At 61.1% G+C, this 230741-nt stretch overlaps 14 protein-coding genes, 2 long non-coding RNA genes and 1 other non-coding gene across 63 annotated transcripts; 9 read left to right on the top strand and 8 right to left on the bottom strand.

Annotated features, from left to right (window-relative positions):
- The first annotated feature begins 11503 nt into the window (after window positions 1-11503).
- TALDO1 (transaldolase 1) lies at window positions 11504-20317 on the top strand. The gene is made up of 8 exons (XM_067747804.1): window positions 11504-11662; window positions 15220-15343; window positions 16992-17099; window positions 17328-17459; window positions 19232-19407; window positions 19496-19693; window positions 19887-20032; window positions 20115-20317. Exons 1-8 carry the CDS (start codon window positions 11566-11568, stop codon window positions 20145-20147), a joined length of 1014 nt encoding a protein of 337 aa, XP_067603905.1. The 5' UTR covers window positions 11504-11565; the 3' UTR covers window positions 20148-20317.
- A 1506-nt stretch (window positions 20318-21823) lies between these two features.
- GATD1 (glutamine amidotransferase class 1 domain containing 1) lies at window positions 21824-28301 on the bottom strand. Of its 3 annotated transcripts, none has more exons than XM_067747805.1 (8): window positions 28146-28301; window positions 26559-26635; window positions 26000-26105; window positions 25528-25635; window positions 24460-24554; window positions 23660-23753; window positions 23380-23491; window positions 21824-23297 (listed from the first exon to the last, which is right to left on the bottom strand). In XM_067747805.1, the coding sequence occupies exons 1-8, from the start codon at window positions 28207-28209 to the stop codon at window positions 23291-23293; spliced, it is 663 nt and encodes a 220-aa protein (XP_067603906.1). In that variant the 5' UTR covers window positions 28210-28301; the 3' UTR covers window positions 21824-23290. The 3 variants fall into 3 exon arrangements, with proteins under 3 accessions (XP_067603906.1, XP_067603908.1, XP_067603907.1); XM_067747807.1 differs by lacking the exon at window positions 28146-28301 and adding an exon at window positions 28046-28074; XM_067747806.1 differs by lacking the exon at window positions 21824-23297 and having other exon boundaries at window positions 23376-23491.
- A 7124-nt stretch (window positions 28302-35425) lies between these two features.
- On the bottom strand, window positions 35426-37987 carry CEND1 (cell cycle exit and neuronal differentiation 1). Of its 3 annotated transcripts, none has more exons than XM_067747809.1 (2): window positions 37884-37987; window positions 35426-36485 (listed from the first exon to the last, which is right to left on the bottom strand). In XM_067747809.1, the coding sequence occupies exon 2, from the start codon at window positions 36386-36388 to the stop codon at window positions 35948-35950; it is 441 nt and encodes a 146-aa protein (XP_067603910.1). In that variant the 5' UTR covers window positions 36389-36485; window positions 37884-37987; the 3' UTR covers window positions 35426-35947. The 3 variants fall into 3 exon arrangements, with proteins under 3 accessions (XP_067603910.1, XP_067603909.1, XP_067603911.1); XM_067747808.1 differs by having other exon boundaries at window positions 37861-37987; XM_067747810.1 differs by lacking the exon at window positions 37884-37987 and adding an exon at window positions 37489-37809.
- A 367-nt stretch (window positions 37988-38354) lies between these two features.
- On the bottom strand, window positions 38355-47093 carry SLC25A22 (solute carrier family 25 member 22). Of its 6 annotated transcripts, none has more exons than XM_067747819.1 (10): window positions 46957-47093; window positions 43047-43188; window positions 42825-42950; window positions 42561-42616; window positions 41683-41773; window positions 40740-40858; window positions 40450-40624; window positions 40213-40367; window positions 40045-40120; window positions 38355-39966 (listed from the first exon to the last, which is right to left on the bottom strand). In XM_067747819.1, the coding sequence occupies exons 2-10, from the start codon at window positions 43064-43066 to the stop codon at window positions 39816-39818; spliced, it is 969 nt and encodes a 322-aa protein (XP_067603920.1). In that variant the 5' UTR covers window positions 43067-43188; window positions 46957-47093; the 3' UTR covers window positions 38355-39815. The 6 variants fall into 6 exon arrangements, with proteins under 6 accessions (XP_067603920.1, XP_067603918.1, XP_067603919.1 ...); XM_067747817.1 differs by lacking the exon at window positions 46957-47093 and adding an exon at window positions 46233-46345; XM_067747818.1 differs by lacking the exon at window positions 46957-47093 and adding an exon at window positions 44210-44335.
- PIDD1 (p53-induced death domain protein 1) lies at window positions 46873-52689 on the bottom strand. Of its 5 annotated transcripts, none has more exons than XM_067747812.1 (15): window positions 52585-52689; window positions 51542-51921; window positions 50692-51105; window positions 50166-50375; window positions 50026-50080; window positions 49662-49863; window positions 49459-49584; window positions 49082-49261; window positions 48856-49003; window positions 48373-48740; window positions 48156-48279; window positions 47960-48078; window positions 47768-47881; window positions 47459-47658; window positions 46873-47259 (listed from the first exon to the last, which is right to left on the bottom strand). In XM_067747812.1, exons 2-15 carry the CDS (start codon window positions 51843-51845, stop codon window positions 47001-47003), a joined length of 2823 nt encoding a protein of 940 aa, XP_067603913.1. In that variant the 5' UTR covers window positions 51846-51921; window positions 52585-52689; the 3' UTR covers window positions 46873-47000. The 5 variants fall into 5 exon arrangements, with proteins under 5 accessions (XP_067603913.1, XP_067603915.1, XP_067603914.1 ...); XM_067747814.1 differs by lacking the exon at window positions 52585-52689 and adding an exon at window positions 52272-52578; XM_067747813.1 differs by lacking the exon at window positions 52585-52689 and adding an exon at window positions 52265-52578.
- A 776-nt stretch (window positions 52690-53465) lies between these two features.
- Window positions 53466-55023, bottom strand: LOC137229816 (uncharacterized). The gene is made up of 2 exons (XR_010945864.1): window positions 54893-55023; window positions 53466-54814 (listed from the first exon to the last, which is right to left on the bottom strand). It is a non-coding gene; the product is annotated as an uncharacterized lncRNA (long non-coding RNA).
- RPLP2 (ribosomal protein lateral stalk subunit P2) lies at window positions 55001-57202 on the top strand. 2 transcript variants are annotated; one of them, XM_067747860.1, is made up of 5 exons: window positions 55001-55155; window positions 55341-55464; window positions 55969-56017; window positions 56887-56985; window positions 57093-57202. In XM_067747860.1, the coding sequence occupies exons 2-5, from the start codon at window positions 55342-55344 to the stop codon at window positions 57164-57166; spliced, it is 345 nt and encodes a 114-aa protein (XP_067603961.1). In that variant the 5' UTR covers window positions 55001-55155; window position 55341; the 3' UTR covers window positions 57167-57202. The 2 variants fall into 2 exon arrangements, with proteins under 2 accessions (XP_067603961.1, XP_067603960.1); XM_067747859.1 differs by having other exon boundaries at window positions 55004-55155; window positions 57090-57202.
- On the top strand, window positions 56048-56182 carry LOC137231358 (small nucleolar RNA SNORA52). Its single transcript, XR_010946482.1, has one exon. It is a non-coding gene; the product is annotated as a small nucleolar RNA SNORA52 (small nucleolar RNA).
- Window positions 57203-60437: 3235 nt separating the features above from the next.
- On the top strand, window positions 60438-65461 carry PNPLA2 (patatin like phospholipase domain containing 2). 2 transcript variants are annotated; one of them, XM_067747846.1, is made up of 9 exons: window positions 60438-60765; window positions 62550-62782; window positions 62865-62930; window positions 63287-63496; window positions 63743-63803; window positions 63919-64104; window positions 64209-64341; window positions 64547-64669; window positions 64764-65461. In XM_067747846.1, exons 1-9 carry the CDS (start codon window positions 60579-60581, stop codon window positions 65032-65034), a joined length of 1470 nt encoding a protein of 489 aa, XP_067603947.1. In that variant the 5' UTR covers window positions 60438-60578; the 3' UTR covers window positions 65035-65461. The 2 variants fall into 2 exon arrangements, with proteins under 2 accessions (XP_067603947.1, XP_067603948.1); XM_067747847.1 differs by having other exon boundaries at window positions 60439-60765; window positions 63919-64095.
- Window positions 65462-68090: 2629 nt separating this feature from the next.
- CRACR2B (calcium release activated channel regulator 2B) lies at window positions 68091-71712 on the top strand. 15 transcript variants are annotated; one of them, XM_067747830.1, is made up of 9 exons: window positions 68098-68542; window positions 68621-68732; window positions 69159-69342; window positions 69807-69953; window positions 70082-70172; window positions 70312-70404; window positions 70614-70780; window positions 70973-71044; window positions 71264-71712. In XM_067747830.1, exons 1-9 carry the CDS (start codon window positions 68378-68380, stop codon window positions 71445-71447), a joined length of 1215 nt encoding a protein of 404 aa, XP_067603931.1. In that variant the 5' UTR covers window positions 68098-68377; the 3' UTR covers window positions 71448-71712. The 15 variants fall into 15 exon arrangements, with proteins under 15 accessions (XP_067603938.1, XP_067603932.1, XP_067603940.1 ...); XM_067747831.1 differs by having other exon boundaries at window positions 68092-68732; window positions 70592-70780; window positions 71215-71406; XM_067747839.1 differs by lacking the exon at window positions 70614-70780 and having other exon boundaries at window positions 68092-68542; window positions 71215-71406.
- A 327-nt stretch (window positions 71713-72039) lies between these two features.
- Window positions 72040-77370, top strand: CD151 (CD151 molecule (Raph blood group)). 7 transcript variants are annotated; one of them, XM_067747841.1, is made up of 9 exons: window positions 72540-72695; window positions 73651-73719; window positions 74581-74665; window positions 74757-74948; window positions 75380-75454; window positions 75926-76030; window positions 76133-76291; window positions 76422-76534; window positions 76619-77370. In XM_067747841.1, the coding sequence occupies exons 3-8, from the start codon at window positions 74582-74584 to the stop codon at window positions 76491-76493; spliced, it is 687 nt and encodes a 228-aa protein (XP_067603942.1). In that variant the 5' UTR covers window positions 72540-72695; window positions 73651-73719; window position 74581; the 3' UTR covers window positions 76494-76534; window positions 76619-77370. The 7 variants fall into 7 exon arrangements, 5 of the variants coding, with proteins under 5 accessions (XP_067603942.1, XP_067603941.1, XP_067603945.1 ...); XM_067747840.1 differs by having other exon boundaries at window positions 72541-72695; window positions 76448-76534; XM_067747844.1 differs by having other exon boundaries at window positions 72645-72695; window positions 74556-74665; window positions 76448-76534.
- A 971-nt stretch (window positions 77371-78341) lies between these two features.
- On the bottom strand, window positions 78342-79889 carry POLR2L (RNA polymerase II, I and III subunit L). Its single transcript, XM_067747862.1, has 2 exons — window positions 79681-79889; window positions 78342-78613 (listed from the first exon to the last, which is right to left on the bottom strand). Exons 1-2 carry the CDS (start codon window positions 79773-79775, stop codon window positions 78505-78507), a joined length of 204 nt encoding a protein of 67 aa, XP_067603963.1. The 5' UTR covers window positions 79776-79889; the 3' UTR covers window positions 78342-78504.
- Window positions 79890-79963: 74 nt separating this feature from the next.
- TSPAN4 (tetraspanin 4) lies at window positions 79964-99821 on the top strand. 8 transcript variants are annotated; one of them, XM_067747857.1, is made up of 10 exons: window positions 80122-80429; window positions 84703-84798; window positions 87066-87196; window positions 88113-88192; window positions 95693-95884; window positions 97147-97221; window positions 98114-98215; window positions 98313-98444; window positions 98515-98598; window positions 99346-99821. In XM_067747857.1, exons 4-10 carry the CDS (start codon window positions 88130-88132, stop codon window positions 99412-99414), a joined length of 717 nt encoding a protein of 238 aa, XP_067603958.1. In that variant the 5' UTR covers window positions 80122-80429; window positions 84703-84798; window positions 87066-87196; window positions 88113-88129; the 3' UTR covers window positions 99415-99821. The 8 variants fall into 8 exon arrangements, with proteins under 8 accessions (XP_067603953.1, XP_067603958.1, XP_067603956.1 ...); XM_067747852.1 differs by lacking the exons at window positions 80122-80429; window positions 87066-87196 and adding an exon at window positions 79964-80096; XM_067747855.1 differs by lacking the exon at window positions 87066-87196 and having other exon boundaries at window positions 80385-80429.
- Window positions 99822-102046: 2225 nt separating this feature from the next.
- CHID1 (chitinase domain containing 1) lies at window positions 102047-125018 on the bottom strand. 2 transcript variants are annotated; one of them, XM_067747848.1, is made up of 13 exons: window positions 124899-125018; window positions 122153-122306; window positions 121495-121644; window positions 121104-121236; window positions 120504-120548; window positions 119622-119728; window positions 119147-119208; window positions 116209-116301; window positions 111061-111162; window positions 110375-110530; window positions 102594-102674; window positions 102375-102417; window positions 102047-102219 (listed from the first exon to the last, which is right to left on the bottom strand). In XM_067747848.1, the coding sequence occupies exons 2-13, from the start codon at window positions 122261-122263 to the stop codon at window positions 102121-102123; spliced, it is 1182 nt and encodes a 393-aa protein (XP_067603949.1). In that variant the 5' UTR covers window positions 122264-122306; window positions 124899-125018; the 3' UTR covers window positions 102047-102120. The 2 variants fall into 2 exon arrangements, with proteins under 2 accessions (XP_067603949.1, XP_067603950.1); XM_067747849.1 differs by lacking the exon at window positions 124899-125018 and adding an exon at window positions 124787-124811.
- LOC137229817 (uncharacterized) lies at window positions 106139-110379 on the top strand. The gene is made up of 3 exons (XR_010945865.1): window positions 106139-106540; window positions 108093-108296; window positions 109078-110379. It is a non-coding gene; the product is annotated as an uncharacterized lncRNA (long non-coding RNA).
- Window positions 125019-133501: 8483 nt separating the features above from the next.
- On the top strand, window positions 133502-198479 carry AP2A2 (adaptor related protein complex 2 subunit alpha 2). Of its 4 annotated transcripts, none has more exons than XM_067747885.1 (22): window positions 133503-133704; window positions 158559-158627; window positions 166965-167107; window positions 168481-168674; window positions 172147-172276; window positions 175351-175452; window positions 180882-180990; window positions 182304-182454; window positions 183288-183456; window positions 184588-184725; window positions 185588-185770; window positions 186352-186449; window positions 186840-187071; window positions 187180-187353; window positions 190475-190635; window positions 193330-193412; window positions 194911-195000; window positions 195657-195780; window positions 196733-196849; window positions 196939-197008; window positions 197153-197287; window positions 198080-198479. In XM_067747885.1, exons 1-22 carry the CDS (start codon window positions 133638-133640, stop codon window positions 198155-198157), a joined length of 2817 nt encoding a protein of 938 aa, XP_067603986.1. In that variant the 5' UTR covers window positions 133503-133637; the 3' UTR covers window positions 198158-198479. The 4 variants fall into 4 exon arrangements, 3 of the variants coding, with proteins under 3 accessions (XP_067603986.1, XP_067603987.1, XP_067603989.1); XM_067747886.1 differs by having other exon boundaries at window positions 182307-182454; XM_067747888.1 differs by lacking the exon at window positions 158559-158627.
- A 2185-nt stretch (window positions 198480-200664) lies between these two features.
- MUC6 (mucin 6, oligomeric mucus/gel-forming) lies at window positions 200665-223624 on the bottom strand. The gene is made up of 35 exons (XM_067750542.1): window positions 223567-223624; window positions 220312-220374; window positions 219654-219894; window positions 219458-219584; window positions 219085-219175; window positions 218895-219004; window positions 218514-218721; window positions 218205-218327; window positions 217669-217789; window positions 217423-217561; window positions 217232-217336; window positions 217036-217108; window positions 216812-216949; window positions 216391-216552; window positions 216218-216312; window positions 215994-216126; window positions 215671-215920; window positions 215540-215592; window positions 215339-215448; window positions 214723-214874; window positions 214434-214575; window positions 214238-214348; window positions 213702-213887; window positions 213385-213624; window positions 212968-213124; window positions 212640-212783; window positions 212354-212425; window positions 211172-211420; window positions 210849-211076; window positions 206543-209796; window positions 205739-206442; window positions 205227-205652; window positions 203727-204985; window positions 201528-201630; window positions 200665-201203 (listed from the first exon to the last, which is right to left on the bottom strand). The coding sequence occupies exons 1-35, from the start codon at window positions 223622-223624 to the stop codon at window positions 201026-201028; spliced, it is 10005 nt and encodes a 3334-aa protein (XP_067606643.1). The 3' UTR covers window positions 200665-201025.
- Between the last annotated feature and the right edge of the window lie 7117 nt (window positions 223625-230741).

Here is a 230741-nt window from a genome sequence, read left to right on the forward strand (position 1 = left end):
GTATATAGGGCGAGGTTTGGAAGGGTTCCCAACAGAGGACCTTCTGTCCCTGTGGGATTTGGGGCCTGGCACATGGAAGGCCCCAACCTGGCAGCTCTCTGAACCCCCATCTTTGGGGTTTTCATGGAGGCTCCAACCCTCTAATCGTGGTCGGTTTCCCTGGCAACCATATCCCCATCCTTAGGGGATTTCCAATAGTCACCTCTTACCATAAACCCAGTAGTGGTGGAAAGAGACTTGTTATGAATAACAAGACACCCATTTCACTTCGTGGCTCTGAGGGATTTCAGGGACTGAGGCCAGAAGACCAAATATTGTAACAAAAGATGCTCCCGTTGCTCAGAGCAGGGCTCTGGGAGCTGTCTGCCAGGAAATAGGGACACGAAGTATGTATTGATTATAAGTCACAATATCATATACGGTTGTACCATGTGTCTTTTATCCATTCATCCATCATCAGACACCTGGGTTGATTCCAACTTTTAGCTGTTGTGAATGATGGGTGAACATGGGTGAAGACAGAGCTCGAGGCTCTGCTTTCAAGTCCTTTGGGGATTGTGGAAGGAAAATGAAAGTGGGGTGGGGTTTGCTAAAAGCACACTTGAAAATTGAGCCGGGGAGCCACTGAGGTAGCGAGGCTTATGCACATCTCAGCCCGGATGGAATCGGACCGTTTGACCACTCGCTGTCCTCATGCAGACATCAGAGCATCTGCCAGAAACTCACGTACTTATTGGACCCTCACCCTAGGATAACTCGTGATTCCTTAAGGACAAATATTTCCTGCCTCGCACCAGAGTCAACCACAATTCTCAGCAGACAACTGCACAACCTGGTGGCTTTCGTCTTCATAAGGCCCTGACTCTCCCTCCTCCCCAGAACTCTTTCGGTTTTACCCGAGCCTGTATCTCCTGAACTGCAACCTTTAAGAGCCACATAAACTCTTTTCTAATTTGCAGCTTCCTGCGCTGTTTTTTGGTCGACAGGATACTCCCAGAAGTGGGATTGCCGGATCGTGTGGTAGCTCTATCTTTTGTTTTTTAAGGAAACTCCATACTGTTCTCCATAGTGGCTGAACCAGTTTACCTTCCCACCAACAGTGCAGGAGGGTTCCAATTTCTCCACATCCTCGCCAGCACTTGTTGTTTTCTGTTATTGTGAGAATAGCCGTCCTCATGGGTGTAGGTAATATCTCTCTGTGGTTGTAGTTTGCGTTTCCCTGGTGATTGGTGACGTCGGACATCTTTTCATGTGTTTATTGGCCACCTGTGTGTCTCTGGAGAAATGTCTAGTCAAGTCCTTTGCCCATGTTTGAATCGGGTTGTTTGGTTTTTGTTGTTGAGTTTTAGGAGTTCTCTATACATTCTGGATATCAATCCCTCATCAGATATAGTGATTTGATATTTTTTTCTCCTGTACTCATGGGTTGCCTTTTCTTTTTCTTTTTTTTTTAACATCTTTATTGGAGTATAATTGCTTTACAATGATGTGTTAGTTTCTGCTGTATAAAAAAGTGAAACAGCTATACATATACATACACCCCCATATCCCCTCCCTCTTGCATCTCCCTCCTACCCTCCCTATCCCACCCCTCCAGGTGGACACAAAGCACCGAGCTGATCTCCCTGTGCTATGTGGCTGCTTCCCACTAGCTATGTATTTTACATTGCGTAGTGTATATACGTCCATGCCACTCTCTCACTTCGTATGGGTTGCCTTTTCACCCGGTTGATTGTGTCCTTTGATGCGAAGTGTTAAATTTTTTAAATTTTATTTATTTATTTATTTATTTATTTATTTATTTATTTATGGCTGTGTTGGGTCTTCGTTGCTGTGCAGGGCTTTCTCTAGTTGTGGCGAGCAGGGGCTACTCTTCGTTGTACGGGCTTCGTTGTACGTACTCTTCGTTGTACGTTGCTGTGCACGGGCTTCTCATTGCGGTGGCTTCTCTTGTTGAGGAGCACAGGCTCTAGGCGCAAAGGCTTCAGTAGTTGTGGCGCACAGGCTTAGTTGCTCTGCGGCATGTGGGATCTTCCCGGCCCAGGGCTCGAACCCGTGTCCCCTGCATTGGCAGGCAGATTCCTTTTTTTTTTTTTGGCGGTACGCGGGCCTCTCACTGCTGTGGCCTCTCCCGTTGCGAGCACAGGCTCCGGACGTGCAGGCTCAGCGGCCATGGCTCACGGGCCCAGCCGCTCCACGGCATGTGGGATCTTCCCAGACCGGGGCACGCACCCGTGTCCCCTGCATCGGCAGGCGGACTCCCAACAACTGCGCCATCAGGGAAGCCCGGCAGGCAGATTCTTAACAGCTGCGCCACCAGGAAGTCCTGAAGTGTTAAATTTTGACGTAGTTCTGAGGCAGGAGGTAGACAGGCCTGCGGCTGAGCAGCTGGAGTCTGTCCCCTGTGGACAGATACTCCAAGATAAAGAGAATGTCTGGAGCAGAGAGGAGCTGAGTCCGGTCCAGATAAGAGATAAAGACCACATATTCCTCATTCTTGAGGTCCAGGAGACCTTCCTGACTCCACACGTGCAGAAAGGCTCCTCAGGAGCCAAAAAGGGAGGGGGCGCCACCCTATTATAGGTGGTGTCAACCTACCCACATGACTCTGCGCCAGAATCCATCTTGGCTAAGAGATGCGCACACAGGGGAGGAGCCTGAGATAAACCAAATACAGACTCAGAGCCAGGCAAAGCAAGGTGACTGACCAGAGGAAACTCAGAAGAAATGCCCCATGTAAGTGATTCAAACCACCACGAGGGCATGACTCTCCCTCTCAGCCCGCCCGCGTGTCCATCCACACGCACTCTTTTTCCTCCTAATAAACACTTTTCTGTATTTTGTCCCTTTGTTGAAATTCATTTCTACAAAGCAGACAAGCCAGGGCCTTGTCACTGGCCATTGGCCCTCATGGTCTAGTGGTTAGGATTCCACACTCTCACCGAGATCCCGCTTCAAGCCTCTGCAGGCCGAGGCCACCTGAGATCAGTTCCACTTACCTTTTTTTTTTTTTTTTTTAATTGCCTGTGCTTTTGGTGTCATATTTAAGAAATCGTGGTGCTCCTGTATTCTTGGCCCGTAGAAACCGAGAAAAAAGAAATGTTTGCTGTTTTAAGCCACTCTGCTCCAGGACAATTTCTTAGGCGGCGTAGACAACTGAGCTCTGGTTCCCGTCCATCGCTGTTACGATTGACTCACCTTCCACACCCGCCCTTGCTCACCTGACTCAACCCCCCCACCCGACCCCTCCCCCAGGACCTGCCCTTGTCGCCTCACCCGCTGTGCCCATATGGCCCTCCTCTCCCTGAGCAGCTCCCTTTCCCCCACTGAACCCCAGAGGTTAGATCCACCTTCCGGCTCGCCCATACCTGCCCAGCAGAGCCGGGAGGCTGCACCCACCAGCCACACCCAGGTCTGCCCCATCTCACCGGCCCACACCCCGTCCCCCTCCCCCAGGGCCCCCACCGTCTTGGCTGGTGGACTTGCTTCCTGCAACATCCCTGAGGATGCAGAGTGGTCTGCAGAGCCACCCCCCACCCCCTGTGCCACAGCCGTCTCCCCACTGCCCGTCTCTGCCCAGGTTGCTGCCCTTCCTCCCAGCACCCCTGACGTCCTGTCTGGTGACAAAGGCCACGCTTGCATGCGTGCCCTGGATCCCAGCGCTCACTAGCCCTGCTCCCTTCACAGCAGACCCCCAAAAGCCTCGAGGGTCCACCCCATCCCTCCTTCTCCCTCCCACCCTCCACTGCAGCTGCCCTGGGCAAGGTCAGCACGGAGGTCCCAACTGGAGGCCACACCCCAGGCCCTGGAGTGCCCCTCCCCCACCCCAGGGCATCCAGTTCTCCAGAAGCTCCTCCCAGGTCCAGGCTCGACCTTGCTCTGGGCCCTGTCCTTCTCCATCTCCTCCCCCCCCACCCTGGGTGGTCCCTCCAGCCTCCAGGCTTCAGATGCCCCACCCAGTTCCCCTCAAACATGTTTCTCCAGCCCAACCCCTGCCCTGAGCTCCAGACCACTAACCCCACTGCTGCTTCGCATTCAGCACCAAGACCCCCCGAACCAGAGACCCCTGCCCCCACCTGACGCCCTCCCTCCCCGACAGCCTGCGGGACTGCAGCAGCTGGCTGTCCTGGTGTTGCAGCGAGGGGGACCCCTTCCAGGGCCCGAGAGTGGGCTCTCGTCTAACACCAGGAAATGGATTGTCCGAGGAGACCCACGTGCCAGCAAAGCAAGAGACCTTATTGGGGACGGGCGCCCGGGCGGAGAGCAGTGGGGGTAACGGGGCGAGGGAGCCAGGAGGACTGCTCTGCCACATGGCTCGCAGTCTCGGGTTTTACGGTGATGGGGTTAGTTTCCGGGTTGTCTCTGGCCAATCACTCTGACTCAGGGTGTTTCCTGGTAGCGGGCCCAGGGCCCATCGCTCAGTCAAGGCAGATTCCAGCGAGGAGGCTTCTGAGAGGCCGGTAGGACGTGTGGACTGGAGTCTTCTCTCTCCTTTTGACCTTTCCCGAGGTCTTCCGGTTGGTGGTGGCTTCTTAGTTCTGCATTCCTTACTAGGACTTCCTGTTGTAAGATAACTTGTGCAGGTGGTTACTGTCATGCCTGGCCAGGGTGAACGGGCAGTCAGGGGCTGCCTAGAACATATCCTCTCCCCACCGTGCACCCACTCCATCATGACCAACCTCTGGTCCCTGTCCCTGCCCCCAGGGAGAGCAGTGGCCCCTCACGGCTTCCAGCTTCCACCCTTGCCCCTAAGTCTGCTCCCAACACAGCACCAGAGGGACCTTTAAAACCTGAGTCCTATCCCTCCTCCGCTCCCAGCCCCCCAGGCTCCTGACACGAGTCTTTAGGGAGGACTGGGACCCCCCCCCCCACTCCTCCAGACCTCAACCTCGTACACCTCTTACGACAGGGGGCGACTCTGGCCTAGGGCAATTGCACTGGCTGTGTCCCGTCCGCAGCACCCTGCCTGGCTCTCCCCAAGACCCTGGCATCTGCTCAAAGGCCAGCTTCTCAGGGGGGCCTTCCCTGATGCCCCCACCACTCACAGGCCCACGGCCTCTGCCCCATGTGCTCCTCGCTGGCATCTAGGCAGCCGCTTTTCTTGTCCCTGCCACCCTCTCTTTGCCTCCAGGCATCCGACCGGCTTCCCAGTGGATGGTGCCATGGCCCTGGCTGGGCCACAGGACAGTCCTGGTGCTGCTGGAACAGGAGTCCTGGAGCCCTCCCTGTACACGCCGGCCCTACGGCTGCAGTGAGGCTGGACCTCCCCAGGGCAGCCTACTGCCCACTGACCCAGACTGACCCTTGGCCTGTCCCCAGGGATCGGTGGGGGGGGCACCAAGGCTCCTGGGAGGTTTCCTGCAGCCCGTGCAAGAGCACCTTGGGGTTATCCCTACCTTCCACCGCCTGGGAAGGGGCTGAGCCAGGCACCGGGCCCCCTCTGGAGCAGTCAGAGCCGGCCAGCTGGCCCCCCAAGGCCCTTATCCCCAGCCCCCACTCTCGCTCCACACTTCGCTCCTTCTGTGACCCTGAGGCTTTAGCTGTACCTCGTCTCCCCAAACTTACACCTGCCACTGGCCTCACGCAGCCACCGGCTAGGTTTGCGTTAGAGCGTCCACGTAGTCATACAGCACCTGTGGGTTTTCCAGGCTCCAGAGGCCCCCTTCCTGAGCCACACCAGCACCCTAAGGTCATGGAGTCGGTGGAGGGGGACGTCAGCCATCACTCCTCACCATCTTCACAGCCACCCCCTTGCTCCTGGCCTCCTGCGGGGCACACTCTCGGTCCAGGCCTGGCACTGCCGGCCTTCCAGCGAGAGTTCGGACCCACAGAGCAGCCCGAGCCCAACATACGTGGGAAGCGAGGCTCTCAGTGCCCCTGGGATGCACCCCGGTGACTGGCAGTGTTGGTGGTGATTTGGGGGTTTTAATGGCAAAGTCGGTAATCATGGGGATGAGGGAAGCTGTGGATGGTGTTTGAGGTTTGCACACAGATGCATCCCACCTTCTCCGATTCAGTGCATGGTAAACACCAGCCAGGGTGCAGTTCCCTGGACAGCACAGCCCTCCACATTAGTGTCAATGAAAAAATTAATCAATAGTCAATCTAAGAATGACATAGAAAAAGAAATTGTTTGAGCCAATCTGAGAATTATAACCCAGGACACAGTCTTTCAGAAAGCTCTGAGGACTGTTCCGCCCATTAGAGGTCAAATCACAGTGAGACCTCTTGAAACTTGAAACTTTGGCTCAAGTTTTTGAAACAAAGGGTTACATGATGTGTTGACAGTTTACACAACCCAGATCTGCAGGGCTAAAGCGTACAAAGCAAGTAATGGGTCATAGGTGACCTTTACAAGGTTAAGAAGGAATGTGGGCTCCTGAGGAGGTCTGGTTAATGCAGATGCGCAACGCACCTTAAAGGGGAGGGAGGAGGCCCGAGCAGGTACAGAAGAGTTTTATCTTTACATTTTTCTTGTCCTGCCATAAAATATAAATTGTATTTCATCACAAGGTTGGAAGGAACTTCTGGTGTTCCCTGAGTCATCACGGTGTCAGGGGCCAGGTTCCTCGGCACCTCCCTCCTGGCCCGGGTCCCGCAGCGCCTGGAAGTGACCGTGGCCCCGGGAGCCCCGGCCTGGCCAGACCCCCTTCCCCTGCCTGGCCCAGCTACTCGTCTGCACCTCTGGGAAATGGGCCACCATCAACTGAGATTCAGCCCACAGAGATCTGAATCGGGCTGAGGCCAAGGAGTCTCCCCTTTCCCCCCTCCCCTGGGTGGGGCCCATGTGGGAAAAAGGCAGAGAGAGGGACCCCTGGAGAGACGCCCCGCCAGGCAACTGCCCAGCAGACTCTGCCCCACATCTTTGCAACCTTCCACCCCAGGATGTCTTGTATTGGGAACCAGTAGATGCCAGGCAGGTGTTTCCGAGGGTCTGTATTTTGTTGTGTTTTGTTCCTTGTCTACTCTGAGTGACCAATGCCCTTTAAATATACAGAGCTGAGGTTCTCAGACCCTGGCCTGCACCAGCAACAGCAAGGCCTTGTGGGCGGCCGGAAAACAGACTTTTCAGACAGTTCCCAGGGGGAGGTGATGCTGGTGGTCCTGCCTCACTCCGAAACCTCGACTGGAGAACACTCGCACCACCCCAGGAAACTCCCTGGTCCCCCTTCTGAAACCAAGCAGGACCCTGCAGGCCCTCCCGGGTACAAAAGCCCCTCCGTGTCCCTCATTTCCTGTTTGTAGAAAAAAGCTCTAGCCTCCCAAGCCCTTCCTGAGTTCAAAGAGCAGGGATAGGCAGTTACTAATTAGGGAAGTGAGGGAGAAGCAGGTAAGCAAGAAAAGTAGAGACAACAGTCAGCTCAGGATAAAACGGAACCTTAGCTCCTCCTCAAGGGATTTTCACAACAATCTGATGGAATTCTTTGAGTTGTTCTTCAGGAACTAAGACGCTCGCAACCCGGGTGGATGGTGACTTACTTGCAGACCACAAGCTTGTAGACCCCGGACTGGTTGGAACCAGAAGGTTGATGACTGAGATTTCTGAAATGTCACCCTGTTACCTCATCACCAACCAATCAGAAGAAAGTCCACGTGCTGATCCGGCCCCCGGAGAGCTGGGGTCTTTGAGCAGGAGCTGCCCGTTCTCCTTGCTTAGCCCTGCAGTCAACGCTGTACTTTCCTTCACCAGAGCCCCGTGTCAGATGATTGGCTTTGCTGCTCGGCAGGCGAGCAGACCCAAGTTCGGCCGGATAACGCTTTTTCTCCTTCTGTTCTGGCCTCCCCTGAGCCAGCCACTATGGGGACTGGTATTACCATGAGCAGTCAGCCCGTTCTTGAACTTTACAGAAATGGAATCCTTAGTGTCTGGCTCCTTTCACTCACCAGAACACTTGTGGGATTTCTCTGAGCTGCTGCAGGGTCACTAGCCCATTACTTTTCATGGTCAGGTAGCTCCCCGGCATGGAGCTTCTGCTGATGGACATTTGGGTTGTTACCCGTTTGGCGCTTTAATCAGTGAAGCTGCTGTGATCATGTGTGTGCAAATCTTTGTGCAAATGTTTTTCTCTGAGGAGTAGGGGACTGGTTCGCATGCTTAACTTTTTTTTTTTTTCTGACCATGCCGCGAGGCTTGTGGGATCCTAGTTCCCTGACCAGGACCAGGGATAAAACCCGTGCCCCCTTCAGTGGAAGCGTGGCGTCCTGACCACTGGACTGCCAGGGAATTCCCAGTACATGCTTAACTTTATGAGAAAACACCCAATTGTTCTCCGAACAGTTCTTTTTGTGCCATTTTGCATCCCCAACAGCGGCATGTTCATTCCAGTTGCGCCACGTCCTCACCAGCACTTGGTATTGTCAGCTTTTTAATTTTCACTATTTGAGGGAGAGAATGGAGACATCTCATTGTGGTTTTGATTTGCATTTCTCTGATGAATAGAATTTCTCTTTTTCTGTGAATTGTATTTCCCATTTTTGCATTTTAGTGGAGAAACGAATGTCCTTTCAACGAGTGATAAGACAAGTGGAGAAAAATGACTCTTGACATCTACCTCATAACACAGACAAAACCAATTTGAGATTCATCAAAGACCCTAACATCAAAGCCAAAACTGAAACGTCTCTAGAAGAAACCATAGGGGGACTTCCCTGGTGGCGCAGTAGTTAAGAATCCGCCTGCCAATGCAGGGGACACGGATTCGAGCCCTGGTCTGGGAATATCCCACATGCCGCAGAGCAGCTAAGCCCACGCGCCACAACTATTGAGCCTGTGCTCTAGAGCCCACGTGCCACAACTACTGAAACCTGTGCTCCTAGAGCCCATGCTCCGCAACAAGAGAAGCCACTGCAATGAGAAGCCCGTGTACCGCAACGAAAAGTAGCCCGTGCTCACCGCAACTAGGGAAAGCCCACAGGCAGCAACGAAGACCCAACACAGCCATAAATAAATAAATACATAAATACATTTATTTTAAAAAAAGAAACCAGGGGCTTCCCTGGTGGCACAGTGGTTGAGAGTCCGCCTGCTGATGCGGGGGACGCAGGTTCATGCCACGGTCCGGGAAGATCCCACATGCCGCAGAGCGGCTGGTCCCGTGAGCCATGGCCGCTGAGCCTGCGCCTCCGGAGCCTGTGCTCCGCAACGAGAGACGCCACAGCAGTGAGAGGCCCACGTACCGCAAAAAATAAATAAACCATAGGAACATATTTTTGTCCCTTTGGAGTACACAAAGACTTTTTTTTTTTTTAAGAGAAAATACAAAAAAAAAGCACTAACCATAAAATTAAAAATTGATACATTAAACTTCAGCAACATTAAAACTCATCAAAGACACTGTTAAGAAAATGAAAAGGTAAGCCACAGACTTGGAGGAAATATCTGCAATACATACACATCTGACAAAAGACTTAATCGAGAATATACAAAGAACTCAATTCGAAGAAAGAAAGACAACCAATCTCGTAACAACCAGCAGTTACATTTCCTATGACTGATTTCGTACTTAATTCTCTTGGGACACCTTCTGTTGATGAAAAATTAATCAGTTGATCTAAGAAAGAAATGGAAAATTTTATTTGAGCCAAATTGAGGATTATAACCTCAGGAATAGTCCCTCAGAAAGCTCCAAGAACTGTTCCACCCATTAGAAGTCCAGGCACAGTTTTACAAGTGTTTTGAGACAGAGGGCTGTATATTAAATGATGTATTATCGACAGTTTACACGATCCAGACCTAAGTGTCATTGTGGCCCCTTACAAGGTCAAGAAGAAATGTTATCTTTTAAGGAGTTGTCTTGCTGATGCTAGGAGAATGCTGCTCTTTATGGTTGAGCAGGTATTTCTTTCTTTTTTTAAAAAAAGTTAATTAAATTTTTGGCTGCGTTGGGTCATTGTTGCTGCGCACGGGCTTTCTCTAGTTATGGTGAGCAGGGGCTACTCTTCATTTTGCAGTGCGCTGGCTTCTCATTGCAGTGGCTTCTCTTGTTGTGGAGCACGGGCTCTAGGCACGTGGGCTTCAGTAGTTGTGGCTCACAGGCTCAGTAGTTGTGGTTCGCGGGCTCTAGAGTGCAGGCTCAGTAGTTGTGGCTTAGTTGCTCCACAGCATGTCGGTCTTCCTGGACCAGGGATTGAACCTGGTGTCCCCTGCATTGACAGGTGGATTCTTTCTTTCTTTATTTATTTTTGGCTGTGTTGAGTCTTTGTTGCTGCACGTGGGCTTTCTCTAGTTGCGGCGAGCAGGGGCTACTCTTCGTTGTGGTGCGCAGGCTTCTCATTACGGTGGCTTCTCTTGCTGTGGAGCACGGACTCTAGGCACGCAGGATTCAGTAGTTGTGGCTCATGGGCTCTAGAGCGCAGGCTCAGTAGTTGTGGCACGTGGGCTCTAGAGCGCAGGCTCAGTAGTTGCGGCGCACAGGCTTAGTTGCTCTGCGGCATGTGGGATCTTCCCAGACCAGGGCTCGAACCCATGTCCCCTGCATTGGCAGGCAGATTCTTAACCACTGCGCCACCAGGGAAGCCCCTGAGCAGGTATTCCTGCCTATGGGGGAGGGTGGTCCATGCCTAATGCAGATACACAGTGCACACTGAGGGGAGACAGGGGGCCAAAGGGCAGAGAAAATGTTTCGTGTTTTAATTTTTATTGTCTTGCCATAAAGTGTGAATTTTATTTCACACTTCTGAACTTAGTACTACTTCTCTGGGGCAGATTCCCAGATGTGGGTTTCCAGAATCAAAGGCCCATCCTGGGGCTCTGGAAAATGAAACCACAGGCCCTGATTTCAGGCCACCTCACCTCTCCCAGCTCCTCCCCAGGCACCAGGCCCAGTTTGACCTAGGAGGGCTCGGAGGAGCAGCCAGGCCTGAAGGGAGGACGTGCACCCTGCGCGCCCCAGGCCTCAGGAGGGCTGGGAAACGGGGGGGCAACCCAGACCCAGGCCCACAGCCCCAGCGGCCCTTTTCATGGTCCCCGAAGGCCTCGGCCCAGATGCAGGGTCTGGGGCGTCTAGGTCTCCCTGTGACTCTGCTTAACCCTCAGCCTTAACTCCTCGCGGGGAGTGGGGGGCGAGGAGCATCCCTGGGGGTGCTTCGCTCCAGGGGGGGCACCGCTCCGGAGGGGGCGCATCACTTCGGGTATCACTGCCCCGAGGGGAGCATCACTGGAGGGGTGAATCACTGGAAGGGGGCATCACTCCGGGGTCACAGCTGCGGGGGGCCGCATCCCTCCGAGGGAAACCAACGCTCTGAGGGCACCGCCCCGGCAGCGGGGCACCGTCTCCAGGACGCTTCTCCCGGCGGGACTCGTCGCTCCGGGGGCGCCGCCCTGGGGACACATCGCCCCGGGGAGCGTATCGCTCCGGGGTCACCACTCTAGAGGCGCATCTTCCGGGAGACCTCAGCCGCACAAGTCAGGTACAGCTCCGGGGGGCGGGGGCGCCGTCTCGGGGGCGGGGCCTCGCCCGAGCGCAGGCGCGCAGGCCCGCCCTCCGGCGCCGCGCTCGGATTGGCCGCGCCCGCGGGGAGGGCCCGCGGGGCATTGTGGGCCGTCCGCTCCCGCCACAGCTCGCCATGTCCGGGTCGCCGGTGAAGCGGCAGAGGATGGAGAGCGTGCTAGACCAGCTCAAGCAGTTCACCACCGTGGTGGCCGACACGGGCGACTTCCACGGTGAGGCTGCGCTGGCCCCGAGCTCCGAGAGAGGGGCTTCGTGCGCGCTGAGCGCCGGCCGGCCCCGGGGTGAGGGGAGGCGGGGCGAGGTGCCGGGGGCGCGAGCTTGCAAGTGAGGGGCGGGCCGGGCCACCAGGCCTCCCCGGCCGCGAAGTTGGCCCCGGTTCTCCTCGGCGCCTCTTACCCGGTCCGTCCGCTCCCTTCTCCCTCGCCTCCCGCCCTCTTCACCCCGGCTCCCTCCTTCGCCCCCACTATTCCCGGTACCCCTTCTCTTTCGCCCCCCGCCCCCCTTTTCGCTCTCCCCCCCATTCCCGGTGCCCCGACCCCTCTTCGCTCTCCGCCCCCGCGTTTCCCGCCCCCTTTCTCCCTCGCTCCCCGCCCTCGGCACCCGTGCCCGGCCCCCTTTCGCCTTCGGCCCGGGGCCGCCGTCCCCTCCGCGCTGCTGGTAGCTCGCGGGAGCCCGCCGTGAGCCGCCAGTGCGTCAGGGGACAGTGTCCAAATGCTTTGATTTGGGGAGAGACTCCAGGTCCGCCTTGGAGCTGCGGACCGTTTGTGGTTACACGGGGTAGTTTTGTTGCGCGAATGTTGACCGCTGAGCAGGAACATGAGTTAGTTCTGGACCCAGAAAGACCAGAAACTAAGAATGACACCACCTGCTTTTGAAACCTCGTGTTGCACACACTCTCCACCCCTACCCAGGGGACAGCTGTGCACGCTGGTGCCTGCGGCCGCGTGCGGGCCAATTAGACGTTCACCACGTTGGGCCAAGGAGCTGCGGGGATAAAACCCCATGCGCCGAGGAAAGCAAAGCTTGTCCCAGATTCAGATTTTCCTGGCTTTGAATCACGTTCCTTGCAGGCAGCTGGGGGACTTAGCTCTTCCTCCCTCTGCAGTGGAAACCCAGACTAGGTGAACCTCCATTCTGTTAGGCTGTGAACAATTAAGATTTTCAGGAAAATAATGAAATTCTCTGGGTACGAGTGCTGTGGGGCACACAGTACGGAAGGGACTTCCTCTCTTTTCTGCTTTCTCATGGTGACTTGAGAAACAGGCTTTAATTCCTCTTTGGTAAGAGTAAGTCTTTATCTAGCAGAGTCTAGGAGAGTGAGTAAGCATGTTTAGCTGCTTCAGTATAAACGCTGGAAACAGTGATGGGCTTGAGTCCAACCTGTACTTTAAACCATCTGCCAGAAGGTCCCCGCCTGGTCAGAGCTGGGGGCCCTGGAGATTCCAGCTCCTGCTCACTGGGAGGCCACGGTCTTCTTTCTGCCCCCTCCCTCCCTGATTCAGGCCTCTGGCAATGACATCACTAGGACAGAGCGTGCTGGAGAAGTGGCGGCATGTATTTCTGCACCTTCTTAGCATGGAAAATTTCCCATCTTTGTGAGCTGACAAAGCCCTGGTCTATATTGTTTCCTGTCGGGTCTCACCAGGCAGCAGCCGCAGGATGGCTGGTCTTGTTACACCTGTCAGTGTAGGGCCAACAAGGCAGGAGGGACCCTGAGGAATGCTTGCTTTTTTTTTCCCCCCCCTCTTTCTTTTTAGAAATATCTAAGCCCAAGTGTTGACATTTAAGATTTCTAAGCGAGGGCTTCCCTGGTGGTGCAGTGGTTAAGAATCCGCCTGCCAATGCAGGGGACACAGGTTCGAGCCCTGGTCCGGGAAGATTCCACGTGCCTCGGAGCAACTAAGTCCCTACACCACAACTACTGAGCCTGCGCTCTAGAGCTGGTGAGCCACAACTACTGAAGCCCACGTGCCTAGAGCCCGTGCTCCACAACGAGAGAAGCCACCGCAATGAGAAGCCCACACACCACAACGAAGACCCAACACAGCCAAAAATAAATAAATAAATTTAGAGAAAAAAGATTTCTAAGTGAATGTTAAGAACTTTATTAAAAAATACATTTGTTGATAATGTATATCCATAAATCTTACATAGTTGTAAATTTGTGGGTTTTTTGTTTTATTTTTTGGCCGTGTCGCCTGGCATGTGGGATCTTAGTTCCCCGACCAGGGATCAAACCCACGGCCTCCTACATTGGAAGTACAGAGTCTTAACCACTGGACCACCAGGGAAGCTCCTGTAAATTCGGTTTTTGGTCACTTTATGAACTGAAGGTTCTTACCTTCGGGGAGTCGTGGGCCTCTTTGAAAATACAGTCAAAGCTGTGGATGCTCTTCCCAGAACGACGCCCCACGCCCGGTTTTGCGTTCAGTTTAAGGGTCCGTGGAGTCTGAAGTCCATCTGTTGACCCTAGATAGGTCTTGGTTTTGTTTTGTTTTGTTTTTAATAAAATTATTTATTTTTGGCTGCATTGGGTCTTCGTTGCTGCACGTGGGCTTTCTCTAGTTGTGGCGAGCGGGGGCTACTCTCGGTTGCGGTGTGCGGGCTTCTCATCGCGGTGGCTTCTCTTATTGCAGAGCACGGGTTCTAGGCGTGCAGACTTCAGTAGTTGTGGCACATGGGCTCAGTAGTCGTGGCTCACCAGCTCTAGAGCGCAGGCTCAGTAGTTGTGGCGCACGGGCTTAGTTGCTCCGCGGCATGTGGGATCTTCCCGGACCAGGGCTCGAACCCGTGTCCCCTGCATTGGCAGGCGGATTCTTAACCACTGTGCCACCAGGGAAGCCCCCTTGGTTTTGTTTTTAATTTTGCTAAAAGCTTTATCAAGGTATAATTTTATATGATGAAAGGTACTATTTTCAGTGCATTACTCTGGGTTTTAACACATCTGTGTAAGTTCTGCTCCAGAGTACTTTTTCTTAACTTGTCATTTTGAAATAATTATAGACTTTTAGGAAGTTGCAAAATTAGCCCATAGAGTCCCATCGTCCCCCAGTGGTGACATTTTGTGTGGCCGTGGTGACATCAGAACCAGGAACTTAGCACTAGCATGACACCGTGAACAGGCTTCAGGCCGGCTCCATGTCCACCGGTTTCCACCTGCATAGAGGAGGGGGCATCCCCTGTGGCAGTTTTATAGTTCATAGGTTCTTGTAGCCACCAGGATGGGTAGGACACAGCTGTTCCCCGGCCACAGAGACCTGCCTCGGCCCTGAGAGCCGCCCCCTTCCCTGTTCCTGTTCTCCATCTCTGTAGTTTTGTCATCAGAAGATACTTTGACAATACTAACTTGCCCAATCAGCTTACTGAACCAGCTAATCCTGGAAGCTGAGTTTGGTGAACGTGAACTCTGTGCTACCCCGTGAGCCTGGGCCACGAGACTCCTTGGACTTCCTAGCCTGGTTACCAAGAAGGTGCTAGTGTGTTAAAGGAGAATACAGACCTGGTGCCGACGACGCTGTCAGGCAGCCACTGCCCTTCTTGCTCTGGGCCCTTGGCACATCTGCTTCCTGGCTTTAGTCTCTGTTGCTTTCTCATCGTGCACGCAGCTGCCTCTTGGCCAGCCTTCCGTGTGAAGTGCGGCCACACCCTGGCTCAGAAGACATGCTTGACTCTGTTTACACGTTTAGGGCTTACAGGGGTTGGCGCGGGTTGCTGGCTGGAAGCGAGCACTCCACTTACTTCCCTGCTTTCCACAATTATTTCCCTATAGCCATCGATGAGTACAAGCCCCAGGATGCCACCACCAACCCGTCCCTGATCCTAGCCGCGGCGCAGATGCCCACCTACCAGGAGCTGGTGGAGGAGGCCGTCGCCCACGGCCGGAGGCTGGGCGGGTGAGTGCGGGTCTGGGCAGCAGCCCTCAGCTGGTCTGGTTGCTTCCTGCCCTCCCTGAGTTTAGTTCTCAGGTGTCTTAGACTCAGGGAGGGAATGCTGTCTGCTTTCCTGTTTCTTTTTGTCAGGAAAGAAATAGCCGACATGTTATTTACACGTAGCAGGCAATACCCATTGTGCGAATACAGTTCACTGAGTTTTGTTTGCAGGAACATGTAGACACCACCCCAGAAGCCCCTCCCCGCTTTTGCAGTCAGTCTCCCCAGCCCTGGCAACCATGGACCTGCTCTCTGGCTTTTTGTTATGTTTTAGCAGTTCTGCTGGAGTGAGATTCATTAGTGTGCTGTCCGATTCATTCTGGTCAGTTTATGCAGTGCTGCAGCATCTGCACCTCCTAGAAGGTTCCCTGGAGCCTCTGCCAGTGACCACAGACTGGCTTTCCTCTCCGTAGATTGGCCTTTGCTGGATGTCATTTTAAATTTTCATCTGGGCGATACAGCTCAGCTGAGAGTGAGCCTGCAGGGAACAGTGGCCTCTGGGAGGAGCCACGCTGGGCTGGCCTGTCCCTTTCTGGTGCTCCTGTGTGCTGAGGTCAGGCGGTGTGCAGGTGTGTGTGAGATGGCTGCTCCTTGCACTGGGCCGCCCTGCCCCCGCCATCCTGGCTGCTTCCCTGTCCCTTCTTGGTATTCCTGGAATCGGTGACAAGGTGGTGCCCTTAGTGGTGCCCTTAGTGGTGCCCTGCTCCCGTGTCCAGCCCATGACACGCGGGCTGGAGATCTTTCTGGTCCATTTTGGAACAGCATCATGTACCTTACTCATCTGCCCAGGCAGCTTCAAAGAGATTGGAAAGACTGTTCTGTTCACGTCCCCAAAGATGAAGGGGTTCAGTTTGGGAGGATGAAACGTGGAGATGGAAGGCAGGGATGGTTGCACCACGATGTGGATGCACTCAGTGCCCCTAACTAGTCACTTAAAAATGGTTAAGATAGGGCTTCCCTGGTGGCACAGTGGTTGAGAATCCGCCTGCCAGTGCAGGGGACACAGGTTCAAGCCCTGGTCCGGGAAGATCCCACATGCCGGGGAGCAACTAAGCCCACGTGCCACAACTACTGAGCCTGCGCTCTAGAGCCCACGAGCCACAACTACTGAGCCCGCATGCCTAGAGCCCGTGCTCCGCAACAAGAGAAGCCACCACAATGAGAAGCCCACACACCGCAACAAACAGTAGCCCCGGCTCGCCTCAACTAGAGAAAGCCCGCACACAGCAGTGGAGACCCAACACAGCCCAAAAATAAATTAGTTAAAAAAAGAAAAACCCAACAAACCTCATTTAAAAAAAAGGTTAAGATGGGGCAGTTTCCTTGCGGCCTAGTGGTTAAGACTCTGCAGTCTCACTGCCGTGGCTCAGGTTCAGTCCCTCGTCAGGAAACTGAGATCCTGCAAGCTGTGTGGCATGGCCAAGGTTAAAAAAAAAAGGTTAAGATGATAAGTTTTATGCTATGTGTGTTTTACCACAATTTAAAAAAATTATTTTAAGAAAAAAGATGAAGGGAAAAGAATTTGGGAAATGAATAACAGAATTTGTTTTGTAGAACCCTGTGCATTTAAATCTAACAAGCTTCTAGCCTAATTGTTTCCCTGGAATTTCAGATCACAAGAGGAACAGATTACAAATGCTACTGATAAACTTTTTGTGCTGTTTGGAGTAGAAATACTGAAGAAAATTCCAGGCCGCGTATCCACAGAAGTGGATGCAAGGTAAGGACGCAGGGCTGACACAGGTGACGCGGGCAGAGGGCGGCAGCTGCTTTCAGTCCGCGGTTCCCCGCGTGGCGCCCAGGTGCTGCTGTGGCTGCTGGTCCACGATGAGCTGCTCGTCTCCGGGTCCTGCTTGAATATCAGTCCTGCTAAGGTGCTCTGAGCTGGGCATGCCACGCACCCCCTGGCTGGCTGCTGGGCACCCCTGTCACGGCCCTGCCCCCGCAGGCTCTCCTTCGATAAGGATGCTATGGTGGCCCGCGCCCAGCGCCTCATCGACCTGTACAAGGAGGCTGGGATCAGCAAGGACCGGATTCTGATAAAGCTGTCGTCTACCTGGGAAGGAATCCAGGCTGGAAAGTAAGTGTCCCCGTGAGGAGGGAGCTGGTGGGGACTGCCCGTCCCGGGTGGGCCTTGGGGAGCAGGCCCCGTGCGATGCCACACGTTGTCCTCACGTCGTCTTCCGTGTACAGAACGTAAGTCGTTTCCCAGCAGCTGTGCTCAGTGCGGAGGAGGTAGAAGCAGGTACAGACAGGGAGCTGCTCTGGCGCCGGCCCCGCAGGGCCATGCACGGCTGTCCTGGAAGCGCCCCTTGTGCACCAGCGGGGTCCCTGTGTTATCTGTTCCCCTCCTGCGACCTTCTGCCTCTGGACGCACCTGTCTGGACTCTTCCGCGTGATGGAATCGTGCAGCACGTGGCCTTCGTGTCTGGCTTCCCTTGCTAGGCATGTGTTCAAGGTTCACACATGCTGTGCGTGTGTTGGGGCTGCATTCCTCTGAAAGCTGTTGTTCGCTCGTGTGTATACACTGCATTTTCTGAGTCCATCCTTCAAGGGACGCGTGGTTGTCCTGCTTTTGGTGCTGTCGAGGGTAGTGCTGCTGTGAGCACATGTGCTCGAGCTCTGGTGCCGTCTCTGGTGGGCGCACACTGGAGGGCGGAGTTTCTGGTGCTGTGGTCATGGTGTCGGCTGTCGAGGCTGCCTTGTGCCCCCCTCAGATGCACTTCTTGACCACCTTTCTGTGGCCAGGCAGCAGAGGTGCCTCTGAAACTGTCCATTGGGACAGGGACTCAGTTGTCACAGTCCACGTCCCGGCATGTTGCAGAGTGGGGCCGGGGCCCTGTTCTCACAGTCGACCCCAGGATGTCACGTGGGTGACTGACTTTCTGCAGGGTGACCCAGAAGGGCGAGGGGGAGCAGTGGGGCTGGGGAGGCCGCGGGCTCCGGGCGGGACTGAGGCAGGATGGCGCTGTGGTCGGAGCTGATTCTGTGACGAGGTGAGGGACCGGGCCTGTGGCTCTCAGGGAACCTCTTGCCTTTGTCCCTGTTTTGAATTGCTGGTTTGATGAAGGAAGTTCTGGTCACCCACAACTCATTAGCCAGAGAGAGCCCTGGTGAATGTTCCAGAGTTTTGTTTTGTTTTGTTTTTAGTAAAACGAACTAATTTCAGCTCCACACATATTTGTTTTTAAATATCTGTTTGTTTATTTTTGGCTATGCCGGGGCTTTGTTGAGGCCTGCGGACTTCTTAGTGGAAGCATGTGTGCAGGATCTAGTTTCCCAACCAGGGATCGAACCTGGGCCCACTGCATTGAGAGCGTGGAGTCTTACCCACTGGACCACCAGGGAAGTTCCTCCAGAGTTTTTTGGGGGGTTTTTTGTTTTGTTTTTTCTTTAAATAAATTTATTTTATTTATTTTTGGCTGAATTGGGTCTTTGTTGCGTGTGGGCTTTCTCTAATTGCGGCAAGCGGGGGCTACCCTTTTTTGCGGTGCGCGGGCTTCTCATTGCGGTGGCTTCTCTTGTAGACGAGCACAGGCTCTAGGCTCATGAGCTTCAGTAGTTGTGGCACACGGGCTCAGTAGTTGTGACTCGCAGGCTCTAGAGCGCAGGCTCAGTAGTTGTGGCGCACGGGGCTTAGTTGGTCCGCGGCATGTGAGATCTTCCCGGACCAGGGCTCGAACCCGTGTCCCCTCCATTGGCAGGTGGATTCTTAACCACTGAGCCACCAGGGAAGCCCCAGAGTTGCTCTTGACGAGGATGGGGCGACCCTGTTCCTGCCTTTGCAGTTACTGAATCGCGAGCGTTTCTCGCTGTGTCCCTGCTGTTCATGCCGCCCTCCCCCGCCCACAGGCAGCTGGAGGAGCAGCACGGCATCCACTGCAACATGACGCTGCTCTTCTCCTTCGCCCAGGCCGTGGCCTGCGCTGAGGCGGGGGTGACGCTCATCTCCCCCTTCGTGGGCCGCATCCTCGACTGGCACGTGGCCAACACGGACAAGAAGTCCTTTGAGCCCCTGGAGGACCCCGGTGAGGAGCACTGGGAGGCAGGGGCGGAGGGGTGCTGCGCTGTCTGCTGCCGGCGGCCGGCGTGGCAGCTCCGGGCATGTCTCCCCAGGAGTGAAGAGCGTCACCAAGATCTACAACTATTACAAGAAGTTCGGCTACGAGACCGTCGTCATGGGCGCCTCCTTCCGCAACACGGGCGAGATCAAGGCCCTGGCGGGCTGCGACTTCCTCACCATCTCACCCCAGCTCCTGGGGGAGCTGCTCAAGGACCACAGCAAGCTGGCGCCCACGCTCTCGGTCAAGGCAGGTAAGAAGCCCCCCGCCCCGCTCAAGGCCCCCATGGGGACACCGGTGCCTCCGTCACCTGAGGGTGTGGAGCCTAGAGCCGCAGGGCCAGCCTGCACTCACCTGCTGTCCAGCCCACCTGCCGTGGGGGCCGCGCCAGGGAGGGGCCTTAGGGCGGCTCTGAGCCCAAGGCCCCGGCGCATGCCCTCCCCCAGCCCAGGCCAGTGACCTGGAGAAGGTCCACCTGGACGAGAAGGCCTTCCGCTGGCTGCACAACGAGGACCGCATGGCCGTGGAGAAGCTCTCGGACGGGATCCGCAGGTTCGCCGCGGACGCTGTGAAGCTGGAGCGGATGCTGAGGGTGAGAGCCCGGGGTTACGGTTGGGAGGGGCCAGGGCGGGGCGGGGGAGGACAGCGCACCAGCTCACACTGCCCATCTCTAGGAACGAATGTTCAGCGCGGAGAACGGAAAATAGCTTGGCACCTGAGGCTGGACCAGATATGCCGCCGACTTTGAATTGGGGCCTAATTGCACATATGCCTTGCGACGAATCTTGGATTTTTTTTACTAATCGGAGCGGGGATTAATCACAGATTTCTGATTTTATGTAAAATTCTGCTCAGCGCATTAAAGGTGTCACTTTTCGTTCCGTGTGTGCGTCCTTTCTCGCTGGCTGCAGCCTGGCCCGATGGAGGCGGGGTTGGGTCAAGAGCCCCCTGGGGGCCTCCAGGCAGGGGTGACAGCCCCTCACCTGCTTCTGGGAGCCTGGACACAGAAGGCAGGGACTGCCTGAGCACTTCCTCTGTGTCTGGAGCCCGACGGCCCCGGGGCTTGTAGGCTGTGCTTGCGCAGTTGGGTGGGAGGGTGCCAGGGGCCCGCTGGAGCTGTGCGGGGGCCGGGCCCGCAGAGAGGAGCCTCTGCGTCAGAGCCTCCGGCCGTCCGGACCTGTTGGGACGGCCCCCATGCCTCTGAGCCGCTCCACGCTGCCCTGGGGCGGAGGCACAGGTGGGGCGATGGCGCCACCTTGTGGGGACAGCGTAGCGTGCGCTGAGCAGGACTTCCAAGCCTCAAACCCCGAGCAGAGGCAGGGCACAGCTTGTGAAGACACTTCACTTGCACCCTCTGGATTTTTCTGGGAAGGGGTTGGTGGGGGGCGGTGATGGGTGGTCCACAGGGGAGCCCCTTCCTCTCCCCTGGGACCAGCCTCTGTTCTTGGAACAGCGAAGCTGGGGGTGGGGGGGACACAGGGTCTGGGTGAGACTGCCTGGGAGCACGAGGTGGGTGGAAGGGGCCCCGGCGGACCCTCCAGGCCTGCGCCAGTGGAGCCAGGTGTCAGGACAGTCCTGTGGGACGCTGCCCTGGGTCTGGCTGAGGGTCAACGGGGAGCCCCTGTGCCCCCCACCCCCGCCCTGGGGGCGCCTGCTGGGCTGGGCTTGTTCCCCACGGCTCCCTGCAAGTGAGTGGGGCTCCTGGAACCCCCGTCTGCTGGCATTGGAGCAGGTGGCTGGGACTTGCGGTTCTGAAGCTGCCACCCTCCCCAAACGCAGGGGCAGTGCTGAGCAGCCGGGGACAGGTGCCACCCTGGGCCACACCCCTCGGGCCACCTAGCGCGCCCAGGCTGCCCCCCCCCCCCCCCCCCCGCCGATCCTGGTGCTGAGGGGGTGGCCTTGGGTTGGGTGCCGTAGCACAGGGACCTGCTGAGGTGGGCAGGGCTTCTCGCCCCCAGCCCCCCAGCTGCCTGGCCAGGTCGGGTCAGGGGGCTAAGGCTTCCTGCAGCCCCCTCCCCCGAGCTGATCAAAGGGCTGTGTCCTAGGAGGGCGTGGAGGTCTCAGCTCACCATCTTGCCTGGCCTGGGGCCTCAGGATGGAGACCGTGGATGCCAGTGACGGACATGAAGCCCACCTGCTCACAGGTACAACCCTGTGCGGCCAGCACCTTAGAACATGCTTGTCCCCTGATCTGCCCCCATTCCCAGCCACAAATGACCGGCCCACATGGAGTTTTTGGGTTTTTCGTATCTGTCTGGCTTCCTTTGCTGAGCTTGCTTCCAAGGGTCCACCGCATGGACGTTAATACTGTCCAGTAGTAAGAATGCTCCTTTTATGGAAGCTACAGCTTATCGCGAAAAACACCACAGATGTTCACGCACTGTTTTTGTAGAGTTGTAGGTCTTTCTTTCTCTTGGATAAACCTCAGGGTCTATTTTAAACACCCCGGGAATGTGGGGAGCCCCCGGGGGCACAGGCACCTGCACCCACCCAGTGGCCACCCCAGTGCCCTGGACCTGGCATACCCAGGACCAGCCAGTGGGGCAGACTCAGAAAGCAACAGCGACCAGGGAGCAGGGCTGTGGAGGGGCCCCCGCAGAGCCCGCCTGGGTCTTGGTCTGCACAGTCAGAAGGCGTCATCATTTGAAAAAAACTTTTTGTCCAGAGACGTCCATGACTCCGTGATGTGGCGACTGCAAACACGGGATGAACGATGGGGCTGCCTAGGCCCCATGTGTGCACAGAGCAGGCCAGCAGGTGGCAGGGGCCCTGACGCCGGGAGATGCTGGACAGAAAGGAGCACGTGGGAGCATCGCCTCCGACGTGGGAGCATCGCCTCCGACTCGGGCGCCCTGCTTCCTCCTCCTTTGTCCTGAGGGGTTGGATGCGGCAGAGCTAGTCAGGCTGAGACAAGGATGGTGACACACGGGGCCAGAGCGGCTCCAGGAGGCCCCAGCCAAAGGCCACAGGCCAGGACAGGTGCCCTGGGGAAGCTGGAGAGCCACCAGGCTGCACTGGGACTCGGCTGGCTGGACAGCCACCTGGCATCCCCAGGACTGTCCGCCGCCCCTGCCAACCCAGCCCAGCCAGCCCCACTCAAGGCCTCCTTCCAAGTGGAACTCGGCTCCGTCACGTCCACCTTGAAACAGGCAGAGCAGCTGCAAAACCAGGCTCGGCCGTCAGGACCCGAGGCCACCTGGGCAGGGCCGTGTGTTGTATCCACAATTAAAAGTGTTTCTCAACATCAGAAGGGACGTGGTGACACTGCAGCATCCACCCCAAGGTCCATCCTGGCCTTAACACGGGGTCGCCATCACATTTGAAACCGTGCACTAGGCAAGGGTTAGGGTGAGAGCAGGTTCTTCAGCAGCAGCCAGCGGGCCCCTCCCCACCCAGCCCCCACCAACGCCCAAAGCCCTGGGGAGACCGCAGGGAGGCCTGGGAGGAGCCTCAGCACAGAAGCGGGACCCTGGGATCCCAGCCGGCAGCCACCCAGCTTCCAGGAAGGCTCAGCCTCTGCCCGCCCCCCCCCCCCCGCCAGGGTGAACAGGGACGGGCAGAGGAGCCAAGACCCCAGCCCGGACCCCACAGCCGACCCTCTGCGGGGCACTCAGAATGCTCGGGCCCTCGGCACTCCCCACCCCTCCCTGAGGAGACTCTGCAGGGTGGGGGCTCAGCCCTTCCCCCAGAGCCTTCACCCCTCAGGGAGGATCCTCAGAGCCCCCAGCAAGCCAGGCTGGGGTGTCGTGAAGACGGGGTTCCCGGAAGCCTGAGAGTCCAGCTGCCTCTGGGGACACCCGGGACATCTGGAGGTGGTGGCATCCGCTGGCGGGCTCAGTTCGGGGCCACCTCACTTCCTGCGAGACGGAGGCCAGGTCAAGGCAAAGGGGCCAGTCACAAGGCAGCGTCCCACCCGCCACCCAGGCCAAGGCCCCTCACCGGCTGCCACAGAGGAAGAGCAGGTTCTGCACGGCCGGGACGGTGGAGCTGGCGTTCTGGCCAGTGACCAGGTGGCGGTCCAGCACCACGTGCACGGCGTCAGGCTCGCTGGCTGCAGGAGACCCCCGGGGGCCCAGGCCTCAGGCCACGTGCTGGGCCAGCTCCCGAGACCCTCCCGCACCTGCCCTCCCAGGCCGGGGACTCGTGGTCAAGGGCTGGCCCCCGAGGTCCTTTGGACACTCAGCCCCTGCAGGCGGCCCTGGCCAGGGCCCCCACTCACCACTGAAGCAGGCCCCCGCGTCCTTCACGAAGTCCTCCACGACCAGCGGCAGGTGGGCGAAGCCGGGCGCCCGGACGAGCTCGTACACGGAAGGCTGCGGGGAAAGGGCACCCAGGCTCAGGGGGCCACGCCCGCCACGTGGGGGCTGCTGAGGGTGGAGGGCCCGCAGCAGGGGCCGGGGCTGAGGCTCTCCCGCCGTGGGGTGGCCTGAGGTGACAAGGCCACCGTAGGGCGGGAGCTGCCTGTCACCGCCTCGCCCAGCATCGGGGCACACGGGTGACCAGAAAGAGCCGGGCAGGTGACCTCAGGGCAGAGCCCTTCAACGAGCAGAAGGGCTGGGGGTCGAGCACAGAGCCACGCGAGGGGTGGTGACCAAGGTCCCCCCCAGAGGAGAGCCCCTGCCCCTCTCCTCCTGTCCTCTCCCAGCCACCGGCCAGGCCGGCCCCGTGCAGCCCCCGCACCTAGGCCTCAGTCCTCGCCCGGCAGATCCCCCCAGACCTGCCCCAGGACCCGGACTCTGGCTCCACGTCCAGCCGGGCCCTCTGCCCAAGTGGCGGCACCGCTTCCTGGACCCGAAAGGAGTGACATACTCAACAGGCATGAAACAAGGCCCCGAAGGGCCCCTGCTCCCCACCCCTGCCCCATGCTGGTAACCAAGAGCCCCAGCTGGGCAAATGACTGCTGCCCCCACCGGAGGGGACCCTGGGCCCCCCAGCAGGCCCCCAGCCAGTCCGCCTGCTCTCGATGCGTGTGCACATCTTCCGTACCCACCCACAGCCCAGCAGCCCTGCAGCACTCACCCCCGTGACGCTGTAGCCTTGGAACGCCCAGGACCTGTCCTCATTGGTGGCACAGCAGAGGGCGGCAACGCCGTGGCCCACAGCACAGATGGGCTCTGGAAGCAGGGCCAAGGCCAGAGTGAGGCACTGGAAGCCGCCCAGGCCCCTGCCAACATTTCCACTTCCCTGGCTCCCCTCCCCAGATACAACTCAGAACTAGGATTTGTTTAGAGCCCAGATCCCCTCAAGTCGTTCTCGTGGCCAAGAAACAGGTACAAGGAGGAAGTCGGGTGCCAGGCCACCTGTCACACCGGAGCGCCACCACCCTCTGCCCCGCAGAACCACCCGCCTGGCTCCAGGCCCCGACCTGGCCTCTAGGCACCGCGGGGCAGCCCGCCTGGGAGACGCCCCCTCTGAATGCGGCGGGGGGAGGCCCCTGGCTCCGAGGCTCCCTCTCAGGGCAGCCTGGCATGAGTGCGTTCCCACGGCTGAGGCGGCCCAGACAATCACTGCCTGGGGACAGGAGGCCCCGTTCCCACCAAGAGAGGACACGCCCTAACGAGCGTCCCAGCCCCATCGCAGCCACTTGCCCATCACCGCCAATGCCAGGCCAGGGCAGCGCGCCACGTCTCCACAGAGCAGAAGTCCTGCCAGCCTCCGAGCCCAAACCCCACCGGGAACAAAGCCAGCATCCTGCCTGCCCATCTGGGGGGGTAAGCATCCCAGCCACGAGCCCCCGAGGGAGCCAGGCAGAGGGACCACAGGGGCAGCGGCCTGATGGGCACAAAGTCGGGGAAGGAGGGATGGGGAAGGGATGCCCCTCCTGTGTGCGTGTGTGTGTGTGTGTGTGTACACATGCCGTCTAAACTTGTCCGCTCACTGGTCAGAATCATGGCTCTTCACACCTACCCTATCTGGCTCCTGAAATGACCAGGCATCTCCAGCAACAAAACCTGAACCCCACAGTCCATGGCCGTCACCTCCCACGCCCCTCACTGGGCATCTCCCCGCCTCTCCTCCCTGTTGGTGGAGCCCCGTTTCCCACGAATCTGCATACACACCCCAACCCCAGTCCTGGGGGCCACCTACTGCTCTCGGAGCGGAAGTGCTGCAGGATGCGAGCCAGGGACCCGCTGCTGGCCAGGTCAGCCAGGGCCCCAGGACAGCTGGGAATCAGGAGGGCGTGGTACCGGGCACCTGGCGGGAGACCACAGCCCAGTCAGTCACAGACAGCGAGGTCGCCAGCTGGGACCAGGCCCTACACGGCCACCAGCCCAGCTCCTCTCTGCTCCTGCCAGCCACTGTGTCACAGGATTGTGTCACTTACCCCCACGTGGGCTAAGGCTCCCGAGGCTCCCAACCACCTCTGTGTGCCCGCCAACTCCCTCCCCCAGCCCGAGCTGGAGAACTCTGGCCACGGGACGCAGGGCTGGACACGGCCCCGGATGGCCACAGTGCTTCGGGACAAGCCCCTGGATGCTCCAGGAACAGAGTGGGCGAGCGCTTTGGGGCCATGACCCCAGCTGGAACCACCCCCACCCAGACCCCCCAGGCCCCGCACCGTCGATGGACTCGAGCTTGGCGGGGCTGGCGTAGGCCTTGAGGCGGAAGTCCTGCACCCAGCGCGCGTTGCTCTCGTTCACGTCCACGAAGTCCATGGTCTTCCCCTGCGGGAGCCCAGCATGAGACGCCCCCGCTATTGGCTCAGGAAAATGCTGGCAAGGGCTGGGACTGACAGCAGTGCCTCGGGACAAAGGCACCCGACCACCCAGCCCCTCGGCTTCCTCGCCACACCCAGCCCCCTCCTGCCCCTGAGTGGCCTCAGTCTCCTGCCTCTAAAGTGGAAGCAAGTGTCCCACCCACCTCAGGGTGACCCTTGGTGCAGTGAGAAACACCTGCTGGGTCACTTCTGTGACCCTGAGTTCCACACCATCCAGGGCCGGGAAGTCCTCCCAATGGTAGGTCTGTGCCACCCTCACTCACACGTGACCAAAGGTCTCAGAAAATGGGGAAGAGAACTAGCTGGTGCCACCGGGGTCCCGGGCCCTCAGCCCAAGCTGGCTCCCGGCTCCTCCCAGGGGCTGGAACACTGTCCTGGAGGAGAGGGTGGCTGGACTTACCCCGGGGGTGGCCACCTGCAGATTGAAGGCGGCGCTGGCCAGTGTGAAGCAGTGGAGGAAGGACTGGGCTGACACGCCTGCGAGGAGATGCAGCCCGGTGGGTGCAGGGCTCCTTCCGGCCCCGGACCACCCTGGGGAGCAGCCCCGCACCCCATCTCACCCCGGGGCCCACCCCTCCCATGGCTGGGGTAGCAGCCCTAGCCCCCCTGGCCCCCCGAGGGGGGCTGTCTCCCCAGCCTGACCACTAAAGGCCTTTCCAGAAGGCAAACCCATGCATGAGGTTCCCTGACACTCTGCTTGTCTACGCACCGAACCACAGGGGCTGGGCACCAGCCCCATCCCCGATCGATCGCAGCCACAGAGGAGCGGCAGTGAGCGAGGCCTGTGGCCGTGGAGGTGGGGCCGCAGCACGTGTCAGCAGGAAGCGCGGTGCACAGGCCGGGGGGACGCTGGCTCCCTTCCTCACCGAGCTCGCGTATCCCGCCTACCGCCCCGGCCCCGGGGCTGCGTGCAGCCTCTTCTGCGCATGCCCAGTCCGAAGGCTCCCGGCCGCTGGGGGCTGAGGCCCCCCCACCAGAGACGCCTGCTTCTAAAGGGACGTGATCTGCATCCCTCCACCTTTATTTAGTCGAGGGACCCAATCCCGAAAACTCGCCTTCACCTTTATTCACTCTTACAAATTAATACACATTCATCGTAGAGTCCACAGATTGGGCAAAGACGGTCTCCCCAGTTCTGCCCAGTTCCTCCAGCCCTCCCGCCCCCACCTGCTCCGCCCCAGGCTCCCCTGAAGGGACTCTGGAGGGCCCGCTCGTCTTGCCCACGGAGCGCAGCCTTGTCAGAGCTGTGCCCCCACCCCATGTCCTCAGCATCCCTTCCCCGTGGCACAGTCAAGCCAGTGCGACCCCTCCTCACCCTTACTGCACTCCGACCAGCCACCTACGTCTTCAGGACTGAACCCCACTCTCGATGGCTCACCCTTGAACTCCCCATGCGGGAGGGGGGCGTCCCTCAGTTCCTCCATCCCTCATTCTGGGGACAGCTCAGGGGCCCTGGGGCTCAGCACACTGTGACCCCATGACCCGCGGTCCTCACTCCCTCGCCCACCTGGGCAGCTACAGAAGTCAAGGCGGGAACAGACTCGGACCCTTGGTCCCAACCCTGGTTCTCCACCTCCCGCCGTTCGACCTCGGGCTCATCACTCCTCTGCGATGCAGGCAGCAAGGGGAGGACCCAGGAAGTGCGCCAGCCACCCTCACCGGCTCGTTCCTCCCCTGCTGACCCTGAGCACCCGGGGGCCTTGGGCGAGAACCGGGCCCCACCAGCCACGGCGCCCGCGAGCCCATCGGACTCGTCCCTTCCCCACCCTCGTCCTCCGGGCCGTGTGCCGGGCCGGCGGGCAGCGGGGAGGGTGCGGGGAGGAGACACCACTGCCCTCGCCGCCCCGCCTCCCCGGCTCCCCCAGAGCGGCGGCCCGGCGTACTGACCAGACCCGCGGCGGGCCGCCATCCCCGGTCCTCGGCCCGGGCGGAAGCACTCGCAGCGGACGACCCCCGGCCCCGCCCGCCCCGCCCTCTCGAGCCTCACCTTCGGCGGCGCCGCTGGCCACGAGGAGGCAGGCTGGCCGGCTCGGGAGCCGCTCGGACGCCATGGGCCCAGCCACGGCCTGTGCGGCCTGCGCGTGCGCGGAGCGTGCCAGGGGCAAGGTCAAGGGCCGCGGCGGCCTGGGGGCTGGGCTGAGCCGCGCCGGGCGCATGCGCCATCCCGCCTCCCGCCCCGCCTTTCCCTCCCAGCCCTGGTCCGGGTCGGAGTCCAGGTCAAGGTCCGCCCGGGCCACTCCTCTGACGCCGTCCGCCTCGTGGCCCAGGCGGGCCCGCAGAGAGGTCTGAGCTTGGGCGCGGGGCCGCAGGAGAGGCCTCCGAGGGTCTTCTCGGGCCAGATCCCTCAGCAGCCCTGAGCAGCCCCCTGGCCCGACTCCTAACCGCGGTCAGGAGCACAGTTCATTCCCCTGCCCAAGCCCAGTCCAGGGCCGCGCAGGCCAGCCTGCGAGGGTACGGGTCCCACGTGGCATGTGGAGTTGGGAGGCGCACCCGGCACAGAGGCAGCGGTGCTGGCATGGGGCCTCACAAGCCAGAAGCCTCATTCTGGGTCTGGCAGTGGCCTGCCTCTCCGTGTCTGCCCCCGGGTCCAGTGGGGAGGACGCACACAAGATGACCTGTCATGGTGACTGGGGTGCCCCCCAGGTGGGGTTGCAGTCTCGCTGCCCCTTCCTGAGTGGGTTCCCATCCCAGGGGGCGGCCCCTGTCCCTCACATCCCACCCCCAGCGTTTGAGGTGGGGCCTGTCACTCAGGCCTGGCCTCGGGGCCCACACCTGGGCCAGGTGGCCGTGCACACCCGGGGGTGATGGCGGCTGCTGCAGGGGAGCGACTGGCAGGTGACTCCTCCTCTCAGAGCAGATGCAGGAGGGCCTGGGGACCAGACAGATCTGCAGCCAGCAGCCCAGGCCTGGTGACTGTCTCCTGGGAAGGATCTAGACCTGAGAGGTTGGGGCTCCCCCTTCAGAGCCCCCACCCGTCCTGCTGAGCCTCATCCCACAGCTCTTGCCCTGGGTCACACCTGAGGTGTAGGCTCACCCACCTCCCCCTGGCATCATCTACATGCTATTCAGGTACCTCCTTGTCCAATAGCGCCTGGGTGGGGCAGGTGAAGGTGGGGGAGGCCTGGGGGCTGGGCACAGGGGCTCTGCTGTTGGGGGTTGTGACACCCTTGAACCTGGGTTCTTGCACTTGTTTGGGACCCTGAGGCACAAGGTACGTGGGGATCACAAGGTCCTGTTGTCCTGCACCAGCATTTCATTCCTGTCTCTGGAACTTGCTCACCCTGGAAGCCAAGGCTGGGTGAGTGGGGGGCCATTCCTGGGGGGCTTGCTGACCAGTGCTTCAGGTCACCCCTGCTTTTGCTCCCCTGGCAACTTCCTCTTTTCAGAGCACGCCTGAGCCTTTCCCTGGGGGCCTTTGCACCCCCTACCTCTGGAATGCTGGAGTGCCTCTCTGCCCGTCAAACTCCTAACCATCCGTCAAAGCCCATGGGCACTAAGGCACTGTCTACCCAGTTCTCCCGTTCTGAGAACACCCCATGCAAGGACTGCCCTGAGTGCCCCTTTGCTAGCTCAACCTGACTGCCCAGTGGGCCTCCCATATAAGGACTTGGGGTTGGGGCTCTCTCAGGGTGGGTGTGTCACGGGCAGGCCAGCTACCAGGCAGCGGGCAGAGTGGCCATGTCGCAGGCCCAGGATGCATCCCTCTTCCCAGCAGGGCTAAGGCCCCTCAGCTCCAGGTTCTCTTTTGGCCGAGGCTGGGCAGGGTGGATCCAGAGACTTAGACCTCAAGCACCTGTGGGTTATGCAGACCCTGCACCAGCCCCTAAAGGCTGGGGCGTCTGAGGCCAGGGCAGCGGGCTGGGCACAGGGTCCCTCTGCCTCGGGTGGGACTTCAGCAGTACTGTTGAGAGGACAGATCAGCTGGTTCCACTGTCTGACCCCAGGCTGCCAGGGCCTGGCTGGAGAACATCAGGCAGTTGGACAGGCAGTGGCGATCTGTGGCCTGGAGTGGGGTGATGTGACAGGGAGGTGGGTTCTGTCTCAAGCTGGCCCATCCCAATGCCCAGGACATCAGGACAGGAAGCAGCGGTCACCTGGGAGGATCCAGAGGAGGGTCTGCATGGGGTTCCCCTCAGACACACCTCCGGGTACCACTGGGCTGAAGGCGGGGCCGACTTACACCCAGGCTTTTTGTTCCCATGTGCCGGGGTGGATCCCAGGGACGTTCCCTCAGCGCCCTCTGCAACACACAGGTGTGCACTTCTCTCCTGCCGGGACAGGTGCCTGATGCCGGGGCCGGGGGGCGGGGGCCGTGGCGTGTGGACGTGGTGCGGCTTTCGCTCTTCTCAGCAGCCCTCGGACAGCCAGCACCGGCTCCGGGGGCCGAAGGCACCAGACAGGAAGCCCAGGCACGGCAGGACCAGTCACTGGGGCGCAGGGAGCCTCTGCCTGCCTGGCCCTGGGACCTCCCTGAGGTCAGGGAGCCTCGGGGCCAGGGGTGCGCTGAAGGCCCAGGAATCAGAGAGGCCTGATGCAGCAGCCAGGGGGAGGGTCCGCAGCAGCGAGCCGCCCGCACCTCTGCCCTCAGCAGGCCTCGGTTGTTCTGCCCTGCTGGAGGAAGAGCATTTCCAAAGGCCCCTACCTGGCCATGCCCATATCTGCGGAGGGCAGGATCCTGAGGCATTGGCATCCCCACCCCCGGGCACACGGAGGATGCGTGCCACGGTGGGGTCCCCAAAGGGAAGTTACTCTCGGGAGAGGAGAGGGTGCTAGAGAGGAAAGCACACTGGACCCCTACACTTTTTGCGTCCCTATACGGTGACCCCACGTGTGACACAGCTTATCCTAGCAGCCCCTCCCTCAGTGCCCAGCCCACTGGGGCCTCCGTCCCTGGAGACGCTGCTGCCATCTGAGTTCTCCTGGTTTTCAGGTGTCCTTGTAAGTTCGAGTGGGATTTACAGTGTGTACTCTTTATACACTAAATACTTTTTATAGCTGGTATTTTGTTTAGACCTTAAAAGTAGTTCTGGGATTTCCCTGGTGGTCCAGTGGTTAAGCATCTGCCTTCCAATGCAGGGGATTCGGGTTCGATCCCTCGTCAGGGAACTAAGATCCCACGTGCCGCGGGGCAACTAAGCCCGCACATCACAACCACCGAGCCCGTGGCCTCTGGAGCCTGCACGCTGCAACTAAGACCCGATGCAGCCAAATAAACAAACAAATAAATAAATAAATATAAAAGCAGTTCTGTAACAAAAGTAACTTAAGTTAGCCTGGGCATCCCCAAGAGGTTGTTTTTGTTTGTTTGTTTGTTTTGGTTTGTTTTTCTCATTTTGGAAGCATGCCTACATTCCTCAAGCTTAGAGATGCTATGAACGAGAAGCTGAGCCTCAGAAGAAACAGGAGATGGTTACAAAGTGATATCACAAAACTACAGTGTGGCCTTGTGGCAGGTGCAGGCAGACCCAGGCTCAGGATAGGCCCTGGCTGTGTGGGAAGTGACAGCAGGAGACAGAGTCACCGTGGGGCTAGGGGGACCGTCCACTGCCTGTTGCTGGCTCATCACACCTGCTGGTGAGAAAGAAAGACCACAAGCTCTCCAGCTTACTCCACACAAAACCTAAGGTCCAGATGCATTAAAGGCCTAAACGTGCGTAAATGCCAAGAGTATTAGACTACAACAAGGGAGAACACCCTTGTAACCGAGGCTCCAAAAGCTTGCATGGTAAAGAGAGCAACAGTTCCGTGTGACGAGCTGAGATTTTGGAAGTTCTAGATGCAGGAAACAGTGAGGTGTAAGCCAGCCACTGCATGCAGATAGCGCCATGTGATGAAGGCTTGCAGTATAAAACACATGAAGAGGACTTCGCTGGTGGCGCAGTGGTTAAGAATCCGCCTGCCAATGCAGGGGACACGGGTTCGCGCCCTGGTCCGGGAGGATCCCACATGCCGCAGAGCAGCTTAAGCCCGTGAGCCACAACTACTGAGCCTGCGAGCCACAACTACCGAGCCCGCACGCCTAGAGCCCGTGCTCCACAACAAAGAGAAGCCACTGCAATGAGAAGCCTGCGCGCCGCAGCGAAGAGTAGCCCCCGCTCGCCGCAACTAGAGGAGGCCCGCGCGCGGCAACCAAGACCCAATACAGCCAAAAATAAATAAATAAAATCTTAAAAAAAAAAGTCAGAAAAGGCAAGGCCCAGATGGCCAAGAACCTGGTGAAAAGTAGCAGTTGGATCAGTGCAAACAGAAACAACCAGAAGTGGCCAGCTTCCCCTGTTCAGACGGACAGGGGAATTTACTTATATTTGGCTGTGTTGGGTCTTTGTTGCTGTGCGCGGACTTTCTCTAGTTGCAGCGAGGGGTGGCTACTCTTCGTTGCGGTGCGCGGGCTTCTCACCGCGGTGGCTTCTTGTGTTGCAGAGCGTGGGCTCTAGACGCATGGGCTTCAGTAGTTGTGGCTTGCGGGCTCAGTAGTTGTGGCTCGCGGGCTCTAGAGTGCAGGCTCAGTAGTTGTGGCGCGTGGGCTTAGTTGTTCCGCGGCATGCGGGATCTTCCCGGACCAGGGCGCGAACCCGTGTCCCCTGCACTGGCAGGCAGATACTTAACCACTGCGCCACCAGGGAAGTCCCCAGATGGGCTTTAAAACCTTGAGTGCTTCACCTGCTCCTGTGTCACCAAGGGAGGGGAGCTCTGCTCTCGTGGCTGACCCATGGGCACGAGACAGGGCAGCCGAGTTTAAGGTGCATACCCAGTGTGGCCTACCTCTGGGTGAGTCCCAGGAGAACCGCAGGGAGGGCCTCAGGTGTGCACACACCCGTGTTCACAGCAGCCTTACAGGAAGAGGCAGCCCAGTGCCCATCAGCGAATGACGGACACACAAAAGGTGGTCCATGCATATAATGGGATAGTCAGCCTTAAAAGGAAGGAGATCCTGACACAGGCTACAACATGGATGAAGCTTGGGGACATTATGCTCAGTGAATAAGCCAGACACAGAAGGACAAATCCTGTCTGATTCCACTCACATGACGTCCCCAGAGTCGTCATTCACAGAGACAGAAAGTAGATGGTGAGGGCGGGGGGGGGGGTGGGGGTGGGGGGGAGGGAATGAGGAGTGAGTGTTTAATGGGGGCAGACTGTCAGTTTGGGACGATGAATGATTTCCGGAGGCAGATGGTGTGATGCTAGCACAGCAGTGTGGATGTGATTAATCACATCCACACTGCTGTGCTAGCATCACACCATCTGCCTCCGGAAATCATTCATCGTCCCAAACTGACAGTCTGCCCCATTAAACACTCACTCCTCATTCCCTCCCCCCCACCCCCACCCCCCCCCCCGCCCTCACGGGCGGGGATCTACTGTTTGTCTAAGTGAAAATTCTGAAACAATCTAAATATCCTTTAATAGAGAATCGAGGGGGCTTCCCTGGTGGCACAGTGGTTGGGAGTCCGCCTGCCGATGCAGGGGACACGGGTTCGTGCCCCGGTCCAGGAGGATCCCACATGCCACGGAGCGGCTGGGCCCGTGAGCCATGGCCGCTGAGCCTGCGCGTCCGGAGCCTGTGCTCCGCGACGGGAGAGGCCACAACAGTGAGAGGCCCGCGTACCGCAAAAAACAAACAAACAAACAGAGAATGGAGAAGTAAAATGAGGCAGCAACACGGGGAGAACATCACCGCATCGAGAGGAGCGAGCCCTGGGTGTCCAGCTGAAGGTGACAGATCTCACCTTCACAGGCACCTCCGTCCCGCCCCAAGTCCCCTAAAATGGCAGAAGGATTTTCGTTTGTTTGCATTTTAGGTGCAAGCAGAACACAGAGAAGGGGCGAGGGGCCTGGCTGGCTGGAGAAGGTAGGCAAGCCCCGGTGCCTGTGGGGCCGGCGGGCTGGAGGCTGCGGGTGTGGGCACCGTCCGCCTGCTCTCTGTGGCCAAGCTCAGGCCAGATGGCTCAGGGCAAGGGTGTCAGGTCTGTTTGGAGTGTGTTCACTCCAAGGAAGGGCTCTGGACTTGTCTGGGCCTGAGGTATGGGTGCACCAATGGGGGATGAGTACCTGGAAAAGAAGGGAGGGACGTGCCCCCAACCAGCTTGAGGAAGTCCGTGGGGCCCAGGGTGACAAAGCCCGCAGAGCACTTCTGGAGCCCAGGGGGCCTTCCTCCCCACGAGCCCACGCCCGCGCGACTCCCCCAGTTGGACACCTGGCCAGGGTGGGCAGCGAGCTGTGGGTGGAAGGTGATAAGAGGAGGGACCCCCCTCCCTGCAGCGACCTCCCCACCCCCCTGGAGTGGTGAGCTCACTGCAGAGAGGGGTCGAGAAAGCGCCCCCAGCTGGAGAGGACGACTGAGGGCCAAGGTCCCCATTCCCCTCCCAACGTGGCTCCAGGACAGCTCGACCCCATGCTGTGGCCGGCAGCCTGGGCCTGGGGGCGGGTCCTGCAGCCCCTGGGTGTCCATCTAGCGTCAGGGCCTGCAGGAAGGCCTGGCTGTGGCTGTCTGGGAGGGGCCAGGCCCTGGGCGGGGCTGTGGGTAGAGCTCACCAGGATCGAGGGCACGGAGGTGGCAGGAAGGGCTGGTGAGGGGCACCTGGGGGTCCCTGTCCCTCCCTGGAAGGCCCTCGGTGTGGATACATGACACCCCACACACCCAGACAGGCAGCCCCAGCCTGTCCCGGCCGCGTGCAGGTGAGGACGCCAGCCCAGCCTTTAGATAATTAGTTTATTTCAGACTCGGCCTCCACTCAGGCCTGGGGTTCCAGTGGCCAGCTGGCCAGGCAAGGGCACATCGGGCTCCCACAGTGCCCACTGCCACCGTGCCGTGGGCCCAGCAACGCATGGTCTCCCTGCAGGCACAATGAGGCAGCGGACGTGGGTGACGGGCACCCGCCAAGCGGTTCTACTCTACCTGTGTTATTGCATGTATACGCTTGTTAGAGCCCGAGGACGCTGGGTGAGGCAGGAGGCGCCGTCTGTGGGGGGCTAGGCCGGCACAGCCGCCTCCCTGCCAAGCTCTCAGCTGCCCGCAGGACAACTGCCGCATGGTGGGATGGGGGTCAGGGCGGGAAATGTGGGGCCCAGCTAGAAGGTCAACTTGGGGAGCCCCCTCCCGACACCAGCCTTCGGGCTGTCTGTCCACCCAGCCAGGGCTCGGGTGACCGGGCAAGTGGCTCGGAAACTCCGCCCGTGTGGCCGCCCGCCTGAGGCCAGCCCCCCGGAGTCAGCCCACCCAGATGAACGCCCCACCCCAAGTTGCAAGCAAAGAGCAGAAATGGGGAGAGTGAGACAGCCACACCCTTTAATGTCCCCACGCGGGCTGCACCCAGGTCAGAACCCATCCCAGACCCCTGCCCAGCCCTGGGGGCACCCACCCTGGGGGCTCATTGGGAAGTTGCTGCCAGGAAGCCCGCAGAACCACTGGGGCCCTTGGGACAGGCTGGCACGCTTGGGCAGGCGGGCCACATTCAGCCCACTCCTTCCTCCGCCCTCAGGTGCCCTGGTCCAGCCTAAGCCGCCACCCTGTCAGGGCTCCAACCGTGCTGCTCTGTAACCCACAGAGCCAGGGCTCCTTCTGCCCCCAGGTTCAAAGGGGAAAGTGCTGGGGACTGACCGACCGAGGGGGCTTGGTTTCCACTGCTGGCAGGGGGCCTGTCCCTCTCTCTCTTCCTCTGCGTGTATATGGGGGGTACACAAGTATATGTATTACGTATGTATAGATAGCTGTGTGTGAACTTGGCATGCACTAGATTCCCGAGGTCTGTACAGGAAGTGGCTGTGCCCCTGCCTGGGCACCAGCCATCATTTTTTTCGGACCAGGAAGGCCACACCGAGAATCAGGGCTGCAGCTGCCACAGCCATGCCCCCAGCCACAAACAGGGGGGTCAAGTTCTCGAAAGGGCAGGGGCCTTTGCCCCCTGGGCCCCCGTTGGGGGCCTCGCCCTCCTCAGCCCCATCCCCAGGGCCCTTGGGCTCGGGTGCTGCATCGGGGCTGCTGGGGGCTGCGGGGGTCGGCTTCAGGTTGCTGTGGTTGTTGAGGAGGGCAGGGTCTGCCTTGGCCGGGGTCTTCTTGGCAGGCGGCAGGGTGGGGGCCGCTGGAGGCTCCTGCTTCTCCACTTGGGCCTCCTTCTTCCCTGGCTTAGCCGAGGGGGCTTTCCCGTCCGCGGCGGTGGGCGCTCGGGCCTCAGCAGCAGCCTTGGTGTCGGCCTTTGGGCTGCTGGTCGACTTCCCTCTGGACTCCATGGTGGGTGTGCTGGCGGGCTGCACGGGGCGTGCGTGGACAGGCAGGTGTCTAGACCGCAGCAGCTCAGGACAGCTCACCTCTGGGCATCCTATGAGCCTGGGGGGTGGGGGAGACCCAACGAGGCTGGGACAAGAGACTTGGCGTCCTGTCCAGCTCCCAGCTCCTTGTCCCTATAGAGACCCTGCTCAGTTCTCTGGACCCTCTTCTTCCAGGGCTCAGCCTCCGTCCGGCTTCACCCACCTTCTGAAAAGCCCCTCCAAGCACACAAGCAGGGGCTGTGGGCCCCCTCTGGGCTGGGGTGTCGGGATGAGACCAGCCAGAGGCTTCAGTTTCCTCATCTGTGACACGGTCTTGCCCACATGTGTGCCGTGTCCATCACGCTGACCCAGGGTGGGAAAGAGAGCCCACCCAGCCCTGAGAAGGGTGTGCAGTCACAGGAGGTGGACAGCAGCCCCGTGGGCCTGGGCAGAACTGACTGCATACCCTTCTCAGGGCTGGGTGGGCTGGGGGGGAGGCAGTGCAGGGTGGGAGCCCAGAGTCTGGGCTCTTGCGCCTTGGTGGGGTAGGAATGGGCCCCAGGCCGCCAGGACCTGGATGTGACAAAACCAGGGTGTCTTCTCAGAAGGCTGGAGAAGGCAGGGTGGCAGTGACAGGCCTGTGCCTCCCAGCCAGCCATCTACTCCCCCCAGCGCCGGGCACCCACCCCCATGACCGGCCTTGCCTGCTCCGGCCTAAGAGCAGGGAGTCCTCCGTGACCCTGAGGCCACGCCTGCCTCTGGGAGTGGAGGGAATCCCTGGTGTGAGTCTGGGGTCGGCAGGCGCCCTGTCATCAGCCTCAGCACCCCCGAATCTGGGCCAGGCAGAGGATGGGGGCTCTGGGCTGTAGGGAAGGCCTGGCCCAGATCCTCAATGTTTGGGGAGGGCAGGGGGACTGGGGGCCTCGTCACTCTGGACCTGAGTCTTCCCGCCCTGGACACCCGGACACCGGCGGTCCGCCGCTTCTCCAGGAGGTTGAGAACTCCCACCTCAACCCTCAGGGAGAGGGAGCCTGCGTGGGGGGTGGCAGCCCCAGGTCCCCACCCTGGCAATGCACACTAACCACAGTGAAGGTCGCCTGAAGGTCACGGCGTGATGTGGGTGTCCTGATGAGAGGCCCAGCTGCTGTCCTACTTCCCGGGGAACCCCAGCAGCCCCTCACCCCTGCCACTCTGGAGGGGCACCCAGCTGCTGGGCATCAAGTTTGCAAAGGGCATGGGGTCCACTCTCCACCTCCCCCAGACCCTTGGTTATTTCTGGCTCATACTAACGTCACCCGGCTACCCCTCCCCCTGCAGGCCGCTGTGCCCAAGAGAGCAAGGGCCCCGGAGGGCCCCCGGTGACCTTCATAGCGGAGAACCGCTGCTTCTTCCTGCGGGGCCCAACGCCCCCACCCCACCCCAGACCCCAGGCCGCGGAGTCGCCGCCGCCTTACGCTGCTGCTCCCGGCGCTCCCACCTCGGCGCAGCGCGCTCTCCGCGGGACCACGGCGGGCGGCGGGCGGCGGGCGGCGGGCGGAGGGCGGAGGGCGGCGGGCGGCGGCTGCGGAGGAAGGACTGGGAGTTTCCCACAATGCACTGCTTCCGGCGCAGGAAGGGGGGCGGGACCGCATCAGCGCCGGCCCCGCCCACCTGCTCTCGGCCACCACAGCGCCCCGAGCTGGCTGAGACCTCTGGGGCCCCCAAACCCAGCTCCGCTTTTGATCCCAAGGGCAGCTTAGAGTCAGGGAGGTGAGGGGCTGAGGCTGGCAACCCCATCCCAGACTGTGAGGGAGTCAGGAGGCCACTCCGCCCAGGACCCCCTCCAGCCAGTGTGCCCGTCAGTGGGTGGGCAGACGGACCCAGGACTGCCAGGTGAGGGGAGCCAGTTACCAGAAGAGGAGGGCGCCCTTCCCCTCGTCACCCCTACCAGAGTCTCAGAGAAGAGGCATCTACTTAGAATATTTATTTATCTTCTTACATGACAAGACACAAAAAGTTACAACTTCTTAAAACTCTTGAATTCGAAAGAAAAAATATATAATTCTGTAAGCAGCAGCAGCAGCAGCTTCCAAGGTACAGATGTGACGGGAGAGGGCAGCTCCCAGGAGCAACCGCAAACTGCGGGGCCCAGGCCTGAGCCCCAGGTAGTGTCACTGGGAGGGGCCTCCAGGGAGGGGGCCCGGGGCGTGGGGGAACACAGCACCGGCACGTCAGACCAATCACCAACACGATCACGTGGCTGGGGACAGGGCAGGGCAGGGTGAGCCTCTGCCTCCATTCACAATATCAGTTGGGGGGGGGGACGCTGGGAGGGCGGAGCTTTACTAATTGTTGGGGGGGCCGTATGCAGAGGCCCAGAGAGCAATGTGGGCACTGGGAAGACTGGAGGGGCAGCTCCTGGCACCCTGCAAGAGGAGCACACGCTCCCAGGCTCCAGACTGGTCCTCGTGCCTGCCCTCCCCTAGGGCCAATCCTGCACCAGGGTGGTGGTCTCCGAAGAGGGGTCTACTGAAGGTGCAGCAGGAGCGGGCAGGCCGGAGAAATGAATTTCTGGACGGGGGCAGTGGGGAGTCTAGGGCACACACAGCACATGTGCGCGCACGCACGCGCACACGCGCACGCGCACGCGCCTGGCCACGTGGGGAAAGGCAGCAGTCTCCCCGGCAGCCCCATCCCTGAGGGGCCAGGCCAGCAAAGGGCTGCCACCAGCTACTCCCCACAACATTCGTACATGCGCCCCGACTTCACACGCTCTGGGTCCCCAGCCTGGGCTGGAGGCCGAGGGGCCTAGCAGGAAGGAGGCTGGGTCCCACGGTGGGGGCGGGGAACCTGTCCTGGGAGTCAGAACGCAGGGTGACCCCCAGCCTAGGATTCCTGGCTCAATATGGGGGGCAGGAGAGCCCAATCCTCCCGCAAGGCTGGCCAAGGCGAGAACAGCAGCAGGGGAGGCTGGACGGACAGACGGAGGGATGGACAAAGCCACTTGTGCTCAGCAAGTTAATAAATAGGTTTGTGCAGGGTCCCCTCTGTGGACTAGGGGCCAAGCCTCGGGGACGGGAGCTGGTAGACTGGAAGGGAGGGTCCAGCTTGCCCAGCCCAGGCCTGGGGGCCCCCAGTCCAGAGACCAGCTCTGTCCCTGGGGGTGTTCGGGGGGGGGCCAAGGTGGGCAGGGCTGGCTCCAGGAATGTAAAGATTTCTTAGTTTTCTACATAAGACATTGATCCCAGCGGTCGTGCAGGCAGAACCCCACCAGGCCCACGTGTGCACACCGTGTGGACCCTGCACCCCTTCCTCTCCCCCCACCCCCACGTCCATGTGGGGAGAGGCTCTCGCATCATCCGGGTGCGTTGCCTGGCTCTGGCCCCACTCTGGTCCCGCTCAGCTGGAGGGCGTGGGGTGGCTGCCGGGCTCAGGGCTGGACTCGCGGCAGCCCCAGCAGGGTCTCGGCGATGCCCAGGAAGTAGACCACCTGAGCAATGCCGAACAGCGGGGCGATGACCAGGGCGCGGCAGTAAGCACCCTTCAGGAAGGCTGTGGGGCCCTCGTTCCGCAAGATCTTCCTGTCGGGGGAGGGGGGTCAGAGCTGCAGGGCTGGGGCCGCCCTACCCCCGCCCCACACCCCCCGGGGGCTCACCCACCTGGCGCAGTCCAGGAACCCCGAGTAGGTGTCCTCGTTGACGCCGCGCTGGAGCGTCTGGAGCCGGGTCTTCACCACTGCAGGGAGCGTGCGGGTCAGTGTGGGCCCCTTACCGCCGACCCCACTCCTCAGCCCCGTCCCCAACCCGGGCCCAGGCCTGGGCACTGACCATCACAGGGGTTGACAGCCACGGCAGCCGCGCTCCCAGCCACGCAGCCGGCCAGGAAGGACACGTAGAAAGGAGATTTCTCCCCAGATGCCGGTTGGCCCAGCTGGTTCAGGTTGGCAAAGAGGGGGAAGTAGACGATGGAGAAGGGGACATCCCTGCGGAAGGAGGGCGGTGGTGACTGGCTGGGAGGTGGGGGGCAGGTGGGCGGGCTGCCCCCAACCCTCCCTGCCCCCCTACCTGAGCAGCGTGGCCCCCAGTCCCTTGTAGAGGCCGGCGATGCCGCGGCTCCGCAGCAGGTCCCGGGTCAGCTGAGTGGCTGTGGGCCGGGGTGCAGCTGGAGGCTCCACGGGGGGCTGGGCACCCCCCCGGCCAGAAAGCTGGGCCTGGCCAGATAGGGTCTTCCTCTGGGCGGCTGGGGAGAAAGGGGCCGGCCTGCTGGTCTCCCTCTCGGCGCGAGGCACGCGGTGGCGGCAGGGCAGGGGCCTGGCTAGTTCCCCCGCCCAGCTGCCCTGCCACCCCGCCCTCACCAATGCGGCCCGCGTCCTGGAGCTGGATCTTCAGCATCTCCATGGGGGTGGTCACGATCACCTGGCAGGTGCCGGCCCCGCAGCCCGCCAGCATCTCCTTGAACAGGGTCAGCTTCTGCCTGTAGCAAAGAGGGTGGGGCTGCAAGGAAGAGTCAGAGGCCCCGGGGGCCTCCCAGTGCGCCCAGGAGTGAGGGGGCATGGGAGGGGTGGAGGCGGAGGCAGCCCTGTGGGGTACAGACCTCCGCAGCCTCAGACACCCTCCAGGCTCTCCAGCAACAGGCGCTGAGCCCAATTGACAGATGGCTCCTGGCAGGGCCAGGGAAGGGCCAAGGGGCCGTTGTTGAGCAAAGAGAAATGCAGTGGGGGGGCGGTTCCAGTTTACTGGCCTTTCAGCCCCACCCTTGGGTGATGGGGAAAACTGGTCAGTGCCCCCCAGATCCCAACCTACAAGGGGCAGCAGGCAGTGGCTGGGGGCCAAGGACCCCTGGGGCCTGGGCACCACTGACTCAGCATCTGGGGACAGAGGAGGAGGAGGAGGAGGAGGAGGGGGAGGAGGGGGAGGGGAGGGGAGGAGGGGGAGGGGAGGGGAGGAAGGGGAAGGGAGGAGGGAAAGGAGGAGGAGGGGGAAGAGAGGAGGGGGAGGAGGAGGGGAGGAGGAGGGGGAGGAGGGGGAGGAGGAGGGGAGGAGGAGGGGGAGGAGGAGGAGGGGAGGGGAAGGAGAAGGAGGGGGAGGAGAGGGAGGAGAGGGAGGAGGGGGATGAGGGGGAGGGGGATGAGGGGGAGGAGGAGGAGGGGGAGGAGAGGGAGGGGAAGGAGGAGGAGGGGGGCCCTGCAAGGTCAGGGTGAGGGGCCCCCAGGAGGACAGAGCCTTCGTCCTTTGTTTGGAAGCACAGACCCCTCCCCCTCACGACCCTGGCCCCCAGCAGCCGGCCGAGCCCCTCACCCATCCTTGGAGAGCTGGTATCGGAAGAAGTCATTGGCTGCCAGCTTGATGGCCTTCTCGGGGGTGACGAGGGTCAGGTTCACGGCGGCTCCTGTTTGGTACACGGGGGAGCACAGACAGGTCAGTGGCCTGGGCTGGGGAGGCTCTCCACCAGCACTCGCCTCCCAGTTGACAAAGCCCGCCCCCCGTCACTCCTGGGCTGTGTCCTGCCCTCTCGCCCACATCTGTGCCTGGCAGGGGTGGGACCGGCGGGCCAGGCAGTGCCTTCTCCGGGCTTTCTGCTCAGCCTCCCCCGTAACCCTCCCAGTCCAGTGGGCGGCCTCCCTGAGGGACACCTCCCCTGGGCTACAGACATGCTCGCGTTGGGGTTCTGGGTAAGGCCACGTCCGGCCTGGCGCGGGTCAGAGCTGGGGAGGCAGTGGCGAGCCCCTCTCAGCGGCGAGGACTCAGGGCTGCACAGCATCTGGGCAAATCCAGGCTTGGAGATTGTCTCCTAAGCTGCTTTGCAGTAACGACCCCATCCCTCCCAATCTCCTGGCACAGACAGGGTCCCACCCGTCCCGGGAGGCAGGGGAGGGGGCTGCGGCCACTGTGGTAGAGACAGTGTCCTGCCATGCTGTGCACTGGTAGTGAGTGGGGGACGGGGCTGAGAACTGCCGTGCCCCAGAGATCCCACCCCCCCTCCCCCCAGCACCCAGGGCCCGGCTGATGACCCCCGGTGCAAGTGCAGCAGCCCCCACGGGACAGGTCCACACCGTCACACCCGGCACAGGTACGCCGCCCTGCCCTGGCTTCCCACCTGCCTCCCCGCCGCTACGGTAGGACCCCTCTGGGGCTGCAGGAGGGTGCTACCCAGGCCTGCCCCGTCCCAGCCTCACCGCGGTACATCCCGAAGTAGCCCTCTGAGCGGATGGTCTTGACGAGGCAGTCAGACCTACAGCCCGGGGGGGGGGGGGGGGGGGCAGGGGATCAGTCTGGCATCCAGCAACGGCCCCAGCCCTGACCCAGGGAGGCGCTCCCCCAGCCTGCCCCCCTCAGTTTCCCCTTTGGTTTAACGGGATGGGGGGATACAGGCGCCGAGCGCAGAAGTCTGCCCCACACCCATGGCTCCACGCCTGCTACCCGCCCCCCCGCAGGCTCACATGCTGGTGTACAGGCGCTGGCCATTCTGCTGGTTCTGCAGCCTCGTCTTGGCCAGGTCGATGGGGAACACGCAGGTGACCCCGATCAGCCCAGCGATGCCGCCATTGATGAGCTTGGCTGGCAGACTGTGTGGGCGGAGGGAGTGTCAGGACGACCTCCTGGGCCATAGGTCGGCGGGGAGGGGAGGACAGGGGTGGGGTGAGGCTGGGTGGGGTTCTGACCTGATCTGCTTATCGGCCATTTAACTCGGGAGCACTCAGGTAGGAGCCGCAGAGGTGGATACCAGACAGCGGAGGTGGTGCTGGAGGAGGGGGAGGGGCAGTCCTCTACTTCCAGGGGAGCTTGAAAACCAACACTTCTGTCCTAGAAGAAAGAGGGAACTGGGATCAGCGGGGGTGGGCAGAGCCACGGCTCAGAGGCACCCCAGAGGAGTAAGCCCCCCCAGCCTCCCTCCCAGGTCTCCTGAAGGGGCACCGAGCCCTCCCCCCAGCGCCCCCTCCCGGGCTGGGGCCCTCCGCACGTCCTGGGCGCGCAGTGTGCGGCGAACCGTTGCCCCTTGGCCCCATCCCTGGGCCACCCGGCTTCCCCTCAAGGCGCCCCCACCGGCTGCGTACTCCCAGCTGGCCTCGCTCGCTCGCTCACGTGCGCGGAGCCCTTTAAAGGGCCAGGCGCCGCTGGGGAGGCAGCAGCAGGGGACGGGGCCAACACGCCGGGCAGGGCGCCCCTAGACTGGGCTGTGACGGCCCCCATCCTTGAGCAGAGGCAGCGGGCACCTGCCCTCTTCAGGAGGGGGGTGAGAGTGCCCCAGGGTCCACTCTAGGGCTCAGCTCACAGCTGCCCGGTAGATGCCCCCACTCCCGTGGCAACTCCACGCTGGACCCCCAGACCATCCGCTCCCCTGGTGACCGGAGAAGCGCCAGCACAGCCACAGCCAGCCCTGTGCCCACCCTCCCAGGAACTTCACCCCCAGACTCACACCCAACACACCCACACACACGGAGGAACCCAGCGACCAGGACCTCTGGGAGGGGGATGGCTGACCTTCCGAGGCTCCCTGGGGCCAGTCCCCCAGCTACTCCAGGGGTGCAGAGACAAGAGGCCCCTCTCTCTAGGGGCAGGGTTGGGGAGCCAGAGCCAGCCTCGGGGGCCTCCTATGCAGGGGCACAGCCATAAAAACTGGGCTGTGGGGTCCTCCCCCCCACTGTGGCCCCCTCAGAGGCCAGCTGTCACAGGCTCCCACCCGAAGCGCTGCCACCCAGGGTCACACGGCTGGCTCACACCTGTCGCCCCCCCGAGAACTGGTGACCTTCACCCAGCTTTCCTGGGCCGGGATGTCCCCTGCCTCCTCATCAGCCCCTCCGCCCCCCACCGCGGTCCCGCTCACCCCAAGGTGCACCGGACCGGCTCCTCCTCCGCGACTACAGCCCGCGGGCGGGCGGAGGAGATCCAGTGGCCGAGGGCGGTGCCGGCTGCGGGGATTGGCTGTGGGGCGGGGCGGGGCGGGGCGGGCCTGAGGGGGGTGGTGACTTTCTCTTTCACTTTGGGCGGGATGAGGCTCCCTGCCCCTGTGGGAGAAGGGACCAGAAGGGGGTGTGACAGCTTCTGGGAGGCTGGGACTGGCCTCGAAGCCCCCGCCAGCCCGTGGGGCAGTGGGTCAGACTCGGGCTGACCCAGCCAAGCCACGCAACCGGTTCCCAGGGACCCCAGCCCCTGACCACCGTGCCCCCAGCTGCCCTATGGGTTTCAGTCTGCAGCCTGCAGGCTGGATCTGCCTAGGGCCCCGGGACCCCAAGGATAGGGCTCTCTCTGTGCCCAGGCATGGGGGATCTGATGCCATGGGGTGGAGATGGGTCTGTGTCCACTCGTGCCTGTGGGACTTGTGGGTCTTTTTGGGGAAGGTGAACTTCAGGGAAAACTCACGCTGGAGCAGAGAAAGACATGCTTGTCTGCTGGAAAGGCCAGGGAGGGGGTGGCTGGGCCTCAGAGCCTACTGGTTGCCACCCATGGGCCTGTTCACCTGGCAGGTCCAGAGGGCATGGGAACCAGCACTCCCAGAGCCCTCTGCCCAGCCAAGCTGCACCCCCCCCACACTCGCCCAGGGCCTCAGTGCCAAGACCTGCTTCTCCGTGCCCCAGCCTGCAGAGAGGAGTCTGACCTCTGCACTTCAACCTGACCCTCTCTTCCCACCCCCACCCTCCCCCACCCTCCAGGTGTAGACTGGCCACAGCCGTCTCTCTCCGCTGTCCCAGACCCTTGGGGGCAAGGTCCACATCCTGCCCTATGGGGACTGAGTGAGCCCTGCCTCCCGTCTGGGGTAAGGGACATCTGGGTGATGGGGGCCCCGGAAGTCAGACAGACTATCCAAGGTGGGGAGGGGAGCAGCTGTCCCAGGAAGACAGGCAGCCCTGGGGTCCCACATCACACTCTGCCGGCTGGAATGGGGAAGACGGTTGCAGAACTGAGAACAGTGGGGGCAGTGGGCTCTGCCGGGAGACGACTGGCAAGGGGTCCTCCGGACCTTGAATGCTCCTTTTTCTGTCCTCACTCAGTGTTCTCACACCCTGCTCATGAGACAGCTTGGAGGGCCCTCCCCTTGCGCCCCCATGTTGCCATAGAAACCTGGCAGCCCCAGCCAGGACTGAGGCCCCAGGGCTGTCAGCCCTCCCTGTACCCCCTCCGGTTCCCCGCAGCCTGGTAAACTGGGATTGCAGGCAAGGCTGTGGACACCGCAGCTCACAGGGACCACCCACAGGACGATGCTGCTGCTTCCAGGCCCTCCGGAGGTAAAATCTCCCACAAATGAAGCCGCTGAGCTCCCCCACCCCCAAAAAGGCAATGGGGGTGAGGCTCAGAGTCTGCGACTGGCCATTTGCTCCCCATTCAATCTTCCCCAGCGCCTTCCCCCCCGGGGAGGTGCTTTCTGTCCAGCCGTCTGGAGGGGCGCCAAGCCGGTGACAAAGGCGGCGCGGGGTGGGAGTTCAGGGCTCCGCTTGGAGGCTGGCTCAACTCCCCGTCTCGCTGGAGGGGGTCCGGACGGGGCCCGGACCGCCACGCTGTCCCCCTCCAGGCGATGGCGACTCCAGCCAAGCACGTGTCCCCATACGTCCAGCAGGGCCCCACGTGTGTCCCCCCTACGGCCGGGCTTCTGTTCCTTGGCCACCGGCCCCCGTCTCCTACCCCGCGGGGACACGTGTGCGCAGGGAGCGCGCCCGGCACCGCCCGGGGCCGAGCACGGCCTCCCACACTCCAGCGGCAGCGGGTCGCAGCATCCGCCGGCGCGGGCCCCGCAGGAGCCGCCTCGTCCGGGCAGATGTCACCTCCCACAGCCGTCGTGGTGCCCCTCGCCCCCGCAGCCGGGCTACACTCGGGTGGGCGCCGCGGATGGGAGCCGCCCCGCGGGCACTCACCGCGCGCTCTGCCGCCGCCGCCGCCGCCGCTCTCGCCTCCCCGCCGCGCCGCGCGCCCGGCTTCACCTAAGCGCGGGGGCGCGTCCGCTCGGCGCCGCGCGCGCTCCGCCCCCGGTCCTCGGCCCGCTCGCGGCCTCCGGCTCCCTCTCCTGGCCGCCGCGGCCACTGCGCCCGGCGGGCCACAGCCCAGCGCCAAGCCCTCACCCTAGGTCCCCAGGGGTCTTCCCTGCGTGTCCGGCCTCGCGCCCGTGCATGGGCCAGTGACCAGGGACTACTCCCGTTGGGCCAGCGGATGGCGAGGTGCGCTGGGACGAGGTGTCCTAGGGGAGGAGCGGTGCTGGGAGGGGACTGAACTGGCCAAGCCCCCCCCCCACCGCCACCAAAGGGCAGATGTGCAATCCCGCACAGGGTGACTTTGTATCCATCGGGGCTGCGGCCCTTACTTTGTAGCTGGGGCCCCCTGTCTCCCAGAGATCAGGACCAAGAGGAGGCGCTGGGCCGGAGACAGGCAGGAGCCAGGGCTGTGGGGAAGCCTGTGCACAGGCCCCCTCACAGCAGGGGCCAGGCCTCTGATCTGGCCTCCCCGTGCCTTCCACCTGTCTCTCCACCCAGCAAATAAACTGAGCTCTGAGACAGCAGCCAGGATGGTGCACGTTTGTTACACAAGGAGGAGAGGGTCACTGGCCCCATACCCAGGGCAAGTTTGAAAGTGGGAGCATCTAACCATTGGCCAGAGGATGTCAGGGACCAGCCCAAAGTCGGTAGGTTCTAGGTCTGGGCAGGCTCGGGGGATCGTGATGCTGAAGAGCCAGGTGGGCCGAGGTCCCCGGGGGCCAGGCTTGTGCGCTGGATGCCCTCCTGGTACTTGCGGCGGCCAAGCTCCAAGACAGCTCGCACCTCTTCGGCCACGTCCCGCCGGTCACTCTGCTCCAGGGCCTCCACGAGGAGCCCCACAGCCCCTGGCTGCCCGGCCTGGCGCTCAGCCCAGGAGAAGAGCATATGGCGGATCTGCCCATCCAGGTCGTCCCTGGGGGGACAGGGAACGGTGAGGGAGGGGCCCGGCCCAGGACCACCCTCCCAAGATGGGTTCCTTCCTCCCTGGGCCAGGGGCGGCCAGACCCTCCCTTTCCTGACTGTTTGCCCTGCCCCCACCTCCCCTGGACAGAACTTCAGCCAGCCTCCAGTAGGCAGGCCAGCAGCGGGAAGGGAGGCGCAAAAGAACGCACCGGAACTCATGCCGGATGCGCTGCAGCTCACGGTACGGCAAACCCAGGTGCAGGGCCACGGCTGGCCAGTCAGGGCCCAGGCGCCCGGCCACATTTAGCAGGTTGCTCTGTGTCAGGAACCCAGTCTCGGCGTCGCCCAGGTTCAGAGGTGCCAGGGAGAGGCCAGCCCCCTGCCCTGGGCCCTTGGATCCCCGCAGTCTCTGTGGGGAGGACGCAGTGGCAGTGAGCCCCAGCCCCGCCCCCGGCTCCAGCCCATACCCCTGGCCGCCCCCTTCCCCCTTCACACACGCTCCCCCCGCCAGGCCGCACCGGCAGCTTGAGGGGCAGAGTGGCCATCCACGGGGCGTCTGCACCCCTCTTCTGCCGAGCAGCCTCCGCCTCCTCAGGTACCTCCTCTGGCACCTCTCCTCGGTAGAAGGACACCTGTGGGTGGGATAAGGTGGGCTTCAGTGCTCTGGCCTCGGCCCAGGCAGCCCGGGGGGCCCTACCCCGTTGGCCCACCTGGCCCCTCACGGCCTGAGCCCGCCGGTCCAGCGTTGTGGTCACGTACACCTCCTTCAGGTTCTTCAGGTGTGAGTAGAAGACGAAGCACACCCTGCCCTCCACACAGTCTGGACGGTCTGGGGGCAGGGGGTGGGCTCAGCAGGGACTGTGGGGGCAGACCCCAGGGTCCCTTCTCTGGGGGCAGGGGGCCTACCGGCATCCACGTTGATGCCCCTCTCGAAGGCAGCGAAGAATTTCTCACCCTCAAACATCTCCACGGTTTCTGAGGGCTCCGGGCCACGGTAGCGCTCCAGCAGCCGCCGCAGGGTGCTGTCCACCTGCAGGGGCGACCCACTGGCTGGGAGCCCAATGCCCTGACCTGGCCCCCTGGCCCCCACCCCGCCCTCCCAGCCCTCTGCCCCCGCCCCCACCTTGTTGCGGGGCAGGCACTGCAGCAGGACCTGCTCGGGGTCCCGGCGCCTCTGCAGCGCGATGAGGCTCACGCGGTGCAGCCGCAGCCGCTCCCAGGCCTTCCGCGCCAGGCCCCCCACGCAGGTCTTGGTGGTGTACCAGAGCCAGTACCTGGGAAGGCTGGGGGTGAGCGGAGTGCACAGGCCGGGGCAGGGGTGGGGGACCAAAGAGGCGGAGGGAGGGGGCACTGACCAGGAGAAGTGCGTGACCTGGAAGCGAGCATACAGGTGGGTGAGCTCCAGTGCCACCTGCGCCGTGATGTCGTCCCAGGTGGCCGCGGGAGGGGCCCGGTACAGCAGGTGCAGGTGCGAGCGGTCCAGACTCAGGCCTGTGGGTGGCAGGGGGCCACAGGCTGAGGCCTCCCTGCCCGGGGCCCCCCTTCTGAGCACTGTTCCCCCCACCCCGTGGCTACAAGTCCAGGAGGCCACACAGCCGCCTCTCACCTGTGACGCCGGGGGGCAGAGGCAGTTGCACGGTGACTGGCCGAAGGAAGCTTGGGGGGCCGCTCTGGGAGAGGTAGAGCAGGGGGCTGGCGGCCGCCTCAGGCTCTCCCAGCAGGGCCGGCAGTTCTCTGCTGCCCACGCGCACCACCTGGAGCAGAGGGCACCCGAGCGATCACCTCTGTGCCCAGGCACCACCCGCCACCCATGGCAGCTGCCCTGCCCGTACCTGCATGCGGGCATGACGGGGCTCCTCAGTGGCCCCAGGGGGGAATGTGACCTTGACCCCAGGATGTCCTGAGGAGCACAGCAATGTCCCCTCTGGTGGCACCAGGCAGGCGTCAGACACAGGGCGCGAAACCACGAGGAACCAGGAGAAGTGAGGCACCTGGCAGCGAGCCCAGAGCCGCTGGGCGTGTGGGGGGCAGAGGGACAGGGTCAGGGGCCTCGCCGGGCATGGGCGGGGCAGAGGGACAGGGTCAGGGGCCTCGCCGGGCATGGGGGGGGGCAGAGGGACAGGGTCGGGGCTTTGCCGGGCATGGGGGGGGGGACAGTTAGGCAAGGGCAGAGATGCTCCCTTCCCAGATGGGCCTGGACAGCCCTCACCTTGGGCGCCTCTTCCTCCAGGTGGGTCTCCAGGTCACTCCAGCTATTGTCACTCAGGGTCCTGACCACCACCTCACGGCAACGCCGGGCCCGGGGGGGCACAAAGAGCAGCCACAGGCCCACGTCCTGCCAGGCAAGGGTGCTGTGAGTGCCAGGGCCACGGCAGGGCCCTCCTCACCTGCCCCGACCCGCCCCGGCCGCACCTTCTGGAAGGCCACCCCGTGGGGCTGCAGCTCCAGGACACCACTGAGCAGAGAGTCGTGGGGACCCAGAGGGACGAGGCGGGGCTCTGGCAGCCACAGTCGATAGCGGATGGTAACAGGGGTAGCAGTGGCTCCCACAGGGAACTGCAGGCGGACACCGCAGGCCAGGGTCACAGAGCAGCCTAGGGGGGTCACGGCGAAGCTGAGGGAGACAGGGTGGACATCGGGTCAGACGCAGCAGGGTCCCACATGTCTGAGTCTGGCGCCCTGGGCAACTCTAGGAGACCCCCACGGCACGGGCAGGTGGACAGGGTGACAGGGTGGACAGACGCTTTTGCAGCCCGGCCCCTCCTCCACACCGTACCTGTCCAGATCTGAAGTCAGCAACAGTCTGGGCATTTCTGGAACCACGGGTGTCCCTGTGGAAGGACAGATGGGCTGTTAGGATGGTGATGACACCTGCGTCCTGTCTGTGGTCTGCCCCGTCCCCACCAGTGAGCCTACCTGGAGGACTGTGGGGGCCGGGGCTAGGCCCACCCAGGGGGTTTCCTTGCAGGCGCACGAAGGGGGCATTCAGTAGCTCGGGGGGCACTTCCCGGAGCTGGTTGTCCCTCAGGTCGAGCCGGGCGAGCAGCGGGAGACGGGCCAGGCCGGCAGGTACCGAAGCCAGAAGGTTGCTGTGCAGAACGAGGAGCCGTAGGGACCGCAGGCCCGCTGCAGGGGCGCCAGCTTAGGGCCCGCGGAGGCTGCACAGGGCCACCCCAGCCCTGCAGCGCCAGGCCAGGCCGCCCGCGCTTTCAGTCTCCGCTCTTTGGCTGGACGAGAGAGCTCGGGTCGGCCTGCACAGGGAGCCTCAGCAGCCAGGGAAGTGGGGGGCAAGCAAGGGCCGCGAGGGGGGTGAAGGCTCGAGGTGGCAGCCTGCGCGCGCGAGGCCCTGCGCAGGAGAGAGCGCTGTGGGGCAGGGCAGGCTGGGCAGTGGCCGACGGGCCATCAGGCCCATCAGGCCCAGGGAGCCAAGGCTGCGACTCACCAAGGGAGGCAGGGAGGCCCTGCAGCTGGTTGGAGGCGAGGTTGAGCTCGGCCAGGCTGCTCAGGCCTCCGATCTCAGGGGGCAGAGCATCCAGAAGGTTCTCGGAGAGATCGAGGCGCTGCAGGCTGGACAAGGACCCCAGTGCTGCGGGCAGCGTTTGCAGGCGGTTGTGGGTGGCAGCGAGGAAGGTGAGGGCGGCGAGGGCCCCCAGGGCCTCAGGCAGCTCTGAGAGGCAGTTATGAGACAGCAGGAGGGCATCCAGGCCACACAACTGCGGGACACAGGCTGGCAATGTCTCCAGGCTGTTGAAGCTCAGGTCCAGGTGGGCCAAGTGGGCTAGGCCACTCAGGCTGGCGGGCAGCGTGGCGAGGGAGCCCCGGAGGCAGGCACCCAGGGCGTCCCGATGTTGCCCACCTGGGTGGGGGAAAGGCAGACATGGCTCTCAGAGCCAGAGTCCCAGGTCCCAGCTCAGCCCTGCCAGCCAGGGAAATAGGTGCATGGAAACACAGACCTCCACCCCAACCCCGCTTAGACAGCGAGAGATGGACACAGATACTGGAGAGTCACCAGCAAATGAAGGGAGCAGCGACAGACAACGCAGGCTCGTCTCGGCTGACAGTCTCCACCCGTGACCCACCCCAGGAGAAATACCCACACTGGGGTCTGCTGGAGACCCCACTGGCAGCTGCCAGGTCCAGGAGCCCAGGCTCAGCCAGCTTCCTCTCGGGGTAAAAGGGGTCGGGTAGCGCTGTGCAGAGAACAGCGATGAGGCTGGGACCGGGGTTTGCCTTTCAGGACCAAGAAGCAGAGGCAGGAGCCAGCGATGAGGCTGGGACCAGGTGGTGCTCACCTTTGAGGACCAGGGAGCGGAGGCGTGGCAGGCTCCAGGGCAGACGGGCCAGGGTGGCCTGCAGCAGCTGAGGGTCCTCGTGGCCACTCAGCTGCAGGAACTCCACCTCCAGCAACTGACGGACCTGCTGGGCACACAGGTGCAGCAGCCGGTGGCAGCCCCTGGGGTACAGGTCCAGGCTCAGCCGGTTCCCAACCAGGAGAGGGGGTGCCCCCAGCCTTGCATCCACAGCATCTGTAGCATCTCCTGCAGCATCTTCTACAGCCGCTGTCTCGGGCTCCAGCCCCTCCGCCTCTGCAGCCATCGCCCACCGGTTGTCCTCGGGGGCCAGACATGTCCCAGCTCGCCAGGCAGGCCTGCTCAGGCAGGGCCCAGGGAGGCTGCAGAGTCAGGGGGAGGAGCGGGTAGGAGGGGGCTGGGCGTCCTCTAGCCAGAGGAAGGGGGACTCTGGCTGGGGAGAGCTCTTGAGCCAGGCCAGCTGGTCCAGAGCCCAAAGCCTAGGCTGCTGGACAGATAATCGCTGCAATGGGGCCGGGGAATAGGACTCCCCAAGGCTGGGAAGGCAGCAGGCAGGGAGACCTCTGTGTGCAGAGGGGCCTGGGGACATGCTTGAGGGAGAGGGGAAAAGTGAGGCTTCACGTCCCAAATCTGGAAACTTGACAAGGGACTCCTAGAGGTGTCAGGTCCTATTCCACCCCCCACCCCCTCTGGGTCCAGCCCCACCTCCAACCTTCACATTCCTCGGCTTTGACCAGAGGTCCCGGCTCTCATCTACCACGTGGGGCCAGTGTTCCAGGCAAGGGCCGGGTGATCGTGCCCGCGTATGTCAGAGCAGTGAGTGTGAGGGGGTTCCTAAGGACCGGACCCCACTTCCTGGCGCCTGGAGGTGGGCTCCCCGCCACTTCCAGCTCGCACCTCGGTCCGCGGAGGAGGTCGGTGCACCGCGCAGTCGCGGCCCCCACCGCTCGGGTAGGGTCCCGGGCGGGAGAGCGCGCCCTCCCCGAGCCGCCCTCCCCACGGCGCGCCCGCGGCCCGCGCGTCACCTGCTCCCGGCGGCGCGTTTCCGGGTCCCGCCGCATCGGAAGCTCGCCTCATGTCCGGCGAGGGTCCGCAGGCCGGGATCTCAGTGTCCCTCCCGCCCCGCCCGCCCGCCCTCCGCCGGTCGCCGCCCTGCTGCACTCAGCTTCCTGTAGGCCTGCGTGTCTCTGCCGTCCAGCCTTCCGTGGGAGGGCCCGCGTTGCGCGCCACCAAACCCAACCTTTGAGGTTCTCTCGGGCCCTGGGCCCGCTCAGCTCTAGGGCTGTGCATTCCCGGCCCCATGCTGAAATGAGCTAGTGCGATCTCTGGCTGCAGGGGGTATCGGGTGCTGATCGAAGCTGCTGCCCCACCCACCTCCTGCCAGAGGACAGCTCTGAGAATGGCCCCAGCCAGCCCCAAAGGCCTCCTCTCAAGCCCTGCAGAGCCTGGGCCCCAGCTGCAATGGCCCTCCTTTTAGGGTGATCACTGTGGGGCACATGCCCCCAGCAGTGGACTTCCTCACATGCTGCCTCCTATCTTTCCGCATCTCACAAGGAAGGAAAAGGCAGCTCCGAGAGATCAGGTGTTGCCCAAGGCCACTAGCTGGTGAGTGCCAAAGCCAAGGACCTCAAACCAGGTCTGACTCTCAAGAGAACCTTCCCCACTCCCGCTTCCTCACCCCGCACAGTCGATGCCTATAAACGGACACATGAACGCATCTGCTTCTGCCTGTTCTGCCCCAAATGATACCGTGTGCACCCTCTTTCCTCCACCCTCGCCAGCTACCGCCATCCCTCCTACCCGGATGGGCAGTTCCCACCAGGCCTCCATTCTCCCCAGTTCCTATCCCCCCTTCAGTTTCCACATAGCTGCCAGAAGAATTTAAAACAAACAAACAAAAAACCAATCACAGGAACATTATTCAGTCTTAAAAAGAAATGAAATCCTGACACATGCTATAATGTAGATGAACCTTGAGAGCATTACTCTAAAGAAACAAGCCAGACACAAAAGAACAAATGCTGTATGACTCCACTTCTGTAAAGTCTCTAGAGCAGTCAAATACATAGAAACGGAATGTAAAATGGTGGGGGCCAGGGGCTGGGGGAGGGGAATGGGGAGCTATTGTTTAATGTGTATGGAGTTCAGTTTGAGAAGTTCTGGAGCTAAATGGGGGTGATGATTGCACAACAATGTCAATGCACCTAGTGTCCCTAAATTGCATGGTTAAAATGGTAAGTTTTACGTTATGTATTATTTTACCATTTAAAAATTTAAATAAAAACAATCACAACACTTTCTTGTGTGATTGCAGTAAAGTCCCATCCTTCCCAAACGGTTTCCCCACTTTACCGCAGCTGTGTGACCCCGAGCAAGAAAACCTTTCTATGTCTGACTTCATCTATACGATAAGGGTACCGTGTGGCTTGCGTTAACAAACCAGTGCTTGGCGCTAACACGCGGGTTCACCTGCTGTCAGAGCCCGCATGGGCTGGCTGCTGCCTCTGAACCCATCTCCGGCCACCTTAGTTGGGCCTTTGCATCTGACCCCTGGGGGCTGATGCTCGCCCCACATCTTCGCAGGGCCGGCTCCTTCTCATCCTTCAGCCCCGTGACAGTGTCAGCCTGGGACTGCCTCGTTTATTTACTTTGCGTGTCCGCGCACTAGAACCTGAGTTCTGCGGAGGCAGAACCGGGCCTGTTCCCTCTCAGGACTGACGCCAGCCTGCAGCAGGGTTCCTGACACGGAGAGTGAATGAGTGACGTGTGCTACGTGTGCTACGTCCGTGTGGACCCTGAGATCTGTCCCGAGCCGACAAGGCCAGGGCAGGGGGTGGGGGGGAGTCACGCGGGCTTCGGCACTCCTGGCTCCGCTCCTCGGGGCGGCGGTGACAGGGCCTCCCAGCTTCGGCCGGAGCTCCCACCAAGGCGCTGGGGGGAAGCAGCGGCTCGGTTCGGCGGTGTGAGCGCGCGGAGCAGCTCGCCCACCCCACTGGGCGGGCCGGACAGCGAACTCCTGTTCCCGCGTCTGGGAACCACCTGAGACCCGGAAGGGCAGCGGGCTGGACCAGTGCAATAGCGCCCGGGCCACGTGTGGCCCGCGCAGGCAGCAGCGAAACCGCGCTTCCGGTAGCCATGCACCATGGGACTCGTAGTTTGCCGGCCGCGTCAGCCTCTCCCGCAGAGATGCGTCCTGGGCGTGAAGGCTGCGCTGCATGGTGGGAGCTGTAGGCGCCGCGTGGCATCCTGGGAGCCCTAAAGGGAAAAAAGCTGCACTTCGGACTCGCGTCTTGCTCTGCCCCGCTTCCCCCAGGGATCTCGAGGGGCACTCACCCCACTGTATACAAGAAGGCGGCCCGGAACTGCCTTTCGCCTTTGCGGTGGTGGCTGCGGGACAAGACGGGATAATGGCGTCACCTGCGTCCTCCTGGGCTACGCACCGTCTGACATCACTAGGAGGCGCCCTCAAGGGGCGCTGCGCGCAGGTTCCGGAGGCTTCTGGGTAGCGAATTATCCCCGCCCCCCGCACCGGCGCCTTCCTTTCCGTGCCTAACGCCGCCGAAGTCGCACGCGCGAGGCTTCTCCGCCGCCGCCAAGTTAGTGGGGCGGGCAGGCCGGGGCGCGGGCCGGGCCGGGAGTGCCGCGGAGGTAGGGCGGGCGGGGCAGGGCGCGAGCTGAGCCTCTGCGGGGTCCCCGGACCGAGCCACGCGCGGCCGCGCACGGGCCGGGGTGGGGGCGGGAGGCCTCCCCGTAACGCCGCCGCCCTCTCCTCGCGCCGTAGGATGCGCTACGTTGCCTCCTACCTGCTGGCCGCTCTCGGGGGCAATTCCTCCCCCAACGCCAAGGACATCAAGAAGATCCTGGACAGCGTGGGCATCGAAGCAGACGACGACCGGCTCAACAAGGTAGCCGCCTCGCTGGGGCCCGAAGCCCCCGGTCTGCTCTGTACTCCGTACAGGGGGACCCCTCCCTTACCCGACCCGGCGTTTCCCTTTGGGAAAGTGTAGCTTCCTGCTGATTTCTGCCAGCCCATATGGTTTTGGGGTTGCCTTGATGTACTGGTACAGCCCCAAAGAAGAAAAAGTGGGGGTGAAGCCAAACCTCAGCGTGGCTCAGTAGAAACACAAGTCACGTGTAATTGAAGGTTTCTTAGTAATTTTTTTTTTTTAATGAAAGCGGTGACGTTTATCTTGATCTTGTTTTTTTTACCCAACTTGGTGAAAGTTACTTTGACACGTGTTGAGTGTAAAGTGAGATATTTTGCATCCTTTCTCAGCAGTAAGTTTTGGTGTTAGTTTTTACATGCAGGGCGTCTCAGTTCACCTGTCCTGCGTCGGTCGTGACGGCTGTGCTGGGTCCAGGGGTGTGATGGTAGGCTTCTCGTAAACTAGGCCACTCCTCTCTTTTAGGTCATCAGTGAGTTGAACGGAAAGAACATCGAGGACGTCATTGCCCAGGGTGAGGTTCTGTCCTGGACTTTAATTTTCACGGTCCATTCTAATTCCTGCCGGTCAGCCTGTGACCTGCCAGGTTTCGCTTGTGGACCAGAGCACCCTAGAAGCCTTACCCAGAGGAGTGAGCGGGGTTTCAGTGGGCTCAAGCCGTGGGCGCTTCTAGACAGCTCCGGGACAGGGCGCCCGTGCTCTCACTGGGCTTTTGTAAACAAGTCTCTCCACCCCTTCTTGGGGTGCTAGGGCTGATAACAGGCCCCTGCCCTGTGGTATCAGACTGGAGTATGTGGGATTTGTCTGGAAGTTGAGCTCTTGGGGAGCTGTTTCTGTCCTTGGGTCCGTGACGGGGCAAAGCCAGTTCAGCAGACAGTCTGGTCTGTGAGCTCGCTGCTGGACACTGGGGCAGCGGACTTTACCTGCTTGATTGTAAACATGTTTGTCTAGCTTACCTCCAGGGTAGGGCGCTGTGGTCTTGTAGCCCTGCTGGAGGGACTCCTAGAAGCCAATTTCTGGCAGTGGCAACAGACTCCTGTGTCGGAGAACAGGAACCTATGACGTGGATCCTAATACATTGGGCTAAGTGTCTGGTTACTTTTTTTTTTTTTTTTTTTTTTGCGGTACGCGGGCCTCTCACTGTTGTGGCCTCTCCCGTTGCGGAGCACAGGCTCCGGAGGCGCAGACTCAGCGGCCATGGCTCACGGGCCCAGCCGCTCCGTGGCATGTGGGATCTTCCTGGACCAGGGCACGAACCCACGTCCCCTGCATTGGCAGGCAGACTCTCAGCCACTGCGCCACCAGGGAAGCCCTCGTTACTCTTGAGTAACGTTGAGGCCGGGCTCCTGCTGTGGTCTCACCTCTCCCTTCTGATTGCTGTAGGTATTGGCAAGCTGGCCAGCGTGCCAGCTGGCGGGGCTGTGGCCGTCTCTGCTGCCCCAGGAGCTGCAGCTCCTGCTGTGGGTTCTGCCCCAGCCGCAGGTAAGTGGAGGCTCAGGCAGCTGTCTCTGCAGACACACTGGGGTCTTTGCTGGGAGTGTGGCCTGCACCGTGGGCATTTCTCACCACGCTCTTTCTCCCTGCAGCAGAGGAGAAGAAGGAGGAGAAAAAGGAGGAGTCAGAAGAGTCAGATGACGACATGGGGTTCGGCTTGTTTGACTAGAGCCCACACCCGTGCAAATAAAAACCTGTTGACGTATTTCTTGAGTTGCCTGTGAGCCCTTCATCAGAGTGTGGTGTCCGCATCCTAGTCTCATCCCGGGACGAACCAGGGCCCTTGCGCGATGAGGCAGAGCCGGTTGCCTGAAGAGCCAGGAGTGGAGTGCCTGGACGGGGGCTACTTTCTATTGGTCTTGAGTGTGGCCAAGCCTTGAGTCCCCTTCTTGGGCATGGTCCTGGCTCCTGTGGACTGCCAGGGCCTTCCTAGGAAATGAGGCCTTCAGGGGGACACCCACGAACACTTGAAAAGCAGGGGTGGGTGGTCTCTGCTCTGCGAAGTGGGTCAGGCCAGTTGAGGTCAGCAGCTCCTGCAAGGCTGGGAGAGCCTCAGTTACACACAGGAGATGTGCTGGTGGGTGTGTGGTCCCCAGATGGCAGTGTGGAGGTCAGTGCCCCGGCTCCACCTCTCCCCTGAGCAGCTTGGACTTACCTCCTCTGAGCCTGTGTCCCCAGCTGTCTGGTGGGCCAGTACCTTGGCTGGGTAGATTCAGAAGTGGTGTGGGCAGCAGTGTTGGGCTGCGTGCTTGCTTGTCGGGCCTGCCCGTGCTCTTTCTGCCAGGCTCTGGCCTAGAATGTGGGGCATAGAGGAGAGGCCCTCCCACTGCCCACCCAAGCACCATCCTGGCCCTGCAGTGCAGCTATTGGCAGCCGCCCACCAGTGCCAGGCCACCCAGTAGATTCTCAGCTTTGCTTTCTGAAGGCTGTGGTGTGGTGGGCACCTGCCATGTGCCCACCACATGGTAGGCCGGTGTGAAGGACTTGCTTCTATGGGCTTGTAGTTCTGGAGGACAGTAATGAGTGTGGCACGAGACAGCAGGGCTGGGTGTGTGTGGGGCCCTCCCTCAGGAAGAGGCCCCAGGGCAGGGGTGTTCATGGGTGGAGGGAGAGGGCTGAGGGCCTTTTTGCTACCCAGAGGAGTGGGGATTAGAAGAGGGCCTCGGGGGAGGGGGTGTAGGACATGGGGCTAAGGGGGAATGAGGAGTCCTAGCAGTGTGGGCTGCAAGGGGAAAGTATGAGTGGGATGAGAGGTGGGGCTGTGGATACCCAGAGACACAGGTGGCAAGGGGCCGTGGTCCAAGGTTAGGGTGGAGACGGCCCACCAGAGGAGTGACGCAGGGTCCAGGGGCAGAGCTCGCAATCCCAGCCTTGGAGGCTGAGGAGAAGGGCCCTCCCTGTGTGGGCCAGAGGACACCGTGGGAGTGGGGGCGTGACACCTCCCTGGCAGTCAGCAGATACCAGGGCTTCTCCTCTGTGCAGACGGGGAGGGGGGCAGGTCCACTCCCACCCCCAGCCAGGATTCTAGGAAGAGCCACCCAGTTCCTGGCTGCAGAGCTCCTGGGGCCTGGTGGGAGGGAGGGATATGTACCCAAAACAAGTCAGCTAGGGTGTGGAAATGGGAGCAGAGGTCTCCCGGCATGGGGGTAGTGCCACCCTCCAAGCCCCACAGCCCCTTGGAAACGGGGAGGGCACGGGCTCTGCCCTTCCCTCGGAGCAGGTTGCAGGGATGGCCTGCTTAGGTTCCTGGCTCAGCACCGTCCCGGTCCTCCTTGGCACCCTGGTGAACCCCTGAACTTTGCAGGCTGGCCCTGGGGGTCTGTTCCATCCCCACTGTGTCACACCCCTTGTCCCCTGCTGCATCCAGCAGCATCCCCAAGGGCTCAGTCACCCTCATGGGGCCACATCCTCTGCCCTGCGCCTCCATCCCACCCAAGCATTTGGGGTTCTAAGTCAAATTCCCTCATCCCCCTGCCTTCCCCATTCCCAGCACCCACAGCACCCAGACCTGGGCTCCCCTCTCCTAATTCCCCCACCCAGGGCCTTTGAACGTCCTGTAGGTGGGTGGCCCTTTGCTTTCCCATGTTAATAGTGTCCACACGCTTCGCCCTTCTCAGTCCTTATCTGAACTTAATAGAAACCATCGCTCCCACTCCCTCCCCCAAGTGGGGCAGGGTCTGTGTTGACTTTGCTCACTGCTCACGGGCACCCGTGCTGGCCCCCATGCCAGGCGCACATGGTGCTAAGCATGGGTGGCTTGGAGCACAGAGGCTGAGGACTGGGGGGCATGACGCCAGAAGGCCCTGTGCTGGGGAGGCCCTGCTCTGGCTTCACCTGGGCCTCGGGGCCGGGGGTCGTGCAGCCCCAAGCTGGGTCCTGAGCCAAGCTCCAGCCAGAGGAGCTAGTGTTCCTGGGGAGACAGATGCACACTGGCTGCCCACTGCCCAGCACAGACAAGCCCCTCGTTTGGGAGATGGGGTGAGGTGCAGGGCTGGCCCCTGGATCCAAGCCAGTTTAGGCCTGCCCTACAGTCCAGGAGAAAAATGCGGAAGCGGGCAGGAGGTGACATCACCAGGAATGTTCCACCTGTTGGGGCAATTAGGCGGGACAGGGCTTGAGTCATACCCACGTAGACCCCACAGCCTGAGGAGCTGGGGCAGGACGCAGGTCGAACCCAGGTTAGTGCCAAGGTGGAGCTGGGCGCGTGGCGGGCAGGGCTGGGTCGGGATGTCCGGTGTGGTCTACCACGCCGATGTTATCTCTAGAGGTCTGTGTGTGATTCGCGTGCGCCCTGTATGTTCATGGGTAAGTAAGTCTGTGGATGAGTCGGTGGGTCCTTCAGGTCCCTGACCCTCGGCGAGCTCCGCAGTGTCCCGGGTTGGTGTTGTAGGCCGACCCCCGAGGGAGGGGGCGGATGCTGCCCAGACAGCAGGGCCCTCCCCTCGTGGGTATCCAGCTCAGACTGCGGTCGTCCTGGACCTGAGCTCGACCATCCCCACACCTCTGGGCCACTTGGTGTCCCCTCCCGCCGTCGACGATGGCGGGGTGGGGAGGAGGGGAGGCAGCGGGAGGTCAAGGTTTTGGACTCTCGTCCGGGCCTGGCCAGTGTCTTTGGCGGGGCCGCAGGTGTCGCGTCTCAGGGCCCAGTGGCCTGGACAGCGGGCGGCGAGGTGGTGGTGGGGGGGCGGGGAGGGGGGTCTCAGAGCCTGGGCCGGGGCTCCGGGCGGGGTCTCTGGGTCGAGACGGGCTTCCGGAGAGGGGCGTGGCCTCGGGGCCGGGCTTCGACCTGGGTGGGCCCTCGGGGCCAGGGACGGGGCTCCAGGGCCCGCCCCGAGGGCGCGGCCGTTCCCCGCGCGCCCCAATTGGGCCGCGCGTGCCGGCTCCGCCCCGCCCCCGCTAAAATCGCCGCCTCCGCCTCCTCCCCCGGCAGCTTCTCCAACTCCGCCGGCTGAGACCGCGAGCCACAGCAACTGCGGGGCCGGCCTGCCGGCTCTGGCCCCGGCTCCAGAGCGAGCGGCGAGCGCGCGGTGCACAGCGAGGCCGGCCGCCCGCGGAGCCCGGAAGCCCGGCGGGCCGCCGCGATGTTCCCCAGGGAGACGACGTGGAACATCTCGTTCGCAGGCTGCGGCTTCCTCGGTGTCTACCACATCGGCGTGGCCTCCTGCCTCCGCGAGCACGCGTCCTTCCTGGTGGCCAACGCCACGCACATCTACGGCGCCTCGGCCGGGGCGCTCACGGCCACGGCGCTGGTCACCGGGGCCTGCCTGGGTGAGCGGGGCCGGCGGGGGCTGGCGTGTGGTCTTCGTGAGCGCGGAGCGCCCCGCTCCGTCCGCACAGAGCAGCGGGCCGGGCCGCGGGGACCGTGGGGGCCTTGGGGTCTCTGCCCGGGACCCCGACCGAGGCTCCAATGCCGGACGCCGACGAGGGGCGGGGCCTGCCTTGTTTTCCTCCGAGGGTGCCCGGGGATTGGGGTAGGGCCCTGTGCGCCTCTGAGCGGAGGCTGCCGCCTAGGACCCGCCCCTCGGGCGCAAAGGTTGGGGGGCGGGCAGGTGCAGCATGAGCTCTTTCGTTGGAAAGAGAAAGTAGTTCGTGGGCGGGACCGCGAGAGTCGGGGTAGAGGCCTAGGCCGTCCTCCTGCCCCGGGCATCCGGCCGGGTGGCAGCGGTCACTGTCTCCTGGGGCTACGGCATTCCGGACTGCCATGGCCCCGGGGCTGGGAAAGGGTTGGCCTCTGAGGAGCGCGTCCGGGCACTGTGGCCTGGTGCCTCCCGAGGGCGCCTAGAGGAGGAGCCGGCAGGTCAGGCGTGGGCCCGTCCAGCGCAAGCTCTCTGCCGCCCTCGCCTTCCTGGCGCACGGCCCACTGTGGGCCTCGGGCCCTCTGTGGACTGCGGCCAGACGTTTTTGCCCACCCCGTGGGGTGAGAGGTGCTTTAGGACTCTGCAGCCCCGGAGTCGGCTTCCTCCACCCACACGCTTCCGGCGGCCAGCGCGAGTGATGTTTACAGCACACGGAGTCCTCCAGGAGTCCTGGGAGTGCTGCCCGGCCCCCAGCCGACTAGGGCAGCCAAAGTAACAGAGGGGTCATGAGCTTCTGGAATGCCCTGCCCATCAGGAGCCTGTCCAGTGTTCTCCTCTGCACCCTGCCGGTGGCCTTTCCCCTGAGGAGGGTGGGGTGCAGGGAGCACAGCTCTGCATTCTTGGGACCTGGGAATTCACCACTGTGGCCCTGCCCCTCCTCCTCACGGAGGCTTTCAGGCCAGTGCTTCCCAGACCGCCGTGCTGGTCTCAGGTCCGTGGTACCTCGTTGAGGACATGGTCCCATGGCGCCTCCCCCTCCCCACTCCCAAGAATCCTCTTTCTCACGGGTGGGAGTGGTCTTGGGCAGCTGGAGTCCCCACAACTTGGCGGGTGTTGGCTCCACGCTGCCCTCCCTCCTGACCTGGGGGATGGTCCTCAGCTCCTCCCCAAGGCCTTGCTGCTCCCTGACTAGCCCTGGGCCTGCTCCCACCCTGGCTTTGTCCCAGGCCAGTGCCCATGGGCCCCCAGGAGGAGTGTCGGGGGGTTGCTTGCTCTTGGCTGCAGTGGGATGCGAGTGTGCTTCCCCAGGTGATGCGGCCCCGCTACGTCCAACCTCAGGCCCCTGGGCCTGTGGGGCCCCTGGGCTGCGCTGGGGTCGGTGCATCTGGATCCGGCCAAGCGGTGAAGGCTGAGCCTGGTCAGAGCTGAGCCTCTGCCTTCTACCCTTCCCCGGGGTGGGGGCTGGGCGCCATGTCATGCCAGGCCCAGTGACTCACAGATCAGGGCGGGCAGTTGGGAAATACGGGCAGAGGGTAAGTCGTGGCCCCAGCTGTCTGCCCTCCCAGCAGCCCCTCTCTCCCCAGGAGCAGGTGGCAGAAGCCCCAGCTGTGGGCCAGGCTCCACGGTGGACGCTGAGACTCCTCTAGGGTAGAAAGGGGTGCCGAGAGTCTGTGCCGTGGACCCTGGGTCTGGAGCCCTGGGGAGTGTGCGAAGCCCAGGAGTGCTGGCCCCTGACCCTTGCCCCTGCTGCTCCAGGGGAGGCTGGCGCCAACATCATTGAGGTGTCGAAGGAGGCCCGGAAGCGCTTCTTGGGCCCACTGCACCCTTCCTTCAACCTGGTGAAGATCATTCGGGGCTGCCTGCTAAAGACCCTGCCTGCTGACGGCCACGAGCGCGCCAGCGGCCGCCTGGGCATCTCCCTGACCCGCGTCTCCGATGGCGAGAACGTCATTATAACCCAGTTCAACTCCAAGGAGGAGCTCATCCAGGTGGGCCCTGGGGGCCACACTGGGGGTTCAGTAGGGACCCCAAGGCCCCTGCTCACTGTCTCCCTCTGTCCCTGCCCCACAGGCCAACGTCTGCAGCACTTTCATCCCTGTGTACTGTGGCCTCATTCCTCCTTCCCTCCAGGGGGTAGTGAGTATCTCCTGGGCACCTTCCCTGGGTGACAAGAGTCTGCTCCTCTGTGGGCTGTGGGACAGGGAGGCGGGGAGGAAGCCATCTGTGCCTCCCCACGCCGGCCCCTCACTCCTGCCTCTGCCCGTTGCCTCACTTCCCCCAGAGTTACTCAAGACCCAGGCCAGCCCTGCGCAGATGCACCTTTCCTGTGGCTGTTCCCCACCCCCCACCGTCTGGCCATCTGCTCAGTGGCCAGTGCCCAGTGGGTGAAACGCCCAAATGAAATAGCCACTGGGGGGGGCCTGAGGTGGCTGGGGGGCAGCCCAGCTCACCCTGCAGGCCTGTCCCCGTGTGACCCCGTGTCCCTGCCACAGCGCTACGTGGATGGCGGCATCTCAGACAACCTGCCACTCTACGAGCTCAAGAACACCATCACAGTGTCCCCGTTCTCGGGCGAGAGTGACATCTGCCCACAGGACAGCTCCACCAACATCCACGAGCTGCGCGTCACCAACACCAGCATCCAGTTCAACCTGCGCAACCTCTACCGTCTCTCCAAGGCCCTGTTCCCGCCCGAGCCCCTGGTGAGGCCAGACCTCCCCGCCGGGCACCGGGGGCGCCGGGGGCGGCTCCCCGGGGGCCTCTCCCGGCTACAGCCCGCACAGCCTCTCCACTGGGGCAACCCGTCCAGCCTCTGTCCACCCTGGACCTGGTCCTGAATCCAAGTTAGCTTGCAGTGGGGCAGGGTGGGGTGGTGGTTCAGGGACACTGGGGACTCTATCAGGCACGTCTGGCTCCCCTGCCCCAGTTTATGCATCCCCCTGCCTCAGGTGCTTCGAGAGATGTGCAAGCAGGGCTACAGGGATGGCCTGCGCTTCCTGCGGCGGAACGGTGCGTGGGGGCTGCCTGGGCAGCCGGGTGGGCTCTGCGTGGCCGTCCTCTGTGGGCCAGCCAGCCTCAGCCGTGCTGATCGCCTATCGGGTCCCCCCCCCCCGCCCCACCCCAGGCCTCCTGAACCGGCCCGACCCCTTGCTGGCGCTGCCTCCCGCCCGCCCTCCTGCCCCCGAGGATGAGGATGCACAGGAGGCCGAGGTGGCCACGGAGAGGACCGGAGTGAAGGACCACTTGCAGCCACCTGGGGAGGATCACATCCTCGAGCACCTGCCCTCGAGGCTCAACGAGGGCATGTGGGGTTGGCGGGAGCGGGGGGACCTGGGGGGATGGGGGGCAGAGGGGTCCTGGGCTCCACCTCCCTCCCCTGCCGACCTCGCACCAACCTCCCTCCTGCACCCACAGCCCTGCTGGACGCCTGCATGGAACCCACGGACCTGCTGACCACGCTCTCCAACATGCTGCCCGTGCGTCTGGCCACGGCCATGATGGTGCCCTACACTCTGCCGCTGGAGAGCGCCGTGTCCTTTACCATCCGGTGCGGGGCAGGGGGAAGGGGTGCAGGGACGAACTCTGGGTCATCCCCGGGTGGTGGGCACTCGAGGGAAGAAAAAGGCGGCCGGTTTAAGGGGCTGCAGAGATGCCACGTCGGGCACAGAAGCCAGGCACAGACGGAGGTGGGCTGGGGCGGGTGTGAGGTTTGGGCCGCAGCCCCTGAGGCCATGCCTTGTGCCCCGCCCCAGCTTGCTGGAGTGGTTGCCCGACGTTCCCGAGGACATCCGCTGGATGAAGGAGCAGACGGGCAGCATCTGCCAGTACCTGGTGATGCGCGCCAAGAGGAAGCTGGGCAGCCACCTGCCCTCCAGGTGAGCTCCTTGCTGCCCTGTCCACCCCGCCTGCAGCTTCAGGGGCCCCCACGAAAGCCCTCCCTCCCTCCCTCGGTCCTTTCCCTGCCCGCAGGCTGTCGGAGCAGGCGGAGCTGCGCCGCACCCGGTCTCTGCCCTCCGTGCCGCTGTCCTGTGCCGTCTACAGCGAGGCGCTGCCCAGCTGGATGCGCAACAGCCTGTCGCTGGGGGACGTGCTGGCGAAGTGGGAGGAGTGCCAGCGGCAGCTGCTGCTGGGCCTCTTCTGCGCCAACGCGGCCTTCCCGCAGGACGCCCTGCGCATGCGCACCCCTGCCGGCGCGGCCCTCGCGCCCCCGCAGCACCCGCCCGGCTCGCCCCCTTGCTGAGAGCCGCCCACTCCGGCCTTCCCCGCCCCCGGTGCCGAGGGCCGGGCCCCCCAGCTTCCCTGCCCCGTGAGGTGGGGCCCCGGGGCCAGCAGAGAGAGGAGATGGGGGTCCCTCACGCTGCCCGAGGGGGCTTTGCTGTCAACCAACCACTAACTCGCTGCACTGAGGAGGGAGGGGAGTGGAGTAGCCCTCCCCTCGCAGAGGGCCCCCTGTCTGTGCCTTAACCTCCCCTTGCAGGCCCCGCCCTGGGGCTGGGGGCTCCTGCACCTGCGGCCCCTGCCCAGCACCCACACCCGCGAGTGCAGTATTACTGCTGAGAACTTTGCACCTGTTCCTCCCTCTACATTTTTCTCATTTGGCCGAAGCATGTGTGTGAATTATTTATTTTTGCCAAAGCAGATGTAATAAATGCCGCCGCTCAGCCTTACCTCCTTCACTCGTTGGTGACGCCTCCCCACCCCCGCTGCCCCCAGCTGACCCCCACAGCGTCCAGCCTCAGGCCACTTCCTGGGCTCCCGCTCTCCTGGAGCCTGGCACTCCGGCCCTGCCAGCCGGGCCTGGGGCTCCCCCCTCAAAGCACTGCGGGCTTCCTAGGCTTCAGCCTGCTCCTCTGCCTGGGACCCTTGGGCACAGCTTTCTAAGGGCCAGTGGAAGTATCGGGGACCAAGATCCTTGCAAGATAAAAACAGAACTCTTTAGTTTCTTACCGAGGTGGTGTCTGCACCTCTGCTCCATGGTGCCCTGGGGGCGTGGCGCTGATTTCCCAAGCTGAGCTCTGGGGGCCTGCTCCACTGGGGGTGTTTGGCCCAAGGCTCTGTGGGTGGTGCGGGTCTTGCCCTTGTCACCCATGAGCCTCACTGCGAGGTGCACACACCTCGTTCCCCTGTCCCCCTCCCCCCCCCACTGTGTCCCCAGTCTCCTGCAGGTATACAGGAGGGATCTGGAACGTTGGGCGGGGCGAGGTGTGCGCCAAAGGGGGCTGGATCCTGTTCTGGGGGGGATGAGGTTTCCCGAAGGCCTTCTCTGCCCTGCCTGGGCAGTCTGAGGGGATGTAACCAGCCCTCCTTGGTGATCACAAGGGCCCATGGGGTAACGGGCGCCTGAGCAGAGCTGGGCACTTGGCTGGAGGTCCAGAGCGCTTAGTCCTGCCGGGTTCAGCCGGCACCTGCCCTCCTGCCCTTTCTCCTCGAGGCACGGGGCAGCGGCAGTAGCCCCCAGCCAACAATAACGGTCGGTAGTGCGACTGCAGGACTGGGAGAGCCGGCTCAGCCAGTCCCCGTGCACCTGTGCCAGGGGCCACCCCCACCTTGGTCTCAAGGTCCTGTCCTATAGGCCCAACCTGTTCTAGTTGAGCAGGATCCCAGGCCCCTGAAGAGGCAGAGGCCTCCAGCGCCCCAGCGCTGCCCGGACAGCTCTGCCAGGCCAGCCCCTCCAGGTGGGTGCCAGGCTGGGGCCGGGGAGGAGGACCCCTGGGAAGATGACAAGATTTTTCTCCCCCCACCTCAGGAAGGTCACACACAGGCCCCACCCAGAACCTTCTGGCAGCCCTACCCCAACAGGAACCTGAGGCAGGGCTATGCCCCCAAAGGAGTGCTTGGGGCACCTGCTGAGACGAGGACCTCCCTCTGCTCCCCCCACCCCCAGCCACTCACCCTCACACGCACAGGCATCTATGCCGCTGATTTAAGTACCATTTTCTTGTATAGTACGCGTTTATTGTTTAAAAATGGAAAAAGAAAATTGGAGAAGTATAGGGAAGAAAGGAAAGTCACCCCACTTCTAGAGAAAAGCGTTGAGAATATTTTGGTCTATTTCCTGCCTTCTTCGTGCACACACTTTGGCGCCTTAAATCGGGATCCTGAGGACTGCCCCCCAACTTTGGCCCTGTGCAGGAAGGGTCCCCAGGGTCATCCCCCCACTCTGCGCTCGGACTCTGCCAGGACAGACACTCGGGGGTCGGGCCGTATGCGGGGGCGGGGCGGGCTATGAGGCGAGCGCTGGGCCACCGGGGCAATGCCGAGAGGCGGGGACACGGTGGGGACGCGGCGGCGGCTCCGCCAGGGCCATCGCTGCCGGGGTCCCGGTGCCCGCAGGAGAACAGCCTGGTGTGCAGCAGGTGCGGTGGCAAAGCTCGCAGGTAGCCGCCCGGCCCGTCCCCCCGCCCGCATTGGCCCCGCAACCCCCGTCACCGCCAGGCGCGCCGATCCCCGCGTGTCGTGGTCAGGGGCTCCGGGGCCCCTTGGGACACGCACTGCAGGGGCAGAGTGGGCTAGGTCCCAGGGTACGGGGGCTCAGGCAGCCCTTCCCCCCCCCCGCTCCCCGGCCCGGCCACAGCGCAGCTTCCGGCTGGGATGGTCCCCCGGTCCCGTGGAGCCCGCCCGGGGAAGGCGACGGCGTGAGGCGGAGACGTCTCCGCCCCTGTGTCCCCTCCTCTCCGCCTTTCTCAGCCCTGCCCTCTTGGAGGTCGCCTCCCGCATCCCCCAGGAATGGGTGGGGAGAGAGAATCACAGTCCTGGACTGGGGGGCGAGGACCACAGGGTCCCAGGCCGGGGGCTGTCGCCACGCTGGGGGTTAGCTTTGGGAACTCTGGGGTCCAGGTGTCGTGGGAATGACAGATGGTCTGATTAGGGGGCAGGGCGCCCCCATGGGGAGGGAGGCCAGTCTGGCGGAGAGCATAGTGCCAGCAGGAGAGCCTGTTAAGCTAGACTCTGAGCTTACTCCTGACAAGGGCCACAGAAGGCATCGTGGCCCAGGCTGGACCCTGCACCTGCACCCCTTGGGGCCTGGTGCCGGTGGGCGGGGCTGCAGGCAGGGAGGGAGGAGCTCCCCCGCCTGCCAGCTGGCTGGAAGCAAGGCCCAGAGGCCCAGACTCAGAGGCTAAGGACTCTATCAGCCGGGATAGGCTGACACTCCCACTGGCCCAGCCCGGCCCTCCCAGTCTCCAGGCCCCGACTCCAGGACCTGTTCAGCTTCTCTGCGGCTGACCATTCACTCACCCAAGCCCCCACCTCCTCATTTTCCATCACAAGATCTATAGCTGCCCCCCCACCCCTGCCCCCGCCCCCCAGCATGCACCGGCTGGCTCCCTGGGTGGCCCTGAGCCTGCAGGCTCCACCCATGCCACCTTGCGCCAGCCCCACCACCTGCAATTGGGCCACACCTCCCCCAGCTGCCCCTCCTCTCTGGGCCTCCACCTTCCCATCCCCACCGCTCCACCTTAGCCCTCAGCCACCTTTGCCCGTCACCCTCTTTGCCTACACTTCTCCTCTCCCCTCATTTCTCAGCTCTGCTCAGGCCCTGACTTCTCCTTGGCTTCACAGTGCCCAAGGCTGAGACCCCCGCCATGGCCAGCCCCGGGAAGCCTGGGGCTGGGGAGAACCAGGAGGAGGAGGGGTGGGACAAGGGGCACGCCCCAGGGCCACTGGCAGCGACACTGGAGCAGGCCCAGGAGCTGTTTCTGCTGTGCGACAAGGAGGCCAAGGGCTTCATCACCCGGCACGACCTGCAGGTGAGCCCCCAGCTCCAAGAGGCCTCCCACCCCAGGGCTGACCTTGGCTACTCAGCCTTGCCATCCTTGCCCGGCCAGGGCCTGCAGAGCGACCTGCCCCTCACGCCCGAACAGCTGGAGGCTGTGTTCGAAAGTCTGGACCAGGCGCACACCGGCTTCCTCACCGCTCGGGAGTTCTGCCTTGGCCTGGGTGAGCCCGGCCCCTGAGCCCCACCCCCTACCCCGCTGCTCAGACACCCTCCGCTGGCACATATTGGACTCTGTGGGGCCCACAGCCCACAAGGGTGGCAGGCCGTGCTTCTCCCTGGCCTCCCTCCGGAGCACAGGCTGGTGTCTGTACACGCAGGCACCACGGGAAGCCCCCCAGATGCTGTGGCATATGTGGAGATGACCTGCTCCCTGACCCAAACCCAGGTGGGACTGGGAGCCAGGCATGCCTCATTTTGGCCCGAGCCCAGCTGTCACCTCCCATTCCCAGGACAAGAATCGGACCAGAATAAGGAAGAAAAACAGGAAACTGGGCTCAGAGAAAGGGCAGGATATGCGGGGGGCGGGGGTGGGCTGGGCTGGAGGTGGTGACCCAAAGCCCGGTGATCTCTCCCTCCCATGCCCACAGGGAAGTTGGTGGGGGTGGAGCCTGCCCCGGGTGCTCTGCCCTCCCAGGCTCCTCGGGCTCCAGAGGAAACCTTCGAGGCGGGCTGGTCGGATGTGCGAGGCCCCCGGGGCTCCCTGGAGGAGGAGGACGAGGAGAGATTCTGCTCTGCGCTGGAGCAGCTGGGGGTGGCCCGGGTCCTGGGCGAGTGAGTCGGCACTGGCCCGGCTCCCGTCACCCTCACCTGCTCTCTGTCCGCCTGCATGATGCCTGTCCGCGTTGCCTGCGTGTCTGTTCCCAGGCAAGGTCCCTAGACCAGGTCTGGGCCGCTCCTTCCCTCTCAGCTGCAACTACTGCGTGCCGGGCCTGATTTCCCACAGAATTTGCATTTCAGGAGGCAGCAGCCAGGGCTGCGCCCAGCACAGGCACAGCCCTGTGTACACAAGGACACAGCCCCACGCACACACACCTCCTGGCCACACAAGCCCCGCACAGGCACAGGCCCCCCACAGGAGTGAAAGCACCCAGGAGAGGGATGCCCAGCTTGTGCAAGACTACGGGGGCCTCTGGGGGCTTCTTACCCTGCAGGGTGGGGTGGGGAGTCCCCGCTTCAGCTTCAGCCTCTGCCCTCCCACCCCCCACCCCCACGCCCACCTCCACCCCCACCCCCAGGCAGCGGGCAATTCGGACGCTCTGGACCCAGCTGCAGCGTGAGCGACCCGAACTGCTGGGCTCCTTCGAGGACGTTCTGATGCAGGCGTCGGCCTGCCTGGAGGAAGCGGCCCGAGAGCGGGAGGTCCTGGAGCAGGCGCTGCGGCGGTGAGGGCTGGGGGGCTGGGGGCGGCCTGAGGGCCAGGCGGAGGGGCTCTGCGAGGTGGTAGGGGCGGGGCCGAGGGCTGTACCGCTGGCAGGTTTTAAGCAGCTGTCTTACTCCTGGTTTCCCGAAGGCGGGAGAGCGAGCACGAGAGGGCGGTGCGATGTCTGTACGAAGATATGGAGCGGCAGCTTGGCGAGCAGCGCCGGCGCCTGCGGAGTCAGGTGGGCCCGCAGCGCCGCCCCGCGCCCAGCCCAACCCCGGACGCGCGGGTCTCCCCGGCCCCGCCTTCTCCGAAGTGGTCCCACCCGCGCCCCTGCCGCTCCGCCGCCAAGGGGGCTCAGGTGTCCCCGTGCGTCCTAGGACGTCCCCCGGGAGGAGCGGAGAAGCCGCCTAGAGCTGGAGCTGCAGAGTCGCGAGCAGGAGCTGGAACGCGCGGGGCTGCGGCAGCGGGAGGTGAGCGGCTGCCTGGCGGTCCCGGCCGGGAGGCGTGCACAGCGGTCCAGCCCAGGCCTCATCCTCACCGTCCCCCATGCTACTCCCCGGCGTCCTTGAGGCCCTTGGGCCTATGTTCCCAGCCCCGGAATTGTTGGGAGTCAGGGGCAAACGCAGCATCCCGGGGACGTGGGGGGGTTCTCTCCAGCCTCGATCCCCCCACACCCCAGTTGGAACAGCAGCTGCAGGCCCGGACCACCGAGCAGCTGGAGGCTCAGGCGCAGAACGCCCAGCTGTGGCTGGCCAACGAGGCGCTGCGGGCGCAACTGGAAGGGGTGCAAGAGCAGCTCCGCAGACTGGAGAGCGACTTGCTGGGCCGTCGGGAGCAAACCCAACGGTGCTGGGGGGCGGGGCTGCGGTTGGGCCCTCAGGGGCGGACTCCGAGAAGGGTCGCGCTTGGAGCCCAGGGCTTCCATCCCACCCCGTCCCAGCCCCGCCTCCAGGGTCTCCGTGGGGCAGGGTCCTCCAGGGGGTCGTGGGGCACCCCGAGGAGCCTCCCTGCACCCAAATCACCACCTCCGTCCTGCAGAGACGTGGTCGCGGTCTCGAGGAACATGCAGAAAGAGAAGCTCAGCCTCCTGCGGCAACTGGAACTGCTCAGGTGCGTCAGCCCAGCTCCTAGCTCCCAAACAGTCCCTCTCACTGCCCCATCCCACTGCGAGGAAGTCCTTCCTTGTGTCTGCCCTCCATCCGTCATGCTGCAGCTCCAGGCAGACACCTCTCTTCTGGTCTGAGGGAGCGCCAGAGCCCGTGCCTGCATTCCCCACCTAGGAATGCTGCCTCTTGAGACCTCTAGAACCCCTGGACTCCTATTCCCCAGGGAGCTGAACACGAGGCTACGAGACGAGAGGGACGTCTGTGAGGCCGAGCGGCTGGGCAGTGGCCGCAGGAAGGCTCTGACCACGGCCCCCCTGCTGGGGCCCACCTGCTGCTGTTCCTGCTGTTGTAGTAGCTGGGCTCGCCCCCCCAGACGCGGCTCTGGCCACCTTCCCAGTGCCCGCTGACCAGCCCGAGTGACTCACTGGGCGTTACTTGGTTACTCGGAGAAGCTGCCCCTTGAAGGCGACTCCTCGTGGCTGGGGGCTGCCCATCCTGGCTGTGGGTTCTACCCAGTAGGTTGCCTGGCCTGCCTGACTTGCAGACGTGAAGGAACTAATCTGGGTGGTCAGGGTCTCACCGTGCCTCCCTGCCGGTCCTCACCCTACCCCCATCCTATCAAAACCAGCAGAAAACTCCCTCTTCCAAATAAAGTCCACTGACTTCGACCTCCTCGGCCTCCTGTGTGTGTGTGGGAGCCACAACATTTGAGAGGTACACGCATGAGATTTCCATCGTCCACGCGTGTCCCCGGTCATGTCCCCAAGCCCTCACTGTCCGTCAAAGCTGTAGGAACCAAGGGGCTGAGGCCACTGACTCCCAGGAAGCAGCAGGCGAGGTTCCCTGCCCACCCCCAGCCTCAGTCAGCCACCCCCTCCCCATGCCAGTCCTCACACAGTCCTGGGTGGGCTAGCTCAGCCCACTGGAGTCCTGAGTGGAGGCGCCGGGGGTAGGCCTGAGCTGTCCCCCTGCCCCTCCGCCCTGCCAGCGCGAGCCTCGGGCAGGGAGCTGGGGATGAGTGCTGCCACCGTCCACGCAGAGCCGCTCCCAGCGACTGTGCCGCCTCAGGGCCCACCTGGGACTCCCCTTCCCCTTCTACTCCCGCTCTCAGCGCCCCAGCGCAGCGGGTGGGCAGCCTCTGCCCTCTCTCCTTCACCTCCCCCCACCACTCCCAGGCGATGCCCTCCAAACTGGACTCTCACACTGACCCCAGGCCTCCCCTCCAGGCCGTCCTCCCAACGGCGCCCAGAGAGGCTCCTGTCTGCATCTGACCGCACCTCCAGAGACTCCCCCCAGGCCCGCATCTGTTCCGTCGACTCCTGCAGCCTCCCGCCCCTCCCCCAGCGCAGCTCCTCCCGAGGGCATGGGCCGGCGGGGCTGTGGGCGCCCCCGGGCCGCAGCCCGCCAAGCCCCCGCCGCCTCGGGCGGACCCCCGGGGCCCGCCCCCGCTGGTGTTCCGCCCGCTGGCGCCGAGCGCTGTTCGGACCTGCCCGGCGTCGCGGCCGTGGGCGGGGCCTCCGGGCCCGGGGCGGGGACCTGAGCGGTCCGGCGCGTTGCGCTCGCAAGCGCCCGGTCGGCCGCACATTCTCCGCGTTCCGAGCCGCCGCCGCCTGCGCCGCCACCGCCGCCGCCGGCCCGACTCGGACGCGTGGCCGGTGAGTGCACCGCCCGGCCCGGCCGGCCGGGAGAAGCCGCGCGCCTGGCGGCCGTGCAGGCCGCTTCCGGAGGGAGACGGGCGCCCGGAGGCCGGGCGGAAAGAGGGTCCGCCGGGCGGCGAGGGCGAGGCGCCTCCCGGGTCTCCGGACGGGCCTGGCGGCCCCTTCCGGCCAGGGGCTCCTCCCGAGCACCCCGCTCACTGTGTGCAGACACCGGTGCCCTCCCCTCCGCCCGGTGCGAGTGGGCGGGCCGTTCGCCTCGCCCCGGCGTGGGGGAGGCGGCGGCGGTGACTTCATCGCGAATTCCTCACCCGGCCTGGCTGGAGCCGAGTCGGGGTCCCCCACCTTGCGGGGCGGGGCGGGGCGCCGAAGGGCTGGTTGGGCCGCGGGGGACGTGGGTGGGGCGGCTCTGTCCCGGGCCGCGGGAGCTATTTCTGGCCGGCCCTTTCCCTTGGGGATCATCCCCGCCAGGCACTCCCGGAAAGAGGGGCCCCTCCTCAGCCGGTCGCCGGCGGGCGGGCCGTGGGGGCCGGATCTGTGTCTGGAAGCAGCCTCCCCGGGACCCCAGGGCAGGCCCAGGTCTGCGGCACGTGGGGCTTCCACACCCCGGCTGTGCTAGTGGTCTGCGCCTTTTTCTTTCCAGGCTGCAGCTACTGCTGCTTGGTGGGGCAAGGGGCAGTGACAGGTCTGGTGCCAAGGCTCACGGGGGCCTGGAGAAGGCGTGCGGTCCCTCCCTGGATCGGACTGTCCAGAAATGGCCTCTGCCCTGCCCCGCCCTGGCCCAGACCAAAATACCGGGCCTGGCCGCTCCCCTCTCAGCCACGGGCAGGGCGTGGACGCTGCCTGCTCTGGAAGGCCAGCTCGGGTCCAGTGCCTGGGTCGGCCAGAGAGAGGGGTGGCGGGATCCTGACCATCCAGGTTGAGCCAGACCTGTGACCTGTCCCTGCCCTTCTAGCGGAGGCTCCTCGGGCGGGAACTTCCGTCTGCCTGCCTTACAGAGGAGAGAGACATCCCCACCAGCCAGGTGAGTGCTGGGCGGGGTGGATATAAATTTGGCTGTGGGCGGGCAGCGCTGTGTCTGTCTGGAAACATGGCCCCGGGCGCTCAGCTGCCATCTGTGTCCCACAGCCACTCCCCGCCCAGTGCGGACACCCAGAACAGAGTGGGTGGGGTGGCCCTGGGGTGCCTCTGGGGAGGAGCACAGCCGGTAGCTCCACTTCTCCCTGGGGTCGGTGTGGCTGTCCCCATTCCAGCAACGAGGACCGGCACAGGAAGAACCCCCCAGGTCTGGGCGGGTGTGTGTCTGCCAGCTCCACTTGCCCCCACTGGGAGGAAGGCAGGCCTGTCCTTTCACAGAGCCCTGAGGGGCTTTCCTAAGGCCGTGGGACTAGGCTAGCGAGGGGCAGGTCGGTCTGTCTTGGAGCGCCTCCTCCCCCCCAGCAGCTGGTGGGTTCCTGCCAACCTGTGACGTGGGCCCGGGGAATGCTTGGGACGGGGTGGGGAGCCTGCATGAGCTCACCCCGAGGTGCCTGCTGGGGCTTCCTACCCTGGCTGCCAGAGGGGTGAGTCAGCCCGTGATGGTTGGGGGTCCTCCAGGCCCCCTCTCACCGTGCCCTGGGCTCTGGTCAGGGAAGCCTGGCCCCCCGGCCTTCAGCTAGGCTGTGGGCACCCCAGCTGCCCTCGCTGCAGTGGGGTGGAGGTTCCTGAGCGGCCTTCGCAGGAAGCATCCTGGTTGCCGTGGACATTTTCCCAGAGCCCTCACCCGGGCAGGCACTTGGCTTGGCCCCAACCTGGGGCTGGTCTGGACATCTGTGTCCCCTCCTTCTGTCCCCACTGGTGTCTGGCCATCCTCCCAGTCAGGCCCTCCCCCGCCTCCCTGCCGCAGGATGGGCGAGTTCGGCGAGAAGACGACGACATGTGGCACCGTCTGCCTCAAGTACTTGCTCTTCACCTTCAACTGCTGCTTCTGGGTGAGGCACCCCCTTCCCCAGCCTTGAAAGGAGCCTGGCCTGGGGCTCAGACCTGGGGCCAGGTGTGGTGACCGCTGTGCACTGCCCACAGCTGGCTGGTCTGGCCGTCATGGCCGTGGGCATCTGGACACTGGCCCTCAAGAGCGACTACATCAGCCTGCTGGCCTCGGGCACCTATCTGGCCACAGCCTACATCCTGGTGGTGGCGGGCGCTGTCGTCATGGTGACCGGGGTTCTGGGCTGCTGCGCCACCTTCAAGGAGCGGAGGGACCTGCTGCGTCTGGTCAGCAGGGTGTGGCTGGCACTGGGGGCGGGGGTGGGGCTGCGGGTACCTGCCAGGGCTCCCTGCCAGGCTGCCGGGGGCTGGCTCTGGGTCCTTGAGGGAGTTAGAAGGGACTGACGGGGGTCGAGTGTGACACCGCAGGATGGACTCTGCTGTGCTCACCTGGGGGGGGGGGGCGTCCCTTCCCACCTGCCCAGTCCTGTGAGTGCCCACCTCCCAGCTGGGCCAACAGAGGGAAGACACCTGGGAGTGAGCACTGGGGGTCCTGGCGGCCCCCCAGCGCTCGCCTGCTGCCTGGAGCCCTCACCGTGTGGCTGCTGGGAGCTGAGGGCAGTGGCTGTGCTCTGTTGTGCCTGGGCCCGGGGAGTCCTCACGGACTGGGGGTGTCCGTGTCCCGCCCCGTCTCACGGAGCCCCTGCACCTCCCCCCAGTACTTCACCCTGCTCCTCGTCATCTTCCTGCTGGAGATCATCGCGGGAGCCCTGGCCTACGTCTACTACCAGCAGGTGAGGGGCACAGACGGGCCGTGGGCGACGTGGACGTGCACGGGCACACACGGGGACACGCATGTGCGAGATGGATGCGCACACGCAGGCGACGTGTACATACACACGGGGACACACACATACACAGGCAGGGCGCGCACATGCACACAGGACCCCACGCGCTCCAGCGCTGAGCATCGTGGCATCAGGCCCAGGAGGTGGGGACTGGGTCCCAGGGGGAGGGCGGATCACAGGGATGGGCAGCCTGCCTGCAGCACCCAAGCTGCCTGCTTGGGGGCCCTGGCGGGGGAGGCAGGTGTCCGCAGGCTCTGGAGCGCCCTCCCTGCCCGCGGCCCTCCCCGTGGCCATCCGAGCCATGCGTCTGACCCCAGCCCTGACCCTGCGCCTCTCTCCCGCCTGTGCCCATTGCATTCTGCCCCACCTTGGAGAGTGTTAGATTTTGTGGCTGAAGCTGTCACCCCCTCACCCCAGCTGAACGCAGAGCTCAAGGAGAACCTGAAGGACACCATGACCAAGCGGTACCACCAGCTGGGCCACGAGGGCGTGACCAGCGCTGTGGACAAGCTGCAGCAGGAGGTGGGTGGGTGGCGCAGGGAGGCACCTCCCCAGACTCGTGCGGGAGCCCCAGCCGCAGGGGTGGGCGCTCAGGGCTCAGCCTGGGCTGTGTCCTCGCTGCAGTTCCACTGCTGCGGCAGCAACAACTCGCAGGACTGGCGGGACAGCGAGTGGATCCGCTCGGGCGAGGCAGGTGGCCGCGTGGTCCCTGACAGCTGCTGCAAGACCGTGGTGGCCGGCTGCGGGCAGCGCGACCACGCCTCCAACATCTACAAGGTGGAGGTAGGCCGGTGGGGCCTTGCTGAGACGCCCAGGGCCCTGAGGGCAGTGGCTCTGCTCTGTCGTGCCTGGGCCCGGGGAGCCCCGGGATGCTGGGGGCTGGTGAGGGGGCCTGACGACTTGCTGCCTTCAGCGCGCACCCCTGGCCTGCTCCTGCAGGGCGGCTGCATCACTAAGCTGGAGACGTTCATCCAGGAGCACCTGAGGATCATCGGGGCCGTGGGCCTCGGCATCGCCTGCGTGCAGGTGCGGGCACGGCAGGGCGGGCCGGCGGGTGCTGGGACGCGAGGTGCTGGCGGCCGTGTCCGCTCATGCTGGCCCCATGTTCAGGTGTTTGGCATGATCTTCACGTGCTGCCTGTACAAGAGCCTGAAGCTGGAGCATTACTGATCCTGCCTGCGGGCCGGCCCTCCACGTGCACTGCAGCTTCTTGCCACGCGTTGACTACTGACGGCCAGGGAGCTGCGGTCCAGCACGTGGCCCCGCCCTTTGCCTGCCAGGGTCTCCCCCTGGTGTTCTCGTGCCTGGGCCCCCCCGCCCCGTGCCATCACCGTGACCTCTGGGGAGCCCCAAACCCCGGAGGCAGCTTCAAGTGCCTTTAGCTGCACACCAAAGTCCCAAGGCCTGGGGTCGGCCCCACTTGTCTGCCTGTCTGCTGGGCTGGGTGGGTGGGTGGGGGCCGGGGTCGTGGCCTCAGGTTGCTCCCTGAGGCCTGGGTTCAGTCAGAGGAGCCGAGTTGGGCAGCAATGGGCTGGCCCAGCGGGGAGCCGGGCGGCAGCAGGTGAGGAGCCCCGTGTGCCTGCCCTGAGGCCCCTCAGGTACTGCGGGCTTCTCCTTAAGCAAGCCACGTCCAGCCCCTGGGGAAAACCAAGCAAGAGTTCTCCCAGGGCCAGGCCTCTGCTGCTCCCCCCGCTGTGTTCCCGCCGCTCTGACCACCATCTAGAGGCCTCGCATCACTAGTTCACTGCTGTCACCTCTTCCCTGGAGGCAGGCGTCCTGCAGGTTTTATTCACTGCCGCCTGATGATGCCTAGGACTGCTCCTGCTGTGCGCTAGGTGCTCAATAAACGTCTGTGGAGCGGATGGCTGAACTTACTATGTTGGTGACACAGTCCTGGTCCCCAGGGCCGTCACGTCCAGCAGGGTGGACAGATCCCCCCCACCCAGGGCCACAACAGAGGAGGACAGGGGGCCAGCTGTGGGCCAAGGGGACTCGAGGGAGAGGTGGCTGGGGACAGGCCTTGATGCAAAGCTGGTGGTGTGGCCAGAGCCCCAGAGGAAGTGGGGCTAGACCTCGGGGAGTAGCCGGGACTGCTTGTGGTTTTCAGGGGCCCTTCTGGCCACGGTGCAGGAATCAGGAACGGGAGAAGGTGCTGGGGCTGGTGTCTCAGGAGCGAGTCCGGGGTGTGTCTGGAAGGATGTGTGCTGGCAGTGGGAGCTGGGGCTGGAAGGGGTGCTGGGCCTGGAGCGGCAGCCAGGGTGTGGCCATCGTGCCCTGGCCCAGGGGCTGCCCAGCTCCTCACACCGCTGCACAGACCCCATCTCCCTCCCGTGGTCCCCTCCCGTGCGTTCAGGGAACCCCACTTCAGGCGTCCGGGCAGCTGGGCCAGCCCTGAGGAAGGTGCCCGGGGAAGGGCGCCTCCCTCGCTAACTGCACGGCCCTGCCCTCTGCCCGCTGCAGGGCACCAGGGCCTGCCTGACCCCCGCCAAGGCGGCAGCTTCCCGTTCTGAGCCTCAGCCTGGCCACAACAGGACAGAGGCCTCCGAGAGGCAGCGCTCCGCTGGTTCACAGGGTGGCATGTCAGTGCCTGGGGCACCGAGAACCCATCCAGCCCAGCCGGAGCGCCCCCGTGCCCCCAGCCCAAGCACTCCCGACATCTGTGCCTTGTGTGGAGCCGAGTGCGAGCCCTGGAGGAAAGCAGCCCCCGGCTGAGCGCCTCCCTGCGGATGGCCCTCCCCCCTCCCAGGCCGTGAGGGCCGCACCCACCCCAAGCGGCCTCATGCTCGAGGCAGGACACAGGAGCGGGCAGCGGGGAGCCTCACAGAGCCAGGCCAACTGTCAGGACCTCCTTGTGGTCCTCAAAACCATTTACTGGACGGTTCTTTCCAGAGAGGGAGACCCATGCCGACAGGGCCACGGGTGGGCGGGCCTTGCTTCCAGCTCCCCACACCTCCAGGGAACGAGCCGTGGGCGAGACGCGGCCTGCCGGGCAGGGGTCACTTCTCCAGGGGTGCGTAGTTGAGCAGCTTCTCGATCAGGTCCACGTGGGCCAGCAGCATGCGGCGGCAGCAGTAGCGCTTCAGGCCCAGCGCATCCAGAGCGTCCCTGAGGGCGAGGAGAAAGCTGGCTGCAGCCTGTTTGTCCTGGCAGATGGAGGACCTTGCCCCGGCTGGAGCAAGCCCTGCTCAGCTGCCACGGGCTCTGCTCCCCATGTCGGGGAGGGAGACACCTCTCTCATTTCCCAGAGACGCCGCCCGTCACCCTCAAGGCCTCTGGTGTGCAGACGATGCGGTGGCTTGGGAAAGGGGAGGCCAGGTCGGGTGGCCCCTGCTTGGGGCATCCTGGGGAGGGGTCCCGTGCAGGCTGCCAGCATTCACTTGAACTCTGGTCATTTCAGCAGCCTCCTCGGAACTTGGCGCAAATACTAAGGCCATCTATCGCTTTCCCGTTCATCCGACACACTTGCACTAAGAGCCTACGCCTCCCTGGCACATCCCGGGACCCAGAGGTTCAAATGTGATGAGGATGGGGCTGTCCACACAGGGGCCCAAGGTCAGACTCTAGTCCAGGGTAGAGACACTGACAGGCACGGTGGTAACTGCAGTGCTAAGGGGTAAGTAAGCACAGAAGAGGGACCCCCACAATAGCCTGATGATGAGGCCTATGTGGTCAGGAAGCTTGTCCTATGTCCTAAATAAGCCAGTGAGTCTGCAGTACACGGGGGTGGGCCTAACAGCGGGGAGATGTTAGGGAGCAGGTGGACAGAGGCGGCTGAGGGCTTATTTGCCGTGGAGGTGGCGAGACTCGCCAGGATACCTAGGAGTCCCCAGACGGCAGCAGCTTGACGCCCGACTCCCTCCCCTCCCCAAACTAAGAGGTCGGGGCGGGGGGCGCTTTCCTGAGAACAGGTCCGGAGAACAGGGATGGAAAAGACTCCGAGACTGAAAGCTCCCCCGCCCAGGGTCACCTGGAATCTGATGTGAGTAGCCCCCGCCCCCGCCCTGCAGACTGGGACCCCCCGACACCGGCCCGACACACCGACCCCGCGGGCCGGGACCCGGCCCCCCAGGCCCCTCAGGCCGGGACCCACCCGCCCTGCCCCGCAGGCTGGCGGCCCGGGGAGCGCTTCCCGACCAGGCTGGAGGCCCTCCCGGGCCGGCCCGGCGCCTCACCCCTCGGTGTACTCGGCCTGCAGCAGCCCCAGGTAGGCCTCCCACTTGTTACCGACGATCTTGCCGCACGTGAAGCAGCGCACAGGGATGATCATGGCGGCACCGGAGCAGCCAGCGGCCAAACTCCTTGATCCTGCGGCGCTTCCGCCCTCGGCTCCGGCCCCGCCCCGGGCGCGCCCATGGCGCGGGGGGTGCCCGGCCGTCCGCCCGCCCTGGTGCCGTTGCCGTCCGCTTCCCTCCGCGACGAGTTTCCGAGGCCCGTGCGGCCGCGGCAGGAGCAGGCGGCGCCCCCCGCCTGCCACATTGGTACATCCCGGCCTACGGCGTCCGGGCGGGGCCGTAAGGGCCCGGCGGCGGCGTTCGCGTTTCTCGTGTCCGCATGACTGACAGCTGCGCGACGAGCTGACTGCCCGCAGGTATAGCGCCCCCAGCGGGGATGCAGTCCGGGTCCCGCTGCCCGCGCGCCCGAGCCGGGCCCAGGCCCAAGCCGAGCCGGCGCGAATTTCAGGCCCCGAGCGCAGAGCACGATACGAGTCTCAGCAACAAGTTGCGGGCCGGGCCGGGGCGCGGCGACCCCGCTGCGGGCGAGGAGAGCGGCTGACCGGCGGCCAGTGGGGACCAGGAAGGGGGGAGGGTCTCTCCACCTGGAGCCGCTGCCCGTGGACACCCGGGGGTCTTTGCGCTGAGTTTGGAGGACCCTCGGAGTCGCCGCCCAGCCCGATCGCCCGCACAGTAACGGTCCCGGCCCGGTAGTTGCCCGTATCCCTGATGGCGGGAGGGCGCGGTGCGAGTGACCCGGCGGGTGGCGGGCTCAGCTGGCCGCTCCAACCCCCAGCACCGCTTCGGTCCGCTTCGCCCCTGTCCCTCCTGCCTTTTTCCCGGGGGAGGGGCTGCGAGGGGGTGCGGGATGGGGCTGGCTGCACCCGTCCCAGGCCAGGCTCTGATGAGTCGGGCGCCTGCGATCTGGGAGCGTCGGGTCTCTGAGGAGCGGAGGGTGGTCAGGGGGTCGTCGTGGAAGTGGTGTCCTTTGAGCTGAGCCTTGACAAGGGATCCCGAGTGTGTGTGAGGGAGCGGGACAGATACCGGCAAAGGGGACCCATGGGCTGAGGCCTGGAGGCTGTACTTGTGGGACAGAGTAGGTGTCGGAGCTGGAGGTGATGGAGCAGGGGCCATGAAGGATTTAAAGGGAGGGGAGGCTGTGTCTCTGGAAATGGCCTGGGGTGAGCCCCCTGATCCTGTGGCTGTGTGCCGTGAGAAGCAGGGAAGTCTCCCTGGAGGAGGTGAGCTTTGGGCTGAGAAAGGTAGATGTGTCTCACAGTGGCCCCTGTAACTTAGGCACCTATGCAAAGTCTGGGCACATTTGCTGGTCTGGGGCGTCTGGATTTCTGGTTGGGGTGGGTGGGGCCTGACAGTCCTCTCAGGGTGGGTGACAGAGTCTGGATTTAGTTGAGGGGCAGGGAGATGGGGGTCCCCAGTGTCCTGGAGAGGTTGATCAGAGCTTCTGCCCGCCTGAAGTCTGGGCCCTGACAGCCTCCCCAGGGACGTTTGCCATCCCCCACCCTGCCACGTGCGGAGCCACGAGCAGAGGCCACCTCCCTGCCCAATACCCCCCCTTCCGAGGCTGACGGGACACATCCTGTCCCCGGCGGGGGCAGGGGCCTTGAGTCACAGTGGCCTGGGGTTGGAGCTGGGCTCAGCTGTAGAGGCTGCCGCACCTGTGGAGGTGAGGGGAACAGGGGAGGGATCTGGGATGCCATCTGGGTAACAGGAGCGGGTGTGGGCAGAAGGCTTCCTGGAGGAGGGGCCCATGGTCCGCCTCATCCTGCTCTGGCCCCAGAAGTTGTTTACTCCCAGAGACTGAGGGGCCCAAGAGCCAAGTTGACATTCCTGGAATTCTGAGAGCTGTGTGTAGATTGGGGGGAGTCTCCTCCCTCCAGCTCCCTGATTTCCCAGGAGAGGCCGTGGGGAGCAGTGTGGCTGCCTGTGTGCAGGTCCCCTACACACATGTGCACAGAGGCCCCTTGGGGCACTTGACCCTCCGTCTCCACTCTGCCCTGGCTCAGGCCTGGCCAGGCTAGACCTAAGGACCAAGCGGAGCCTCAGAGTTCAGCCCTGCCCCCTGCTCAGCTGGCCCCCTCGTGTGTGTGTGTGGGGGGGCAGGCTGGGGCGTGGGCCTGGCTCTCCTCAGGGTGGGCAGGGGCAGGAGGGTGCCCCGAGAGCCCAACACACAGGGTCAGGGGGAGCGGGGCCAGGCCTGCCTGCAGGGGCAGTGGGGTGTGAGCACAGATGTGGCCCAGACCTCTGGGAAGGGCCGGAGGTGGGGCAGGGAGAGTGAGGCGCTTGTTTTCCGAGAATGGGGTGTCCTGCCCCCAGGGGCGGGGGCACAGGGAGGGAGGGCTGTGCTTACTTGTGGTTTGGAACCCAAGAGCCCTGTTTCCTGCTAGAGGAGGGTCACTTCAGGGCAGGCAGGGGACAAGGGGAAATCAGCGATTGAAGTTTTAGCTGCAGACAGCCTCTGGCCCTGAGTGTTGTCCTGGAAACAGGCTGGGAGTCAGCTGACCCTGGCCCCTGGTCCTGGATCACAGCCTCCGCTTCCCCATCTGTGAAGCGTGGGTGGAACCAGACACTGCCCAGCTGGAGGGTCCCCATACTGGCTGTGTGGGCCTGGGGGTCCCAGGCTCAGCCCGGAGCCCCGGCTGCCTTGGGTAGACTCGTGCTCACGCGGTGGGGTGAGCGGGGTGATCGGACGCTTCCCCAGGGTCCGACGGGGTCACCCGCCTGCAGCATCTACGGTAACCCTCTGGGCCCCAGCCCCCGGGGTGGTATTCGAGAGTGGTGGTATTTGCAGGCATGCTTGAGGCTGAGCTGGCCCAGCCTAATGACCCTGTGGACAGGCTGGGCCCATGGCCTTTGGGAACGTGATCATGTGATTTTCTGCCAGCCTGGCCCCACATGGGGCTCCCCGAGGGCACCGCTCAGGAGGGGGCGGGTGGGGTGTCAGCGCTGAGGTGGGGCACGTACACTGTGGGCACCGGAGAAGGGTGCTCCCGGGGCCTGGGGGCGGCGGGAGCAGCAGGCTGGCAGGGGAGGGCCCTGAGCTTGGGGTTGGCCTCGGTGGGCCCAGGGAAAGCCTGGGGCCCCCCGCGGCCTCTTCCTCGGGGACCCCTCCCCTGGAGGGGGTGTCTCCCAGCCCCAGGGGCTGCAGCTTGGGTGGGGGGAGGCGGGAGGGGGTGCGGGCCTGGGTGGGCTCTGGGGCCTGCGGGGGTCGGAGTGGCAGCAGGAAGGCCGACACCGCGCGGCCTGTGCTGCCCGCTGGGGTGTGTGCTCCGGGCCGGGCCCTGCTGCCATCCACCCCCGGCCTCCAAGGCCTCCGGGGCAAGCTCTGTTCTGGTGTTCGGGGAGGTCCTTCTCTGAGTTAGACCCTGGTCTGGCCAGGTAGGCACCCACGACCTCTGTGTGGCTCGCGCTCCCCCAGGTCCCTGCCTGCCCCCGCCCTGGGGCCCCGGGGAATTCAGAAGGCCCAGCCTAGGGCTGGACAGCTGCGGGAGGGTCTGTCACGGGCTTCTCATTCAGCCCGCATCCTGACTGCCGGCTGCACGAGCCATTCCGGGGGACGCAGGCATGTCGGAACCTGTGCTCAAAGGAAGCCCAGAGCAGGGTGTGGGGCAAGGAGGCTTCCTGGAGGAGGAGGCTGGGCCTGGGTGAGGGAGAGGGCCAGCCCGGTGCTGTCGGGCCCTGCACCCATACCCTGACTGCAGGCTTGTGGCTGGGCTGCCCAGGATGCGGCTGGGGGCCCCGGACTCATGGAGGGGCATTGTGGGGGCCAGGAGGCGGGGAGGTTATTCATGGCGGGTCCAGGGGTGCCTCTGGGGTGGGGGCCAGGAGGGGTGCTGGTGGAGCTGCCCAGTAGGGCCTGGCGCCCGGGTCTGGGGGTGCGGGGTGTGCAGACGCAGCCTCAGGCCTGGAGGGGTGGTGGGCTGCGATGCGTGGTCTTCTGCTTCTGTGCTGTGGCTATGGGCTTTGGGCCCCTCAGCTCCTGGGCAGGGGGTTCATCAAAGAACACGGGAGGGGCGCGTCCCTCCCACTCATTGCCCTTGATGTGTCACTGGGCCTGAAACCCCTCCATGGACGCGTCTTCCCCGGGCACAGCGGTTGCTGGGGGGGGTGGTCCCGGGCCCTGGGCCCACGTGCCTCCTCGCCCCACCGTGGTGGGTGCTGTTCGTTCCCCTAAATGAAGGGACAGGTCTCACATTGCCGGGGCCTCCATCCGCTCAGCGGCTTCATGTCTGCCCCAGGTGTGGGTTTGAGTGGACTGGCTGGCAGTGGGCTGCCCACGAGGGCATGGCTGTGACGGGGTGGGCATGTGCCAGTGTGGCTGTCCCGTCCTGCCCCTGAGCCGCTGGAAAGACACCTGCTCCACCCCCAGGCTGCAAGGAGCCTCTGGTCTGAGGGGTGAGGTGTGATGGGCGGGGCGTGTGAGCTTGCCCCCCCACCCCACCCCCGCAATCCCTGGCTGGTAGGGGAGGACAGAATCCCCCTTCCAGCGCCAACGGCAGATTCACGGCCCCATGTGAGTCATCGCCTGTTGGCTCCCTGGGGAGAGCGTAAGGCTGGTGGCTCATGGCATCTGTCTGCTGGGAACCCAGGAGGGCGTGGGGTGCAGGGCACCTCAGAATGAGTGGACAATGCCGGCGGGTCTCAGGGCTCCAGGACCGCTGGGGGCTGGACGGCCCTCAGTCCGTGTGTGTGTCCCCAACTCTGAACATGTGTCTTCTCTGTGTGCATGTCTGCATGTGGGTACTCTCGTGTCTGCCAGGGCATCTCAGAAGGCTGAGTGAACAGAGGGTGGGGATGCAGCCCCCCGGTCTGGGCCGCTGGTTGGTGCTCTGGCCCCCTGAGTCTGAGTGCACCACCACTCAGCCCCCACTGCCCCTGCAGGGACCTGGTCCTGAGTGGAGAGCCCCACAGAGGCTGGGAATGAGGTGCAGCACGGCCTCCATTCTGCCCGTCTTCCTTCCACAGAGCTCCGGCTTTGGCCTTGCTGACTGCTCACCTGCCGCCTGGCCAGCCTTCAGGGGCGCCGGGCACCGCCTACCTTCTTCCCTGCCGCAAACCCAGGTACGTCGCGGCCCGTGGGGCAGTGGGGGCAGTGCTGGGTGGCCTCCTGGTCTCCCCCACGCCTGGCCCAAGGGCCTTGCTGGCTGGATACTCTCCTGGTCCCGGGACAGACCGAGGCTGAGCCAGCCAGCTGTCACCCTCTCAGCATGTCTCACCGGGGTCCCCTTGCTGGAGGAACGGCTGGACTTTGAGGACAGGGTTCCTGGGGGCTGGGAAGCACCCCACTCGTGGCCTTGATGTGCTCACGTCCTCATTGCCATTGTCCCTGGCGTCCTTGGTGGTTTTCTGGTTTAATCTCAGCTCAGACTCACAGGCTCACTTGGGGTGATGGGTGCAGGTTTTAGAAACAGAGGGCTCGGCAGGAGTTCTGGGGGCGTTGGCATGGTGTTGGCTGAGTGAGGCTGGGGAGAGGGCAGCCTGGGTGCTGGGCCCCATCGTGGGAACCCAGGCCACCCTTCCACCCCCGCCCTGAGCTGCAGTGTGATGAAGCAGAGGACGGGCAACGGGGGGAGGACCCCACCCTTGTCCTCAGAGGCCCTGCCTGTGACCAGGCTGGGGAGACAGACATGTCCTTCAGCCCTCGTCAGCTCTCCTGTGTCCAGTGTGCATATTGAGCGCAGGCCCTCTCGTGCGTTGCGACCCTCGGGGCCCTGAGTGTCCATCCCTAGCTTGGGTGCGTGGGGCTGCCTGAGCTGGGCCAAGGGAAAGATAGCAAGAGGCTGCTGGAGTTCCCCAGGATCTCCAGGGGTCACCGGCTGCCACTTGCTCTCTGGGCAGAGCTGCGGCCAGTGGTCTCTACGGGACCCAGATGGGGGCCCTGCAAGGCTCACTTCTTCACTGGGCCCCTGGCGCGTGGGCACCGCTGTATCCCTTTCCAGGGGTCCAGACACGCCAAAGAATCCTTGGCGGAGGACAGGGTGGAGGGACTGTGGGAAGCCCCAGGCTGGCTGGCATGTGGGCAGGGTGGGGATGCTGGGGCTCTCCTGCCCCCACTCCCTACCAGGGCCAGCTGGGCTCAGGGAGGACCTTGCAAGGACACCGCCCTGGGGGCTTGAGCTGCAGTTCTCCTCAGAGCCCGCCGGGGCAGCGCAGGACTGGTGCAGTGGTCCTCAGGGCCCCGCAGGGCTGCCAGACCTCACTGGGCCCCCAGCCCAGCAGACATCCCCCAGACATGCTACCTCGGGCACCTCTCACTCTCTCAGTCTGTCACTTTGTCACTGACGGGCCTCCCCCCCCCCACCTTCCTCCTCCTTCTTATTCCCCGACTTCTTTTCCTCTCTTCTCCCATCTGAGTTCTGCTGACCTTGGGCGAGTCCTTCCCTCTTTGGACTTTAGTTTTTGGGACCATCCGATGGTGTGGACGCCACCAGTGGGCGGCCTCAGTGACTGGGAAGACCCAGTCCAGGGTGCAGGCTGCATCCACGCCTGTGGCCACTCTCCCCCAAGCCTGGCTCCCCTGCTGAGCTGAGAGGCCCAGGGCAGATGGGGAGGAGGCATCTGGGCCCCATGCTGAGGTCCTCCCCACACGGCCCAGGGCCTCCACCAATGGGTGGGCTGTGGAGGCACAGCTGAGGGAAGTCTCCCCACCTCTGACTTCTAGGCTGCGCCTGGCGTGTGTCTGTCTAAACGGCAGCACGTGTGCACACCACACCACCGGTGCAAGGGGCCTTGCAGCATCATGTGTCCCTGTCACCTGGCTTGTGTGGATGTGTCTGGGAGGGCCTGGTGCCAAATGAAGTTCAGGGCCTCTTGGTCAAAAATCACGGAGAGGGCTTCCGTGGTGGCGCAGTGGTTGAGGGTCCGCCTGCTGATGCAGGGGACGCAGGTTCGTGCCCCGGTCCGGGAGGATCCCACATGCCACGGAGCGGCTGGGCCCGTGAGCCATGGCCGCTGAGCCTGCACGTCCGGAGCCTGTGCTCCGCAACGGGAGAGGCCACGACAGTAAGAAGCTCCCGTACCACAAAAAAAAAAAAAAAAAAAAAAAATAATGGAGAATTTCAAGACAGTGGCAGCAGAGCGTCAAACCAGAGAAGGGTCCTGTGTGACATGTGTCACGGGCACATGTCACATGCCGGTGAGGCCGGGCCTGCTCCCTGCCCAGGGAGATGGGACCATGGCAGGACAGGGGGGCCTGCGTGAGCTCTGGGCCTGGAGTGGGCCGCCAGCCTTGCATGCGGCCTGTCTCTGGGTGCCCAGTGATGACTCCTGCACTCCTGTGTGTCCAGCCCCTCCCTTTAAGTCTGAAAACCTCCCTTCATGCCTTACAGAGTGACCTACCCTCTGGGCACCCAGGGTGCCCCAGAGCACCCTCCCCGCTTGTTCTCCCTCGCCCTGGCCCCTCTGAGGGGCTTGTCCTTCAAACCTCAACTCTGCTGCCTCTCCCAGGACCGCCCACCAGGTTGGATCCCCCAGGCTGACCCCTGTCCTATGTGAGCTGCGGGAGCTTTGGGGTCCCCGCGCAGCGCTCGCTCAGCCCAGGGTGGGCCGCTGGAGAGTGTGCACCCCCGGTGGGTTCCAGCTGCGTTCCCCGCGCTACTTCGATCTGGGCCAGGGGCCCGGGCCGGAGATGCCGCTACTCGCCACCAGACAGCAACTGGGTCACCCCTTATTTGTATAGCGCGTTGCGTTTCGCTTGCGGTCGGAGGCCTCAGAGCCCGGCCGGCATTGGGGTCCCGGCGCGCTGCGGCTTCTGGGCAAGGCCCGGCCCTTCGCAACCGGGACTGAGAGCTCTTTGGACGCCCGCCCCCAGTTCCCTACCGCGCTTCCCGGGCCGGACGGGGAAGGGGAAGGGAGCGAGGGACGCAGGCGCGGGCCGAGGGCCGAGGGCGGCGCGGGGGCACCGTCCCGGGGCTGCGATTGGCCGGCGCGGGGCGGAGCGGTCGGATCTGAGGGGCGGGGCGGCGAGGCGTGGAGGGGGTCCGCGCGGGGGCGGGGCCTTCGAGGATTGGCAGGCGGGCGGGCGGGCGAACGCGGGGCGGGGCCGGGGCCGGGGCCGGGGCTGCGGCGGGCCGGCCGGTGTCCCGGGCCCGCCGCGGGTCCGAGCGGAGCGGCGCGCCCGGTGCCACCGCGGGCCGGGGCGCGGAGCGTGGGGCGGCCCCGGCGGCTCCGCGCGATGCGCCGCTCGAGCACGGACGAGTCCACGTACCGGCGCAGCCCGTCGCCGCCGGGCAAGGAGCCGGGCTTCGCGCGCGGCGGCCCCTTCTTTGGCCTGCACGCCAACCCTGGCCCCAAGGCGGCCCAGGCGCGCTACACGTCGCCCAAGGGCAGCAAGTACGTGGTCTTCTACTTGGACCTGTCTTTCATCTTCCTCCTAGAGCTGAAGCGCTGCAGCATGGCGCGCGGCTGCCTGCAGGGCGTCAAGTACCTCATGTTCGCCTTCAACCTGCTCTTCTGGGTGAGTGGCGGCGGGGCCCCGGGGTCGCTGCTCGCGCTGGAATGGGGGGGGGGACACCCGCGACGCGGACTGGGGGGTGTGCCTGGGGTCGCCGGGGGCCAGGGCTGGACCGGCCCCTGGGGAGGGTTTCCGGTGCCGCTGGGGTCCGCCGGGCCTCTGCCCTGTGGGCGGCCGCCCCGCGTCCTCTGCCCTCTCTGTCTCTTCCTGAGACCGGCCGTGTCCCGCACCTGCCGCAGGTCGGCGTGGGGCCCTGCGCCTGGCCTCTACCGGGTGTGAGCTCCTGTCCGTGCGCTGAGCCGCTGGTGCCTTCCTCTCCCGCCCCTTCCCTTCCTCTTCGTGGGCGCAGACCATGTCCTTTCTGCACTCGCCTCCCCTGCAGACCGGCCTTCCTGGCTCCAGGGACCGCAGTTGGGGAGGGGCTGGGCGGGGGGTAGGGGAGACGGTCCCCAGCCTCCCGAAGCAGGGAAGGGAGAGGGTGTATGTGGGTGAACCCTCCGGCTGGACCAGACCCTGGGCGGGATGAGGAGTCGGCGGGAGACCGGGGCTTTCATAACTTTCGCTGAGGTGGGTTGGGTTTGCTCAGAGGAGGTGCCTGTGTCCAGGGTAGAGGTATTGGTGCTACAGGGTGGCCCCCGTCCCCCCAAACCGGAGGACACAGTTGCCACCCAGACCCAAAGGGCAGGGAGGGTGTTGGGCTCGGGCTGTGGCAGGTGTCACACCTGAGCAACTAGAGCATGCCTGGCCAGGCCTGGGCCCCACTGGCTGGGTTGGGGGAGGGTTGGTGGAGAGCTGATGCCAAGGTCACTTTCTGCTCCCACCCTTCTGCCACAACTGGGAATGAGGGGGCATGGCTTCCTCTCCTGCCTGGGCTCTGGACCCCAGAAGGAGGCTGTCAATTGTAAGCTCATTTGCATGAGGTCCAGTTAAGGCGAAATGCTCAGAAACCGGGCCGCATTTCTGCACATCCCTTCTCTCCTGGACTCTGGCCTGGGAAGTGGGAGGGTTGCTGGGACGGGTGGCCAGCCTGGGGGGCTCCTGCCCCAGTTGCCCCCTCCCGAGGCAGTCACCCGAAGAGTTGTTCTCTGCAAGGGGCTCCTGGGAGGGGCAAGGCCCGGGCCCAGAGCGGAGGAGCCCCCCGAGAGGCCAGGAGCCAGCAGCAGAGGTGGGTACAGCTGGAGCTGTGTCCAGGCATGTGCAGAGGTGACTGTTTTCTCTTGGCGGGGGACATTGACCAGATGCAGTGGGCACAAGCGTAGTGAGCAGTGAGCTGCTAGCAGGGTCAGTGTGCCTTAGGCAGTGTGACCAGAGCTGGCAGCCGTAGGTATGATGGTGGTGAGCAGTGAGGGTGGTGGACTGACTGGGGGATGGGCAGTGGGTGTGGGGGATGGTCCCAGGTGGTGGGCAGGACCTGCTTCTCCCCTTCCCTGACCTCCCCAGTGACCCGGGTACCTGTTTGCCCGGTAAACGAGAGGGGGCCCCTTGAGGGGGCCTGTGCTCTGAGAGCAGCCCACCCTTATGGGCCCCCAGGCCGAACTGTATCTGCCCTGTGAACCCTGAAGGAGCCTCCGTACCAGCTGCAGGGCGGACACACTCCACTGATTCCTGCCGTGGATGACGTTCTCATCGCAGGAAAGAACAATTCAGGAACCCCCTGGGATCCCCTCCTGGGCTAGAAAATCCAGTTCCCTTTTATTATCCAATTACACTCCCCAGCCAAGCAAACTGGGCCCCTGCCAGTGTGCTGTCTTGGTCTCTCCACACCCCACCTTTGTGCCCAGAGGGGTTCGAGGCCTGGGAGTCAGAGAGGGGGCCCATGGGAAACACGCCGAGGCCGGGGTGGTGAGCATGGTCGGGGGGCTGGCGGGACATCCATCCCCCGGGCCCTGTGCAGCTGTCAACTAGGCCCTTGCTGCTAGAGCACCCCTTCCCCCAGAGCCTGGCTCTTTTGCTGTCTGGGGGTGCAGAGTCCCCGCAGGAGGAGTAGGTTTCCCGCCCCCCCCATTTCCCACTTGGGAGGAACTGAGGGGAAGTGGGAGTGAGGATTCCAGCCCATGGACCTGCTTGGAGGTCAAGATGCAGTGACCTCCCCGTGGCTTCCTCCTGCCCCCCAGCCCGTGCTGGGCACCCCTTTCCTTCAGGAGTCACCTCAGAGCCCCCATTGTCCATAGGCAGATCCCCCGCAAGGCCCTGTCACTCACACCTGGCCCCATTGGGCACCTGCACGCCTGGCAGGTCTCTCTTCCCAGGCCTAAGCTCGCCTCCTCCGGCAACGCCAGCCCGCCCCTCCCCCTCTGTCCCCAGTGCGGGGCAGCGCCCCCGGCTGAGGATGGGGGAGGGGCGGGCTCTGAAGTTAGTTGACTCTGTGCGCCCTGTTTGCGGGGTTTTCCCTGGGGGCTTCTGGATGGGGACTGGAAGGGCAGGGTTGAGGCCTCCAGCCTCAGGTACCACTGGCGCTGGAAAGCATCACCCATCTGTACTGGGGTGGATCTGCCTGGTCCTGCGTGGCCTGTGGGTCATTGGCCCATCTCGGGAGAGGAAACACGCCTGCCCGTTGTCACCAGGGACTGCAGCTTGGGTGCCCTGAGACAGGGAGCCAAGAAGGTGCCGGCGGGCAGCAGGGGGCGCCCAGGGGAGGAGAGGCCCCTGTGCCAACTGACCCCCAGACCTCCACCTGCCCTCCTGCGGCATCCAGGCCCTCACAGGGCAGGGACAGCTCCACTGGGGACACAGCTGCCCTCCTGCAGGCGTGCACAGGTGGTGGGCAGCTTAGGGCCAGGGTCCTTGAGTCAGGGGTGTCTCCTGGTGAGTAGGGCTGTGTGCGCCCCCTGGGGCGCTCTCCCTCCCCCTCTCCAGCTCTGGGTGGGTGCTCAGGGCTCCCCCAGGGGCAGTTTCTGTGGCCCCAGGGGCGGTCTTGTTGGTCTGGGGTCGGTCCTGGGCAGAGGCAGGGCTGGCTCTGAAAGGGGAAGGTGCTTCTGGGCCCCCCTGGCCGGGGGGCCGCACCCAAGCCTCAGCCGTGCAGCCCAGCCCGCACCTGCCCAGCTGAGGGCCCGGCTCCCTGCTTCCCTGGCAGGCGCGCCTCCTGGTCTTGCATCTGGGCCCCTCCCTGCTTCTCCTCCCCCTGCAGTGTGGCCAGGGTCTGTCTGTGTGGCTGGGCTGGGGGTTGAGCCCTGCCTGCCGCCCAGGCTTCTGGGCAAGTCCTGCCCTCCTGGGGTCCTCAGTTTCCCCAGCAGCACCACAGGGGGGCCTTGGTTTTCCCCTTTGATGAGCTACAGACCGAGGCCTGGTCTGCTGTCGCTGGCCTCTGGGCAAGACGCCGAGACCGGTGGAAGATGCTGGCAAAGGGCTGTGCAGGGCTGTGGGAACACCTCCCCCAGCCCCGCCGCAGTCGGGGAAACAGGCACGTGCAGGGTGCCCTGCCGGAGGTCCCGGCGCAGGCCGGGGGCCTGCAGACCTCAGACCCCGTGACTCCTCTTGGCCCCAGCCTTCTGGAGGTGCTGAGGGCGTCTGTGTGTTCTGGCTCCGGTTTCTTCCTGCAACAGGCTGGGGCAGGGCAGTGGGGGTCCTGCTGCCTGGGGACCCCGAGCCGGGGTGGGTGGGCAGCCCGAAGCGGGGGTCCTTGGCCGTCCTGGTCAGGTCAGGGGTCAGTATGCCACAAGATGTCGGTCCCGCGTGAGCATCCCTTTCTGAACCGTCCCGCTCCCATTAGGGAGTGGGTGGCAGCAGGTGGTCGGGGGCTCTGGGAGTTCTGTCTGGGGCAGAGAGGTGTGGCCTCAGCCACTAAGCGGGGCCGGGGGCAGGGGAGAGGCCTGGGGGCCCGGTCGCACCTCGCCATCGTAGGCCCTGCCCCCTGTCTGCTCCCCGGCTGCCCTGAGGCACCGCTCCTCCTCCTTGGACACCAGCCTCAGGGGGTCCCCGGTCAGTGGGGCCACCTACCTGATGGGCTGGAGCCTGGGGGGATGTGGGGCTTGCTGGAGCTTAAGGAAACTGATTACAGTCGTTGCATAGATGTCAGTGGGCAGCTTGAGGAGATGTCACCGGGGGAACGGCACCCAGCCAGGATGGTCCCTGAGCCCTTGCATTCAGTCCCCCCAGCCCCGGCCTTGGGCCCTTGCAGACGTCACTTCTGGCACAGGGGATACATTTTGCCATTCTTGAACTTCGTAGAGATGTGTTCTCCCCGTCTCCTGTGGCTGTTCTTGGCTGGGAGGGGCGTGTCACCCCACCATGCCCGGCCCCCACCCCAAGATTGTGCAGGCTGCCGGGGGAGGGGCTTCTGGACACAGGCTTGGCCCCTGTGGGCACCCAGCCCTCCACCCCGTTCCAAGGACCTGGCCAGCTGCCCGGCCATCTGCCACCCTGAGCCATGTGGCTGGAGGGGCAGCAGTGGAGGGCCGGCTGGTACCCTCCCCACATGGGCCTCACCAAGTGGCCCCACCTGTCAAGACCTAGGCCAGCCCCCAGAATGTGTGGACAAGAAGAGAGACAGCAGGAAGTGGGGAGGACATGCCAGGCAATGGGCTGGGTTCCGGTGGGGACAGGTGGGCAGGGTGTGCGCCCCAGGTGTGTGCGAGGGAGACAGGGAGGCCCCGGTGACCGCAGGGCTGGGACGGGGGACCCCGGTGGGCGGGCTGGGCTCGTCTCCCAGGCTGTCGTGGGCTTGGGGTCTGCTCCTGGGCCCCGCCTGGGCCTCTGTCTGGCCCAGGCAGCGATGAGTGGGGCTGGGGATGTGCAGCGTGGGACACGGGGAGGGTGGGGGTGGCCCCACTGCTGACGTCCCGGCCACCGTGTCCTGGGAGGGACCTGGAGTGCCCAGCCTTCCCAGGACTTCAGCCCCACTTGTCCTGAGTTGGATGTCCTGTCTGGGTCCAACAGGGCCCATCTTCTCCTGTACTTGGAGGCTGTAATCTTCCTGCCAAAATGTTTTAAAAGCTGCCTATGCAGATTTCAAAATTACAGGTAGTTTTATTAGCCACGCGCATGCGTCCCGTGAGTGCTGGGCTTCTGGTGACTGTGATGTGCTGGAACAAGGGGCGCCTGGGGCTTCGGGGCAGCGCGTCGGTGACGTGTGTGCGTGTTTGGGTGAAACTGTGTGATGGTGAGGGACGTGGGCTGTGTGTCCGCGTCACAGTGCGTGTGACGGCAGCACCTGGGTGAGAGCCGGCGGGTGTCTCTCCTGCCACCTCGGAGCTGGAGGTGAGGATGCTTTGTGGAGTCTTAATTGAAGAAATCTTGTTTCCACCAAGGCTGGGGGCAGCGCCCAGCCCCTCCAGGATACCCCCGACCCGGACGCCCCCCCCCACCGCCTCCACAGTGACTTTGCCGTGGTATCCTCCCCGTGCCCTTCCACGCGTCCCCACGGGGCCAGGGAGCTCGGAGGGGCTCATTTTCCTGCTGACTGGAGCCATCCGCGCTGCCCTTGAAGGCAGAGCCAGCTGGGCAGCCCTTTGGTTTTAAATAACAATTCTCCTCTCTGCTCAGAGGCAGCCCCACCCACCCCGCTGGGGCCCTGGCCTGGGGGCTCAGCCCGGAGACGTAACCCTCCCAGAGGGGGCGCTGCTGGGCTCTGCAGGGGACGGACGTGTGTGGGCTGGGCGAGGGCCCAGGACAGCCTGGCCGGTCGCTGTTTCCTGCAGCCAGAGTGGCCCGACTTCAGCTCCCTCCAAGGGGAGGCTGCCCCCACGCTCGCCCTCCCTGGCCTCTGCCCCAGGGTCCCTCCCCTGCCCCAGTCCCGGCCAGAGGCCAGGGGAGCCCTCTGCCTGCGCAGGTCTGCAAGGGCCCCGCTGGCTGCTCCCAGCTCAGCCTTCCCCCCGGCGTCCTTGGAGAGCTCCCCGTTCCTCACCTGCAGGTCGGGTGGGAGGGTTGAGGGAGCCAGCACGTGTCCCAGCCTGTGTCCCATCACGGCACCCCCTGGGCAGGTGTGGGTGCCCAGAGGCGCTGGTGGCCAGCCTTGCTCCCTCATGGTGGCCTTGCCAGCGGTCAGCACCGTGGACAGCTCTGTCCCCGCACCGCTGGCCGGGGCCTGCCACACGGGGGTCATCCCCATCCCACAAGTGGGGGCACACACATCTCCGTACAGCCAGCAGACCCCACCATACCTGGGGCTGTGCCCCAGCCCAGCTCTGCGGTGAGGCTGGATCCTCGGGGCCGTCACCCGCTGCCAGTGCCCCCAGCCCGGCTGCTGGCCCCCCAACGCCCCCCACCCCACCCCCGGGCACACGCCCGGAGCTGCAGCCCCCACCCCGCCCGAGGAGGGCTCAGATGGGATGCGGGCCAGGGCACGAGAGCCCTGTCCTGTCTGGGATGCTTAGTGCTGCCACCCAGGCCCCACCCTCAGCCAGGAGCGTTCAGAGTGGGTGGTTTATAATTTTTAGACAGAAGCTCTTGTTTTTGGTGGAAGGTGCAAAGGGGGATGGGGTGGGGGTCAGAGAGAAGCCCTGTGTTTGCCCTAAGCTGACCAGACCCCCACTGGGGCTCTCCTGGCCTGCTTAGCCAGCTCCGGGCGAGGTCCAGAGGGACCTTAGACGCCAGTGGGAGGCCTGGGCCAGAGCCCCGGGCGCGCCCACCCCTCGGGGACCCCGCGGCTGCTGCTGCTGTTGGGCTGGGAGCTGCACCACCGCCCCCCGCCCCATAATTGCGGTCTCTTGCTGGCCCGGCTTCACGCACGGTGTGTGCTCCCCGGTGCGTTAGTGAAAGCGGAGCAGCGTCCCCCATCCCCACCCCTGTAGCCAGGGCTGCCTGCTGGTGGGGGTGGGGTGAGTGAGTACACGAGGGGAGGCCCACGGGGAGGTGGAAGCCTCCTCAGGCAGGGGTCTCAGGGCCCATCCGGCCTGAGTCTGGGGTGGGGGGTCCCTGCCAGGGTCAAGGCCAGATATCGAGGAGGCTTCTGGGCCCGGGGGGTGCGGGGCCCCATGTGATGCCCAGTTTTGAGTGGGGCAGGGCCCCCAGGGCTGCCAGCCCGTAGGCATCAGTCCCCAGGTGGTCTCCCAAGGCCCAGGATGCTGTAGGTCCAGGGGTTGGTCAGCCATGTGTGGGGGCCGCCTGCCCGCGGCCCAGCCTGGACACGTGCTCCCGTTTCATCTGGAGACGACCCAGAGGCTCAAGAGTCCCGGGGTCTGGAGCCATAGCGCCCTCGGCGCCCTGCTGGCTCGCCCCTGCCCCCCCCCCCAGGCCAAGAGCCGTCCCCGCATTCATCACCGCCTGCCCTTCTCTGCCTCTTCCTCCTGTCTCAATCGATTTTTGTAATAATGAGCAATTATGGAGTTCAATAAAAGCTCCAGTGGTCGAGGGGAGGGGGCCAGGGAGCGGGCCGGCAGGAGCTCCAGGGACTGCACCTCCTAGGGAAGAGCTGGGGCCGAGGGTGTGTGTGGGGGATCCAGCCCCCATAACAGGACGAGACTGGGAGGTCAGCAAGGCAGCGAGGGTGCCCGGGCTCGCCCACAGGGATCTGGTGGGCTGCTCACCTCCTGCCCCCCTGTCCCTTTCGCCCTGTCCTGGGCCCAGCTGGGAGGCTGCGGCATCCTCGGCGTCGGCATCTGGCTGGCGGCCACGCAGGGGAACTTCGCCACCCTGTCCTCCTCCTTCCCGTCCCTGTCAGCCGCCAACCTGCTTATTGTCACCGGCACCTTTGTGATGGCCATCGGCTTTGTGGGCTGCATCGGGGCCATCAAGGAGAACAAATGCCTTCTGCTCACTGTGAGTCCGGGGGAGGGGCACGCCGGGCGGGCCGCGGTGGGGGGGTGGTGGTGCTCGGGGGAGGCCTCCCCTGAGGGACACAGACACAGACACACACGTGTGCCGGGCAGGGCCCCTCCAGCCGATACTGGGCCTGTTTCCTCCAAGACCCCCTCTCCCACGACTCCCTCTCCAGCTCCTGTCCAGCCCTCTTGGCCCCCCAGGACCCTCAGCTTTGGAGATGGATTTAGAGGCGGGAATGTTAATCACAGATAATGGAGGAAAATGATCCCTGGGCCGGGCTCCCTACCTATCAGTGTGCCCAGCACAGAGGCCTCTGGCTGCCACCCAGGTCCTAAATCACCTGCTTCAAATGGGGCTTTCGTCACGGGTGGGGCCTCCAGAGGGTCTCAGAGGGCACGTCCCCATCTGTGCAGCTTCCGCAAGTGTCCAGCACGTGCCAGATGTTCCCGTCGGGGCTTGGACCCCTCGGAGCAGCGGGTAGGGTGTGGCTTCGGCCCCTTGGATGAAGGAGGAAGCTGGGGCGCGGGTGGGGCCCCGACCCTGGCCTTTCCCACGGGGTGACTTGGAGTTCGGAGGCTGGTGCCTGCTGGGGCAGTGTGGGCCCAGGTTGAGGGGGGACAAGATCGGGCACCCCAGGAGAGGACCGGGCCCGCTTCCCTGGCCCTGTCCCTTCTCCCCACTCTGTCCAGGGGCCCCATGGGGCCAGTGGGGCTTCAAAGAGCGGTGTGCCCCACTTACCCTGGCTTCTGGCCCTGCCCCCCGCCCTCCTTTCTGGGGGAGCGATGTGGCGGGAAAGGAGGTGCCGGCAGGCTCCACTGCTCAGCTTGGTTGTGGCGTCAGGGCTGTGCCTCTGTGGGTGCCCGAGTGGAGTCTCCCACTCTGTGAGCTGTCTGAGCAGTCAGGGGTCATGGCTCCTCCAGCTTGGTCCTCCCTGAGTGGGCACTGCCCCCCCCCGGCTGCCCTTGGGGACGTGACCTGGGGGCTGGGAGGGGTCACTGCAGTTGGACCCACTCCCTGGATGGGGCCTCCCGGGGCGTCCCTCCACCCGGCTGCCCATCACAAGGACACAGGCGCGGGCCACACACATGTGCTTAAAGGTCAAGCGAGAGACGACGGCCCCTGGGATGGAGACGGGAGGGTTCCGAGAGAGGTGGCGCAGCGGCCAGGGGCCTGGCGGTCCCCAGGCTGCAGACCTGGCTGGGGGCGCCTGTCGCAGGTTGGGGGCTGGCCCGCTGAGGCTGTGGCCTCCCCACCCTCAGTTCTTCGTGCTGCTGCTGCTGGTGTTCCTGCTGGAGGCCTCCCTCGCCATCCTCTTCTTCGCCTACACCGACAAGGTACGGCTGCCTCTGCTTCGGGTGTGGGTGTGGGTGTTCCCCCCCCCCACCCCCCAGCGAGGCCCAGGCGGCGTGGGCGGCGAGGAGGCAGGAGGGGCCGAGAACCCACGCCAGGGACGCCCAGCTCTGCGTGGACAGACACTGGGAGCCGGGCCGTGGGTTTGCTTCTAACTGCAGCCCCAGGAGGCCGGGCCTGGAGGCTCCAGAAAGGTGTCTGAGCTCCCAGGAGGCCCGGGCTGGGTCCCCCGCTGTCTCAGCTGCGTGTCAGCTGGAGGGGAAAAAGCTCCCATCCCCCACTCCCCTTCAGTTGCTCACTTACACAAGTGAGGGCTCATTTACGTGTGTTTGTTTTATCCTCTGGGTTATACTCCAAGACAGTTATTTTTTTGCTCATCCGGTTTGGCTTTGGCGGCTGGAGCTCTGTCGGCTCCCGCGTCCCTTACGTGCCTCTCAGAGCACCTCCCTCCTTTCTGGTGGTAGAAGACGCTCCAGGCCCATCTTGGGGGTTCCCTGCCCCAGCCCTGGAATCGGCCATTTCTCCAGGGAGCCTGGTTCCTTTATTGGAGAGCGAATGCTCTTAGGAACCAAGATCCGGGCCCTCTCGGCTGGCAGCACGGAGCCGTGTGGGTTGTAACCGGTGTGCGCAGACACAGCCCCGAGGGTCTCTGTGCCCGTCCGTCTCCATCTGTACGTTAACTAACGTGTCTGACTTGGATCCCGTGCTCGGCACCACGGGAGGCCCAGGGAGACCTTGGGGCAAAGGCCAGAGCCTGGTGGCACTTCTGGGAGGAGGTGACCGCAGGGAGGGGGACAAAAGGCACAGGGGGCCGGGGCGGGCCGGGGTCGGGACGAGGCAGGTGGAGCTGGCCACAGGGGCCCTGCTGTCCTGCAGATCGACAGGTATGCACAGCAGGACCTGAAAAAGGGCCTACACCTGTATGGCACCCCCGGTAACGTGGGCCTCACCAACGCCTGGAGCATCATCCAGACAGACGTGAGTCGGGGCGTGGCCGGGCGTGTAGGCGGGGGGCGTGGCCGGGGCAGGGGCGTGTCCCCCTCCGGCGCACAGTCCCTGCTCACCTCTCCCACAGTTCCGCTGCTGCGGGGTCTCCAACTACACTGACTGGTTCGAGGTCTACAACGCCACGCGCGTGCCGGACTCCTGCTGCCTGGAGTTCAGCGAGAGCTGCGGGTTGCACGCGCCCGGCACCTGGTGGAAGGCGGTGAGCCTGGCCCCGGGACTGGGGGTGGAGGGCCGGCCTCGCGCCCCCGTGACGCCTGCTCTTCCCGCAGCCGTGTTACGAGACGGTGAAGGTGTGGCTCCAGGAGAACCTGCTGGCCGTGGGTGTCTTCGGGCTGTGCACAGCACTGGTTCAGGTGCGCGGGGACCCGCCCCGGCCCGGGCCCCGGTCCCCCAGCATGTGTGTGAAGGCCCTGAGCCCAGGGAACAAAGCAGCAGACGAGTGTGGGTCCCCAGGCGGAGGTGGGGCTCACAGGGATAGTCAGGGACGATGTCCACGGGGAGGTGACCTTGGACGCCTCAGAGGACAGGCTGCCCCAGACTCCTGAGCAGAGGGCCCTGCCGTCTCCGCGTGGACGGAAGCACAGACTGGACGCCTCTACTAAGGGCCCACGTGCCAGCCCCATTCCTGCAGGCCCTACCCAGTGGCCGTGGTGGGTGGTGGTCACAGGACTGCCCAGTGCAGAGTGAAGTGGGCAGCCCAGGCCCTGGTGTGAAGTCCAGCCAGCCCGCCTCTGCTCCCCAACCCCCATGCAAGACCCCAGTGCCAGGACCCTGGGGGAGCTCCTGTTTGTGGGGTGCAGACAGGGGTCCCAGACAGACACTCCCTAAGGGGTGAGGGGCAGAGGGCAGCTGCGGGGGCCCTAGCCTGGAACCCGTAGGCCCTGAGACCACCAGCGGAGCCCAGGGTGGCCAAGCCCAACCCAAAGGGAAGGCGGGTCTGGGGCTGAGCCCAAGGGGCCCGTGGGGGGCAGGCTCTACCCGAGGCTTCCCCAGGGAAGGGGGCTCCAGGCCACCTGGGAAGCTGTGGTTTGGGGTTGGGGTGCCTGCCGCGGGCTGTCGTCCCTGGAGCAGCCCTGCCCAGCCCCCGCCTCTCCCCACAGATCTTGGGCCTGACCTTTGCCATGACGATGTACTGCCAGGTGGTGAAGGCTGACACCTACTGTGCGTAGGCTGCCAGCTGCCCGCCACCCCTGCTTTGCTGCCGAAGGACGTCGCCCCTGGGGAGATGACCGTGTCCCCACCTGCGTCTCCCGCTACAGGACCTCTCACCAGCCCAGGCATGGGGGCGGGAGGACCGGGCAGCCAGAGCCCCCAGGGCTGCCAGCCAGGCCTGTGAGCGCCGCCGCGTGGCCGGGGCGGCAGTCGGGAGGGGCTTCTGACGCTTCTTATACCCAGGTACCCTCCAGAGCAGTGTGCTCCCCCTCAGCCCTGTGCAGGGCGGGGGGCTGGGGTGGGAGGTGGGGGACTGACCACTGGTCCTGGTGCTTGAGGCGGGTCTGCAGCCCCGTCCACCCACATTCCACAGCGGGGCCGCGGCCGGCTCTGCGTGCGTCTTAATAAAGTGTGTGGGCAGCAGCCCCCGAGCCGTGTCTCTCACTGCCCTGACCCCGGGGGGGCCACACCAGGCAGGCCCTGTGTGGCCGTGGATCCTCTGGCCACCGATACCGGCCTGGTGCCCGGAGTGGGGCTCCGGGATGTGCGTGGGCCCAGCAGGGGGAGCTCCCTGGCCAGGCAGACGGTGGCCCCTGCGCCCGCAGAGGATGGCAAGAGAACCTCAGTGAGGCTGGCTCCAAGCCGTGGCAGAGAACAGCCCTGAGCCTCACTGACCCGCCCACGGCCCGTGCTGCGGACACCCCTCTCCCAGCGTGGGGGGGCCCCATCCAGCCTCAGGGCCTCCCCCTCCCCCAGGGGTGTCCTCCCAAAATGGAGCTCAGCTCCATCTTTCCTGTTCTCTTTCTATTCCTGTTTCGTTCCTGGGAACTTTGTCCCTTAAGTATCACTCACGGATTTTGCAAGTAAGTAGGCTGTTGGCAGTGAAGCAGTTGTCACAAGGCCCAGAATCAGAGAAACGGTCAAACTGTGTCAAACCACCTCAAAGGTGGGGCGGGGCTTCCTGAGGACAGAACTGACGGGGAGTGAGGAGGGTGGTGGGTCTGGGGGTCCAGGCTGGGGGGTGGTCCCCTCCCAAGGGCCTCACAAGCTGTGGGGCATCTGACCCACCAACTGGTACCCCATACTCTCAGTTTCCAGCCCATACTCCTGCCGGCCCCGCGGCCCCACCCCCTCTGCATCCTTGCTGTGTGGCAGACCTGCCTGGTGATGCCTAGCAAGGCACTGACCCCGGCACAATCCAGACCACCAGGTGCCCGGCCCCTCCTGGCCCTTGGACCCCCACCGCACGCCCCCCCGGCCTCCCCTGTCCTCACTCCACGGAAGCCACCAGAACGCCGGGGACCGTTCCAGCAGAAGTCAGAGTTAGCGGTTCACGCACCAAAACCAAACTGTCCTCAGGCACGACAGCAAACAAGCAGGAAGGAAGTGAGCACAGTCCAGCCAAGCTGTCCCCCAGCCCTGCCAGCGCCCTCTGTCCTCTGCCCAGGTCCCCGTTCGCACCTCTCCGGCTCTGCTCGGGGAAAGCCGCTGCTCGCCTGTGCTCGGTCATCCCCGCGCGCCTCAGGCGCAGCCTTGCGGGCACCAGACCCTCACGCCCAGCCCTGGCTCAGCTTCTCTCATGGCCCCCAAGCTGCCTTGGCAGCCCCGACTCCACTGAGGTCCCACTGGGACACGCGGGGCCAGCCCTGCCTGCTGCCACGTGCTGGCCCGCGCCTCCGTGGGGTTCCCAGGCCCCCTCCCCCCTTGCTGGTTTCCCCGTGCTCCAAGCTTAGGCTGAGGAGCCTCCCAGGCACCCGGCATCCGGTCACCCAGCTGGCTCCACAGCCACAGACACCGAGCACGCTGTGGGCCCACAACCGGCCTCGCCCCCTCCTGCCCCAACTCCTGCAGACTGCCCCGCACCACAGCCCAGCGCCCACTCCCAGTGCAATGGCCTCCTGCTCCCCTCCCGACCAGGCCCTGACCCCGAGGACAGATACATGTCCCTTAGGACCCTCCCCCAGTCACGTCCCACAGCCGCTGCACCCTGGGCTCACGCACAGCGTCTGACCAGCGGGTCCAGCCAGCAGCACCATCACGTGCAGATCCATCTGCTTGGAGCCAGCGGGCCCACCGAGGGGGCGAGGGCTGGGGTCCGCTGTCCTTCAACTCCTGGCAACCCAGGGCTTCTCCCACTGCTCCCTCCTGGGAGCATGGCCGTTCCCAGCAGGCAGTGGGCCTGCGGCAAGCTGTCGTTCCGCAGTGACCACACAGCCCACAGCACCACCGTGGGACACGGCCAGCCTCTCAGAGCCCCGGTCTCCGCCGTGGTGCCCCCGCCCTCGCTGTGTGGTGCCCATCGGGCTCCCAGGCAGGCAAGCTGAGTCAGCACCTGCAGGGGGAGGCCAGGGCCCCTCTGCACGGCCCTGGGGTGACGCCCACCGGAGTGTCTAAGTGTCGGGGAGCCTGGGGCTGTCCCGGAGCCTCCAAACCCACAGCGATCTGCAGGCCGTGCAGGACTCCCTGCCAGCCTGTGGGTCTCGCCGTCACCGGCCACCAGCGGGCAGACAGCCAGGGCTGGGCCAGAGGGGCCTGCATCCTCAGGGCCTGCTGCCCCCCACCCCCCGGACTGCCCGCCCCATCACTGATGAGGAGCCTGGGGTCCCAGGCCGCCCTGACCCCGCCCGAGGCCGCAGCGCACACAGCACGGAAAATGGAAGAGTGTATTTTGCCTGTCACTCTCTCTGTCTCTTGGAAAAGCTCAGGCCGGCTCCAGGCCAGGCCTACAGCAGGTCGTAGAAGTAGTCCAGGCCCTGGCCCAGCTCCCAGATGGACAGCCCGACGCCCAGCTCCCTGGCCAGCTCTAGCCGCACCTGCAAGGACTGAAGCAGTGGGAGTGTCGGCCCCGCCCTGCCCGCCTGCCCCACCGTGGGCCACCTGCCGACCCCTGCCCACCACAACCAAGCTGAGGGCCAGGGTTGCTGGGGAAGGGCTTGTGTCTGCTGCCCCCATGCCCAGCGTCAGGACCCACACGCACCTTCAGTGTCGGGTAGAAGACGATGTGCCTCCCACCGCGGCTTCTGCAAGACAGCAGAACCCTCAGTCCGCCAGCCCGACTCCCACCTGCCTCTGCTCCTCCCAGCCCCACCCCCCTCCAGCCAAAGCCTCAGGTGCCCCTCCTCGGGCCAGGCTGGCCCTCAGGGGCAGAGGCCGAGCTCGAGGCCCGCATCACCTGGGGCTGCCCCCGGACACTCACTTCTTGTACTCGAAGAAGTGCTCTGCGGCCTGGCTGTCCCATACCATCTGGGGCCGGTGGTCCTTCAGCGTCTGGATGTACCTGGGGGAGGCCGGGTGTGGGTGTGGGGGCCCTCCCCTGCCCACCCGAGCACCTGGACAGGGTGGAGGTGGCCTCTGCCCTCACGGAAGGGGTGAGGCCACCAGAGGGCAGCAGGATGCGGGGTGTCATCCCATCCCCCGATGGTCTGCGGAGTGCCTGCAGCACACTGGGCCAGGTGGGAGGGCCACGTGTGTGGCCAGACACGAAAAAAAGTCAGGAAGCAGGACCATGGGACGGGGTCTGGAACACCCGGGCCAAGGCTGCAGCAGCCGGGTCCTCACTGGGGGTAGGAGGAGAACAGAGACCCCGAGAGGCTGCTGAGACGTGAGCAGAGGCCGTGGCCGTGCTTCAGAGCTCACGCCGCACCCTGAGCTGGCGGCATGGCGTGCGGGTGGAGCGCAGACCCCGTGCTGTGGGCGCAGCGCCTGCTGGGCCGGTGGTGCGGGCAGGAGCTCCTGGGGTCGGCCTGAGGGAGACTGCACCTGCTGCAGGAGAAGCAGCAACTTCTGCAGTTGCGGAGGAGATTTGGGGCCAGCTGCAGGCCTGAGAATGAACGAGAACTGGGGGCAGCCTCGGCACTCCCCCCCCCCCCCCGCCCCCGGGGTTGGGGGACAACAGTCCAGGGCAGTGGTTTCCGGGCCCTTTCAGAGGCCAAGTTGTTCTCAGCCTGCCTCCTTGCTGTGGACACAGCTGCCCCAAGCCCACGGCAGGCCCCACCTCACTGCCAGGAGCAGGGGTTGAGAATCCCTCCCTGCCCAACAGAGGACACACAGAGGACAGGCTGGTGCCTAAGGTGCCGCATGGCCAGGACAACTGGGGTCTCCAGCTCACCCCGTGTCTTCCTGGCATGCAGCCGATGACCAGACAGGCCGGAGACCTGCAGCCTGGGCCCAGGGAGGGGGCTGCGGTGCTCCAGGCTGCACCTTGCACATCGGCAGTGGGTCAGGGCTGGACAGAGCCCCCCATCAACCAGCTCGAATCGTCCAAGATTATTGCGTTATACTTAATTAGCACAACGCTCTTGGGATGCTTGATGTCACCTGCAGCTTCTGATCCAGCGTCGGCTACGTGGCTGAGACAGGTGTGGCATGTGCGGGGATGGGATGTGTGGGGAAGGGTGAGGCATCCCGACCCAGCCTGTCCCTGAGCCCCCGAGGCCCAGGGCAGATGCTGGCGGGCAGGTGGCTCTGGGCCCTCACATCTGGGGAGCTCTGGCTGTGCACTCCTCCTCCGGGGCTTCCCCTCAAAATCTGCTACCTGCTGGAGGTGGTGAGGCTGCGGGGGCGGCTGAGGCTGGGGGTTCAGCCAGACCCCTGAGAGCACCTGGTCCCTCCCCTCTGAAGGCCGAGGCTTGGCGGTGCCAGGGCGGGGACCACACAGGCCCTCACACTCGCCTGGGTGCAGCCCCGGGAACGTGGAGCAGCAGAGTGGGGTGTGAGCCAGGGTGGGGGCAGAGGGACAGCTGTGCAGGGGGCTCCCAGGCAGGCGGTCCAGGAGGAAGAGCAGGGCCACGGGCGCTGAGGGTCGGGGTGGCAGGGGCCTGCCTGGGAGGAGGAGGAAGCCGGGGCGGGGTGGGGATGAACGGAGGGAATCGGTACCAATGGGCCCTGAGCGTTTCCCTGAACTAAAGCGGAAGGCCTCGGTCACACGCCGGGTGACTCTGTTTCCACGAAATGTCCGGACGAGACGAGTCCACAGGCAACGCAGATTAGTGCCCCAGGGGTGGGGTGAGGTGGGGGGCTGCTACCAAGCGTTCTGGAATTGGAGGTGGTGGCTGCACAACCCTGAGAACGGACTAAATGCTGCGCAGGTGTGCGCTTTGCAGTGGGGGGTGTACGGTGCGTGACTCATACCGCCCCCACTCAAAAAAGTTCTCGGGCTTTGGAGTGAAGGGTTCAAGGAATGGCAGACAGAATCGTAGACGAAGACACACCAAACAGGTGGGTGGAGGATTCAGGGCACCGAGACGAGGTGCACGTCCCCCAGTTTCCAGAGGAGTGAGCAGAGACCAGCCGAAGAGAGGTGATCAGGCTGTGTGGGTGAGGTGTGGGTGAGGGGGAAGAAGGGAGCTGGGGGGGCCGAGGAGGAAGGGGACACCCCGCCCCAGGAGGAAAGCCTAGCGAGGCCTCTGCCTCGGCTGGCGGGGCCTGCGGTGCCCTGCGCTCTCCGCTGTGACCCCACGAGAACTGAAGGGCCTGACCTCATCTGGCCAAGTCTGAGCCACCTGTGTGCCCTGGGTGGAGAGGCCGCCGGCAGCGTGACCCACAGCTGCAGCCTGCCCCGGATGGCACTGCTTCTGAGCCGGCCTGAGGGCCTGGGCTGGGCATGCCCCGGGGGGCACCTGACCTGCTGGCCCACCTTCTGGGCAGGTGACCTTCCTGGGCACCGAGAAGGGCGGTCCGCCTGACCCGGTTTCCCCTGCAGCCCCTGCAGCATGCAGCCAGGACTCCACGGCCCCTGGTGATGGCCTTCCCAGGCTGGGCCGGAAAGGGGCGTGTGGAAGGGGTAGGGCCCCGCCGCCGGAGGCCCACACGGGGGGTCCAGTGGGTGCCGCTGCAGGTGACGTAAGGAGGTGCCCCCACCCCTGGGTCCCAGGCCCCCACCTGCAAGCAGTGGGACCGTTCCCAGCTGTGCCTCCAACACAAGGGCTGGCAGATACCCTGAGCAGAGGCACTGTGAAAGCGGGCAGGGTCAAAGGTGCATGGGGAGACCCCGGCTGGGAAGCAAGAGCAGGATGCTTGGAGAGGACCAGGACAGGCTCCGAGATCACACAAGCCAGTGAAAAAGCAAAGGACCTCAGTAAAGAGCACGGCGCAGGGACGGAGAAGGCCCAGAGCCACGGGGGAGTGGCGACAGGCAGCCCTGGGACCAGGCGCCACCAGTCGCCCCGAGGCAGAGCAAGACCCCGGCACAGGACACACAGGGAGAGCTTCCCCGAGCCTCTGTGCCCTTGACCTCTGGTGTCCTGGCCCTAAAAGAGGCCTCTGAGCAGGGGCAAGGGTTCTGCCAGCCACGGCCTGCCCTCGGGGGTCCGTCTGGCCGTGCTCTGCTGGGGCTGGCTCTTCCTGAGGCCCCTGGGAGGCAGCGGCAGGAGAGGCCAGGCGGGGTGGGGCTGTAGGTCCCAAAGATGCAGGAGCATGGCTGCACACTTGGCTTGAGGGCACTCACGGGACTAGCCGGGCACCCTGGCCGCCAGGGCAGTGGGAGGGCCTCCCAGAATGGGGGCTCGGCAGCCATGGGGACCCACGGATCAGCACGCAGCACTGCACGTGGGGTGACGTGAGCCTGCAGGCGGGGGAGCCCTGGCCCCTCCTGGGGTGTTTCTCAGTTGCCCAGACGCCTCAAAGTTGGGAAGTGACGAGGCCACGCACACAGGAGCCTGGCCGTGGTCGTGATGGGGTCTGCTGTCACCCAGGGAAGGCCAACAGAGGCTGGGGGGTCAGTGGAGAACCCAGAATGTGCACACACAGCCTGCCCTCCGCCCCTCCCCCTGCGGCAGGCACAGAAGGCGGGCCTGGCTGATAGAGGCCAGAAGGCCAAGCCCCGGCCTGACAGAGCTGCCAGCCTCCCGCCCCTGCTCCGCGGGGCGGGCGAGGGAGCAGATGGTGCGGCCGCTAATCCCCCACTGCCTGAGGGGGCCGGGGACACCTGCCACAGAAGGCCAGGGTCTCAGCGCTGGAGATGCTGAGACGGGAGAGCAGATAATCCTGGGCCAGGCTGGCCTGAGCTTCTGTCAGCGGAAGAGATGGAGAGACTCCGGCGGCCATGGGGCTCACCTGCCCCTCACACCTGGCCTGTCATCTGCTCAGGGACAGAGGCTGTTGTAGTGAGTTCCGGGGTGGAGACCGGCTGAGGGGTGCATCCTGGTGAGCTGTGTTTCTGGGGGGGCCGGACCTGGGTGAACACGCTCACCCCCTGCAGAGGCAGCCCTCCCCTCTCCTCCCTCCCCTGAATAGGCATCCACCCGCAGGCGGCCTCATTAAGCCTGCCTATCTGGTTCCCCAGATCCGAACTACCTGGCCCTGGGAGGGGGAGGGCTGCTGACCAGCCCTGGGAGAGGCCTCTCCCCATGACCCCCAGAGCCCCAAGGCCCTGAGCCCAGGGGTCAACCCTGCCCTGCCCACCGGGGAAGGGCTGGAAGAAATCAGGCTGTGGACAAAGGAGGTCAAGTGCAACCCCAGGGGCCAGCCGGGGGCCCCACCCCCTGTCCAAGGCTCACCCAGGGTGCGGGCAGCAGGCGGCAGATGGCCGGCCAGGGCCCTGGGAGGGAGGAGGAAGCGGTGGGGTGGGGGCATTCGGGCCGCGGGAGGGTGAAGCCTTGGTGCGGGCGCCGGGTGTGGGGGGTCCTGCGGGCCCACCCACCACGGGATGAGGAGCGTCCGGGAGCCGCCAGACCTGGTCTCACTGCACCCGTCCAAACTCGGCCCCATTCCGTGGGAGGGCTGAGGCCTGGGGAGGAGAGGAGCTCGGCGACGTGCCAGTTCCCCAGCTCAGGCCGGCAGCAGCCCCGCCGCCCATGCATGGGGGGGACTCCGGGCATCCCCACACCATGGCACCCCCCAGATGCCGACGCGACCCCCGGAGACAGCAGTCAGCCCTTCACGGGCCTGTCGACTCCACCCGGGCCCCCCTCAGCCCCTCCACAGGACAAACTCACCGGGTAGGACCCAAGCGGGTGCCGCTGCCTGACCTCCATGTGCCCCGAGGGGGGGAGCCGCGGCCCTGCCACCCGGCACTCAGCCTGCTCGGCCCCTTGGGCGGCCCTGCTGAGCCGGCACCTGCTTGGTCCAGGTGAGGTGGGTGGCGGACTCCAGGAGGTCTGGGCTGGGCGGTCCCTGACACACAGCCCAGCCATGCCCCCGGGCCTGGGGGAAGCCTCTCTACCGCCCCGGCACAGGCCCACCTCCCTCCTCTGCCTCCAGGCCTGGCTGTCATCAGTGGGGGCACGTCTGGTGGGGGGACACGCTCAGCTGGGGTGGGGCCCGGATGAGGCGATGCAGCCTTCCGTCCCTGGCTGGGGGCAGCCTGTATGCGTGTGTGTACGTGCGCACCTGTGCTCTCGCTAAACACACATCTTCATAACCAGACTCCCCCCTCTGCCTCCCAGCCCCTCCTCAGAACCGGCAGGGGCCGTGTGGTGCCTTTGTCGCCGGGCCCCACGAGCTGGGTTAATGGCTGCAAAAACTCCACCTCATGAGCTACTGCTGGGCCCACATTTAGTAAAGAAATTACAGCTCTTCACTCCTCAGGCGGTGTTAGAGATGAACCGTGTCCCCCCAATTCATATGTTGCGTCCTAACCCCCAGAACCTTAGAATGTGACTATAATTGAAGGTAGGGCCTTTAAAGAAATGTTTAATGTAAGATGACTGAGGTACCCTGGGGTGGCCCTAACCCCACAAAACTGTGTGCTTATAAGAGAAAGTCAGGAGACAGACCTACACAGAGCAACGACCCCGTGAGGACACAGGGAGGAGACGGCTGTCTACACGCCGAGGAGAGAAGGCCTCAGGAGGACCAGCCCTGCCCACACCTGGGTCTGAGACTCCAGCCTCCAGGGCTGGAGACGACACTTCTGTGGCTCAAGCCCGGCCGTGGTACCTGTGTGGCGGCCTGAGCAGAGGTGGTGGCACCTCCTGCCCTGCCTGTAGGCCCCAACACCTCCTGCCCTGCCCGTAGGCCCGGGCCAGCAAAGCCGGGGGCTGGAGCAGAGGTGGGGCGCCGGGTCCCTCTGGCTCTGCCTCACGCGGGCGACCCTGGCTACTGACCCCACCTCTGCAGCAGGAGAAAACGCCCTCCTACTCCAGCTCCTGAAGCCCTAGGGCCTGGTGCTGGGAGCCCGAGCTCCAGAGGCAGCTCTGCCCGATGCCCCCCGAGCCGGGCACCCTGTCAGGGACGCTCCGAGGAGCCCCACGTCTGGAAAGGCTGTGGTGGGGACGGGGCAGCACACAAAGAACAGACAGCAGCAATGACAGGGAGGACAGATGGGCGGAGCGGATCCAAGGCACAGGCACCGGGGGCCGAGAGCCCCTCTGCTGCGGGGACATGGGGTAGGCTTGGGCTGCTCCAGGGCAGCGCCCGCCAGCGCGGCTCCCGCCATCCACAGGGCTCCCCCAGCAGAGGGGCAGGCCCCAGGGAGGAGGGGCTCCCAGGCCTGCGCTGGAGCCCAGGCCCTAGCACCAGCTGTGCGCACCGGGCAGGGTCGGGGAGGCACGGCTGACTCCGACATCCCACCCCTGGAGGGGCCCAATCCGCTTCTCCTCGTCCTGGAGGCCCTGCCTCCAGCACAAAAGGGACCCAGGAAACGGGAGCCCCGCCCCACTGTGGGGGCAGGCCGGGAGCAGCCCTCCAGGACCCACGAGTCCAGGCACGGGCCAACCCAGCAGCCTCTGTCTCTCCCCCAGGGCAGACCTGAGAGAGTCACTGTGGACGACGGGCGCGGACAGCCTGGCGGGCAGCTGGCATTCGGCGCCTGACCCCTGCCTGGGCTGACACGCGTGTCCCTGCGGCAAGCAAGCCTGCAGGTGACCCTGCAAACAGTGGGGAGCAGTGGGCACACGCGCTCAGGTCACAGCCTCGGGACCGTCTCTTCTGACGGAACCAGGTCCCTCAGAGAAGCGTACAACTCTTGGTGTCCAGGGGACGTGACGGCACCCAGAGTGAAAGCAGAGGGTCAGGAACCCCAGATGCCCAACACCTAGCCAAGCGAACGAAACTCACAGCATCCAGCCCGGAGCAGAGGCCCACGGAGAGCTGGCTCGACGGGACCACGGGAAGGGGACAGTGCTGACTGGACCCCAGGCGGGCCCAACGCCAGGCAACCGGTCTCACACAGTGCTGAGAGGACACGCAAAGGCTAAGCCCCAAACGTACTGCCTGACAAGAGAGCTACTACGACACATGGGAAGGAAAAGCCCCGGACGAGACGCGACCAAGAAACGGTCTGTGGGCTTGAAGACAGCAAGGAAAACTAAACAGAAGAAAACAGAGGCCAAAAAAATAAAATGAGTGTCAGCGGATGGGGGGACAAACAGACTGGCCTAACACACGAGTACTCACGGGCCCGGAAGAAGAGAAGAGAAAGGGAGGGACAAGAAAAATCCTGGAAAAAATAGACTATAACCTTTCCACGTATGATAAAAAGGATAAATACACAAATCTAAAAAACTCAACGGAAACCAGGTGGCAAAAATGTAAAGAAGCCTGCGTGGAGGCACCTGGTGATCAGAGCGCGGGGGTGCTCGGCGGTGATACGTGTGGAGTAACCGGGTGACGAGTGTCTCGTGGGACAGAACGCACGGGAAGATGGCGAAGCAACACCGTCGAGGTCCTGGAACAAGCTGGCAACCCAGAACCCCACATCCGGCACAAACATCTCCCCAAAACCCAGCAAGATAAAACGGAAGAGGATTCAACACTGGTAGAAATGCATAGCAAGCAACACAAAGGGCGTCCTTCAGGCTGAAGGAGAGGAGGCCGGGGGGCCGCGTGCTGCTCGGGCCAGATGGGGGCCGCACCCCCGCCGACCCAGGGGAAGAGAGGGCACTGGGACAGCACCCTGCAGGCGCCTGGTACGTGGTCAGACCCTGCCAGGCCTCCTCCTCGCCGCACCCCCTCACTTCTGGGAGACACACACCTGACACAGGGTGCCGTGGCAGACGGCACAGGAAGCCACCTGGCTTGGGGCAGCCGCTGGCTCACCTGGCCCCGATGACAGGCTCGCGGGTGTCCTTGGAGGCGGAGTAGTCCATGCCGTAGAAGTTGAGTCCCAGCAGGATCTTGCTCCGCCACTTGGACTTGGGGTCCAGGACCTGGACGCAGGCTCGCACCCAGGACAGCGGTGCGCTGGGGCCGGCCCTGCGGGGCCAAGGAGAAGTGGGTTCAGCAGCAGGCAGAGGCCTCAGACGCCCCAGGTTGGGGTGGGGCCCACACACGGAGTGGGAAGGACGGCAGCAGACAGGCGGGCCCCTGCAGTCAGCTGAGAGGCTCAGGTGAAGCCTGGGATGGACAGAGGCAGCAGCACGACGCCCCCGGCCACAGGAGCACCTTCTCCTGGGCAGCGAGGCAGGCCTAGCACCACAGCCACCATGTGGCGGCCAGGATCGCATAGGCGTGGATGGAAGCCCGGGATGGCATTCCCATGGGGGTGCCCGCTGCCCTGTGTCACGTGACTCCAAAAAGGAGAAGGTCGCCCAATGCAAGGCCAATTGCGGGCTTTGGGAAGACGAGACCGGGCCCTTCCTGTGCCTGGAACTGCGAGCTGACAAAGCGTGGCCCTGAGCAGGCTCGTGGGAAGCTGGACTTTGCCTGAGCGTCTAGGACCCCGGTCGTGGGAGCATCTCTGCGCCAAGCCAGAGCGCACGGGGCCCCGGGGTGCCCCCACTCACTGCTGCGCCGTGGAGTAGTCATAGGTCATGAGGCTGAAGCCATCCAGCACGGGGGCCAGCTGCTCAAGCTCCTTGTGTGTGAACATGCCCAGCTTGTTGGTCCTGCAGTGAGACGGCGTGGTCACCACACCCAGCTCGCACAGCCCCTCCAGCCCCACCCCAGCTGACACCTGGGCTCAGCAGAGGGCACGGCAAGCCGGCCGTGTGGGCTCCCAGCTCACGCCCCTTCCTCCCACGCCAGGAAGACACCTCAGGTCACTTTCCCTGCAGAGTGGCCCAGCGCTCGGTCACAGGGGATGGCCCGCAGCTGGGTCCTGACAGGCAGAGCCTGCTGCTGGAGGTCCAGCAGAGGCCCGGCTCCCCTCCTGCCCAGTGCACTGGAGACCGCGGTTAGCCCAGCTCCGGGAGGGCCCATCCATACGTGGGCACAGGTGCCCCAGGCCAGCCCCGCTTCATCTCAGCTGCGAGCACGCTGCTATGAGCAGAGCGCCCTCCCTCCCAAGGCCTCAGGCCTGGGGCAGGCGGGAGCCCAGGTGCCCTGTCTGCTAGACACACCTGGTCTGCTAGCCCACCCGCTCTGCCTGCAGCAGCCCCTAGAACTGCAGCCTTGTCCCAGGGGGGTCGGGGCCCTCTGCTCCCCCCAACATGTGAGCAGAGAGAGAATCCCTCTTCTCAGCCAGCACCTCCAATCCCTGGGCAGGGGCAGGGGGGCCCACCGTGTGGACCTGAGCCATTGTCACTGGTTCCACAGGGTCCAGGCAGCCCGGCCCAGGTCCCCCCGACACATGAGGCACCTGTGGGACCTGACGACCAGCAGCACCAGCCAACGACCCCAGGACCCCAAAGCCCGCCCCCGAGGGGGGTAAAGCGACCCCAGAACCCCGAAGCCCGCCCCCGAGGAGGATAAAGCGACCCCAGGACCCCAGAGCCCGCCCCCGAGGGGGATAAAGCGACCCCAGGACCCCGAAGCCCGCCCCCGAGGGGGTAAAGTGACCCCAGGACCCCAAAGCCCGCCCCCGAGGGGGTAAAGCGACCCCAGGACCCCAAAGCCCGCCCCCGAGGGGGTAAAGCGACACTCAGTGGTGGGCACCTGCCGCGGCAGGGAGCTCGGGGACACACCTGGGGAGCAGATGCCCTACCGGGCAGTGACAACCATGCTCCCTGTGGCCACACTCCAGACCGGCCCTCTAAAGTCAGCTAGAAGGCGCCAGGCCCGGCAGGCGGCGTTTTCCTCCCGGCTCAGCCCGAGATGGAGACGGGCCTGTGTGAGGAGGGCCTGGGACCTCGGGGCCTGGCGCACCCCACAAAGAGCGGATGCCATCAGCTCCAGGAAGATGTTTCCACAATTCAAAAGCTCACCCGTCCTCAGGTGGACGTTCGCTCAGGAACCCATGGACACCCAGCCCTACCGTTTCTGGATTCGATGGCTCACAAGGGAAGGCAGGGTTGCGAGCGGAGCAGTTCAGTGGCCCAGCAGGGAGTATGCCCCTGTGCCTCACGTCCTGGTCACTGCAGCACCGGGGCCTTCCAGGAGACATTCCCTGCTCAACTGAGAGAGGGGATTCCACCCCCAGGGGTCCTGGAAGTGCTGGTACCAGGTGTGAAGGGGAGGCCGGCGAGGGACAGGACTAAGGCAGGCAGAGGGGCAGGAGCAACGAACTCAGCGGGGGGAGCGGGCACCAGGAGGCCTACTACCCTGCTGGCCTCACTCACCCCATAAAAAGAAACCCTTCTGCTCAAACCTGCTCAGCACAGCAAACAGCCTTACTTTCACTGGCCGATTATTTCTTAGACAAACACTCTCAACAATGGCCACGGGGGCCAGGGAGAATGGAGTTTTCCAAGCCCCTTCTCCCAGTCACACTGTTCCAAGAAGTCCGCTGCTCGGGGAGGAGCCTGGTGCAGGCTCCCATCCCACACGACTCCCCGAGCCGTCACCTTTGCTGGTTTCAGCTGCAGCCCCGTCAGAGGCAGGCTCTGCTCTGTGCAGCCTGCGCCCACTGCGCTGGGGGCCGCGGCTCCTGCCGACATCAAGTGCACGGTCCAAAGGGCTGCAGGGGCCGCCCTGGCCCACCAGCCCCTCTGCTTCCCAAGGCTCTGACCACCTCATGGCCTCTGGCCACGCCTCGTGTCTGGGCACCCGGGGCTGCCAGGTGCTTCTCACTGAGTTACTACCCGTCTGACTGCAGGCACCCCTCCCCTCCAGAAGGCCAGCCTGCCCCACGGGATCCTTCCCCCCGAGACCCTGAAGCTGCCAGAGGCGGGGCTAGGGCAGCGCCCGTGTCTCTTCGGGGCGTTGCAGGATGAGGTGGCCCTGGTAGACGTCATGTGGCCTGGCCTCCCCTCTCCACGTGGTCACGGACAACGGACACGGCGTGGCCTATAGACCAGGGGTCCCCAACCCCCGGTCCTTGGACTGCCACTGGTCTGCGGCCTGTCAGGATCGGGCCACACAGCAGGAGGCGAGCAGTGGGCAAGTGAGCGGAGCTTCATCCGCCACTCCCCGTCGCTCCCACTACCGCCTGAGCCACCCCCGCCCCTGCCCGTGCAAAAACTGTCTTCCACGAAACCGGTCCCTGGTGCCAAGAAGGTTGGGGACCGCTGCTCTAGACAGTTTCCCCCCAGACACGAGGAGGCTCGCCCAGAGAAGGACCCCCACCCATCTCCTTCCTGACTGTGGGGAGATGGCCTGCCCGAAACCATGGGAAACCACGGGGGTGGCTGCAGCACCCGTCAAGGTGGGCACCTGCCTGTGAGGATGCGAGCTCACCGCAGGGCAGGTCCTGGGAAGGAAGCCAGCCCTCCATGCCTGAGGCCAGTACTTTCCTGAGGGTTCCGGGAGTGCTGGATTCTCAGAAGATACAGCCTGAGAAGCTGGGGTGAGAACTAACTCAGAGCCCCCTCCGGAGCGAGGACGGCCCAGGGCTGATTAAACCAGCTGACTGGTGCTGGAACGTCAATGGGGGCCAAGCCGCGACCTCGGGAGCAGGGCTCAAGGTCAGAATGGCCGCTGTGCCAGCAGCCCCTGGAGGGAGGCCCCAGGCCAAGGCGCACAGCAGCAAAGGCGCGCCGGCCCTGGCGCAGCACACACAGCCCCTCCTGGGGCGGCTGTTCCCGTGGGGGGCAGCGCAGCCTTTGTGAGGCGACTGATGCTGCAGAAAACCCCAGAAAGACTGTTTACGGCTCCCTGGCTCCTCTGCTGGGGCTGCTAGCCAGAAGCATGGCAGAACAAGTCAACGATGAGACCAATTCCGAGGCCGCCAGAGCCTCTGGAGAGAGCAGGGCTTGCTCGCCAGCCGGGGGCATGCAGCTCAGGCCTGAGCCCCCCCCCAAACACACCCCTGGCTGCCAGCAGGGGCAGGCCAGACTAGGCCACAGCTCAGCGGCAGTGCCCAGGACCCGTGCCTCCAGCCCTGGCCACGGTCTCCTCCCTCCGGTCACCTCCTCGGCTGCCGGGTGGAGGGTACTTCCTCTCCTGGCCACCGCAGGGTGAGAGAGCGGCCCTGGCTCACACCATCCACTTCCTGCCTAGGGGACAGGAGCTCAGGCTAGACGGCTGGGCAGAGAGGGCGCCCGTCAGAGAGCCGCTCCCCACCCTGCCCCAAGCCCTCCCGCCCTTCCAGGCCTCGCCCAGAGACCAGCCCCTCCATGGGTGTCTCCCGCCCTTCCAGGCCAAGCCCAGAGACCAGCCCCTCCACACACACACACTCTCCAGCACATGGGCTGGGAGTCTGCTCTCTGCTCCGGTCAGAAGCTGCGAGGCCCGAGGCCCTGGGGAGTGGCGGGGTGTCAGCAGGGAGGGGCTGCAAGCAAGGCCTCTGGGTCCCACCCCCGGCCAGGCAACCAACCTCTCCCCAGCCAAGACTGAAGGGCTGCCCCAGCTTCCGAGGAGCTTGTCTCTGCCGACGGCCCCTGACTACAAAGGGCACCTGGGGCTCCATCGGCCACAGCACCCCTCCCCGAACCGTCACAGAAACCAGCAGACCCCGGAAACGGGTGCCCACGTCTGCAGCCGAGCCCACAGGCTCTGTGAGTGTCTGCCACCCCTGGCTCTTCCAGAACGGGGCCCCCCATCCTAGGAGGACTGGCGGCCCCTGCTACCGCCAGCCTATCACACGCGTGTGTTGCACACAGGAGCACACACGAGGCTGAGGGCCCTGGAAAGATGGGGAGAAGAGTCGGGAGGGAGGCCGAGGTCTTTGGGCTTGGGTGGGACCACCGCCCAGGCCTCTGGTGACGTGTGCGGGCTCTGGGGGCACGAGGGCCAAGCAAAGGGCGGGCAGCCAACCTGGGAGCGGCAGGTGCCTGCTGTGGTGGCTGCGGCCTTGGCCTTGGAGCGCCCGCAGGCTCCTCTGTGTGGGGCTATCGGCCTGTGAGCGTCAGGGTCGCCAGATAGCTCGGGTCCCAGAGCTGCCCACCCGCTCCTGTTAACTGGCCCGCGCTGCAGAGCGAGCCGACAGCCGGGGTGACAAGATGCATGGACAGCGGTCCTTCCAGAGCAGTGCACTGAGGGCCCAGGCTGCCCTGGGAGCCAGCGGAGACCAGGCAGAGCACAGGCAGCACCCCTGGGCCTCTGTGCGCCATCGACCCGCCACTTGGCTCTGAGCTGCCCTCAGTCCTCATTGTGCGATCTGGCCTCCTCCGCGCCCAGCACAGGCTGGACGTGGGAGCCAGGCCACCTGACTTGGCACTCGGGCCCCGCACCTCCCTGTCCCGGGGGTTCTGGAAGAGCTGCCTCACCGGGCTCTGCGTCCCGGTGTGTGCAGGGCCGGGGGTGGCTGTGCGAGGGGGCTGGGCTGGCTGCCGCCCTGGGGTGGGAGGTCAGGGCCCCCTGGGCACAAGCCCTCATCTCAAGGCAGGATATGAACAGCTGGGCTCAGCGTGGGAGCCGTGACCTCCTGGGGCCTAAAGCGGCACAGGCCCTGCACCGCAGTGCCCGGGGCCTCGCCAGGGACCAGCGGGGGCGGGGAGCGAGTCTAAACGACACGGTGTCAAGCGCTCAGGTGTAAGGACGCAGCCTTGACCCGCTGACGCACGAGGGCACGCTGAGGCCACCGAGGTGTCCGAGTGTGCTGATGAGGACCCCTGTCACACACGCGGTGGCCAGCGTGTACCTGGACGGGGCTGGCCAGCAAGCACGGCACTTACCCAGGGGCGACAGCGGGCGGGATGACCAAGAAGGCTAGCAGCCGGGCCTGGTGCAGGGCCTCGGCCACGTGGGTGAGCAGGTGAATGAGGCCCCTGCAAAGAAACAGAGGACAGGTCAGGGGCAGCTGGGCCAAGGCCCGCTGCAGGCAGACGCCCCTCACGGCCACGCTCTGCCTTGGAGGTACGGGCTCCCGGGTGGGTGCACCAGGGGGCCTGGAAGACACCGCGGGGATCGCCCTCCACCTAGACTGCCTGCCCAGCCCCCATCCTTCCTCACACTCAAGCCCCCTCCCTCCCCACAAGAGTAGGGTGGAGAGCAGAGAGGGATCGGTGTGGTGCCCCATCACCTCTGGACCCTCCCAGACACACAGCCGGGCAGGGAGTCAGGAAGGACCCATGTGGACCTGGCCTGCTGGCCTGCTGGTGGCCAGGTCAGCCTGGGCCACGAAACACCTCAGGCCGTGCTGAGAGCCCTGCTGCACCCGGGAGGTGCCTTGAAATGAGGACTTTGGGGCGGCTCCATTGATGAGGCCTTGTGCCCAGGGGGCCCTGACCTCCCACCCCAGGGTGGCGGCCGGCCCAGCCCCCTCGCACAGCCACCCCCGGCCCTGCACACACCGGGATGCAGAACTCTGTGTGCCTTGGCCCCAGGGGGAAATAAGGAGGGGGCACCGGCGTGTGCTCGACCAGGAGTGCCTGGAGGCGGGGGAGCGTCTCTGCAGGCAGCGGGCCACCAGGCAGGGGGCAGAGGAGACAGCAGTGTCACGGGGTCGCCTGGACCCTAGGCGTGTGGTAGGTGGCAGTATCTCAGAGCTGGCGGGCAGCACGTCCGGCGGGACAGTGGCTCTGGCACCACCTGGGAGCACTCGTCAGGACACCCCAGTCCCGGAGGCCACCGTCACCGTGCCTGGGAGGCTGTGGGCCCAGTGACCGACCTGGGTCCTTCGCTGCAGCCCCTCAGGAGCCCCCTCCGTCTGGAGAACAGGCAGCAAGTGCTCCCCGCCACTACCAAGTGCAGGAGGGTCAGAGGGGCTGCCCCGGCCCCCAGCCCAGAGCAAGTCCGCAAAGAGCAAGGGGGTGGGGCAAGCACAGCTGCCAGTCATCCTGCCAAGGCCGCCATGGGGCCTGGTGCGCACTGACCACTGGACTGTGGCAGCCTCTCAGAGCCTCCCAGGTGGCCCCCACTCAGCGGGAGCGATCCCGGTCACTCCACTCTGGCTTTGACTGTAGGTGGTCAGGGGCGCCCTCGGGGGAGCACACGGGCTGGAGGGGGCCGGCACCTCCCTGAGGCCAGAAGCTGTCAGCACCTGTCACTGCTGGGTGCCTTCCTGGCTTCTGGGACCACCCAGGGGATTGCCTCTCTGTGAGAGGGGGGAGGCGGCCTCATGGCCCAGGGGAAGCACCTGCTCGGTGGGGACCGGGGGCAGTCTGCTGGGACGGAGTCCCTGGGGTTTCCCCTCGGCTGCCCGCCCGCCCGCTCGCCCGGTGTGAATGCAGGAGACGGGCCTCTCGCCAGCGCCGGGCAGCCCCGCACGCTCCTCCCCGGGAGGCTTTCATGAGAGGGCCTGGGGGACCCGCAGCCCAGGGTGGCACGTGGACAAGGTGCCATTGCCTCGCATCACACCAAACAGGCCTTCCCAGGGTGACCTGGCGCTTTGGGTAGGAAACAGAAGCCTCAAGAGGGTGACAAGTGGGCACAGGAGCACGGACGCCCCTGTCATGCCCGCCACGGCCAGGCCTGTCCTCGGAAGCAGCTCCCAGGCAGCAGTGTCCAAAGCCATCTACCAGGCTGGCCAGCCTCCGCCCTCCTCCGGGCCCCCCGCCAGGAGCCCCCGGGGTACGGAGGCGCTGCCGGCTGCTCCGGCACCTCCTTGCCCAGCTGCACCCCCTCCTCAGAAGGCGCCATAAGGCCTCCTCAGCAGGGCCACCACCCAGCAAGGACGGAGGCAGAGCCGAGGGGGTGGGGGGATTGTCTCTCGGCCAAAAGCCAGGGCCCCCGACGTGCAGGTGCCGCGTCGGCTCCCAACAGACGTGGGTATCCTCCATGCTCTCAGCCTGGCTGTCTCCACCCATCCTCCTCCTGAGCTCCAGCCTTGGGGCCCTCCCAGGGCAGGTGGACAGAGAGGGAGCCTTTCAGAAGCACCCACTGGGGCGGGGGTCTGAGCACCGAGAAGCAGGCACCGTGGCCGGGGGCCTGGGTCCAGGCCACCCCTGTTCCCGAGGCCAATAGTGGAGTCTCCCTACCCCCACCCAGGCAGAGAGGCCCCGGCACGCCTGGCTCCATGCACAGCTTCCTCTGGGTCTCGGGCAGGAGGCCTGTCCCCCTGCACAGACCCCTTGACAATGCGCATCCCCCTGCATTGAGAGGCAGGAGACCCCACGGACGCTGTCTCCGAGCAGGCAGAGCACCGCCTGCAGCTGCAGGAGGGTAGGAGAGGAGCCCTGCCCAGGGCTACCCCAGGGGTTTGGGACACGTACAGAACCAGGAGAGCGGCTCCTGCAGGGGACCTGCCCCTCTCCCGCCCTGCCGGGTCACTCTGGCTGTGAGCCTCATGTGCAGGGTGGACGCTGCGAGGGGACCACGCGGCATCCTCCCAGGCCGGCTGACGCAAAGCCCGTGGGCCTGGGCGGCAGATCCCTTTCCCAGAGGACTCTGTGGCCACCTGCTCCAAGGGCCCCTGGCCCTGCACGGCCACCTCTTCTCCAAGTCCCCTGGGGGCTCCATCAGGCCAACCACGTGGGTGTCTCAGCTGGTCACCTGCCCGCAGCTGCCCCCGGGCCTCTTGGAGCCACTGTCCGACTTTCTCGGGGTGCCATCCCCACCCCCAGGTGCAGACTGTGGGAAGCAGGCCCTCCTCCCACACGAGGTCCCCCCACATCCTTCCTCCAGCCTCTTCCTGACCCCTGGGGGCCCGCACGCTGCCCACAGCCCACTCACACGTGCTTCTGGATCAGCAGCTGGTTCCAGACCTCCACCACCAGGCCGTCAAAGTGCTGGCTCTGAGAGGAACGGGGGCTGCTGAGGAGGGCCCCAGGAGGAAGGGGTGGGAGGGAGGCGCAGAGGCAGCCCCGCTTCCTCCCACCCAACCAGGCCTCAGCCCGAGGGCCAGGCTGCAGGCCTGGAAGCCCCTCTCTGAAGGTGGCGGCGTGGGGGTCCCCAGAGGAGCCAGGAGCAGAGGAGCTGGGGCTCTCGCGTGCCCTGTCCACTGGTATGCCTCCCCCAAACCTGACCCCAGGGCCCTGAAGGGTTCTCCCCTCCCCGCAGCCCAGCACCAGCTACCAGGATGGGTTCCCTCCCAGGAGGGTAGCCGGCAGCTGGGCACTGCCCAAGGGAAGCCCCTGCCCCCGAGACGCATGGTGGCCAGAGGGAGCCCACGGCAGCTGGTGGTGGCTGTGCAGGCACCGGGTGTCACCTTGGCCACCTGGACGACGGTCCTGCTGAGCTCCTCTATCTCGTCCTCGCTGTCCAGGACATTCTGAAAGTCCTCGTACGTCCAGTCCTCGAACCGGAGCCGAGGCACTGGGGACAGACCCGCAGAGACTGTGACCCTCTGTGCCGGCCCTGCCCACAGGCTGGCCCTTGGCCTCCAGAGCAGAGTGACCACAGCCAGGCACCCAGTGAGGTCATCCCAGTGCAAGGTGGCTGGGTGAGGGAGGGGCACCAGGGGGCGCTGGGGAAGGACGGAGGTGCGCACCCTCTCCTCCCGGCACACCAGGCCCCCGAGTGCCCGGATGCTGGCCTGCCCGCCGCCTCCTGCCTGCCTCCGGCTGGACCAGCCTCCGCCGGCTCCCCGCTGGCCCAGCTGCAGGCCCCCTTCCTCCTGTTCAGCTGTTATGTGCCCCTAGACCCCCAAGCCTCCCTCCCCAGCCCCACTGCACTTGGCAATGGGTCCCTTCCTCGCCAGCCACGAGCTCCAGGACGGGCAGGGCAGGGTGAGCGTCACCCTTGGGCGCAGCCCCCAGGTGCCCTCGATAAACACTCCTGGGTGAAGGAAGCGATGGGAGGGCAGGACCACAGGCGAAGCCGGGCTGGCCTTGGCGGGCTGAGCTGGGTGGGCGGGAGGGCCAAAGGGCTCTGGCCGGACTGAGGGCCATGAATGCCGGGCTGGGGCGGCCTCACTTCTGAGCCATTGGGACAGTGACCAACGTGCCAGGCAGCACAGCCTGGGTTACCAGGCAGGCAGGTGTGAAGACCCCGGGGCCACTGACCCACCCACAGGGAGCTCCAGGACCTCCACCCGTGTCATATGGCCTAAGGGCCCCCAGCCCTGACCCCGCAGGCCCACTGGACTCACCCACACGCAGGCCCCTGGCCTGCTTCCTGACGGCCCGCATCCACCCTGTAGGACGTGGAGAAGCCAGTCAATGTGGGGACACAGCCGCCTGCCCACGTGAAGACTTGCCCTACCCGCCAGGAGGAGAACAAAGGGAGGGGGGCAGGGGAGAGTCTGCGGGCCCTGCACTGCCCCTCCTCCCCCTGCAGGACCGCCAGGGCCAGGGGCAAGTGGCTGCTCTGGGGGCGACGACTCCGAGGCGCCTGGGACCATCTCTCAGAGCTGAGGGGAATCCAGGGGCCAGGCACTGACGCTGCCCGGCCGTGTCCTCCAACACACTGCCCCCCCAGCTCGGGGAGCCCCACCACCAGCTAACACCTCCTCTCTCTGAACCCAAAAGGGAGGACATCTGTGCAAACACAAGTGCAAAACATGGCTGTCAGGACAGCCAGGCCTCGCGCCCTCCTGGACACTGTCTTGGACACCTCCTCCCTGGACGCTGTGTACAAACCCCCAAGGGCAACAGGGATGCGGGTCGATGCTAGGTAGGCACCACGCTCGCACACACTCACACCCTCCCAGACCCCTGGGGTGAGCGCAGACGAGCAGCGGGGCGAGCACCTTGGTCCACGTCGTCAAGGCCCGTGACCTCAAACATCTCACGGCCGTGCCTCTTCAGCTGCAGCCACACGGGCGCGACGTGGGTGAACTTGCCCCCGAAGATCTTGGCGACATCGTAGCCGTGCCTGTTCCACTGGCAGAGAACGGAGAATGGGTGAGCCTGCTTGCAGCTGGGGCAGAGGGTCTGAGGCCACCTTGGGATGGGGGCACTGCAAGGCTGCCCGCACCATGGGGAACAGGACGCTTGGCGCGATCCCGGCCACTCCTCTGGGAGGCATGGCTCCCGCCACACCCCCATGGCGGCAGCGGCCAGGGGAGGTGAGAACGCAGACAGACCTGAGCAGCCACCTTGCCCTTGGGACCTCCCTGCCCACCCCAGGGCCCGGCTTACTGGCGTGACGTAGCCCAGGATGTCCCCAGCAAAATGCCTTTTGTGGGCCTTCGCTGAGCAGTAGCTGCGATGCTCGAGAACCACATCCTCGGCTCTGAGGTCTGTCACCACCAGACCCCGCTCCTGGACGGGCTTGCTTGAAAACTGAGTCTGAAACAGAAGGAGCAGGGAGAAAGCTTTGAGGGTTCGTCCCCAGGCAGAAGCCCAGGGACAGCAGCGGTCCTCTTGTTCAGCAGGGGTGTGTCCCAGGATCAACACGGAGCTGCTGAGCAGGAGACCGCAGGGAAAGGCCTGCCTTGAGGAGCTGACAGGCCCCGAAGACTCACTCGCCTCCCCAGGGCTGCCCCAGAAAAAAGGCACAAAGACACAGCCAAAGCCGGCGTGGCTCCTGTCTGATCTGCTCAGTGAAGCGGGGAAGAGCGCAGGGGTCGAGGCAGGGTGAGGGCGGAAACGTGGCACGTCACAGAAGGTCGGCCCAGCGGGGGCAGGCGCACCCTCGGGCCCCAGCACCAGAAGCTGCTCCCGCCAAGGCCAGCCAGCCAGAGCCCTGGGGCAGCACAGCGCAGGCTGCCCAGAGGCCAAGCTCTCGGCTCACAGCCCCAGCGGGCAAGGAGGCGCGATGGCTCAGCCCTTTGGCCCATCTCCAGACTGCCCTTACCTTCTCCAGCAGCGTCTTCGAGGCAGCCTTTTTGGCATCTGACTTTGACAGGGTGGCGTGAACAGAGCCGCAGGCCAGGGCAAGCCAGAGTGTGCCGAGGAGCACCTGCATGGTGGGCGTGTCACAGCAGGGTCCAACCTCGGGGTCCAGGGGGCTGCAGAGAGAGCAGAGCCCGTGGAGACCCCCAGCAGGAAGGGTGTCCCCTCTGCCTACTGCAGCAATGGTCCTAATGGTGCCTGGGGCCTCCCAGCCCTAAGCTGGGCACTGAGCCAGCCCCAATGGCCAGAGTCCAGCTGTCAGCACCGCTGGGCCCTGGCATCCCTCAGACACCCAGGAAGGGCCTTCCTTGCTGCAGGCCGGTGAGCCCTGCCCCACTGCCTCGGGGCCGCCCTAACCACAGCCGGCCAACTAGGAAAAGATTGGCTCTCCACCCTCCTCAAACCCAAAAATATTCTGGCTACGAGCTACTGGCTTAAGTGCAAAATAACAGGGCTATGGAAAGGACTAGAAGAAAACTTGGGTGCCTGTGTACGTAGACTCAGGGACAAGGGCTGGAGAGGGGAGGCTTTTCCACCTAAGTCAGCAACAGTAAAGGTTATGATAGGAAACATCAATAGAGTTTACTACGTAAAAACGTGAAGCTTTCACTTAGGAAACAAAAAGCAAATTTATTTATTTGCTTTAAAAAAATATTTAGGTTGTGCACGGTCTTAGTTGCGGCACGTGGGATCTTCGTCGTGGCATGTGGGACCTTTTAGTTGCAGCATGTGGACTTCTTAGTTGAGGCATGTGGGATCTAGTTCCCTGACCAGCCATCGAACCCGGGCCGCGGCACAGGGAGCACGGAGTCTTACCTGCTGGACCACTGGGGAAGTCCCAACGAAAAGCAAATTTAAAGAAATAATACGCAAAACAAGAAAACACTTGGAACATACTTGACAATGAATTTCTATTCCTCATCTACACATGACACGCAAAGAACTCTTACAAACTGAAAATAAAACACTCCAATAAAAAATGCCCCACTATAAAATACAGAAAGGACGTGAAAAGGTGTCACATACAGACACCCCATAATACAGACCCCCCCATAACACACAGACCCCACCTCCACCATCACCAGCAACCAAAGGAACGGACGCTGAGATAAGACAGCGAGCTGTGCGTTTTGGTCCCCCCACCCCCAGGCACTGGCAAGGACTAACAGATTGATGCGACCTGACGACCTGGGGCAGCTTCACTCTCAGAGCTGTTCCTGAGAATTCATGTTGATCAGACCTTTTCGGGTGACAACGTGGTCACAAATATTATACTTTCCAACATGTGTTTCTTTTTTTTCAAAAATCCCACTTTGGGGGACATCCCACTTTTGTCGAAAACGCTCCAAGATGCTCACTGCAGCGCTGTTTAATACCCTGCACTCCCAGACGCCAGAATACGGAGGGCACCACGGTGCTCATGACCCCCTAGTACAAACGTCACAAAGTGCACACGCACAGCAGGGTCCTGTTTTATTACAAATTTATTTATTTATGGCTGCGTTGGGTCTTCGGTGCTGTGCGTGGGCTTTCTCTAGCTGCGGTGACTGGGGGCTGCTCTTTGTTGCGGTGCGCAGGCTTCTCATTGCGGTGGCTTCTCTTGTTGTGGAGCACGGGCTCTAGGCGCACGGGCTTCAGTAGTTGTGGCATGCAGGCTCAGTAGTTGTGGCTCGTGGGCTTCAGTAGTTGTGGCATGCGGGCTCAGTAGCTGTGGTGCACGGGCCCAGCTGCTCTGCAGCATGTGGGATCTTCCCGGACCAGGGCTCCAACCCGTGTCCCCTGCGTTGCCAAGCAGATTCTTAACCACTGCGCCACCAGGGAAGCCCTCCACTTCATTCTTAAGATACTGGTTTTAAACCATCAAACCCGTCTCTGCTCAGTGATGTGCAATTTGAGAAATGCTGACCATCGTGCCCTGAGCGACCATCACCAACACCTGGCAGGACTCCGAGCCGACTGTCCCGTGAACAGAATGCTGCCGTCCCCACAGCGGGGGTAAGGTCCGTCACAGATTCTCGCCCGTGAGCACAAATTCTGGAGCTAGCTGTGTTCCTGCGGGGAGGGCCGAGTGCACTTGGAAGTGAAGGCGTCGTAAGAGCAGGAAGACCCCAGCCCCGGCGGACGTTAACCTCGGGTTCTCTCCACACTGTGGGCCACCGTCTTGTTCCCTCAGCGGAGGAACCCTGAGGCAGCCTGCCACGCGCAGGGGGAGCGGGGAGCGGAGGATACTAGCGGGTGGAGGTCAAGAAGGAGCCAGCCCGGCGCGGCCCATCGTGCCCCGGGTCCCGGCCCCACGCCGGCCACGCCACGTGCTGCCGCTCGCGCCCGCAAGCTCCCGCCCCGCGTCCTTCGTCCACACCCGCTCTTCCACGCACTCACTCACACCCGCTCTCACATCCCCTCTCGTCCACTCCCGCTGTCACACCCACTCACACACCGCCTCTCGTCCACACCTGCTGTCACACCCCTTTCTCGTCCACACCCGCTGTCACACCCACTGTCACACTCCCTCACACCCGCTCATACCACTCCCTCTCGTCCACACCGCTGTCACACCCGTTCTCCCTCGTGCCGCGCCTCCTGCTCTCACACGCACCCCCCGCGCGCTCACTCCGCGGAGAGGAACGGAGGCCGTAGGAGGCGGGGAAGCAGACGCCGGAACGCGGGACGCGAACACCAACCCGGCCAGCCGCCGCCGCGGCGCTCACCTTCATGTCCCGGAGACCGGACGCTCGCGAACGCCGTCGGAAGTCCCGCCTCAGAAAGCCCGCACGCCGCCGCCGCCGCGCCACGCCAGCTTCCGGGCCGCCGCCACGCAAGACACGCTGGGGGCGGGGCCGAGAGGGAGGGTGGGGGGAAGCCGAGGGGAGGAGCCTAGACGGGGAGGGCGGGGCCGGGGCAGAGGGGCGGGAATGGGGGCGGAGCGAGGTCGAGGGGCGGAACCGGGGCGGGGCGGAGCCTGGTGGACAGGGCGGGGCTGATGATGATGGCGGAAAGGGGCGGGGTGGGCCGGACTGGCCAGGGCGAGGAAGCGGGCGAAAAGGAGGAGACCCGCCCGGGGCGGGTGGGGTCCAGACTTGGGCGATGGGAGGATCTAGAGGCGCGCGCCGACCCCGGCCTTCCGCGGGACCCGGAGTCGCCCGGGAACCTAACGCCCACGCTCGACAGCTGGCGCGGGGGTCTGGGTTCGGGGGAGCGCGCGGTCCCCACGCCCCGGCAGCGCACGCTCGGTGGAGGGCTGGGCTCCCGGTGCGACGTCCGCGTTGCGACCACGTGGGTGACCACGAGGGCGCGCCATGGGTTCCAGGGCCGCAGGTGGCCCGGAGGGCCGCGCAGTTTCGACATCCGGAATTCCACGTTCTCTCTTGAACGCGGGAATCGCCTCTCCAGGCTTTCCTCCTACCGCCTGGTGGCCGCCCGCCAGCCTAGCCCTCCTCCGTCAGCCTAGCCCTCCTCCGTCAGCCCCCATGTCGCCCTGGGTGAGCTCTTCTCACTCTTTGGTTTTGGTCACCATCCAGGGGCCGGTGGTGCCCACAACGCTGTCTGGAGCAGGGACACGTGCTCCAGGCCCTCTGGATGGCCCCTGAACATCGTAAATCCCACATATTCTAGAGTCAGTGCTCTCTCTGTCCTCGCCTCCAGGAACTGTGGCACTTCTCACATGCAAATCCCACAAAGCTGGAACCCTCCAGAGGCTAACAGTAACCGCCCCCGTCCCCCAACCTTTCAGCCCCAGCAAGGGGAGTCAGTGCGCCTCTGGGACGGATTGAGGGCGCAGTGGCCAGCGGTTTTAATCACAAGGCATTTTACACCTGATACATGCTGACAGATCCTCCACCCATCCCTAGCTGTTCCCAGCAGTTTCCTGCAGAAAACCGCATAGCCCGTCCCTGCTCGGCCAGCCCTGGGACTTGCTGCACGGCTGTTTCCCCATTTCTGCTGCTCAAGAGGTTACTCCCTGAACTGAACTTCGTTCTCTTTCTTCCTACTCAGGTTTCCTTCTTTCTTTTCCTCCTATTTCTACCAGACGACCCCCACGGTCTTCCCAGGGGCTGGGGGCTGGTGGGTGTGATGAGGCATGTCACGTACCAACCGTCAAGTGTCACTGGGCATCTCTGTGTTCCTGGCACCCAGCTCAGCCCTGAGGCCTGACCTTTGGGTAGTGACCCCAGGTCAGGCAGAGCTCTGGAGAGAGCCCCAGGAGGCAATGCTGGATGCAGCCCTAGGAATGCCAAGGAGATCCCAGCAAGGGCAAAGTTCTCTGAGTGAGGAAGATATTTAGTCGCCTTAGAATCCCTTGAGAGCAGAGACATTTGGAGCTAAAGGACTGCAAAGTTGGACTTCCCTGGTGGCGCAGTGGTTGAGAATCCGCCTGCCGATGCAGGGGACACGGGTTCGAGCCCTGGTCCGGGAAGATCCCACATGCCGCGGAGCGGCTGAGCCCATGCGCCACAACTACTGAAGCCCGCGCGCCCAGAGCCTGTGTTCTGCAACAAGAGAAGCCATCGCAATGAGAAGCCCGTGCACCTCAACGAACAGTAGCCTTCACTCGCCGCAACTGGAGAAAGCCCAAGTGCAGCTACGAAGACTCAGGGCAGTCAAAAATCAATCAATAAATAAAAATTTTTAAAAATAAAAAAAGAATTGCAAAATCCACTCAGGGGTCACTCTGGTCCTGCACGGCATACCCCGAGAGCAGGCGGGAAGGAGGGACACCGAACCTGGCGCCAGACCCCCTCTTCAGAGCCCCCACTGGGCAGGGTTTGGGGGTCTTTGGAGTTGTGAGCACAAAGCTGTCAGCCTCCCAGCTGGCAGAGCTGGTGCCAAGGGGCCCCAGCACCTAGGTTGAAAGCTGGCTTCTTTAAATGGGCCCAGCCGCAGGAAGATTTAGAATGAGGCACAGGAAGGTTTAAGAGAATCTGAACCGGAGTGTTAGCATTTACAGATGAGGCGAAACTTGAACACGTTTGGCAGTGCGTGTTCCTGGAACATTTGAGGCAACTTGGGGTTCACCATTTTAGATATTTAATCTATCGAGTGCATGAGTTCTTGAAGCACCCGAGATTTTGTTGTCAGTTCAGACAAGCTAGAGCACATAAATGGAAGTGAAAGACACTTAATTTATCAGCTCAGTGTGAAGTGCTGCAAATGCTTGAGATTGTTGATGGCACAGAATATTATGCAGAGGCCCCTTAAAAACAACCGTAAAACCTGCTAGGCTCGTGAAGGGCATAAGGGCTTGTAAAACGGAACTTAGCAGGTTAAAAAATTAGGTTTTGAAATTATAACTTTAATAAGTCGAATCCTAATTATTTAAATTTAATGTAAATCTGAGTATAAACTCCTTGCTCAGGCCCGAAACCCTAACCCTCAGCCCCCATCCCTGGCCCTTCCTCAGGCCCTGGCAGCCTGAGGAGCTGCCTGCCCTGCCAGGTCCACGCTCTGCGCTGCGAGCCCAGGTCTGGCCCACGCTTGCTCCATCCTCCTCCTTGCCCCCCGCCTGTCGCAGTGGGCACCAGAGGACACGCAAGGGCAGATACAGGCCCCGTGGAGGGGCCTTCAGAGGCAAGCTCTCCTGCTGCCACTGGGCCCCTCCCCCATGTTCTGGGGACACCTGCAGGGCCAGAGCACCCCACTTCGGGGCCACCCGGCCAGCCGAGGATCCCCAGTCTGAGGCTGCCTCTCCAGGAGGGCCTGGATGGCATCTCTGTCTTACTATGGGGAGCCCAGTACCTGGACGACACCCCAAGAGCACTCATACTTCGTTGCTGGAGGTGCCCGGTGGCCGTGGGGCTTCTGGGGTCAGGCCTGTGTCTTCCCTGGGGTGGCCAGTGCTCCCGGGTAGGGCGAGGATGGGGTCCCTGGCCCCGTGGGCAGCCCTGAGCCTCTCTTCATTTGCCAAGTCAGCACAAGGTAAGTTGTTTTCCTGGCAGGGGCCACCCGTGACTTGTCCTATTTTAATGGGGAAGGCTTGGCCGGGGGTCACGCCAAGGGCAGGGCCCAAGCCACTATCACTGTCCTATCACTCCTGGGCCAAGAAACATTCAGCTTTGAGGCCGGAGGGCCAGGAAGAGGGACGCATGCAAGGATTTCCTGCTGCCGAGCCCTTCTCCAGCTCATGGATGGAGACACCCTCCCTTGGTGCTGGGATAAGCAAAGTCCAGAGCAAGAAGGGAGAGGGAGTAGGGCGTGTCATGTGCAGCGGAAGCTTCCAGATATGGCTCCAGAGCCAGCACAGCAGATCTGCTGTGTCCCACCCCCACCAGCCCATCTGGCCAGGACCGGGGTGACTGCTGTGACTTGGGCATCTTGTGCTGTCTGGCATGTAGGTGTCCACTCAGTGGCCGGGCAGGTGCTAAGCCCTGAGGTAGGCTTCTGCGATGGGCAAGTGGCCGTGCACAGGGTTGTGTGCTCTGTGGTGTCAGTCATGGGTTTTAATGCTTCTCGTCATCCCACAACCCACGTGAAAATACCCCATAATGAAGGGGAGGGGTGGTATGTGTGTCAACGAAGCCAAATGGGCAGCATTTCTTGGTGGCTGTCATGGGGCACGTGGAGTGGTGGACCCTGGGAGGCTGTCCACGTCCCTGCCACAGCATCTGTGATGGTGACCTTTTTTGGAAATAGAGTCTCTGCGGATGTGACTTAGGATCTCGGGAGGAGTTCATCTTGGATTTAGGGTGAGACCTCAGTCCAATGACTGGGATCCTTATAAGAGGAGAGAGAGGAAGCTCCAACATACAGGCGCAGGGGAGAAGGCCACGGGCTGAGTGGTCCCGCAGCCACCAGAAGCTAGACGAGGCGGGAAATGGAGTCCCCCTCAGAGCCTCCAGGGGCACCAACCCTGCACACATCTTGATCTTGGACTTCCGGCCTCTAGAACCGGGAGAGAATCCATTTCTGCTGTTCCTAAACCATCAGCTTCGTGGTTATCTCTTATAGCAGCTGCAGGAAACTACTCTAGTGGTGCTCAAAGGCCTGAACTGGTATTTTTAGGTATGTTTTCTTTCCTAAAGTTGTTTTCCTCAGGCTAATCTTAAAATTGGGTTATATTCCATCAGCCCACCCTGGCTGGGCCCTTAGAGGAAGGAGCTGCAGTGGGTGAGCGTCGGCCTGAGATGCCACGAAACACCCTGCGATCTGAGGCCCATTCAGGCTGGCTGGCTGGCTGCCAGCATGGCTGATCCGGCCTTTAAGGTCAAGGGGTGCATTTTTCAACAGGTACCTTAGGGAGACCGGAGGCCATGGTTCCCTGCTCTGGGGGTGAGCAGGATGCCTGAACTGGCAGCGTCCTGGGGGGATGCCCCACCCCTCCCGGGTTGGCGTCATCAGCTGCGTTGCTCCTGAGGCTGATGATTGACAGTGCTCGTAGGGCCCCTGCAAGCCCAAGGGGAACGGACGTGAAGTGGTCTTGATGACAAGCCACAGGACAGGATGGTGGGGGGCATCCCGACCTGTCCTAGGCCCCTAGAGCACCAGAAACCCCTCGGGCATGGGAATAGGCGTCAATCAGTACCTAGGTTCGGCCGGTGTAGCAGAGGCCCCAGCCACTGTGGCACAAGCACGGGCAGCTTGCGAGCTGGCGCAGTGCAGGGTGTGGTCCAAAATGGAGCTCCAGCCATCAGAGCCGTGCTCCAAGTAGGAAGGACGGAAAAGGAGGGGCGAGGATTCAAAATCATGTCACCAAACGTGTGTTTTGGGTTGAATTGTGTCCCCTGAAAGTTCACATGTTGAACTCCTCAGAGTGGGACCTTACTTGGGGTCGCTGCAGATGTAATTAATTCAGATGAGTTCCTGCTGGGTAAGGTGGGCCCCGGGTCCAACATGACTGGTGTCTTTGTTAAAAGGGGAAATTTGGACACAGAGAGAGATATGCATCGAGGGAAGATGGTGTGAAGAGACACAGGGCAAAGACGGCCGTCTACAAGCCGAGGACAGAGGTCTGGGGGGGGGTGGTCAGATCCTCAGTTACAGCCTCGGAAGGAACCAGCCCTGAGGACACCTTGATCAACAACTTCCAGCCTCCAGAACTGGGAGATAATACATCTCTGAATTCCTTTCTCTACATCATATGCAGGAATTTCTGGCATCTCAACCTTGTTTTAACACAGGGCCACTGAGTCCAGCTTCCAGGCAGTTGGCTGCCCAGGCAGACTCAGCTGACCCAGATCACTGGGTGCCCTGTGGGACTGGTCCACTCTCTCAGAATCCATCCTACACACATTCTGCAGAGTTCGGTCAACAGAAACTCAACTTCCTGCAGTTCTCCTGGCAGCTAAGCCTTTCCAATCCGGGTCTGACTTTTTTTTATTTTAATAAATTTATTTATTTATGTATTTATTTATTTATGTACGTATGTATGTATTTTTGGCTGCGTTGGGTCTTCGTTGCTGTGCGCAGGGGTTACTCTTTGACTCTTTGTTGCAGTGTGTGGGCTTCTCATTGCGGTGGCTTCTTTTGTTGCGGAGCACGGGCTTTAGGCATGCAGGCTTCAGTAGTTGTGGCACGTAGGCTCAGTAGTTGTGGCACACAAGCTTAGTTGCTCTGTGGCATGTGGGATCTTCCCAGACCAGGGCTTGAACCCATGTCACCTGCATTGGCAGGTGGATTCTTAACCATGGTGCCACCAGGGAAGTCCCTGGGTTTGACTTTGTGTTGGGACTTGACTCTCCCAGGTCGTAAGGGATGGAGCCGGGCCAGGGAGCTTTGCGGGGAGCTGACTTTTCTCTTACAAAGTAACCCCTTCAAGGGATGTCATGACATGGTCTTCAAGTATGGGGACAACTTTGCCCAGAGAGGGGAAAGGGGCTGTGAAGGGTGATGGGGGCTCCTGGAAAGTAGGGGTTGGGGTCCCCTGGTCTGCCATATTCCCCCTACCCCCCTTCTCTGGGCCCCACCAGTGTGCCAGCTTTTACTGAGCGCAGCGGGGGAGGCCATAGATTCACCTTCTGTGTCTCTCTTTTTTTAAAATTTATTTATTTATTTACTTGTTTATTTTTGGTTGTGTTGGGTCTTTGTTGCAGTGTGTAGGCTTCTCATTGTGGTGGCTTCTCTTGTTGCAGAGCACGGGTTCTAGGTGCATGGGCTTCAGTAGTTGCAGCACACGGGCTCAGTAGTTATGGCTCATGAGCTTAGTTGCTCTGCGGCATGTGGGATCTTCCCGGACCAGGGCTCGAACCCATGTGCCCTGCATTGGCAGGTGGATTCTTAACCACTGTGCCATCTGTGTCTCTTTTGTAACAATCCGAATCTGCCGTGTGTGGCTCTGGGCTCAGTTTTATGGCTGCGAGAGAGGAGACCCGCTGTCATAGGCAGGTTCCCACCTCCCTAAGGTGAGCGGTCAGGGGCTTGAGCCCATCCCTGTCCGCTAGGTGGTTGGGCTTCCTTCGAAGTCCCCACCCACCACAGAGTTCATATCATTGGCATATCATTCCTGGTCAACACAGGTAGCCACTGGGGCCCCAGGACGCCACATCCTGTCCCTGAACACGCATGGCTGCTCAGGGCCTCTAGCCACGCCTGGACCAGGCTGCCAACCCCAATTTTCTGGAAGGTTATTGTCTGCAACGCACTCCAGAGATTATGGGAAGGAAACTGGGTCACTCATAAAACTGACAGGCCCCGGTACAAGTGGAGACACAGCCAGCTAACGCCACAGGAGCCCCCTGGACACCATGGCTCTGGGCTCTGGGCTCCCTGGCTTTCATTTCTTCTCCTTTACAATGCAAGTGTTGGGGCCCTCCCCTCCCGCTAGACACGGAAGGAGAGCCTGGGAACCAGCAATGGCTACAATGGGACACATGTCCAGTTCACACAACCCAAGAAACGAAGCACTGCATGCTGCCGAAAGTGACCTGTCCCTCGCTGAGAAGTGACCGTGGTCAGGGAGAGCCGCATCGACTCAGGCCCGAAGCCTGACGACTAAGTGATCTGCAGGGCGGTGAAGGCGGGGCAGGAGGCAGGAGGCTGGGGGCTTTCGCACAGCCAGCTGTGTGTCTCATCAGGCTCTGGGACCACCCCACAACATACACACACGCTGGTGGGAAGCAATCCCAGGAGGCTTGGGAAGTCCAGGGTCAGCAGTGAGAGGGGGTGGGATGCCTGCCCATCTCCAAGCCCCTCCTCCCAGAAGCCCCTGCACCCTGGGCTGAGCTTGCCCTCTGTCCATGCCCTGCATGAGCCCCTGCAGCCTCTCTGCATTGCCCCGCCCTGTGAGTGGCTGCCAGGGGTGGGTCACAGTCTCGTCCTCTGAGTCCCCTGGCCTGGCTGTGGTAGATAATCTCCCGGCCTGGGGAAGCAGGCCCTAGGGCTCTCTCCCTCAGGAAGCCCTCTGCTGGCCAGCCCTTCGGAGGGTCTTGGAAGGTGGTGAAATTTCCGCCTTATAAGGATTCGGGTCTCCATGGCTTCTGGCTCCCCCCAGGGGTCCCAAAGGACCAGAGCCTGGGGGCTTCGTCCTCCTGGCCAGGGTCCACCCGGGCCTGGCCTCTCAGCGGGAACTGAGGAAGTGAGCCAGGGTGGGTCTGGGCTGGTTCCAGGTACAGGGCCTGGGTGATCCCAGATGAGGAAGGATCCTCTTCAAAGCCATTCTGCTTCATGAAGGAGAGCTCGGCAGGGCCCCTTGCTCGCCAAACTCCCTGGATTCTGTGCCTGCCTAGGGCCCTGCAGTGTGCCGCAGGTGGGCCGCAGTGGCCGTCCTCACCTCCACCTCCCCAGGCTGCAGAGGTTCGTGGTGCCAACAGTGGCAAAGGGTGTGGTTGGTCAGTGAGGAATCGGATTCAAGACTGGGCCCTGGTCACCTGGTGCTGTCAAGGGATGGCGGTGGAGAGTTTTCTCGGCTCGCCCTCTGTAAAGAAAGGCGCTGGCTCTGCACAGCCCAGGTGATGTGCCGCAGGCCCCCAGAGCTCTGATGGAGACTGGTCCCCCAAGGCCGGCAGCTGCCCCAGGACCTCGGCTGGGCAGGGCGGTGAGAGGTCTGGGGGGAGGGTCCGGGCGGTGGGGTCAGGGCGGCCGTGCGTCCCGGTCAGGGGTCGGGCGCTGAGGTCTCTGGTGGGAGTCAGGGTACTGGGGATCCGGCTCGGTGGAGCCTGGTGGGCGGGATCGGGGGGTCGGTGGCCCCGGGCAAGAGAACCCGCAACTCCCAGCGCAGCCCCACCCGCGGCGTCGGTCTTCTGGGCCGCCCCGCGCCTGCCTTTACGGGCCCGCCACCGACGTGCTCGCCCCCGCGCTGCGGCCGCCATCTGTGGCCGCGCGAGCGAGCGTGCGCGTGCGTGGGGCTGCGAGCGTGCGTGCGTGCGCGCGCGCGGCGGCGGCCCCGAAAGCGGCGCTGCAGCCTGGGGCGGCTCGGCTGAGGCGGCTCCTCCCCGCTCTCGCTCCCGCTCCCGCTCCCGCGGCCCGCGGCTCGCTCCTGCTCCGGGCCCGCCTGCCCAGGCCGCTCCCCGGGCCCGAAGATGCCGGCCGTGTCGAAGGGGGACGGGATGCGGGGCCTGGCGGTCTTCATCTCGGACATCCGCAACTGTGAGTGGCGGGGAGCGGACCCGGCCTGCGTGGGGTGGGGGCGCAGGCCGGGGTGAAGGGCTGGCCGGCGGGGGCCTTCGGGGGCTAGGGTCCGGGGCGCGGCCCTGGCGGGCGGGGGTCCGGGGGTTGAGGGCTGGGGTCCGGGGCGCGGACCTGGCGGGCGGGAGTTCGGGGGTTGGGGGCTGGGGTCCGGGGCGCAGACCTGGCTGGCGGGGGTCCTGCGGTTGGGGGCTGGGGTCGGGGGCGCGGACCTGGCGGGCGGGGGTCCGGGGGTTGGGGGCTGGGGTCCGGGGCGCGGACCTGGCGGGCGGGGGGTGGGTGGGGAGCGAGATGAGGACTTGTCGTGGGGGCGGGGTCAGGGGTGCGGGGTCAGGGGTGCGGGGGTGAGGGCGGCGTTCCGCAGCCGCGCCGGGTCTGTGGCACCGCTGAGGGGCTTCTGGCGAAGGCGCCCCTCCCCAGCATGATGTCATCTCGAGCAGTCGGCCCGTCTTTCTAGCAATGGAGCATTTAACCCAGCGGTTTCCAAAACAGCGTGGCTTTTCCCTGGGAGTGGGACTAGCGAAACCCGCGTCTTGCCGGGGAAGCAGCTCCTTGACCTGGGTTCTGGCGGCTTATTAGGCCCTGATTAAAATGACTCGTTCCCGAGGGAATCTGGACACCGGGCGGTGGGGGGTTGGGATGGCTTAGGGGAACTGCTGCTCTGCTCGCTGTCTTCCATCAGGGACAGGGTTCTTAGCGACATGTGTCCCCTCGGAGTGGAAAAATCCACCCCAAAAAGTGCAACGGCCGGGGGGCCGGTGGGTGTACTGTTGGTCCACCGATACATTTGACTTTGGTGCGCAGAAACTCCTGTTGCTTTTCAGGTAGCTGTCCCCTTTATCTAATTAAAAAAATAGACACAAAGCCAGCTTCCTGTCTGGTTTTATTTCTTGTTTGTTATCCACCAGACGTTTGTGGATTTCAACACCTGAGGTTTCGGTGTATTTTAAAGAATGCTTGTGACTTGATCTACTGGTAAATGCTGTTGTCCTGAACCCTCCCTTGATCCCGTCATCTCCTTAGACTGGGATGGAGGACCCAGACTGTGGAAGGTTAGATTTTCTGTCCCTTCCCTTTCTCTGCAAGAAATCGGTGTGGAAACACACCCTGAGGTCTGTGCTGTTACAAGTCGGGCAGTATCCTTTCTCTCTTTCTTTGCTGTGTAATGTGATTTCATAGACAGTAATATTTGTAATCGTAATGCGTCTTGGAAAGCTAAGTGTGGATGTGCTACTGCTTCAGGAGACCCCTTGGGCCAAAGCTTAGCCGCCTTAAATTAGCCATCACATCTGTCCTTCCATTATGGAAGAAAATTGCACTGGGCAGGTCATTGAGATTGAAACTCATTTTCTTGGACAAGTGATCATCTACAAACTAGATGTGTTCTGTGCTGGGTCTGCCGCATAGTGGAGACTTGGCTGTTGACTGAGTGTAGACAGACTCTCCACCCCGCACGGTGGCGTTTGGGGCCGATCACTTGTGCGGTGCTGTCCTGTGCTCTGCAGCACCCCTGGTCTCTACTGCCTAAACGCTGCAGTTGTGACAACCAAAAATGTTTCCAGCTGTTACCCTGCAGGGCACAACCCAGCCTGAGCCCTTGGTGTAGGCCCATGAATAAGATAGTGTCTTCCTTGATGGAGCTTCTGCAAGAAGAAGATGCGCCTAATCCCTTGGAGGGCGTGGGGGGGGGCAGCTGTTTAACACGGCCCCTCCTCACAGCCAGCTTTCCTCGCCGTCCTGTTACCCCCTCATCAGCTGCGGCGCTGTCCTCTCCCCTCAGAGCAGCGTCAGCAGCTCGTGGCCCTGTGGCCTGCCCCGCCCCCCGCAGTGGAAGCCCCACGGGGTGGGGGCCACGTCTGTCTGGCCCACCACATCACTCCTCCTGGCCGGCAGTGTGGCGTGAGACGACACCCAGTGGATGAGGAGACAGCGCCCAGCTGGGGCCTGCTCTGGCTGAAGGGCATCGCGGGCCGAGGCCGGTGGGTGTGCCCACGGCAGGGAGGAGGAGCAGGTCTGGCTGGAGGTGGGATCGGACAGCGAGCCCTGGTGGGAGCTGCCCCGAGCCGAGCCCTTAGTAGCGGGGAGAGGGGTCCCTGCTGCCCCCCGCCCGGCCGGCTCTGCTTCCCTGTTGTGAGGGTGAGCCAGGTGGCCGGGTTCTGTGGGGAGAGGGCAGCCGGGGCCCTGGCCACAGAGCTCGGTCTCCTCCACTGACACGGACGGGTGGGTTTGGAGCTGAAGTATCACTGAAGCGTTTCAGCTCTAAAATCGCAGCTCCGTTTTCCCTTTCCGCACAACGTAGTCTCTTAAATGTCCCCCTTAGCAGCGAGCTCTGCCTCGGGTTGTGCCTCACTTTGGTATCCGCTGCGGTGGACGGGCTTGGAGGGCTGGCCTCTTTGCGCTGGTGGCAGTGATCGTGCCCCAGGATTTGAGAGGTGCCCGTGTCCTCGTGTTCCGTGGAGCTTTGTGGCTCAGGTAGAGAACCAATTCAGTGCCCCCAAAATTAACTTGGGGACTTCCCTGGTGGCACAGTGGTTAAGAACCCGCCTGCCAATGCAGGAGACACGGGTTCAGGCCCTGGTCCGGGAAGATCCCACATGCCGCGGAGCAGCTAAGCCCATGAGCCACAACTACTGAGCCTGCGCTCTAGAGCCCGCGAGCCACAACTACCGAAGCCCGCACGCCTAGAGCCCGCGCTCCGCAACAAGAGGAGCCGCCACAGTGAGAAGCCCGCGCATGGCAACAAAGAGTAGCCTCCGCTCACCGCAACTAGAGAAAGCCCGCGCGCAGCAACGAAGACCCAACGCACCCCCCCAATAAAAATTAAGGTTCATTTTACTCTTGTCTGTACATTTAAAAAATGCTGACTTTTTGAAAAAATTGCTCTTCTTGCATATTTTCTTTTGCACTCTTCTGCATAATTTACATTCCTTAGAAACCGATTTAGGAAGTATGTGACGAGGCTCCTGGGAGGGACGGACCACCAGGCTGGGGGAGGAAGGAAGGCTTTGGTCTGGTTGAGTGTTTCTGCCAAGGCTGGTGGTTGCTGCTTCTAGGAAATACCTGTGTATTCTTCCCTGTGTTTCCCTTCTGGCTCTTCTGGAGGGGTGGGGGTGGGTCACTGCTTCTCTTACGAGACGTTGAAATGTCCTGGTGATAAGTGTTCTCATGCCACATACTCAGCATTACTTTTCTTTCCTCTTAAAATGATTTTCACTCTTTTTTTTGGCACCGACACGTGTCAGGATTTTGTAGTTGCGGAATTATTGGAAAGGCTGTCTTTGTGGGATTAAAAGGCATTTCTGAGCTTTAAAAAAATCTAATAGACCCGAGGGTAAGATTCAGGAGTGCCGTGGGAAAAGGCGTTTTGCGTTACTGTGACCAGAGAGAGGGATTCTGGCGGGAGCTCTGAGCAGGAGGGGCTCTGTGTTCCTTGAATGTCACTTGCAGGTTCTTGGGCACAAGGCCGGCCTCCCAGAGCTCAGATTTCAAAACTTCTAAGCCGCCAAGGATGGAAAGTCTTTTTGTGAGTCTGTGGCAGACTTGTCTGGCGCTGTGCTGCCACGAAGCTGTGTGGTCCCTTCCCTGTGAGCTGGCCTCCGGGACGCCCTGGGGGCCCACGGTCACATGCTGTACTTCCTCCAAAAAGCTGAGCGGTTCTGAGTTCCGGGACAAGGTGGGCCTCAGGTTTTGGATAATGGGTGGCATCTGGGCTTGTTGTGGAAATGCTGCTGGGGTTCTGAGAAATGGAGCACGCAGCCCTGGTCTCCTGAGGTGCTTGCAGACAGACAGACAGACAGGGTGGGAGGTGAGTTCCCACCAGCATGTCCGTGTGTATCGAGCACCTCCTGTGCTCAGGACTCCTGCGACAGGCACGCACCCCTCCCATCCTGCCCCTCCCTCTGGTCAGCACGGGCGTTGGACACGGACGCCGCATTGGGAGCTACAATGTCCATGCCTTCTGTCAGCCTCTGGCGGCTGCAGCGCGGAGTAAGTTAAATGACTTCGCTGACAGCTCAGCACGGTAAACGGGATGATACTCGCTGCAAAACAGAAATGAGCAATTTCCACTAGGCCACGTGATGCCTAAAATGTTGGATTACAAAACTGTATTTACTGATTTTGGCGTTTTCCCTCTTCAGAATCTTCCTGACTTTGGTATGAAGGTTGACACGTTGAAACGTGTCATTTTATTAGGAGGAGAATTGCAGGATAGGTTCCAGTGGCCATTCCCTCGTGGGGGTGGGAGCTGAGGCTGTGTGAGAAGATAAGCTCCTGCCCTCTGTGCTGGGGAGAGGGTTGTAAGGGTTCAGCCAAGGTGCGTTGAATAAAGACCTTGTGAGGAGGAAGCGGCCCTGTTTTAAAGCGGTGCCTTGGAGACCGACTTGGGAAGAGGACCTAGAAGGGTATGGGGATGGCGCTGTGGGGTGCCAGCAGGGGAGAGGCGAGGCCCAGCCCAGCCCCAGGCGCTGTCACTGCCCACTGGGCACAGCCTCTGCGCAGCACTGTCGGCAGCGGAGGAGGGCCAGGGCTCGTGACCACCTAGATGAGAGCGAGGGAAGCGGGGCCACCGAGGCTTCTGTGGGAGGCGCCAGCGGGGACGGCGGGAGACACTCAGCTGTGGGGTGGGCCCGTGGTCTGGCCCTTGCAGTTTGTGTGAGTCGGGGTGCGACGGATTTAAGGAGGGCAGTGATGCACCTGCAGCTGCCCTGTGCCCAGGAAAGAGAGGAACCCCTATGCAGGGAGGCTGACCCCCTCTTCCCTGGCGCGGCTCTGGCCCCGTGTAGCTCCCTTAGCCTCCTGGTACCTCAGGAAACAGGGAGTGGCTGGCTGACTGCTGGATGTGTTCATTAAGGCAGAAACTTCTGGCCAGTGGTTTGGGTCAGATCCTGATTCTGTCCCTTTTTCTTTCCCACTTTTGCAAATTGTGGCCCTAGACAGCCTGGAGTCTTCATTTTGCCCAACATTTAAACCCAGTGAGGGAATGCCCTGGCAGTCCAGTGCTTTCACTGACGAGGGCCCAGATTTGAGCCCTGGTCGGGGAACTAAGATCCTGCAAGCCATGCAGCGCGGCCATAACAAACAAACAGACAAACAAAAAAACCCCAGTGAGACTTGCAGTGGTTTTGCGTTCAGCCCTCTCCTTGTATTCGGGATGTTTCCCGTGTGCGGTTCTTTCCACCTGCCCCCATCTGCAGGATTGCTTAAAAGTGTGGAGACCAGAATCCAAATTGGGTTGCTTGGCTTGTATTTTGCATTGCAAGGTCTGTTTTTTTTCCTTTAAAATCCTTTCTGACAGCAGCAGAAGGGTGACGTGAGGATTAGTTATTTAGTGCACTTAGAGCACCTTGAGCTCCTTAGAGCGGGCAGTGCTGTGGGGATTTGTGTTTTGCTTTTTCCGTGGCCGGCCTGCCTTTGTGTGATGGGGTTGAGAGGGCAGTTATGTGTTTCTGTTGCCGTTTGAACAGCATTGAAAAAGGGCACTATGTTGATGTTGAATAGTTTTTTAAAGCACAGTAGGAAAAACAGAGCAAGAAAATGAGTATTTTGGAATACTTTTGGATTGCATTTATTGCTATTGAAAAATACAGTTCAGTAGCTGTTTTTGGGGGGGAGGGAGTCTTGTACAGTACAACCAGATCAGAACCTTCTTTTGAACCTCACTGTGCCTGTGAGAGCGAGTCTCCTGGGATGGAGCGTGTGCTGACTCGGGCCAGGTGGTCTGCATAAGCCCTCCTTCCCTGGAGCACATTTCTCACAGCCTCAGGGACTTCTGTCAGTTAGCTTGCAGCTTCTGTTCAGTTCATTCCCGGGCTCAAACTGCCGTCGCCTCATTACTTTACTACAGTTTGAGTCGTCCTTGCCTGGAGTAGCACAGCCAGCTTTCCCAGCACTGAGAACGTGGAGGAAGAGGGAGGTGGGAGGGTGATTGTCTGAGGGTCCGTTGGTGCTGAGTCGTTCAGTTCCCGAGGCTTGGCTTTTCGGAGGTTGTCGTCCATGGGGTGGGGCCGTAGGTCCCTTGCGTCTATGGCTTCCTGAACTGTCTTACGGGAAAGCTGGTCACAGAGGGAGGAGATGCTCTCTTGTTGGAGCTGATGTCTGTCTGATGTGCATTCTCAGATGTAGCATTTGCTGTAGATCTAATATAAATCTGCTTTGTAAGTAGCCAAGGAAACACTGTTTTTCATATTATGTTCTTGTTGTTTTGCTATAATTTTGATACAACCCCAAGAGTGAAGGGTGTTTTGAAGGTGTGTATTTCATAATTTATTTCTTTATTTTTCTGGATTCTATTTTTTGACATAATTGTTTAATTCATTCATTCATTTGAGAAATCTTTTGGGTGCCCATTGTGTGCTGGCATTATTCTAGGCACCGGGGATTCAGTGCTTAACCAAATGGACAAAATCCCTGTACTTTCAGAAACTTAAATTCTTGTGAGAGTAGACAGACAGAATAAATGACAAGATGGGTTTTTCTCGTTTACTTTGTCTGTCCGCTCTCACAAGAATGTGCGTTCTAGCCTCCTGTGCCCGTCTCCTCACTTCAGTGACACCTCTGGGCTCCATTTGGGTCCCCTGTCCCTAGGCAGTGAGCCGGGCAGTCGTAAGGCTCCTCTTGTTTGTTTCCTGACTCTCAGTGACCGCTGTTTTCCATAGTCAGTTGTCCAGTGTCTGAAAACTATTGTTTCATATAATTTTGTTCAGGTTTTTAGTTGCCTAAGGTGGGAGGGTAAATCCTATCCCTGTTTCTGGCCAGTAGGTTTTGGGGAGTTAGACAGCCAAGACGAATTCAGAGGCAAGGTCTGAGCTAGAGGTAAGACTACAGCTGCATTGTTTATAGGTGGCTTTTGATACCAGGAGACTGGGAAGCCGACCTGGGAAGCTGACCGAGGGGGTGGAAATATCACAAGCACTTTACCTTTGTTTACACATCTGATCTTCATGATGATACTGTATAGCAGGCACTAAGTTCCTTCCTGTTTCATGGAGGAGGGAGCCGAAGCCCAGGAGCCCAAGGCCCTGTCTCTGGAGTGGTTGAGCGAGGACCCAGACCCAAGCTGCTGGGCTCCAGGTCTTTCTTCTGAACCACAGTGCTGGGCCAGCTCTCCAGGCGGACGGCCAGAGCTCCCGACGTGCCAGCCCTAAGCAGCTGGGCAGCCTGGGCCAGCGAGGAGGGCTGGTCAGGTGGGTCACAGGAGAGGACTGAGCAGGGCTGAGCCCGACGGGGTGGTTTACAAGAGAAGAATTGGGAAATGAGAGTCTCAGCTCTCTTGGAGCTTTGCTGCAAAGAGGTGGTGACGCAGAGGGTAGAGGGCAGGTTGGCCCCTGTTGCTGCCCTGACACTGGAGCATGCTTTTAGCAGCGTTCAGCAGCACCCCTGTAACAGCTCGTGTTCTGCGCATCAGAAGTGGGCACGGCCTGGCACCAGGGTGCTCTGCCTGTCTCCCAGGCTGAAACCAGGGTCCCTTCTGGAGACTGGGTGACGCTGCTTCCGCTCGGTCCCACACGCCTTCTCTCGCGGCCCCTCCCCGGACCCCTCAGGGGAGTCCCTCTCCAGATTTGGATCTCCCTGACCTCTCCCTCCAGGCAGGGAGAGCCTCCGCTCGGAGGGCTCTTGCGAGTAGACTGGGCTGCTTGCATGACCCGGGTCATTCCCCAGCCTTAGTGACATCTGCAGAGTTCCTTTTGCCCTGGAAGGTAGCTCACGGGATCCTAGTATTGGGGTGTGGGTGTCTTTGGGGGGGCATTCTTCCTATCACAGTGGGGTCAGGAACGCTTTTTTAAGATTAATTCATTTGCTCAGCAAATTACTGGGTTCCTGTTTTACACAGTGAGCAAAAAAACCGATAAGAGTGCTCGCATGTGGCTTACGTTCTAGTGAGGTAGACGTTATAAATAAGTATAATGTACGGTGCATCACATACTATATTAAGGGGAAAATAAAGGGAAAAATAAAAGGGGGTTGCAATTCAGATAGGGAAGCTGGGGGTCAGGTGTCCCTGGAGTGCTGGTGGGCAGGTGGGGAGGCCACGGGGGCTGGACTTCAGAGCCGGGGGACGGGGAGAGGTGCATGGTGGGGATCTCGGAGCCTGTTAGGAGAACTCTGTCTTTCACCCTGTGTGACAGGCCGAGCCAGTGCAGGGTGAGCAGAGGCGGGACTTACCTCTGGGGAGAACTCCTGACTGCTGTGTTGAGAAGAGCAGGGGAGACCGGTTAGGAGGCTCTGAACCAGGCAAGAAAGGTGAGGACCTGCTAGGAGGTGGGAGGTAGACCGTGTTTGTTGGCTGATGGGAATGACAAGGGCCAGGGGGAAAGTGGAGGGGCAGAGGTGCAGGGGGAGGTGGTGCTGGTGAGGGAACAGGCGCCCCAGCCACCAGTGATGGGGGAGGGAGGAGGTGTTGGAGGAGAAGCTGTGAGGGGGCCCCTGGGAAGAGCTGACAGGGCCTCCCTGGGCTTCACATGTGAGGCCAGCCCAGCAGAGCTGGGGGGTGTGTCACCAGGCACGCTCAGCTCTCCAGGCTCACCTGCCAGTTGACCATGAATTGGACTCAGCAGGGAGGGGTTTGGCCAGCAAGTGCTTAGATGGAGGAGAAGTGTCGGGGCTTGGTTTACGTGATGGGATTGAGGCTGGTAAGAGGGCGTGAGGACGGGGAGAGGGACAGAGAGAGAGTGGGTCGTAAGTCCTGGGGGCGGGGCAGTGGGGTTCAGAGTTTGCTTACCTGATGTAGTGAGCTGAAAGGACGGGCTGTGGGGTCCCTGCAGTGGAGCGTGGGGAGGGTGACGGTTGGCGCGGTGGCCCTGGCGGGGCCAGATCTTCTGAGGAGCCGAGATCAGGGCTAGTGGGTTTGGGGGTCGTTCATCTTGTAATGGCAGGGAGAGGGCTAGGGTTATAGTAGGTGCTTGGGCAGGTCTTCCGAATGATATTCATTTTTGCTATTTTCTTGTCCTCAATTAAATGTTTAAAAAAATGAAAATCAAGAATGTAGTTTAAGAAGTTAATTATAAAACACTTGACCCTCACCTCATTCCCCCATTCCTAACCTCGGAGTCAGTTATTTTCATTTTTATCCATCTCTTCTAATATTTACTTTAAAAAATGTGATTATTCTAAATTACATACCATTCATGGTTGTTTTTCCCCATTTAGTCATTATTTATTAACTTCTTACTGTGGAAGATGAGGATTTAACTTAGCTAAGCTTTCCTTTTCCCATTGTCTAGTAGGTCACAATATTTTACCTAACTAATCTGTAACATTTAATTAATGTCTGAAAATATTCTTCTTAGCTGAGAATAACGGTTTGACTCTTTCTCGAATTGAACTATATTTGATTTACAATGTTGTGTTAATTTCTACTATACAGCAAAAGTGATTCCGTCATACATATATATTCTTTTTCATATTCTTTTCCATTATGGTTTATTACAGGATATTGAATATAGTTCCCTGGGCTATACAGTAGGCCATTGGTATTTATTCATTCTATATATAATAGTTTGTATCTGCTAATCCCAAACTCCCAGTCCATCCCTCCCCAACCCCCTGCCTCTTGGCAACCACAAGTCTGTTCTTTTTGTGACTCTTGTTTCGTAAATAAGTTCATTTGTGTGGTATTTTAGGTTCCAAATATAAGTGATATCATACGGTATTTGTCTTTCTCTTTTTTTTTTTTTTGCGGTACGCGGGCCTCTCACTGTTGCGGCCTCTCCCATTGCGGAGCACAGGCTCTGGACGCGCAGGCTCAGTGGCCATGGCTCACGGGCCCAGCTGTTCCGCGGCATGTGGGATCTTCCCGGACCGGGGCACGAACCCATGTCCCCTGCATCGGCAGGCGGACTCTCAACAACTGCGCCACCAGGGAAGCGCTTTTCCTCGGTTTTGAAGGCATGGCTCTACTCTTAGTTCCTAGTGGTTTGAAATGTTAACATGCTGTGCCCAGGTGTGGCATTCAGTGGCTTTATTCATTCTGGTAATTCATGTCCTTCGGGTTTGGGGAAATGTTTTTGTTTTATTTCTTTGATAATTTCTTTTCACTTTCTCCTTTTTCAATAATCCTCTAATAATAGTTGAAATGTGGACCTCTTGGCTTACATTTTCTTACTCTCTTATCTCTCGTCTTCCATTTCTTTGTCTTTGTGGTATTCTGTTTTCTGTGACTCTGGCCCTTCTGAATTTTTCTTTCTCCTATCACTTTTACAATTTGAGGGCTTTCTTTTTTTTATTGAATTATAGTTGATTTACAATGTTGTGTTAGTTTCTGGTGTACAGCAAAGTGATTCAGTTATACATATATATTCTTTTTCATATTCTTCTCCAACATAGGTTATTGTAAGATATTGAATATAGTTCCCTGTGCTATACAGTAGGACCTTGTTGCTTATCTATTTTGTATATAGTAGTTTGTATCTGCTAATCCCAGACTTCTAATTTATCCCCTCCCTTCCTGCCCTTCCCCTTTGGTAATTGTAAGTCTGTTCTCTACGTCTGTGAGTCTGTTTTTTTTTGTAAATAAGTTCGTTTGTATTATATTTTAGATTCCACATACAAGTGATGCCATGTGATATTTGTCTTTCTCTGTCTGACTTACTTCGCTTAGTATGATCATCTCTAAGTCTGTCCATGTTGCTGCAAATGGCATTATTTCACTCTTTTTCACGGCTGAGTAGTATTCCATTGTATATATGTACCGCATGTATATCCATACCTCTGTTGATGGACACTTAGGTTATTTCCATGTCTTGACTATTGTAAACAGAGCTGCTATGAACATTGGGGTGCCTGTATCTTTTTGAATTAGAGTTTTCTCTGGGTATATGCCCAGGAGTATGATTGCTGGATCATGTGACAGCTGTTGTCCATAGTGGCTGCACCCATTTACATTCCCATCAGCAGTGGAAGAGGGTTCCCTTTTCTCCATATATATATATTTTTTGGCCCCACGTGCGGCATGTGGGATCTTAATTCCTCGACCTGGGGACCAGGTATTGAACCTGTGCTCCCTGCATTGGAAGTGTGGAGTCTTAACCACCGGACCGCCAGGGAAGTCCCCCTTTTCTCCACATTTTGAGGGCTTTCTCTCTCTCTCTTTTTTTTTTTAATTGAAGTATAGTTGATTTACAATGTTGTGTTAGTTTCAGGTGTACAGCAAAGTGATTTAGTTATACATACATATATATCTATTTTTTAAAAGATTCTTTTTCTTATAGGTTATTGCAAAATATTGAGTAGAGTTCCCTGTGCTATAGAGTAGGTCCTGTTGGTTATCTATTTTGTATATAGTAGCGTGTATATGTTGAGCCCAAACTCCTAATTTCTCCCTCCCTGCTCCCCCGAGGGTTTTATTATTGTCTGAGTGCTGCTTTTTTGGTGGCATCTGGTTCTTAAAGCTGTGTTTTCTTTTATTTGTGAGAATATTGATTGTTTTGGAGTTTCCTTCTCTACATAGCCTCTTTGCTCTGAGTTCTTTCCCTGTAGGTCTGTTTTGGTCTCTGGCTCGTGCTGTGAGGCCATCCTGGATGTCTGGTGGTCAGTGTCTGTCCTCTCACGTGGACCAGTGTCAGCCAGCATGGGTACAGCTGTGATGGAGGCCTCACTGTGTGGTGGTGGGTGAGGGGTCTCTGTCTCACGGAGGGAAGCTGTGTGTCAGACGTATTCTTCGGAAGCAGTTCCGGCTCCTCTCCTGCTCGGTGGGGTCAGGGAGTGTGGGGGGTCTGTCTGCTGTTGTTCTGGGTGTGGGTGTCCCACCATGCAGGGAGTCTGTTGCTCACTTGTGTTTTTCCGAGTGTGGAGCCTCACCCTAGCACGTGGTGGTGTCGCCAGGCCTAGAACTCCTGTGTTCCTGCTTTTCCAGCGAGTAGGCCTGTTGTCTTCTGCTGGGATTAGGGGTATAGGTGGCCTGGCCCTGGGGTCTGGTGGAGGGGCCTGCGGCTCCTTACGTAGACTTCCAGCTCATCTTCCTGATAGCCCCCTCCTGAGGCACCTGGCGTCAGGTTCTGTGACGGACAGGGTTTGCTTTTTACTGGTTCTCCCTCTTGCGGGCGGCCGGGTCCCAGTTTGCTGTGTCAGGCTGAGTCAGTTAACCCCTTGGCCATGTCCTTCCAGTGTCCACAGCTGTTGTGGTGACTGCTCTTGCGCTCTTGTCATAGAGTTTTCTCCTTTTAAATACGTTTTTGACTCATTTTATATGTTACACACACACACACACACACACACACACACACACACACACACACCACCCACCATGCAGACCTTCATAACCTTTGGATTTATACTACTTTGCATTAACCACTCCTTGAGGGAAGGTCTTGGGAGAGAATAGTTTCACTTTCTGCACTTCTACCTTCTACTGCCTAAGTGGAGCAATAATACCTTTTATTACTAAATTAATTTGGGTGGGTGGTTCTCACTATGCAGTTTGTTTGGCACGAGTTTCTAAGCAGAACTTTAAAGAGAACATGTGACTCTGTGGCACTAACTTCTTCCTTGAGGAAGGCAGGCAGGGTGGGCCTTGTTCTCCGCTAACAGAACACTGCCGGCTGTACTTCTGCACGCCTACTTCTCATGGTTCAGGTTATAAGGCTCTGAGACCCAGAAATCACAGCAGGGGAGATAGGCGTCTCATAGGATTTTGTTTCATAGACGTGGTCTGTGTTAATGAGGCAGTTTCTTGCCGGTAGTGGAATATAGTAAATGGAAATTTGTTTCTGTGGTGAAGTCAGTGGATTCTTTTATGGGTAATGATGAGTCAATCCAGGAGAGTTTGGATACCTAACTTTTCCGAAGAGTTACTTTAAACCCTGAACTGAAACTTATAAAAACAAATATTTTTAGAATATACTTCATCATGGTGGAGGATGAAAGGGAGACTACCTTAGGTAGGGTATTCATAGAGGGCCTCTCTGAGGACGCAGTATGTGAGCTGGGTCCTGAGGGGAGAAAGGCTTGCGGTAGTCTAGGGCTAGTTCTGCTTCAGGACCCAAAAGCCAAGTGCAGCTGGAGCGTCATGAGTGAGAGGGAGAGGAGCAGAAAGGAGCCAGATTGCTGGGCCTTGGAGGCCCTTCCCTGGCAGGAAGTCTGAGTTCCTCTTGGGTGTCCTGGAGGAGGCGTCTGAAGAGGATCAGGTGAGTGGCAGGTACACCTGTATATGAAGATCACCCTGGCTCCTGTGAGGAAATAGATCGGAGGAGGCCAGAGCAGAAGGTGAAAGTTGTTACAGTCCATACAAGAGACGTTGGTGGCAGTGGAGATGGTGAGAATAGTGTATTTTTCTGGAGGAAAAATGGACAAGACTCCTTGATGGATGGATGTGAGGGAGAGGGAGGGCCTCAAGAGAGAGTTTTCTGTTGGAGGTGAAAACGTCACCCGCATTGGTGGCAATTCTGGCGCTCAGTAAATGTTAGTTGTTTCCTAGCTCAGCTGCATAAGAGCTCTTGGGGCAGTTTTCAGCACAGGTACTCAGATGTCTGCTGCCGTCATTGAGCACACATTACACTGGGTGTGCATTCCTCACCAGACAGCTATTGAGCACCTATTAAATGCCGGGGCCTATAGTGGTGAATAAAACACACAGAACTGCCTGCTCCTAGGGAGCCTACATTCTGGCGGATGGAGATAGACAATAAAAAGAAAATCGTATCATATGTTAGAAGACAGTAAGTACAAGAGAGAAAAATTAAGGAGAGAAGGTGATGGGGAACATTGGGGCTGTGGGTTTTCAACTTCAAATAGGGTGACCAGGATTGGTCTTGCTTTAAAGGTAACAGCTGAGCAAAAGACTTGAAGGCACTGGGTCATGTAGAAATTGCGGCGGGGGGGTACATCTTAGATAGAGGGGACAGCAGGTACAAAGGCCTTCACTGGGGGGAGAGACAACCAGTGTGTGGAGGAAATAGTAGGAGGCCGTGTGTCTGCAATAGGGAGCCAAGAAGGAGGTTAGGTAGAAGGTTAGGTCGGGGGTATTGGAGGTGGGGAGACGGGTCACGGGTCCTGTGTAGCGCATTGTAGAGGTCGTGGCTGTTTTCTTCTCACATGCCAAACACTGACGATAATGAGACATGATCTCTCTCCTCAGAGCAGCTCAAGCCCTTGTGACGCAGAGTGGTAAGTGTGTGAGATGAATGGTGAAAATGAGGGATGATCAGCTCGGCAGGATGAGCTGCAGACGGTCAGGAGAGGGTGGTCAGGCAGGGTAACATGGGATAATGCCTGGGTCAGGTCTGCTGAGCTGATAGGGTGTAGGGGGGTTCTCCACGAAAGGGGGGAGCATCATGCGTCACACTGCGGAGTGACATGAGTGGCAGCGGGACACACTCCAGGCGTTGTGGGTGGTGCCTGGTGGGTTGGGAGATGTGGCAGGAGAACAAGGTGGGAGGAGCAGGCCGTAGCCAGATCGTGGGGAACTTCCTCTGTGGGGCGTGGGCCACGGACATATCTTAAACAGGAGAGTGACAGTGTGCATTTTAGTTTTTTGTTAGTAGAATAGTAATTTTGAACGCGAAGGATGGATTTTAGACTAGGTTTAAAGGCAGGAAAGCCAGTTAGGAAAAGATTGACTGCTCTGGTCTAGAGGAGGCAGCAAGGGTCTGAGTCAAGGCAGTAGGAGCGGAGTTTGGAGACGCAGAGATCATAACTGACAGGAGGGACGGGTGGGCAAAGTGCTCTTTACTCATAGTTGCTTTGGCTGTATAGCAGAGACGCCATTTAGTAAGAATGGTGGAGTGAGGACCTCTGTAAATCTCCTCCATAAAAGCAGGGAGAACACTGGTAAAAATGGTCAAAATAAACTTGGTTGGAACTCTGGAAATGAACCAGAAATTGACATAATCTCAGGAAGATTTATTCAGGAAAAACTGCTGAACCTCCAACTTGACCTACTGTCATTCTCCTCTCCCATGATCTGTGGTAGCATTGGAAACCGTCAGCCTTGCAGCCATGGTAACTGTGAAAACCAGCAGCCTTGCAGCCATTGGAAGGGACAGATGAGATTTGAAGCCCCTCAAAAGTCCTCTTCTCAGAGTGTTGTTACTCTTTGACTGGCCTTGCAGCTTTCTGGAAAAGCCCCATTTGCAGAGCTGTCATTATTTGATCTCACTCACTGGGAAGAGAGTTACCCTTAGTGTCTTTGTGGCAAACGATCAGTGGCAGTTAATATCACAGTTGGGGGCAAACAAGAGTCTGGCCAAAATCTTAGAAGAAAGATACGAAGAATGACATGCTCTTAGGGGGCTTTGGAAAGCTCTGATAGACTCCTGTGGGTCTCGAAGGCTGCACAGAGGCAGGACTGTGTATATGCCTAGGAGAGATTTGAGAGGGCCCTAGTCTCTCACCTCTGTCTAATCTTGAGTCCCTCCACAAATAAGAAGTGAAGGCAAAGGCAGCATTATAGCTCCCTGAGTGCCGAAGGTGTGCCTCAGCACTTGCACAGCTTCTTGGCCGTGTCTGGGACACTTATTAGCTCAACACATTTAAAGAAATTCCTGACCAATCATTAACTGACCACTAAGCTAACTGAGCAAAGACTTATAGTAACTGTAAACTATAGGGAATTGTAGACTCTACAGAACTAGTTCAGTAAAGTCACTAAGCAAATAACTATAGCAATAACAGCCCCTGGGAAGGGGGCAGTCTGAATTCCAGGGTTGCCACAGTGTATTACCTGAAATACTAGTTTTCAGTAAGAACTTATGAGATGCACAAAGAAACAGGAAAATATGGTCTATTCACAGGAAAAAAGTAGTCAATAGAAACTATCCTTGAAAGGGTCCAGATGTTGGACTTAATAATACTAGACAAGGACTTTAAATTGGCTACTATAAGTATGTTCTAAGAACTAAAAGAAACTATGTCTAAATAATTAATGTATGAGAATATCTCACCAAGTAGAAGTTATCAATAAAAAGGTAGGAATTATTTTTTAAAAAACACCAAATAGAAATTCTGGAGTTGAAAATACAATAACTATGAAAAATAAAATAACTATGAAAAAATGAAAAATTCACTAGAGGGGCTCAGCAGTAGATTTGAACTGATAGAAGAAAGAAGTCAGTGAATTTGGGAATAGGTTTGTTAATATAATTAAGTTAAGATCTCTATTAAGGTAAGTACAGATCCAATCTGAGGAACAGAAAGTAAAAAGAATGAAGAAAAATGAACAGAGCCTCGGAGACCTGTGGAACACCATCAAGTATACTGATATACCCATAACTGGAGTCCCATAAAGAAAGAAGTAGGAGAAAGATGCAGAAAGAATATTTAAAGACATAAACTCCCCAAATTTGGTGACAAACATTAATGTACATATCCAAGATGACTTCCAAATAGGATCCACTCAAGGAGATCAGTACTTAGACACATCACAGTCAAACTGTTGAAAGACAAAGGAAAAAAGTTTTTTGTTTTTGGGGCGCGCCACACGGCTTGCAGGATCTTAGTTCCCTGACCGGGGATTGAACCCAGGCCACAGCAGTGAAGGCACCAAGTCCTAACCACTGGACTGCCAGGGAATTCCCTAAAATTAAGTTTGTATCAAGCTAGATTGTTTCAAGTTAAGTGTTGATTATAATCCCCAGGCAATTACTAGGAAAGTAACTAAAAAAAAAAAACTAAAAGAAACAAATGAATTGAAATGATGCACTGAAAAATACTTCTTAATGCAAAAGAAGACAGTGATGGAAGAATGCAGGAACATGACAGAAGACATATATAGAAAACAGCAAAGTGGCAGATGTAAGCCCTACCTTATCAGAAACTAACTTAAATGTAAATGGATTAAACCCTCAAGTTAAAAGGCAGGATTGGCAGAATGGGTTAAAAAAAACATGATCCAACTAAATGCTTTCTTCGAAAGACACTATAGATCAAAAGATACAAACAGAAGATACTAGTGAAAGGAAGAAAAACGATGTGCCTTGCAAATAGTAACCAGAAGAGAGGCGGAGTGACTATACTAGTATCAGACAAAGTAGACTTTAAGACAAAAATTGTTATTAGAGTTATAGAACATTTTACTGTGGTAAAGCGTCAGGCCCTCAAGAAGATATATCAATTCTTTCTTTTTTTGGCCTAGCCTCAAGACTTGCGGGATCTTAGTTTCCCGACCAGGGATTGAATCCGGGCCCATGGCAGTGAAAGCGCCGAGTCCTACCCACTGGACTACCAGGGAATTCCCAATTCTGAACATATTCATACCTAATAACAGAGCTCAAAATACATGAAGCAAAATACATGAAGAGGGACTTCCCTGGTGGCGCAGTGGTTAAGAATCCACCTGCCAATGCGGGGGACACAGGTTCGAACCCTGGTCCAGGAAGATCCCACATGCTGCGGAGCAACTAAGCCCGTGCGCCACAACTGCTGAGCCTGCGCTCTAGAGCCCGCGAGCCACAACTGCTGAGCCCGTGTGCTGCAACTACTGAAGCCCGCGTGCCTAGAGCCCACGCTCCGCAAGAAGAGAAGCCACCGCAGTGAGAAGCCTGTGCACCGAAATGAAGAGTAGCCCCCGCTTGCTGCAACTAGAGAAAGCCCGCGCACAGCAACGAAGACCCAACGCAGCCAAAAATAAATAAAAATAAATTTAAAAAAATACATGAAGGATTGAAGGGAGAAATAGACACTTCAACAATAATAATTGGAGACTTCAATACCCTGCTTTCAGTAAGAGATACAAGTAGACAGAAAATCAGCAATGAATAGAAGACTTGAACAACACTAAGTCAACTAGACCTAACAGACATCTATAGACTGCTTCACCCAACAAGTGCAGAATATACACATTTTTCTCAAGTGCATATGGAACATTCTTCAGAATAGACTATGTTAAGCCATAAAAAAAAAGCCTCAGTAAATTTAAAAAGATTGAAATCATACGAAGTGTGTTCGCCAACCACAATGGAATGAAGTTAGAAATCAGTAACAGGAGGAAATTTGGGAAATTCACAAATATGTGGAAATCAAACACCCTCCTAAATAACCAGTGGGTCAAAGGAAAAAACACAAGGGAGATTAAAAAAATAAATGAAAATAAAATCACAAGACACCAGGGACTTCCCTGGTGGTCCAGTGGTTAGAACTGCACTTTCACTGCTAAGGGCCCGGGTTCGATCCCTGGTCAGGGAACTAAGATCCCCGCAAGCTGTGTGGTGCAGTCAAAAAAAAAAACCAAACCAAACAACCCACAGTGACATCCCCCTTCACACACACTAACTGGGATGGCTGGAGTAAAAGTGATGGACAACAGCAAGTGGAGCAATTGGAGCCCTCGCGCTTTCATAGTGGTGATGTAAAATGGTGCTGCCTTTTGGGAAAACATCTCGTCAGTTCCTCACAGTGTTAGGCACAGAATTGTCGTGCGACCCAGCATTTCCGCTCCTAGGTGTCCACTCCAGAGAAATGAAAGTGTGCGCTGACACAGAGACTCGCACACGAACGTTCATAGCAACATTATTCGTAAGAGCCCCCAGTTCATCAGGTGATGAACAGATAACAAACTGTGGTATATCCATATAATGTGATATTATTCAACAGAGAAAAGGGATGAGGTACTGATTCATTCTACCTTGAAAACAATCATTGGGACTTCCCTGGTGGTCCAGTGGTTAAGACTCCGAGCTCCCAATGCAGGGGGCCCGGGCTCGATCCCTGAACAGGGAACTAGATCCCGCATGCCGCAACTGAAGATCCTGAATGCCACAACTAAAGATCCCACACACGGCAATGAAGATCCCGAATGTGGCAACTAAGACCCCGAATGTGGCAACTAAGACCCCACGCAGCCAAATAAATAAATAAATATTAAAAAAAAATCACGCTATCTTTTGTAAGTGGTGAAAGAAGCCAATCACAAAAGAACATATAAAGATTGTATTTATATGAAATGTTTAGAGGAGGTAAGTCTGTGGAGGTGGAAAGGAGATTAGGGGCTGAGGAGGGAGGTGTTGGTGCATGACTGCTGTTGGGTGTGGACAGATGAAAAATTTCCAGAATTAGAGAGTGGCGATGGATGCAGAGCTCTGAATATACTCAAAGTCATTGAGTTACATGCTTTAAATGAGGGAATGGTTTGATACGTGAATTATATCACGCTAAAGCTGTTAAAATAAGATATGCCTGTTAACATTTGTCAGGGTCCAACGTGGCTTTATCTTCTGTGGCATAGCAACTTTTGATTTCTTTGAAATCTTGTTCCAGTCTGCTGTTGCTGAGCCTTTCTGTTTGGAGGCCCATCCTTCCTGTGCACAAATGAAGAGAAAACATAGAGAAAAGTCCTGATGACGTTCACGACAGTCTCCCGTGGGCGGGCTGCTCTGTGTTTGTTTTTTTTTTTTTGCGGTACGCGGGCCTCTCACCGCTGTGGCCTCTCCCGTTGCGGAGCACAGGCTCCGGACGCGCAGGCTCAGCGGCCATGACTCACGGGATGTGGGAGCCACGGTTGTGGCGCACGGGCTTAGTTGCTCCGCGGCATGTGGGATCCTCCCGGACCAGGGCATGAACCCGCGTCCCATGCATCGGCAGGCGGACTCTCAGCCACTGCGCCACCAGGGAAGCCCTGTGTGTGCTTTTTGATGGTCGTCTGTGCAGCCCTCATCACAGCACTTTGTGGTGCCTCATGTGACGAAGGAGAACTGAGGCTCAGCGAGGTTAGTTGCTGGCCTGGGCACATGGAGTGGCATTCCAGGGCAGGCTTGCTTCCAGAGTTCGCTCTGCTTCCTGCTGTGCTGACCGCCTTCAGTATCATTTTAACAGTGATACCGTCCTTCAAAAATAGGCTTTTGTTTGCTCAATTTTGAGCTTTTGGCTTACTCAGTGAAATCATTTTATATAGAGACTAAACTTTATTTCGACCAAATTTTATTGTAAATTTCAGACTTCCTGCCGTGCGATTTTGGCGGTTTGGCGTGTTAGTTATAATAAGCTGTGATAGGCCCCTGTGCTCTTTGTCTGGAATCAGGCTGTTCCCAGAACACTAGCACTGTCAGTTGATGAGCTCAGCTTGCAGGCAAGAAGAAATCGTCAACCAGCATGTTATTCCGGAAGAACGACCAGGGACGGTAATTCTAGAAATCCAAGGGCTTTTTTCAAAGCTTGTCCCCCCTAGAGTGCGTTCTTTGCTATTTACTGGACGCAAATTGTAGCTTGTTTTTGGCAGTGGTTGTGGGACAGTCTAGGTTACTCATTAGCTACCAGAGCGCCGACATCCACTGTGGGAATTGCCTGTTAGAAGCTTGGTATTTTCTGTGGCTGACAGACCTGCTGCGTTTTAGGTGGAGACAGCACAGGGTGGCAGAGACCAGAACCTCTTCACTGTGGAACAGAGATCAAGCTACAGGCATGGCGAGGCTTGTCACCGCGTCCCAGCTACGCTGGCCGATGCTTCACCCTGTTAGAATGGGCTTCAGAAGTCAGAGTAGGGCAGTGACCTCTCCCGTTCTCCCAGAGCTGATTCTGCATCTAGAAAGATCGGATTTATCGCTACATCTGCTGCCAGCAGTGTGGGGTGGCTGGGCTTCTGTCGGGAGGGAAGTGCAGCTTGAGTGAGCATGAACTGGGGGTGGGGAAGGCCCCCAGGGCCCCAGCGCGTGCGTTTCTCCCAGGTGTCCTCACCACCTGGAGGAGGATGGCAGTTCGGTAAATTTCGGGCATAAGTTTGATTTGAACGCGTTGATCTGTGTGTGGTGTCAGTCCCCCACGGCCATACTCGACTTTCTTTAAAGCCTCACCTTGGACAGGAGTGTGGGAACCGGAGCAATTCCCAAGGGTGTTCCCAGGGCTGCCGCTCAGGCACAGCCTCGCCCCGTCGGGTGGAAGCACCACCACCAGCCAGCGAGGGCCAGCGTTTGTGGGCTTGTGTCCTTGGCCCCCGAGGTCTTGTTTCCCCTGTGTGATGAGGCACTCAGGCATAGTCCAGTCAGTGGACCAGGTGTCCAGCCCACACCTGAGCCTGCACGAGTCTGAGGAAATCTGATTTTCTTCCTTGTATCAGCTGCTTTTTTCCCCAGGTGTTCAAAAGATTTTTTTTCTTCTTCTTTTTTTCTTTTTTTTTTGGCCGTGCTGTGTGGCTTGTGGGATCTTAGATCCCCGTCCAGGGATTGAACCTGGACCTTGGCAGTGAGAGTGCAGAGTCCTAACCACTGGACTGCCAGGGAATTCCCAGGATTTTTTTTTTTTTTTTTCTTTAAAATCCAGTGGTTTTATTAGAATATGTTTTGGTGTGTGTTATTTGGGGTCGGTATTCCCAGGTATGTGGTGTGGTTTTTTATGTGGTTTTAAATCTTTTATTTACTTTAATTTCAGGAAAGCATTTTCAAATGATGCGCTTTAGGCCGTTCCACTGCCCAGTTGGCTGTCTTCCTCAGGGACTCCTACTGCCCATATGCTGCATCTTTGTCCATTTTCAGTATTTGCTACTTTCTCCCGTATCCTTTATCTCTTTATTCATTTCTTTTTGCTTTAACTAATTTTGTTTCTTTTCATTCTTTTCATCTTCTGTTTCTCTCCAGACCTCTGTTGTGTATATTTGTTCTTCTGTTCCGTTTCTTAATTTATTTATTTTAAAAATTTATTTATTTTTGGCTGCATTGGGTCTTCGTTGCTGCACGCAGGTTTTTTCTCTAGCTGCGGCGAGCGGGGGCTACTCTTGTGTGCGGGCTTCTCATTGCGGTGGCTTCTCTTGTTGTGGAGCACAGGCTCTAGGCACGTGGGCTTCAGTAGTTGTGGCACACGGGCTCAGTAGTTGTGGCTCGCGAGCTCTAGAGCGCAGGTTCCGTAGTTGTGGTGCATGGGCTTAGTTGCTCTGCGGCATGTGGGATCTTCCCGGACCAGGGCTCGAACCCGTGTCCCCTGCATTGGCAGGTGGATTCTTAATGACTGAGCCACCAGGGGAGCCCTCCTTCTGTTTCTTATTCCTCATTTTTTTTTTTTTTTTGGATGTGCCACGCAACTTGTGGGATCTTAGTTCTCCGACCAGGGATTGAACCTGGGCCCTTAGTAGTGAGAGCGCAGAGTCCTAACCATTGGACCACAAGGGAAGTCCCTCTTATTCTTCATTTTTGAAATGATTTTTTAAATTTCTAATTTACCTGGTTTCTCTTAACTAACGTCTGAGTTTTTCTGTGGGTTTTTAAGTGTCTTCCCTGTTTTTCTTACTGTTCTCCAGCTTGTTTGGAGACAGAGGCTCCAGTGTTGCTGTGGTCTGTGCGCTGCCTGTCTGCCGGGTGTTGCTTTACTCTTTCTCCCCTTCCTTGCCGTCTCTGTGTGGAGTGTAACTTGCTTGTCTTACGTGGAGTTCGTCCTCTGGGCTGTGGCAGGGTTGGGGGGCAAGGTCCAAGGTGGCTTTCCTGTCGCACAGACTCCCTCCTCCACCGTCTTCACCAGGCGGTGCTTCCAGGCTTTCCTGGGCCCTGTCCACCGGTCTCTGTGGCCCTCCCTGTCCCTCGTCACTGTGCCAGCCCCCGGTCACGCTCCGCCCCGTGTAGTCCCCCGGGTCTGTTTGGGGCTCTCCCTTCTACCTCCCCTTGCCCAGGTGTATTGCTGTGAGGTCTTGTGGCTTTTAGTAGTTTCCCTTTTGAGGGAACTGTGCTCAGAGATGCGGAGTAATTTCCGCTTGGTTGCAGAGTGAATCAGAGTCTGCTTTTGTCCTTGGACCCCTGTGCCTCTCCTCTGGGGGGAGCCTGACCTCCCCTGATTGAAACAAGTGTGTGTGTGTTTGCTATAAATTGGCTGATTTTAAAACAGCTTTGGCTGGAAAGCCCTAGCTTCTCACCCCAGCCCCGGTCTTGTTGCCCAGAGGGAGTGCAGCTCATCCATTCGCTTCTGTTTCTTCTGCTGGCTACACCTAAACTCCAAACTACATGCTTTTGGTTTTATTTTGTGATTTACCCGTCTGGGGTAGTAGCTATAGATCCCCGTAGTTTGTTTAGCATGTTGCCCCCTATCCAGTACCTCCTAATCTTTTTATGATTTCTGCTCTGGTTCTGACCCGTCTTGACTCTGAACAACACAAGTTCCTGCCATGCAGGGGTCTCTGTTTCCCTTGGGCTTGGGCGGGTAGAGCAAAGTGCGAGTACCGGAGAGCAGCACAGACACACAGGTTCCTGCACCCTTGTGAGAAGCACACGCGCACACAAATGTGTACACGCGGGCATGCACACTTGCACACACACGTGGGCCCTCCTGTGCGCCGTGCTCTGTCCACACTCAAGCCAGGCTGTGGGCAGAAGGTGCCCATGACCTTGTTTTCGTGGCCCTTTCAGTCGGGTCAGAAAAGCCTACTTCAGCAAAGGTGTTACTTTTTCATGAAAACTTAAGAAAAAATTTGCCCTTAACCCACCGCTCCGGGGCATCCGGCCCGCTGCTCTACGTGGTGCCCCCTTGGGTTCTCGGGGCACCTCTTCCAGATGGGGAAGCTGGCACAGCTGGGAGCTGCCTCCCCGCAGTGCACTCAGGGCTGAGAAGGAGGGTCAGGATCCCCTCCCTGACCCCCTGATCCCCCCTGGTTCCCCAGATCCGCCTGCTGGGCTTGTTTTGTTAAAGTTCTGCAACCCCCCCTCCCCCCCACTTGGAACGGCAGCTCCTGAGGGCAGGATGTGTTGTTTTAACCTAAGTCCTGGCACCTTGAACAGCATGTGGGGGGTAGCCTGCCTCTGTGCCCTGTCTGGGCCAGGGGCTTTCTAGGGTAGGAGTGGCTCAAAGGAGGGTTCCATTACACTCAGGCAGATGTTAAACCCTGTTTATTGGCGAGTCAGTCGTGAAAGATAACTGGCGTTGTGGGAGTGCCCTGGGGAGTGGGAGGCTGCCTCACTGCGAGGTGAGATAAGCTCCAAGAGTGGCAGTGACGGAGGCTGGGCGGGTGGGCAGCGAGTCTGCAGGACGGCCTGGTGAGCCCAGCGTGTGGGCACCTGTGAGGCCCCAGCCTGGCAGTGCTCCAGTGCGGGCGGTTGCTGTGGCAGCCTTTCCTTCCCCTGGGAATAGAGTCACCGAGCCAGGGACTAGCCTGGGGAGGGCCTTTAATAGTGAACTTAATTCCTGCTTTGCAGAAGCGATGGAAATTTACTCAAGTGTGAACTTACAACTCACCTGCCCTGTGTGACGAACAGCTTCTTATATTTTTACAGTACTTGTTAAGATGTGTGGCCCTGGGAAAATCGTCTCTGCTCTCTAGGCCTGTTTCCACACCTAGTCAAGGTGGGCTGAAGCTGAACACACATGCCGACGCTTGTTGAAGGAAGGCCGATTTTGCACTAGATGCAGGATGTAGGGGAAGTGGGACTGTCATGTATTTCTTTAATGTACCTTCCATCCTTTTTTAATATATTGGATGATTCCCAAACTTCATTGGATATTGTAAAAGTGGACCTATCAGATTTTGTAGGTTGGTGCATTTCATAAAGAAAGAAAATTCGAAGCCTACAGTAGTTAAACCTTTATAATTTTTAAAATTATCTGTGGCAGTAAAAGTCAATTTTAGGAGTAAACTACTAGCTGATGATGATAGCTAGCACTGCTTTGAGAGTTTCCAGGTCCAGGACGGTGGCGAAAAGGCAGAGCTAAACATGTGATGTGGGGTGGCAACTCCCCTCTCTCCCGGGGGCTTCGTGGACTTGCCGGTCCTGATGGGGAGCAGCCGCACCAGACTGTGTCAGAGCCCGGCTTCTGCCTCACCCACCTCCTGCCTGGCTTCAGGTGGAGGCCGGTTGCTTCTTTCCTTGCGCTCCTAAGAGCCCTGATTCTGCATTTAATTCCGATGTGTCAGTTTTGTTAGGGAGTGGGTGTCTGTTTAGAGATCAGTTAAAGCAAGATGCATTTGTGTTCTCTTTTTTTAGGCAAAAGTAAAGAAGCAGAAATAAAGAGAATAAACAAAGAGCTGGCAAACATTAGATCAAAGTTTAAAGGTAAGTGTTCAATCTTTGTCAGGAGATGTTCTTTTGTAAATTTTATAAGGTAGGGGCTTAATCTCATCTTTACTTTTCTTCGCTTCAAACCAAAGTTAAGGTCTCAGTGCAGTTACTGTCCTGGCTTTGTTGGCGTTTAAAGTCAAGCCAGTGGTTATTCTGCAGTCGTTTGATGGTTTGTGTAGAACTGATCAGATAGCGGGTCCCCTCCTGTGACCAGCCTTTTCCTGGAGCTGGGAGGACGCTTGTCTAGAGCAGCTGTCTCCCCACCCCCGGCCCTGGCCTCTGCTCCACAGGGTGCAGGAGCGCGTGAGTCAGTGGACCTGATGCAGAGTGTGCGTCTCGGGTGGGGAACTGCTCTGCATAGAAGTCCTGCACGGCCACCTGAGCTCTTCCAACGTGGACGTGTCTTCCTCTGCGTTAGTGAATAACGCACCATCTTGTCTAATCCACTCAGGGAGACAGCCTCTCTGCGAGCCAGGTTTTGGGGCGGACACCTCCCCTGAGCATCCTCATTTGGAGGAATTGTCAAGGGTAGATTTTCAGTCTCGGGACATGTTTAGGAAAGACCGGTTAATCCCTTAAGCCTTAGTTTTTCAGTTGAGTTTCACAGATTTGAGACCTCGTTCAAGTCTCGAGCAGACATTAGCCACGGGAGTGGCTGAAATTGCCCAGAAAAAATGAGTAGAGGAGGGAGCCAGGACCGAGACCCAGGGAACTGGGGGCAGCAGAAGACAGGATTTCCTGGGGTCGGAGCTTTTTCAGGGTTTGAGAATGGACGTCCTGTGTGATCAGATGATGCGAACACTCGTGGAATTTGAGTTGTTACCAACATATATCCCCTGCTGAGCCCTCGGAAGGTACTATGCTTTACTGTTAACCAGGCCCAAGGATCCGCTAAGGTCTGTGAAACTCTGAAATTGTATGTGAAATGCTTTGGTTATATGTATTTGTGTGTGTGTGTGTGTGTGTGTGTGTGTATGTGAGGGGTTGTCTATAACTTTCATTGCTTAAAAATTTTTTTAAAATTTAGACTTAACTTTTTGTAGAGCAGTTTTAGGTTCCCAGCAAAACTGAGAGGAAGGTACAGAGATTTCTTGTACCCGTCCTGTCGCCACACAGGCACAGCCTCCCCATTATCTGCTTCCCTACCAGAGCGGTTCATTGGTCAGAGTGAACCTGCATGGGCACGTCATCGTCAGCCCAAATCGATACCTCACGTTAGGGTTCATTCTTGTTGTGCATTCTGTGCGTGTGGACGGACGTATGTATGCTGACAGTGCCCAGCGTTGTAGTCTCACACAGAGCGCTTTCACTGCCCTAAGGATCCTCTTTGCTCTCCTATTCATCTCTCCCTCCCTTCGACCCCTGGCAACCACTAATCTCTTTACTGTCGTGGTAGTTTTGCCTTTTCCAGAATGTCATAGAGTTCGAAGCATATGGTTATATGGCCTTTCCCCGTTGCCTTCTTTCACTTAGTTATACACATTTAAGGTTCCTTCATGTCTTTTAGTGGCCTGACAGCTCATTTCTTTTTAGCTGGATAATATGCCACCGTCCAATGTACCAGTTTCTTTATCCATCCACCTATTGAAGGACGTCTTGGTTGTTCTCAAGTTTTGGCAATTATGAATAAAATTGCTAAAAACATCAGTGTGCAGGTTTTAGTGTGGACATAAGTTTTCAGCTCCTTTGGGTAAATACCAAGGAGCGTGATTGCCCATCACGTGGTGAGGGTATGTGTAGTTTTGTAAGAAACCGCCCAGTTGTCCCCCACAGTGGCTGCACCATCCGCATCCCCACCGGGGCCGGGTGAGGGTCCCTGTGCCCCACGTCCTCACTGCATTTGGTGTTGTCAGTGTCTGGATCTGAGCTGCTGCGATAGTGTGTAGAGGTATCTCGTTACTATTTCATCATATGCGTTTCCCTGATGACACGTGATGTGGAGCATTCTTTCATGTGTTCATTTGCCATCTGTATATCTTCTCTGATGAGGGGTCTGGAACGTCCACTACTTCCTAAAAGGGAGCGTGTAATGTGGTGATGAGAGCTAGGCTGCCCTGACTACCCCCAGCTCGCACTTGCTCTGATAGCCAGTTACTAGCTGGGTTACCCTGTTGAGTGACTTACCCCTCTGCGCCTTTAAATGGGGTGCTGATGGCCTCAGGCTGGGTTCTCTGTGAAGCAGACCCTGTGATGGGGTTGGAGGACAGAAGATCGACTAGAGAGTGACACCGCGGATTATAAACAGAGGAAGCAGGTTGGCTGGGGGCAGAGGAGGCCGCAGATAGAGGTGTTGGTCCGTCAGCGTTGTCACTAGCCCTCGAGGGAGCTTCGGAGTGCAGACTGTCTGGTAGAGGGTCTGGCATGGGCTGGGGACGTCGCTTGACCATGGCTCGTAAGCCGAGGAAGGCAGATCCTGACCCCGACAGAGCTGACCCACTCCTGGCACCTCCAGGCCTTCGTCGAAGGGGCGGATGATGTCTGCTGCTGCAACTGTGTGCGTGTGTGTGGAAACACAGGCGCATTCCTTGGGAGGAACGCAGTGCCTAAGAGATGTTCACCATGTGGTTAGAAGAGGGTGAATCTTCAAACTGTCTTTAAATATTTGGGGACAAACAAGACTTCTGTAGTTTCTTCTGCCCCCGAGCCTGTCTCAGCTGAGCCCTTCTGGGTAGGGAAGGAGGCTCGCTCTTCTCTGTTAACCAGTTAGCATTTATGGAGCGTGTGTGCCCTGAGTGGCAGCAGACAAGGGAAAACCTACTCCTTGTTCTCAGGAGTATGTGCTCTGGGGGCTGCACTTGCACTTCTCCATCCGTGCTGTCCACCGGAAACGCGGGCACGTGCTGAATTCTCAGTTTGCTGGTAGCCACGTTAAAAAAGAGTAAGAAGAAGCAGATGAAGCTAAATTTAATATATTTTATTTGATTTAGTGTACCTAAAATATTATCATTGCAGCATGTAGTCAGTAGCAAAGGTTATTGAGATGTTTTACATGTTTTTCATGCCCAGTCTTTGGAACGTCCCACGTGGAACACATTCAGTTCAGACCAGTGCAGGCCAAGTACTCAGTAGCCCCATGTGGCCGAAGCCGCCACATCGGCTAGCGCACATCTCAACCAACTCTTCCACTGGAAGCGGCTTAAAAAGAGACACAGTATTAAAAAAATCTTGAAAGCATCATAGAGCAAGAAGAGAAGAGAACTCCTGGCCCATGAAAGCAAGCAGAGCACTCATCTCTCTGTGCCGGGAGGGAGTTTGCTAACCCCAGAGGAGCAGCCCTGAAACAGAGCCTGGTTTGGGTGACCTTCAGTGTCTAGAGGGGCGGTTGTCAGTCAGGGTGATTTTGCCCCCAGGGGACAAAGGCCATCGGGGCTGGGGATGGGCGTGCTACTGCCATCTAGTGGGTGGAGGCCAGGGAGGCCGCCGGACACCCCACTGCACAGAGGAGAGCCCCCCAGAACCCCCTGGCCTGAGGAGGCCCAGTGCTGAGGTTGAGCAGCTGGGGTCTAGGAGGAGGGTCATCCCAGAGCCCCCAGTGTGAGGCCTTCTTCCATTTTAAACTGAGGCCCTAAAGGTGGCTGCCCTTAGGGCAGGAGTGACCCGGGAGTGAGCCCGTCCTGCCCCAGGCCTGCAGCGGGACTTCACACGCAGTCCTCTGGAGGAAGAGGTTACCATCACAGGCTGAGTGATTCCTCCAGGTAACTTCTCAAGGGTGTTGTCCAGCACCTAGTCACGGATCATCAGGCACACAAAGAATCAAGACTGCACAGCGAGAACCAGCAGAGAAAACAGAAACAGAATCACAGAGGCCTCCGAGACCAGATTCAGATGACAATGAAGAACTAGGTTTACTGTTTTTAAAGAAATAAAAGACGAACTTGAAAATTTCAGTGGGAAGCTTGGGAAGTATAAAAAGTGACATAGCAGATTTTGAAATAAGACCAAATGGAAATTCTAGAACCGAAAGATGCAGAACTAAAATGAAGAACTCGGGTGGATATAGCCACAGGCACGTTCTGAAAGATGGGTAAGGAAACAGCCCGTCCTGAATGCAAAGCAGCAGGGTGGGTGAGAGACACAGGCGTGCGGTTCAAAGGCCTGCAGGGTTAAGTGACCTCCTGGGAGGAACGGGGAGCTGGTGTGACAGAACTTTCCAGAATTCATGAAATGCAGTAAACCTCAGACTCAATAAACACAGTTACAATAAATAAATAAGATGAAATCTGCACCTAGACACACTATTGTGAAAATGCAGAAACCCAAGACAGGAAATCTTTGAAGTTGCCAGAGGGGGAAGAGATGGGCCGTCTTCACAGGGTCCTCGTGGAAGCCGGCTTGTCACAGGGACGAGGGGCAGCGGAGCGGAGGATGGTCCCAAAGTGCTGGACAGTAGCAGCTGGCTAACAATGTCCTTTAAGAATGAAGCTAAGGGGCTTCCCTGGTGGCGCAGTGGTTGAAAGTCCACCTGCTGATGCAGGGGACACGGGTTCATGCCTCAGTCCGGGAAGATCCCACATGCCGCGGAGCGGCTGGGCCCGTGAGCCATGGCTGCTGAGCCTGCGTGTCCGGAGCCTGTGCTCCGCAACGGGAGAGGCCACAACAGTGAGAGGCCCGCGTACCGCAAAAAAAAAAAAGAAGAAAAAAAAGAATGAAGCTAAAAAAGACCTTTGCCAGACAAAAAAGGAGAGTTTCCCATCAGAAGTCCTGTGCTGAAGGAGAGTCTAAAGGATGTGCTTCGGGCCAGAGACAAATGGTCCTGGACGCAGATGGAGGAAAGGTGAGGTGGGCGTGCAGGTGAGTGTAGAGGCTGCCGGTGGCCATGGCGTGTGGTGGAGTCCTTGGCGGCAGACACACAGAGGTGGTGATGCTCGGGCAGGGCCCGGGGCCTCAGGGCAGTGCCCGTGTGAAAGCCTTGCCCTTGACAGAGCCGGGCCGTGCCCTCACGTGCGCTGTCGACCACTGAGGGAGGGCGTGGCGCCACCTTCTTGCCTAAGCTCGTCCCCCCGGGCAGGCCCAGAGCCCCTTGTAGGTGGGGCGCCCACCCTGCCCTGCCCTGCACACCCGCCAGCCTGCTTGTGGAAGCCACCGAATGGGAGGTCGTTAGGGCTGCAGTGGGCCTGCCCTCAACCTTGGAACCTCTAGAAAACAGCTGTTGTGTTGTCCTGCCCAGAGGTGGGAAAATGTCTTCTGGCTGGTGGCCTTCGGAGGTTTACCAGGTAACACACGCTCATTTGCTCATTCACTGCTGGGCGCTCACTCAATCCCAGGTGCCAGGGGTAGAAAGATGAATAAAAAGCGTTTCTGTAAAGAATGTATGTTTTTACAGGTAAAGAAAGACTTGAGAAAGCCACCCCATTTGATCGAGGGAACGCGAACGTATACGTATGGGGGGGCGCTGTTCCCTTCCCCGCCTGGCGGCCGTCACCTGGCTTCACCACTTGCCGTCATTTTGCCCGTGTTCTTTTTTTTTTTTAAATAAATTTATTTATTTAGTTTTGGCTGCGTTGGGTCTTCGTTGCTGCGCACAGGCTTTCTTTAGTTGTGGCGAGTGGGGGCCACTCTTTTCTGCAGTGCGTGGGCTTCTCATTGAGGTGGTTCCTCTTGTTGCGGAGCACGGGCTCTAGGCGTGCGGGCTTCAGTAGTTGCGGCTCATGGGCTCAGTAGTTGTGGCTCGCGGGCTCTAGAGCGCAGGCTCGGTAGTTGTGGCGCACAGGCCCAGCTGCTTCGCGGCATGTGGGATCCTCCCAGACCAGGACTCGAACCCGTGTCTCCTTCATTGGCAGGTGGATTCTTAACCACTGCGCCACCGGGGAAGCCCCTTGCCCGTCTTCTTTCATCTTTTGCTCTTCTTTTTTTCCTGGGATGTTTTGACAGAGTAATTTTTAAAAAATTCGTTTTCTGAGATACAATTTGCTCACAGTAAAGTTCACTTGTTTTAAGCGTGCGCTTTGAATTTTGGCAAAAATGCACGTGTTCGTGCACCCACCCCCACAGACACAACAGAGAACGTTCCCACCCCCCAAAATGTTCCCTCGTGTCCCTTTGCACCTAACACCCTTCCCAGCCCCCAGCAGCCCCTGGTCTTCCTTCTGTCACCGCACTTCTGCTCTTCCTAGAAATTTCACATGAAGGGAATCAGGCAGTGTGAGGCCTCTGGTGTCTGCTTGCTGTGACTTACGTTTGCGTTTGGGGTTTGCCCGCGTCGTGGTGGGTTGCCTCACGGTGCGCTGGCTCACCAGGGTGGGCGTCTGGGTTTGTTCCTGTGCTGTCGGCTAGGCGTGGAGCTGCTGTGAGTCCTGGTGTGCGGGACTTGTGTGGACGCCTGGTGTCGTTCCCATTGGGAAGGTACCTGGGGATGGAGTGGCCGGGCCACGTGGAAGGTGGATGTTTAACCTTTTAAGAACCTGCCACACGTTTTCCAGAGTGGCTGCATCATTTTGTGCCCCCGCCAGCCGTGTGTGAGTTCCCAGTCCCTTCACGTTCTTACCAGCACGTGGTATGGTTAATCTTTTAAATCTTGGTGTTTCTAGTGGGTGTGCAGCGACACCTGACTGTGGTTTTAATCTGCGTTTCCCTTTTTTAACAATTGAATTCAGTTAAGTGCTATGAGAATGAAGAAGACACCCCAGGTCTGTGGGGATGCTGGGGAGGGAAGAGTTAATACCCTGGTGCCAGCAGTTCTGAAGCATCTCACAGCCCGCGGCGTGCTTTAACTGAACTCCAGAAGACGACAGGGGCGCCCTCCTTGTCCATCCTTGGCATCTTAGTCTTTTTACTTCTTTGAACATAAGAAGATACTCGTTGAGGGTTAGGGTCAGGGTTGAACGCCAGTCTCAGTGAGAGAAAGGGTGAAAAAGGATCACAGTTAAAAGTCCTCCAGAAGGATTCGGTCACCAGGGCTCAGACGCGTTTCCCTAGAGACACTGGCTCTTATCCCGTGTCACGGCAGCACCGGGGCCGAGACCCTTGACTGTTCTTGCCTGCGCTGTGGCCCTCACCTTCTTGTGTGCTTGGCTTTCAAGTGTGTGCGTCTGTAAGTCTCCCAGCGTTGGGCAGGGCTGTGGGAGGGACGCTGGGTCCATGTCCTGAAGCAGCAGAGAAAGAGCCCCTTTGGCCTCCAGGCCGCATCCAGCACGCAGTCTGGCCGGCTGTTCCCTGGGCTGAGTGGCAGGGACCACTCTCCAGGGGGTGAGAGGAGGGGGCGGCCCTCTTGGCTTGCTTGTCAAAGGAGGCTTTCAGAGGTGATGGAATTCAGGCTGGTTCTTGAGGGGTGGCCGGGTGGGTAGGAGACGGGGGCTGCTGCTTGCTGTGGGCTGCGTGTCCTGTGTCTGCAGATGCTCTCCCACGGAGACGGGGACGGGTCCCAGCCAGGAAGTGACAGAGCTGGGCTCCTCGGGTGCAGCGGGCAGATGAGCGAGTGGGGGTGGGGGTGGGAGCCAGACCTGGTCTGACATTATGTTGTTTGGTCATTGAATCATATGCCAGTCTGCTGCTCAGAAGGAGGGAGGGTTTCTCAGAGCTCCCCAGTGCCAGGTGTCCAGCTGGCTGGCCGACTCGTGATCACTGTCACCCTGGGGAATCTTGGTGGGGTGCCTCTTTCTTCTAGACAGCGCTTTGATGCCGGCCAGCGCTTGTCCCTGGAGCACGAGTGACCTGACCCCGTACCACGAGGAGCGTTGCTGTCATTGTCTTCCTGGCTCCCATGTCTGGCCCTTGACAGTGTGGCAGTGGCGTCACTGTGATGCCCAGCTCGGAAGACGGCAGCCTTTCTGGCTGTCATCTTTGTAATCTGCTAAGGAGCGTTTTACACTTCTCAGGGGAAATAAGAACCTCTGGTATTTAAAATGGCAGGGTTTAGTGGTCCTTTTTAAAATGGCATCTTATACTCTGCCAGCGACACGTCTTGAAGGTGCCTTGCTGTGATCTCCTGTGAGAGGCGTAGTCACGCTGTGATTAGGGTGAAGACACAGAAGCCCTTCTGGTCCTTTTATGTGTGACTTTTAGGGTGGGTGATTTGTTCTAAAACTGGGTATAATGAAAGATTATTTAGAATGTGTTCACCTGCCTAAATTAGTAAACATGTTTAAAAGATTAAGTTGCTGGTTAAGACAGGGCGGCCCTGGCAAGGTTGTGGCCGGTGGGAACGAGGCCCTGGGGCCGTCCTGGGAAGGCAGGGGTTCCGGCTTCTGTTTTGTCAGGGAAGCCGGACATTAGGATTCCGACGTGCAGCGCCTGGTTTAGCAACACCGCGCACTCACGACACTGGCCTCCTGGAGGCCGGCCCCTCACGTCCTGCTGTCTTGTTTCTGCCCTGCCCCCGCCTCCTTTCCGCAGGCGACAAGGCCCTGGATGGCTATAGCAAGAAGAAGTATGTGTGCAAGCTGCTCTTCATCTTCCTGCTGGGCCACGACATCGACTTCGGGCACATGGAGGCCGTGAACCTGCTCAGCTCCAACAGATACACCGAGAAGCAGATCGTGAGTGCGCGGGGGCGGGGGGTTCTTCCCATCAGGTGGTCGTTTAGTGTCCTGCTCTTTCTCTGCACCTTCCATCTAGTCTGGGGATTTCCCGTGGCTTCCGGTGGGAGCTGCACCAAACCCCCGTTCGACGCGAGGGGTGCCGTTTCCCACGGGTCCGCCTTAGAGGGCAGGGAAGAGCGTTTCCTTCCCCTCAGTGCCTTGCTGACGCGTGTCACAGATGAGTTCACCCAGTGGCCCCTGCGGCCACTGCCTGTTTCTGAACCAGGCCCCACACACCCACATGGTTTAAGAGCCAAGCGCAGGTGGCGGGCCTCGCCTTGCTCCCAGCTGGCCCAGTGCCTGGGCCCTGCCCACCCCAGGCTTTGTAATTGTAGCCCTGCATTCTCTTGGAGTAACCTGATTTGTGTGTTTTCTTGAGTGTTACAAAATAACATTTTCCTCTTGTCCAAAAATTTAACTTACAGAAAGTGAAAAAATACCCTAGATGCCCCAGGAGTTCTGTTAAGTATTGGTATTTACTCAACAGGAATTTATCGAGTGTCTGCCACGGACCCAGCAGTGTGCTGGGGGTCCCTGGGGACTTACGACCATAAGCAGATGTGGACCCTGCTCTGTTCCAGGGGGGAGATGGCATCAGACAGCCCTGTACACAGAGAATAGAGCTGTGGGCAGTGCCCAGTGAAAGAGGCGTGTAGAACCCTCCAGACCCTGAGAAGCGGGTGGCTAATAGGGAGGGCTTCCGGGGGGCATCCTGAGCTGAGACTGAGGCCAAGGGGTGCACCGGGGGCCAGGGCAGACAGAGCCGCAGCACCCAGTCAAGGCGCGTACGCGGAAGGGAAGGCGGTGAGCTCCTCCTGAGACCGACGGGGGCTGAGAGGTCAGCGTGTCCCTGCGTGGGAGGGCGTGGACAGCGGGGGTGACAAGGGGCTGGAGTTTGGCCTGGTGGTAAGCGGAAGCTGGGGCCTGGAGACAGAGTGGAGAGAGGGGACAGCGGCAGTCAGCCGGGTTGCTGGAAATCGCCGTAGTGGCCCCGTTCCAGCTGAGGCGGGGCCTTTCCATCCTGTTCAGGCCGTGCTGAGCACAGGTGCCCATGGATGGGTGAGTGGGATGGGGGCACCAAGGTGTCTGATGCCGCTGGGGACAGTGCCTCTTAGGTTCGTCCCACAGAATCGTTCACAGCGGAATCCGGGGACAGAACTGGCATTTTCAGCAGAAGGCAGCTGGTCCTCCGTGGCCTGACGGCCGCAGCGCCCCGAGCAGATGAGATGGTGCTGGGGCTTGCTGGCGGCCGAGGTGTCCGAGGTCTGCCTGGTGTCCGAGGCACTCGGCTTGTCACGAGCGCTGTGCTCTCTCGCCCCTCTGGAACCCAGGGCTACCTGTTCATCTCGGTGCTGGTGAACTCCAACTCGGAGCTGATCCGCCTGGTCAACAACGCCGTCAAGAACGACTTGGGCAGCCGCAACCCCACCTTCACGGGCCTGGCCCTGCACTGCATCGCCAACGTGGGCAGCCGGGAGATGGCCGAGGCGTTCGCGGGGGAGATCCCTAAAATCCTCGTAGCCGGGTATGTGTCCGGTGCCCTGCTGCTGAGAGTGTGGCCACCTCTCACGTTAAACAGATCAGCTGTGTGACTGTTGAAGGATTTATGGAGTGAGCTAACCTCCCCGTCTCACGTCTCACGTGGTGGGGAGACGGGGAGGCCAGGTGAACCTTCCGTCCAGGCAGAGGGAGCGCAGCCGTCCTGCGGGCACGGGGCCCCTTCTCGCCCTTTCGCAGAAGCGTTCACACACCCCAATCCTGAGACTTCCCAGCACCCCACACCCCCACCCTCTCCAATCTGGAGGGGAGCTGAGTGGGGCTGAGCAGGCAGGTCTGGAAGAGTTTCCAACAGCGCTGTGCCGGGCTGGGCCACGGGCATGGCGGAGGCGGGCCCCCCACCTGTTCCAGGACACGCTGCACCTTGCGAAGGTGACACAGAGCCCACACCCGGGCAGCACGGCTGGCTGAATAGGGTCGCAGCCCAGGGGGCGTGTCAGGACTCAGGGGACTGGGTTCTGTGGGACAACCAGCGAGCAGGTGGAGCAGGACTCGGCAACTCCAGCTCCTCTGGCCGCGGGGGGTGGGGCCGTGGGGGACGGGGCCGCGGGGGAGTGGGAGCGACCCTCAGACAGCGCAGTGGAGAGGCTGGGAGGCTGTCGGGAAGCGCACCCACACCTCACCAGAGCACGTGGGTGTAGACGCCTGGTTCTCAATGAGTGGTGTCGCCCCAGCATGTCTGGTTGTCACCACAAAGGGTGTTTTCCTGGCATCTCATGGGTGGAGCCCAGGCATGCAGCTATACCCCCTACGGTGCACAGAGAATGATCAGCCCGAGGTGGCAGCTGCGCAGGACGGAGCACCTTGGCCGTGAGCAAGAAGCAGTGCAGTGGCAGGGTGGCCACAGGCCCGGGGAGTGTCGGGTGTGTGGCTGCAGGCCTGGAGGAGTGCCACCGGGGTGTCACACCAGAGGCAGACGGAGGAGCCAGGCTGGAAGAGAGGTCACGGAACTGCCTGATGGAAAAAGCGGTCCCGAATGTGAGAGCTCAGAGGCGGTGGACGCACAGTAGCACGAGCACAGGGGAGGGGTGGCAGAGCTGATTGGAAGCACGTGGAGAACCAAGGTGACACCGTTACACACCTGTGAACCGGAAGACGCAGAGAACATGGCGGGTGCCCTGAGAATTACGTCACCGAGGTGGGAGAAAGACGTGGTATGATCAGAGTGGGCCAGAGGGGCAGGTGGGGCTGGAGGTTGGAGCCAGTCAGGAGGCAGCTGTGCCTCAGGGTCCTGACCCCCTCGTGCAGCCCCGCCCCTGCCCGGTGCACAGCTAACCTGGCTGCGGGTTGCCGGTCTCTGCTTTCAGAAGCAAGTTCCCCGGGATCAGAGCTTTGGCTCACTGTGACTGTTGCCTTCTTTCTAGCATTTTGACAATGCCTGGTGTGTAGTAAGCGCTCAGTAAATACCTGTTGGATGAGTGGAATGTGAAACAGAGGTAATCTCTGAAAGTGTTCAGATAAGTCCAGAACACTTCCCTGAAGTAAAGGGTGGATTGCACTGCAGGTTGAAAGGACACAGAAGGGTGTGTGCTGAGACACAGCCTGGAGGGGCGGAGCCCGAGGTGGAGAAGAGAGCCTGCAGCAGGAAGATTGCTGAGGGGTGTGCGGGGAGCTGGCCTCGTTCTCTCAGTGTCAGCATCACAGGCAGCCGCTCTCGCCCCAGAAGCTCAGGTTGTGTGGACCTGTGAGCCCTCCTTGAAACAAATGACCAACGCTTGAAATCCAGCGACCAAATAGACTCAAAGTGGAGTTGTGGGGACGGAGGTGCCTGGGCGTGGAGCTGCAAGGCTGAGGGCGGCGGGGCAGAGCCGGGAGGTCGGGGAGGGAGGGACGATGGGGCGCCCTCCAGGCCGGGACTGAGCTCTGGGCCTTGACTGGAGACAGAGTTGAAGCTCAGGGGGCAGCGGTCTCCTTGCTTCGCACCGTCCTCCGGTGTTCCCACCAGCAGCGGCTGTACGGGTAGGGTGGGCTGCCAGCTGGTAGACCCCGCAGTAGAAACCGGCCGGCTTCTTTCAGCCGCAGTGTGTGGGCGCAGACGGCAGACACCCAGGAGGCCGCGAGGCCTGGAGGTTGCCTCTGCCCGCCGCTCCTGGAGCACGCGGCGCGGGGCCAGAGAGAGGGACAGGCGTCTGCCCCTGCTCCCCGGAGGGTTTACATCCAAGAGAGAAATTTTTACTGAAGTAATTTTTCTTTGGCATGGAATGGGGGGTAGTTTAGGGGTTTGTCATATCCGTTGGGAGTTATTTAGGAACAAAAAAGCTAAAAGGAGGTAAATGGTAATGACAGCCCCCAAACCCTGCTCTTCCCTCCACGGAACGGGAACCCCACTGCTTCTGTCAGCACTTAGGGGGCGTGGACAGTTCCTCTCAGACGTGTTTTGATGGCCTCCTCTGGAACGCTCCTCGGTGGGCCTGCTGCTTGCCCGGCTGCATGGCAGCGTTTGGCTAGGGTCTGGGAGGAGGAGGGGTAAACAGCGTTGGGACCGTCTCTGTCCTCGGTCAGCACGAAAACCAGGACAGGAACCCTCCAGATGCCCCTTGCCCAGCGTAGCTGTGGTTGTTCCCTAGGCGCCCGCCGGGTGTGTAGGGGAGGAGATCTCTAGGTGGACACGGGGCGCCATGGCCGTGCAAGGCTCTCTGATACTCTCCCCTTTGGACTCTGTTATTAAGTGAGCTTAAAAAATACTGCTATTGGGGGCTTCCCTGGTGGCGTAGTGGTTAAGAATCCGCCTGCCAATGCAGGGGACACGGGTTTGAGCCCTGGTCCGGGAAGATCCCACATGCCACGGAGCAACTACGCCTGTGCACCGCAACTACTGAGCCTGTGCTCTAGAGCCCACGAGCCACAACTACTGAGCCCACTTGTCACAACTACTGAAGCCCGCACACCTAGAGCCCGTGCTCCGCAACAAGAGAAGCCACCACAATAAGAAGCCAGCACACTGCAATGAAGGGTAGCCCCCGCTCTCCGAAACCGGAGAAAGTCTGCGCGCAGCAACAAAGACCCAACACAGCCAAAAATAAAAATAACTAGAAAAGAAATGAAAAAAATACTGTAATTCAGTTATTAGTTATTGGAACGTTAGCTGTCAGCCTGCGTAGCTGAGGTTGTGCACAGCACTTGGGAATTGCTGCTTCGGCGAGGAGCAGGTTAGCGGTGGCAGGACCCCTTCCCGTACACCGTGTTCGGGGCGACGTCCGTGGAGGTGGCCCCTCGAGCAGACGGCTGTCTGTCACTGTGCAGGCGTGGTCCCCACCAAGACCCATCGCGAGAGGTGGGCCTGAGCTTGTTGCGTGGAGAGCTTGACGCGGCCTTGTCCCGAGTGTCCCTCCAGCCCCCGCACGGGTGCACCTCTGCTTCTGTGGTGACTGGGGTGTTGTCCGTGGGCTCTGGGCCGGGCTCGCCGCTGTGCCCAGGAGTGACTGCTGTCTGTCTTGCAGAGACACCATGGACAGCGTGAAGCAGAGCGCCGCCCTGTGCCTGCTGCGCTTGTACAGGACGTCTCCCGACCTCGTCCCCATGGGCGACTGGACGTCCCGCGTGGTGCACCTCCTCAACGACCAGCATTTGGTAGGTGCCTCTGGGCCAGTGTGCAGCCCCTCCCGTGGAGCAGCCTCTTTCGGGCCAGTGCGGTGCGAGCAGCTGTGTGTGACTTCCGAGATGCTTGGGGCGACGTCCACGACCCGTCCATCGAGCCTGGGAGCGCCTGTGGTTAGGGGTCGGGAGCCCCTGCCCTGGGGACAGGGTGGACTGGACAGGGTCTCTGGTTCACCCTGTCACCAGGCGTTGGAGGGTCTCCAGCTTGCCGGCTGCAGGGACGAACAAGGCACAGCCCAGCATCTTCTGGAAACACTGCGTCCACTGAGGGCTTCACAAGGTGTGCCTGTCCTCACCCTGTTTAAGGCTGTCAGAGGGCTGTCCTGTAGCCCCCCAGGCTCTGGCGTGCAGGCTGCCTAATGCACATAGCTGGTGCACGAGCCGGGCCCGAGCCCTCCCCGTGTCGCAGGCCAGGGCAGGGAGATGTGGAGCGATTCGCTGGCTGTGGTTGGCCGTGAGTCATGGGCCCTTGTCCACGCTGACACCGGGAGGCGGGGCCGAGTAGGAAATGATGCTGGACAGAGTGGCCTTGTCCTGCCGGAATCCCGTTGTACAAACGAGAGAATCGAGGTTCCACACAGAATTTCCTGCTGAGCTGATAGGTGTTAGCACATTAGCTGGTTACTCCATTGTTTCCCAGAAGAGAAATTTCCCTTAAAGATTAAATGAAAAGTAACCCATCGGCATATGTAGACTCAGAGACGAGAGCTGGTGGTTGGGTGGCTTGCCTGTTGGGCTGCCCGGCGAGCTGGCCCTCCGTCGTTTCCCACGCTTACCAGGAACGTTCGAGTCTGCATAGGGCAGCCCTTCCTCGGAGGGGAGGGGGCGTCTGCAGGCCGTGCTGCGGGGGCGGGGGCCTCGGGCCGCAGCGTTCACATGCGGGCCTCGCGTGCCGGGCCATGCTCCACCTCTTCGGGTTCAGGCCCTGCCGTGGAGTCAGGCGGCCAGGCTGGAGGCCGTGGGGCGTTTTCCAGTTTTGCAGACGAGGAAACTGAGGCTCAGAGAGGTTGGACGGCTTCACACAGGTCCGGCTTGAACCCGGAGCCGACGGCAAGGCAGGGCCGGGGCAGGGCCGTCCAGAGCCCAGGTGTGGCGGGGACGCGGCCCAGTGCTCTGAGCAGGCGTTATTGGCTATGGTTCGTGGCATTTTACCAGGAGTTGTCATTACTCCTGCCTTGTCGGGGGAGCCTTCTGCAGCCACATGCTGACAGGTGCCGAGGCCCAAGGCCAGCGACGCCCACACCGAGCGCTTTCCAGGGTGGTGGAGCCGTGTCTCGCCGGCCAGGAGGCTCTCCTCCTTGGACGCTTCTGTGCCCGGCTGTTGGGTTCGCTTTTGTATTTTCACGTACCCGGCTCTGTTGCCGGTGCACTGCTTGGCGCCTTTGTGGTTCTAGGCCACAGGAGCCCAGCTTGCGTTGGGCGAGGTGGAGGGGCGTCTCAGCCAGCCCAGGGTGAGGCCGCGTCCACCGGCCAGCTCTCCCTCCACCTCTGCTGCTCTCTGCGCCTGCTCTCTGCCCTCCGCGGGGCGGTGGCCTCTTGTCGCACACCTCCTGACTTTGCCACCAAAGGTGTGAGATTTGGCTTCTTTGGTCTCAAGGTCAGGAAACCTCAGGAAGAGTGCCACTCGCCCACCCAGAGGGAGCAAGCCCTTCCGAGAGCAGCGGAAGAGGCGGGAGGGCTGTGATGTGCAGAGCCCTGCGCCAGGCCTGGCCCTCCCTTAGTCGTGTGCGGCCCGAGCGGTGTCCCGAGGGGGGAGAGGAGGCGGCCCGGGTCGGGGGTTGGGGGCTGGGGCCTGCAGAGCCACGGCTGCGTGGGCCCCCCAGCCCTCTCCTCACACCGCCTTCCTGCAGAGACCCTGCGGGCGCGCAGGGAAGGTGAGAAGCTGCACCTCGGGAGCCAGCCAGCCCCAACTGACTTCCGTCAGAATGTTTCCTGATTCATCCCGCAGGTGAATCTTCCTGGGGCAGCAGGCTGTGTCCCAAACACTCAGAAGCCACGGTGAAAGAGACTCTGCCCTGCGTGTTGCAAACGCCAGTTTGTTAAAGCTCTGTGTTTGGCCCTTATCGCCCACTGAGATGTGGACAGTGAGGCCAGTTAGACCCGTTTCTTTAGCGTGGCTTTCGCGTTTCCATCAGAAAGACGAAAGAACAGCACAGCGGTGGCCTCTGATGAGGTCGCTGTGGTGCTGGACCTGACCCCGCCTTGGCTGCAGAAACTCTGCCACCTTCTCCCGCGGGCTCGGGAGTGGGGGTGGGGGAGGGGCTCAGGAGTGGGGGTGGGGGGGGCTGGAGGGATTACTGATGATTCGAGGGGGTTTGTTTGCATCTTTACACCCGTTTTTGTCAATGGGTGTCATTCGTTTTGTCTTTTCTTTCTTATATTTGCAAGAGACCTTCTCTACCTAACCAGCGTCTCCCTCCAGGAGACATGAGTTACTGGGAGTAAATACTAGTGTCCCAGGATGACGATAGAGACTCCCCTGGGCTGCGTGGAAGGTCCCCGTGTGCTGAGGCCAGGGTTCCGCGGGCCTCCGTGGGGAGGGTCAGGTCTCGTCCAGGCCCGGTGGTGCTTTCAGGACAGAGGGCAGAGACACGGCTTGGACGACCCTTCAAAATGGGGAAAAATGGGCTTTTCAGTTGCTGTTTTACACGATCTCAGTTTGGGGTTGTAAAGATTGATGTGAGTCTGAACACGGTGTGTCCACCCGGAATGATCTAGATCGGGGCAGCGAGTGCAGAGGCAGGCGACGCGGGGGGGAGACTGGGGCCCGGAGCCGCTGCCCCGCGCTGGCCTTCGCTGAGGCAGGGTCTGGGCTAGAGGGGTGCTGGATTTCCCAGTTTTCAGAGAGACACTAGAACAAGAAAACAACCAAGTGTGCACCTTGCTTTCTAAGCACATTGGGAGCTGATCAGAGTGGGCCCGAGGTGGCCCTGGGCTGCCTCTGCGTTTGCTCTTCTGAATTTAAAGTTCTGTTTAGAAAAGGAGTTTAAAATGAGAGGGTGTCGTCAGGAGCTTTGGCGTCTAAACGTGTGTGTGTCTCCTCTCAGGGTGTGGTGACTGCCGCCGCCAGCCTCATCACCACCTTAGCACAGAAGAACCCGGAAGAGTTTAAAACCTCTGTGTCTCTGGCCGTCTCCAGGTTAAGCAGAGTAAGTCCGTCGAGGGGAACGGAACTCGGTGGGTTTTGGTCTTAGTTATTTTCTCTAATTAATGTATGTGCTTTTTGGAATGCAAGATGTTTGGGTCACTTTGTAAGTTCAGGGGTGGAAATGTGTCTTGGTTCATAGCTGATTGGCTTTTCTTTCGACCTTTTTTTAAAAAAATTTTTTTAATTAAAAAAAGTTTTTTTAAATGTTTTTAATATATATTTTTTTACATCTTTATTGGAGTATAATTGCTTTACAATGGTGTGTTAGTTTCTGCTTTATAACAAAGTGAATCAGTTGTACACATACATATGTTCCCGTATCTCTTCCCTCTTGCGTCTCCCTCCCTCCCACCCTCCCTATTCCACCCCTCTAGGTGGTCACAAAGCACCGAGCTGATCTCCCTGTGCTATGCGGCTGCTTCCCACTAGCTATCTGTTTTACGTTTGGTAGTGTATATATGTCCATGCCACTCTCTCACTTTTTCACAGCTTACCCTTCCCCCTCTTTCGACCTTTTTGTCAGAAATGCCCTGTTCGCGCGGCCAAGTGCACAGAGCAGAGCAGCTCAGCCCCTGGCCCCGCTACAGGGAGGGAGCGTCCTCAAACTGCGTTCAGCTCTGCACTTTAAATTTTGTGTGACAAGATCACACAGTATATGTTGTTTTATGATTGGCTTGCTTTGCTCGACATGTGAAGTTGGCGAATTGTTTCGAGTGCCGATGGTTGATCCCTGCTGCCGTGCAGTGTCTGTGCCCCACCCGCCTGTGCCTCGTCTTGTCCAGCACTTAGCCATCCCCCTGGAGGTGACTGTGACGGGCCTGCCCCCTGCCCAGCGCCGGGGGCCACCTCGCATTGTGATCTGGTCTACGCTTTCCTGCTTATCTGCGAGCTGGGGCAGCTTTGCACGTCTGCTAGCTTTTTGAATACCTTCTTTTGTGAAGAGCCTCTTCAGTCTTTTCACCTATTTTCCCATGGCGTTGTCTTTTTTGTTGTTTTATAGAAGTTCTTATTTTATTTTGTTAATTTACCTTAATTTTGTATTTATTTATTTGTTTGTTTGTTTGTTTTTGGTATGCGGGCCTCTCACTGTTGTGGCCTCTCCTGTTGCGGAGCACAGGCTCCGGACACGCAGGCTCAGCGGCCATGGCTCACGGGCCCAGCCGCTCCGCGGCATGTGGGATCCTCCCAGACTGGGGCACGAACCCGTGTCCCCTGCATCGGCAGGCGGACTTCCAACCACTGCGCCACCAGGGAAGCCCCTTGTATTTATTTTTACATTTGTATTTACTTATTTTTTTGGTCACGTCACGTGGCGTGTGGGATCTTAGTTCCCGACCAGGGATCGAACCTGGGCCCCCTGCAGTGGAAGTGCTGGAAGTGAGGAGTCTTATCCACTGGACCGCCAGGGAAGCCCCCTTTATATACTGTAGATATGAGCACTTTGTTGGTTAGATTGGGTTGAACCAAACAAAATTGCCAACTTTTAATCATTATTGATCTACAAAAATGCCACCTTCGTATAGTTCAGCCTACTCTGTGTTTAAAAATCTTGTCCTGCTATGTAACTTGCCGTTTCAGTCTCTTATGAAGTCTTCTGTGATCAGAAATTCCACATTTTAATATAGTCAGACTTACTAATCCTTTCCCGCATGGTTAATGTCTTCGTGTCCGTAAATGTCTGAGGTTGTTCCCTGTTCTGAGGGCTCGCGTGCAGGTTGACGATCGACCTGGGGCAGGTGTGTCTGTGTGGTGCCGCTTTCTCCCTGCAGACTCTGCGCTGCCCTCGGTCCCACACCAGCGGCCGGGTCTGTGCTGCACTCCCTTGGTTTCTCTGTACATCTTTGCACCAGTGGTGTGACTTTGGGCTAATTTGATGTTTAGTGGGGCCAGTGTTCCCCCACTCAACAGAATCCTACTGGGGCTGCCTTTAATCTGTAGGTCAGTTTTGGGAGAATTCAAATCTATGTAGTATTGAGATTTTCAATCTGTGACCATGGTGTTTCTCTCCATTTACTTAGTCTTTAATTTTTCTCAAAAATGTTTCAACTTCTCGAGTAGAGGTTCTTTTATTTTTTATTCAACTTGTCTTTATATACTTTATTTAAAAAATGCTATTCTCAATGGTACCCTAAAAATGTTATTATACAATAGTATAATATAGTATAAAATGCTTGTTTGCACAGTTGGTTTTTGTATATTGCCCTTGATGTTGGCAATTTTGCCAAACTCACCTATTAATTTTGGTAATTTATACGTGGATTGCTTTGGGCCTTCTCTGTAGCCCGTCATGTGGTCTGTGGACAATGGCAGTTTTCCCCTTTCCCAGGCCATGTTTGTTTATACTTTCTGCTTTACGGCTCCAATCCCGGCCTCCACTGCAGTGTTGAATATGAGAGATAATCGGTGTCTTGTTTCTGCTCTCGAAGGGAAGGTCTGCGATGTTTCACTGTTAAGCACGACTTAGGCTGGTTTTGTCAGTGTTCCTTCTCTTTGCTACATTAAGGAAGCTCCTTTCTGTGTCTTTGCTAACATTTTTGTCATTGGTTAACTGATGAAGCCGTTTGAACTTAGGGCTTTCTTTGTGAGACAACTTCTAATTATGCATTCAATTCAGACTCAGTTCTTGACATTTGCTGACTTGTGTGAATACTCAGACACGTTGGCCGGAGGTTACTCTGTGTGCCGGCTTCACGGCGAGGCCTCCCTTCTCCATTTTGACGCTAGGCGTTCGCCCTTTTCGTTCTTTGCTTGATTAATCTCACCAGGTGTGACGCTGTGTAAGAATTAATCTCGTCAGGTGTGATCCTGTGTAAGAATTAATCTCGTCAGGTGTGATCCTGTGTAAGAATTAATCTCGTCAGGTGTGATCCTGTGTAAGAATTAATCTCGTCAGGTGTGATCCTGTGTAAGAATTAATCTCACCAGGTGTGATCCTGTGTAAGAATTAATCTCACCAGGTGTGATCCTGTGTAAGAATTAATCTCACCAGGTGTGATCCTGTGTAAGAATTAATCTCGTCAGGTGTGATCCTGTGTAAGAATTAATCTCGTCAGGTGTGATCCTGTGTAAGAATTAATCTCGTCAGGTGTGATCCTGTGTAAGAATTAATCTCACCAGGTGTGATCCTGTGTAAGAATTAATCTCGTCAGGTGTGATCCTGTGTAAGAATTAATCTCACCAGGTGTGATCCTGTGTAAGAATTAATCTCACCAGGTGTGATCCTGTGTAAGAATTAATCTCACCAGGTGTGACGCTGTGTAAGAATTAATCTCGTCAGGTGTGATCCTGTGTAAGAATTAATCTCACCAGGTGTGATCCTGTGTAAGAATTAATCTCACCAGGTGTGACGCTGTGTAAGAATTAATCTCACCAGGTGTGATCCTGTGTAAGAATTAATCTCACCAGGTGTGATCCTGTGTAAGAATTAATCTCACCAGGTGTGACGCTGTGTAAGAATTAATCTCGTCAGGTGTGATCCTGTGTAAGAATTAATCTCACCAGGTGTGATCCTGTGTAAGAATTAATCTCACCAGGTGTGATCCTGTGTAAGAATTAATCTCACCAGGTGTGATCCTGTGTAAGAATTAATCTCACCAGGTGTGACGCTGTGTAAGAATTAATCTCGTCAGGTGTGATCCTGTGTAAGAATTAATCTCACCAGGTGTGACGCTGTGTAAGAATTAATCTCGTCAGGTGTGATCCTGTGTAAGAATTAATCTCACCAGGTGTGATCCTGTGTAAGAATTAATCTCGTCAGGTGTGATCCTGTGTAAGAATTAATCTCACCAGGTGTGATCCTGTGTAAGAATTAATCTCACCAGGTGTGATCCTGTGTAAGAATTAATCTCGTCAGGTGTGATCCTGTGTAAGAATTAATCTCACCAGGTGTGATCCTGTGTAAGAATTAATCTCACCAGGTGTGATCCTGTGTAAGAATTAATCTCACCAGGTGTGACGCTGTGTAAGAATTAATCTCGTCAGGTGTGATCCTGTGTAAGAATTAATCTCACCAGGTGTGATCCTGTGTAAGAATTAATCTCACCAGGTGTGACGCTGTGTAAGAATTAATCTCACCAGGTGTGATCCTGTGTAAGAATTAATCTCACCAGGTGTGATCCTGTGTAAGAATTAATCTCGTCAGGTGTGATCCTGTGTAAGAATTAATCTCGTCAGGTGTGATCCTGTGTAAGAATTAATCTCGTCAGGTGTGATCCTGTGTAAGAATTAATCTCGTCAGGTGTGATCCTGTGTAAGAATTAATCTCGTCAGGTGTGATCCTGTGTAAGAATTAATCTCGTCAGGTGTGATCCTGTGTAAGAATTAATCTCGTCAGGTGTGATCCTGTGTAAGAATTAATCTCGTCAGGTGTGATCCTGTGTAAGAATTAATCTCACCAGGTGTGATCCTGTGTAAGAATTAATCTCACCAGGTGTGATCCTGTGTAAGAATTAATCTCGTCAGGTGTGATCCTGTGTAAGAATTAATCTCGTCAGGTGTGATCCTGTGTAAGAATTAATCTCGTCAGGTGTGATCCTGTGTAAGAATTTCTTTGGACTTTGTCGATCCTGTTTTGATTTTTCTACCTTATTACCTTCTGCTTATTATGTCTTTGCTGTTTTCTCTGCTTTCTTTGGCTTAATTTGCTGGTCTCTTTCCGAACCTTTGAGATGAATTCAGTGCTTTTGTCTCTCTGTTTGGTTCACTGTGTGCATTTAGAGCTGTAAGCTTGTCTCTAAGTGTGGTGTTAGCTGCATGAGATGTGTTCGAAAGGCTGGCTGTGTCCATGCGATGGCCCGGTCCTTCTACCACTCGGTGCGCCTGCACCTGCTTCTGCTGGTCCCGTCAGTGCTTTACACGGCTTGGAGTTCACCCACTGCAGGAGTGGCCGCGTCCCAGGTCACTCATGACCTAGTGTCGCTCGCCGCTGCGAGCTTTGTGACAGGAGCCGCTCCGAGCTCCCAGACGCAGGACGTGGGGAGGTGCTGGGCTGCGTGTTGGTGGGCGTGTGCTGCCTTAAGGGACAGTCCCGTGTTCAGGAGGCTGAGGGGGTGTCTGTCCTGCCCAGACTGCGTGGGACAGGCGGGTGGCAGCGTGATGGGAGGCCGCTTGCTTTTGGGCCTGGGCAGCTCACGGCGGGGCCTGTGCTCGGGGCGGTGTGGGTGCAGGGCTGATGACTGAAGGCCTCCCTTCTGCGTTGAATGCACTTTCCCAGTCTAGGCTCCGAGAACTCTGTACTGAGTGCAGCGTCGCTCTTGTGCTCTCGGGGTCGGGTGCCCAGGGTTTGTGTCCTGCAGGGGAGGGGCGTCATCGCGCAGTGGCTCCTCCTGGGGCCTGGGCGCCTGTGCTCCTGCCCTTCAGACACAGACAAGTGTGCCGCACGCTCTCAGCACACCTGCCCGTGGTGTCTCATCCCCCTGTGCTGTTTTGCAGATCGTGACGTCGGCCTCCACAGATCTCCAGGATTACACGTACTATTTCGTCCCGGCTCCCTGGCTATCAGTCAAACTTCTGAGGCTGCTGCAGTGCTACCCGCCCCCAGGTGACAGCCGTGCAGCAGAGGCCTCTCCGCAGGGGTTTCCTGCAGCGTTTTAGGGTTAGGGCTCTCGTTGGCTACCTTTAAAGTCCTCTCCGGTGCTGGCTCTTGTTCTCTGGATCTTTCTGTGATGCTGCCATGGCTCTTGGCTTTCCCCAGCAGCTGGTAGAGAAATCACAATTTTGGTACGGCTCGGGGTGATCGCTGCTTTTACGAATAATTCTGGAAACTGTTTGAAACCTTACATCCTAAGTTGTTAACAATCTGTAACCTTAAAGTACACATCACGGATGTTGTTATGTTCGTGTTTTATTCTAAAACGTTACATTTGACTAGTATGGTAGGTATCTAGAAATAGAATTTCCTGGTTGAAGAATGCACAAGAGAATTTGCGTTCAATACTTCCAAATTGCCTCTACAAAGATGGTTTTGTTGTTGTAACCTTTACATTATAATCTTCATTTGTGTTTGTACAAGGTATGTCTTTGTTAAATTCCAGTAACTTTCCATTCTGAGTCTGTTCTATACTAAAGCGTGAGTTGCACGCCCTGCGGCAGAGCCCTCGCGTGGGAGCGGGACCCCGCCGTTGCCTCCCACTCCCGCCCACCGGCTGCCCCCATCTCTCCTGCGGCAGTAGTTCTCTCCGTGGAACTGACCTCTGCCTCCTTTATTCCGAGATCTGGGGCGACTCCGACCCCCGATGGGGGTGGATCTCATCACCCTCCTCCTCCTTTCAGGCCCCTGCCCCCAACCCCGGGGCGGCTTTGGGAGCCCTGCCCTCCGTCCACTCGGGTGCGCAGGGCCCGCCCTCCCTGAACAGCTGGTGGTTGGGCAGGTGCCTTAGATGCGCTGCAACAGTTTCTGGAGTTCTGGTATTTTTATTGCTTTCTCAGTCTTTTTTTTGGTGCATTATTTCTTTTCTTCTGGTTTGACTAGAACTTAAAATTTTTTCTTTCTCATTTTATTGCTCTTCAGACTGTTTTCTCTATTTATATTGGTAATAGCAGGTAGAGGAAAAAACCTTTTGCCCCCCCCTTCCCTCAAACTTTGACATCATGTGTTTTGTCCACGTCTCTGAGATTTTATTTTCCTTGACTTATATAATCTATATTTCAGCAAAAACTTGTGTATATTATTTGTGTTAAAATGTATGAGTAGTTACCCTGGCTGGCAAATCCTCTTATTTTAAGCAGCCACACGGTTTGAGTAGGGGTCCTCGCCCTTCGTTTTGGGGTTGTGAGATGAAGAGTACCAATACTCAGGCGGGGCGGCCGTGTGGGCCAAGGGGAGCCAGGCCAACGTCTGTCTGTCTCGCCCAGAAGACCCTGCAGTGCGAGGCCGCCTGACCGAGTGCCTGGAGACGATTCTGAACAAAGCCCAGGAGCCGCCCAAGTCCAAGAAGGTGCAGCACTCCAACGCCAAGAACGCCGTGCTCTTCGAGGCCATCAGCCTTATCATCCACCACGACAGGTGGGCCCCGCGGCCTGGGCCCCACGCCACCCTCCCTGGCGGGCCACCCCGTGCGCATTCCGGCCTCAGACCCTCCACGCCGTGAGCGTGACTGCCGTGGTCTTACTTCCCCCAGACGGCTGCCCTGCTTCTCTTGGGCATCCTGCCTGACCCGCTGCTCCCAGGGCCACCTGGGAGTGCAGCATGAGCATGTGTGTCCTCTAGGCTTTGTTGGTCCGAGGCCGTGGTGGGAAAGTGTGTGGAGGTGGCATGGGGAGGGGAGGGGGTGGGGGGCGCTCCTGCGGCCCTGCCTTCCTGCAGCGCTTCCGCCGGGTGCAGCCGCCGGAGCTCTGCGGTCCACGGGGCTGGGCACCAGTGACGAGACTCTCCCCCTCGGAGCGGCCTCCCTGTCCTTGTTAAGTGTTCAGAGGGCAGAGTAAAGAGCGAACAGAGACGTAACGCCGCGTTTCACGTAGTCGGTGCTTAAGTAGCCAGTAACCTCTGTTGTATCACCTCCGTCTGTGCGTCTGTCTCTCGGTGTCGCGACTTTCGTCCAGCTGTCGGCCAAGCGGGTTCTCTGGCTGAGGCTTGGTGAAAGCCGGGTCCCCTGCCGCCTCCGCCCCGCCAGCTTGGCGTGGAGGCTGGGGGTCTCAGCTGCCCTCGACCCTCTGGAGTCAGGGGTTCTGCAGATGCACTCAGAAATGCTCTGGGGGACGCAAGGCACGGGTCCTTGTGTGGTACCAACTAGAGTGAGCGTCAGGTCTTGCGTCCCGGGAGGCTGCGGTGGCCGTGAACGTGGCACGGCCTAGGCCGAGTGGAGGACCCCTGCCCACCCACCTCTCCCGTCCGCACAGCGAGCCAAACCTGCTGGTCCGCGCCTGTAACCAGCTGGGCCAGTTCCTGCAGCACCGGGAGACCAACCTGCGCTACCTGGCCCTGGAGAGCATGTGCACGCTGGCCAGCTCCGAGTTCTCCCACGAGGCTGTGAAGACACACATTGAGACGGTCATCAATGCCCTGAAGGCAAGTGTGCTCTTCTGGGGCTGCCTGGCCACGGGGGCGCCTTGTCCCTCATGCTGTCACTCATGAGCTACCCGGGGGGGGGGGTCCCGCGGTCACTTGGGGTCGTGCGCTTGGGCCCTGGGCGATCTGGCGGGCTGCGTGCGTCCCCAGGCGGTTCTGCCCTCTGCCCGCAAGAGACCATGACCACACAGGGCATCTCCCACTGGGCCTGGCACGTGAGCAGAGTCACAATAAAAATTGGGATTGATAGAAACTGTTCGTTTTGGTAGAAGGATGAAATATTTTGTCCACGTCTCCGAGAAAACTCGCTCCTTGCAGAAGAATATTTGCTTTTGTCAGGGAATTGAAATTCCAGAGCTGGAAGAGCCAAGCTGAGGTCGTCTCCTCTAATGAGGGTTGGTTCCTCAGGGTCAGACACAGCCACATCCACTGCGTTCCTACGTGTTAGAAAACTGAAGGCAGGTGGGGAAGCTACAGAACCCACTGTCTTGGTCCTGGGCTTCCTGCTGAGAACACGTCTGACCCTGTTCCTTTGGGTTTGCGCGTGTTTAATAGACGTTTGTGGTGTGTGTTTTGAACAGGAGCCGTACAAAGGTTTGGAATCGCGCTTTCTGGTGTTTCGAATTCCTCCTGGGTGGTTTTCAGTCACTGCCTGGATCAGAAAGACTTGCTCTTGCCGTGCCTGTGGCTGGGCCCATGGCAGTGCCTCTCATGCTATCCTGTGCTGGGGAGCAGCTGTGCTCTTGTTTCTGAGGGTCCGGGGTGGGGCTGGGAGCCAGCACGGGGACAGGCTCTCAGGTGACGCAGAAGGGGCCGGTCTGTGACCACACAGCAGGCGGCCTCTGACCCACCCCCTGGGGATGGAGTGTGATCGTGATCTTGGCCGGTCCAGAGCTGCGGGGTCTGAATGCCGGAGTGAGGGGGGCACTGGGGTGGCAAGTGAGGGGCTCTCGGGGTCCTGGATTTGGGTGCTGAGTGGGCAGAGCTCCGAGTGAGCATTGGGACGGGGGCGGGGGGGGTGCCTGAGCCGCCCAGCTCGGGACCGTGGGAGGGCATGTGTCACAGTGGACTGCCACCGTCCCCTGCCCAGGCTCCTTTCATGTGGCTGTTGGCTCTGTGCTCGTTCCCCAGACGGAACGGGACGTGAGCGTGCGGCAGCGGGCCGTGGACCTCCTCTACGCCATGTGCGACCGCAGCAATGCCCAGCAGATCGTGGCCGAGATGCTGAGCTACTTGGAGACGGCTGACTACTCTATCCGAGAGGAGATTGTGAGTTCTGGCGGCCTGTGTGTCGTCACCGGCCCCGATGCCTGTGTCTCAGCTGAAGCGCGTCCCTGCAGCCTTGTTGAGAATCTACTACGGACTGGACGAGAGGCCTTTGCTTTAGCTTTTTTATCAGCATGTTCAGGGGAGCCTTCCAGTCTTCCAGAATCACTTGGCAGAGGCTCTCCCCCTCCCCCCCGTGCGGAGGTCCCGGGAGGCAGGTGCTCAGCACAGAGGGAGCAGGGCGTGCGTGGGGGGTGGGCGCAGCGGGGACACAGGCCGGCGTGGCAGTGAGGGGGCCCCAGCGCCCAGCTTTGGGCCCAGCTCTGGGCTTGAAGGACTCGAAGCCGAGGGCGGTGACGAGGTGGGTGTTCTGGAACGGTGCTCTGGGGTCGTTACGGAGGGTCGACTTGGAGGCCAGAGGGTGTGCAGAGCAGGTGGATGGGGGATCTGGGGCGCGGTCAGGAGGTCACGCTGGGGAAGGTGGGCGTGCGGGCGGCAGCACGGGGGGCCGGGCTCCAGGTTGGCGACCGATGCTGCTCAGGGCAGGCTCGGTGCAGGAGGAGGCTGTACCCGGGGGAGGTGAGGGGCCTGCTTTCCGCAGCCCGGAGCAGGTGCCCTGGGGAGCTGGGAGAAGGGCTGTCGGAGCAGGAGGCCCAGCGAGCGCGGGTGGCGCTTTGCCAGCGGGGCTGCCTGGGCTGCGGGCCGGGTGGCGGGGGGAGGACGGGGCTCGCTGTGCCTCTCTCGACACGTCCCTCCACGTCTGCTCCTGGAACCTTAGACTTACGGGCTCCTTTGACAAGTGGGGGTCGCTTTGACGTGGGTTCAGGCCCTTCTGAGGCCCTCCCTGAGTGGCCGTGCCCTGCAGGTGCTGAAGGTCGCCATCCTGGCGGAGAAGTACGCCGTGGACTACACGTGGTACGTGGACACCATCCTGAACCTGATCCGCATCGCTGGAGACTACGTGAGCGAGGAGGTGTGGTACCGCGTCATCCAGATCGTCGTCAACCGGGACGACGTGCAGGGCTACGCCGCCAAGACGGTGTTTGAGGTGTGGCCCCGCCCCGCCCCCGCCAGCCTTCCCGCAGGCCGGGCTCCGGCACTGCTCCTGCCTCCGCTGGAGTCTCGGTGCCCTCTGTCCCTGATTTCAGCACAGCGACCCCGGGTGGGAGGCTCTCGGTCAGCGCATGGCCTCCTGAGCAGGCTGCCCGGGCTGGGGCCTTGGGGTGGCCTCTGTGTGTCCGAGAGCAGGTGTGGGGCCGCCACGGTGGGCTTGTGGTCTCTGTCGGCGAGGGCTGTGTGCCCCCGCCCCTACCCAGGGCCCATGCGTCAGTTTTTGGGAGCAGCTCTCGTTCCAGGGGTGGGATCGGCCGTGGCCCTGCCCGTGGGGCTCCCCTGCTACTGATCCCTCTGCCGAAGTGGCCAGGAGAGAGGATGGCGCAGGGAGTGCATTCGGGAGGGGCTCAGGAGGCTCTGGGGGCTGCGGCCGCGTGCAGAGCAGGCTCCCTGGGAAGGCAGCCTGAGCCCGCTCTCCTGGCTTGTCACACGGCTCAGTGGCTTTCTCCGGAGGCCGAGCTCTACTGGTGCTTCCTCTGCCTGGGCACCAGGCTCACCGCGCGTGCTCTTCCGTAGGCGCTGCAGGCCCCAGCGTGCCACGAGAACCTGGTCAAAGTCGGTGGCTACATCCTAGGGGAGTTTGGGAACTTGATAGCAGGAGACCCGAGATCCAGGTGAGTCACCCGGGAGCTGGGAGTCCCGCGTCCAGTGCCGGGCCTGTGCCCACTGATTCACACCCGATGGCCTAGTAGAGGCCAGCTGATGTCCCGAGCTCCCCAGGACAGCCCGTAGCGAGGGGACATCCACTCTGGTTGGCTGTACAGAACACAGGGATTCTGGGGGGAAGGAGGCATGGCTGATGGCCGGCGCTGTTCAGAGGGGAGCCTGGACTTGGCCTGGAGCGGGAACGCACAGCTTCTGGCTGAGCGTGGGCTCATGCCCCCGAGTCACTCCGCGCTCACTCCCCGTCTTGTGGGGACACACGGGGGTCAGGCTCAGGCGGGGTGGTCCAGGCGGGGAGTGAGGCGTGGAGGTGACGCTGTGCCCCATGTGTGCCCCCCCAGCCCCCTGACCCAGTTTCACCTGCTGCACTCCAAGTTCCACCTGTGCAGCGTCCCCACCAGGGCGCTCCTCCTGTCCACTTACATCAAGTTCGTGAACCTCTTCCCGGAGGTGAAGGGCACCATCCAGGACGTGCTGCGCAGTGACAGCCAGCTGAAGAATGCTGACGTGGAGCTGCAGCAGCGCGCCGTCGAGTACCTGCGGCTCAGCACTGTCGCCAGCACCGACATCCTGGTGCGCCACGCTGCTCTATTGCCCCCCGCCTCGCCTTGGCCACCCTTTCTGGGGGCCGGAGGCCATGGGGCTTCGTGCTGCGCTGACCTAGGGCTCCTTTCCCCCCAGGCGACTGTCCTGGAGGAGATGCCTCCGTTTCCAGAACGTGAGTCTTCTATCCTGGCCAAGCTCAAGAAGAAGAAGGGCCCCAGCACGGTGACCGACCTGGAGGAGGCCAAGCGGGAGAGGAGCGCCGACGTCAACGGGGGCCCCGAGCCCACCCCGGCCAGTGCCAGCGCTGCGGTGGGTCCCCTCCTGAGGGCCGTACCCTGCGTGAGCTCCTGGGGCACCTGGTCCCCGAGATCCGCGACCCTGGACTGTTGTCGTTGGGGGGCAGGCTGACCCAGACGCCTGTGTCTGTCAGCCAGACTGTGTCTGTCCGATGGTTGTCTGGGGTCCGCGGTCAGCTCCCACGTCTCCCCTCGGCTTTGGATTTAGAAGACGTGGTCACCCGTCTCTTGCACGACTGCCGTATAGTCCCGCACCCCTCGCTGGTTTCCAGTGGACCCACCTCCTGCTGTCCTCAGAGGTTTTTCACTAGTGAGCGCGTTAGAGCGAGCGTCCTGTTCACGCACGATGCCCTGAGAACATGTCCTTTGACGTTCGTCGGGGAAGATGCCGTTTTGAGAGTTGTGTTTCCTTTCTCGGCTCAGTGGAGGGAGCCCGGGGAGCAGGTGCGTTAGCCCGGCTGGGCAGCAGCCCCTGCGGCCCTGCAGGCGGCTCCCGAGGACCTTGGTCTTTATGCTTGGCCCGTCGGGAGGCAGCCTGGAGAGCTGTGTGTCCCCTCCAGGACGCCGGTGCGGCACCATGGACGGTGCTGCTTACGCTGCGCGGCGGCCTCTGTGAGGGCGGGCCCCACTGGTGGCGCGTGCAGCGTGTGGACGGCCCGGGGCCCGGCTGGTTTGCTCATCCAGAGCGTGCTCGTGTCTGAGTCCTGCTGCTCCCTGGGGGGCGCTTGCCTGGCTCCACGTCTCCTTGTGTGCCCCGGGGCCTCGGGCCCGCCGTGAGGCCTGTGCTCAGACCTGGCCTGGCCCTTGACTTGGGGCCCCGTCACAGCCAGGACCTCTCACCTGAGCCCTGATACCTTCTCTCCAGGGGCGCCCTTCGTGGCCCTGTGGATGTGAGTTCCCGTTTGTCCTCACGGCTCAGGGAGCTGGGGCAGGGGGAAGGCCTTGACGGGGCTGGGGAGTTGAGGCAGAAGCAGCAGGACAGGAAAGAGGCTGGGGTCCCTCCTGCCTGGGATTCTCCTCCTGGTGTCTTCTCTCTCCTGTCTTCAAACTCAGAAGGGAGGCCCCGCCGCCAGTTGGCGTTGAGATGTCTGGATCTCACGAGAACGCCTGGGCTGCCTTTTGCTTTGGGCAGTGGTGGCCAGAATGCCTTTTATTTAGGGTCGCAGGTCATGCAAGGAGGCGATTTTCTTTGTGGCCTTCCTGGGAGCTCGGCTCAGCTGTGGCTTTGGGGTGCTTGTCTGTGCGCCTTGAGGGTGGGTGTCTGGAGGCTGCCGGTCCTCCTGGGGCTTTGGGCTGGCGGAGGAGCCCAGAGCCACCCTGCACCCTGTGGTGTGTGGCGCTTTGAGCAGGTGTAACCTGTGCAGAGCCGGGTGCCAGGCCGGCTCCTGGGGGAGGGTCTCCCCGAGTCCTGAGAAGAGGGGGAGGCGGCGAAGCGGCGGGGGGTCCCAGTGCTGCAGGGTAGAGCCTGCACGTGGGGTCTGGGGAGGGAGTAGGCGTCTTAGCGGGGCCTCCCTAAGGAGCAGCCTTGCTTTTGTCTGTCCGTGTTTGACTTAATGGGACAGAAGGGTTTGCCTACTTTAAAAAGCATTTGCACTGTTCTTTGGGAACCAGTGGAGACATTGTGCAGTAGGTGGCAGAGGTGCAGTGACCTCATCAGGCTGCGGGTTCTGTGGCCCAGACAGAGGCCTTTCTCGCGTCACTCACAGCAGGCTTGGCCCCCCCCCCCCCCCGGGAGCAGCTCCTAACCTTGGGTGGCCAGGCTCCCGAAGATGGCCTCGCTGGCGGGAGGCTGTTGTGAGGGGCTGTGTGTGCGGGAGTGTCATCCCAGGTGCAGGGCCAGGAGCCCCCGTGGCCATTTCATCGACTCTCCCCAATGGCGCAGAAGCTTCTGAGGAAGCTTGACAGCTCCTCTGGGGGCCCTTCCCCTTCTCCTGGGGAGCACGGCCTGGCCTGTCGGCTCTGCCCAGGAGCCCCTTTCACCCGGAGCCGCCCGCTTCCGGGCCGCTTCCGGCCGCGGGGTGGGCCGCAGGGTGGGCCTGGCGCGCTGCCTGCCCTGGAGCCCCAGGAAGGAGGGCCTGGCGCACGGAGCGGAGCTCTTGGCCGGCTCAGGCCCACGTCCTCTCTGCGGGACGGGACACGTGTTCTGTAACGCCTCTTTTGTCTCAACGTGGAATCCATACAGAAGATCATCTGCCTAAGCGTGTAATGTTTTAGAAATTCAGTGCAGTGCTCTAAATATAAAAGGGAAGTAAGTAATTATTTATGCTAATGTAATGATTCCCACGTGTACGTCCTCCGCATGGCCTGAGGGCGGGCTGGCCAGTGCCTGGGGTGGGTGCATCCACACTCCTGAGAAAGAGGGGGCGTTGGCCTCCTTGGGCTCTCAGCGTGGCTGCCGGCGTGGCTGCGTTCCTGGAAAGATGAGTGAGTGCGCAGTAACACCGAGCAAGGTGTTCACTGCAGTGACGAAAAGCAGCTCTCGGATGTAGTCTCAGGTGACTGTAAGTGGATATTTGCCCTCGGGAGGGTCCAGGGGGACATTTAAAAGTCACTCCAGATGAGTTCTCACAGGCCTGGTTCTCGCTGCGACAGGAACCTCTCGGTCCTCAGGACCGTGCACGCTTCTGGACTCGTGCGCCCAGGCAGGGGCAGCGCCAGCTCTCTGCGCAGCTGGTGGGGGACGTCTGGGGAGGGAGCGCGTGATGAGCTGCGCTGTTGTGTCTCCTGTGGGCTTGGAGAGGGATTTTGGAAGGGCTTTGCTGTGCTCTTTGTCTCTTGCCTAGGGTCAAAAAGCAGCTGTTTAGGCACATCATTGTAAACCAGCTGTACTTCGATTAAAACGAGACGAAACAACGAAAACAGCAGTTATTTAACCCTGCTCTGCAGGCGTTTTGTCTGCCCCTCCTCTGTAGCGAAGCAGAGCGCAGATGACTAAGGCTGCGCCCTAGTAAGCTGCTGGCGTTTACTTCTTTCATCTTTCCAGACTTCTTCACACGGCTGACGGTGACACGCACAGTCTTGTCTCTGAAACCAGACACTTCTTTTCGGGGCGTGGGTGGGGTGCAGGCCCTTGCGCTTGCCTGGCGTGGTGCCCAGAAGGGTCTGCGCTGACCTTCTCCTTCCCTGTCTTCCAGTCCACGCCTTCTCCGTCGGCAGACCTACTGGGGCTGGGGGCTGCGCCCCCCGTCCCCACGGGACCTCCACCCTCCTCCGGCGGGCTGCTCGTGGACGTTTTCTCAGACTCACCCTCCGCGGTCGCTCCCCTGGCTCCCGGCTCCGAGGACAACTTCGCCAGGTAGTCTGCCTCCTGCATCCCGAGGACAGGGGCTCCCCCCGCCCGGCCAGGCCTGCGCCCTGGGTGCCCAGGGAGGGAGGAGGCTCAGGCGCTGGACAGGTGAGGGAGTGGTGGGCGCCCTGTGTGCTGTCTGCTCCCGTGGGCTGCGCCTGCCCTGCAGGACGCTTGTGCTCTGCTCTCCGTGCTGTGCCCCTGGGCTCTCTAATCACGCCCTGTGTCTGCCCTCCAGGCACCTAGCTTTTTCTTGAAGAGACGCTCTTCAGTTCACAGTCACTGCTTTGTCCTGTGGGGTCTGCTTCCAAGCCTGCTTCCTGCTCCTCCGCTGACCTGTTCCGTCCTTGTCACCTCTGTCTGACCGGTGTCCCGATGTTCACACCCCTGCTGTGGGCCAGCAGAGTCCTGCGTGCGGTCAACTTGGCCCCGTTCCCCCACTTTGAAGGCGAAATCCCAGGCTGCTCTTCCCCGCGCTTCGCTGCGCGGATCCTGCCCCTTTTCCCTGCTTGCTGTCTGTCCCTCTGTCTCTGCCGATCGAGATCCAGCCAGGAGGTGGGGGGCTCCCCCTCTGAGAGGAGAGCGGGTGTGAGTTCTGTCGTCTCCAAGGAGCGGCTGCTCGTCTTGGTCTTTGTGACCGCGGAAGAGTTCTTGTGGTTTTCTGGTTTCTCCTGTCTCTCTCCGTTCGCCCCGCACACTGACTCGTATTTCCTGTCGCTTGTTGGAAGTGACTGGGGAAGGGCGGGTTTGCAGTGCCGCCAGTTGTCCGTCTGTGGCGGAAAACAGACTCTTTTTCTTAAACTGAGGTATATAGTTAGTTGGTTTACAACATCATATTAGTGTCAGGTGTACAACGTAGGGACTCAACTTTTTTAGGTTATATTCCGTTTAAAGTTATCACAAAATAGTGGCTGTATTTCCCTGTGCTGTACAGTATATCCTTGTGGCTTATCTATCTTATGTGTAGCAGTTTGCACCTCTTACTCCCGTACCCTGTCTTCCCTCTCCCCCCTTCCTTCTCCCTGCTGGTAACCACTAGTTTGTTCTCTGTGTCTGTGAGTCTGTTTGTTTTGTTATATTCATTTATTTTTCAGATTCCACATGTGAATGGCAGCATACAGTATTTGTCTTCTCTGTCTGACTTATTGCGCTTAGCATGACGCCCTCCAAGTCCATTCATGTTGCAAATGACAGAATTTCATTTTTGTATTGGCCGAGTGTGTGTGTGTGCGTGTGCGTGTGTGTGTGTGTGCGTGCGTGTGTGTGTGCGCGTGTGCGTGCGTGTGTGCGCGCGCGTGTGTGTGTGTGCGCGTGTGTGTGTGTGCGTGTGTGTGTGTGTGTGTTCGTTCCATCGTATATTATACCACATCTTTATCGACTCATCCGCTGACGGACACTTAGGTTGCTTTCGTATCTTCACTTTTGTAAATAATGCTGCTGTGAATATTGGGGTGCATGTGTCTTTTCAAATTAGTGTTTTCATTCTCCTTGAATATACCCAGGACTGGAATTGCTGGGTCATGTGGTAGCTGTATTTTTAGTCTTTTGAGGAACCGCCATACTGTTTTCCAGTGTTTCACCAGTTTACATCCCCACCAGCAGTGTGCAAGGGCTCCCTTTTCTTCATGCTCTCATCAGCATTTGTTATATGTGGTCTTTTTGATGATGGCCGTTCTGACAGGTGTGAGGTGTTGTCTCTTTGTGGTTTTGATCCCCGTTTCCCTGACGGTGAGTGATGTTCAGCATCTTTCATGTGCCTGTTGGCATCTGTATGTCTTCTTTGGAAAAATGTCTGTTCAGGTCTTCTGCCCGTTTTTTAATTGGGTCATTTGGTTTTTCGATATTGGGTTGTATGAGCTGTTTATATGTTTTGGAAATTAAACCTCTTATTGGTCTTGCCATTTGCAAATATTCTCTCCCATTCAGTAGGTTGTGTTTCTGTTTTGTTGATGATTCCCTTTTGCTGTGCAAAAGCTTTTAAGTTCAATTAGATCTCGTTTATCTTTGCATTTGTTTCCTTTGCCTTAGGAGCAGATCCAAGAAAATATTTGCTGCAGTTTATGTCAAAGAGTGCTCTGCCTGTGTTCTCTTCTAGGAGTTTTATGGTTTCAGGTCTTACATTTAGGTCTTTAATCCAGTTTGAGTTTATTTTTATATGTAGTGTGAGATGTTCTAGTTTCATGCTTTTCCATGTAGCTGTCCAGTTTTCGCAGCACCAGGGGAAGGGAGAGCAGGGAAGAGGGGAGGGGAGGACAGGAGGGGCAGGGAGGGCCGCCTGGGTGTGGGCGTGGGTGTGCGTGGCCCGCGGACAGCCCCGGTGGAGGCCGTTTGGAGGCCACTGCCGCGTGTCAAGTGGCCGAGCCTGTGGGCCGACCTGAACAAACGTGTGTGCTTTTGCCGTGGTGCCCGTGTCCTGCGTCAGTGGAAGCTGTTCACGGTTGAGCAGCACCTTCATGGAAGGCAGACGACCTGCTCCTGTGGTCATTCCTTGGTTGTGCCGTGTCACCCTCTCAACTTACCTCCCATCTCTAGCGGGCGCTTTTAATGGTGTTCGTCGGAATATTTGCTGCTTTTCCCTTCCCTCCTGTCCCAGAGAGGTTTTTCTGGTCTTCGTGTTCTTTAAACCCTTTTTCGAAACTGATCTTGGTATTTTTGGTGGGTGGGTGGCTTTGAGTGACTCACATGCTGTCCCTCGTCCCCCAGGTTTGTCTGTAAAAATAATGGTGTGTTGTTTGAAAACCAGCTTCTTCAGATTGGACTGAAGTCTGAGTTTCGGCAGAATTTAGGTATGTATTTTACTTTACTTAATGAAAACTTCTCTTAGAAGTTATGAGGAGAAAGTATTTCCAAATCACAAATCTCAAAAGGGTCTAGTTTCTAGAATATATAGAGGACTCCAAATCAACAACAGAAAAACAACCCAGTTAGAAAATGGGCAGAAGTCTCAGACATTTCCCTAAGGAAGACATTCAGGTGTCCAAAAGAGCATGCAAAGGCGCCCACCATCACCAATAGTCTGAGAAATGCAGTCAGACCCATCGAGGTACCACCTCATACGCATCGGCACGGCTGCTATAAAAAACAAAACGAGGGTTGGCGAGGACGCAGAGAAATTGGAAGCTTGTGCTCTGGGGGGATGTATTTGCTGCTGTGGCAAACAGTCTGGAGGTTTCTTAAAAAACTAAAAATAGAACTCCCATATATATGACCTAGCAATCCCACTTCTGGGTATTTACCCAAAAGAATTGAAAGGAAAGCAGGGACTGGAACAGGTACTCACATGCCCATGTTCACAGTCACCAAAAAGGTGGAGGCAACCCAAGTGTCCATCCATTTGAGTGGATACACAAAATGTGGTTTAAACACACACTGGAACATTACTCAGCCTTAAAAAGGAAGGAACTTGTGACACAGGCTACACAGGGTGAACCTTCAGGACATCACACTCAGTGAAATAATCCAGTCACAGAAGGACTAATCCTGTCTGATTCCACTCCCTAGGGGTCCCTGGAGGAGTCACATCCACAGAGACAGAAAAGTAGACGGTGGGGCCCAGGGTTGGGGGAGGGGAGGGGAGTGAGTGTTCATGGGGACAGAGCGTCCGTTCGGGAAGACGGAACGTTCTGGGGATGAAGGTGGGGAAGGTAACACGACCATGTGAATGTGCTTCGTGCCCCGCCCTGTGCGCCAAGAGATGCGGAGACGGTAAATTGCAGGGTATATGGTGTATGTTTTACCACATTTTTAAAAAAAGCTTTCTGTTCCCCCCAGCCCCCCAAAATTGTGCCCACTGGCTACTGGGGCTGTTGCCGAGGGGCCCTGTGGGCTGCTGGCCCCGCCTCCCTCTTGGCACCATCGTGGAGCCTTGTCTGCGGAAACGAGTGGAGGGTGGGAAGGCAGCGCATCTGCCCCGTGGGGCCCCTCAGACTCCTTCTCACTGAGGACGGACAGAGGTGTTCGTTTCTCATTGGATGAAGGGGTTAGACTCCGGGCCACGGTGGCGTCACCCAGGAGCCGTGGTGTTTCTTAGGCTGTCGGGGAGGCATGCCTACCTGTGCGTCCTCTTCAGGAGATTTGAAGTTCACGTTCCATTCTGAATTCTGAGGGTGTAAAGACGTCCACAGAGGTCTGTGTGGCGGTTCCTGCTGTGCTGGCTCCGAGCCCCCCAAGTGCCGAGGCCGAGGGCTCGGGCGTCACTTGTGTGGGTCGGGGGCTCTGCTTTCCTCCGTGCAGCTCAGGAGGCTGTGGCGTGTCATGGGAACAAGCTGCTTTGCTTCCTTCTAGGCCGGATGTTCATATTTTACGGTAATAAGACCTCCACGCAGTTCCTGAGCTTTACTCCTACGCTCATCTGTTCGGACGACCTCCAGGCCAATATCCTTGGTTCCGTTGCCCCTAGGCCCCTGGCAGAAGCGGGTGGAGGACAGACTAGGAGGGCGTTTCCAGGTGCTGTTAATGCAACCTCAGGGTACCTTCCCACACTCAGGTTGCTTGTTGATAACGCTGGTGAAGTACATGCAGGCCTGTTCCGGCCTCCACATCTGCTGGGGCTCTGGTCTCCTTGGGGAGTCTCCCAGGGAGCTGCTGCCCAGGCAGAGCGAGTGATGGGCCACCTGGGACGAGCTGCGACCGGAGACGGTCCCATATAAATGGCAGAACTGGGACGTGAGCTTCTCCAGCCCGTCAGCCTTGCCATCCAGGTGTCCTGTTCCCGCGATGATGGGCCACCTGGGTAAAGTGAGGGCGAAGGAGGCCCAGCTTGACCACCGAGGATGCCGCCTTCCCTGGAAAAGCCGTGAAGCAGGAACCTCCTTACTACAGGCCAGATCTATTTTTATTTTAAGATAAACACGCTTTAAACGTGGACCGTTAAAGCTAAATGTTTAAGTTATTAAAAACACACGTATGGCAGGTTTCGTCCGAGGTCAGGATGTGAGCTCCGACTCCTGCCGGGCCCCTTCTGGAGCCTCTCTGAACTCGGGGCTCAGCCCATGTTCCCAGCGTCGCCACAGCTTCCTTGACACATGCACATCTGAGCCTGCAGACCAAGCCTGTGGACCCCACCGTGGACGGGGGCGCGCAGGTGCAGCAGGCTGTCAACATAGAGTGCGTGTCCGACTTCACCGAGGCGCCCGTCCTCAACATCCAGTTCAGGTGGGAGCCCCGGCCGAGGCACCAGCTGCTCTTGCTGGGCGCGGGGGTGTCAGGCTGGGCCGGCACGTGGCTGTGACGCGGGACCTCTGCATCCTTCCTTCAGAGGGTGTGGTGAGGACCGAGGGGTGACCTGCCGTGCACACTCCAGAGGCGTCTGCTACAGGGGGGTGTGGGAAGTGGGGGAGGGAAAGGGTGCCCGGGTCTGGGACGCCGGGTGGGCGGGGCCTTCTTCCCAAGGCCCGGGGCTTTCAGGCGAGAGACCGAGGGGCCTGTCCCTCTGCGGGCGCTGCGCAGCCTGCTGCTCCAGAGGCCAGCCGCCCGGCGCTGGGCCCACCAGGGCCTCGTCTGGGGTGTGAGCGCCTGTGTGTTGTACTCTGAGCGTACACGTCGGCCTGACTGTTTTTTCTGACGTGTCTGTTGCTTCTCGGCTCGTTCCTGCCGTCTTTCAGCGGCTGTGGTAGAGTGTGCTTCCCAGCCTTCCCTGTTGGGTATTTGTAAGGTTAACTTTTGAAAAAGCACCTTTCCAAATACGAGGTATACAGGGACCTGCAGATGGTGTACTTTGTAAAATTTAGGGAAATAGACGTGCAGAATTTTTCTTTCATTCCGTAGGCACACTGTTTTCTTTTAGTCTTTTCATGGAAAAAAGAAAAAACCCACACGATTTAAACTTGGAGTTGTAGGACACGGACTGCTGGGGAACGGGAAGAGGCGGCGCCTGTCCCCGGCGCTGCGACCAGCCCAGCAGCCTCGGCCGGGGGTGGCGGGGGCACGTTCCCCGACGTCCTTGGCCATCGATGACGGTGCGCCGGAGATGGACCAGCCTCCCTGGAGCCCTGGGCCGCCCTTCCAGATCTCTCCGCCCCGCCTTTTGCACGCGGCCCCCCTGTGCCCTGGAGGTGGCACACTCGGGACGTGGACTCTTCCCAGCATGCCTCTGTGTTGCTCACAGGTATGGGGGAACCTTTCAGAATGTGTCTGTGAAGCTGCCTATCACACTCAACAAGTTTTTCCAGCCCACGGAGATGGCTTCTCAGGATTTCTTCCAGCGCTGGAAGCAGCTGAGCAAGTGAGTGGCGCCCTGTCCCCCCCGGGTGGGTGGGGGGCCTCGGCTCTGGCTCAGCTGACGGCACTCGCGCTGGCCTCGGTTTCCCACAGTCCCCAGCAGGAAGTGCAGAATATCTTCAAGGCGAAGCATCCAATGGACACAGAGATCACCAAAGCCAAGGTAAAGGTCTTGCTGTGGACGTTCCCAGGGTCGGGACACGACCGGAGTCCTCAGAGGAGGCTGGCGGCTTCTCGCCTCGGAGAACCCTCCACCTCTGCTGGCGCCGACGCAAGGGGCTCCTGTTTCTCCTGGTTCTTCCCACAGATTATTGGCTTTGGTTCTGCACTCCTAGAGGAAGTCGATCCTAATCCTGCAAACTTTGTGGGAGCTGGTATCATACACACCAGAACCACCCAGATTGGATGCTTACTGCGTCTGGAGCCGAATCTGCAAGCCCAGGTCAAGCCCCTTGAGGGAATCGCTGAATACGCTTGCTTTTTTTTTTTTTTTTTAACTGTGGTGTAATTCACACACAGTGAGATATGCAGATAGATCCCAGATGTGGTAGTTTGATGTGTTTCGACAGATGTGTACACCTGTGTAACCACCACCACCCACCCGTTGGTGTGTGTAGCATTTCCATCGCCCCAGAAAGTTCTCTGGCACGCCCGCATCAGCCCCGGCCTCCCTAGGAGGCAGCGCCGTGTGGCCCAGCGTGGGACCCGCCTGGCCCCAGGCTCCAGCAGTCACCGTGTTGCTGCTGTGTCCACGGTGGGTCCTCGTGGAGCACGTGGCCCTCCTTTGTGGGGAGTTGCCACTCTGGTTTGCCCAGCCCTCCTGTCGATGGACATCGGGCTGCCCCTGTTTCAGGAGGCATTGAATACGGCTGCCGCAGACATCCGGACATGCCTTTGCATGGGCATGTTTTCATTTCACGTGGGGAACACTCAGGGTGGGATTGCCGGCTCATGGGGTCTGGGCACGGTCAGCCTTGCTGTTCCGACAGCGATGCGGTCTCAGACGCCCACCAGCTGCGCATGAAGTTTCCAGTTGGTCCACATGCACACGAGCACTTGCTGATGTCAAGCTGTTTTATTTTTGCCACTGAGAGCGTGTTCGTTGCTTGAACCTGTCAACAGTGGCACCTCCAGGGACGGGCTGAGCAGGGGGCCTTGAGGGGCCACTGGGCGGGGCTGGCCCCGCGGTGCCTGCCCTGGCACCGCCACTGACCTTCTGTGTCCTCTGTTTCAGATGTACCGACTCACGCTGCGGACGAGTAGAGAAACCGTCTCTCAGAGATTGTGTGAATTGCTTTCGGAACAGTTTTAATCAACAAGGACGGAGGGTCAGGCTCCTGTGTCTGCGTTTTTCTTCATCTCCACTGTCGTCTTCGTTGCCATGCCGCAAGTCCACGCCCTGTGTAGTGTTGCAGCCCCGGGTGCCTCCCAGCCCTGCTTCTCTGGCCTCGTCCCTTGTGGGGATGGATGGGAGCCTGTGTGCCGTCGAGGAAGAAGAGGCTCAGCCTGGACCCAGCCGTCCTGCCAAGTCAGGAGGAGAGGGGCGTGGATCCCGGGATTAACTCTTATAGAAGTCAAGACAGTTCTGTGGCTAAGTCTACAAATTAAAGGGAATTTAGAAGTTTGAATGAAAATGGAAAGTTGTTTGAAATTTTATCAAGATGCCAAGGCTGTCTTATTGACAGTTCATCTCTGATGCTCTGAGAGGAGAGGCAGCGTTCTGTCTGCCATGGCAATAGATCTTGGCTACTTGGATGGGAGACGGGGAGGCAGCCCAAGGGTATGTCCACACGGGGCCCAAGCGCCGACCTCGGCCAGGGTGAGAGCACAGTGCCAGGGGGCTTGCTGGGGCCGGGTTCTGAATCTAGAAGTTAGACAGGGTTGTGTTCTCAATGACGATCAACAAAAACACGTATCCTGGCTGGATTTAATTCTATTTTCCTTTTTCCCAGCACTGTGTTCTTAAAGCGAGATTTGTAAAGCCATCTGACTGAGACCTTATGTGTGCAGTGCTGGGGGGTGGGGGATTCCTGGTGGCTCTGGAGGGGGTGTACCTAACCTCATGCATCTTTGGGTTTCAAATGAGTGCACTGTCACCACAGTGGCCCAGGACTGGTTCCCGATTGTGATGGCAGGGTTTGTTGTGGGCCAACAGAGAAGATTTCTGGAAGGTGAGCTGGTCTCTTCCCTGTGCAGTGACCTAAAGGTGCCGGGGTCATGATTGCAGGCCAGGGTGCTGTGGACCTTGGCCTGTGCAGTGGGAGGAGGGAGGCCTGCGTGTGGTCAGGAAGCAGAGAGCAGAGTGGGGATGAGCTGGCACCTGTCCCCCCACCCCTCCGTGTGCGCGGCTCTCACGTGTTGTCCCCTGCGCCTCGAGATGCCGAGGCGAGGCCTGTGTCCTGTTAGCAGCAGATGCGCCAGGTGGGTGGCAGGCACAGGCTGCAGGTTTGTCCTCGACAGACACATCTGCTTTCGACACTGAGGGGCCCAGGAAGAGCTGGGGCCCTTGTTGGTTACCCTGGTTTTCCAGCAGGGACCGGGCTCCCTGCCGTGCGGTGGGGAGAACCACGTGGGGCAGGGGAACACAGTGGCCCTGTGCCGTGGTGCGGGTCGCGGGGAGGCAGCTTCTGGGAGTCGCCATGTGGGTACTTGGGGCCTCCCACACTGCGGACGCCCCACTCAAGGTTCCCACACCCACCACCCTGTGCAGCCCCTGCAGTGCGCAGTGGTGGAGGCTGCGGCTTTGTGCATGTGGTGGCAGCATGGCCGCTGGTGGCACTGCTGTGCACTGCAGATGGATGGCGTGGCCGTCGTGCTTTTGTTCAAGGTGCGGGACGGTACGCGGTGCTTGGGCTCCAGTGTTTGGACTGCCAGCCCGGGGCTGGTTTCTTATGTCAGCCGACGCCCTCCCTCCACCCACCATTCTGGGTGAACAAATGCTGGGGTGGCGGCTGGAACGTGTGTGGTCTTTGGAGGAAAAGGCGCCCGGCATACGGCTCAAGGTCCCGTCCCGTGGGGTTGCGTGGGGCGCTGAGAACCGATGATGCGGGCCCGTCGTCCGGAACCTGTTCCCCAGTCACGGGGATGGAAGCTGAGGTGTGTCGAGGTGACGTGCCTTTTGCTCTGCACTTGGGTTCAGGACGTGGGCTGAGCCTGTGGGACTCATCCTGGTGGGGCCTGCGGCCTGGCCTTGGCTCCCCCCACTCCGTGGTGCGCGTCGGGGGCCTGCCTTCTAGGGGCCTGCGTCTAGGGGCCAAGTGGGCCCAGGGGTTCCTTCTTGGGGGGTGAGCCCAGCCACAGGCAGGGTACAGGGTCCCACGGGACGGAGGGCCTCACAGGAGAGTAGTGCTGAGCTGGGAAGGGTGAGAGGGCCTGCAGGGGAGGGGAGGGGAGGGGAGGGGAGGGAGGGAGGGGAGGGGAGGGGAGGGGAGGGGGGACGGGGGGAGGGGAGGGGGGAGGGGAGGGGAGGGGAGGGGGGACGGGGGGGAGGGGAGGGGAGGGAGGGGAGGGGAGGCCGGGGGCCCACAGTGGCACCCCTTCTTGGCCCATGCTTGTGCGGGTCCGACCCCGTGAGCTGGACGCGGGTGTGGGGACTCACAAATGCCCGAGGGGCGCGGGAGACGGCAGGAGCAGAGCTCAGGAGCCTTTGTGCCTTGACAAGTGCCAGTTTATTTGTTGTCTGTTCATGGTGCACAGGGCCTGGTGCCCCCTCCCCAGGGTGAGCTTTGCTGGTGGGCAGGCGGTGACGCTTGCCTCTCCCTTCCCTTCCCCGACTGCAGGGCCCCTCTCCTCGCTGTGACCCGAGCCTCTCCCCCACCCTTCTCTGCTTGGGCGGCCCCTGTTTCCCCAGGAATCCCCTCTGCAGCAGCCTTCCTCACTCCTGCCACCGGGGGTGGGGTTCTGGTCCCAGCAGGACTGGAAGGCTGCCTGCGAAGGCCGGGAGGCTGTGTGGATGGGCGGTGGGCAGTGCCCTGTGCAGTCCCGAGGCTGGCAGTGCAGGGCAGCCTGCTGGGTTTGGTCAGGGTCTGCAGGACCTTTCTCTTCAGATGCCTGGGTGAGCTGCATCTGAGGGCTCTTTGAGGCCACGCCCTGTGCCTAGGAAAGGGGCTGCTGGGCACAGTGAGTCGGGGGGAGCGGGTGCCGGCGGCGCGGCTTGGTCCTCACTCCCGGGGCCAGGTCTCTAGTCTCCGCAGCGCTGGGAGCGGCACGTGCAGCTGCTGAACACCTGTAGCGTCAGCGTCAGCCGCCGTCCCCTCACCCTGGGGTCTGGGCAGGGCAGCACGAGCTGCTTCTCATGGGAGCTGAGGGGGTGGCAGCAGCTACACTTGGTGTCCACTTGCATGGTGTCAGTGTTGAAGCTGCGGAGGAGCGGCGGCGGGGAGCGCAGGTCAGGACGGCGGCCTCGGGAGTGCTCCTGCCCCTCCCCGGTCGCTCGGAGAGGAGGACCAGGGCCCCAGGCTGCGCCTTCGCGGAGGGGCTGGCCTTGCATCGCTGGCCTCCCCGGCTCCCGGCAGGTGTGGTGGAGGTGGGTGCGGGCCGGGGCCACCCGATGGGGCAGCACGCTGCCTGGGCCGGGACCTCGCGGTGGACCTTCCCCAGCTTCCACTGGGAGCGCCTCTGTCGAGCAGGGCGGGTTCCAAGTCCGGGACCTGGACAAGGGCCGCACGGGGCCGACAGCTCACCTGGCCGAGGAGGCGCATATGCCCTCGCAGCGGGTCACCGTCACGTTGGCCGTGCACCCCTGGTAAGTGACCTCTTCCTCAAACTCGCTCACGCGGCAGGTCCCTGGGAGCCGAGAGTCAGGCATCAGATGGTGGCCCTGTGGCGGGGCTGGAGGACAGGTGTGGCCTCTGGGGGCTCTGCACCTGGCCTGCTTAAGGGCAGGAACTGACATACGTGGCTCTGGGCCTCGGGTTTTAACCCCCTTTTCCTGTGGCATGGTGGATAGTGCCGGCGCCGCCAAGGGAAGGCTGCCAGCTGCCTGACAGCTTAGATCTGGGTGCGGCTGTGTGGGCGCCGCCAGCACGTTAGTGCCCACGGTGGCATCTTCCCTGGGCCCCCACCCTGCACTCGAGCCCCTGCCCCAGGCCATCTCCCCTTGTCCGAGCCCCACTGAGCTCAGACCCCATGGCTTTGCATGGGAACAAAGCCTGATAGCAAGTCTCTCACTGTGTGTTTTCTTCCTGAAAGTTGGCTACACTGGGAGTCCCCAAGGGTCAAGGGTTTTCTCAGAGGACGAGGCAGATTCCCAGCACTGGCCCCAGCCTCCCTCTCCACCTCCCCTCCTGGCCTGACACCAACCTGCGGGCAGAGGTGTTTCTGGTCTGCTGGGCTCAGTACCTGCGGTAGCGATGGGGTATGATATCAGCATCCCCTGAGGGGACGTTTGGTATCACAAGAGCTCCCTGCAGGGGTGTGGACCTGGCTGTGAGCTCTGTCCTGCATCTGTCCCAGTGGACAGACTGTAGTGGGTGCCCTGACAGCTGGCAGAGCAGTGTTGCCGTTAGAAGCTGCCAGTGTGGGACTTGAGTGAAAAAGCAAAGGCTGGACAGTCTCTCCTGCCTTCCCACCTGCCCCCTTCCAAGGTCTCCCTGTGGCCTCGAGCCCTGCCTGCCCTGCTTTTCCACTGGAGGTGGGACAAGAGGCCTGGCGGGCACGGGGGTCTTCCCTGTGGCGCCCACTGTCCCCAGCCCTCCTCCCCTCCTGCTCTCCTGCTCCCTCGCCCCACGCCCTGGGTCGCCTCTTCCTGGGCAGCCTCCACCCAGTCCTTGTCCCACAAGAGGAAACACTTTTTTTTTCAATACCGTCCTGCAGTGGTGGACAGCCCTGCTGGGGGAAGGCTGGGGGTGTGAGAGGGGGCGGCTGCCGGGCAGGGGAGGGGGTGTCCTTGGAGGACGGGGGTGCTTAGGCAGGCCTGGAGAGGGAAGGTAGAGCAGAGCTGGAGGCGCCTGCAGCACTGAGACCTGGGTGGGCGCCAACCCTGGAGTGCAGGCGCCCCGGCCGCTAGTCCCAGCTCGGGCCCCGACGATCACCTGGGGTGAGGCGCGTGCCTGCTTTCTGCAACTGGGGGGAGGGTTGCGAGAGTTGAAACTCCAGGTCCTTCTGAGCTCTGCAGAGGGTTGCCGTGGAAGGCTGCTGAGGGGGGTCACCTCAAAGGGAGGCCAGGACTGCAGCAGGGACGTGGAGGGGCGGGGGGCTGAGGGAGGCAGGTGCAGGACAGTCAGGCCCTGACGTGGGGAAGGGGGCGACCTGGGAGAGGCCAGGTGCCCATTTAGGCCAGACTGGAATTCACTGGAGCTGTGCCCTGAGAAGAGGGGAGAAAGGATCTGGGACCTGGCCAAGAAAGGCCGAGGAGAGGCCCCGAGAACATGTAAGCAACATACAGCAGAGGACAGGCTGGAGAGGGGGTTGGGGGAGATGTGACTTGGCCACTGCCTGCTGGTGGGGGCCCTGTCCTTCTAGACACCCCCAGGACACAGCTGAAGCACCAAAGCTCAGAGGCCTGGAATGGCACTCCAGGGCTGGTCAGAGGCCAAGCTGCAGCTCCCCCAGCTGTGCCCGACCCCGAGTCTGCTCAGTGCCCTGCGCTGCCTGGCCGTCCCCAGGCAAGGGAAGTGAAGGCTTTAGGGGGAGGGAAGGAGACACACCTGCTGCAAGGGCTGGGCCAGCCTCTGTGGGTGTGTGCAGGTCATGATGGGGCGCAGCAGAGGTGGGAGCAGAGGCCGAGAGGCAGTGCCCATAGGGTCATCAGGAAATGTGAGGGGACAAGAAAAGGCGGAGATCCCATGGGAGTGACCCAGAGTATTGTCCAGAGCGGAGAGACAAGGCTGAGAAGAAGCATGCACCACAGGTCATGAGGTGGCTGCAGAGATGTCACTCACCTGGAGAGCTGGGTAGAGATGTGACGAGAGAGGAGATGGACTGGCCCCTGGTGGAAGAGGACCCGGCAGTGGGAAAGGAGGAGCTTCCATGCGCAGTGATGGAGCCGGTCAGGAATACGCTGGCCGGCAGCCCGGTGGTACTTGGCTGTCTGGTGGTGAGGTTGGTGGCTGGGGAACTTGGGATGGCTGTCACTCCCAGGGTGGAAGACAGGAGGCCCTGCGTGGGGGCTCGGGTCGTGAGAGAGGTGGACTTTGAGGTAGTGGACCGAGAGGACAGAGCTGAGGAGGTGGGCTTGCTGGGTGTGGTCTGGGATGTAGACAGGACCATGGTACTGGGAGTGGGGAGAGGGGACAGCGTGGGAGAGGATGGGGGTGAGAGGGAGGGCCTGACGGACACGATGGTGGCTGGGGAAAAGCGGCTGGCAGACAGGGGGGCTGTATGTGATATGGTCACGGGTGCAGAGGGGGGAGGGCTGTGCGGAGCTGAACTAGCGGTTGGGATGCTCTGTGAAGTGGAAACTGCTGAAGGTGATGGGGAATATGATATAAAAGGAGGAGTGGTGTGTGAGGACACGTGAGAAGGAAGAGAGGAAGTAGCGGGCAGGGAGGAGAGAGTGGAGGTGCTGGATGAAGACGAGGGGTAATGTGGAAGGTTCGACACAGAAACAGAAGTGGTGAAAGGACTTTGGCTTGGGTTTAGAGATGGAGAAGATAATGTAGAATTAAAGCTAGAGCTTTGTGGTAGTACTGTGCTGACTGAGTTCTGGGCTCGGGTGGTACCTGTTGTGGTCTTTGTCAGTGGTGGGGCTGTGGGTGTGGTGGTCCCTCTTGTGGTCTTTGTCAGTGACGGGGTTCTGGGGGTGGTGGTTCCTGTTGTGGTTTTTGTCAGTGGTGGGGTTCTGGATGTGGAGGTCCCTGTTGTGGTCTTTATCAGTGGTGGGGCTGTGGGTGTGATGGTACCTGTTGTGGTCGTTGTCAGTGGTGGGGCTGTGGGTGTGGTGGTCCCTCTTGTGTTCTTTGTCAGTGGCGGGGTTCTGGGTGTGGCGGTCCCTGTTGTGGTCTCTGTCAGTGGCAGGGTGGTGGGTGCGGCAGTCCCTGTTGTGGTCTTGGTCAGTGGCCAGGTTGTGGGTGTGGCGGTCCCTGTTGTGGTCTTTGTCAGTGGCCGGGCTGTGGGTGCGGCGGTCTCTGTTGTGGTCTTTGTCAGTGGCGGGGTTGTGGGTGTGGTGGTCCCTGTTGTGGTCTTTGTCAGTGGCGGGGTTCTGGGTGTGGAGGTCCCTGTTGTGGTCTTTGTCAGTGGCGAGGTTCTGGGTGTGGTGGTCCCTGTTGTGGTCTTTGTCAGTGTTGTGGCTGTGGGTGTGGCGGTCTCTGTTGTGGTCTTTGTCAGTGGCGGGGCTGGGGGTGTGGTGGTCTCTGTTGTTGTCTTTGTCAGTGGCAGGGTTGTGGGTGTGGTGGCCCCTGTTGTGGTCTTTGTCAGTGGTGGGGCTGTGGTTGTGGCGGTACCTGTTGTCTTTGTCAGTGGCAGGGTTGTGGGTGTGGTGGTCCCTGTTGTGGTCTTTGTCAGTGGCGGAGCTGTGGGTGTGGCGGTCTCTGTTGTGGTCTTTGTCAGTGGCGGGGCTGTGGGTGTGGTGGTCTCTGTTGTGGTCTTTGTCAGTGGCGAGGTTCTGGGTGTGGTGGTCTGTGTTGTGGTCTTTGTCAGTGTTGTGGCTGTGGGTGTGGTGGTCTCTGTTGTGGTCTTTGTGAGTGGTGGTGTTCTGGGTGTGGTGGTCCCTGTTGTCTTTGTCAGTGGTGTGGCTGTGGGTGTGGTGGTCTCTGTTGTGGTCTTTGTCAGTGGCGGGGCTGTGGGTGTGGTGGTCCGTGCTGTGTTCTTTGTCAGTGGCAGGGTTGTGGGTGTGGTGGTCCCTGTTGTGGTCTTTGTCAGTGGCAGGGCTGTGGGTGTGGCAGTCCCTGTTGTGGTCTTTGTCAGTGGTGTGGCTGTGGGTGTGCTGGTCTCTGTTGTGGTCTTTGTCAGTGGCGGGGCTGTGGGTGTGGCGGTCTGTGCTGTGTTCTTTGTCAGTGGCAGGGTTGTGGGTGTGGTGGTCCCTGTTGTGGTCTTTGTCAGTGGCAGGGCTGTGGGTGTGGCGGTCCCTGTTGTGGTCTTTGTCAGTGGTATGGCTGTGGGTGTGCTGGTCTCTGTTGTGGTCTTTGTCAGTGGCGGAGCTGTAGGTGTGGCGATCTCTGTTGTGGCCTTTGTCAGTGGCGGTGCTGTGGGTGTGGCGGTCCCTGTTGTGGTCTTTGTCAGTGGCAGGGTTGTGGGTGTGGTGGTCCCTGTTGTGGTCTTTGTGAGTGGCAGAGCTGTGGGTGTGGCGGTCCCTGTTGTGGTCTTTGTCAGTGGTGTGGCTGTGGGTGTGGTGGTCTCTGTTGTGGTCTTTGTCAGTGGCGGGGCTGTGGGTGTGGCGGTCTCTGTTGTGGTCTTTGTCAGTGGTGGGACTGTGGTTGTGGCGGTCCCTGTTGTCTTTGTCAGTGGCAGGCTTGTGGGTGTGGTGGTCCCTGTTGTGGTCTTTGTCAGTGGTGGAGCTGTGGGTGTGGCGGTCTCTGTTGTGGTCTTTGTCAGTGGCGGGGCTGTGGGTGTGCTGGTCTCTGTTGTGGTCTTTGTCAGTGGCGAGGTTCTGGGTGTGGTGGTCCCTGTTGTGGTCTTTGTCAGTGTTGTGGCTGTGGGTGTGGTGGTCTCTGTTGTGGTCTTTGTGAGTGATGATGTTCTGGGTGTGGTGGTCCCTGTTGTCTTTGTCAGTGATGTGGCTGTGGATGTGGTGGTCTCTGTTGTGGTCTTTGTCAGTGGCGGAGATGTGGGTGTGGCAGTCTCTGTTGTGGTCTTTGTCAGTGGTGGGGCTGTGGTTGTGGCGGTCCCTGTTGTCTTTGTCAGTGGCAGGGTTGTGGGTGTGGTGGTCCCTGTTGTGGTCTTTGTCAGTGGCGGAGCTGTGGGTGTGGCGGTCTCTGTTGTGGTCTTTGTCAGTGGCGGTGCTGTGGGTGTGGTGGTCCGTGCTGTGTTCTTTGTCAGTGACAGGGTTGTGGGTGTGGTGGTCCCTGTTGTGGTCTTTGTCAGTGGCGGGGCTGTGGGTGTGGAGGTCCCTGTTGTGGTCTTTGTCAGTGGCAGGGTTGTGGGTGTGGAGGTCCCTGTTGTGGTCTTTGTCAGTGGTGTGGCTGTGGGTGTGGTGGTCTCTGTTGTGGTCTTTGTCAGTGGCGAGGTTCTGGGTATGGTGGTCTCTGTTGTGGTCTTTGTCAGTGTTGTGGCTGTGGGTGTGGTGGTCTCTGTTGTGGTCTTTGTCAGTGGCGGGGCTGTGGGTGTGGTGGTCCGTGCTGTGTTCTTTGTCAGTGGCAGGGTTGTGGGTGTGGTGGTCCCTGTTGTGGTCTTTGTCAGTGGGGGGGCTGTGGGTGTGGCGGTCCCTGTTGTGGTTTTTGTCAGTGGCAGGGTTGTGGGTGTGGTGGTCTCTGTTTTGGTCTTTGTCCGTGGTGTGGCTGTGGGTGTGGTGGTCTCTGTTGTGGTCTTTGTCAGTGGTGATGTTCTGGGTGTGGTGGTCCCGGTTGTGGTCTTTGTCAGTGGCAGGGCTGTGGGTGTGGTGGTCTCTGTTGTGGTCTTGGTCAGTGGTGGGCCTGTGGGTGTGGTGGTCTCTGTTGTGGTCTTTGTCATTGGCAGGGTTCTGGGTGTGGTGGTCTCTGTTGTGGTCTTTGTCAGTGGCGGGGCTGTGGGTGTGGTGGTCTCTGTTGTGGTCTTTGTCAGTGGTGGTGTTCTGGGTGTGGTGGTCTCTGTTGTGGTCTTTGTCAGTGGTGATGTTCTGGGTGTGGTGGTCCCTGTTGTGGTCTTTGTCAGTGGCAGGGTTGTGGGTGTGGTGGTCCCTGTTGAGGTCTGTGTCAGTGGTGTGGCTGTGGGTGTGGTGGTCTCTGTTGTTGTCTTTGTCAGTGGTGTGGCTGTGGGTGTGGTGGTCTCTGTTGTCTTTGTCAGTGGTGGGGTTGTGGGTGTGGTGGTCTCTGTTGTCTTTGTCAGTGTTGTGGCTGTGGGTGTGGTGGTCTCTGTTGTCTTTGTCAGTGGTGTGGCTGTGGGTGTGGTGGTCTCTGTTGTCTTTGTCAGTGGTGGTGTTCTGGATGTGGTGGTCCCTGTTGTGGTTTTTGTCAGTGGCGGGGCTGTGGGTGTGGCAGTCTCTGTTGTTGTCTTTGTCAGTGGCGGGGCTGTGGGTGTGGTGGTCCATGCTGTGTTCTTTGTCAGTGGCAGGGTTGTGGGTGTGGAGGTCCTTGTTGTGGTCTTTGTCAGTGGCGGGGCTGGGGGTGCAGCAGTCTCTGTTGTGGTCTTTGTCAGTGGTGGGGCTGTGGGTGTGGTGGTCTCTGTTGTGGTCTTTGTCAGTGGCGGGGCTGTGGGTGTGGTGGTCTCTGTTGTGGTCTTTGTCAGTGGCAGGGTTCTGGGTGTGGTGGTCTGTGTTGTGGTCTTTGTCAGTGTTGTGTCTGTGGGTGTGGTGGTCTCTGTTGTGGTCTCTGTGAGTGGTGGTGTTCTGGGTATGGTGGTCCCTGTTGTCTTTGTCAGTGTTGTGGCTGTGGGTGTGGTGGTCTCTGTTGTGGTCTTTGTCAGTGGCGGGGCTGTGGGTGTGGCGGTCCCTGTTGTGGTCTTTGTCAGTGGCGGGGCTGTGGGTGCGGCGGTCTCTGTTGTTGTCTTTGTCAGTGGCGGGGCTGTGGGTGTGGTGGTCCGTGCTGTTGTCTTTGTCAGTGGCGGGGCTGTGGGTGTGGGGGTCCGTGCTGTGTTCTTTGTCAGTGGCAGGGTTGTGGGTGTGGTGGTCCCTGTTGTGGTCTTTGTCAGTGGTGTGGCTGTGGGTGTGGCAGTCTCTGTTGTGGTCTTTGTCAGTTGTGGGGCTGTGGGTGTGGTGGTCCCTGTTGTGGTCTTTGTCAGTGGTGGTGTTCTGGGTGTGGTGGTCTCTGTTGTGGTCTTTGTCAGTGGTGATGTTCTGGGTGTGGTGGTCTCTGTTGTGGTCTTTGTCAGTGGTGATGTTCTGGGTGTGGTGGTCCCTGTTGTGGTCTTTGTCAGTGGCGGGGCTGTGGGTGCGGCGGTCTCTGTTGTTGTCTTTGTCAGTGGCGGGGCTGTGGGTGTGGTGGTCCATGCTGTTGTCTTTGTCAGTGGCGGGGCTGTGGGTGTGGGGGTCCGTGCTGTGTTCTTTGTCAGTGGCAGGGTTGTGGGTGTGGTGGTCTCTGTTGTGGTCTTTGTCAGTGGCGGGGCTGGGGGTGTGGTGGTCTCTGTTGTTGTCTTTGTCAGTGGCAGGGTTGTGGGTGTGGTGGCCCCTGTTGTGGTCTTTGTCAGTGGTGTGGCTGTGGCGGTCTCTGTTGTGGTCTTTGTCAGTGGTGGGGCTGTGGGTGTGGCGGTCCCTGTTGTGGTCTTTGTCAGTGGTGGTGTTCTGGGTGTGGTGGTCTCTGTTGTGGTATTTGTCAGTGGTGGTGTTCTGGGTGTGGTCGTCTCTGTTGTGGTCTTTGTCAGTGGTGATGTTCTGGGTGTGCTGGTCTCTGTTGTGGTCTTGGTCAGTGGTGGGCCTGTTGGTGTGGTGGTCTCTGTTGTGGTCTTTGTCAGTGGTGGTGTTCTGGGTGTGGTGGTCTCTGTTGTGGTATTTGTCAGTGGTGGTGTTCTGGGTGTGGTCGTCTCTGTTGTGGTCTTTGTCAGTGGTGATGTTCTGGGTGTGCTGGTCTCTGTTGTGGTCTTGGTCAGTGGTGGCCCTGTGGGTGCGGTGGTCTCTGTTGTGGTCTTTGTCAGTGGTGGTGTTCTGGGTGTGGTGGTCTCTGTTGTGGTCTTTGTCAGTGGTGTGGCTGTGGGTGTGGTGGTCTCTGTTGTGGTCTGGGTCAGTGGCGGGGCTGTGGGTGTGGCGGTCCCTGTTGTGGTCTTGGTCGGTGGTGGGGCTGTGCGTGTAGGCTCTGTTTCTGTGACAGGGATGTGTGTCGATGTGGGTGGGGTGCCAGTTGGCTTTGGGCTGGAGGAGGTAGCATGGGGCTCCGTTGATGTGGTGACTCGGTGAGAGGTTGGAGCCACCAAGGAGATGGCAGATGTTGACACGTTGGGGGGAAGCGTCTGTGGGTGTGATGGGGTGGGGTAGGTGGTGGCGGTCCAGAAAGGTGTTCCCGTGGGCGGACCTGTTGTGTGGGTGGTAGTGGGGACAGAGAGGGTGGGGGTGGAGTGAGTGGTGAAGGGGGTGTGTGGCATGGGGGGTGTGGCCGTGGCGGTGTGTGTTAGGGAGCTGGATTCAGAGTGTGTGGTGTGACTGGTGTCCGCCTCGGCCCTAGCAGTGGTGGCTCCTGACAGTGGACTGGTGTGCGTTGTGCTGTGGCCTGTGGTGCTCTCCGGGGGTCGTGGGAGGTCCGTCTGCTGTGTCTCCTGGCTGACAGGGGCTTCAGGGGTCCAACGGTGTGTTGAGAACGCTGTAGAAAACAGTGGTGGTCAGTTCACTCCTCCTCGTTACCCTGCCTTTGGGTGGGACCCGTTCATCACCCACACCTTCCACATCGTCCTCCTCACATGTGGCTTCTGTGTGTCCCTGGTGGTGTGTCCAGGAGTTTCCTGAATGACTATCTCGTTCCTTTCCCAAGCCCCACCCCGGCATTCTCTGTGGACCCTTGTTGCCTCTCAGCTGCTTGTAGTGGGCTTTGGGGTCCCTCCCCGGCAGCCCTGCATGTCTCTGTCCCCTCGACGCTACTCTCAGGGCGGCCATTGTTCGGGTGGGCTCGGCTATCCCTGCATGGCTCCCCTGCCGCTGGCCTTGGGAAAGGCTTCTCTTCTCGCCTGCTGTCAGGGTAATCGGAGGTTTGGGGCGCTGCCCCAGAGTCGGGGCCTGCACTTGGGTCGGGGGCCTTTTGGAGCCCTGGATCCCCTGGGGCCTGTGGATTCCCTTGGTGGGGGTGGCCGTGGTGGATGGGCGCTTGGGTACCGTGGCGGGGGAGATGTGCAAAGAGGAGCGTGCTGAGTCAGGCAGGCTGCTGCCTCCCTCGGGCCTGAGCCGGTCCTGTGTGGTCGTGGGGGTGGCCCAAGGCTGCTGTCTTCCACGCGGCCCCACATAGCTTGGGCTGGGTGCTGGGGCTGCCCCGCTGAGGCCCCTCTGTGGGGACGGGCAGTGGTGGCATGCTTACTTGCGGGGGACACTGTGGAGGTCCCTGATGTTGCCGGGGTTGGTGGGGCTGCTGTGGTTCGCGCCGTGGACCGAGCTGTGGACCGCGTGGCTGTGTCGTGGGAGGATCCTGTGGGCTGTGTTGTGGCTTGGGTCACGGTGGGTGCCGTGGCTGTTGGCCTTCGAGTGGCCGTGGTGGTCGGCGCCGATGTGGCCCGTGTGGTGACGGTGGAGGTGGTTTGAGGTGAATCTGCAGGGAACAGCGCCCGACATCCCCTTCAGCCCCGTCCGCACTGCCACGGGTGCTTCCTCACCCACCCCGGGGCCCTGGCCCGGGGGCCCTACCTCCTGAGGGGACTGTTGGTTGTGTCTGGGTGGTGGGGGCTGTGGCTGTGGCCGTTGGCGTGGCCGGAAGGCTGGGTGTCCGGGTCGGGGCCTCAGGTGTGGCCGGGGAGCTTGGCGAGGGTCTGGTGGAGCTCAGCGCAGTGGTGCTGGGGGTCACTGTGGTGCTGGCTGCGGCTGTGGTGGGCCTGGTTTCCGTGCTGTGGGAGCCTGAGTGTGGCACACATGCTGTTGTTGTGGGGTAGGGAGCTGCTCTGGCACACCCTTTGGGAGGAGCCCTTCACTTCCCTGCTGGGCCCCAGGCCACGCGGGCTGGGCAGCGGCCCTCATGGCAGTGGGGGCTCCCGGCAGGGCGTGTGTCCTTTGGCCCTGCTGTGCTTGGTGGCCAGGCAGCAGGGCCCAGTGGGGCCTGCCGAGCCCCTCCCGTCTGACTTCCTGGTCAGCACCTGCCGCCCCCACCGTGCCGAGCAGCCCAGGGCCAGCGCAGCTACACCCTGCCCTGCCCCACGCCCGCAAGCCTGGCTGCGGCCGCTGGGCGGACAGACACAGGCTGGGCTGGCTGCAGCCTGGCTGGTGGAGCCGGGGAGGAGCCCTGGGAGAGAGCCTGCTTCACCTCGGCCCTGGCACGTGTGCAGTCACCTGCCGTGGGCAGCGGCACGGTGGGTGATGACGCCGCAAGAGGAGGGGCGGTTGGGGGTGCTGCCTCCCCGCCCCGTCTCCGCCTGCCTGGGCCCTTCAGAGCCTTCGGCTGTGTCCCCAGGGTGTGAGGCAGAGGACGCGGGGGATGGAGCTACCGCAGAAGTGCCGGGACCCCTGCTCCCCGTCTTCTCTCCCCTGCTCCCACCTCTGCACCGACGGCCTGGCAGGGAGTGGAGGGGCCAGCCGGGGTGCTGCCCAAGGGTAGCTGCAGGTAGTGTCCAGTGCCCACCGGGCCGCCTGCTGCTGAACTCCCAGGAGGTCCCTGCTCTGCACCCACACACCCCAGCAGGCTGGCGGGGCCTGGGTGTGCCCTGTGGCTGCAGGCTGGGTGAGTGGATGTTTGGGGAGGGGAAGGGAGGCGAGGGCCAGTCCCTTTCCCTGTGTCTCTGGCTGTGCCCCTGGGGAGTGGGGGTGCTGGGAGGCTGGCCAGTCTGGGCAGGAGCTGCGAGCTCTGGGCGGGGGCGTGGGGGCTCTTGGGCAGTGGGCTGAGCTTACTGCACGGCAAGCACATCCCCTTGTCGTGATCGAAGTACTCGTTCTGGGAGCAGTTGTAGCAGCCTGAGGGGGGTGCAGAGAACAGCCAGACCTCAGTGTCCAGAAGCAGAAGCCCCTTTCCCCAGGCCTGGCCGCCCCCCCGGCCCCGGCTCTCCTGGCCTCTCCCCCGATCCCCAGGCACAGGTGCCTGCCTGGGTCCCCACTGTCAGACACACCCCCACATCCCACCTGCCAGCAGGCCTTCCCCTCCTCCCGTCTCCTTCTCTGCGCCCAGTACCTTCGATGTTGGGCCCCGGGAAGCTCTGCAGCAGCGCGGGGCAGAGGCACGGCTGGTAGTGCCATGTGCAGCTGGCCTCCTGGGCGTGCTGGTACTTGCCGCCGCCCACCTGCGTGTGGGTGTTGTAGAAGTCGCAGTAGATGGCTGCGGAGAAGGGCGCCGTCAGGCGGCAGAGCCGGCCCGGGAGCCCGCCCCTGCCAGCGGGCTCAGGGTGCCTCTGCCTCCCTGGGGGTGCTGCCCGCCCCCCGCCCCCTGCCCGGGGGAAGCGCTGCAGCCGGACATTCCGCCTGTGGCCCCGCGGAGGCCTTTGGGCAGGAGTGGGACTCACGGCAGAAGTCTGGGGACCGCCAGTCCACGCACACGCCCTTGTCCACGCAGGCCTTGGCGTAGGCGGCCACAGCGTCACACAGGCACTCGCAGTCCCCGCCGGTGTCACACCCACACGTGTCGCGCACGCAGGCCTCATAGTAAGGCAGGCGGTACACCTGCGGGGGCCGACTCTCAGCGTCAGGGCGGGGCCGGGCTCCTCCCGGCTAGCCCTCCCCTGACGGCTTGGCCGCTGAGCCCGGGGCGCCGGCCAGGGTAGGACCGGGCACTGGGGGGGCACCTGGCCCTGACGGCTTGGCCGCTGAGCCCGGGGCGCCGGCCAGGGTAGGACCGGGCACTGGGGGGGCACCTGGCCCTGACGGCTTGGCCGCTGAGCCCGGGGCGCCGGCCAGGGTAGCACCGGGCACTGGGGGGGCACCTGGCCGTGGCAGGCGGCGAAGGTCTGGCTGTTGATGATGCTGCACTTGCGCTCAGCCCAGGAGCGACGGAAGGCGTTGAGGCCGCAGGGGTCCCGCGTGAAGGTGGTGTCCCCGCACAGCGGGCTCTCCTTCCAGGAGTTCACGAACTCCAGCTCGCTGGACGCCAGGTACTTGCTGCGTGTCTGGAAGTCGTCCTTCATGTTCCCGTTGTAGTTGCCGCACAAGCCGCAGAGGGCGTCCTGCGGGGGCTGGTGTCAGGCGGCCGGCAGGCAGGGACTCACCACTCCCTGGGGCTGTGGGGCAGGGGCGGCGGTACCTGGGAGGCACGGGCGATCTTGATGAAGACGGTCATGTGCTTGTTCCAGATGAGGGTCAGGTTGTACGTGCTGCTGACGGTGGCGTCCAGCACCAGGTGCAGGGAGCCGGCCTTGACCCGGAAGTGCACACCGGGGTCCTCCCCGCTGACTGTGTAGTTCCCATCCGCCAGCACGATGGACAGGCCCTGTGGGGTGCGGCTGTCACAGGATGCCTGCCCACGTCCTGGGTGGCCACTAAATGCCGCTGGGCCCTGCCTCCCGGCCTGAGCTCTCCACGGCAGGGCCAGCCCTGGCCTGGGGGGTCTGCCCTCTAGAGCCTTCTGTCGGCAGAAGGTTCCAGAACATGCTGGAAACTGTGTCGAGGGCTGAGGGTCAGGCTTGTGGGAGAACCCCTACCTGCTGTACGGTTGTCCAGTTCCGGGGACACTGCTGCCGTGATGTGGGCGTGGAGGCCAGGGCACAGGGCCGTGAGGGCCCCGAGAGGCCAGGCCCTGGGGCCCTGGAGGGAGGTTGGGAAGGCCACCCGCCTGCTCACCCCCAGGAAGATCTTGATGGCCCGTGAGCAGGTGACGCCCGACTTCCCACACACGACATTCTCTGTAAGGATCTTGAAGGTGGGCTGCGAGTCGCTGGCACCGCAGCCGTCCTGTGGGGAGACGGCGCTGAGGAGGAGCTGACCCTGTGGCCCCCCAGGCCCCCCGTGGCCCCCCATGGCCCAGGCCAGCACTCACTGTGGCCAGGATGTACTCGCAGTTGCCATCAAACACGAAGCGCTGCCCATCGAAGGTGACCACGTGGCCCTCCCCGTAGAGGGTGCAGGTGGATGGGCAGTGGGCACTCTGCTGGCACGTCCACGTCCCCCTAGAGCAGATGCTGTGGGAGGAGCAGGGCATTCTGGGGTGACTGGGGCACACGCACCCCCGCAGGACCCTGACCTCGTGGGTTGGTAGGGGCCCCTGCCCGCCCCAAGGGCTCAAGGACAGTTGGGCCACCAGGTCTGTGGGTAGGGCTGTGGCTCACCAGCTCTTGCAGTCCGTGTGGAGCTCGGCGCCCTGGGGATAGGAGACGCCTGCAAACTCGCACGGGCACTCCTCGGGGGGCACGCACTGTCCGCTGGCGTTCTCGTAGAGCCCCTTGGCACAGACACAGCCAGGCTCACACTTGGTGGGCACCTGCAGGGAGGAGGGTCAGTGGCCCCTGGAGGGTGGCCCTGCTAGCTGCCTCCGCAGCCCTGGGACCTTCTGAGACTCCCCAGCGTTCTCCCCAGACCTGCTCCCTGTGTCCATCCTGCTCTGGGCCTTCCCTTAGCACAGCTGCCCCTCTCTGAGGGGCATCACCTCTGCGGCATGGCTGGGCTGGTGTACCCTCACCCCAAGCTGGCAGGGCCCACGGTCCTCAGGGAGCCCACAAAGGAGCACACCCGGCGGCCACGCCACCGGTCACGCGCATCATGGGACGGTGGGGATGGAGCATGGCCCGCCTTTCGTGAGGGGTCTGTGGGACTCTTCTTGTGGGCCAAGGAGAAGATGTCGGGGCGTCCGCCCTGGGAACGTCTAACCCAGGGTGTCCCCGGCGCCCCGGGCAGTGGAGCCTGCCCTCCGCGGAGCACTCTTGCCCTCGCTCCACCTGGTCTTACACAGGGGGTGCCGGTGGCTAGCATCTGGCAGGTGGGAGCGCAGGCTGCCCCGAACTTGTCCTCCGAGGACTGGCTGCAGGACTGGAACGTCTTGGGGGCCGAGCAGGTTGCTGCAGAGACAAGGGGCATGGGGTGAGGCGGGCCCAGAGGGGCCGAGGCACCCACAGTCCAGCTTCGCCAGCCTCGGCTACAGCTACGTACCCAAGAGCATCTGAGGCTGTGCCGGGCAGCTCAGCCGCCCGTTGACGCAGTAGCTGCAGGAGAGAGGCCCGGTGAGCGCCGCCTGGGCTGGGCTGCAGGCCGGGCGGCCACCCTCTGGACCCCTCGCTCACCAGATGACGCCATTGACCATGGTGGACTGGTCGGCCAGGATGAACTTGGAGCTGTCCAGGAGGCAGGGACACTGGGCCTCACGCACGCACTCAGCCTTGTGGTTCAGGTAGGTGCCCTCGGGGCAGTTGCAGCCGTCCACGGGCACGGCGCTGGGGTGGCACTCGACCTCGCGGTCGGACAGAGACAGGCACGTGCGGTCACAGGCCTGGCTGTCGTAGCTGAACGTCTGGTTGCCTGTGCAAGGGGTGCCTGCGGGGGACCCGGAGTCAGGCCCGGTGCGGGGGTGTGGGGGGCGGCACCAGCCCCGCCGGCCCATACGCACTGCAGTTGTCCATGCTGCTCCTCCAGCCCGGGAGCAGGACGCCCCGTGAGGTGCACGTGAGGGCGTAGTCGCCCAGGGCGGCGCAGATGTGCGGGAAGGTCTCCTCGTAGTTGCAGGCCTGGTACACGCACCTCTGTGGGCAGACAGGGGCCGTGGGTGCCCACCCAGGACCCCGAGGGTGCCCCCTGCGCCACCCCCGCCCCGCTGCCCACGGGGCCGCCCACCTTGTAGAAGGGCTTGGGGTCCACGGCGGCGTGGCACCTCTCGAACACCGTGCCCTTCTTCACCAGCACCGCGCAGTGGGTCTCCGCGCACACCTCTGGGGGGCAGGCCGGCGTGGGTCAGCCGTCCGCCGGGGCCTCCCGCCCACCCCGCAGCCCTCCTGGATGGCACCCACTGTTGAGCTGGCTCATGGAGCAGGGGTCGGTCTCACGCTCGCGCGCGGCTGGGCAGTTCCCTGCCCGCCAGGAGTCCACGAAGAGCGAGGCGGTGCCCTCTGTGATGCCCATGCTGGTCGTGAAGTCGTCTGTCGTGTCCCCGTTGAAGTTGCCGCAGAGCCCTGGGCCGGCCGGACGTGAGGGTGGACTGGCCCATGCCCCTGTCCTGCCCCGCCCTCCCCAAAGCCCGTCTTCTCCCCTAACCACACCCCGGGCGAGAGGCCATGGCTGGCTACACGCCTGGGAAGACCAGCCAGCCAGGTGGAGCCGGCCTGGGCCGTGAGTGCCCGACACCCTGGGTCAGAGCAGGGCTCTGCCGGGCCCCTCCTCTTCCGGAGTGGCCGAGCTGGGTGGGGACGGGGCAGCGGGGGAGGGACTCACCTCTGGTCTGGCCTCTGAACTGGGGCCCGGCAGTGATGTACACCTGGAACAACGGCCACAGCTGGATCACGAGCTCCAGCCCGAAGGTGGTGACCATTTGCAAGTGGGTGGATGTCTGCCTGAAGACCGTGATGTTGCCTGAGGGGACAGGGGCCTCAGCAGGCGGCCTGCTTTAGAGGCAGGCTCGGGAGGCCCCGGGTGCTGGGGGGGAGCTGAGGACCTACGAGTCTCATACGGCAGCCGCTTGGTGTCCCCGTTGTTGGTGATCACCTCGTCCTGAGAAATCACAATTTTGTCCTGCGGGGAGGGTGGCTGAGTTACGGGGGGCTGGGAGTTGGGGCCAGGCAGGGTGGAGGGGGAGCTGGGACGCATCTGCTTGGGGCCCCGGGTGGGCGCAGGTGGCAGGTGGGGTGGCCTCACCTGGCTGGACACGTAGATGACAGCGACCAGCGATGTCTCCGAGTGCGAGTACCCAGACTTGTCGTACACGGCCATGAGCGAGCCCCCGTCGGGGAGCTGGGGGCTCTGGGAGGAGGGGCGGCTCAGCACAGGGGGCCCGGGCTGTCACGGCGACCCGCCGTGGCGGCCCCCAGGCGGAGGCTGCGTCCTACCTGGAGGAGGATGTAGGTGCAGGTGCCGTGGAAGCGGTAGGGCCTGGCGTCGAATGTGGTGACGAAGGAGCCGCCCTCCAGGGCACAGCGCCTGGGGCAGGGCTGCTCCACGCACTCCCAGCGGCCCCCAGAGCACCGGCTGTGGGCGAGGAGGCGTGACCCAGATGGCCCCCAGGGCTGAGGCCGCCGCATCCCCGTCCCTGCCCCCAGCCTGCCTGCACGCCCCTCCTGCTGCCCTGCGCTCACCAGTTCTGGCAGGCGGCTGTCGTGACCTCCCCAGGGGCGAAGACTACCCCGCTGAGCATGCAGGGGCACTGGGGGACAGGCACGCAGCTGTGGTTTTTGGAGATGTCGTCCAGAACCATACCTGCGGGAGAGGGGCTTCCTGGGGCTGCGGGCGCGGAGACCCCTCCCGCCCTCCTGCTGGGCAGCCCCTCCCCCACCCTGTCCCGCCCAGGGGGAGGGGCTGGGGGTGCCCCAGGAGAGCCTCCGCCTTCAGCCCCGCCTGCCTCGCCGCCTCCCGCCCCCTCGTGCTAGGTGCCGCTCCTCATTGGGCAGCGGGCCCTGTCCAGCGCAAACCCCGCCTCTGCCCACCACCTTACTCCCCGCCGACTGGCACATGCGGCCGTGGCCCGGGGCGTCTGTGAGCACCGTGAAGGCAGAGCCCTCCCCGGGCCAAGCCCCCGCAGAGTGGCTGGGGGTTCCGAGCATCGGTGTGGGCGGAGCGGATGCCCTGTCTCCAGGCTCCTTTGCAAGGGTCCTGGGAGAGCAGCTGTCCTCACCTTCCGGGCAGAAGCAGCCGAAGGTGCAGAAGCCGGAGCAGCTGCGCCGCGGGTTGGAGCAGGTCTGCACGCAGGTCTCGCCGCACTCCCGGTACACCTGGTTGGCTGGGCACTGGCCCACAGCTGCAGGTCCGTGTGGCCCTTGTGAGAGGGGTCGGGCGCCCAGGGCCTGGCCACCCACCCGACCCTGGCCGAGGACTCAGGCCAGCCCCTCCTCCACCTGGGTCTTCTCTGTCTCTCAAACAAGGGGAGATTGGGGGCATCGTGTCTGGGGCCCTGGCCCTCCCCCCGACCCTCCCCAGGACTCACAACAGAGGCCAGGGCCCCGCCAGCTGTTGACGGGCTGGCCGGCCATGCTGCACTGGCGCGAGTACTCAGATAGCGTGGCACAGCTGCAGTGGTGCTGGCCGGGCTGGGCACACGTGGCCATGTCCGCCTGGCAGCTCAGCAGGAAGGGCTCCTTGGGCACGTTGCACTCGCGGGACACCAGGGTCAGCAACTGGATGCAGGTCTGGGCCTGGGCACAGGGACACTCAGGGTCATAGGTGTCAAGGCCACATCCCACACCACGCGTGTGACTTGGCAGTCTGGGGGTGTCGCTGGCCTCGGGACCCTGCCAGATCCCGTGAGCCGGCCCCACCCTGGCTGAAGGGCCCCCTTGGCCCCGGGGAGCCCGACCGCCTCACGTACGTTCTCTGCCTGCGGGACCCGGGGGCTGGGGATGGCCTCATAGGCACAGATCTCGTTGGGGTCATCCAGCTTCTGGAGGGCGGCGTACTTAGGGGGTTCCAGGAGTTGCCCTGGGGTGAGGGGTGGGGCAGGGTCAGCACCATGGTTGCTGGGCCACAGAGGGGTCTCTCCACCACTTCCCCCCACCTACCGTCCTCGCTCAGAAACTCATTGGCCTTCTCGCCGTCGAAGTTCCCACACAGCCCACACATCTTGCCCATGTGCTTCTTCTCCACCAGGACCTGGAGGGGTCGGGCACCGCCGTCGGGTGGGCGGGGAGGCGCACAGGACTCCCAGGGCCCCAGGACCCCTTGGAAGCTGCTCACGCCTGCTCCAGGGGCCCAGAGCACCCCTCACGGGGAGGGTCCTGGCACCATGCCACCCCAGGGTCTGTCCGCCCGGCTCCTCCCAGGGGACCTCCATTCGTGCTCGATGGAGGGAACTGAGCCAACAAAAAGCCCAGGCTCCTGGCCCCAATCCCCAGGAGGGCAGCTCCGCCACCCAGTCCCCTGCTGTGTCCTCACCATGAGGTGGGCGCCCGGACCCCACATGACCACCAGCTCCAGCTCCAGCTGCTTGGCCACCAGCCGCACGCTCTGGCCAAAGGGTGTGATCTGGAGCCCGTTGCTGGTGTAGGGCAGGCTGACGACCCTGCAGGGTGACAGCAGTCAGCGGCCGCCCCTAGGGGCCCCAGCCGCCCGGCCCGGCTCTGCAGCCTACCCCACATCCTTGACGGAGATGACCGCCTTCTGCACAGTGACCACAGAGGCCCCCAGCTCCACGATGACCCGGGAGATGTTCCCGCTCGGCCCTCGCCGTAGCTGCACGCTGAAGGTGGACGAGGCATCCTTGCACATGGCCGCAAAGATGTAGTTGCAGGTCCCCGAGAAGTCATACGTGTGGCCGTCGAAGGTGGTGAAGTGGCCGGGCCCCCACGTGGAGCACCAGCCCCTGTCTGGAGCTGCGGAGGGAGCGGGCGGGGTCTCGGGGCCCTGCGTCCTCCCGGCTGGTGGGGCAGGTCTGGGGCCCCGGGGAGCCCACACTGGCAGACAAGAGGCCTCCCAATTTCCAGGCCCTCCTGGGGTGGGCGGGAGAAGGGCCCCGCGCCCCACACCCATCCCCTGCCTGCGGGAGCGCAGGCCTCTGATGTGGTTGGGGTCTGTGGCCCCATCAGCCCTGGGGTCTGTAGGACATGAAGCTGCAACTTAGCCCCCATCCCGCAGGGGCAGCAGGGGCAGCAGGGGCTTGTCTCCCCCAGGTGAGGGTGGTCTGAGGCTCTTCCATAGCTGGAGGCCCTTGTGGAAACACCAGACACGGTTACCCTGTAGCAGGGCCATGGCCGGTGGACACGGGGACAGGGGGCTGCCGTGACCCTCACCTGTCTGCGGGGAGTCCTTCAGCCTCCGGAGGCCTGGGGGCACCAAGGAGCTGTCGTCCAGACCTGCGTGGACAGGGCCCGCGGTCAGTGTGGGGCTGCCCAGCTCTGCTCGAGGGCTGTGGCCGGCAGCGTGTTTCGGGTGAGCCAGGCCCGGGGCACGGCAGGGAGTGCGGGGAGTGCCAGCAGGGCTGCTCCTGGGCTGCACAAGCTCCGCCGTCCCCGCCGTCCTTTCCTTTGGTTGCCTCAGAGGGACCTCTCTGAGCTGTCACCTGCTGGGGCTGGGGACACGGTGGGGATGAGGCCCCGCCCCCAGGCACACGCACGCGTGGAAGGGCAGTGAGTGGGGGGCGGCCGCAGACGCTGGGAGCCGGGAGGTCCCTGGGGAGATGGGGTCCCGAGAGTGGGGCTCAGGGCTGGGCGAGCTGGGCCCCGGCTGTCCGTGGCGTCGTCTGTCCCGCGGCACCTGCAGGTCTGCCCGCCGGGCTCCAGGCACTGGCTCGCTCCCCAGAGAAGCCTGGGCGCCGCGCACGCAGGTGGCGTGTGATAAAGGGGCTCCTGGCTGCGCTGGCTCCCAGTGGGCTCCCGTGTGGGCCTCATGGAGGGTAGTAGCTGCAGGTGGGGGTGAGGAGCCCTGAGCCCAGAGGGGTTCGGTGGTCTGCAAGTGGCGGGAGGGCCAGGGAGAGCTGGGCAGGGGTGCCTGGGCGTCTGTGGGTGACTTGGCCGGTGGCGTGCCGCTGTCCGGCTACACCCGCCGAGTTCCCAGCCCAGCCCACCTCGGGTCCACTCCCTCTGGGGTCCGTGTGCGCTCTGCCGCCAGCTCAGAGGCTGAGTGAGGCTGAGGCCCGCGGAGGACTTCTCCCTCTTCTGGGCCCTAAAAGGGGCTGTTTCTTTGCTTCCTTCCTCCCTGTCAGCTTCCCGGCGCTCTGGCCGTTGCCGGAGAGATGCCCGGTGACGCTGCTTGCGGCGACTGTCGGGGCAGGAGGCACGGGCCCAGCCTCGCCTCCCCTCTCCCTGCCCTGCTGCAGTCCTCCCTGCGGCCCCGTGGGCCCTGTGGGAGATGAGGCCCAGCGCCGGCGGGCGGCAGAGTCATCGCTGAATGCGGCCCCCGGGGTCCCGTCCCTGCTGCTCCCCGCCGCGCCCCCTTTTCCCCGGGGTCTGTGCCTTCCTGGGTGACACTGACCTCCCGAGTCACGGTGCTGGTCGCTGCTGGTGTTGTTTCTCTGGGTGACGCCAGGGAGCAGGGGTGCCTGCCCAACGGCACAGGGTCCCCAGGCCGGGCGGGAGGTGACACCTGGCCGCCTTCCTCTGCAGTGCCCACCACGCCCATCCACGCCTGGGGCCCCTCCTCTCGGCTCACCACTGGCCCCCCGACGCCTAGAGTCGCACCCACTGGCCCCCGAGGGCCACTCCCAGGTGCCCACTTGCAGCGGCCCCTCCCGTGCTTCGCCTGTCGCCCAGCACCAGCCTCCCGAGCTCGCTGCGCTCGGCCCTCGGCTCCGCCTGGTCCCCGCCCGGCCCTGCGGCCCCGCTGTCTGAACGACAGCCCCCCAGCGGCGTCACTGCTCCTCGCCTAGGACTGTCTGAGCTTCCCACCGCGCTCAGCTCCCTGGCTGGGACCCGCGGGGCCTGCAGGGCGGGCCGGTCCGCCGCCCCTGGCCTTTCTCAGCCCCTGGATGCGCCCTGTGGTGGCTGGAGCACACGCTGTTTGTTCCTTCTGCACGTTTGGCAGCCCTGCCTGCCCTGCCCGTTCTGGGTCAACCCTGGCCCGGCTCAGGGGCCTCTGTCCCTTAATCCCCAGCCCCCAAGATCCTGATGTCTGAACTTGTGCTTTGAGGCCTCTGGTCCAGGAGGGCAGGGCCTGTCTCTCGCTCCCCGCCTCCCCATGCCAGCACGGAATCGGTGCTCAAAGAGTGTTTGCTGAAATGTGGCGGGGCCCCGCCCCTGCCCTGTGCAGCGTTCACAGCCTGGACCCCCATGGCTCCCCAAAGCCATGCCCCTCACTACACCTGCTGGCCTACACCCCGCCCCACTGGCTCCCGAACACCTCCCTCGTCGCCCTGGTTCTGGGTCCAGGTCTGGGGGTCCCCAGGGCGAGGGATGGGCCCAGGGAGGCGGCCTTGGATGGGCAGGGGTCCTGAGTGCTCAGAACCACCCCTGGTGGGAAAGCTGGGGCCTGGGGGTGGGGATGGGGCTTCGTGGGAGGCAAGGGGTGGAACGGGCCCAGGGGAGGCCCGCTCGACTCGGAGCCCCCAGCCTGCCCCCAGCGCCTGGGCCATGGCCAGACGGCAGGCCTGGCGCTTCTCCCTGGCTGCTAGCTGAGGCTGGTGGGGCTCTGGGGCCGCCAAGGAGCGGGCAGTGGGGCAAGGACCGGGCAGTGGGGCAAGGACCTAGGAGGCAGGCAGGAGGAGTCCCGCTGGCTTGGAGACCGGAGCTCTGGGGCGGGTGCCTGCAGTCAGCAGGAAGGGGATTCCCCCGGGCCATTGGGCACCCCTTGGGGCTGGCCCCTCCTGTGGGGCGGGGCTGGGGTGAGAGCCTCCTAGGCCTGCGGCATCTCCTGTGCCTGGGTTGGTTGGCCGAAGGGACCTGGGGGAGGAGGAAGGGGACCCCCGTCCCAACAGCCCGATGGGTGAGGCTGGGGGCACTCGGGTGGGGCGGCCCCTTCCAGCCTCCCAGGTCTTCAGTCCTCACGGCAGCCACACAAAAGGGAGGCATCGCCCACACTCGTACAGACCTAGAAATTGAGGCCCAGAGCCCACTTCGTGGTGTGTCTGTTCGCAGCCAGGACCCGGTGGAGCCGGGGTCTCTCCCTGAGTTTTTGGACTTCAAGGCCCACGAGGACCCCTTCACGCCCTCTGGCTGCCCCTTGGGGACCCCCAGAGGCATCTCGGGACCCAGGGCCCAGTGGGGAGAGCGACAGGGCCAGGCTCTGAGCGCTGAGGCCCCAGCACTGTCCCTGCCTCGCACGCCCACGTCTGCCGCACCCACTACCGTGGAGGAGACTGCCCGTCCCCTCCGATTCCCACGGGCTGGGCCAGGCTCCGAGGCCGCCGGCGGAGACCTGAGCCTCGGCAAGCGTGGGGCAGCCACAGAGCGAGGAGAAGCCTCCTGGGCCTGGCTTCGCCTCCCCTTCCCATTCAGCAGCGTCCCCACGGCCAAGCCGCAGAGGCGAGAAGGCCTGGGAGGACTTCCCACGTGCAGGAGTCCTCTGAGGGTGTCTGGCCGACCCTGGTACACGGCCTGCAGCCCCCCACTCACCGGCGCTGAGCAGGGCACCCCCGCAGGAGAGAAGCAGCAGCAGCTGGGGCCCGAGCATGGCGCGGAGAGGACAGCGGCCACCGCGGGGCACTGGGCAGGCTGCTGCACCTGTGCGGCCCGAGTGGCCTCCCCCCGACGCCTTATATAGGGGCCAGGGGCCCTGCCCCGCCCCGCCTGCTTGTGCCCCACGCTCCCGTCTGGTAATTGCCACGGCCAGCCAGTCCAGGGGTGGCCAAACAGGATCTGGGGCGCTGCTTTATCAGGACCCGGCCTTTGGAAAATTCTTCAGCGGGCAGCGGCCCCGTTGTCACTCACCTCTGAGCAGGGGGCCGGCACACACCCTCCGGGGCCCTGCACACATCTCTGGTGAAACCTCAATTGCCAGGGGTCTCCCTGGGGGTCGGTCCAGCGAGTCAGCGTGGGCACCTGGGGACTGAGAGGGGGCTTGTCCAGGACGTGTCGGGGAGACGCCTGGGCACCCCCTCTAGGGTGCTACAGAGAGCTTCTGGGGGGCGCTTCATCCTCACCTGGACCCAGGACCCCTACAAGGTGCCCGCACACTGGGTCCCACCCCCACCCTGGGAGGAAAGACTGCCCAGTGGCAGGGACTCTCCAGAGGAGGGCAAGCCATTCCAGACTCTGCCCCTCGGGGTGGGGTCCCGGCTGGGGGGCGCTCATGCACGGGCCACTGGCCCTGGGGCTCAGATGGAGGCCTCCCTGGAGGCCTGAGGAGCTTGTGGGGCTGACACCACATCCCTGGGGTGCAGGGCCTTGGCTGGCCAGCTCGTTGCCGGAGACCCCCTTCTCAGCTGGCCGCCTGGGACTTTGGGTGGTGGGAGGGGCAGAGTGGTCCTGCTGGGCCCCGGGACCCCTAATTAACGGTTGTCTGAACCCACATGGCTCTGAGCTGCGTGCTTCAGGCGCAGCAGGAGTGAGGCAGCCTTGGGGGGGGCATCTCCTGTGCCAGCCTCAGGGTCCCCGGCCCGCTCAGGCAGAGAAGCAGGGGCTGTGCCCCCACCCCCCTGGGAGAAGGACAGAAGGACATGGCTCCTGGGGGAGGCACCCTGGGGAGCGGGAGGCCGGTGAGGCCAGTGGGCACTTGTCCACGGGCAGCTCACACGCCCGCAATGCGAGGGGTCAGGGCGAGGGTCAGGGTCAGGGTCAGGGTCAGGGTGAGGCGCGGGTCGGGGCACAGGTGTTTCGAATTTTCCACGGGACTGTCTCGCAGTCAGGGAGCAGGGTGGGTCCGACCTCTCCAGGGCATCCTGGCCCTGAGCAGGAGCCCAGGGGGCCTGGCACAGGGAGCTTCCGCCTTCTTGAGGCAGTTCTGCCCCACATGGACCTGGGCTCCTTCCACAGAGACTGTGTCTGGGGCCTCCCCATACCTCACAGACCACCCAGCTCTTCGGGCCCCCCCCTTCCTGGCTCAGAGATGCTGTGTGTTTACCTTAAATAAATTTTAGTTTTAATAGAAAGTTGTTTTAACAGGAAACCGCTCTCGGCTAGCTGCTGGCCTGCGGGTGCCTCAGCCCTGGGGGGCGGGCAGGCAGGTGGGATGTTCTGGGGACCCTGTTCTCTGTCATTTCTCCACGATGCTCTTGGCACCCCGTTCGGAGAACCCCAGGCCTAGGAATGCTCCCGGCCCAGGCAGGGCTGGGCAGAGGGGGTCCCAGGGAGGCCCCCCTGGGTGCCCCTACCCCGGACCCTCCCAGCCGGGGTCCCTGCAGGAAGGATGGTGCTGAAAGGGGCCTGTGGTCTGGGCATGAGTGGGCTCACGTGGCCGTCTGCCTGGGCGTTGCCGAGGTGCCTCCGTGGGGGCTCCCCCTGCCCTCGGGGAGCTCCCGCTCACAGCGGGACTTGTGCAGCTCCAGACGGAGGGCCAGGGAAGGCTGGTGGGTGGGGCCCTCAGCCCTGGCCAGGGCCCCGGGAGGGTGAGCACACTGTGGGGCTGCAGGGAGACGGCCCCTCGGGCCTTGGGACAAGCAGGGAGGCAGGCGCTCCGACAGGCCACCCGGGCCGTCTCCCACCAGACACAGCCATCCCCAGGGCCTGGGTGCGGCCCACGGTGGGCAGTTCGAGGCTCCAGAATGGGCCGGGTGGGGCTGTCCCCCAGAGGTCCCCTGCCACGGGGCCCGGCTGTGGGATCAAGCCCCAAGCCTTTCTCACGGCCCCCGTTCCATCCCTCTGCCCCGACCCTTCCGGGTCCCCAGCTGCTTTAGCCCCTGCCGGCAGGCGCCCGACCGCAGGGCCTTGGCGTCGGCTGCCCTTGGTGTCCCGCACACGGCCCCCAGATGTCCCCTGGCTCCTCCCCTCCCCTCTGACAGCCTCCCCTGTCCCCTTCTCCAGACTGCGCCCTGCACGTTGGGTGCTGTGGTGTCTCCCAGCAGGTCCTCCCCCCATGGGCCCGTCCAACTGTTTTCCGTGTGTCCCAGCACCTGCAGGGGGCCCACGCCTCGGGACACATCAGGGGACAGGTGGGGCAGACCGTGGTCTCCGGACACTGTTGTGTCCTGGGTGGGGTGGGGCTTGTGGCAGGCAAGGGGCTCCCTCGTTGGGGCCCAGGCTCACCTCCCAGCAGCCTGAGGGTTGCAGGGGTGGCCCTGGCTGGTGTGGGATGTCACCGGATTGCAATCGGCCGCCCCCGGGGCCTGGATCAGAGGCCCGTGTATGTGTGCGTGTGACTTGGTTTGAGTTTCCTGGGAAAGTTGTGCCGTGCGGTCCAGGATCTGTCACTGCAGGCGGCCCAGGTCCTGAAATTAGCGGACAGCTCTGACCTTTCAGCATTGCCGGCGCCCGGGTCCTGTTCCCTCCCAGCAAGACGGGGCTGAGGCCCCTTTCCCCTTTCTACACAGTGGTTTGGCGGGAAACCATAGAGCATGGCATTGTTGTCTGCTGACCTGGGGGTGCTGGAATGCGCTGAGCAAACGGTGGCAGGGAGATAAGCATGTGTGTGGCCGTTGTTCGCCATTGTCCCCTTGCAGGCTGGGCGACAGGAGCGGTCCCGCTGGCCGGCCTCAGGGAGCGGAACCCCGGACACACGGGTGATTGTCTGCCCTCGCTCCCTCCGCCTGTGTGGCCGGTGCCGTGAGGCAGGGAGCCCAAGGGGGCCTGAGCCCTGGCCGAAGCCTGCCCTGAGCCTACCCCCAGCCCCAGAGCCTAGTGTCCAGGAAGAGGGCCCTACACACCGCTTCCAGCTTCCTGCAGCCCCTTCCTCGAGACCCCCACCCTGGAGCCAGCTGGGACCGGCCACGTGAGGGCGGGGAGGGAGACCCAGCCTCTCCCCGCCACATCCCAGCCACCTTACCTGCAGCTCCCTGGCCTCCTGTCCACTCCTTGGCCAACTCCTGCTTCTCGCTGGCCCTTCTAGACCCCCATCCTGAGCTGCTGGGATCAACGCTGCCGGGCAGAAGTGAAGCCACTGAGCCAGGGACACAGGCGAGGGGCCTGGGCAGCCAGGGTGGGTGCTGCGAGGGGCTGGGGCGGGCCGTTCCTCTGGGGGCCCAGGGCTTCCCTGCCAGCCCCAGCGCCTACCCCTGGGCCCCAGCTCTCCCCCAAAATTCCTGGGCCTGCATTTGGGGTGTGTGCGGCCCCCCTCCCCTGCAGGGCAGCCCCAGTGCTGACTGCTGCCCACAGCCCCATCGTGTAGCTGTCAGATGGACAGAACTTCATGGCTGTGGCTGCAGGAGGGGGCTGGGGCATAGGACTGGACCCGGGACAGGTTAGGGGGTCTGGGGCGGGGGAGTCACTGCCACAGGCTTGGTGGAACCGTGCTCATGGACAGGCTCAGCTCCACCCCTCTCCTGGCCAGGGCCTCTGGTCCTTTGTGTATATTTTAGGTGCGTGGCCCTGTGCTGGGGCCTGATGGGGGGACAGCAAGGGGGCTGAGGGGCAGGTTGAGCCGCGGTGGGCTGGGAAAGCAGGCCTGGGGCTGGATGCCCACCTGCTGCCCAGGCAGCTCTGGCGGGACGGGGGCCTGGCCACCTGCTCCTCCCACCAGGGGGGAGCGTAGCTGGGGTCGGGGAGACGTGCTCCCAGGAGGCAGTGCTCAGCTCAGCTCTTTGGGCAGCACCTGGGGTGCCCCCTGGCCCCGGTGCTCTGAACGATCCTCCCCCCACCCTGAGTCTGGGCACCTCTGACCCCACGGTGGTGGAGGGGCCCCTCCTGACCAGCACCCACTCCCACTCCCACCCCACTTGGGACCTGGGGCTGCCCCTCAGGGGCTCCGAGTCACGTTTCTCCGGGGCCTGGCTTTCCCCCCCACCCCCGCGCCAGCCTCCAGCCCTGAGCTGAGGGTCCTGAAGTCTCCACCTCCAAAGGCGCTGGAGGTGACTCTGATGTCTTCAGCTTCTGGCCAGAGCCCTGCGCCCCCTCTGCCCCTCAGCTGCGGGCCGGCTCAGCGCGCGCCCCCGGCCCCCCGCCCGGTGCTGTGCTGAGCTGAGTGCCAGCGGATGCCGGGTGGAAAGCAAACAGATAAGGCTGGTCAGGAGCAGCGGGCCGGGAGCCTCACCCCGGGCCAGGGGTTATCGGGCTGCTTGTGGCTCCAGGTGCGGACGTGGCGGGTACTGTTTGCTCTCCGCTGGTGGCCCTGAGGGACTGCCGGCCGCCATGGGTGTGACCCGGGAGCTGGTGGCCAGGTGGTGCTGCCGGTTGGTGCACACGATCCGTCCCTCCGTTGGGGGGCGGGAGGGCGGCGGGGAGCACATGGGGGGTGTTCTCAGCAGGGTGTCCAGGTCAGGCTGCCGAGCAGAGCCCCGGACCGGGTGGCTCGCCCACACACACTTCTTCTCGCAGCCCTTGGACACTGAGGTCCGAGGTCAGGGTCGCCCCGGGGCCGGGCTTTGGTGAGGGCTCCTCCTGGGCCTGGTGGGAAGAGGGGGGAGGGCATTGATGCCATCATGGGGCCCCACGCTCACGGCCCGATTCCATCACCCTGGGGTCAACGTATGAATTTTGGGGAAACACAAACACGCAGCCCCAAACAGGTGGTACCAGGTTGTGGGGGGCTGTCAGGTTGGAGGGCCCTGAGCAGCCCGGGAAGGCTTCCTGGAGGAGGTGGGCTAGAGGAGGGACAGCCAGACCCTCAAAGCCCGGGGTTGGAGCTGGGGCGGGGAGAGGCCCTGCCGAGGCCGGAAGTGCCTGCTTAGTTGTGGGGACACTGGTGAGGGGGCCGGAGCCAGGCCAGAGGGTGTCCTGGGCCTAGCGTGAGCTGGGTGAAGTGGGCAAACTGCAGATGAGCGGCAGGGTGGGGGTCCTGCACAAAGTGGTGAAGCAGCGATCCAGGCACCCGGCAGGAAGCAGGGAGGGCGGGCAGGGCCGGGTGGGGAGGGTCCCAGGGCCAGGCCCCCCGGCTTACAATGGCCAGTCTGCCTGGCTGGTCACGGGGATTCAGCACGTGCCATATGGGACCAGGTGGATGTCCGGGGTCACTCATGCCAGGCACTGGCCCAGGGGAGCCCTGGGGCCCAGACTTGCTGTCCGGCGGCCATGGTGTCACTCTGGTCACCTGGGGGAGGTGTCATGCAGGTACCTGCAGGCCTCAGACAGCGAGTGGCCGCTGGGCTGTGGGCACGGAGGCGGTTGCCAGGGGCTCCAGAGCTCGCGGGACTGGAGGGCCAAGCCTGGGCCGCAGGGAAGGCAGCCCCATGGCCCGGCCCTGGGACCGGGGGGGCCGGTTCACCTGGGAGCCTGGCTCGGGGCACTAGCACCTGCTGTATACAAGCTGTGGCCTCCGTGGCCTCACTCCACAGAGTTTCAGATGGGAGGCAGGTGCAGGAGGGCTCAGGGGCTGCTGGGGCCCCAGTCCCAGGCCAGCTGCAGAGGCACGACACCCCCCAGCTGCTGCCCTGTCTGCTCCAGGCTTGCTGCTGGGTCCCTGTGACCCTGTGATCTTAGCGTTTAGGGATGGTCTACTGTAGTTTATTAAGTGTGCAACAGCGTGATTTCTAACACACACACATTACACATACCTTAATGAAAAAATGTTTTATTGATAAAAAATGCTAACCATCATTGGATCCCTTAGCAAAGATCATTAATCACAGGTCACCGCAATACATATAATAATGAAAAAGATTGAAATCCTGCGAGAATTACCAGGATGTGACATGGAGAAACAAAGTGAGCAAATGCTGTTGGAAAAATGGCGCCAAGACGCTTGCTTGGCGCAGGGTTGCCTCAAACCTTCAGTTTGTTTAAAAAAAAAAAAAAAGGCCCGTGAGCCATGGCCGCTGAGCCTGCGCGTCCGGAGCCTGTGCTCCGCAACGGGAGAGGCCACAACAGTGAGAGGCCCGCGTACCGCAAAAAAAAAAAAAGCCTGATATTTGCCAAACGCAATAAAATGGGTGTGCCTGTCCTTGAAGAGTTCCGTTTGATCAGCTTCGACCCAAGCACACACCCACGAAAACAGCACCACCACCAGGACAGCAGTCACCTCCTCCACCCCCAGAAGCGTCCAGTGCCCCTTTGGGAGCGACCCGTCCGAAACCCGCAGCAGCTGCGGCCCTGTTCTCTGTCCCTGCAGACTTGTTTGCATTTTCTAGATTTTCTTGTAAATAGAATCATACAATATGAACTTTTTTGGTTTGGCTCCTTTCACTCAGCTTTTTGAGAGAAATTATGTTGACATTCATCCATGTCGTAGTTGATCCCATCGTTGGCTCCGTTTTATCACTGAGCAGTACTTAGTGGTTTGTGTGAGCCGGCCTGCTTCTCTGTCCCACACTGGTGGCCACTGGGATGTTTCCAGTTTGGGGCCGTTACAAATAGAGCTGCTGGAACAGGTGTGTCTGGTCTCACTTGGGCACATGCTCCTGTTTCTCTCGGGTAAATAACCTGGGGGTGGCATGGCTGGATTGCACGTTTGGCATGTGTTGGAGTTTTCAAGCCGAACTGTTTTCCAGGGTGACCCCGCCACCTGCATCCCCACCGTCTGCATCCCCGCCAGCCACGGATGAGACTTCTGGTTCCCCGCATTCTCGTCAGCACTTGGCACCCTCAGTCTTTCAGACTCTAGCCATTCTTACAGGTAGTGGCGTCTCACATACACGTGCTTACTCACCATCCATAGGTCTTCTTTGGTCACGTGTCCTTCAAATCTTTCCACATTAGAAAAATTGGATTATTTACTTGTTATTCAGCGTTGAGGGTTCTTTATCTGTTCTGGATAGAAGTCCTTT

The sequence above is a fragment of the Pseudorca crassidens genome, chromosome 9 (genome assembly GCF_039906515.1).
Source record: "Pseudorca crassidens isolate mPseCra1 chromosome 9, mPseCra1.hap1, whole genome shotgun sequence".
Classification (NCBI taxonomy): domain Eukaryota; kingdom Metazoa; phylum Chordata; class Mammalia; order Artiodactyla; family Delphinidae; genus Pseudorca; species Pseudorca crassidens.

What these genes read in the sequence shown, in the direction of transcription:
- SLC25A22 (XM_067747819.1), bottom strand. Translation starts at nt 43,066, where the DNA reads ATGGCCGATAAGCAGATCAG. An exon ending in CCAGGACGCGGGCCGCATTG is followed by an intron (nt 40,625 to 40,739) that starts GTGAGGGCGGGG and finishes CTTTCTCCCCAG; the next exon opens with CCGCCCAGAGGAAGACCCTA. An exon ending in GGGTTCCTGGACTGCGCCAG is followed by an intron (nt 39,967 to 40,044) that starts GTGGGTGAGCCC and finishes CTCCCCCGACAG; the next exon opens with GAAGATCTTGCGGAACGAGG.
- GATD1 (XM_067747805.1), bottom strand. Translation starts at nt 28,209, where the DNA reads ATGGCGTCCGAGCGGCTCCCGAGCCGGCCAGCCTGCCTCCTCGTGGCC. An exon ending in GCACTTCCGCTCCGAGAGCA is followed by an intron (nt 24,555 to 25,527) that starts GTAGGTGGCCCC and finishes CCCTGCTTCCAG; the next exon opens with AGCCCATCTGTGCTGTGGGC. An exon ending in AAGGCTACAGCGTCACGGGG is followed by an intron (nt 23,754 to 24,459) that starts GTGAGTGCTGCA and finishes CTTTCCCCGCAG; the next exon opens with CCTTCCGTGTACGAGCTCGT.
- PNPLA2 (XM_067747846.1), top strand. Translation starts at nt 60,579, where the DNA reads ATGTTCCCCAGGGAGACGACGTGGAACATCTCGTTCGCAGGCTGCGGC. An exon ending in GGTCACCGGGGCCTGCCTGG is followed by an intron (nt 60,766 to 62,549) that starts GTGAGCGGGGCC and finishes CTGCTGCTCCAG; the next exon opens with GGGAGGCTGGCGCCAACATC. An exon ending in GCCGTGTCCTTTACCATCCG is followed by an intron (nt 64,342 to 64,546) that starts GTGCGGGGCAGG and finishes GCCCCGCCCCAG; the next exon opens with CTTGCTGGAGTGGTTGCCCG.
- RPLP2 (XM_067747859.1), top strand. Translation starts at nt 55,342, where the DNA reads ATGCGCTACGTTGCCTCCTACCTGCTGGCCGCTCTCGGGGGCAATTCC. An exon ending in ACGACGACCGGCTCAACAAG is followed by an intron (nt 55,465 to 55,968) that starts GTAGCCGCCTCG and finishes CCTCTCTTTTAG; the next exon opens with GTCATCAGTGAGTTGAACGG. An exon ending in CGAGGACGTCATTGCCCAGG is followed by an intron (nt 56,018 to 56,886) that starts GTGAGGTTCTGT and finishes TGATTGCTGTAG; the next exon opens with GTATTGGCAAGCTGGCCAGC.
- CEND1 (XM_067747809.1), bottom strand. Translation starts at nt 36,388, where the DNA reads ATGGAGTCCAGAGGGAAGTCGACCAGCAGCCCAAAGGCCGACACCAAG.
- CHID1 (XM_067747848.1), bottom strand. Translation starts at nt 122,263, where the DNA reads ATGCAGGTGCTCCTCGGCACACTCTGGCTTGCCCTGGCCTGCGGCTCT. An exon ending in CCGTCGTCCAGGTGGCCAAG is followed by an intron (nt 119,209 to 119,621) that starts GTGACACCCGGT and finishes CGTTCCTCTCAG; the next exon opens with AGCCAGCACTTTGACGGCCT. An exon ending in CTGCTGATCCAGAAGCACGT is followed by an intron (nt 116,302 to 119,146) that starts GTGAGTGGGCTG and finishes GTTTCTTTGCAG; the next exon opens with GGGCCTCATTCACCTGCTCA.
- CD151 (XM_067747840.1), top strand. Translation starts at nt 74,582, where the DNA reads ATGGGCGAGTTCGGCGAGAAGACGACGACATGTGGCACCGTCTGCCTC. An exon ending in CCTACGTCTACTACCAGCAG is followed by an intron (nt 75,455 to 75,925) that starts GTGAGGGGCACA and finishes CCCTCACCCCAG; the next exon opens with CTGAACGCAGAGCTCAAGGA. An exon ending in TCGGCATCGCCTGCGTGCAG is followed by an intron (nt 76,535 to 76,618) that starts GTGCGGGCACGG and finishes CCCCATGTTCAG; the next exon opens with GTGTTTGGCATGATCTTCAC.
- CRACR2B (XM_067747824.1), top strand. Translation starts at nt 68,378, where the DNA reads ATGGCCAGCCCCGGGAAGCCTGGGGCTGGGGAGAACCAGGAGGAGGAG. An exon ending in GGAGTTCTGCCTTGGCCTGG is followed by an intron (nt 68,733 to 69,158) that starts GTGAGCCCGGCC and finishes CCATGCCCACAG; the next exon opens with GGAAGTTGGTGGGGGTGGAG. An exon ending in GTGGCCCGGGTCCTGGGCGA is followed by an intron (nt 69,343 to 69,806) that starts GTGAGTCGGCAC and finishes CCCCACCCCCAG; the next exon opens with GCAGCGGGCAATTCGGACGC.
- AP2A2 (XM_067747885.1), top strand. Translation starts at nt 133,638, where the DNA reads ATGCCGGCCGTGTCGAAGGGGGACGGGATGCGGGGCCTGGCGGTCTTC. An exon ending in GATACACCGAGAAGCAGATC is followed by an intron (nt 167,108 to 168,480) that starts GTGAGTGCGCGG and finishes TCTGGAACCCAG; the next exon opens with GGCTACCTGTTCATCTCGGT. An exon ending in CCGTCTCCAGGTTAAGCAGA is followed by an intron (nt 175,453 to 180,881) that starts GTAAGTCCGTCG and finishes GCTGTTTTGCAG; the next exon opens with ATCGTGACGTCGGCCTCCAC.
- TSPAN4 (XM_067747850.1), top strand. Translation starts at nt 87,911, where the DNA reads ATGCGCCGCTCGAGCACGGACGAGTCCACGTACCGGCGCAGCCCGTCG. An exon ending in TCTTCGCCTACACCGACAAG is followed by an intron (nt 97,222 to 98,113) that starts GTACGGCTGCCT and finishes GCTGTCCTGCAG; the next exon opens with ATCGACAGGTATGCACAGCA. An exon ending in CCGGCACCTGGTGGAAGGCG is followed by an intron (nt 98,445 to 98,514) that starts GTGAGCCTGGCC and finishes CTCTTCCCGCAG; the next exon opens with CCGTGTTACGAGACGGTGAA.
- MUC6 (XM_067750542.1), bottom strand. Translation starts at nt 223,624, where the DNA reads ATGCTCGGGCCCCAGCTGCTGCTGCTTCTCTCCTGCGGGGGTGCCCTG. An exon ending in GAGCAGCATGGACAACTGCA is followed by an intron (nt 215,921 to 215,993) that starts GTGCGTATGGGC and finishes GGTCCCCCGCAG; the next exon opens with GCACCCCTTGCACAGGCAAC. An exon ending in ATGGTCAATGGCGTCATCTG is followed by an intron (nt 215,593 to 215,670) that starts GTGAGCGAGGGG and finishes TCTCTCCTGCAG; the next exon opens with CTACTGCGTCAACGGGCGGC.
- PIDD1 (XM_067747812.1), bottom strand. Translation starts at nt 51,845, where the DNA reads ATGGCTGCAGAGGCGGAGGGGCTGGAGCCCGAGACAGCGGCTGTAGAA. An exon ending in CGGCCCCCACAGTCCTCCAG is followed by an intron (nt 50,081 to 50,165) that starts GTAGGCTCACTG and finishes GTCCTTCCACAG; the next exon opens with GGACACCCGTGGTTCCAGAA. An exon ending in TGGAGGAAGAGGCGCCCAAG is followed by an intron (nt 49,262 to 49,458) that starts GTGAGGGCTGTC and finishes CCACACGCCCAG; the next exon opens with CGGCTCTGGGCTCGCTGCCA.
- POLR2L (XM_067747862.1), bottom strand. Translation starts at nt 79,775, where the DNA reads ATGATCATCCCTGTGCGCTGCTTCACGTGCGGCAAGATCGTCGGTAAC. An exon ending in CAGGCCGAGTACACCGAGGG is followed by an intron (nt 78,614 to 79,680) that starts GTGAGGCGCCGG and finishes CCTCGCCCTCAG; the next exon opens with GGACGCTCTGGATGCGCTGG.
- TALDO1 (XM_067747804.1), top strand. Translation starts at nt 11,566, where the DNA reads ATGTCCGGGTCGCCGGTGAAGCGGCAGAGGATGGAGAGCGTGCTAGAC. An exon ending in CGACACGGGCGACTTCCACG is followed by an intron (nt 11,663 to 15,219) that starts GTGAGGCTGCGC and finishes ATTTCCCTATAG; the next exon opens with CCATCGATGAGTACAAGCCC. An exon ending in TCCACAGAAGTGGATGCAAG is followed by an intron (nt 17,100 to 17,327) that starts GTAAGGACGCAG and finishes CTGCCCCCGCAG; the next exon opens with GCTCTCCTTCGATAAGGATG.